The sequence below is a fragment of the Xenia sp. Carnegie-2017 genome, unplaced genomic scaffold (assembly GCF_021976095.1).
Source record: "Xenia sp. Carnegie-2017 unplaced genomic scaffold, XeniaSp_v1 HiC_scaffold_20, whole genome shotgun sequence".
Classification (NCBI taxonomy): Eukaryota; Metazoa; Cnidaria; class Anthozoa; order Malacalcyonacea; family Xeniidae; genus Xenia; species Xenia sp. Carnegie-2017.
Genome location: NW_025813483.1, coordinates 2,819,503 through 3,031,098, shown reverse-complemented (window position 1 = coordinate 3,031,098; position 211,596 = coordinate 2,819,503). Strand labels below are relative to the sequence as shown.

Below are 211,596 nucleotides of genomic sequence, written 5' to 3'. Positions count from 1 at the left end.
GTGTAGTTTACAGTGATATGGGGGAGTACGAAAAAGCAAAAGATTTTTGTGAACGAGCGATTGAAATTAAAACAAAAACTGTTGGACCTGACAATGTTAATATTGCGAAAACGTACAACAATCTGGGTTTGGTTTACTATAATATGGGAGAGTACGAAAAAGCAAAAGATTTTTATGAACGAGCGATAGAAATTGAAACGAAAGCGTTTGGACCTGACCACGTTAATATTATAAATACGTACAACAATCTGGGTTTGGTTTACAATGATATGGGCGAGTACGAAAAAGCAAAAGATTTTTGTGAAAGAGCGATAGAAATTGTAACGAAAGTGTTTGGACCTGACCATGTTAATATTGTGACAACGTATAACAATCTGGGTTCGCTTTACAATAAAATGGGAGAGTACGAAAAAGCAAACGATTTTTATGAACGAGCAATAGAAATTGAAACGAAAGCATTTGGACCTGACCATGTTAATATTGCGATAACGTACAACAATCTGGGTTTGGTTTACTATGATATGGGAAAGTACGAAAAAGCAAAAGATTTTTATGAAAGAGCGATAGAAATTGAAACGAAAGTATTTGGATCTGAACATGTTAATATTGCGAAAATGTACATCAATCTGGGTTTTGTTTACTATAGAATGGTAGAGTACGATAAAGCAAAAGATTTTTATGAAAGAGCGATAGAAATTGAAACGAAAACATTTGGACCTGAACATGTTAATATTGCGAATACGTACAACAATCTGGGTTTGGTTTACTATGATATGGGAGAGTACGAAAAAGCAAAAGATTTTTATGAAAAAGCCATAGAAATTGAAACGAAAGCGTTTGGACCAGACCATGTTAATATTGCGAATACGTACAACAATCTGGGTTCGGTTTACAATAAAATGAGAGAGTACGAAAAAGCAAAAGATTTTTATGAACGAGCGATAAAAATTGAAACGAAAACATTTGGACCTGACCATGTTAATATTGCGCCAGCGTACAACAATCTGGGTTTGGTTTACAGTAAAATGGGAGAGTACGAAAAAGCAAAAGATTTTTATGAACGAGCGATGGAAATTGAAACGAAAGCATTTGGACCTGACCATGTTAATATTGCGAAAACGTACAACAATCTGGGTTTGGTGTACTATGATATGGGAGAGTACGAAAAAGCAAAAGATTTTTATGAAAGAGCGATAGAAATTGAAACGAAAGTATTTGGAAATGGACATGTTAATATTGCGAAAATGTACAACAATCTGGGTTTGGTTTACTATGATATGGGAGAGTACGAAAAAGCAAAAGATTTTTATGAACGAGCGTTAGAAATTGACACGAAAACATTTGGACCTGACCATGTTAATATTGCGATAAGGTACAACAAACTGGGTTTGGTTTACTATAATATGGGAGATTACGAAATAGCAAAAGATTTTTATGAAAGAGCCATAGAAATTAAAACAAAAGCGTTTGGACCTGACCATGTTAATATTGCGAAAACATACAACAATCTGGCTTTCGTTTACTATGATATGGGAGAGTACGAAAAAGCAAAAGATTTTTATGAAAGAGTGATAGAAATTGAAACGAAAGTATTTGGATCTGAACATGTTAATATTGCGTCAATGTACATCAATCTGGGTTTCGTTTACTATAGAATGGGAGAGTACGATAAAGCAAAAGATTTTTATGAAAGAGCGATAGAAATTGAAACGAAAACATTTGGACCTGAACATGTTAATATTGCGAATACGTACAACAATCTGTGTTTGGTTTACTATGATATGGGAGAGTACAAAAAAGCAAAAGATTTTTATGAAAGAGCCATAGAAATTGAAACGAAAACATTTGTACCTGACCATGTTAATTTTGCGAAAACGTACATTAATCTGGCTTTGGTTTACAGTGAAATGGGAGAGTACGAAGAAGCAAAAGATTTTTATGAACGAGCGATAGAAATTAAAACGAAAACATTTGTACTATGTATTAATGCGAAACGATACATTAATCTGGCTTTGGTTTACAGTGAAATGGGAGTACGAAAAAACAAAAGATTTTATGAACGAGCGATAGAAATTAAAACGAAAACATTTGTACCTGACCATGTTAATTTTGCGAAAACGTACATTAATCTGGCTTTGGTTTACAGTGAAATGGGAGAGTACGAAGAAGCAAAAGATTTTTATGAACGAGCGATAGAAATTAAAACGAAAACATTTGTACCTGACCATGTTAATTTTGCGAAAACGTACATTAATCTGGCTTTGGTTTACAGTGAAATGGGAGAGTACGAAAAAGCAAAAGATTTTTATGAACGAGCGATAGAAATTAAAACGAAAACATTTGTACCTGACCATGTTAATTTTGCGAAAACGTACAACAATCTGGGTTGGATTACAGTGAAATGAGAGAGTACGAAAAAGCAAAAGATTTTTATGAACGAGCGATAGAAATTAAAACGAAAACATTTGTACCTGACCATGTTAATATTGCGAAACGTACAATCAACTTTGGTTTAATGAAATGGGAGTACGAAACAAAAGATTTTATGATGAAACGATAGAAATTAAAACAAAACATTTGTACCTGACCATGTTAATTTTGCGAAAACGTACAACAATCTGGGTTGGATTACAGTGAAATGAGAGGAGAATACGAAAAGCAAAAGATTTTTATGAACGAGCGATAGAAAAAACAAAACATTTGACCTGACCATGTTAATTTGCGAAAACGTATAATCTGGCTTTGGTTTACAGTGAAATGGGAGAGTACGAACAAAAGATTTTATGAACGATAAAATTAAAACAAAACATTTGTACCTGACCATGTTAATTTGCGAAAACGTACAACAATCTGGTTTGGTTTGTGAAATGGGAGAGTACGAAAAAGCAAAAGATTTTTATGAACGAGCGATAGAAATTCAAACGAAAACATTTGGCCTGACATGTTTATATTGCGAAAACGTACAACAATCTGGCTGGTTTACAGTGAAATGGGAGGTAAAGGAAAAGATTTTATGAACGAGCGATAGAAATTAAAACGAAAACATTTGTACCTGACCATGTTAATTTTGCGAAAACGTACAACAATCTGGGTTTGGTTTAGTGAAATGGGAGGTACGAAAAGCAAAGATTTTTATGAACGAGCGATAGAAATTCAAACGAAAACATTTGTACCTGACCATGTTAATATTGCGAAAACGTACAACAATCTGGCTTTGGTTTACAGTGAAATGGGAGAGTACGAAAAAGGAAAAATTTTATGAACGAGCGATAGAAATTGAAACAAAGCATTTACCTGAACATGTACTGCAATAATATACAACAATCTTCATTTGGTTATAAACAAACTATAGATATTTAAACTGAAGCATTTAGACTTCTATTTATCTTTTATTTGCTACAAGATAAGATACTCGTCTTTGAGAAAACGTACAAGGAAAAAGAAGAAGAGGAAATGAATTTGTAGCTCATTTTCAATGAAGAAGAAATTCGATTTCTCTTTTCATTTTAGGTATGTCTTCTTTTTACTAAAGCTGATTAGAAACAGTTGTATTGTAGATTTCCTTTAACAAAGGTTCAAAGAACAACAGTTGTATATTTATAAAATATATTATTGACAATATTCAAACATTTGTATTTTCAAGTTTTCAACTTTCATTTATTTACTGGAACAGTTTTTATTAAGAAACTTGTATGGAACTATCAAAGTATATTTATGAGTTTAGTTTGCAATATCTAGCTATTGAGAAGTTGTGAAGTTCCTTAAAATGAATGTTGTTGGGTCATTTTCTTGTATAATGAGAGTAAATACTGATCTCACAGCAACCATGATCATGTAACATCCCTTTTTGAAATGCTGAAAAGCCCACAAGATTTGCTTTCTATGTAAGTATGAATACAGTCTTTTCTATATTCATTTCTATTCATTCATACAATTTACAAAATATACTTTCTATTTATGAGAATTGTAGTTTTTTGAAATGGACATGCAGTTATTGTTATTTGATTCAATCATACTTGATTTGGGGACTAACACCTTAATTGTTGTGACAATGTTTGTTTTTTTATTACTTTGGAGGAAATATTTATTTAATGATTGATTCAATAATACTTTTTATAGTTCAAACTATAAAGGCAATGTAAAGTAAAAGTTATAAATAACCTGAAGAAGAAAAAGCAGGATATCATTGCCATAGCATTGACAGAAGTGAAAATGACACATTTAACTTTCCGAATACTAGATTTTAGACTACCAAACTTACTAGTATATAAAACCCAGCAGTGGCGCAGGATACTTGTTAATTGGGGGGGGGGGGCACAAATTCATATTTGCATGTCTTAATCCGTTGAAAACAATGGATTTCAAAGGAACTTAATGTGGCAGAACATGAATATATAAAATGTGCCTCCTACCCAAAATAAAGAGTCTGCTATAACGTTTATTCCCTGGGTATCTTGAAGAGCTTTGGCATTGTGTGCAACAGTTAGTATTTCATTTTCCAAGGAACTTCTTCTTATTTTTCTCCAAAACATTATTTGAACATTACAGAAATTGTGTACAAACTAAAAAATGTTTATATTAGGAATATATTTCTAGAGCAACACCCTCCTTTAAAGTATGTATCCATGTTCAGGAGTGAATGACATGTCCAGACATTTTTGGCTAATGTCTTTATTACTGATATGGACAGTAATGAGTCATTTTCATTGCTATGACATTCATGTCTTGCTTTTGCTATAGTTTATACATTACATTGCTTTAAAACTGATTCTCTCAGCTACATAAATGATTTTACCACAAAATCACAATACAAAATGTTGTGGTTATCTCTGATACCAAGAAAATCAAATATAAATTAAAAATGAGATTTACTACATTTAAATGTAAGCAAAAAAAGAACATTGTCACAACAATTAAGGTGTAAATCCCCAACCATAAATAGAAAGAAATGTTGAATCAAGTAACCAAACTATTGACCTTCTCTCCACACACAATTCTTTTAAATACAAATTATATTTTACCATTTATCACAGTGAACAAAAAATTTGTATATTTACACAGCAAAGCCAGTGTTTGGGCTTTTTAGGAAGCACTATAAATTTTTCATGCAAATAATAAACATGTTAAGATTTTTCTTATTAAACAACAAAAAGAACCAAACAAACACTCCATTTAAACGTTTGCCTACAGAAATTGAAAATACAACTGTTGCTGGTCAGCTAAAGGAGAAAGAAAACATACCCAAAAGCCAGGGCTAACAACGAATCTTGTTCTTTGAAATGGAGCCACAAATTCATTCCTTTCTGTAAAGACAAAACACAATAAAAATCCTTTGTTGACAAGCGTTTTATAAATCTAGCATTGGTGACCACCTGACAATGTAATTTATCTTTATGTTTGTTTTAGGTAGTGATGTAGCCAAGAAAAATGGAGCTTTTACTCTGATTATGTGTGTCTGGCCCATATTTACTGTTGTCATCTCATATGTAGTGTAGTGAGTAACGAAAAAGTAATTGAACAACAAAATATTTATTTTCATAGCACTGGTAGACTTGCTATACGCTACGAGTTGTCATGGTGTTATTAAGGACTGAATTCTGATATCTTCCTTTGATTCTTATTTTTTATTTTCCGTAAATTATACACGTATTTAAAAATATACATTTAAGTTGATTTATCCAGAAACCCCACGGTCTGGGGATCTAAGTTCTTGATACAGGGTGTTTCAAAAAGGTAATCCAACTTTTACTTGCTGATGTGTGTAAATTACTGAATAAATAACTGTAGTTTTAAATATTTAAAAAGTTCTAGGTTCTAGCTATGGAATGCTATGTTGTTTGTTGCGATTTGGAAGGAAAATGAGTGAAATGCAAGCGCGTTGAAAAATTTTGGTCAAAGTCGCATTCTTTCACCTTTGAACATTTTTCCAACATGAAAGGTGCTTCACTTTGACTTTGCTGGTTTGTTGAATGACTATTACATAATTCATGGTGATGTCTCATTTTTCAACCTTGACAATATTTGAAATTATCTGACATTTACAATTTCCATGATTCAGCAAAAATTGATCCTCAAGGAGCCTTAATTAAACGTAGTTAAATACATAATAAATTAATAACTACATACGTATAATATAGAAGCTACAGTGCATTAAAAATCCCAGTTAAGAAACTTATTTTAATTACATTTATACCTCGTAGCGTGGAGATCAATCATTGCCGCTGAATCATGCAAATTTCAACCTATCGGCTGATTTCAAAGATGACCAGTTCTTTTGAGACATATTGCAAGATATTTCGATTACAAAAATTTGCAAAGATCATCAAGTGTACGCTCACTACACTGAAATCGATCGAGGTGTTTAACTACACTGTGAAGCATTTGGAAGAAACAAAAGCAAAAAGCATAGAGCACTGTTTTACCCGCTGTTAATCATGTTGTACAAGATTGTACTAATCAAGTTGGCGTAATTTTATTCATCTGTAAAGAAAATTAAATTGTGTAAAGTTACAATAGCTAAGTTAAACACCTGAGATAAACATAACTTTCTCATGAGTTTATTTTTTTGCTGTAAAAATCTTACCATCATAAATCCTTGTTTAAAAGTGACTTGTCTTTCGATCAATTGTCGAGACAAGAATCGTGATCTAAGAAAGAAAAATGCTCAGGAAAACGTTTTAAAACAGCCAAACGCCAATAAAGTGCATTTGACTTGGAGACACTGGAGATTGAAACGTTGCTAAAGAACAAAATCTTTTGATTTCCCATTCAAAGCTTGCCATGTAAACGGCCTGGTGGACTCACAATATATATACGTCTTGTAAAATTACTGTCAAAAACGATGAAGGAGGAAAAAGATACTTACCATCTCAATATTTCCTCAGTTACAAAGCAGTTCTGACAAAGTAGAATATCAATTCGTAAATAGCTCAGCCTCAAGGGAATGGTGAACAAAAGCCAAATACGTTTTCATCGTGGTCAATAATCAATTTCTTTATTTATATAAGTCCTCCATCATGGTGAATTAAAACCACAAACATTTGTTCTATGTTTCTCGATCGCATTAACAGAAAATGTTCATGTCTAAAATAAAGCAAAGAATTAACATTAACAAAAACGAAAACTTTATAAGAAGACGTATATTTAGGTCACACATTTTGCATAAAGATATTAATGTCGTTTACATTTCACACTTCAATCAAAGAGAGAGTTCTCTCCTAACACGAATATCAAAAATCACATTTACCTGAACATGTTATCGAAAAAGTCAAAGATATATTTCGCTTTCGGCAAATATTCTTCGTGTATGTAGGAAGGTAGAGTTTAAATAACGCAATGAAAGTTTGAGTTGATCTTAAAATGTTCCCCAAGTTGCGAAAAGCGTGTGTTTTCTGATTGGTCAGTTCTTAGGCATGTACTTGATTCTACATGGTACACAAGTAATAATGCCTTGCTAATCGCATCTCATTTCTTTATGTTTTGTTTTTTATGAGCGAACGCTTTAATTTTTAAGGTTTGCTTCCTGCGTAAAGCCTGGTTCACATATGACTGAGACATGAGTGAGGCATACCTGTGACGAGGCCTGTGACGAGGTTCTTAAGGCAAATGTAAAAACTCATCGCTGACACACTAATGATGTTTCAGGCAGTCGTAGGAGTTACCTGCAGTATACCGCCGAAATGCCGTAAGAGTTGAGTTGTGTTCAAGTTTCCTGAAATGTCGGCGGCTAAACGGCGGTGTACGGAACATATTTTTGTTATTTATGTTAAATGTGAACGCTTCTCAGATTTACTGGCGGCAATTTTTCCCATCATGCATTTGGGTAAAAAGATGTCGGATGAATTTTCAACACAAGACATGGAACCAAAAAAAGACTCAATGGAAAAATTCTGATCACTTTACGATAAAAATAAAAACTTATGGATACAATACAAAGCTATCGGGCTATTTAGGATAAATCGTGTCCAGAGTACAAAAATCAAAGAGTAAAATACAAATTATTCTCCTTTTTTCAAACCGGCTCTCCCATCTTTGATGTATTTTGAAATGACTTTTAAAAGGGCCGCATAATTTTCTAATAGTTTGCTATTTTCAAATTACGAAGCACTATTTTGTCAAATTCAAACTGCCGCTAAATTTTTGTGGTCAATCGGCGATTTGAATTATGTCATTGAAAAGCATCGAAGACGTGCCTCAGGTCTGCCTCAGCCACAAGATCAGAAAGCATCTCAGGCTTGCCTTAATAATGCCTCAGTCATGTCTCAGTCATATGTGAACCAGGCTTAAGAAGAAAATTCTTTATGTCGTTGTAAGGGTAAGGTTCTTTTCAAACGTCGCATTTTCCATGAACCAAATGCATTAATAACAAAAGAAAATGAGAAAAAAAACCTCGATATCTTTTGTTTTAAATGCATTCAGCTCATGTAAAATTCGACGTTTCAAACAGGCCTAAGATAAATAGTAAACTCAATGACATAAAAAGCACATAAAAAATGGCGGTATTTTCCGAAAACTTGAATATTCGTTAACCGCCTGAACGTACATTTCGACATTAATGTTTGTCATTCTTTAAAGTTTTCTGATGAGGAACAGGGCTAATTTTGAAAATATATAAGCAAATAACATAATGGTAAGGAAACATTATTTGCTTTTTAATTCATAGGTTAAAACGTTTTCAAAGGCAGTATTGAGAAATGTCTTCGACGAGGATCGGGCATCTCATTACTAAGATATAGTGTAATTTATATTTCCACTTTTTTATATTCCATTCCCAAATTTTATTAATTTAAACGTTTGTTTGTCCAGAGATTTGATAGTAGACACCAATGTTCGATAGACTAGTGAAACGCAGGCAATAGCGAGATGTTTTTGACATTATGCGGATACATAACATAGAAAATGTAAACAACAAAGTTGTAGTGGTTGTGTTGGCAAAACCTTGTTATGATGTTGTGTTTTGATACCCAACATTTTGTGTTCCCACCCATTTTTGTCAGATTATATCAATCATACTGGTATTTTGTAATTGTCAATCTTAAAAAAGCAAATCCTTACGTACTCATCGAGTGCCTATTTTTTAGAAATTATCATTGTATAAAGAATGTTTCAATGATACATCCAGTATAATTATTAAAAGGAAACTTGGAAATGTTATAAGCACATTAAACAAACAATTGTCGAATGCGTCAGCAACCAACCTGGTGAAACGGTAAATGATTGAAGAAATAAAAATTTTATTAACATGAAAGTTGTTTAAAAGTCACAATTTGTTATTCGGCTTATTTTGATATCTATGTTGCATGCTTCGTTGTTTGTCCGTCTATGCTTAATTAATCTTTTGATTGCATTTATGTGTCTGTTGATATCGAAAATAATGAGTTACAATGAAACAATGTTAGTGGTCCAAAGACAAAAGAATATTTTACCAATAATAGAAATGACATTGTTTAGTACATCCAAAGAAGTTAAGTCAATTGACAAACAAAACAAACAAACAAACAACATTTATATACCGGCCAGTATTAATCCCCATAAGAGGTTGACCATCCATGAATTTTCCACGCCACACATCTATCTCTCGCCATATCTCTCGTTATACCCATCGCCTTCATATCACTGTTCACAACATCCATCCATCTCTTTCTCGGTCTACCTCGTTTGCGGACTCCATCAACATTCATATGCAACGTTCGCAATTTCAGCACTTTCTTCCCTCCTTTCCACATGCCCAAACCACCTCAAACGCTGGCGTCTTACCCAATTCTCGATACACTCAACACCAACTCTTTCTCTAATCTCTTCACTTCGATCTATCCATCAACGTTACCACACATCATCCTAAGCATTCTCCTTTCCGTCGACGCCATCTTCCAGGTCCTCTTAAACGCCGCCTTAACCTCTCTGCTCATCTAAAACACTTCCACAATTCCTTCCTTCATTTCCATTCCACTGGCTCCTCCACCATCATTCCCATCCACCATATCCATTCCATCCATTCCATTCAATCCGGCTTCCTTCCACTAAACACGTCCACTCATCAGTTACTCTTGTCCAGCACACTGACATTTCTTCCATGAACCACCATTTCCACACATTATCAATTCCTCAACTCTTTCCCACACACCACATGGCCATTTATCCTTCCTTCACCTCCACCTGCCGAGCATCTCATGCCCTTCGTCTTTGCCTCATTCACTTTCAGTCCCTTGACTTCTATTGCCGTTTTCCATTCTCGGTACCATTCCAGAACTTTCTTCGACCTCCGCCACCAAGACAATGTCATCTGCATACAACAAACACCAGCATCCTTCTTTTCTTCTCACTTCCTCTGTCAGTACATCCATCCACAAACAAACAGTAACGGCGACAAGACCAGACGATGAACACCAACTTTTACCTCAAAACACCAGATCCACCTGGCACCTCCATGTTTCCCTCCACGTCTCACTGTTTCCATTCCACTCCATTCCATCCTTCCTCCATTCTGTCCTTCCATTCCTCTTCCTTCCTTCCCTCCATTCCAGTCCATCCACCTTCCATTTCCTTCTCCATCCATTCCATTCCTTCATTCCTCCTTTTCCTTCCATTCCATCCATCTTTCCATTCCTTCCATTCCATTTATCCATTTCACTACCCTCCATTCCATCCTTTCCTTTCTTCCTTCCTTGTCCTTCCCCTTCACTTCATTCCACTTCCTTCTCCATTCCACTCATTCTCTACATTCATCAAACGGTCACAGTACGCCCTCCACCTTCAACCTGTCTTCAATAACACCTTCCATCCGTGTTCCTGTTCGTTCCTCCTTCTTCATTCCTTTCTTTCTTCCATTCTCCATTTCTTTCCTTCCTTTCTTGAATCCAGATGTCCATTCAGTCCATTTCTCCATCTCCATCCATTCTTCCTTCCTTCCACTCCACTGTCCATTCTTTCCATCCATTCCTTCCTTCCACCCTCTTCATTCTCCAGTCCATTCTTTCTTCCTTCGTCCATCCACTTCCATCCTTCCGTTTCTCCTCTTCCATTCCTGTTATATAATCCACCCTACTGTCTTTTCAGTTCATACGTCACAAGCACTTTCTTCCTATAAACCACATTCACCATCCACAACTCCTTTAACTAACTCCATCGCCTTCCATTCCATATCACCAACTCCACCTCCATGCGCACAGTATCCCTTTCTTACGCTTCCCACATGACCGTTCCAATCACAAGCATCCACATCGCCCTCTAATGTCTGCTCTCACTGCATACACGCTGTCGTAGAACTTTTCCTTCTCCGCACTTCGTCCAACCTGCGGACACCACACCAACGAACTCACAACTTCGGCCTCAATAACTACATCAACTCTCAGGACTCTGTCCGAAACTCTCTTCTGCTACAACTGACTTCGCCCAATCCTCTCTTATCGCAAAGCCAACACCATTCGTGCCACTTCCGTTTCCCTTCCAAAACCACTTAAATCTCGCTCCATTATCTTCACCCTTTATGACTCTCGTACCTTCACCTTTAAACCTTACCTCCTGAAACCCACACACATCAACTTTCCTTCTCTTCAACATGTCCGCCACTTCTGCACTCCTTCCCTTCATTGTCCCAACGTTCACTGTGCCTACCCGAAGGGTGACACTTCCACAACCATTCGATCCGGAGATTCTTCGCACCCCCTGCCCACTGAAGGGCTGCCGGGGACTGGGGGCCATATCTTCTTTTCCAAAGTCCATGAATTTTGTTGGAGCAAAAGTTTTACGGTAGGATGCCCTTCCTTACACCAACCCCTTTTAGTCGTCTTTTACGACACGCAGAGGATACGTTGGCGCAATTCTAAGCCGGCAACCACACGGCAGAAGTTAAGTCAATTGAGCAAAAAAATATTTCTTGTGATCATTTATGTACATTTATACCTGTATTAGATGGCAATCTTTGATAGAATAGCGAAATGGTGATCCATTATGATCCATTATAAATAACTGAAACTCCAAAACCTTTTAGATTTGTGCTATAAAAATATGAATGTTTAAATAACAAAGTTTAACCAATGGTGGCCTAAAAAATCTCTGAAATTGTATAAACAAACGATAACTCGCCCCATTTCATCGTAATTGACCGTGCCCCGCAAACAATGAATTGATTGATTGAATCTATATTATATATTTACCTAAAAATATATTAATAAATAATAAAACAAATACATAAATGAATATATAGTATAGATACAATTAATCGATACAAAGTTTGCGGGGCACGGTCTGTTACAATGGAATGGGGCGAGTTATCGTTGGTTTATACAATTTAAGTGATTTTTTGGGCCGCCTTTGGTTTAACGTCACAAAGTTAAACCTATAACAAATGTGCTGCGCCAAGAAAATGCTCTAGTGAAAAATGTGAAATCTCTATTTCATCAAGATTTCAACGATGATAATATACCATCAACATTTGGTGGTTATATTGTTTACCTCCGACTGACTATAAATTTCTTCAATTGTTTATTGAAAGTCTCTTAATGTCATTCCATATTTCATATTTGTTTTTAACTTCTCTAGTTTAAACATAACAGGACATTCCAGTGATATACAGCTCAGTTGTTCATCTCTAGCTCCACAACACTGAAAACATATCTACAATATGAGAAAAAATTAAATGTCATGAAAAAGACAAACCATAATTATTAGGTTATTTCTGATGCATACCTCTTTAAGATGACTGTATTTTCTTTCCCAGTTCCCCACTCTACTTGCCAGAATAAAGACAGACTTTTGAGGGTTGCTACGACAACTTTGACACAAACCGTGCTGTGTTAATTGTTCACATACAGGACAGTGTAGAATTGTAAAAAACCGAGAAATCGAACGCTAAAATTTGTTCAAATAAATTAATTTAGCTTTTACACCAATTCATGAATGTACTTATGGCAACTAACTTTTTGTTTCCTTGCAATAACACGATGTCGAGGGATATAGCGGGGTAGTTGTGTATACCATGAAAACACATCAACACCAATCAAGGAAAAAACTCGATCCAATGGAGGAAGTATTTGTTTCTGAACACAGTAGATGTTATTGAGGTGTAGATTTTTATCATTTAACACATCAATAGAACTGAAGAAAATTAAAGCAAGAAGATTGTTTAATGAAGACAATCATATTTATACTAAAGTATTTATTAATAACATTCCAAGAGCTTTTGTCATGATACATAAAGTAAAATAATGAATCACTACCAATTGAATCAATGGTAGTCCAGGACTGGCGTTAACAATGACGTAATGTACAAGTTCTCCCACGCAAGGTTACGCGCGATGATCACGTGACAAATGACGTTTATACAAAAATAGAAATAGTAAAACTGTAATCATGATAACAATATAAAGAGGATTTTTCATTTCAACAATAAAATGAACCTTGCAATTTCCAAAGCTGGAACACATGCTTTTGGTTTATATCTTTTCATACCACGATATTCCTTAGCAAAGATGAAATCCTGAATCGATACTCTATCTTTCATCATTTTAACGAACTGCCGCTGGACAAACTTCTTCACAAGGCTCACGTCCCTTTCTTCCAATAAAATCCTTAAAGACTTCTCTAAAATCTGTTAGAAAAATAAAATCACAGACTGCTTTTAACTCAAAATTACCAGCCCCCCCCCCCACTTGCAGAATCTTGTGTGATTGGATGACCCAGTAAATATTGTCGATTGTTCCATACCTTAGCGACCGCTGGACATGTATCTCGCCGTACAGTCTCTATTCCTTTCGCATCAAACACTGGATCTTTCTGTTCTAATGTTTCGTACATATAACCAACGAAACGTTTCTTTGTTTGAAGAACACAAGGCATATATACCTAAAAATCATCCCTAGTTATACATAAATGTATCTTAAAGTCCAAATCTCTCAAATAGATACAATTTTACAGTAGATAAAAACCTTTTCAAACTTTAGTTTCACAGGTTTAGGATTCGCTGCAGTAACTGCATCAACAATTTCTTTTCCAATCTTAAACGCTTTCTCTTTACTGGCACCTTTTACTAATACGAAAAGACTATCGGTGTCCCCATATACCACACGACCACCCCACTCATCCCTTGTGTTCACGAGATTGATAGCTCGTTCCAGGGTCTCGCGTGCTTTACGAACATTGGCGTCAGCAATCTGATGAAAAACAGAAAAGAATATTCAGATGGTTTTATGAGTAAAATGAATCCAGTATGACAATAAGCACTTGATAGATTTTCAATCAGAGCATGTGACTTACAGGCTCACGATAATCATAATAATCACCATGCATCTATATTATATATATTATATATTTACCAATTATCTGTAGTAAATCAGTGTGCCAATTAACGCTGTGCAATGTGCAATTTGCACATCGTTTTAGCTAAAATGAAAACAATTACACATCACTTTTTCAAACGATATGCAAAAAACTTCATTATTGATTACCACCACATAAATTGAAAAAAGTTTCCAAGCTTAATCTTTACAGATCTTTACTTTATAAACGAGTGCGCTGCACGACATTAAAATCCATGTTGACACAATGTCATCAAATTCAAAGACGTTGTCACTTTGAGACTGGGAAGTCTGTCAACAGTCAACATACATGGTGCTTATATGTTTATGACAATAGGGGTGTAATACATTATTAATGTCAATTTTTACATTTGCGGTGTTTTGTAAACCGTTACGTACTGTTTTTGGCAATTAGCATCATAGCTATTTTGAGTATTTTCAGTAAAATCAGGAAACATTTTGATTTTGATTCTTAAAAGAAGACAAAAAAAAACTTAAATAAGTCAAATTTGAAAAATAAACCAAAGGGAATTTTGATTTTAAATAAGCCTAACGTGAGAAAAAGAAGCGAAATTTGGCTAAAATTTTTAAGCCAAACTGGCAACCTTGATCAGCCATACTTTTTGCTTTTACTACATATATTCACTACATTTTTGTTTTTTTACTCCATATATTTACCACACTGTAGTAAATATATGTAGTAAATATAAAGAAAAATACTCTAGATTGAAAATTAAACTCATAAACATACTGTGGAAATTCCATACAAGTCTCTCAATAAGAATCACTGCCACAGTATTTAAATGATAGTTGAAAAACTGGAAAATACAATTGTTTGTATGGAAATGGAATAACATATTTTACATTTATTATGTACAACAGTTTTTATTTGAACCTTTGAGGCTGTCATTGATATATGGAAATCTATACTACTATTTATCATTATCTTTTGATTGGAGAGATAAGAAAAAAGATCATGGTGAAATTGCTTGAAATGTTATTTAAAGTAACAAATAGAAAGATGATGATCAATAAGATAAAGGCTATCAATTATAAATGTAAATAAAAATGATCATCAAATCATTTGTTAACTATCATACTTGTCATACAAAGACTATAAAAATCAGGACGAACTTACTGCCAGCAATATCATTGTGTATTTTTCCATTAAATTTTTTTATTTTTTTCATTTTCTTTAATATGTTCAAGGATTTTTTGAGCGCGATGAAGACCACTAAAATAAGCACCGTGTACATAACCATTATACAACTCATCAGTAGCTTCTCCAGCAAAATACAAACGAGATACATTTGATTGTAGAACTTTGTAATCTTCATCACTAAATCCTATTGGATTATTTGAATAACAACCAGCAAACAAAGGATCAAATCTCCATCTGTAATAATAAATATCAATAGGATCTGGGATGTCCAAACCATAAACACTATGTAATATACTCATGATTTCTTCTTGTGTTTTCTGTTTACTTTGATATTGTATTCTTGTTGCTTCTTCACCAGTAACTGTGATAATAAGAATATTAATTCCTTGATCTTGTACACCAGCATCAATCTCAAGATCCTGCCACATAGGATAATACCCTCGTCTATCGCTTGCATAAAATATATACTGTTTTTCATCCCAAAATTTACGTGGAAACTTTAGGAATATTTTTATGTAATCAGCCATTTCGATCTTGTATATTGACTCAAGGAGTCTTGAAGGAAGGTCAGGTTTAAATCGAACAAATTCATTTTTTAACACTCCAATACTGAATGTAACAAGAAGATAATCTGCAGTATAAATCTCACCACTCTCAGTAAAGACTTGAACACCATTTTCACTCCATGATATGTGATTGACATGTTGACCAAATACTAACTTAGGAATGTCAGATTCATGCAGGAAAGATTGAGCAATTTCTTCAACTATTAGGGCATATCCTCGTGGGTCAAATACAAAATACTGAGTTCCATAATCGGAATCAATAATGCCAGTAGATTTCTTAACCCCAGTAGAAATATATTGTGGTTTTACACCAGCATCAAAATCTTCATAATAATATTCAAGTACTTCTTGAGCTGGATTTTGTGGATAGCAACCAGCAAGTCTTAAACCAGTACGCTCATCAATGTCAGTCATATTTGCTTTACGTCTCTCATCAATAATGTCACTTAGTAATTCACTTGCTTTCTCAAACTCTACACGACCGTCTTCATTGGTAACATCTTTACCAACTTGATCACGAACTATATAATAGCCAGGTTTAGGAACAGCCATTGTATAGTTCCCTTTGAGATTGTATTTTTTAGCTAATTCCCAAATAGGATTGTTCTTAGTGCCTTGAACCCAATTAGCACCGAGCTCAATTGTCGTATTTTGAAATGTTGTAGTTCTCATCCGCCCACCAACGCGATGCCAAGCTTCTAATATCGTAAAATCATTATACCAGCTTTGTAAAATGTTTCTGCAGCTTTTATCCCAGACATTCCAGCACCAAGAATCAATATTTTAGAGTGATGGACATTTTGCGTTTCTTTTATAGCTACAGTCAAGTTTGACAAAAAAACTCCAACTGTTAGAATCAGCTTTATTATTCCTTGGTAGAGCTTACACTGCGCCATGTTTTTCGTGGAAGTAAAAGAAAGTTCGGAGAAACTAGAAATGTCATCAGTTACGTCACTACAGAGGTCACGTGACAAACGAAAAGATAATATTTGAAAATCGGGCCGACAAATCGCTGTGTAAACATACCTTCACAGTGAACGAAGAAAATAATTTTAAAGATGTTTTCCACTAAAAATTATACTGCGCAAAAGATTCAATCACAAAATTTTTTGAATTACAAACAAAATAATTTTTACAAACATCTGAATTTAATTCACTAAAAAACAATAAAAAGTAAACAACTTCTTTTTTGTTATTTTTATTTTAACTCTAGGAAGGTGAAAATGACATTATTGTCGGATGTATTTTGTTTGCTATGGGCTATTCTCTCATTTGTTTTTTGCAATTTAAATTTAATTTGAAATGAAAATAGCACTTCACAGTTGGAAATTGATAAAACATCTAAAAAATTTTCCTATCACAAAGAAAATTTAAACGCAGTATTTGCAAGTCAAATCCTTCAAATACTTCCAATTTGCCAAAATCAAACGTCGTCAGAAGAGACTCAAGGAATGAATTTGTGAAAATATACGAGCAATAATGACGGACACAGGTAGGTTGTGTAGTTTAATATAAAACATAAAATACCATCTTAATGCCGACAGGATATTTCGTCGTAATTATAACTAAAGAAAGTATAAGATTACTGTGCTCATTATAATACATATGAGCTAAAATTTGATGGCGGTAATTGATATCTCGATCTACTGTATCACAAAATGCTTTTCAATTTTCATAAACCTTCGCTAAATGTAAACTACAGTTATCTTAACTGAGTTTTAGTTCATAGTTGTCGAGATTTTGTAAATTCAACTTAAAGAGAAACATATGCATCGAAGCGTGAGATATTTCTATCAATTTGAATGATTTTCTTGTCGGTCAAAAACATAGCGTCAAACGTTTAGTTCTTTCTTGTAAAGTTTATTCCTTATAGATTAAATAGATTAAACAGTCTTAACTTGCGAATGTGAAAAACAGAAACTCCATAAAAAAATCGATGTAACTGATTATTTTTGTTATGCTACATTATAAAGTCAGGTTTCTATATAAAATCAGTAACGTATAGCGACGATGTCGTTTATGTAGCAGAGAAAGGGAAAGTCTCATGACCATATGGAAACCAGACTAAAATTAAATAATTGTATTGTTTAGATGAAACTATTTGGTATGAAAAACCAATCACTCTCGTTGCATTTGCCGCTGGATTTCTGTTATTGATAATGGTGACTGCTGGCGTCAGAATGCTTTGTTTTTTAAGAAATAATGATGATGATGAAGGGATCAATGATGGATATTCCACATCATATTGGTATAATCATGGATCAACAAACTTATCCAAGGCACCTGATGTGTATGAGAATCCATCATATACATCAGTAGATGAGTATAACAGGAATCAATTTGCACCGCGACATTCTCGAGCACAAATTGTTACCATATCTGATGGGAATAATTATGGTTCACAAAATGGATTTCAAACATTTTATACCACGCCGTTGAACGAATCAAAAGCATAACAGTAAATTTTGTGTTTTCATGAATATTTATGTAGAGACAATGGTCTTATAAAGCGCTATACCACAATAAAATAATTCTGGTATAAATTTCAGTAAAAACACGACATGTACTAGATTAAACAATGGCACATTTATAAAATACCCTGAAACAAAGACAGTCAGAAAGAATCAGGACATGGTTATGATTAACAAAAGGTTATGCTTGGGTCAGGAGTACAGGTAGTTGAGTAAGTGGATGAAAAGGTATTCAATAATACATCCTGTTATTACTGTTACAATAGCTAGACTAAATATTGCAACAATAAAGTTTTAATGAACCATCAATCTACTACAATCAAAGATGTTTATATAATCCTTGTCTTTCCTACTCAAACTTTTTGTTTGTAAAAATATCAAAGGAGAAAATCTTTTGAATCCACTTAACTTTGTTTGTTCTACTTCAACAGATCTTTCACCTTGTTGGTAACTTTCTTTGTCTTCTTCTAACTCCAGTCCCCCTTCCTTAACAACAATCGTTACCAAAAAGCCCTACCTATTTCCTGACCCCTACTCCCTCTCCTGACTCCCCTCCTCCCCAACTCCCTACTCTTCCCTTACAGATAACCCCTACCTTCTTCCCAACCCTACTCTCCTTTCCCAGATAACCCCTTTCCTCTTCCTTAAACAGCCCCACTCCTCACAGCCCCCACTCCTTCCCTTAGATGCCAACCCCATCTCCTTCTTCCTAGATAACCCATTCCCTTCTTTATAGATAACCACTTAATTTTAAATGACTTTAATCTTTCCTTTTTAGATAACTTTTACTCTTCTAGATAATCCCTTTACTTCCTTACTCTGGAAGGATTCCCTAACTCTTCTTAGATAACTTTTATTTCTCTCTTTATAGATAACCTTTATTCCTTCAATTTATAGATAATTCTCTTCTTTTTAGATATAACTTCACTTCCACGAAGACGACTTTTATCTCCTTCCTTAGATAACTTTCTACCTTAAGACGATTCCTACTTTTTCCTTTAGAGATAACTCCTACTCACTCTAAAGATTTTACTTTCTCTTTACAGATAATACTCTTTCTTTTAGATAACCTTTCCTTTCCTTACAGACAACCCCTACTCCTCCTTTCCCCGACTGACCCCACCTCCTTCCCCACAGACACCAACTCCCACCTCTTCCCTAAAGACGACCCCACCTCCTTCCCAGACAACCCCACCTCCTTCCTTACAGACAACCCCTAACTCCTTCCTTACAGACAACCCCTACCTCCTTCCTTAAAGACGACCCCTACCTCCTTCCTTACAGACAACTCCTACCTCCTACCTTAAAGACGACCCCTTAACTCTACAGATAACCTCCTTTACCTTAAAGACTGACCCTTTAACTCCTTCCCATAGACAACCCTACCTCCTTCCTTTAAAGACGACTCCTACCTCCTTCCTTTACAGATAACTCCTACTCCTACCTTAAAGACGACTCCCTAACTCCTTCCTATAGACAACTCCTCTACCTCCTTTAAAGACGACCCCTACCTCCTTCCTTACAGACAACCCTACCTCCTTCCCTACAGACCACCCTTAACTCCTTCCTTACAGACAACCCCTACCTCTTTCCTAACAGACAACCCCTACCTCCTTCCATAGAGACAACCTTGAATAATATTATAATATTGGTTGTTAGACAAAAAAAGTTAAAGTATAAATCAATTGTTATTTTAAACGATAAAATACAAGATATGGCGAGTATAATTGTACTTTTTTCACAGTGTTTATATCATGGCAAATTATTTCCCAGGGGAAAAAACTTTCACTGCGCGATAAAAAATTTCATGGCAGAATTCAAAATACGAACATTCACGACCAAAAAAATTCAAACCGTTTTTATTGTTCAAGGAGATCGATCCCATCTCCATATAGTACCATCATCGCAAACACAAAGTAAAACACTGTAAAGAAATATTTAAAGAGGATTAAAAATATTTCATGGTTTATTCAAATCACTTCTCCTCGTAATTTCGGAAAGTTTGTTAAAGTCAAACCCATACAGGAAAACGACGAAAATTAATTGTCAAACACGCGTTGGAAATAGGCTCTTGGTTTGTAAATAAATGAAAAATATGCCACAAGGAAAAAAAATAGCAAAAATTCTTTGCGAAGTCAAAATTGTAGCAGAAAAAACATTTTGCTTTATCATTATGGAAATATTATTAATCTTTTTTCACATGCCTTCCTTGACTTTGAAAATATAATAATTTTACATGGGGTGAACAAGCAAATTTTTTTCCTGTGAGATAAAATATAAAATGTAAAATTTACCTTCCATCTTTACTAAATGATGTTTGTCGAACGGCTGCTGTACATTTAGGATGAGAGAGAACTTTCTGCCTGTGTGAAAATTAAACAAATAAAATTACATAAAAATCATGCATGTTATTACAAACTATTCAATGATCCAGCTATCATCCAGCCCGCAAATTTGGTCATACCATGTAAATTTTAGATCATTTTCATTATTCATTTCTTTTCAAAATCTATTGTTTTACAGTGAACACATAAAGATACTTACATAACATGACCATACTTGGCTACACCTCTGTGTGACCGTATATTTATAAGCTAACCAGATGTACGTATGCGTACCTATTTTTAATGTTTCGTGGCATTAAAAAGTTTGATTTCTCTAAACAGTCATGCTTTAAGCAGTACACACATCAATTTTTACTTTGCATCAGTAACGTAACCATCCGGCAAGTTTGGTCTGGTCATGTAATTGTTTCTTCACTCACTGTTAAAAAAATACATTTCTACACAAATTAATGATGTTTATGATGTGATATTCACAACGTGTGACCAAAACTTGTAGACAGGCTACACTGCTGATTAGTGGGTAGAAATCCCCTTTATAATCTAATAAAATATACGTACTGTCTATGATTTTAAACATTACACTTACACAACATCACAAGAATCATTGACATCAATATCCCAAATATAAATTTTTCCAACTTGATTTCCCAAAGCAAGAGTCTGTAAATCAAAAAACAACAGGTGTCAAAAGTGCAAACAAAGCATTCAAATATCCACTCTCCTCTGTAATACCCACTTTCCTCTGTAATACCCACTTTCCTCTGTAATAACCCAATTTCCCTCTGTAATCACCCACCTCCCTCCTGCACACCCACTCTCCCTGCACACCCACCTACCTTGCACACCCACCTACCTGTAACACCCACCTACCTGTAACACCCACCCCTACCTGCACACCCACCTTCTCTGTAATAACACCCACTCTACCTGTAATACCCACTCTACTCTGTAATACCAACTCTACCCTGTAATACCCACTCTTCTGTCTAATACCCACTCTACTCTGTAATACCCACTCTACTCTGTAATACCCACTCTCCTCTCTAATACTCACCCTCATTTCTAATCTTAACCCACCTCTCAAAGAGACACTGCTCCCTCTAATACTGACATAGTACTTTGTTTTACCTTATATGAATAGTCCATAGCAAAACGCATAAACCATATATCGCATTGTGAGTATTCGAATCTATCAAAAATCAATGATTTTATGATTGAGAATCACAAACTTAATGAAACAAAGAATTTTGATAAAAATTCTTACTTATGAAGAACTTTAATTGTGTTCATTTCGTCAGAAGGCTGTAAGGGAAGAAATATTGTTAATTATACGACAACTGCGTACAAACTCAAGATATGTAAGAAAACAGTGAAATGAAGGAAGGCTGTAGGAAAAGAAATATTGTTAATTATACGACAACTGCGTACAAACTCAAGATATGTAAGAAAACATTGAATTGAAGGAAGGCTGTAGGAGAAGAAATATTGTTAATTATACAAGAACTACAAACTCAAAAAACGAAAACACTGAGTTAGGTAAATTATAGATAAAACATACAGTAATGTAGGAAAACATAATTATGACATTGAACAGAATTTAAAACATTAGTCATCACAAGTTTACACCAAAAACAAAACAAGGGTAAAAATTTTACTAGAAAAACTCATCATACCTTGGCGAAAATTTCATCAAGTGATTTTTTAGGTTTCCAGCACACAATACAGTTTTCACAAGACTGCAAAACACGAGTGAATATGTAACATTACGTATACTGATAAGTGACGTCACGTGTATTGATAAGTGACGTCATGTGTATTGATAAGTGACGTCACTATATATTTCCATTACATTAAAACAATTAATAAAATGGGCAAGATTTGTCAGTAATTGAGGATTTCGTTGACACATAAACTGAATTGAATTTCCTAATGATGACGCTATTATTAAGGTAAATGCTTTCACTTGCATCTTCTAGGAAAGAATAACACCAAGTATCAAACTTTTTGAATAAAGTAAATAATTTGAACTCGGGAGTATCGTTATATGTTTGTAAATGATGATCGTCCAGGTTAATAAAGTCCTGAGAAGGACTGTTTTTGTTGTTGTTGACTGACGTTTCGACAACCTTAGCGGTAGTCATCTTCAGAGTCAAATGAGGAGTAAACGTCAGGTTAGCCGTATTTGTTATCTGGTTCTTACGACGTTGTATTGTGTGTACAGGAAATGTGTGGGTGTCAATTGTGTATTGCTGGTGTTTTTTCTTTTTCCTGTTCCAGGGTTGGATTTCACTCCTCTCGTTCATGTCAATAAAAAATAAATCCTGTGAAACTGTGTTGGCAGGAAAATAGAACTCATTTTGTAAGTGTTCTTTTTTCTACACGTATTTGCATGTTTTTTGTTTCGCTTTGTACGTTTTCAAAACTATTGCTATTCGCTTTATGAAGTTCGTTAACATTTGCGTAATTGTAAAGTATTGGACCACTGGTCCATTACGGCAGAGTAAAAGACTGGCATAAATGTTCTTGAACCAATCAAAGCGCGTTTCATGAAGAAACGCTTGGTATAAATAATGATGAAGGGAATAAGGATGAATACAATGGATTCATTGGGATATTAATGAATACAGTGGAACCAAAGGGATGTGGATGAATACAGATTAGATTTGGTGGGATTTTGATGAAACAGGGGGAATGAGACATAATTTGATAAATGAAACAAAATGAATTCATTGGTAAACATGATGATAAAATATTTTACCTTTGATAACAGAAGATCACCTAACCATCGAACACAATCAACATAATTTCTATGAATATCACGAGTTGTAAATTTTGGATAATGAATTTGTAAAGTTTTAAATGATTTTGTTGATTTGGTATTGCTGTAAACTGCTGCGTCTTCAATTGTCTAAAATAAAATAAAATAATCTTCATATTCATGTACATACATTGATATCAGACATGTTAACATTTTTCTCTAGGAATTCAAACAAACAGATGAATTCACACCTTTTTAACATTATCTTCATCAAGTGACCAAATCTTTAATGAATGATCCATTCCACAAGAAATGATTTTAGTTCCCAAAATATCAAAATCCTTGAGAAAAAAACTTGAAGAGATTAGAGAAAGAGTTGGTGTTGAGTGTATCGAGAATTGGGTAAGGCGCCAGCATTTGAGGTGGTTTGGACATGTGGAAAGGAGGGACGAAAGTGCTGAAATTCGTAGAATGTTGCATATGAATGTTGATGGAGTCCGCAAAACCAGGTAGACCAGAAAGAGATGGATGGATGCTGTGAACAGTGATAATGAAGGCGATGGGTATAACGAGATATGGCGAGATGAGACGCTTGGCAGAAAAGTTCATGGACCGGTCAACCCCCCTGGCGGGATTAATACTGGCCGGAATACAAATGTTGTTTGTTTGTTTGTTTGTTTTGAGAAAATAACTTCAGAAACTTAATACTTCAGAATTATGTCATCATTAAGCAAAAGTTTACTTTCATACTTACACAACTTAATACTTCATCTCTATGTCCTTCAACTCCAGCTAACATAAGAACACAAACTTCAGTGTGAACATTCCACAATCTAAGAGCATAATCTGGAAAGAAAACAAACGTTTGAACATACAATATTTACAATAATTCTCCTAGTCAAAAGGGAATTTTGAAAACTATTATTCACCTTTACTGACAGAGAGCAATAATTCTGGATCCAAAGGATGAAATTTCAACTCATTTACAGAGTTACCGTGACCTAAAAAATGCTTGAGATAAACAATTATTTAAACAAGGAGTTCCTTAAATAAAAAACATGACTTGAATTAATCTTACCTTGGAACATTGCATTGAAAATGCACTGTAAAGAAATACAAATTTCTTTGATTAAAATATTAAATGAAATGTATATATTACAAATCTAAGACAAGTTTACCTAATGATCCTAATAATCCCTCGTGATCCTGCAATAGCAAGGATAGGTTCTCCAGAATTGATAAGGACCGACCAGGCTGCAGTGTAGAAATTCTCTTCAGGCTGGGGGGAAGCAGTTAGGGTACAAATATTGAAATGAAGTATTTATTGAAGTTTTCAAAAGACTTTTGTCAACTAAAGGATACATCTGCATCAACATAGGCTTGAAGAAGCTTTATCTCTCCTTTATCACGACATTGATAAATGGATGCCTTCGTTGAAAGGAAAACAAGTTTACATTGCTGTTAGTTCTGACGATGTGCGATGGAACAATAAATGAAAGATCTTTATGAACTAAGACAGACAACTCACTCTGTTACAACCAACAGTAGCAAAAATAAGTGGATCTTCAGATTCTTCTTCAATATTATAGTTAAAAGTCACGCCAAACAAAGGTTGTTTGTGATCTTCCTAAACAAAGCAGACAAAGGTCCAGCACAACAGATACAAGTAAAAGTGATATATTGATATATTACTTTGTAAAAATGAGCTAGTCCTTTCTAACATTACACATTTAGCAAACCTTCAAGTAATTCGTAAAACGATATCTCAGCTTTCCCATTTTTTTTCCCTTTCGCGAATGTCCACCACGAGCTTTTCCAAAACCTCGTCCTGGTGTTGTATCATTGGACACGTTATTGCACTCAAAGAAAGAGTCAGCATCGCTACATTGTTCGTCATTCTTTATGGTTTCAACTTCACCGGTAATCCTTACTTCTTCACAACCATGTTGATGACTATCTTCGTTGATATGAAATGTTTCTTGCTCGTGGTTTTCTTCATTTTTTATAAATTCACCTTTTCCCGCTTCTCTTTCGTCGGCCATATTGAAACTGATCTCTGTACGTTTTAATACAACTGGACCAGTAATCTAAAGTAAAAGTTGAAGGTGAAATGTAACGGAAATATAAAATCTAACAGAAAATGGAAAAGCTTGGTGATAATGTACCTAATAATGAAAATTCCTCGGATGATTTCATTCCTACCAACAGTTCAAGTGGTAAGTTACGGCACAAATTTCTTTTCATAATATAGTTCACCTCTTACATGTTTTTATTTATACAATTTCTTTCTTTATACCATAAGTGGACTCTACGGCAGAAGTGGAAATAGACGACGTCAAGAACTGTTTTGACTGTAAAAGGACGTTTAAATCTTGTACCTGCAAAGTTAGCATTTTTTGTGACGATTTATGAGTGAGATTTTGTTAAATTAATGAAGATATATTTGTTTTATGCAATGTTTTTCAGTCTTGTGCCAAATGTGGAGCTGTCTTTCTTAGATATTGGGGGACACCTATTGTTAAAGGAAGGTATGTAATACCACATATATACAGTTATCAAACTATATACCTGCAAGTTCATAATATGAACCTTCTCATTCCCTTATATCAACAGTCAACACCACTAGTTTTTGGAAGTTGTAAATAAAGTCTTCTTTTCTTTCGAATTCTGTCAACTTCCTTTTGAAAACATTGTAAATTAGTGGGTACAATGTAGATAAACTTATTGCTGCAACTTGCCAATACCAGCCAACCCTATCCCATAATTCATTGGTGTCTTAACTTTACCGCAACATAGATCCCATTGTCGTATCTGTGGTGCTGCAGTTTGTATAACATGTCATGTGTTGATTTATGACACCTTCAAGATATGCACTCGATGTCACATTAAACTAAAGGAAGAAGAACTTAGTACTCAAATGGCGTTGTCAGCCATTGCTAAAGGCAATAGCAATGATTATTTTACAATAAACACCTTTGGTATCACTGATACAAATCTGAACAACAAAGAAAAAAGAAATGAAATCTTGATTAATGCATCAAAGAAAGGTATTTACGTACAACTGTACATGAAAGTACACAATTGTATTGTCACTACATTATAATCCATAACAATGTTTGATATTTTAAGTTTGTCGTGGTACAAAATACTTCACATAATATAGTAGAGCGTGGACATATTTTATGGGTGTTGCAGGGGGGTGTCACCTCCCAAACATCAGATTTCACCCTCTTAAATAAATTGCTTAATGCTCACCCCTCTAAAAAAGCAACTCACCCCCGATTTTTAACTAAACAAATCATTAGTTCAGTTGAAGTGCATTTTTCTAGGCAATGTTTCATGTCTAAAATCCTTACTCCCTTCCTTTGTCTTATGTATCTGTGGTCTGAGGTCACTCCTTACCAAATCACCCCTCCCCCCTAAAATTTTTAACACCACCCCTGTGGAGTGGTGACCTTGTCATTATTCACTTCAGTAAAAGATGTTTATTTAATAAGCTAGGTGACCATCATGTCCTGTCGACACTAATAAGTACTGGAGCTGATGTGAATTATGTGGATAACCATGGCAACACGTCATTGTTCTATGCAGCATCTCGAGCATATCTACCGTGTGTGGCATTGCTTATTGTAAGTAAAATGTTGATGTTGTTTATTTGAGTGGCATTACTTTCTATTGTAAGTAAATGTTGATGTTGTTTATTTAAGTGTGGCATTGCTTATTGTAAGAAAATGTTGATGTTGTTTTATCTAAGTGGCATTTTATTGTAAGCAAAATGTTTATGTTGTTTATCTAAGTGGCATTGCTTATCAGGCAAAATGTTTATGTTGTTTATTTAATGTGGCATTGCTTATTGTACAGTAAAATCGTTTATGTTATTTATTACGCGGCATGCTTTACCAAAGTAAAACGTTGATGTTGTTTATCTATGCGGCATCATTTATCAGGCAAAACGTTTACGTTGTTTATTTGCTGTGGCATTGTTTCATAAGCAAATGTCGATGTTGTTTATCATGGCATTGTTTATTGTAAGTAAAATGTTGATGCTGGTTTATTTATGTGCAATTGCTTATCAGGTAAAATGTTTATGTTGTTTATTTAAGTGTGGCATTGCTTATTGTAAGTAAAATGTTGATGTTGTTTATTTAAGTGTGGCATTGCTTATTGTAAGTAAAATGTTTATGTTGTTTATTTAAGTGTGGCATTGCTTATTGTAAGTAAAATGTTGATGTTGTTTATTTAAGTGTGGCATTGCTTATTGTAAGTAAAATGTTGATGTTGTTTATTTAAATGTGGCATTGCTTATTGTAAGTAAAATGTTGATGTTGTTTATTTAAAGTATCTTTATATGCAAAAATTTTTATTGGTGATATTAAAACTAGGTGCCACATCTAGCCCACCTGTGAAAAAATTTTTTTTTTTGGTGAAAATGGTTGCATGTGAAGTGACAAAAATACCATTTCTAATGGACCTTGTTCGTTGTTGAGGAAGTCTCGAACTACTACTGGGAACGACTTGTTTATGTGACGTCATTCACGAAACTCGTCAATTCAATATATATATATATATATACAAAGTGTATAATAATGTGCCCTCCCGGCTATCACCATATTAAAATGGTGACTCCTGCACTTGGGACACAGGATGTAGGTTACACATTGTATGGATTGTATTGTAGAGTCAGCAGAGACTTCCTAGATATATATATATATATTCATAGGAAGTTTTTAAGTGATGATTCTCCATATAAAACAGTGCTCGATGCCCGAGAGCAGAGCGTAAATCCCCTGAAGAGTGAGAAATCACGAAAAAGGCTTGTCGAGATGAATCTGTAGTTTTCGTGATTTTTTTCAACATCGCTACATATATAAATATATACCAACTGCCTTGGATGACGTCAAAGTGCCTTGGATGACGTCAAAACAAGGCTCGATGCAGACAACATGCCATGACAGACGAGGTTCATTGAAAGCAATATATCACTGATGTGTTAAAAATTTCCTATATTTTTAATGTCGTAAAAAAGTTTTGCTGGTTTGGGTTAGAAACATTTCCACATCTCACTTTCATCAACATTTTTCTTCTACTTTAAACAGGAGAAAGGAGCCGACTGTACACTTACAAATAAGGTGATTGTTTTTGTTCTAAGAATATTTTATTGTTGTTTCGATGTATCAAATTTTCGTGTTGTTTTTCTGTTTCTTTAGCACGGTTGGACGCCTTTACATTTCCTGGCATTGTCGTAAGTTATTGATAATGACGTACAGTACCGACCTCGAGTAACATGACATGACTCGCGAGTATCGAGTGGCGAGTGGGCGAGTGACTCGCGAGTCAATTGCGAGTGACTCGCGAGTGACGAGTGGCGAGTGGGCGAGTGACTCGCGAGTCAATTGCGAGTCACTCTCGAGTGTGAGAAGTTTGCGAGTGAATAAGTGACTCGCTGTTTGCGAGTGAATAAAATATCTCGCAAAAATTTCCGACAACGATTTTTCATTTGAAGCAATATCTCGGTACCTAATGACGTTAAAATCTTTTGAATTTTTTACAAAAGCATTTTAATAACTTCACATTTCTCATGGCAAGTGAATCGCAAAAGCTATCATCTAGCCATTAACTATACACGTGGTTTTATTTCATTGATTGCTATTAAATGTCTATGGCCTTTATCAATATCGTCTGTGTAACACATCGAAAACGTGAAGTCAATGAAGTTCTTTCAGAACCAAATTTAAAAGATTATACGCACACTCATCTCATAGCTACATTCCTTAAATATTTGACCTCAAACAATATTCGTTTTTGAATGTATTCTATCTTAACATAATATATGTCAACAATCTAAGACTGTTAGAAGAAAATCTTTGAGAGTTACTTTGATTTTCTCACTAATTTCTCTATGGTCTCTACCGCTTTACGAATAACGTTGGTGCCTTGAGAAATGTGAAGTTATTAAAATGCTTTTCTAAAAAAATTCAAAAGATTTTAACGTCATTAGGTACCGAGATATTGCTTCAAATGAATAGTCGTTGTCGGAAATTTTTGCGAGATATTTTATTCACTCGCAAACAGCGAGTCACTTATTCACTCGCAAACTTCTCACACTCGAGAGTGACTCGCAATTGACTCGCGAGTCACTCGCCCACTCGCCACTCGTCACTCGCGAGTCACTCGCAATTGACTCGCGAGTCACTCGCCCACTCGCCACTCGATACTCGCGAGTCATGTCATGTTACTCGAGGTCGGTACTGTATTTTTGACTCTTATGATATAGCTACACTGAATGATTTATTTGTAGCAATGGGAAAGATGAGAGTGTTCTTGAATGTGCTGATCTTTTGATTCAGGTGACTTTGAAATGATTTTGAAAATGTTCTTTGATGTCATAAATGATTTATGCAGTTATAAAATAATTTAGATGGGAACTCAAGTATTTGCTCTGACAGAACATGGCGAGACTGCTGGTGATATTGCTGAACAAAATGAAGAAAACAGATTGTTGTTGAAAATCCTTCGTGCTGCTGAGGGTACAGTATTGATACTATAGAAGTCCCAAACACTGTGACTGTTGGTTGAAATGACGTTGAAATATAGTTTTAAAGCAAATTCAGCGTTACACCTCTTATCAAACTTCAAAATTATCTTTCATGATTCTTGTTACTCGTTTTATGTACCACGTGTTGTGGCGCTATTACCCTCTTTATCACCGTTTACCACTACTTTTTATGAAATTTATATCCATAACAACCCTTCACCATATCTTCATACACCACCACCCAGCCCAACACTGCTTTCTTACCGGTCAAATATTTCCATTCATGTTATCAATGATAGCCAAGTTTATATCTTACTATCCCCTACGATCCCCTCGTTTCTTATCTTTTATTTTCTTAAAGTTGAAGAAGCTGTTCAAGTACTCTCATCAAAAACAACTCTGGCAGGTTGACTTCATGTTAGATATCTATCTGATAGTTTAATTTTTCTTGTATGTCCGCGGGGACAATGTCTTTAACGATTGTTTTTAATTTGATTTATTTTTTCAGATCTTGGTAAAGATCTTAAGATTTGGAAATATTTAAAAACGTTACTAAATGTCGTCACAGCTGTTCAAGGGAGTCGAAAAGATGATAGTGGTTTGTGTGAACATTGTTAGTCAAGAAAACTCTCTTGGTTTAGTGTATAGAATTATTAACGATCTTTCCATATGTTGTACAAAAATGCAAGTGTTTTTGGTCCGTTTTTACCCCGGATGTTTTTGTAATAATTTATTAACTGTGGAAGACGAAATGACTGCACAACGACAACATCCAAAAACTGTGGAAGACAAAATGACTGCACAACGACAACATCCAAAAACTGTGGAAGACAAAATGACTGCACAACGACAACATCCAAAAACTGTGGAAAACAAAATGACTGCACAACGACAACATCCAAAAACTGTGGAAAACAAAATGACTGCACAACGACAACATCCAAAAACTGTGGAAAACAAAATGACTGCACAACGACAACATCCAAAAACTGTGGAAGACAAAATGACTGCACAACGACAACATCCAAAAACAGTCTGAGAGATTTTTGTTGTCTCATTTAGCAATTACATCAAAATCAACTGAAGACCTGCATTCAAATCCTACAATTCTGGCGCAGAAAACAAAGTCATTTGCCAGAGTAAGATAATCTTGACAAAATGATGTAAATTTTTATACTGCAAAACAATTTTTGCTTTATTGTAGTTATGCAACAATGTAATTCAAAGTTTCTGTACTGTGTTAATTTTAACGTTTCTATCCTAAATTCTAAGTTCTTACATTGTCGTATGCAGATTTTCTCCTATTCAAAACCGTCACAAGAAGTTTGTAAGATGTGTAGTACGTCTAAACGAGATCCTCTGGAACCTGTCATTAACAATCATCATATAATGGAGTCTTCCAATACGGTAAAATTTATTAATTACTTTTAAGTCTTTGTTGATGTAAATTTCCTCTTAATGGGAATTTCATTTTATGTTGTCATTTCGAATTCATCTTTTATTTATAACTAGTTGCAGTTTTACAGCTTTTCTTTCATATAGATTAAAGATGAACTCGAGAAATGTCAGAAAGAAAGAGATGAACTTGAGATTCAGTGTAAAAAACTAATGAAGTCCATCGGTACGGCAGTTCATGAAAGAGAGGTTAGTTATGTTGATGTTGGAGAAGTGTAAATGACAACGTTTGCCCTAACTATTGTTTGAAAAAATATATTGACGTTAAACATGCCTATTCTTGCATTAAAACACGCGTGTTTGAAAAGAAAGTCTGTGTTTAGCTCATTTTCACCTTGCGCACGGAAAGACTGGGAATGTTAAAAATTAGTGCAGGATTTCAAATTTTGGCGGGAGGTGAGAAAGCCTTCTGGTTATTCAAGAATTTCAGTTCAAATGTGTAGAAAATAGCAAATTTTTATGAATTGTACGTTATTAAATTGTCGCGAGAGATATCGGATGATAAGTTTGTTTATTGAGCGAGTTTGTCTTTTTTTTTAGAAACAAAAAGAAAAGATAGTTTGCCTTGAAACAAAGTTAAACAACTTTTTGAAAGAAAAGGAGATGGCCATACAGCGTTGTGAAGCAATGTTTGAAAATAAACTGACCAAAATCAAACACGAAGCAGAGTTTGACAGAAACGAGGTGATAACTAAAACGTTTCACCCTCCCCCCTCCAACGTTTATATATTTTCACTTAACTTCTTAGTGAGGAGAATTTTAGTTATCGTGTGTTTTCATAAAGGATAAACCTTCTATAATATAATTATAAATATTTTGTTATCTTTTGAAAAAGTTGTTGTTGAAGAAATGTATTTATTTCATTTTAATTATTTCAGTCAAATAAACGAATTAAGAAACTTGAAGAAGATTACGAAGATCTTTATCATCTTCAATCTGTTTATAAACTTACATGGATACCCGACAAAGTAAGGGCTGGGAGTGTTGGACCTTGTAGTTTATTGAGGGATTGCATGGAATATAATGTAGTATTAAGGGATTAGAAGGGATCACCTTAGTATTAAACAATAGAAGAAAAATGAGCCGATGATTTCAGATGGTATTGATAGTTTGGAAAATGCATGACTGTAAAGTATGATGTAGTGTATTTATTTAGTGATTTTGAAAAAGATAAAATTTCTCACAAGACGTTCAAACAAAACAGGAAGATCGTTGACATATTTTTTACAATTTTTCTTTTCCTTTCTATAGATAGTATCCCTATGTATGAATTCTAAATGTAGAGCTCCATTTACAAAGGTATTTTATAATCATGTTCTAAATGACCTGTCTATTTGGAGCTGAATAACTAACAAAACATAGTTGAATTTATGTGTGATTGATAATGAATTGTAACATGCTTGTAAATGTAGATCGTCCAGGTTGGTATAGTCCTGAGAAGGACTGTTTTTGTTGTTGTTGACTGACGTTTCGACAACCTTAGCGGTAGTCATCTTCAGAGTCGAAATGACGTCTTCTTCTGACGTCAAAAAATGATGTAATTCTTGATTATTGAGGAAGTTCAATTATACATTACAGTATGTAAAGTCATTACAGTTTGCAGTTTGTAAATGTAGATCGTCCAGTCAAATTTGACTCTGAAGATGACTACCGCTAAGGTTGTCGAAACGTCAGTCAACAACAACAAAAACAGTCCTTCTCAGGACTATACCAACCTGGACGATCTGCATTTACAAACATGTAACGATACTCCCGGGTTCAAACCATTTACTTTAATGAATTGTAATATGTTTTTGATTGCTGTTTTTTGTATCAAAGAACGTCTATCGCTCAACAACATTTCCTATTTTATAAATTCATTACTTTTGATATTCTAGACAAGAAGACGCCATCATTGTCGATGTTGCGGACGAATATTCTGTACAAATTGCGCATCACAACTGCTGCCGTAAGTTAAACAAAATGTTTGATTTATGTTTATATTTCGTTGATTGTAAATGGTAAAATTTTGTTTTAGGATTGAAGCATTAGGTTATGTTAACCCAGTTCGTATTTGTAATCAATGCTTTGCGTTACTTGACGAGACTTTTGTCGAGGTAAATTATCCCGATGACGTAATGATTAATTAAACAGAAATCGACCTATATTTTTATCGTAAATGTAATTAATGTATAACCTAAAAAAATTGCTACAAAAAAAGAAATATTATATATAGACTTTGCTTTATAATGCTACACCAACAGTTTTATTTCTGATGGTATTTTGTTAGAAAAGTTTTACAATTATACCATACTTACCAAGCGTCCTAGTTGTTTCAAATTTATCTTCAATTTTCTCCATCGGAGCTCATTTAATTTTTAGAATTGACGATGATTGTTTATATCATTCAATCGAAGCTCGAACCAAAGACAATTGAAAATCTTCTAAGATTAGAAGTACTTTTGTCCGAACCGAGTCTTCTTCGAAATACAGGTTCATTAAAATCTGGAAAATAATCTGTGTCTTCTTCAAAAATCGCGTCGGCTGCAGCTTGGAATACCAAATTAACATTCCATCTTGTCTTTGCACAACATTCCACGTATGATCTTGCTCTGATTCTTTTGCTTACTGACTCTGCCTAAACGAATATTTTATTACGCGTGTTGAGATTTCCTGACTCAAGTTTTTCCTTCATAAATCTAAATCTGTCATCTTTCCCTTCATCGTTTATGTTTGAAGACATGCAGCTATAGCGTGGACTATAAAACAGCTTCTTTAACTTATTAAAGTGTTGGTCAGAGAGATGGCGGTCTGGAAAAATTGCCACTTTGAAAGAATGTCTTCAACAAAAGAACGATGAATTACCTTAATTTTTGAGACACTATCCTGACAATCTTTATTTTCTAACGCAGATTCCGTTCGAAGATCATTTTTACAACCAATCAGTAAAAAAGGAATGTGTGGATGTTCTTGTTTGATTTCATTTGACCACTGCATGAAGAATAAACAAATATTTCAAATTGTTATTTGAAAAAAATCTTTGAAGAGTGTCATTTGCATTTTTGACCGAAAGAACTGTAGTCGAAAATAGTGAATAACCTCTTGGTGTTAATGTTGACTGACGTTTCAACAATTATTTCATTTTACCTTAGTTATAACACTTTCTAAAGAGCTTGGACTGCCAATGTCAAAGCAAACAAGAAAGACGTCAGTTCCTTCATAAAGTTCGTAACGAAAACTGCTGTAGTCATCCATACCTTAACGTAAAATTGTAGCCATGGTGATTTTCGTAAGCATTTGAACTTGTTGTCGTCTTTATTTACCTGTTATTTCATATAAAGTAAATTCAATATGGTTTTCACTTGTATCAATGTCCTGAACACACTCATCGAATGACGAAAGATGTGAATCTTCGACCTGAAATGTACAATTTTTACCATCAATGCAAATGTTGATAATAGCTTTAAAGCTGTATAAGTTTAACCTCAAAATTTGAAGTTTTAACCAACGCATTAAGTAATGCTGTTTTTCCACATCCTTCGTCTCCTAAAACCACCAACTTATATCGCTCTTTTGACACAACTTCTTGAGCATCTTTCGTTTGCATCTAAAGATGTAAAGAAGACAATAACGTTGGTGTATTTAGGACTAAAATAGATCAAAATTGCAACTTATACTTTATCAACAGCCATCTTTGAAAAATTGGAAGTCGTTTCTCCCTCTTTAACAGCTTGTGAAATTTCGTTTCTTGTTTGTGCTGACGCCAGTTTTACATACAATAGCAATGCAAATTTTCTTGTTAACTCAAAGAAACCGTCTTTTATTTTAAATAGATTTTAAACGCAAGAGAACTTAGGAGATCATACTAATTAACATCTTGATCACTTTAACACGAGATAGTCATAAGTTATAAACGTGATTGTTTCAAAGGGATATTATTTCTCTTCGCAGCTTCTCTTTAATTCAAGGTTATTACTATTTCATTTATACTTAGATGTTAAAAGACAGATAAAAAAAAACTTTATTTCATCAAAAGAGTTAGGTCAACACACAATACTTTATGTCAAAAACAATCGGATCAAATCCTTCTGCAGATGAATAAGTGAAAAAGTCAAAGTGATAAAAAATTTAAAATGACGGATATTAAAACATTTCATTCACACAACAAAATAAAATGACAATAATTTAGCTTGTGAATTTTTGTCAGTAGGTCATTTTGTTTTAATTTAACACCGGGAGACGCGGGGAGGCTTTTATTCCACATGATAAATTTATTTTTAGTCGTAGAGGCGAAACTTTTATGGTTTATTTTATCTTCGTCCTGAACTTTTTTATTAATATTTCTTCTGCCATTTCACTTTAAACGTCACGAGTTAATTTAAATTTCACATCAACCCACCTAAATTTTCAATTTAAAATTCAACAATCCATTTCCTCAACGAACAGATTTTTCCTGTTCAATATATTTACAAGTTTGAAATAAAAACAAAAAACATGCAAAATTACAGTAATATTAAATTTTTTTTTAACATTTTCAACTGTATTTCATACTATCATTGTTTAGTGGTAAAAAGGATTATGGATAGACTATTTATTTACAAATAACCTTAAAGAAGTTTGCTCGTGTGTCTTATACTTTAGGTTGGATGAAATAGCATGTGTCGCGAACGTTAGTCCCAGTACTTTATCAAACCATCCCAACCACACGTGGCAACTTTAGATGTTTCATGTGGGTGCCACGTGTGTCTTATACTTAAGGTTTGATGAAATAGCATGTGTCGCGAACGTTAGTCCCAGTACTTTATTAAACCATCCCAACCACACGTGGCAACTTTAGATGTTTCATGTGGGTGCCACGCACAACCGATACAAACAGCATCATGAGCTTTAAATTTACTGAAGAAAATAGATGAAGTCTCGTAAATCATTAGTTTTTAAATCATAAGATACATTTTACGACAACATTTATAAGTTTACCTGTATAATTTGGTTGATTTCCAGTCCCATATGAAAAGCTTACCATCGGCATCACCAGATATAACATACCTAAATAAGAGAGAAAAACATGTAAATAAAATTTTTACGTAAAGGATCTGAAATATAAAATTATCTTGTCCTCAATATCAATATACGTAGCAACATAGATACAAAACATTATATTGTTAAAAAGATGACCACACAATGTAGTTTTCTATTTTATTTTCATGTTATTCGTGAATGAAATATTTCTATATACATATAAAGTCCGTTTGTCAACTCACCTTCCATCAGGAGAGAAGTTTACTTGACATGCGTAACCAGCAACCATGTGACCTTTAAATGTTTTCTTTCGATTCAATCGAAAGCGGTTTTGAATACCAAAAATCATGATTTGATTATCCATCGATTGACATGCCAACCATTTCTCTAAGAGAAATATAATTATAACCACGTGACAACAATCACGCGACGACAATCACGAGACAATCATCACGTGACAACCATCACGAGGCAATCATCATAATGTGACACGTCAATTAAACTTTCATATTACCGTTAGGATGAACCGTTATTGATGGCATTGAATGCATGCTGGGTTCAGCTATATATTTAGCATCAACAGGAATATCCCTAAAAAACGAACATCACATTAACATTAACATGAAGTATTTGCTAAATAGTTACACATTCATCAATAGTTACACATTCATCATACCATTCCCAAATCCGTACACTTTTATCGTCAGACGTGCTCACAAACTTTCTATTTTGGTCAACAAACGCAATCTGATTGACTGCACCCAAATGCCTTAAATGATAAAATCATTATTACTATTGATATTTTATCCACTACAGATTAAACTCCCGCTAGGAACTTATGAAGTCACAGTCTTAGGAACATATGACGTCACGACCTTAACAACCTATGACGTCATGATCCTGGAACCTATGACGTTACGATCTTAAACATTCGCAACTGAAGGCACAAAGAGTTAAGTTTAATGAGCTAGTTTAGATGCTCTCTAAAAGACCTTTAACGTGGGTCTGCTCCCCCCATCGGGAGGTTGAAACTCAGGAAAGACCTGCCCCTCCTCCATCAGGGAGTAGGAACCTTGATGCATTTGTACACCGTAGTATTAATATTATAAAATATAGCGATAATACCTGTCATATTCTTGAATAATTTCATTAGATCTTGTATCCCACTAAAAAACGATATTTTATTTCGAAGAAATTTGATTCATATAAATGTTATTCATAAAATCAATAAAATATCATTGATATCAAAATACCGTCAATATTTTCTTGTCAGATGTACCACAAACAAACAAATGTTGTTTATCCTAAACACGACATTATTGTCAATGTTTGATTAAATTAACAAATAGCCACCCCTGGAATTCTTTTAACTTCTCTTAAACAATTCAGAAAGTTTTTTGACCCCTCCTGTTAGCGTCAGTTTTAATGTTAAGGCAGTGTTGTGCGCCGTAGTCACAAATATTTAACCACTACCCACCCCCACCCCCCGTCAAAAATGAAAATTTATGCTTCTTCCGTTACGCAAACAATATTTACAAATATTTACAAACTGAGCTATAAAAATGACGTACGTACCTCATCTGGATTGAACTTCACACAATATGGCACCTTCCTGTTGGTGAATCTTCCTAAACATTGACCTGCACATAAAAAGAACGAGAAAATTCTGTATTTTCTTAAACATGAACACATACACAACAATAAAAAAATAAAAATAAAACAAACCTGTTTCCGTATCCCACATTTTACAGTATCTGTCGTAAGCTGCACTTAAAAATGAAGTTCCGTCGTTGTTAAAGCATATATCACGAACAGCTTTATTGTGGCCTAGAAACGATACAATAAAACAGAAATGGTTTTTTATGTATGGATTAAAATCATAAATCACTGTTATAAGAAAAACGAAACAACGACATAACTTTGCAGGAGACAAATAAATCGCATCTTTGTCTTTTCACTTTACTTTCATTTTACGGGGCGGGTGGCTGAATGGTTAATTGCGTGAGCTGTAAGCCAGACGGCGCAGGTTCAATCCCGGCTAGTGACACATCTTGCAATGTGTCTGTAAACCTAGCTCGGGTTGACCAAAGCCATGTGAGGGAAATTTGGTAGAGGAAACTATGTCCTCGGATGGACTGTATCTGCATCTGCAATGTTGCAGCCTTGTCACACTGTGTCACGCTGATATCAGCGTTGTAGTTGCGTGAAGGGTACAAGTGATTGTAGTCTGGTCAGCTGCCTTCACTATAATTTCAGTAACCAGGATGTTCCACTTCGTGGAACACTCATACGTCGAAATCAACGGAGTCCATTATTATTATATATATTATATATAATTTAAAAATTAAGAAATTTATATTCAAGACTTACTAACTCACCGTTAAATGTTCGCACAACTCTTCTGTTATTGTAAACCTCCCATAGCTAAAAAATGAAATAAAAATTCATCATGAAAAGAAAAAGTATGTTTATAGCAGTGCGGTGTTTGAAATTAAATGTAGATATGTTCTTCGCACTTTGTTGGACGATTTAAGCAATTGTCTCATAATCCCGTTAAGTCACCTGAATTTTTCAGGTTCATGAGACAATTGCTTAAATTGTCCAACAAAGTGCGAAGATCATATCTACATTTAATTTAAAAGAAAAAGTATTGATGTGTTCATAAAAGAAATCAATCATTACAAACGAACGATCATGCATGTGAAGGAAAAATTGGTTTCAACAATATGAATAAAATTTATGTTAAAAATGAAAAATTAGTGCACTCCTTGCGTTCACTAAACCACTTGAACAACGACATGTAAGACAGAGAAAATGACTTTTTACCTTAATTTTACAATCCATGCTACACGACAGGAGAAGATGAGCAGATTTCGGAAAGAATCTTATTGCAGAAACACCTTTAGTGTGACCAGACCTAAGAGAAAGATAAAATAATACAATAATAGATAAGTAAGAATATCTCCATTGCTTTCTTTTATCATGACGGTAGAAGGATGAACTACAGGAAAACAAATACTTAAATGTTATTAAAAAGTGCTGTATAAAGTGAATATTTGCATCAGGAAGTATCGTTACGTTTTTGTCGAGGTTAGTAGAGTCCTGTGAAGGACTGTTGGTGTTGATGTTGACTGACGTTTCGACAACCTTAGCAGTAGTCATCTTCAGAGTCCAATGATAAGTAAATGTCAGGTTAGCCGTGTTTCTTAAAACAAGTGCTAAGGAAGTCCAATACAACATCTACAAACATACGTACGTAGTACTAGAACAAATCATTACTTTATAATAAATAATACACTGATAAATATGATTTTATAAACATATCAAATGATCACCTAAACGTCTTGAATTAAACATAAGCATCATATTAAAAAAACGCTCATATTTTAAGTTTATATTTGGATGAGACGCTTTCTCTAATGAATACTGTAATGTATAATTGAACTTCCTCAATACCATCAAGAATTATATCATAAACTGTCTTTAAACTTAATTCAATTATTGCGTGTTTTCCTTATAATCTACAAAATTTAAAGCATATTGATGACTCGAAGTCTGACGGTCCATGGCATTTCTAATTACACTTTAGTAAGTAAACTTGAAAAAAATTCTTCCATTTTTGTTTTACAGTAAAGTAACAGAAAACAAACAAAAGCAAGAACAACTAAAATTCAATAGCGTGTTTAACGTCATTTCTGGTATTTTAACTTCCATTTTTTGATTTTGAATAAATGAACTAAATGGAGAATTGTTTACATACCACGTATGAATATGTTGCTTTGGTAGAAAGCAACGTTCTGGAGGAGTATCTGACTTGAGATTAATGCCAAGATCTTGAGGAATGTGAAGATATGATCTTCCTTGATAGTCATATGCATCTTTAACTGAAAAATAATTACATTTGGTAAAGTTTAGGAAACTACAAGAAAGTATGAAAGTTTTAACTTACTGTGTAATGTGGATTTCTCTTCTGAAGGTTTCATATCATCTTTCTTTGATTTGTTTTTCTTCGATAATTCATACTCCTCAAGTATTGTTGACTCTTCCTGTATTCACCAAGGTAAAACGCCAGAAAATAATTGTTTGATTTGAAAAATATCTTTATAAAACTCTTTATTTGGGTAGTTGAAATACCTCAGATGGTTTAGCAATAGTTTCTTCATCAACAAACTTACTCCATGGTCCTATAGGATAACAGAAAATAAGAAATAGTAGGACAACCTTTCAAAAGTTATGATTATTGTAGTAATCGTACCCTTGTATCCATCAATCACACCAGGATCTCCCTTATCCTCTCTCTTCCTCTTATCTCCCGCCCGCTGTTTTGTAGCTTCAAACACAGTCAATCCCTTGCTATCCTTTGCTTTCTCAACATCCCCAACAAATCTTAATGGATAACAATTGATATAAACATAAAACATTACCAAGCCTATTTACTAATAATTAAGAGCCATGTACTACATTATGTTTTTAAGGTAATTTCATGACAAAGCACATTCATCATATTCCACTCAAATAAACATTTATCAGCTTGAATCATTTCAAAGTAATTGAGTGATATAAAACTTCAGCATTATTCTATTTCAGACTTGATGCATTCACTGAGGAACACGTTTGATGTAGGAGTGTTTAATACCCTCTACATATTGTGAATTATGTATAAAAAGTTAGTCCGGAAACTAATAAAGGATGAAAAACTTGGTTTGTATTGGGTTTTAGTATCAATCTACACTACAATAAATCATCCCCACAATGTAAAACACATAAATTTTTGGAGAGATGTGCGTTCCGGCACTATCATGACTATCGTTGAAGATGTATGCTATATCAAAGTTATGTTATAAGCACATTGTAACAATATTATATACATATATTGTAACTAACTTCTCTTCAATGTGAGCTGTGTCATCACTTGGATCTAATGCATAACCTGTGATTTATTAAAACAAAACATCACACATAACTCATTAACAAATACATTTTTCTCAAACTATGCTTGCTTTTGCTCTTACCGTAACTTGAGAATGTTTTTAGTTGATTATCAAATTGAAATTTACTGATATGAGCTGGCTCAACATAGCCAGACAACATATTTTTATGTGCTCTTTGCTGCTTCGTTTTAAATGGATTTTGTGGTCCAACCTAAAATAGTAGACTTCTTCAAAATCATGATTTTGTCCATGCGCATGTAAATGGTGACAATGATTAAATTATTAACGTACCGAAGCAGAAAAGAGTTCGTCATACTTTGCATTAAATGTAACTTCTTTCATTGAAGGATCGATGTGTCTTCTCCAATCTATTCCTTCCTTTAAAACATAGCAAATCGTATCATAGATTTAGCCTTGGTCTTGGTAGTTGCCTAGTTAGGACTTTGGACAAAAACTATTACACTTTACCTTAGCATCAACAATTGGCGCGCTGTTTAAAAGAAACTTAGATTTTAGAGCATCCATATTGACAGTGCTTTCGATTGACTTTTCAACTTCTTTAGATTTATCATTATCACTTCTCTCTTCATCAGAAGAATCACTTTGATAAGACACTAACGATTTGGGAAGAACGTCCATGTTTTTGATAATAGAGTATAACCACACACAGCCCCATATATCCCCATATATCCAATATCCACACATATCACCAGCATTTGGTGTCGTCTCTCCCCTCCCTAGAGGATATTTTTTTATTTTATCCAATACGTACTCTTTTTATCCGTCCTGCCCACTTGTCTTGCCTCTGAAAATGTACATTAATAGATGTACATTAACAAAAACAGAAGTACATTAACACGAAAGAAGTACACGAACACAAATCGAAATACACTGACGCCAGTCCATATTCTGCTTATTTTAACACAGACCAAACAATAAGTAGACAGTTTACATAACAATTGCTGGCGGTTTAATATTCCGAACTTACATTCTCAAGATGGAAGAAGCAATATAGCATTACTTTAATAGGAATTATCAAAACAAAACTACAAGCACTCTTATACGTTGCAATACTGTTGAGGAAGTGATGAAAAATCCTATATGGTTGTTACCAAAAAAAATATCCAGACTGAATGCTAAACTAAAGCAGGTATTTATACTTTCTACATAATACAATTAATGAACCAATCATTTGGTGAAATAAATGGTTTCCACAGTATATTATGGATTTCACCACAAACAACAAATACAATATTAGCAATGTCACTAGTAAAAGTTATTTAGTAATTAGCTTGCTTAGTCAGAAATTTTCAGATAAATCATCTGCGCATGCGCAGTTGACTTGACCAGGTGCCCAAATTCATGGTCATGGCAACAACCAACTGAAGTGAATAGCATGCTTAGTAACAATTTAAGAGAAAAATCATCTGCGCATGGGCATAGAGCATGCGCACTACATTCGACTAATTCTTTATAGTCATGGCAGCAACTAACTTTATGTACTTGCACTACATTTGTAGCAATTAGTTCACTTAGTCGCAAATTATCAAAGAAATAATCTGGGCATGCGCAGTAATGACTTTAATAATACCACAACTTTCGTAAGCCTCTAAATTTTTGTACATATATAAAGTAAATAAGTTATATAATAGATGTCAACTAGCAGTGAAGGTTGGGTGCGATTAGTTATGCAGTGGCTTAGGCCACACTTCGGTGGCGACCGCACTCTCCCTGCGTACCCCGAGCAAAGCCTATCGCAGGTGATCTCGGGGTCTGATAGGCGGAAGCTTGCTATTGGCATCTCCCAAGTAGGATAGCGTGGAGGGGCCGAAATCTCCTACCGAAACGTTAACATGCGGCGTTCTAGTGCCTTACGCTTAAGAAGGTAGCATGGACCAAAAACGATGTTTTTTGCTTTCGAATTTTAACTTTTTGTCTCATAAAAGGACCTAGAACATCCAAGTATATTGCAAACGTTCAAAAACTTTTGCCTTTTTGACTCATTATCTAAATCAACTGTAAACTGTTTACACGTTTTATACTTGTTACCTTTTACAATGTAACTTTCTCACAACTCTCTCGCAATGAACGAGAGACTCCTTATACAATATTACTCTCTCATCATAAAAATAAGCATCCATGGGCTTTATGGAAAAAGGATTATCTACGTTTTTATCATAGTTTAAATAAAAATAAGATTAATTAATAAGCCAAGCAATTTGTATGTCTAAAGTGAATCTTGCTTTCAACCCTTATGTTTTAGAATTTTGATTCATTTTGGATAGTGAATTTCCTTTTCTCTTACAACAGTTTCATGATTCAATCTATAAAGTAACTTCCTTGTCAAGTAATTTTGATATTAAATGGTACACTTTTCAGATTTAAACGAATTCTTTTGATCGCCCAGAGACAGCTGTCGAATTTATTATGTACTTAATAAAGCATTTCCAAATCACGTACAAAAAAAATACAGACTGAATGCTAAACTAAAGCAGGTATTTATGCTTTCTACATAATACAATTAACTAACCAATAAGCTGGTAAATAATTTTTTTATTTTTTTTTAAATATAAAAATGTTAACTAAAATCAATGGTTAAAATATCCATGATAGTTTTCAAATTACTAGCTTGAAAAAGAAGAAGAAAGAAAAAGAAAAGAAAAGGGAAAGTCAGGTGTAAAGACGACTTTCTCAATAACCTAGGTCAATATTTAAAGTATGTTCGCGAGTTGAGGCAGATCGACTTCCTCGTATCGCAGTAATTGCTGACCTAATCAGTGCGAAAGACAGTTTACAACGCATCCACGCTAGCGTGATGCCATATTGCAGCTTTCTCTTTTGTTCCAGCAGATCAGCTAGCCGTTTATAAGCAATTGCCGTCTCTTTCCCCATGCCACCTGATGTTGAAAAGACCAGTGGTGTAAAAACAGCATATTCAATCTCTCTTACTCGATCACCATATTCCCTTTTCTTAGCCATCTCATGCTGACGGTAGAGTGCAGGTAGATTGGTGTTTTGGTAGCTCGACGCGTTTCGGGGAAATACCCTTACATCAAAAAATGCATCTTGCTGTCTAGACCAAAAAACGTTAGCACGAATATCTAGCCTCGCTTCTTCTTGTGTATTGGCTGTACGAGGTAATATCACTTCCCCAGAAGCTGGTAAATAATTGTTTCAACTGTATATAATGGATTTCCCCACAAGCAACAAATACAATATTGGAATGTCATATTAAATTTAGATGCTAAGATAGGACTTTAACGTCCCCACTAGTTAATATGAAATCAGAAGAATGTTACTGTGAAGAAGTTTAATAAATTTGGTAAAGTAGTTTTCACGTCAAGTGCTCGTTGTCATTTTGTGGAGATGCATCAAGCATTTTAATGACTCTCTTCAGTGTGGGCTTTCTTTCATCGTAAGACAAAAAATCTATGCGATATTCTAGAATTCTGCACTTTCAATCTTCAAAGATCGCATTATCAGATTCCATCCGTTGCAATCACGTGGTAGAATATTGGATTCCAGGGTTAGAAAATTACTTGATCATATAACTAAATGGCATTTTCAAATCTTGAAAAAGTTTGACGTAAAATAATATTAAATATATAATTTTATTTTGACTATGTTGATTAAATCTACTTCATTCAGTAGCTAAATAATTGCAGGCTACCAACATGTATGAATTGCGTGCCAATTTTTTTAAATGTATGCCATTGTATTTAATAAACGCAGTGTTTTGGGAGATGTACCCAAAAGCCAAGAAATGAAAAGAAACGTGAATATTCATGAAAACTGCGATAAATAATGTTATGACAAACAAAACGCCTTCACTTGGCCCCAAATGTGGACACTGTTTTTTTTCTAAACCAAAACACGAAATGGGAGGGAAAACCGGCAGATCCGGTAAAAAACCCTCCAATAAAAAAAAAATAAAAAAGTTCGAAGAACTGCCTCAAATTTTTATAGTGTTTTATGATGTTTTATATTTTTGTTGTTTTCAATGATCCCGATGATCTACTTTAACATGCAGCGTAGTCAGATCGTGCGTCTTATACAGTCGTATAAAAAATTTAAATTTACGGAACACTAAAAATGTGGGCTGACTACCCTATTGACACAGCAAATATTTTTTGTTCGTACAAAAGAAACATAAACTTTTGTAAAGCACAAAAAATGAAATAGTGCAAAGTGTTAACAAAAATTGTAATCAATAGACGAAAAACGAAAACTAATAGCAGCCATATATAAATCATGTATAAAAATTATTCAGTACGTAGGGACCTGACCATTCACCTGCCAATAAAAATTAAAAATTAAACGACTAAAGAGACGTTATGATTTGCATAAAAACAATTTTTGATGTCTGCTAGACTTTATTTCATTGAGATTTTCTATGTTGCCTGATTAATTAATAGCTGGCTTTCACTCGTGTGTTTAGTCAGAAAATTTAACAATTGTGAACATTTAGTTATTCGGAAATTTTTAACGGTCGAATTTGAAAATACGTTATACTGATAGACATTATGGATAACTAAATTAGCAATTGTGAATCTTATAATAACGACGCTTGTTTCTTGGTGTTTCTGCCCAACTTCGTTGTTCATTCATTGTCCAGTTAGAAGGCCTACAGACATAGCTACTCTACAAAAAACACGTTATAAATATCAGCATAATGAAGGAACAAAAACAGAAATTAAATCTATTGAAAGAACAAAACTTTAATACCTGATTTCCAAGGGTTGTCCTGGTCAGTTTGATCCAGGCGACTTGTTCGGTCTCTTCCTTTTTTTCACCGCGTAGTTTTTACGTTGTATCGTTGAAATTAATTGTAAAATTTTTATCTTAGTAATTCAATGAACCCTACTTGCATCATTGCAATTTTCTTAATAAACGTTAAATAAAATTACTAAAAAGTAGCGAGTGAAAGCCAGCTATTTTCTCACAGCAAGTGACATCTTTTATTGACACTTTTTTTAAGTTGGGTGTTTTTCATGGTTAAGTTTCAAATTATAAAAATAGACCATCAGGATCCTTTTCAACTATCTCATGCAGTTACTCATAAAAGTTAATTTTAGCACTTGTAACTACTCAACTTACAAACCACAAGATATAGATTGTGTTTTTCCACTCGCTTGTTTTCCATCTTCGTAGAATGTAGTCCATTTTTATAGTGCAATCACTTTAATGTAATTGTTCATACGTACATATGCCGTTATGCGATGTCCATTCAACATGTCGATACCATTCCATACACGAAGTAAGGAGCATCATCAACCAATAAAGAAGCTACTGATATGATGAATCGCCATTTCGATAGACTACAATTCACAATGCACTGTTATGGTAACTTCAAGCGAAGGAAAAGGGACCGCCCTTCAATACCCTAGTTTTGTCATTAATCAAAGAATGCTTAGTGCAGAGTTGATCTTCTGTGAGTATCAGTTGACCACCTGTAGGTTGGTTCATATAACAATGGGGCCCATCATCATTATATGAACAAACAACTGACATCAACAAAGAATCCAAACTACAAATGAACATTCTTGGCCATGAATCACCATGACATATGAGTAATGACAAACTAGTAAGAGTAATTGAAGTGAATGACACAGGGGGTAAAGGGACTTTCTCAACTCCATTCTTGTGGGATCTACAATATAAGAAAATATGAAACACATGTATGAGATTTCATGATGAATAACTCTGCATATGACGTTAGTTTGCGTTTTTAAATTCTTAATCAGATATATTGAGAATGAGCAAATTGTAATATGTTTTTTGTTTGACTATTTAAACGGTAGAACATTCACCTTCATTGCACAAATAGCTTTAGTGAGTTGATCTTTAACGATGTAACAAGTTTCGCACGATCAAAGGCTTATAATCGTGATGAAAGCATTTGACAGTAAAAGCTTTTAAATTACGAGGCCTACACTAAGACCAGTTCATTATTCCATGTAACTCATACTTCAGTATTCGTCAGTAAAAAGACAAAATTTACCTTTCTTCCTACAACGTTAAAGTGAGTAATTTTCTGTTGAAGTTAAAACACACGAATTTAAACATGTTAACGTTTCTTTAATTGACGTCATAACTAAAATTATTATTGTTATTGGCTCCTTAGGAGCATGTCACCTTTCACAAAGACAACAAGTAATCCTTCAATGCGTTTTTAAGGCCTGTTTCAAACATCGCATTTTACATGTGCCGAATGTATTTAAGACAAAAGATAATAAGGAATTTTATCATTATCTTTTGTTTTAAATGCATTGGGCGCATGTTTAGATCCACGTCCACATCTAAAACAGAAAAAATAGAAATATTTTATTATATGATTATAACTTAAAATAAGTTAAAAAAAATTCATCAAAACCTTGGTTTATTGTTGCTTCACACTGCGGTTGCTTGCATTGTGACAAAATACTTTGAGAAAATTCTTTAAAGTCTTCGGGTGAAAGAGATTTTTCCATTGTCTCCAACTCACTTTGACTGCAAGTTTATTTGAAATTTATAAAAATATAAAGTTAAATCATTAAACATCACAAGATAGAAACTTACATCACTTTATTTCTTTCATCAATAGTTTCTTTGATTTTTTCTTTGAATTCTTTCTCAAGACTCAATACAGGTGTTTTAATATCAGTGTGCCAATTAACGGTGTGCAATGTGCAATTTACACATCGCTCTAGCTAAAATGAAAACAATTGTACATCACTTTTTCAAACGATATGCAAAAAACTTCATTATTGATTACTACCACATAAATTGAAAAAAGTTTTCAAGCTTAATCTTTATTGATCTTTACTTTATAAACGAGTGCGTTGCACGACATTAAAGTCCATGTTGACACAATGTCATAAAATTCAAAGACGTTGTCACTGAGACTGGGAAGTATGTCAACAGTCAACATACATGATGCATATATACTTATGACAATAGGAGTGTAATACATTATTAATGTCAATTTTTGCATTGAGATAATATTCCTTATTATCTTTTGTCTTAAATACATTCGGTGCATGCAAAATGCGATGTTTGAAACAGGCTTTAAAAACGCAATGAAGGATTACTTGTTGTCTTTGTGAAAGGTGACATGCTTCTAAGGAGCCAATCACAATAATAATTTAGTTATGACGTCAATTAAAGAAACGTTAACATGTTTAAATTCGTGTGTTTTACTTCAACAGAAAATTACTCACTTTAACGTTGTATGAAGAAAGGTAAATTCTGTCTTTTTACTGACGAATACTGAAGTATGAGTTACATGGAATAATGAACTGGTCTTAGTGTAGGCCTCGTAATTTGAAAGCTTTTATTGTAAAATGCTTTCATCACGATTATAAGCCTTTGATCGTGCGAAACTTGTTACATCGTTCAAGATCAACTCACCAAGGGCCTGTTCATATGAACCCGGGTAGCCGGGATTCAGCGAAGCGTTTAATCATTTTAGCAAATGGAAAAGATTAATTCCTTCACAACAAAAAACTTATTTAAGCAATTTCCCTATGTTCTGAATTTGCAAATTCACAAAACCTTTAAAATGAAAACAAATAATTAGGCCAGATTTGAAAATTACAACTAAAATGACTCATGACTTATAAGAAAGATTGTAAGTTTTGCGTTTAAAGTTTTTACTCCTTTCAATATCTCAAAATCATTTCACGTCTCGCTGAATCCCGGTTAGCTGGGCTCATGTGAACAGCCCCCAAAGCTATTTGTTACATGTTTGTAAATGATGATCGTCCAGGTTAATAAAGTCCTTAGAAGGACTGTTTTTGTTGTTTTTGACTGGCGTTTCGACAACCTTAGCGGTAGTCATCTTCAGAGTCAAATGAGGAGTAAACGTCAGGTTAGCCGTATTGTTATCTGGTTCTTACGTCATTGTATTGTGTGTACAGGAAATGTGTATTGTCATTGAGGATTAGTGTGAAGTGAAATATTTCATTTTTAGTAGTGATGTGTGATTTAGGTGTGATGTTTTTTGTTGTAATGTGTGGGTGTCAATTGTGTATTTTCATTGTGATTTAGTGTGAAGTGTAATGTTTTTAGTTGATCGTTTGTATTGTGAATAAGTCGTTTGTAAGGTGCCGGTAATTGCTGTGATCTGTTCAGAGGTGTTTGTTCCAAGTTGGTATACCAACTTTCTAATGTAAGCCGTTGTCTATAGTCAATACTGTAAGTAATGCATTTTACCAAGTCCCAGTCAATGTTGTGCTTTGTGATTCGGTGATGTTCGGCAATGTGATTAGTTTTGTCTTGTTTCTTAGTAGCTCGTTTGTGTTCAGTAAGTCTTATGTTTAAGTTCCTGCCAGTTTCCCCGATATAGGAGGCGTGGCAGTCGGAGCAGTTTATTTTGTAGCAGCTTAGTTTAATTTATTTGAACATTTTAGCGTTCGATTTCTCTTTTTTTTTACAACTCTACGCTGTCCTGTATGTGAACAATTAACACAGCACGGTTTGTGTCAAAGTTGTCGTAGCAACCCTCAAAAGTCTGTCTTTACTCTGGCAAGTAGAGTGGGGAACTGGGAAAGAAAATACAGTCATCTTAAAGAAGTATGCATAATAAATAACCTAATAATTATGGTTTGTCTTTGTCATGAAATTTAATTTTTTTTCATATTGTAGATATGTTTTTAGTGTTGTGGGGCTAGAGATGAACAACTGAGCTGTATATCACTGGATTGTCCTGATATATTTAAACTAAAGAAGTTAAAACAAATATGGAATATGGAATGACATTAAGAGACTTTCAAAAAACAATTGAAGGAAGTTATGGTCAGTCAGAGGTAAACAATATAACCACCAAATGTTGATGATATATTATCATCGTTAAAATCTTAATGAAATAGAGATTTCACATTTTTCACTAGAGCATTTTCTTGGCGAAGCACATTTGTTATAGATTTAACTTTGTGAGGTTAAACCAAAGGCGGCCCAAAAAATCACTTAAATTGTATAAAGCAACGATAACTTGCCCCATTCCATTGTAACAGACCGCGCCCCGCAAACTTTGTATTGCTTAATTGTATCTATATTATATATTCATTTATGTATTTGTTTTTATTATTTATTAATATATTTTTTAGGTAAATATATAATATAGATACAATCAATCAATTCATAGTTTGTGGGGCACGGTCTGTTACGATGAAATGAGGCGAGTTATCGTTGGTTTATACAATTTCAGTGATATTTTGGGCCGCCCATGGTTAAACTTTGTTATTTAAACATTCATATTTTTATAGCACAAATGTGTTAAAGGGTTTTGGAGTTTCAGTAATTTATAATGGATCATAATGGATCACCATTTCGCTATTCTATCAAAGATTGCCATCTAATACAGGTATAAATGTACATAAATGATCACAAGAAATATTTTTTTGCTCAATTGACTTAACTTCTTTGGATGTACTAAACAATGTCATTTCTATTATTCGTACAATATTCTTGTTTTTGGACCACTAACATTGTTTCATTGTAACTCATTATTTTTGATATCAACAGACAGATGCAAGCTAAAGATTAATTAAGCATAGACGGAAGCATGCAACATAGATATCAAAATAAGCCGAATAACAAATAGTGACTTTTAAACAACTTTAATGTTAATAAAATTTTTATTTCTTCAATTCATTTACCGTTTCACCAGGTTGGTTACTGACGCATTCGACAATTGTTTGTTTAATGTGCTTATAACATTTTCAAGTTTCCTTTTAATAATTATACAGGATGTATCATTGAAACATTCTTTATATAATGATAATTTCTAAAAAATAGGCACTTGATGAGTACGTAAAGATTTGCTTTTTTATGATTGACGATTGCCAAATACCAGTAGAATTAAGTACACGCCTAAGAACTGACCAATCAGAAAACACACGCTTTCCGCAACTTGGGGCATATTTTAAGATCAACTCAAACTTTCAATGCGTAATTTCAATCTCTACCTTCCTACATACACGAAGAATATTTGTCGAAAGCGAAATATATCTTTCACTATTTCGATTACATCTTCAGGTAAATGTGATTTTTGATATTCGTGTTAGGAGAGAACTCTCTCTATGAATCAACAAGCAAATAATTTTTCCTTTCCATTATGTTATTTGCTTATATTTTTTCAAAATTAGCCCTGTTCCTCATCAGAAAATTTTAAATAATGAGAAACATTAATCTCGAAATGTACGTTCAGGCGGTTAACGAATATTCGAGTTCTCGGAAAATACCGCCATTTTTTAAGTGCTTTTTATGTCATTGAGTTAACTATTTAATTTAGGCCTGTTTGAAACGTCGAATTTTACATGAGCCGAATGCATTTAAAACAAAAGATATCGAGGATTTTTTTCTCAATTTTTTTGTTTTTAATGCATTTGGTTCATGTAAAATGCGACGTTTGAAAAGAACCTTACCCTTACAACGACTTAAAGAATTTTCTCCTTACGCCTGGTTCACATATGACTGAGACATGACTGAGGCATTATTAAGGGGTCATTATTACTTTCAATGCGTTATTTAAATCTCTACCTTCCTACATACACGAAGAATATTTGCCGAAAGCAAAATATATCTTGACTTTTTTTATAACATGTTCAGGTAGATGTGATTTTTGATATTCGTGTTAGGAGAGAACTCTCTCTTTGATTGAAGTGTGAAATGTAAACGACATTAATATCTTTATGCAAAATGTGTGACCTAAATATACGTCTTCTTATGAAGTTTTCGTTTTTGTTAATGTTAATTCTTTGCTTTATTTTAGACGTGAACATTTTCTGTTAATGCGATCGAGAAACATAGAACAAATGTTTGTGGTTTTAATTCACCATGATGGAGGACTTATGTAAATAAAGAAATTGATTATTGACCACGATAAAAACGTATTTGGCTTTCGTTCACCATTCCCTTGAGGCTGAGCCATCTACGAATTGATATTCTACTTCGTCAGAACTGCTTTATAACTGAGGAAATATTAAGATGGTAAATATCTTTTTCCTCCTTCATCGTTTTTGACAGTAATTTTACAAGACGTATATATATTGTGAGTCCACCAGGCCGTTTACATGGCAAGCTATGAATGGGAACTCAAAAGATTTTGTTCTTTAGCGACGTTTCAATCTCCAGTGTCTCCAAGTCAAATGCAGTTTATTGGCCTTTGGCTGTTTTAAAACGTTTTCCTGAGCATTTTTCTTTCTTAGATCACGATTCTTGTCTCGACAGCTGCATGTTCGAAAGACAAGTCACTTTTAACCAACGATTTATAATGGTAAGATTTTTACAGCAACAAAATAAACTCATAAGAAAGTTATGTTTATCTCAGGTGTTTAAATTAGCTATTGTAACTTTACACAATTTCATTTTCTTTACAGATGAATAAAATTACGCCATTATGAAACGCCCAAATTTCGACATTTTTTAATGTAAAAATCATGTGGAATAAAAACATGGAATTTATCTTTATCAAAAAAAAACAAATTATAAAAATCCAAATTTTCTTACTGCAGTCAATATTTCCAATTTCATGCCATGTGCGACATGCACAGTTGTAAGAAATGGCCAATCTTGTTTCTGTGCTTGCCGTCGTCGACATGAAAATGGGGATGTTTGTCAGATAGCCTGAAAATTTGCTAGATACGATGGTTGATATCGTCCATTCTTTTTCTTCCGAAACATGTTTAACTGTTTTCAGTTTGTTGGTACATATGTCTAAAATCAAATAAAAACATAGTAATTTATCTTTTTGTGAAACGACAATCCTTGCACATTATAATGTTTTTGTCTGGCTTTAGTCTTTACGTCTACTTTTGTGTCTACCTTTTTGTTTCCATTAGTCTTCGTCTTTTTGTCAATCTTTTGTGTATCTTTTTGTATATCTTTTTGCCTTTATTTGTGTTACCTTTTTGTCCATGTTTTTGTCCATCTTTGGGTCTACCTCAGTTTCTAAAGCTTTGCGTCTCTGTTTTGTTACATATTCGCTTTATAATATGAAGATTTATATCACAGGAAGAAGAAAGTCTCACAGGAAACCCACAAGTTTCTATTCTGGGCCCTTTGTTATTCCTAATATATTTCAACGACTTGGCTAATGTGATACAATCCTTTAGTTAGGTGTTGAGAACTTACAATATAAAGAAAGTTTATAAATACCTTGGCACAGAAATAGACAGTCTTAATCTGAATGTCATTTTAATAAATGCTGCGTCGTTTATGTTCAAAATAGTGTGCGAAAATGATAAAAAATGAATCCTTGAGGATCAATTTTTGCTGAATCATGGAAATTGTAAATGTAAGATAATTTCAAATATTGTCAAGGTTGAAAAATGAGACATCACCATGAAATATGTGATAGTCAGTCAACAAACCAGCAAAATCAAAGTGAAGCACCTTTCATGTTGATGGAAAAATGCTCAAAGGTGAAAGACTGTGATTTTGACCAAAATTGTTTAACGCGCTTACATCTCACTCATTTTCCTTCCAAATCTCAACAAACAACATAGCATTCCATAGCTAGTACCTAGAACTCTTTTTAAATATTTAAAACTACAGTTATTTATTCAGTAATTTACACACATCAGCAAGTAAAAAGTGAATTAACTTTTTTTGAAACACCCTGTATCAAGAACTTAGATCCCCAGACCGTGGGGGTTCCCCTTTGGATAAATCAACTTAAATGTATATTTTATTAAATACGTGTATAATTTACGGAAAATAAAAAAATAAGAATCAAAGGAAGATATCATAATTCAGTCCTTTAATAACACCATGACAACTCGTAGCGTATAGCAAGTCTACCAGTGCTATGAAAATAAATATTTTGTTGTTCAATTACTTTTTCGTTACTCACTAAACTACATATAAGATGACAACAGTAAATATGGGCCAGACACACATAATTAGAGTAAAAGCTCCATTTTTCTTGGCTACATCACTACCTAAAACATACATAAAGATAAATTACATTGTCGGGTGGTCACCAATGCCAGATCTATCAAAACGCTTGTCAGCAAAGGATTTTTATTGTGTTTAGTCTTTACTGAAAGGAATTGATTTGTGGCTCCATTTCAAGGAATAAGATGCTTTGTTAGCCCTGGCTTTTGGGTACGTTTTTTTTCTCCTTTAGCTGACCAGCAACAGTTGTATTTTCAATTTCTGTAGACAAAGGTTTAAATGGAGTGTTTGTTTGGTTCTTTTTGTTGTTTAATATGAAAAATCTTAACATGTACATTATTTACATAAAAAATTTATAGTGCTTAGTAAGTTTTCTAAAAAGCTCAAACACTGGCTTTGCTGTGTAAATATAAAAATTTCTGTTCACTGTGATGAATGGCAAAATATAATTTGTATTTAAAAGAATTGTGTAGTTGGGAGAATCAGTTTCAAAGCAATGTAAAGTATAAGCTAAAGCAAAAGCTAGACATGAATGTCATAGCAATGAAAATGACTCATTACTATCCATATCAGTAGTAAAGACACTAGTAGAAATGACTCATTTACCGTTCTTATCAGTTATAAAGACATTAGCCAAAAATGTCTGGTCATGTCATTCACTCCTGAACATGAATACATACTTTAAAGGAAGGTGTTGCTTTAGAAATATATTCGTAATATAAACTTTTTATAGTTTGTACACAATTTCTCTAATGTTCAAATAATGTTTTGGAAAAAAATAAGAAGTTCCTTGCAAAATGAAATACTAACTGTTACACATAATGCCAGAGCTCTTCAAGATGCCCTGGGAATAAATGACATAGCAGACTCTTTATTTTGGGTAGGAGGCACATATTCATAAATTCATGTTCTGCCACATTAAGTTCCTTTGAAATCCATTGTTTTCAATGGATTAAGACATGCATATATGAATTTGTGCCCCCAATTAACAAGTATCCTGCGCCACTGCTGGGATTTTTTGCTGCCACGCTGATGCGTGGCAGCACACTAATCTTGACATGTCTCGGCCCATTCCTCTACTCGACCTATATAGAGGTAAAATCTCGATTTGTGTCTGTCTGTTAACATTTCCGGGGGGATTTTTACGGAATGAGGGGGGAAGAACAATCACAATAAGGTAGAACCTTTCGGAACTCCTGTAAGTTTCTATTTGATTCTAAATGTCTGGAATCCGAAAAGATATGCGGCCTAAACAACGTTATACAGTATATATCAAAATCGAGTGATTACCGACATCAATTACATATATCTCGTTTGGCGAAAAACACATGAAATGGATTCACCTTGCCGTATTTAGTAGCTCGGTTCACATATTTTATCTTGCACTCTATGATCGCACGGTGAGAAAAATATAGTGTAAGCATGTATTTATGTATTTATGTATTTATGTATTTATGTATTAAGCATGTATTTCGTTCGAGCTTTTATTATTACTTGAAATATCGGTGTGGATTTAACAAAACGTCAAAAATAATTTAAACGCATGGTGCGAGTTCAACCATGAAATATGAATTATGAATATGATGAAACGTTTGCCCTTTGCGATAACTTTTCATCATTTTATCGCAATCGCACAGAATCATACATAGTATAGAATGACATGTCTCGGCCCATTCCTCTACTCGACCTATATAGAGGTAAAATCTCGATTTGTGTCTGTCTGTTAACATTTCCGGGGGGATTTTTACGGAATGAGGGGGGAAGAACAATCACAATAAGGTAGAACCTTTCGGAACTCCTGTAAGTTTCTATTTGATTCTAAATGTCTGAAATCCGAAAAGATATGCGGCCTAAACAACGTTATACAGTATATATCAAAATCGAGTGATTACCGACATCAATTACATATATCTCGTTTGGCGAAAAACACATGAAATGGATTCACCTTGCCGTATTTAGCCAGCTCGGTTCACATATTTTATCTTGCACTCTATGATCGCACGGTGAGAAAAATATAGTGTAAGCATGTATTTATGTATTTATGTATTTATGTATTTATGTATTAAGCATGTATTTCGTTCGAGCTTTTATTATTACTTGAAATATCGGTGTGGATTTAACAAAACGTCAAAAATAATTTAAACGCATGGTGCGAGTTCAACCATGAAATATGAATTATGAATATGATGAAACGTTTGCCCTTTGCGATAACTTTTCATCATTTTATCGCAATCGCACAGAATCATCGAAAAAAAGGTTCTATCAAAATGTTATAAAGGAAATAATGGAAACAAAACTACAGTTTTATAATGTAGTCCGCTTCTACGTTTGTAAACATGCGTTCGATCGATCGTTTGAGTAAACAAAGTATCATACTTTTAATCAAAAAGCAATTTAAAGACTCAAAAGAATCAAAACCATCAAGACATTTAAAAGAATCAAAACCATCAAGACATTTAAAAGAATCAAAACCATCAAGACATTTAAAAGAATCAAAACCATCAAGACATTTAAAAGAATCAAAACCATCAAGACATTTAAAAGAATCAAAACCATCAAGACATTTAAAAGAATCAAAACCATCAAGACATTTAAAAGAATCAAAAAATTGTTTTCGTTCGAAATGGTAATGAATTTATCTTTAAAATTATTTGAAACGTGAAATGAAATAAGATGTAAAGCACGGGAGTTATTTTTCGCCGGAAATCAACCGTCGACTTTCAGAACGCGTGCCTTTGTTTGCATGTATACCAAATAAGGTATGGCACGTTTGAAAGGCCCGTTCACTCGATCCGATTTGTCGGATCCGGTTTTGTCCGATCCTAAAAACGGATCGTGTGAGCACATTTAAAGTTAGTCTCCGATAGTCGGATCCGTCAATCTAAAAAAGAGGATAGAACTAGCCTAGAATATAATGAATAGCCAAATTATATATGTTTGAAAAAGACTTGGAAACAAGAAGAAAAGTACGCAAATATATCGATAAATGGACAACACAAATGGCTGCTCTCAAGATTATAAATATCTAAACGTATCTAAATATCAACACAACTATCTGACCGTCTGAACAAGCAATCAAAAGACAGAACCGAAACAATAGGATCTGACAAATCGGAACGTGTAAACAGGCCTTCAGATAGAAAGAAAACTCTACACATGGCGAAATAAACCTTGCCAACGCAAAGCTAAAAGTTAAAGACACACATGTAAAATTTCTTTGACTATCATTCTAATCACCCAATCATAACGTATGTATGAAACCACCTAGAATGCTGTACACGGAGGTGGCTCCAATGGATGTCACTACGTTTTCAGCCCTGCAATTTTTCCAGATAAGGGGTCGGGGCAGCAATCCCCCCTTGCGATAGCAACAAATCTGGTAGTCGGGCAGTTAAATGTGTCATTTTCACTTCTGCCAATGCTATGGCAATGATATCCCGCTTTTTCTTCTTCAGGTTATTAATAACTTTTACTTTACATTGCCTTTATAGTTTGAACTATAATAAAGTATTATTGAATCAATCATTAAATAAATATTTTCTCCAAAGTAAAAAAACAAACAAACATTGTCATGACAATTAAAGTGTTACTCCCCAAATCAAGGTTGATTGCTGTACTTTGTCGCAATATTAACATCGTCAGGTCGAAATGTTTTCGTTTCAATTTTCATCGCTCGTTCATAAAAATCTTCTGCTTTTTCGTACTCTCCCATAAAAAAGTAAACCATACCCAGAGTGTTGTACATGGCCGCAATATTAACATGGTCAGGTCCAAGTGTTTTTCTTTGAATTTTCATCGCTCGTTCATAAAAATCTTTTGCTTTTTCGTTCTCTCCCATATAAAAGTAAACCAAACCCAGATTGTTGTACGTTGTGGCAATATTAATATGGTCAGGTCCAAATGTTTTTGTTTGAATTTCTATCGCTCGTTCATAAAAATCTTTTGCTTTTTCGTACTCTCCCATAGCATTGTAAACTGAACCCAGATTACAGTACGCTGTCGCAATATTAACATGGTCAGGTCCATATGTTTCGTTTCAATTTTCATCGCTCGTTCATAACAATCTTTTGCTTTTTGGTACTCTCCCATATAAAAGTAAACCAAACCCAGATTGTTGTACGTTGTCGCAAGATTAACATGGTCAGGTCCAAATGTTTTTCTTTGAATTTTCATCGCTCGTTCATAAAAATCTTTTGCTTTTTCATACTGTTCCATATCATTGTAAACCGAACCCAGATTGTTGTACGTTGGCGCAATATTTACATGGTCAGGTCCAAATGTTTTCGTTTCAATTTTCATCGCTCGTTCATAAAAATCTTTTGCTTTTTCGTACTCTCCCATATCATTGTAAACAGAACCCAGATTGTTGTACGTTGTCGCAATATTAACATGGTCAGGTCCAAATGCTTTCGTTTCAATTTTCATCGCTCGTTCAAAAAAATCTTTTGCTTTGTCGTACTCTACCATATCTTTGTAAACTAAACCCAGATTGTTGTACATTGTCGCAATATTAACATTTTCAGGTCCAAATGCTTTTGTTTCAATTTCTATCACTCGTTCATAAAAATCTTTTGCTTTTTCGTACTCTCCCATTTTACTATAAACCGAACCCAGATTGTTGTACGTTGGCGCAATATTAACATGGTCAGGTCCAAATGTTTTCGTTTCAATTTTCATCGCTCGTTCATAAAAATCTTTTGCTTTTTCGTACTCTCCCATATCATTATAAACAGAACCCAGATTGTTGTACGTTGTCGCAATATTAACATGGTCAGGTCCAAATGCTTTCGTTTCAATTTTCATCGCTCGTTCAAAAAAATCTTTTGCTTTGTCGTACTCTACCATATCTTTGTAAACTAAACCCAGATTGTTGTACATTGTCGCAATATTAACATGGTCAGGTCCAAATGCTTTGTTTCAATTTCTATCGCTCGTTCATAAAAATCTTTTGCTTTTTCGTACTCTCCCATTTTACTATAAACCGAACCCAGATTGTTGTACGTTGGCGCAATATTAACATGGTCAGGTCCAAATGCTTTTGTTTCAATTTCTTTCGCTCGTTCATAAAAATCTTTTGCCTTTTCGTACTCTCTCATATTAACGTAAACCGAACCCAGATTGTTGTACGTTGTCGCTATATCAACATGGTCAGGTCCAAATGTTTTCACTTGAATTTCTCTCACTCGTTCATAAAAATCTTTTGCTTTTTCGTACTCTCCCATATTATGGTAAACCAAACCCAGATTGCTGTACGTTGTCGCAATATTAACATGGTCAGGTCCAAATGTTTTCGTTTCAATTTTCATCGCTCGTTCATAAAAATCTTTTGCTTTTTCGTACTCTCCGATATTTTTGTAAACTGAGCCCAGATTGCTGTACGTTGTCGAAATATTAATATGGTCAGGTCCAAACGCTTTCGTTTCAATTTTCATCGCTCGTTCATAAAAATCCTTTGCTTTTTCGTACTCTTCCATATTATTGTAAACAAAACCCAGATTGTTGTACGTTGTCGCAATATTAACATGGTCAGGTCCAAATGTTTTTGTTTCAATTTTCATCCCTCGTTCATAAAACTCTTTTGCTTTTTCGTACTCTTCCATATTATTGTAAACAAAACCCAGATTGTTGTACGTTGTCGCAATATTAACATGGTCAGGTCCAAATAATTTTCTTTGAATTTTCATCGCTAGTTCATACAAATCTTTCCCTTTTTCGTACTCTCTCATATTTTTGTAAACTGAACCCAGATTGCTGTACGTTTTCGCAATATCAGCATGGTCAGGTCCAAATGTTTTTCTTTGAATTTCTATCGCTCGTTCATAAAAAGCTTTTGCTTTTTCGTACTCTCCCATATCGTCGTAAACCCAACCCAGATTGTTGTACGTTGGCACAATATTAACATGGTCAAGTCCAAATGTTTTTTTTTGAATTTTCATCGCTCGTTCATAAAAATCTTTTGCTTTTTCGTACTCTCCCATTTTACTGTAAGCCAAACCCAGATTGTTGTACATTTTCGCAATATCAACATGGTCAAGTCCAAATGTTTTTCTTTGAATTTCTATCGCTCGTTCATAAAAATCTTTTGTTTTTTCGTACTCTCCTATATTAAAGTAAACCGAACCCAGATTGCTGTACAGTATCCCAATGTTAACATGGTCAGGTCCAAATGCTTTTATTTGAATTTCTATCGCTTTTTCATACAAATCTTTTGCTTTTTCGTACTTTCCCATTTTATTGTAAACCGAGCCCAGATTGTTGTACATTGCCGCAATATTAACATGTTCAGGTCCAAATGCTTTTGTTTGAATTTTTATTGCTCGTTCATTAAAATCTTTTGCTTTTTCGTACTCTCCCATAATATCGTAAACCGAACCCAGATTGTTGTACGTTGTCGCAATAATAACATGGTCAGGTCCAAATGTTTTTTCTTGAATTCCCATTGCTCGCTCTAGAAAATCTTTAGAAATGTCATATTCTCCATTCCTCAAAAGCAATGAAGCCAGCTTCTCGTATGAATATGAAACATCAATATGATCAACACCTAGCACTTTAGTTTGAATTTCTGTTATTTCATAAAGTACTTTTGTTGCAAGTTTATAGTTGCAAAATCTTTCCAAAACGTCTACAAAATAATTGGAAAATTTCCAATTTCTTTCATCAAGTTTTTCTTTTGATGATTTTACATCGATCAACTTATTTAGGAAATGTTGAAATGATGAATTTGTTATGAATTTAATTAGATGTGGAATTATTTTGATTTCATCTTCTCTGTCTTCAAAATGATTTAGTGCACAAGCAACTTGACAGGCAAGATCAGCTGCAGACTTTTTAGAATTATTTTCGTTTTGTTTACAGTCAAAGGTCTGCGATGAATAATTTTTGATGGCTTCGTGTACAACACTGTGCAGGCGGATGTCGTTGTTTTCCGTTTGAAGGAATAAAGAACAATGCTTTAATTGAAGACAGACATCTTCTGCAGATTTTTGTGGATCAATGCTTTTAATAAATAGTATTATAACATCTTGTGGTAAGGGATCGAAAGATATTATTGAGAAAAGTTTAAAAACATGTTCTAACAAGATGGATTCTTCGGCATTTTTTTGTACTGATAACATTACAGTTTTCATTCCTAAGTAAGCTGTGTTTATTTTTTGAAAATAGCCATCCATGTTCTGTCGCTCTCCTTCATTCAACTTTTGAAAATATTTCTCCCACGTGAATGTCGGATTTACACTTTTTACACTACCTACGTAGGAAGCAGCATTTGCCAGGAACAACGGTTGACGATCTAATTTGTCTGATACATCCTTTAAAAATTTTTCATCTTTATTATGAATATCAGAAAAGACAGATAGAAGTTGTCGACATTCTTCATCATTCATACCATGACTAACTGAAATGTGTTTATTTAGATTTCCATCTGGTGGTATAGCATCTGTATTTTGGACAGTTACTATAATTTGACCATTTTTCCAGCTATGATCACCAACTTGAGGTAATAATGGATAAATTTTATGAAGTTCAACCACATTATCTACAACAATCCACCATGTTTGCCAAGATTTCAGTTGTTGTGTCAGCAATAATTGAAAATCTTTGATTTTGTCTTCGCTGCTTTTTGCTTCTTTCAGAATATTTTCAATGACAGTTTTATCATTGCTTAATCGTTGATAAAGTTCAGCATAAGTTTTCAAAAGAGAGTCGATATCTTTTCCGTCGAGTGTCATCACAAATGTCGTGTTCTTTTCCCAGTCAAACGAGTTATACATTTCTTCACAAATTTGTCTAGCTAATTGAGATTTACCACTGCCAGGATTACCAGAAATGTAATAATATGTTAGTTCATTATTGTTAGTACTGCGCAAGTTATTGAGATCTGCTGTGATTTGATTAAGTAATTCTGTACGTTTAACGATGCCGTGATTTGATTTGCAAGGAAGTACTTGAAAAGAACTATATCTGTTTCGTTGACATTTAATTTCATTAATTTCAGTGAATGAAAATGCTAGATCTTTAAATGACTTTTCAATATCACAAAGCATTTTGTCAAATTCGGTATCAGATACTCTTCCAGGATTATCATGGGTAAATTTGTTTCTTATATCACGAAGTTTGTCCACAGCAGCCTTAGATTTTGGGTCTAGTTTTGTTCCAACTGAGTTGGAAAACAAAATTGCTGCAAATAATGTCGTACAATCCCACTTACTGGTGTCACCATCTTGAAATTTTGACAGAATGTGTTTGTCATGAGGTCTTCTTTTTGTTTTTTCAATTTTTAGCAACTTCTGACCACTGACGTTTGTATTTTCCCATTCTCCTAGAGATTTTTTGTAATGAGTGTTCCATTCTTGGATAAAAAGATCAACAAGTTTCTTTTCAACATCTTTAAGTATTTCTTGCAGGTAGAAGTTATTAATTTGTTCTCTTGACTGCATCTAAGGTTCACAAAATTATTAATATCAACATAAATTGGTTCTTTAATTTGAATTTATAGACAACTAAAATTTTGAACATCAAACATAGCGACGTAATGTTACAGTTTTACTTGTACGTGTAAATGAATATCAAGGATGGCAGCTGAAAACAACGCAACTTGACATTTTAGTTATCCTGCATTTAGGCATTTCGCTACATTTTGGTAGTGGCGTCGCCAGGATTTTGCAAGTGGGGAGGGGGCACGAAATTTGTACCACGTCAGTCGCTAGCGAAATTGCCCTAAAAATTGCTTCTGCACTGGGAAATTTTTGAAATATTTATCACAACATGAATCGTTTTAATTTTTTAACTTCCCAGTTAAACCTTGGAGGATTTGTACATTCTTCGTGTTGTAACGTTAGGTAGATTGATTATTAATTTTAATGAAATGTTTTCATATTATAATACTTCCAGAATTGCAGTATTTTCATGAGCCTTACTTTTAGTCATTGCTATATTTGTATTTTTGAGTTTACAAGTTTGAGTCTACGAGTATACTTGTCCATGATCTCATGGTATGGTGCAATGTGGTTTATGACATGCATCACAAAATTACTTGTTCTTCCTTGCCCATTAAACACTTGAATTATTCTAGAATTATTGTTTTGTTTTTTTCATTTTTAAGAAAATAAAATCCTCACCACTCGGCTAACAACCTAGAAAGGGTAAATGCAACGCAAACTAGTCTACACAGTTAATAGAATGCTTCCCTTTACAGTAAAGTTATGCGAAGTCCGTAACAGCTACATTAATGCCATGTGCTTCTTTTTCAATTTCGAATGATGCATATAAAATTCCAAGGGGACTTGGGGGCACAGTTTTTTTGGGGCACGTGCTACCTTTTCGGGTCCCACTTTAGCAACGCCATTGCATGTTGGAACGAAAATGGAGGTACTGAGTTTTATTATCACTTAGGAAGTTGTTTAACAATTTGTCTAACTGACACACAAAGTTTGTGCAGGCAGTCTACTCGAATGCAAAGACTACTTAGACAGCTGTACAATAGAAATATATATGAAGCAGAATGTTCTGGAATTTAGTCTTTGCAGTTAAAAAAGATTCCCATTTCTAATAAAAGATCTGATTGCCTTCTAGAATTAATCGTAAAGAGAACCATGAGAAATTTTTCAAGTATTCTTCCTTTTCAATAAAAAAATGATGTAAAATATAGGACATGTCATGTAAGTCATGTTTTCTAGAAAAAAAAAACAAAAAATTCATTCTAGTTGTGTAGAATGCAGATTGAGACTGTGTCCAGGCGAACATTTAAAAAACAAATTCATTACACACTGTAAAATATTGTGGAAATTCTGGTATTACCAGTTTATAGTATTCTGTATGTAATCGACATGCAAATTTCATGTAAATGCCATAAAATGTACAATTTACTTATTGTGTTTCTTTGCATGCTTTTAAAGTTTCTTAAAACATGCCTAACACTTGAAATGTTTTGGAAAATCTAGAAAATGACAAAAAAGCTCAAAAAATTTGTCTTACATTTTGTTAAGTCGTGCTCATAAACCACAGAAACATGTTAAGGAAATAGTATGTGCGTAGTTTGGTTTACCAAAGTATTCGTTCCCACGGCTAACAGCCGAGGAACAGTTATTGACGTTAGTTAAATTTCCTTATGTACAATATATAGCTTAAATAGAGGAACTATTCCGACCAGTAATAGTATTTGTTATTTGTAATAAAGACTATAAATACTGCTGTGTAAAATAATAAAAATCAGTTCGATCATTAAGTTAACTCTTGATTGTTACTGAAGGTATAGAGTATATTACAAAAAGAGATATGGCGAGTAACTCGAAGTCAACAGGTTATGGGCCCAGGAGAGGTTTGCTTTTCGATGGAAGCGAAAGCAAATACGAGTTAAGGGAAGTAAAATTCCTGGGCTATATGCGTCTTCATAAACTGTACGACGTATTTATTGAATCAGCAAGTGAGAGAGAAGAACCAGAAGCTTCAAAACTGGCTGACACTTTTTCAGAGTTGGTCCAATGTCTGGACGACAGAAAATTGTCTCTTGTGATTCAAGAGGTAAAAAGACAATGGACGAGAGCTTTAGACACAGGAGCTACAAGCCACATTATAAACGTAAGTCAAAATTTTAGATGAATAGTATTTGATAGTAAAGCGCATGGTATTGAATTAGCAAATGGCAGTAAAGCCAACGTAGTAGTCGGTAAAGGTACTGCTAAAGTTAAATTATTTGAGTTGAATGGAAATGTGCAGGATGTCTTATTAAGTAATGCCTTGTATGTTCCATCTTACGATCAAAATATATTCTCAGTAAATGCTGCCGTAGAAAAGGGGGCAAAAGTCAAATTAGATAAACACGATAAGCATTTACAGTGCCCTGATGGCACAACGTTTGGAATAAGACAAAAAGGCAAACTTTACTATGTAAATAGCATATCATCTTCGAATAAAAATGCATGTTCTCTTTACGAGTGGAACAAGGTTCTAGGTCACTGCAACTACAAGGATGTTAGGAAACTAGAGAAGGTGGTTAAGGGGATGAAAATCACAGACTTGAGGGAAGTTGAGTGTGAGGTTTGTACGCAAGGTAAAATGTGTCAGACAAAAAAGTAAGCTGGAAGATAAAAAGGCGAGAGGTCCTCTTGAGTTTATTCACACGGATCTTGCAGGTCCTATTGATCCGGAAGGGAGAGAAGGGTTTAGATATGCATTGTCGTTTGTGGATGATTATTCAGGATTGAATATGGTCTATTTTCTTAAGCATAAAAGCAATACACCACAAGCATTAATACAGTTTTTAGCAGATGTTGCACCTTACGGAAATGTGAAGCGCATAAGAAGTGATAACGGCGCTGAATTTACAAGCGAGAAATTCAAATCGATTCTTAGAGAAAACAAAATTAGGCATGAAACTAGTGCACCATATTCGCCAAACCAGAACGGCACAGTTGAGAGATCGTGGTTAACTTTATTTAACATGGCTAGGTGTCTATTGCTAGAAGCGGAATTACCAAAATCCATGTGGACATATGCCGTCATGGCATCTGCTTATATTAGGAATCGTTGTTTTAATTCGAGGTTGAACAAAACTCCGTTCGAAGCGTTTACAGACTCAAAACCAGACTCGAGCGAAATGCACATTTTTGGTTGTGTTTGTTATGTTTATTCACAAAATTCAAAAAAGTTAGACCCTAGACGTAAAGAAGGTATTTTCGTAGGGTGTGATAAAATTAGTCCAGCATATCTACTATACTACCCTGACATCAACAAGTTAGAGCGTGTAAGATGCGTTGAGTTCTTCAAGGAGGGTAACAGGGAACTGCCAGAACTAGATGATGAAGAACTTGCACCTCAAATAGCAAAATTGCAAGAAAGAAACCCCAAAACAACTAACGAAGACATTAGTTCTCCAGAGACATCTAAAGAGACTCAAGATACCCACTAGGATAAGAAGTAAAAGTAAATATCTTGACAATTATGTGACAAAAGAAGTTTCAGGGGAGGATACTGTCTCATATACCGTAGATTGTTGCTATAGAGTATCCAACATCCTAACGACCTATTCCCAAGCAATAAGCTCTATTGTAAAAGTAAAACGGCAAAAAGCCATGAATGATGAAATGAAAGCGTTAATTGACAATGAGACGTTTGAACTTGTTCCACCCCCAACAAATAGAGACATAGTGGGGGGAAAATGGGTATACACCGTCCTGGCTGGAAAGTATGTCTTGCGCAACCTAGATCTAGCTTGCGCAATTTCGGGAGAAATGCGCGTCCTGACGCGCAGATTTTAAAAAATTTCTTGTTCGCCGCGCATTTGTGAAATTTGCCGCGCAGCGCGAGAAATTATTGCGCAATATCAGCACATGTGCGCTGCAGCGCTGTTGTTTCCGTTGAAAAAAATTGTTGCCTGTTGAATGTCAATCTTACAAGCTGTTTTGACAGGCAAGTTCCGTTAATTGGTTGGTAAGCCAATAAGCGTTTGATGACTAGAAATATGACATCTGAGCAGATCAACTACACATTCTTTGCTTTCGTTTTTCGAGCTTTCTCTTTTTAAGTGACTTCAAGGCAAACCATATCGATTCTTCGGTGTATTCTACGGTGATACGTGATATTTATTTAATTAAACCAACTTGGGGTGTTCAAATTTGTAAGGTGAGTACACGTAATGGTTTAGTAAAATCAAAAGTACTGATACAAAATTACAAATGATAAAAATTCTGAAAGCATTAACGCTTCTAACACTAAACGCCCGGGGAAACAAGTTATTATTTAACAGTTATGTTTTTTGTGTAACCTAAAAGTAGTGGTACGAAAGGATTTCTTGTATTACAAACTACAAAGCATGTTTTAATACATTTAAGGCAAATAAAATTCACAATCCTTACATAAAACATATTGATAAATGAAGCAATTTATAATTAAAACCGGTTTGCTAACGAACTAACAGGGCTTAGCTCGCTATTGTTTGGTGATAAAGCGAGATTTTTTGACAAACTTTTTTTATCTAATTGTTTATTTATTTTTACTAGATGGCTGAGATTCAAGCAGTTAAATCAGGTAAATTCACGCGTTACAATAGCCGAAAATTTTCCTAACAACAATATACACAATATATATCAGCCATTGGTTGATTGCAGGAGCTGATTCGGTGATTCCTCGACAATATTCACTTCTCACTAAGAGTACCAAACCAACATTTGTGTGTTGCTAAAACTAGTGCTGCTTGCCTTTGATACCAAAAACGTTCATTACATTATCTTAACTTATGTTTTCATTGTTGTTGCCTAATTACTAGTTTGCGTTTCATGCAAAAAGAAATGTGGAAGCCATTTTTGCAAAGTTTGCAAAAAAACGTGCCACGCAATTCCGCCTTGCTCAACATCAGCAGGTGATGATGAAGGTTTTGGTGCCCAAGTCTTGTGTAGTGGCTGTGCAAAACTGAGACAGCAGCAGTGGCTAAAATAAGCAGCAAACACTGTCTAAGGAAGGTAACAGAACAATTATCTAGTGTTAGAATGTTAGTCGTGTGTAAGAGTGATCGTGTTTGCGTCACAAAGAAAAGTGGCATGACATTGTCAGTGGGTTTTAAAAACAATAGTAAACAACCAAGATTGGCTATCGACACATTTGTAACCATAAAATTGTGTGTTATAGAGTTTCAGTTTGCCAACATGTTTAAAAGACATAGCAAGCAGCAGAAAACAGGACCAGAAGCAAAGCGAGCAAAGAGTGGACACGAGAAAACCCCAATGGGCTTTTGCTTACTTTGTTTTAGGCAAGGCAACGCAAATTTTGGCTTGCTAGAGGAACAAGTCCTCTCTAGCAAACCATTTAAAAACTCACAGCGACAAGGGCGAAAAGACCTTAGCAAATGACGCTATTAGAGAAGATTCCCCTCTTGCTAAATCTGCGCTACAGGCGTACAAAATGCTTAAATCGGCTAGGTAAATGAAAATCAAGTTCCCAATTCCCAAATTGAGAACTGCACTTACATTGTGTATGTTTTCTATGTTAATTGTATTTTCAGTACAAGCCAAGTGCAACAAAAGTGTGGTGGCGACGGAATGGGAGAACGGATAGAAATTATGGAAGTCGATGAAAGGTAGCTAAATTGCTCATTCCCCTGCGTGAACCATAAAATAACCGAATATCACAAACTGCATACATGTTATATAATACATTTCTTTTACATATACAGTGATAGCTTTTTAAAATTATGAATATTAAATTGTTTCAGAGAGCTTGGTAAGGATACGGCTGGACATGCAACTGACGAACTTTCGTGCAAAATCGTTTCTGGTGTCAGTGAATCTGAAAGTTGGGAGGAAACCGATGAAAAAGATGAGAGGTTTGTTAGTGAAATACGGCATTTTTCTTGCATTATAGTATCAGATTTTACGACATTTTGTCACGATATTTTGTGAAATTTATGCCATAGTGGTTGAAAGTGTTGACTTTTTAGTTCAAGGCTTCCAATAATTCACTTGTTCGGATAAGTAATTTCTACATTACAAATTTCTTAAGTCGTTTAATATTAACGATGAAATCATTAAGTATTTCAACGTCTTCTGTTGAATTTCTTAGTACATATACTTTTCACACAGTTTGCAAGAAAATTTTAATGTTGGCTTTTAACACTTTCATTGTTACAGCGAAGAGATTGTGAGAGTTAATGCAGTAAGTAAGACGAGTAAGGCTGCCTCAAAACACCAGCCGTCTTAGCTATCAAAGCTCGCTTGGAAGTTTTCTTCCTTCAATTTTATCAAGTGAGCAAGGCGACCTGCCATTTGATGTGGACGAACTTGCGGAAAAATTGCTACTAAGGTGGCACAAAAGTTGAGTGGTAACCCTAAATCAGCCCAATCAACAAGTTCAACAACTACATACAATCCCACATCGAGTACCGCACTTCGATCTTCCAATTTGATTGAGCTTGTGGATGAAGTGGAAGATTTTGAAATACTAAAAGAAGAGAACAGCTGGGTGCTGCAGTGTCGAACGTGTGTCGAATTTTTAAACTCTTCCCGTGTTTCCTTTTCGTCATCTTTTAATCGACCTACTGGCAAAGCAGACGGATCTTTGGCATCTGGTTTACATATGTCAGATGCCTTGTATGAACAGCTAATTGCAGGCAAGTGTGAAAAATGGTACAGCCAAAAGCAAGCGTGTCATCGACATCTTCTTTCTTTGACCCACAAAAACGCTGATGACCACATGAAGATGGTAAAGCAAGGGAGGTCAAGGGAAGTACTTGTTGCAAAGAATCAACTCCGTGCAGCTCTTGGTGTTGTGAAAACAAAGTCAGCTGCAGTTCATTATGAAGCACGAATTGCTGAGCTTCAAGCTGCTGGTGCGGATGTTGGTGATTTTTGTCATTCTCGAAAATTGTTTCCAGACATGATCAAAGCAGCATGTGCTTACATCGACATGAGAGCAGCCAATTTTCTTTCTACCCCTCTTCCAAACACAGGAATGCCCCCACATTTTTATGTTACAGCTGATAAATCTACCAATCATCGCATCACTAATCAGGTTACTATCGTTTGTCCAGTTGTAAATGGTAGTCGCCGAGGCATTGTCCTTGACGCAAGGGAGGTTTACAGTAACTCTGATGCAACTGGTGGTACAGGTGATGCTCTAGCTGCATCCATTTTTAAAGATCTTGACGTGCATGTTGGTATTAAGGATAATCGGCTACTGCAAGTGCAAGGGCGAGTGATGGATGGACAATACGTCAACGAGCCGTTCATTGCAGGCATGAACGAGCCTGTATTTGAACTTTTGCATGATGATCTGTCCTGCAAAGAAAGATTCTGGTGGCCTGTCCAATGGGACCCTGCCCATTGGTTAGATAAAGTATTTAGTCAGCTCAAGGACTCGCCTTTCGTTGATCGTTTGCTGCGAAGGATTGCACTTTATCATCAACTTTTTAGTCGTGGTAAAATGCACAGCGTAGCGCGTCATACTGCTAAGGACTTGAATCTTCCGTTTCGAGTAACCAACGCATTTGCACATCAGCGGTTTTTGAGCTCCAGCTATCTATCTTTAAAGAATCTTGCAGATAGTTTGGAAGTGTACATCGAGACTTTCAAGGACCACGACAATAGAGAAGAGATGGGTTACAAGTTATGTGGTCAAGACTTTGTCCATGATTTGCTTGGTGTACTCGATTTGTTGGGGCCCTTGGTCGGCCTGATGCTGCAAGCGCAGGCTGAGTGGTATCCTGGTTAGAAGTTGTGCTCTCATGTTCCTTTGGTAAAACGACAGATGCAACGTTACATCGAGGAAGTATCTAAAATTGATCCTGATGACTTTGTTTGCCCAAGATTAAGCCAGCGAGTTCATGAAATTCGAGATTACCGCTTTGGGCAAAGTGAGTTGGAAACTGGTTGGTTTGTCGTTAGAGAAGGCGACGGTAAAGTGCCAGTGGATTGGGTAGCAAGAGAAATGCTGGACAGTGTTCATGATCTAGAGAAGCTGGCTGCGGATGTCATTAGTCAGATTGATGTTCGCTACACCAATAGCTTTTCCGACCTCAACAGAATGCTATCAAAGTGTTTTGACTTTGGACGACTTTTTCGTCGTTTATGCGGTTTTCGTTCGGAAGAAAAAAGTCCAGTAAACAACAGGGAGTTTTCTGAACTTGGAGCTAATGAGTTTAGACGATGTGTAAACTTTTCTTCTCAGATGCCACATGTTTCTGAAAAGAATTTTGAGCTTTGTAGCGAGCTATCATCCACAGTGTTTTGGCGTCTAAAGAAAACACTCATTGCCGTTGTTTGGGGTGATATGCTACACACTCGCGTCCCTAATTTTTTCAAGAAGATCTCTCTCTATGACGAAGGAATTTTTTCCTTGCAGGATGTGGTTTTCGAGGAAGGAGTCTTTGTGACTAGGTTCCAAGAAGGTACACCAAGGCAGTTCACCCTTTCTGAGGTCTTCAAAGTGACGCTCAACAATGGTAAAATGATTGACGTTCTTTTTAAAGAAGAGGCCGTTATTGAATCTTTATATAACGATTCCTCATTTTATTAAGCTGTCGGCCAAGAGTTTTGTCTCGTCTTTGACATATTTTATGCGAAATGCGGAACTGAGGCTGTTGCCGAATCTTTTTACCGGGTGGTGGATAAGCAAGAATTGGATGGTGGGCAAAGCATAAAAGTGCTAATGAATCGTGCTAAAGTTGATTGGAGTTTACCATCTGTACTTCAATGCGACGCAGCACTGAACGAAATGGCAAAACTTTACATCAATGGGGACAAGGAACGTGGTTTGTCCAGACATATGATTCCTGTTTTAGAGACCGACGAGCATGGCAAAACACGAAGGAGAGATGTCCAAGGTTTTGCAACGCATCATAACATCACGCCCTAAGCTACCTTTCCTCTTGTAACCTTAGTCAAGCGTCAACCAGTATGCTTCGTGCAGTTATAATCAAAAAGTTTTCAATCCAAATCTGGCAGCAGATCGTAATTGTTTATCAATTGAAAAGCTCCCTTGCTTACCATCTGCCTGCTGATTATAAACAATTATTAACTGAAAACCTTTTCTGTCCACAATCTGGCTGCTGATTATAAACAAAGATTAACTGAAAATCTTTTTGTCCACCACCTGGCTGCTGATTATAAACAAAGATTAACTGAAAACCTTTTTGTCCACCACCTGGCTACAGATTATGAACAAAGATTAACTGAAAACCTTTTTGTCCACCACCTGGCTACTGATTATAAACAATAATTAACTGAAAACCTTTTCGTCTAACACCTGGCTGCTGATGATAAACAATTATTAACTGAAAAACCTTTTTTGTCCACCATCTGCCTGCTGATTATAAACAATTAATTGAAAAACCTTTTTTGTCCACCATCTGGCTGCAGATTATAAATATTTATCAACTGAAAACCTCCCTTGCTTACCATCTACCTGCTGATTATAAACAATTATTAACTGAAAAACCTTTTTTGTCCACCATCTGGCTGCAGATTATAAATATTTATCAACTGAAAACCTCCCTGCTTACCATCTGCCTGCTGATTATAAACAATTAGTAACTGAAAACCTTTTTGTCCACCATCTGCCTGCTGATTATAAACAATTATTAACTGAAAACCTTCTACTCCACCATCTGGCTGCTGATTATAAACAATTATTAACTGAAAACCTTTTTTGTCCACCATCTGCCTGCTGATTATAAACAATTATTAACTGAAAAACCTTCTACTCTACCATCTGGCTGCTGATTATAAGCAATTAGTAACTGAAAACCTTTTTGTCCACCATCTGCCTGCTGATAATAAACAATTATTAACTGAAAACCTTCTACTCTACCATCTGGCTGCTGATTATAAACAATTATTAACTGAAAACCTTTTTGTCCACCATCTGCCTGCTGATTATAAACAGTTATTAACTGAAAACCTTCTACTCTACCATCTGGCTGCTGATTATAAGCAATTAGTAACTGAAAACCTTTTTGTCCACCATCTGCCTACTGATTATAAACAGTTATTAACTGAAAAACCTTCTACTCCACAATCTGGCTGCTGATTATAAACAATTATTAACTGAAAACCTTTTTTGTCCACCATCTGCCTGCTGATTATAAACTATTATTAACTGAAAAACCTTCTACTCCACAATATGGCTGCTGATTGTACAAAAGATGGTTCCTGATTGATTTGGTTTTTTTTGACGACGTATTTGACGACGTCAGTAAATCAAATTTATTTGGTGCCTACCTTTTATCGTATCATACGCTGTGATGAAACGATGAAACAGATGAATGATAAACATACGTGGTACGTTGGTCGTTCGACTCGTTACATAACACCTAAGATAACGTGTACGCTGTGATGAAACGATGAAACAGATGAATGACAAACATACGTGGTACGTTGGTCGTTCGACTCGTTACATAATACCTAAGGTAACGTGTACGCTGTGATGAAACGATGAAACAGATGAATGATAAACATACGTGGTACGTTGGTCGTTCGACTCGTTACATAATACCTAAGGTAACGTGTACGCTGTGATGAAACGATGAAACAGATGAATGACAAACATACGTGGTACGTTGGTCGTTCGACTCGTTACATAATACCTAAGGTAACGTGTACGCTGTGATGAAACGATGAAACAGATGAATGATAAACATACGTGGTAAGTTGGTCGTTCGACTCGTTACATAATACCTAAGGTAACGTGTACGCTGTGATGAAACGATGAAACAGATGAATGAAAAACATACGTGGTACGTTGGTCGTTCGACTCGTTACATAATACCTAAGGTAAAGTGGCATTTTTTTGTGATTACACATGACACATCCTCACGTTGTAAAAGGAGAGTTGCAAGCTCCAACTTAAGGTAAGCTACAGCTATACACATGTATCATCTTTTATGTTATGTTTCATAATTATTTGCAATTGCAAACTATCAAAAATGGAATGTGATACGGAAAAAATAAAACTGGCATCTCGCGAATATTTTATGGCTTCGCAGCGCAAAGTCGAAAATCCGCCGCGCAAAATTGAAAATCCGCCGCGCAAAATTTCTAAAAAAAATTGATCTAGCTTGCGCAGTTTGAATACTTTCCAGTCTGGTACACCGTAAAAGTAGGGAACATTTCGTAACTAGTAGCGACAGACTTGCCGAGTGGAAATCGAATTCGTGTAATAAAAATTAATGCCCAACAAAGTTTTAATTAGAGCCATAGAAATAGACCAAAAAAATTGTAAAATTGAATTTATTGTAACGTTTCGTCTTTACTCAAGACATCTTCAGACAAATAATAAATAGGTTGTTAAGACAAGATATTATATTTACAAAAAGGTGTTAAATTACTACTAAAGGAGGCGGTGTCAAATGGATTATATGATAAGGAAGTTAGGAAGTAAAATAAAGAGAAAGTAAAAGAGGTTAAGTGGAATGGAGTTTCCTTGCACGTTAAGTGAAGGCTTGTATTTTTTGATTAGAACGCTTTCATGAGTGGAGAGTTCATAAGAATCGTTAGATAAGGAGATTATTTTAAAGTCGTCTAAGTTGGGGGTGTGTCCAGTTGCGTTAATGTGAGCAAAGATGCTTGATAACGCAGGGTGGGAAACTTGGTTGCCTGTAAGGGGGGGTATTCCCAAGTACTCCGAAAATCTGGTGTGTAGATGACGTGTTATTTGACCGACATACGAGGCGTTGCAGTTTCGACACTTGAATAAATAGACTACACCAGATCTCAGAGGTTTGGAAATTTTGTCCTTAAAGAGGAAGAAAGAAGAGATACGTTGGGAAGGGCGCAAAACAAATTTAATAGACATATGTGGGAAGGCTGCAGGACAAAGGCTATTGATTTGTGTACGAATTTGAAGGGAGTGTATGCGGCCTTTCACCGGAAAGGAAGACAAAAATAGATGGGCATTTTGTGAGCAGTCAAACCAGGTGGTTTGGAGGTGTTGTTAAGGAAGCGACGAGTGATTTGGTCAATTATACGTGAAGAAATCCGTTTTTGGTGGGTGACTTTCTGGTGAATTCGAGTTGTGTATGAAAATTTTCGTAAATAGAACAAAGGTTGAAGATGCGGTGACCACACATGCGGTGACCACACGTCATCTACACACCAGATTTTCGGAGCACTTGGGAATATCCCCCCTTACAGGCAACCAAGTTTACCACCCTGCGTTATCAAGCATCTTTGCTCACATTAACGCAACTGGAAACACCCCAACTTAGACGACTTTAAAATAAACTCCTCTTCTGACGATTCTTATGAACTCTCCATTCATGAAAGCCTTCTAATCAATAAATACAAGTCTTTACTTAACGTGCAAGGAAACTCCATTCGACTTCATCTCTTTTAATTTCTCTTTATTTTACTTCCTAACTTCCTTATCATATAATCCATTTGACACCGCCTCCTTTAGTAGTAATTTAACATCTTTTTGTAAATATAATATCTTGTCTTTACATCCTATTTATTTGTCTGAAGATGTCTTGAGTAAAGACGAAACGTTACAATAAATTCAATTTTACAATATTTTTGGTCTATTTCTATGGCTCTAATCAAAACTTTATGTTGGGCATTAATTTTTATTACACGATTTCGTAAAAGCACTATTGCTAATGGGCATTTAATATACACGACAAGTTTTTTTAAAATAGACATGTTTCGACATCTCATGATGCCATCTTCAGTATGAGTGAAATAATAAGTGATACAAGGTTTATATAAAAGTAATATGATACATAAATTACAACAATAAAAAGGAAATAAGATAAATTAATGGGGAGCGTCCGAGCGTATTATAAATTCAATACAATATTTAGTTTATAATACGCTCGGACGCTCCCCATTAATTTATCTTATTTCCTTTTATTGTTGTAATTTATGTATCATATTACTTTTATATAAACCTTGTATCACTTATTATTTCACTCATACTGAAGATGGCATCATGAGATGTCGAAACATGTCTATTTTAAAAAAAACTTGTCGTGTATATTAAATGCGCATTAGCAACAGTGCTTTTACGAAATTATCCATGAATATCTTATTTCCTCTACTACCTCGTGACCATGCACATGATGTGTATCGATGTAGAACATTACTATTATATAGTAGAAATTTATTTCTTTTTATTATTATATAAAGATATATGAAAGTTAACAAGTTCATTTTCCAAACTTGATTCGAGCTAGTTCCAAATCTCACCAAAATCAACAAATTTATCTTTATAAAACATTTACATACGTACATAACGCGGAAGTAGAATATTTTACAGAAAAACAAAATAATCGATAAATGGACATGAAACATTAAATCGCAAAATCAAAATACAATATAACAACGAAAGGTAAAGTTTAAAATCAACATACCTTCACAAATTCAGAAGGATTACAAGACACAACCAACTACATGATATCTCAAGTGCGGCGTTCTGGTCGATTCTGTTGAATAATTTAAATGATTTACGTTTCCGGTCACGTGAGATATGTTACCTTACCCCTAGGAAAAAGGCTCCTACAATATACCGGAAGAAAAAGCCTTTCGTTTTACGAACCAAACAAATCACCCGATTCGTCTTATGAGACGTGGCTAAAAGCCGGTAAAGTACGGGTACAAAACGTCGGCAGGTAGTCGTGGGAGATACATACGTTGTACTTTGGTCGTTTAACTTATGTTATTGTGTCATTGGTAATATCGATAATATTTTCTGATTTGTGATTTTCTTGCTCGTAATTTTAAAAGATGCCAAGGTACACAAAATAACGGCCTTATAGCTGTTAGACTTTTCAACATTTATTTTCATTTTATAGATTTTTATGATAATTTTTGTAGGACAAATAAAAGGTTTAAAGCAACTGTAGCTGTCACATATCATGATGAGGATGGCCATGTTGAGAGAGAAGAGGTGGATTTGTCAGAATTGGTTACTGACGATCATACAGGAAGCTGTTCTTTTAACAGTCCTGATAATTGTGGTGCATTGGAAGGCCATGAACTGGGAATGGAGTAAGTTATCCTGTACGAGGTTATTCATTGCTTTGTAGGATGGCATGTTTTGGCCATATAAACTCATGAACATGCTGGTGTATGATTGTTCATGCCAAACAGCTCGTCACAAAAGAAGTCTTTCTGTTGTTGATGTTAAAGGTATGTTATATGTAAAATGTGGTGCAAAAGTTTTTTCATTTTAGCTGGGATGGTTTAACACAATTATAATTTTGGATCTTTTTCAATTTTTAGGCACCTTTTGTAGTGTTGAGGTACACTTTTGCTCATGCTCTCCAGAGTTTGTTCAACTTCTGCAATTTGGCCTTTGGGGTGGAACACCTACAAAACCAAGAATTGCATTTGCAATTGAGTTTTTTTGAATAGATTCATTCTGTGCAGATGGAATGCCAAGCATCAATAAAAAAGCATTTGTCAGTCATTTGAAGAGTTTAATCATAACCACATATTCTCCTCTTATGCAACACCAAAAATGTATCCTGTCATTATAGATGCTTTTGAAGAATGTAGGTAACTGCATGTAGGTCACTGATTTATTGCACTGCTGTACTACGTATGAATTGCTGGGAAAGTTGCAGTCAATTTTATAGCCTAAGAATCTCATCTTAAGAGATGTATTTAATTGGAGGAAATCAAAATGCTAAAGTTTATGGTGAGAAAGGATTTTTCCTCAAGTATTACTGTCTTGCACTGTATTTTGTTTATGTCATTTGTTTAAGAGTGCATAATTGCTTTCTTTGTGTCATTGTTTTTTTCAGAATTTACAGACATAAACTAAACATGTTGAGCTGTGTTATTCCTGAGCTTGATGAAGGAAATATCTGTCCTACTTGTCCCAAAGTGAGTATATTCGTATTACTTGTTTAACAATGACAATTTAGTAAAAAGAACATTAGCAATGCTATCTCAAACACCTTTTTGACTGCATAATTTGCATCATTGAACTCAGATACATTGCATGATTTTATCCTTCACCATTTTATTGAAGACTGATGGTGTGATCTTTGAGTCTCTTGATGCTCTATTTATTGGAAATTTGACAAGTTGTTGCTGTGTTTTCATTTTCTGGTAAAATCCCTTTTTGTAGTGTATTCCAAAACTGTGGTAATACATATGCCAGGTTAACAACATTATCTGAGATCCAACATCCAAGTACAATCCATAAGTATGCGCTGTAATGTGTGGGATTGCTTAGGTATATTGATGGAATATTCTTTGTGGTTGGCTTACAAAATGATAGCATGCTCTTGAAAAAGGCATAGTTATAGCTTGATATGGCCATCATAATCATTACAACCACGCCAAAACATTGCTACATGTTTGGAATGGATATGCTTTTGAACAATTGTCTGTGCACTTGTGTCCTCCTCTAACCCGGCATCTGCTATCAAGATCATGTGTCATTATTACTGAGTAGTTGGCTAAGCTGTCGCAAATATTATGTGCCTTGATGAATTTATCTAAAATGTGTAGAAGAGTGTTCGGAAATTACCAGCCTAATGAATCCCCATATGTAATGTTTTTGTCATTAGTGTCTACATAGCAAAGTACCCAATGGTTCCGGGGTGCAAATCATCTACAACGAATGTGTTGCCATTGCTTTCTTTACCAACATTTATGGCAAAACAGAATTTTGAAATGAATTCATATTTAGCATGGTGTTGGACTGTTGTGGGTGTTTTTGTTCCATTGAGGTACACATAATATGTATCTGTTTTCTTTTGGTTTAGGTTTGTTGTCAACCAGCATATGTGGTCACTTGACACCCATCTGTCAACACATAACCTGGATATCTCATTGGATGACAATCCTCGTTCTTTCATAATCTCACTGTATGGGGTTCTGTACAAAAGCTTCTGAAAGGCTGTAATTGAAGCAGCTGATGGATGTTCCATCACCGTGACTGGTTTGTTCAATGGTCGTGAAAACCAGGCAATTTCCTCTTCGACTTCTACTTGTATGTTTTTTAAGGTGTGAAATTTCTGCAGATTCGTGATGCATTTGATATCTAACCTTCCTTGTGATGTGTTGATACATGCTCCTTTGCTTGTACTTGATGCCTCAACTATTTTTCTCCTTTGTTTCAACTGGTCCATACTTGGCATAGATGTTACATGGCAAGGATCAACAACTGAATCATCATCTGTACTGCAATTTACACCTTTGGTAAACCATTTCTCAATCTTTGGCAACAAAGACTCAAAAGCCTGACCTCTAGTTAGCTTGCTCAATACGAGCTCTATCTTTTTTGAAGCTTTTTTGAGAGACAAAACCTCCAAATAAATTATTTACATATAATTAACAAAACTAATTTCCATTTCTATATTATGAATTTTTAATGCAAGACTTTAATCCTATGTCATGTCAGGGCCTATATTCATGTTGCCTTGCACCCCCATCCCCATTGCACTGCAAAGGTCTGAATTAAATAACCTCAATAAAATTTGCATGTAGTGCAATGCAGTGGAAGTTCCGGGGTAAGTCAGAATATGTTTATGTTTAGTAGCTTAATATAAATTTAAAATACTATAATAACAACACTGCTGATATTGTTATAATTATTACTAATTATTTCCAAAATATTGCCAATACGACAGTTGTCAAGTAGTTTCATGTATTCTGACTTACTCTGCAGCGAAAGTAGTGTTTGCAGTTCAGTTAATGTATGTGCATATGCTTAGTGTGATGAAGCAATTAAACTTGCAATACCTTCGTATTTTTATTCCACATACCGCTTTTCACGAATAATAAAGAACTTAAAACGTTCAGATATTTAGCTTTATTATAGAGCAATACAATGGAAGGAGAACAAGAAAGTTGACAATGCACATACGATGATGTTTTTTTACAAAAAAGTTAAAGTGGGTAAAATCGTATTTCGCAGCAAGACGACAAAACAATTCGCCCGCGTAACGATGGTGACATTTAATATTTATCTTTCAGTTTACGTTTCGCGTGACAAATTTCAATATGGTTTCTGTGCTCCGATCTCTCGATTTAGCTGCATGTCCCAAATCATTGGTGTCTTATCAAAGTGACTCTTCTGATGAAGAGAGAAGTAATAATGATAAATCTAAAGAAGATGAAAAGTCAATCGAAAGCACTGTCAATATGGATGCTCTAAAATCTAAGTTTCTTTTAAACAGCGCGCCAATTGTTGATGCTAAGGTAAAGTGTAATAGTTTTTATCCAAAGTCCTAACTAGGCAACTACCAAGACCAAGGTTAAATCTATGATACGATTTGCTATGCTTTAAAGGAAGGAATAGATTGGAGAAGACACATCGATCCTTCAATGAAAGAAGTTACATTTAATGCAAAGTATGACGAACTCTTTTCTGCTTCGGTACATGCTTCTGTTTTGTACATGCACATGGACAAAATCATGATTTTGAAGAAGTCTACTATTTTAGGTTGGACAACAAAATCCATTTTAAACGAAGCAGCAAAGAGCACATAAAAATATGTTGTCTGGCTATGTTGAGCCAGCTCATATCAGTAAATTTCAATTTGATAATCAACTAAAAACATTCTCAAGTTACGGTAAGAGCAAAAGCAAGCATAGTTTGAGAAAAAATGTATTTGTTAATGAGTTATGTGTGATCTTTTTGTTTTTAATAAATCACAGGTTATGCATTAGATCCAAGTGATGACACAGCTCACATTGAAGAGAAGTTAGTTACAATATATGTATATAATATTGTTACAATGTGCTTATAGCATAACTATGATATAGCATACATCTTCAACGATAGTCATGTTAGTGCAGGGATGCACATCTCTCCAAAATTTTATGTGTTTTACATTGTGGGGATGATTTATTGTAGTGTAGATTGATACTAAAACCCAATACAAACCAACTTTTTCATCCTTTATTAGTTTCAGGACTAACTTTTTATACATAATTCACAATATGTAGAGGGTATTAAACACTCCTACATCAAATGTGTTCCTCAGTGAATGCATCAAGTCTGAAATGGAATAATGCTGAAGTATTATATCACTCAATTACTTTGAAATGATTCAAGCTGATAAATGAGTGGAATATGATGATTGTGCTTTGTCATGAAATTACCTTCAAAACATAATGTAGTACATGGCTCTTAATTATTAGTAAATAGGCTTGGTAATGTTTTATGTTTATATCAATTGTTATCCATTAAGATTTGTTGGGGATGTTGAGAAAGCAAAGGATAGCAAGGGATTGACTGTGTTTGAAGCTACAAAACAGCTGGCTGGAGATTGGAAGAAGAGAGAGAATAAGGCAGATCCTGGTGTGATTGATGGATACAAGGGTACGATTACTACAATAATGATAACTTTTGAAAGGTTGTCCTACTATCTCTTATTCTCTGTTATCCTATAGGACCATGGAGTAAGTTTGTTGATGAAGAAACTATTGCTAAACCATCTGAGGTATTTCAATTACCCAAATAAAGAGTTTTATAAAGATATTTTTCAAATCAAACAATTATTTTTCTGTCATTCTACCTTGGTGAATACAGGAAGAGTCGACAATCCTTGAGGAGTATGAATTATCGAAGAAAAACAAATCAAAGAAAGATGATATGAAACCTTCAGAAGAGAAATCCGCATTACACAGTAAGTTAAAATTTTCATACTTTCTTATAGTTTCCTAAACTTTACCAAATGTAATTATTTTTCAGTTAAAGATGCATATGACTATCAAGGAAGATCATATCTTCACATTCCACAAGATCTTTGCATTAATCTCAAGTCAGATACTCCTCCAGAACGATGCTTTCTACCAAAACAACATATTCATACGTGGTATGTAAACAATTCTCCACTTAGTTCATTTATTCAAAATCAAAAAATGGAAGTTAAAATACCAGAAATGACGTTAAACACGCTATTGAATTTTAGTTGTTCTTGTATTTGTTTGTTTTCTGTTACTTTACTGTAAAACAAAAACGGAAGAAATATGAAAGTTTACTTACTAAAATGTAATTAGAAACGCCATGGAACGTCTGACTTAGAGTCATCAATATGCTTTAAATTTTGTAGATTTTAAGGAAAACACGCAATAATTGAATTAAGTTTAAAGACAGTTTATGATATAATTCTTGATGGTATTGAGGAAGTTCAATTATACATTACAGTATTCATTAGAGAAAGCGTCTCATCCAAATATAAACTTAAAATATGAGCGTTTTTTTAATACGATGCTTCTGTTTGATTCAAGACGTTTAGGTGATCATTTGATATGTTTATAAAATCATATTTATCAGTGTATTATTTATTATAAAGTAATGATTTGTTCTAGTACTACGTACGTATGTTTGTAGATATTGTATTGGACTTCCTTAGCACTTGTTTTAAGAAACACGGCTAACCTGACATTTACTTATCATTTGACTCTGAAGATGACTACTGCTAAGGTTGTCAAAACGTCAGTCAACATCAACACCAACAGTCCTTCACAGGACTCTACTAAGCTCGACAAAAACGTAACGATACTTCCTGATGCAAATATTCACTTTATACAGCACTTTTTAATAACATTTAAGTATTTGTTTTCCTGTAGTTCATCCTTCTACCGTCGTGATAAAAGAAAGCAATGGAGATATTCTTACTTATGTATTATTGTATTATTTTATCTTTCTCTTAGGTCTGGTCAAACTAAATGTGTTTCTGCAATAAGATTCTTTCCGAAATCTGCTCATCTTCTTCTGTCGTGTAGCATGGATTGTAAAATTAAGGTAAAAAGTCATTTTCTCTGTCTTACATGTTGTTGTTCATTTTGAGTTTGGTTGTACATCGTTGAATGCTCCTCCGACATTACTGGAGGTGAGAATTTTTACTAAATTACCATCACGACAAGAAATACATTTGAAACAATACATTTTCTTTCAGAAACTGCAAGATAATATTCATGTAAGCGCCAACGGCTCTGTTTTTGTAAAATCTAACATAAGAGGAGGAATTTTACCCAGGTAATGTGGGATATTTCACATTCATTTGGTTACTGGTCACATTTTTATTGATTCAAAAGATTGTTGAAAAAATAGCATTTGCATGTTGTTGTATATTTTGCAATGTACATAGCGTTCCTTTTTAAGTCTTTAATCTCCTAAATAGGTCTTGATATCTTTGGGTATTATATGTTCAATAAGTTTGATTTATTTTAGAATGTTAGAGGAGATATTATACACACGTATTATGGTAAAGAAAGCTTTGAAAGATTGTAAAGATGATAAAGTAAGTTGGTTTTATTAAACCTTTGTTTTTGAAGCGATCTTTAATGTTTTTATAAGATCCAGTCGCTAAAACGTCATGGAGTTTTCATCATGTTCAAAAAAGATGCCTTTCCACTCTTCGTTTGTTTTCTTTAATCATTCAATATCATAAATAATTTGCATTTTAGACTCTTCTTCAACTTCTTGATGCTCGACAGCTTGCTTTAAAGTTGATTGCAAATGTCACTTATGGTTACACATCCGCAAACTTCTCAGGACGAATGTCTTGTGTTGAGGTAACTTTGATCTTGTCATGATAGAAATTTAAATAAACGATAACTCTCCCCATTCCATCTAAACAGACCTTGTGCCGTAAACTTTGTATTCATGATAGAAATTTAAACAAACGATAACTCTCCCCATTCCATCTAAACAGACCTTGCGCCGTAAACTTTGTATTCATGATAGAAATTTAAACAAACGATAACTCTCCCCATTCCATCTAAACAGACCTTGTGCCGTAAACTTTGTATTCATGATAGAAATTTAAACAAACGATAACTCTCCCCATTCCATCTAAACAGACCTTGCGCCGTAAACTTTGTATTCATGATAGAAATTTAAACAAACGATAACTCTCCCCATTCCATCTAAACAGACCTTGTGCCGTAAACTTTGTATTCATGATAGAAATTTAAACAAACGATAACTCTCCCCATTCTACGGTGGCCCACAAGTATCACGGCAAATTAAAAACTCACGGCAAATTAAAAACTCGCGGCAAATTAAAAACTCGCGGCAAATTAAAAACTCACGGCAAATTAAAAGTGATACTTTTGGGCCACCGTAGTGGCCCACAAGTATCACGGCAAATTAAAAACTCGCGGCAAATTAAAAACTCACGGCAAATTAAAAACTCACGGCAAATTAAAAACTCGCGGCAAATTAAAAACTCGCGGCAAATTTTTGACAATGTGGTGAACCGGGCAAATGCAAAATTGTTATATGTTTCCACTTCGAGGAGGGTAACTTTCTAGTTGAAACTTAGAGTTGTCGTTATTTCCATGTGGATTCGTGTGGGATTTCTTCTTAAACGATATTTGTTGTATCTATTTTAATGTTATATGCAATGATTATTATTTCGTATTTTCTCTCTAACAACATTGATTTCATAATCGACATTTTTCCTTTGAAGGCCGTACCGTTTTATACGTCTTTTAAGAGTTGAGATTCTCATTTTTACTGAGTGGTTTTTGCTCAATAACTCGATAATTTCGTCGTACTTGAAGCCTTTACTAAAGTATTCTTTGATTAAATTTTCTTCCTCTTGGGCGCCCGCCATTGTGAATTAATACTACTCGTCATTACCACGTGTTTCAACCCACTTTGCCGCGAGTTTTTAATTTTCCGCGAGTTTTTAATTTGCCGCGAGTTTTTAATTTGCCGTGAGTTTTTAATTTGCCGTGAGTTTTTAATTTGTCGTGAGTTTTTAATTTGCCGCGAGTTTTTAATTTGCCGTGAGTTTTTAATTTGTCGTGAGTTTTTAATTTGCCGTGAGTTTTAATTTGCCGCGAGTTTTAATTTGCCGCGAGTTTTTAATTTGCCGTGAGTTTTTAATTTGCCGCGAGTTTTAATTTGCCGCGAGTTTTAATTTGCCGTGAGTTTTAATTTGCCGTGAGTTTTTAATTTGCCGCGAGTTTTTAATTTGCCGTGATACTTTTGGGCCACTACGGTGGCCCAAAAGTATCACTTTTAATTTGCCGTGAGTTTTTAATTTGCCGCGAGTTTTAATTTTCCGCGAGTTTTAATTTGCCGCGAGTTTTTAATTTGCCGTGAGTTTTTAATTTGCCGTGAGTTTTTAATTTGTCGTGAGTTTTAATTTGCCGCGAGTTTTTAATTTGCCGTGAGTTTTAATTTGTCGTGAGTTTAATTTGCCGTGAGTTTTTAATTTGCCGCGAGTTTTTAATTTGCCGCGAGTTTTAATTTGCCGTGAGTTTTAATTTGCCGCGAGTTTAATTTGCCGCGAGTTTTTAATTTGCCGTGAGTTTTAATTTGCCGTGAGTTTTTAATTTGCCGCGAGTTTTTAATTTGCCGTGATACTTTTGGGCCACTACGGTGGCCCAAAAGTATCACTATTTGCCGTGAGTTTTTAATTTGCCGCGAGTTTTAATTTTCCGCGAGTTTTAATTTGCCGCGAGTTTTAATTTGCCGTGAGTTTTAATTTGCCGTGAGTTTTAATTTGTCGTGAGTTTTAATTTGCCGCGAGTTTTAATTTGCCGTGAGTTTTAATTTGCCGCGAGTTTTAATTTGCCGTGAGTTTAATTTGCCGTGAGTTTTAATTTGCCGTGAGTTTTAATTTGTCGTGAGTTTTAATTTGCCGTGAGTTTTTAATTTGCCGCGAGTTTTAATTTGCCGCGAGTTTTAATTTGCCGTGAGTTTTAATTTGCCGCGAGTTTAATTTGCCGCGAGTTTTAATTTGCCGTGAGTTTTAATTTGCCGTGAGTTTTAATTTGCCGCGAGTTTTAATTTGCCGCGAGTTTTTAATTTGCCGTGAGTTTTTAATTTGCCGCGAGTTTTAATTTGCCGCGAGTTTTAATTTGCCGTGAGTTTTAATTTGCCGTGAGTTTTAATTTGCCGCGAGTTTTAATTTGCCGTGATACTTTTGGGCCACTACGGTGGCCAAAGTATCACTATTACCGTGAGTTTTAATTTGCCGCGAGTTTTAATTTTCCGCAGTTTTAATTTGCCGCGAGTTTTAATTTGCCGTGAGTTTTAATTTGCCGTGAGTTTTAATTTGTCGTGAGTTTTAATTTGCCGCGAGTTTTAATTTGCCGTGAGTTTTAATTTGCCGCGAGTTTTAATTTGCCGCGAGTTTTAATTTGCCGTGAGTTTTAATTTGCCGTGAGTTTTTAATTTGCCGCGAGTTTTTAATTTGCCGTGATACTTGTGGGCCACCGTACCATTCCATCTAAACAGACCTTGCGCCGTAAACTTTGTATTCATGATAGAAATTTAAACAAACGATAACTCTCCTCATTCCATCTAAACAGACCTTGTGCCCTAAACTTTGTATTCATGATAGAAATTTAAACAAACGATAACTCTCCACATTCCATCTAAACAGACCTTGTGCCGTAAACTTTGTATTCATGATGGAAATTTAAACAAACGATAACTCTCCCCATTCCATCTAAACAGACCTTGTGCCGTAAACAAGTGCTATGAAAGTAAATATTTTGTTGTTCAATTACTTTTTTGTTACTCACTACATTACATATGAGATGACAAAAGTAAATATGGGCCAGACACACATAAATAGAGTAAAAGCCCCATTTTTCTTGGCTACATCACTACCTAAAACATACATAAAGATAAATTACATTGTCAGGTGGTCACCAATGCCAGATCTATCAAAACGCTTGTCAGCAAAGGATTTTTATTGTGTTTAGTCTTTACAGAAAGGAATGGATTTTTGGCTCCATTTCAAGGAACAAAAAGCTTTGTTAGCCCTGGCTTTTGGGTATGTTTTCTTTCTCCTTTAGCTGACCAACAACAGTTGTATTTTCAATTTCTGTAGGGAAAGGTTTAAACGGAGTGTTTGTTTGGTTCTTTTCGTTAATTAATAAGAAAAATCTTGACATGTACATTGTTTACATGTAAAATTTATAGTGCTTAGTAAGTTTTCTAAAAAGCTCAAACACTGGCTTTGCTGTGTAAATATACAAATTTCTGTTCACTGTGTTAAATGGTAAAATAGAATTTGTATTTAAAAGAATTGTGTATGGAGAGAAGGTCAATAGTTTGGTTACTTGATTCAACATTCCTTTCTAATTACGGTTGGGGATTTACACCTTAATTGTTGTGACAGTGTTCTTTTTACGCTTACATTTCAATGTAGTAAATCTCATTTTTAATTTATATTTGATTTTCTAGGGATCAGGGATAACCACAACATTTTGTATTGTGATTTTGTGGTAAAATCATTTATGTAGCTGGGAGAATTAGTTTCAAAGCAATGTAAAGTATAAACTATAGCAAAAGCAAGACATGAATGTCATAGCAATGAAAATGACTCATTACTGTCTATATCAGTAGTAAAGACACCAGTAGAAATGACTCATTTACTGTTCTTATCAGTTGTAAAGACAGCCAAAACTGTCTGGTCATGTCATTCACTCCTGAACATGGATACATGCTTTAAAAGAGGGTGTTGCCCTAGAAATATATTCCTAATATAAACTTTTTATAGTTTGTACACAATTTCTCTAATGTTCAAATAATGTTTTGGAAAGAAAATAAGAATTTCCTTGCAAAATGAAATACTAACTGTTACACACAATGCCAGAGCTCTTCATAGCAGACTCTTTATTTTGTGTAGGAGGCACATATTCATATATTCATGTTCTGCCACATTAAGTTCCTTTGAAATCCATTGTTTTCAACGGATTAAGACATGCATATATGAATTTGTGCCCAATTAACAAGTATCCTGCGCCACTGCTGGGATTTTATAGATATTATTAAATCTGGTAGTTGGACAGTTAAATGTGTCATTTTCACTTCTGTCAATGCTATGGCAATGATATCCTGCTTTTTCTTCTTCAGGTTATTTATAACTTTTACTTTTCTTTGCCTTTATAGTTTGAACTATAATAAAGTATTGAATCAATCATTAAATAAATATTTCCTCCAAAGTAAAAAAAACAAACATTGTCACGACAATTAAGGTGTTAGTCTCCAAATCAAGTATGATTAAATCAAATAACAATAAATGCATGTCCATTTCAAACAACTACAATTCTCATAAATAGGAAGTATATTTTGCAAATTATATGAATGAATAGAAATAAATATAGAAAAGACTGTATTCATACTTATATAGCAAAGCAAATCTTGTGGGCTTTTCAGCATTTCAAAAAGGGATGTTACATGATCATGGTTGCTGTAAGATCAGTATTTAATCTCATTATACAAGAAAATGACCCAACAACATTCATTTTAAGGAACTTCACAACTTCTGAATAGCTAGATTTTGCAAACTAAACTCATAAATTTACTTTGATAGTTCCATACAAGTTTCTTAATAAAAACTGTTCCAGTAAATAAATGACAGTTGAAAACTTGAAAATACAAATATTTGAATGTTGTCAATAATATATTTATACCTTTTATAAATATACAGCTGTTGTTATTTGAATCTTTGTTAAAAGAACTCTACAATACAACTGTTTCTAATCAGCTTTAGTATAAAGAAGACAAACATAAAATGAAAAGAGAAATTGACTTTTTTCTTCATTGAAAATGAGCTACAAATTCATTTTCTCTTCTTCTATCTCCTTGTACATTTTCTCAAAGACAGGAGTAATTTAGCTTCTGGCAAATAAAAGATAAATAGAACTCCAAATGCTTCAGTTTCAATATCTATAGTTTATTAATAACTAAATGAAGATTGTTGTATATTTTTGCAATACATGTTCAGGTCCAAATGCTTTTGTTTCAATTTCTATCGCTCTAAACTGAAAATACAACTGTCTTTTGCCCTTTATCTCGTGAAACGTTTCTCAAATACGGAAAACTTTTAGCTGTTCGCAAATAAAAGATAATTATAGAGGTCAAATGCTTCACTTTCAAGTTCTATCGTTTGTTATAAACTTTATTGTGTTGGTTTTTCGTGTTTTTCCTATCACTGTAAATTACAACGTGATTCATTTCTCGTAATATTAACATGGTCAGGTGCAAATGTTTTTGTTATAATTTTCATCCCTCGTTCCTGAAAATCTTTTGCTTTTTCGTACTCTCCCATTTTATAGTAAACGAAACCCAGGATAATGTACGTTGTCGCATTATTAACATGTTCAGGTCCAAATGTTTTCGTTTGAATTTCTATCGCTCGTTCATAAAAATCTTTTGCTTTTTCGTACTCTCCCATATTATCGTAAACTAAACCAAGTTTGTTGTACGTTGTCGCAATAATAACATGGTCAGGTCGAAATGTTTTTGCTTGAATTCCCATTGCTCGCTCGAGAAAATCTTTAGCATTTTCATATTCCCCATTCTTCCGAAGCAACTCACCCAGCTCGTTGTACGAATATGAAACATCAATATGATTAACACCTAACACTTTACTTTGAATTTCTGTTATTTCATAAAGTACTTTAGTTGCAAGTTTATAGTTGCAAAATCTTTTCAAAACATCTACAAAATATTTGGCAAATTTCCAATTTCTTTCATCAAGTTTTTGTTTTGATGATTTTACATCGATCAACTTATTTAGGAAATGTTGAAATGATGAATTTGTTATGAATTTAATTAGATGTGGAATTATTTTGACTTCATCTTCTCTGTCTTCAAAATGATTTAGTGCCCAAGCAACTTGACAGGCAAGATCAGCTGCAGACTTTTTAGAATTATTTTCGTTTTGTTTACAGCCAAAGGTCTGCGATGAATAATTTATGATGACTTCGTGTACAACGCTGTGCAGGCGGATGTCGTTGTTTTCCGTTTGAAGGAATAAAGAACAATGCTTGAATTGAAGACAGACATCTTCAGCAGATATTTGTGGATCAATGCTTTTAATGAATTGTATTATAACATCTTGTGGTAAGGGATCGAAAGATATTATTGAGAAAAGTTTAAAACATGTTCCAACAAGATGGATTCTTCAGCATTTTTTGTACTGCTAACATAACAGTTTTCATTCCTAAGTAAGATGTGTTTATTTTTGAAAATTGCCATCCATGTTCTGTCGCTCTCCTTCATTCAACTTATCAAAATATTGCTCCCACGTGAATGTCGGATTTACACTTTTACACTACCTACGTAGGAAGCAGCATTTGCCAGGAACAACGGTTGACGATCTAATTTGTCTGATACATCCTTTAAAAATTTTTCATCTTCATTATGAATATCAGAAAAGACAGATAGAAGTTGTCGACATTCTTCATTGTTCATACCATGACTAACTGAAATGTGTTTAATTAGATTTCCATCTGGTGGTATGGCATCTGTATTTTGGACAGTTATTATAATTTGACCATTTTTCCAGCTATGATCACCAACTTGAGGTAATAATGGATAAATTTTATGAAGTTCAACCACGTTATCTACAACAATCCACCATGTTTGCCAAGATTTCAGTTGTTGTGTCATCAATAATTGAAAATCTTTAATTTTGTCTTCGCTGCTTTTTGCTTCTTTCAGAGTATTTTCAATGACAGTTTTATCATTGCTTAATCGTTGACAAAGCTCAGCGTAAGTTTTCAAAAGAGAGTCGATATCTTTTCCTTCAAGGGTCATCACAAATGTCGTATTCTTTTCCCAGTCAAACGAGTTATACATTTCTTCACAAATTTGTCTAGCTAATTGAGATTTACCACTGCCAGGATTACCAGAAATATAGTAATATGTTAGTTCATTATTGTTAGTACGGCGTAAGTTATTGAGATCTGCTGTGATTTGATGAAGTAACTCTGTACGTTTAACCACATCGTGATTTGGTTTGCAAGGAAGTACTTGAAAAGAATTAAATGTGTTTCGTTGACATTTAATTTTATTAATTTCAGTGAATGAAAATCCTAGATCTTTAAATGAGTTTTCAATATCACAAAGCATTGTTTGAAATTCGTCATCAGAACTTTTCCTTTATTTTCATGGATGAAGTTGTTTCTGATAACACGAAGTTTATCCACAGCAGCCTTAATTTTGGGTCAAGTTTTGTTCCAATTGAGTTGGAAAACAATATTGCTGCAAATAGTGTCGTACAATCCCACTTACTGGTGTCACCATCTTGAAATTTTGACAGAATATGTTTGTCATGAGGTTTTTTTTGTTTTTCAATATTGAACAACTTCTGACCACTAATGTTTGTATTTTCCCATTCTCCGTGTGATTTTTTGTAATGAGTGTTCCATTCTTGGATAAAAAGATCCACAAGTTTCTTTTCAACATCTTTAAGTATTTCTTGCAGGTAGAAGTTATTAATTTTTTCTCTTGACTGCATCTAAGAGTCATAAAGTTATTAATATCAAGATAAATTGGTTCTTTAATTAGAGTTTATAGACAACTAAAATTGTTGAAGATCAAACATAGCTACGTAATGTTACAGTTTTACTTGTACGTGTAAATGAATATCGAGGATGGCAGCTGAAAACAACGCAATTGGACATTTTAGTTTTCCTGCATTTAGGCATTTGCCTACATCTTGGTAGTGGCGTCGCCAGGATTTTGTGAGTGGGGGGAGGGCAAAACGTTTGTACCACGTCAGTCGCTAGCGAAATGGCCCTAAAAATTGCTTCTACACTGGAAATTTTGAAATATTTATCACAACATGAATGGTTTCAATTTTTTAACTTCCCAGTTTAAGCTTGGAGGATTTGTACATTCTTCGTGTTATAACGTTACGTAGATTGATTAATGATTTTAAAGAAATGTTTTCATATTATAATACTTCCAGAATTGCAGTATTTTCATGAGCCTTACTCTTAGTCATTGCTATATTTGTATTTTTGTGTTTACAAGTTTGAGTCTACGAATATACTTGTCCACCATCTTATACAAGGTCTATGATATGGTGTAATGTGGTTCAAGACATGCGTCACAATATTACTTGTTCTTTCTTGCCTACTGGAGATTTGAATTATTCTAGAATTATTGTTTTGTTTTTTCATTTTTAAGAAATTAAAATCTTAACCACTCGGCTAACAACCCAGAAAGGGTAAATGCAACGCAAACTAGTATAAACAGCTAATAGAATGCTTCCCTTCACAGTAAAGTTGTGCGAATTCCGTAACAGCTACATTAATGCCATGTGCTTCTTTTTCAATTTCAAATGATGCATATAAAATTCCAAGGGGGGGAGCACTTGGGGGGTACAGCCTATTTTTAGCGAGACACGGGCCCCCTTTTCAGGCCCCCCGAGGCACGCCACTGCATGTTGGATTGAAAATGGAGGTACTGAGTTATATTATAACTTAGGAAGGTGTTTAACAATTTGTCTAACTGACACACAAAGTTTGTTCAGGCAGTCTACTTGAATACAATGACTACTTAGTCAGCTGGACAATGGAAATATATATGAAGCAGAGTGTTCTTTAATTTAGCCTTTGCTTTTAAAAAAGATTCCCATTTCTAATAAAAGATCTGATTGCCTTCTAGAATTAATTGTAAAGACAACCATGAGAAATTTTTCAAGTATTCTTGCTTTTCAATAAAAAAAATCATGTAAAATATAGGACATGTCATGTTAAGTCATGTTTTATGAAAAAAACCAACAAAAAATTCATTCTAGTTGTGTGGATTGCAGATTGAGACTGTGTCCAGGCGAACATTTAAAAAATAAATGGAGTACACACTGTAAAATATTGTGTTAAATTCTGGTATTACCATTTTATTGTATTCTGTATGTAATCACATGAAAGTTTCATGTAAATGCCATAAAATGTACAATTTACTTATTGTGTTTCTTTGCATGCATTTAAAGTTTCTTTAAACATGCCTAACACTTTAAATATTTTGGAAAATGTAGAAAATGACAAAAAAGCTTAAAACATTTGTCTTACATTTACACCAACAAAACAGTACCACGTGTCTGTTTCTTACAAAAATATTGGCTGTGGCATAGGCTTATTGGAGAGGAGGGAAAGGACCCCCAGAAGTTTGAATGACCGTCGGGAATTCGAGCTTAACTCCATGGGGTCGTTTGTATAGGCAATTAATGAAAAGCTAAAAAGAAATCTACTGAATTATGTTATATGGAAGAGATGGAGCATGAAAGAAAAGGCTTAAATAAAGGACGTTCGCTCACCTGCAATCTACGTACACTCCCATGCACACAGATTAAACTTAGTAATGGATAAATCACTCTAAGATGTTGAACCATTGCAAACAAAGTACACTTCAATCTATTTACACGTTTTTAAAAGAAAGAAACCAATCACATACCCTTTTTGGTGATGGGAATTGTAACAGCAACCCAAAGCTCACGCTTCAATCCCAATGTGAAACCAGGTGTTTGTGTCGTTACGAAGCCATCAATGCAGTTATTCGACACGTAGAGATTATTAACAAAGCGTTGGTTTAATTGACAAAACATAAGGATCCAAAAACATCACCGCAAGCGAATTTTTTAACAAGATTCTGCTTTGTTTTTCTAAAAACAAAATTTTGAAATATCTTAAATATACATATTTATAAAGTAGCAGTATGGATGTTATCAGTGCTTGTAAACAGCACACAGAACCTTTTTTGCTCTTCAATGTTGTCGTAACGACAAAAACTTTTATAGTGTGTGGCAAATGGCGGGAAACAAAATGTTATCAGAGACACGAAATTTTTGCCTTTAAATATGGAACTGCACCAAGAATTTAACATCTTACAAGACGCCTCCAAGCTTTATTTTGAGAATAATATAATGATCATAGTATGACAGATATTTCTTATAATGCATCAAGTGAACACGTATTTTGTTGCTTTGGTGGACAAAGATAACTTGTTTACCATTGGCTACGTAGTGTTAAATGACAACCCAGCAGAACTTTTCTCAAAAAAACTTTACCTAAGTTTACATTTTTTCTGACTTTCATTTTGACGTGTCATTATTTTGACACACCCTGTTGATTTTTTAGACCTGTGAATGAATAATATTTGAAATGAACTAGCGGAATATTTGATTAGTTACATCGTATTGCTAGCAATGATGCTGGAACATTCAGTTTTTTCAACGTTAAATTATCTAAAATTTATTTGTGATTGTCGAAAAAACCCCCATCAAAATCAACAAATGTTATTCATATCAAAAATGCCTTTCAACAAAGACTCAGAAAGGACACAAAAATAGTGATCATGCAAATCTGTAGCAACTAATTGTTCCATAGATATCTAACGCAAAATTTGCGAAATATAAAGATCTAGATAATAAACTTTATACTTTCTTTTGATGTAAATATTCTGGTCCTGTATTTACTATAATACTAATGGTTGTACGTTGACATACCATCTAAATTGACCAAAGATCTTTAAGATCTTGTTGAATGTTTTTCGTTGACGATTCAGAATATGTTTAACAAAAGATTTGTAAATTGTAAAAGACGTAACAAATTAATGAAAAAGTAAAATGTTGTACACGTCTTGATAAAAGCCATGTTAGAAAAGTAAAATTATTGCACATAATGACACGCATATCTAACATTCTTTGACGTGTCATTATTTTGACTCATCTTGTCAATTTGTAGCTTCTCCATACAAATAATGTTTAAAATAAACTTTTGGAATGTGTAGTTTATGTTAAATATGAGAAAGGTACGTACTTTCCAATGGTAAAATGTCCAAAATAAAATACCGTTTGTTTAAAAAATTCATCAAAATTGTTAAGTGTTTTCCGTATAACACATGCGTAGTACTGAAATTATTTATATAAGTCATTTGTGATAGATTACATAAAAACAAACAATTACAGGTAGAATTAAAAATCGACATACACTCACAAATTAAGAAACATTAAAGACGACACAATCAACTACATGATGCCTTTGCTTCTGAAGATAAAAAAGAAATTGGAATGTTACTAAAAGTTCAATTTTAATCACCTGCTGTTTTTATTGTAAAATATTGAAAAATCATTTGATCAGGGGCGTGAGAAGCAAGTAAAATTTGGGGGGAGGCTCAAGACTTTAGGGGCAGTCTTCATTTAAAAAGAGAATATCAGAGTAATTAATCACGAAGTCTCTAATTTTGAATAATTTTTGAATAAACATAAAGAAATTGAAATGTTCAATAAATGCTTGATTTTAATTACCTGAAAGAACACAAAAATATTGATCATGCAAATCTGTAGCAACTAATTATTCCATAGATATCTAACGCAAAATTTGCGAAATGTAAACATCTAGATAATAAACTTCATACTCTCTTTCGATGTAAATATTCTGGTCCTATATTGTATAAAATGTTGTACACGTCTTGATAAAAGCCATGTTAGAAAAAGTAAAACTATTGCACATAATGACATGCATATCTAACATTCTTTGACGTGTCATTGTTTTGACTCAACACGTTAATTTATTAACTTTGTTGTATTAATATAATTTGAAATAAACGATTGGAGTAAATGGGTATTGATGTGAAAAAAGTCGTATTTTTTACGTGTAATGTATCCAAAATTTATCTGTGTTTAAAAATCACACCAAAATGAAGAAAATTTATTCATAGAAAACATATCTGAAGTAAACACAAAGAAGTTTTTACCTGGAAGCTTTATGCCAATAAACCTTTCACAGTTTACCATTATTTATTTCAATTATTGAACATCCTGACTTACATTCAAAATAACTGAAGTAAACATAAAGGAAGACGGGACAGCCAGCCTTTTACAAGTAAGATAGCGCAAAAATTAAAGATCTATAATTTAGGAAGTTAAGAAAATCGATAAACAGAGCTTTTGTGAAATTGTCAGTGAACCAACTTTGAAACGTGGTCAATGAAGTTTTGCCATTTTGTAAACTTTTGATCCGGATAAACAAATAATTTGATCCGGGGCGTGAGAAGCAAGCAAAAGTTGGGGGCTCAAGATTTTAGGGGCAGTCTATTTAAAAAGGGAATTTTAAAGTAAGTAATCTCGAAGTTTCTAATTTTGAATAATTTTTTAACATCTCAGTAATCAGAGATACTTCAAAATTATTAGCGTTTGAACTTGACAGTTCATCATGCAAAGTTTAGTCATTTTGTGAACTTTTGACGCAAACAAATATTTTAAATAGTCTATCCTACAACAAGTTGAACAATTATATCTTAGAAAAAAGTCACGTGTACTATCACGTGAAGAAATGAGCTTTTCACTCCAAGTAGGCGCAATTTCAAAAGACATACCTAGCAAAACGTTTTTATGTCCTCATCTGTGTTAAGAATAAGATAAAGAGATAGATGACTATATAAAAGAGGAAAAAAATTCTTCTTGATAAAAGCCATGTTAGATAAAATTAAAATCATTCCGCATTTATGATATGCATAACTGAAATTCTGTGACGTGTCATGATTTTGATTCATTTGTTGATTTTTTAGCCCTGCCGTACCAATGATATTTGAAAAGACAAGCGAAATTAATTGTTGGTGATAATGCAAGAAAGGTCAGTATTTTGAAATGATAAATTATCCAATGTGTTATTGGGAAAATCCCACGAAAATCAACAGATGTATCAATATAAAAGATATGAAGTGCGAATTCCAACACGATAATGAAAATTCAGGTTTTTTATGACAAATATAACAAAATTCTAGAAATAAGAGCAATGACACTATGATAGGTAAAATTTAAAATCAACATACCTCAACAAATTCAGAAGATTAAAGAAGACTCAACAATCTACATGATGTGTTTGCTTTTTCTTGATAATAAAGAAATTGGAATGTTCAATAAATGTTCAATTTTAATCACCTGCTGTTTTTATTGTAAAATATTGAATTCTGGTCATACCCAATTAAATACGAAATGCAAATTTTTATTTTAGCTATGACTGAAGTAAACACAAAGAAGTTTTGACTTAAAAGCTTTATGCCAATAAACCTTTCACAGTTTAATATAATTTATTTCAATTATTGAACATCCTGACTTACATGGAAACTAACTGAAATAATCATAAAGGAAGACGGGGCAGCCTGACTTTTACAAGTAAGATAGCTGAAAAATTAAAGATTTATAATTTGGAAGTTAAGAAAATCGATAAACAGAGCTACTCTGAAATTGTCAGCGTTCCAACTTTGAAACGTTGTCAATGAAGTTTTGTCATTTTGTAAACTTTTTATCCGGATAAACAAATAATTTGATCCGGGGCGTGAGAAGCAAGTAAAAGTTGGGGGGCTCAAGACTTTTAGGGGCAGTCTTTATTTACAAAGGGAATTTCAAAGTAATTTATCTCGAAGTCTCTAATTTTGAATAATTTTGTCACATCTCAGTAATCAGAAATTTTTTAAAATTATTAGCGTTTGGACTTGACAGTTCATCATGCAAAGTTTTGTCATTTTGTCAACTTTTGACAAAAACAAATATTTTAAATAGTCTATCTTACAACAAGTGGAACAAATATATACCAGAAAAAATCACGTGTACTATCACGTGAAGAAATGAGCTTTTCACTCCAAGTAGGCGCAATTTCTAAAGACATATCTAGAAAAACGTTTTTATGTCATCATCTGTGTTAGGAATAAGATAAATAGATAGATGACTTCATGAATGAGGAAAAAATTTCTTCTTGATAAATGCCATGTTAGATAAAATTAAAATCATTCCGCATTTATGATATGCATAACTGAAATTCTGTGACGTGTCATAACTTTGATTCATTTTGTTAATTTTCTAGCCTTGCCGTACCAAAGATATTTGAAAAGACAAGTGAAATTCATTGTTGGTGATAATGCAAGAAAGGTCAGTATTTTGAAATGATAAATTTTCCAATGTATTATTGAGAAAATCCAACCAAAATGAACAGATTTATCAATATAAAACATATGAAGTGCGAATTCCTCCACAAAAATGACATTCAGGTTTTTTATGACAAATATAACAAAATTCTAGACATAAGAATAAACAGTGACACTATGAGAGGTGAACTTTATAATCCACATACCTTAACAAATCTAGAAAGATTAATAAAGACGCAACCATTTACATGATGTCTTTGCTTTTTCTTGATAATAAAGAAATTGGAATGTTCAATAAGTGCTTGATTTTAATCACCTGCTGTTTTTATTGTGAAATATTGAATTCTGTTCATAACAGCGAGACGATAAAATGAGATGAGCAAATTTTATATTTTAGCTATAATTGAAATATACACTACAGGGATTGATTTAGAAATTTTATTGCAAATTCAATTTCAGTTCAACTCAATCAACTCATAAATGTTGTACACATTTAACTATTATTAATTTTCAGTATTGACATTGGTGTACGGGACCAAAAACATCAGGATGCCGACACTATTTTGCTCGACGAAAGCGGAAATCCTTTACATGCAATGTCGTAGTTAGACATGACGAAAGACATGAACGTCTGGGGAGCATTTTTTCTAACGCCAAACGTGTGAGCCTTTCTAGCAAGGTCTATAAAGTCATGCTCACCCTTGGAAAATTTCTAAATCCCATCTAATCCCAAAAAGGTGATTACGAGGGTTTGCTTATAAAATCTTTGATTGGCTAATCTATAATCTAAAACAAATATGGCGGATTTAACTCTCGTCTTTCGTCTTTCAAAAGTTTTAATTGACGATATATTTTCTTACTTGGAACAACAGAATGTTTTCTGTTAGGATTGTAGATGTAGATTTTTACTTGGGAAAACCTATAGATGGCTTAGATTTCTGTTTTCTAAATTTCGCGAGGCGAATGTTAACCGTGTTCCAGTTTTGAGGATATTTGGCTCAACTCCTGGTGGACAGAAAACTTGTGTTCATATTCATCAAGTATTTCCTTACTTATACATACCTTACGATGTAACTAAACCCTCAGATAAATATCTGAAACAATTTAGGACAAGTGTAGACTTTGCTGTTCAAGTTGCGTTTGGTAGAACATCATCTTCTATGAAATATGTTCATAAAACTGAAATTGTTAAGAAAATGTAAGTTATTTTCCTTGTTTTCTCCTCATGTTGACAAAGCTTACTATTATTAAATCTTTTTTACTCTCTTCTTTACATCACAATACAAAATCTTCCATTTTTGACCCAATAACGTTTCAATATTATTCACCCAAAATGATTTTATTTTTTAGACCATTTTATGGTTATCATGAGAACGAAGAAGAGTTTATTAAGATGGAGTTGTACAATCCAAGAATAATTCCCAAGTAAGATATATTTTTCATGTTGTTCTAACATAAAACAACATCAAAATTTTTCATTTTTTTCATACTTGTTGATCTTCTTCAGAATGGAGCTATATTGAACAAGTCATTTCAACCACACGAAGCTCATGTTCCTTATGATCTACAGGTAATTATTGCTTTTTATTATTCATTTGGAAAAACACATCTTTGATTGTTATAACCCGAAGTGGAGTGGTTAGTTTGTAAACTGTGCACCAGACAGGGGGCAAGGCCTGCAAAGTTTGTTGTTTATTTCTTTAGAAATTAATCTCATTCATTGTTTTTCAAAGTAATTGATTAAAGCAATATTTGTATTGTACATAGGAGTAAAAAATGGGCTGAATTTTCTACCGACATCAGAGATGCAACATTTGCATGTATAGGTGCCCACTTTGCTATAATTATACATCAGATCTCAGGTGCCCAATAAAAACATTCCATTATGGATTATAGCTGTAAATTTCATGTGCAAAACATTTTGTCAATAAAGTGAATGGTTTGAACACATTGTGGAAATATAGCTGCATGTTTGTTGATGTTGATCATAAAGGATACTACAGTATTGAGAAGGACTGTTGGGGGTAGTCTTGATTGATGTTTTCACGTCTAGTTGAGATGATTACTGGTAACAATGTTAAAATGTCAGTCAACACCATTGAACTAAAAAACATGGAATGCTACCTAAAGCAAATAATTGAAACCAAATCTTACACCCAGGCATGCGAGACTCGCGTGTGTAGTCACTGTAATGTTTCGAGATTCTCTTGTGAAGTGAAAATTGATTGAACTATACATGCATATCTGGTCTGGGTGTAATCTTGTGTCTCTGGGTGTAATCTTGTTTGTCTGGGTGTAAAATTAGGCTTCACAAAATGTTTAGGCTTTTCTATTACAGGTAACGTTCAATGTATTTTAGTTCAATGGTCAACACTAATACTACTGATCTTCTTTAGTCTTTTCCTACCTGGATGATCAACATCTAAAGATTTTCACTAAGTTACATTTTGCTCACTTGAAGTATTTAGTAAAAAACATTTGATGACTGAAAAATCATATATAAAAATTATATTGAAGTATATCTTTTATTTTAGTTTCTAATTGATTACAATCTTTATGGTATGAACTTACTTCATGTAAGAAAAGTTCATTTTAGAGGAATTTCTTCAAAAACAGGAAAGTTTCATTATTGATTTTTTCAGCATTCTATAAAAATCTAACACCACAAATGATTATTTACCATCAAATTGAATTTTATAGATAAAAATCTTTCATATAATAATAAATCAATTCCACTTCATGGTTCATCTCCAAATTCATTTCTCAATTTTCCTTCATCTCAACACTGGAATGAAGACACTATTCCTAGGTTTGTCTGATTCATATATTTTACACTTGAAGATTAATTGAAACCAAAAGGATTTATGTAAATCCTTAATCCTAAATTTGACACATGTGTGTATGATTTATCCCAAGATTTAGAGTCAATGCTCAATCCAGATTACAGAATTTACTTTTAAAAAATTAGTTTAACTTTGAAATGATTCTTTGTGATAACTATCTTTACAGTTGATATTCATTATTTTAATGTTTGTTATTTGTCATTATTAAGTAATTTATGCCTGGATCCTACTGTGAAGAAGGTCAGTCGTTGTGAACTTGAAGTTGATGTAATTGCTGAAGACATCTTGAATCAAATAAATGTTGAAAGTAAAATTTACTTATCTTTATGTCTTCATTTTACTGTTTATACATCTTTAATGAGTTTATTATGTTTATGAAGGTTGTATTGGTCATAATCCTGGTATAACTGCTATGTGGGAAGATGAAAGACAACGAAGACGAGATACTGGACTATCTTCACAAGTTGCTCTTCCTGTTTCACAAGGTAAGAAATTATTGATGAACGAAATAAAGTGATGTAAGACTTGGTCTTGTGATGTTTAATGATTTAACTTAATATTTTTATGAATTTCAAATAAACTTGCAGTCAAAGTGAGTTGGAGACAATGGAAAAATCTCTTTCACCCGAAGACTTTAAAGAATTTTCTCAAAGTATTTTGTCACAAGGCAAGCAACCGCAGTGTGAAGCAACAATAAACCAAGGTTTTGATGATTTTTGCCAACTTATTGTAAGTTATAATCATACAATAAAATATTTCTATTTTCTTCTATTTTAGATGTGGACGTGGATAGTCCAGTTGTTGATCGGTCAGTTATAGATGTACTACAAGCCAGCCAGGCCAGCAAATCATGTATTATTCACCAAAAATAATTCTTTCTTTCTCAAGGTCTCAAATTTTATTAATATAAGACATTTATTGAGCTGGAGAGTTGGATAAAGAATTGGTGGAGATTTTAATGAGTTTGGATAAAGATGACAATGAAACACTGCTGCATGAATGTTCTCATATTGCGGGCTCACAAAGTAAGAATGAGCACTCCATTATATGAATATTGTTTTGAGATCAAAACTACCATAATTAGACATGGATATCAATGGTGATTGTGTACAGTTTCATTTGTGTTTAGTAAAACTTGTCTTATATGAAGTTTTTCAATCAATCTTTTTTATTTTATTGTTTATTGAGAAGGTAGTGATGATGAACATGATGAAGATATTGATGAAGATAAAGAATCAACATTAATGTCACAGCCATTTTGGAAAGATGATGAAGAAGAACATAATTCCCAAAGGTAAAAGTATCCATTTTTGTTTATAAAATAAAGACAGAAAAATGCGTGCGTTAATTTGTCTATAGTTGAGTTAACATTAGCAAACTTGGCATGAGCGAACCTATCTGAGCTCAATCAATTAAAATCAATCAAAGAGAATTTCCAAATCAATCATGAATACATGTTACAGGAAAAATTAAAACATTTGTTTTTAATTTGTCTGTTTTGTATTATCGTTGTTTTATAAAAGAAGTAAAAGATGTTTTTCGTGTTTACACAGGCTTATGCAAACCTCGGAGACGTTTGTGAGAACTTTGGAGCAGGTCTCCTTGCTTTTCATAATCTTGTGCAAACACTGTAAACATCTTAAATGAAAAACAATCAATCTTCTCTAAAGTTTTGAGTAGCTGTCTTCTTCACTTGCAGTTCGGAGGATGAAGAGGAAATGGACTGGAAACCACCTTTACGTTTGTCTCAATGGATGGTCCTGGTGATGACGAGGACTGCGGGGGACATGTGTAGTCAATCAATTTTCACTCCGCGAGAGAATCTCGAAACACTAAACACGCGTGTCTGGGTGTAATCTCGCGTGTCTGGATGTAAGATTTGGCTTTAATTATTTGCTTTAGGTAGCGTTCCATGTTCAATGGTAACAACATACATCATCTTAATGCAATTTTATTTGTTTAATTCCCACGCAGGCAGAAAGTTCTCTCTCATCCTAAATGTACAGCAGCCGTTCGACAAACATCATTTAGTAAAGATGGAAGGTAAATTTTACATGTTACGTTTCATCTCACGGGAACAATTTCTTTGTTTACCCATGTAAAATTATTGTTTTTTGAACATTTTTCAAAGTCAAGGAAAGCATGTGAAAAGAACATAGATAACATTTTCATAATGATAAAATAACATGTTTTTCTCATTAAAACTTTCACTTTGCGAAGATATTTTACTATTTGTTTTCCTGTGGCACATTTTTCATTTATCTACCAAGAACCCATTTCCAACGCGAAATTGAAAGTGACCGTTTTCGTTCATTGGTCATTGAGAAAAAGTTTTTTGCGAGATTTTAGAGTTGATTTCACAGTATTTACACCGTGTAAATTGTCAAATTTCTTAGAGCAAAGTCCACTATGACTGGATGGTAAATAATTTGCACAGCGAATATTTAACTTTCAAAAACCTTAGCGGTCGTCATTTGAATTTTCTGTTGAAGTAAAACACACGAATTTAAACATGTTAACGTTACTTTAATTGACGTCATGACTAAAATTATTATTGTGATTGGCTCTTTAGGAGCATGTCACCTTTCACAAAGACAACAAGTAATCCTTCAATGTTTTTAGGCCTGTTTCAAACATTGCATTTTACATAATGCATTTAAAAGAAAAGATAATGAGATAAAATTCCTTATTATCTTTTGTCTTAAATACATTCAGCACATGTAAAATACAATGTTTGAAACAGGCCTTAAAAGCGCATTGAAGGATTACTTGTTGTCTTTGTGGAAGGTGACATGTTCCTAAGGAGCCAATCACAATAATAATTTTAGTTATGACGTCAATTAAAGAAACGTTAACATGTTTAAATTCGTGTGTTTTACTTCAACAGAAAATTACTCACTTTAACGTTGTAGGAAGAAAGGTAAATTCTGTCTTTTTACTGACGAATACTGAAGTATGAGTTACATGGAATAATGAACTGGTCTTAGTGTAGGCCTCGTAATTTGAAAGCTTTCACTGTAAAATGCTTTCATCACGATTATAAGCCTTTGATCGTGTGAAACTTGTTACATCGTTCAAACTCAACTCACTAAAGCTATTCGTGCAATGAAGGTGAATGTTCTACCGTTTAAATAGTCAAACAGAAAACATATAACAATTTGCTCATTCTCAATATATCTGATTAAGAATTTAAAACGCAAACTAACGTCATATGCAGAGTTATTCATCATGAAATCTCATACATGTGTTTCATATTTTCTTATATTGTAGATCCCACAAGAATGGAGTTGTGAAAGTCCCTTTACCACCTGTGTCATTCACTTCAATTACTCTTACTAGTTTGTCATTACTCATGTGTCATGGTGATTCATGGCCAAGAATGTTCATTTGTAGTTTGGATTCTTTGTTGATGTCAGTTGTTTGTTCATATAATGATGATGGGCCCCATTGTTATATGAACCCACCTAAAGGTGGTCAACTGATACTCACAGAAGATCAACTCTGCACTAAGCATTCTTTGAGTAATGATAAAACTGGGGTATTGAAGGGCGGTCCCTTTTCCTTCGCTTGAAGTTACCATAACAGTGCATTGTGAATTGTAGTCTATCGAAATGGCGATTCATCATATCAGTAGCTTCTTTATTGGTTGATGATGCTCCTTACTTCGTGTATGGAATGGTATCGACATGTTGAATGGACATCGCATAACGGCATATGTACGTATGAACATTTACATTGAAGTGATTGCACTATAAAAATGGACTACATTCTACGAAGATGGAAAACAAGCGAGTGGAAAAACACGATCTATATCTTGTGGTTTGTAAGTTGAGTAGATATAAGTGTTAAAATTAACTTGTATGAGTAACTGCATGAGATAGTTAAAAAGGATCCTGATGGTCTATCTTTATAATTTGAAACTTAACCATGAAAAACACCCAACTTAAAAAAGTGTCAATAAAAGATGTCACTTGCTGTGAGAAAATAGCTGGCTTTCACTCGCTACTTTTAGTAATTTTATTTAACGTTTATTAAGAAAATTGCAATGATGCAAGTAGGGTTCATTGAATTACTAAGATAAAAATTTTACAATTAATTTCAACGATACAACGTAAAACTACGCGGTGAAAAAAGGAAGAGACCGACCAAGTCGCCTGGATCAAACTGACCAGGACAACCCTTGGAAATCAGGTATTAAAGTTTTGTTCTTTTCAATATAATTAATTTCTGTTTTGTTCCTTCATTATGCTGACATTTATAACGTGTTTTTTATAGAGTAGCTATGTCTGTAGGCCTTCTAACTGGACAATGAATAAACGACGAAGTCGGGCAGAAACACCAAGAAACAAACGTCGTTATTATAAGATGCACACTTGCTAATTTATTTATCCATAATGTCTATCAATATAACGCATTTTCAAATTCGACCGTTAAAAATTTTCCGTATAACTAAATGTTCACAATTGTTAAATTTTCTGACAAAACACACGAGTGAAAGCCAGCTATTAATTAATGAGGCAACATAGAAAATTTCAATGGAATAAAGTCTAGCAGACATAAAAATTATTTTTATGCAAGTCATAACGTCTCTTTAGTCATTTCATTTTTAATTGTTATGGGCAGGTGAATGGTCAGGTCCCTACGTACTGAATAATTTTTATACATGATTTGTATATGGCTGCTATTAGTTTTCGTTTTTCGTCTATTGATTACAATTTTTGTTAACACTCTGCACTATTTCATTTTTTGTGCTCTAAAAAAGTTTGCGTTTCTTTTGTACGAACAAAAAATATTTGCTGTCAATAGGGTAGTCAGCCCACATTTTATTGCTCCGTAAATTTAAATTTTTATACGACTGTATAAGACGCACGATCTGACTACGCTGCATGTTAAAGTAGATCATCGGGATCATTGAAAACAACAAAATATAAAACATCATAAAACACTACAAAATATTGATGCATTTCTGGAAAATTTTTAATTTTTTCTTTTATTGGAGGGTTTTTTACCTGATCCGCCGGTTTTCCCTCCCATTTCGTTTTGGTTTGGAAAAAAAACAGTGTCCACATTTGGGGCCAAGTGAAGCCATTTGTCATAACATTATTTATCGTAGTTATCATGAATATTCACGTTTCTTTTCATTTCTTGGCTTTTGGGTACATCTCCCAAAACACTGCGTTTATTAAATACAATGGCATACATTTAAAAAAATTGGCACGCAATTCATACATGTTGGTAGCCTGCAATTATTTAGCTACTGAATGAAGTAGATTTAATCAACATAGTCAAAATAAAATTATATATTTAATATTATTTTACGTCAAACTTTTTCAAGATTTGAAAATGCCATTTAGTTTTATGATCAAGTAATTTTCTAACCCTGGAATCCAATGTTCTACACAGTAAAATAGATTGGTCAAAATGACCAAAAATTGGTCATTTGAATGCACCTGAGAAGAACAATTTTTATAGGTCAAAACAACCAATTCCTAAATTGGTCAAAATACCAAAACAAAATGGTTAAATTTACCAATTTATTTGACCAATTTTATTTGGTTGTTTTACCATTAAATAAGCATTTTTTCAGGTGCATATCCATGACCATTTGACCAATATAGAGGATCTTTTAACTAAGCTAAAGAAAATCAATCACACAATTATAAATAGCACATTTTTTGCAAACACAGAATACTTAAAATCTCTACTACATGCCATTAATTAACACTACAAAAGTTTTCTACTTCATAGAAGAAATAAAATGATCGACAAAAGTTGGCAATTGAGCCTTACAATTGCATTTTGAATTTAAAAGCAAATGTTCTAAAAGAATAAATACATTTTTGCAATGTCCATTAACGCCTTTAGGATACTCAGCATTAAAAGTATAAAAGAACTAAGTAAAATAATAACTGCATTGACAATATTTTCCGTTTTCAGCTTTGCCACAATCATCCCTCAGCCACCAACATTATTGAATGAATGTTTCTTAATGTTCCTGTTGATAGGAGTCTAGGAGACGAACTTTTGTTAATGATCTCTTGAACTTCCCCCAAGCTTTTACCCTTCAACAGAGATAAAATTATTTATCAATTTTTTCACACATTTATGCAGAAAATATTATTTGTGACAATATCAACTCTTACATGAACAATGTCCCAAATTAGCCTTTTGTTCATATCTCGATGGGTGCATTGGTCATCTAACACATAAGACAAACATGCCATTATACACCGGTTCTTGACCTCTAAAATAATCAACATAGCATAGAATGAATATATTACCATTATCACTCTCTAAAGCTTTAACACTTCAGTATAAATAGGGATTTCAACTTATTGATTTTTACACCAACCTTTCTCATCTTCAACTGGACAACCCTCCAGCTCTTCAAGGATTCTGCTGACATACTTTTGCTTTTTCTTTTTAATAGCAGACAGCATTTTATATTTGTGCAAATTCCATTGTTCCCTCAAGTCTTGCACAACATCACTCTTCTCCAAAATAGGTCCTAACTCTGCTTTCAGCTGGAAAAATTAAACCAAAAAACTAATTATCTTTCTCTAAGTAATTGCGATTCAACATACAGTTTTGCTACAGCATACATACTCATGGACAGCCTCAGATAAATAATTGGCAAAAAACTCATATTCATAAATTCATATGCTACATATAATCAGTTGAATAAAAATTGCTTGTAGTACTAGAATCTAGTAAAGTATACCATGCACATATGAATATTACCCTCTCATCAGGCTAACATGCCTGATACTTCAACCCATACCTAAACCATTTTATGTAGAAAACCTGTAAGGCTTCAATTTACCTTTTGAGTAACGTCATTCCAAATACACGTAAATTTCTTGTCGAGGAATCATCTGATAAATATCATGTGGTTCTAAATTGAAAAATCCACGCCGTCGACTTGATTAGCTTTAAAAATATAAGAAGCAAAACGTCAATGAAATTACGTTATTGCTGTTGGTATTCTCTAAAAGCGCTCGACCAAATCTGCCTGCTAGCAAAACGTAAACAAGGCAAGTCATCTATAAATCTAATTTTGAATTATTTTCTACACTAGATTTATGCACGAGACAACAACCCTCACACATGCGACCTACATTTCAGGATGAGACAATACCTTTAAAATCTTCGACAATTTCATCCAATTTGTTGTTTTCAAAAAGAATAATGTCAGCGACAGATGATTGTTTGTTGATTTCCATTTTGCCCACAATACAAGAGTTTAAACGCTTAAATGCACTTCAACAAAGCACAAGAAGTTTAGAAACACGCCACGCGACTACATACATCGGCAACAGGAAGTCAGGCACGTGCCGCTTTGCGTAATGGGATGTCATGTGACCAAATCGACCAATCGCCGCAAGTTCGCAACTAATTGGACAAAGAAATGCACTTAATGACACTTAATATTGATCTGATTTTACTCATTCATTGCTCTAACAAACGGTAACGGAGTTGTCACTTGACTAGTGACGCAAGAATATTCGTAAAATTCAATTAATTATGCCACGATTGTGTTGTCAGGTATGTGCAACGTTTTTCAACGTCTGTCGCTGGAATGTTGCATCATTTGGTCGCTGTTCATGAACACGATGCCAGATTGCATATTATCTGCGAAGTGCCGGAATGTAATTCAACCTTCGCTAAGGTAAGCTTTTGATTCTTGATACGACACTGATTTGTTTGTTATTTGTTAAAAATATTTACTTATTCAGTGCGTTCACGGATTTGTTGTTTAGGTTAACTCTTACAAAAGTCATCTTAGAAGAAAGCACGCCAATGTTGACTTAAACTCACGTCATCTATGTTGCGTTGAATCAGCGAGTAGCACTCACAACAATTTTGTCCTGATGAGGATGGCCTTGAACTCTTAATTGATGAATTCAACAGGAAAATGAACTTGATGACTCTGTTCAAGCAATGGAACACAAAAGGCTCAATTTCTTCTAAAACAAAAGAAATCAATCTGCTCACACAAAATGTGTGGATAACATTGTAGAAGATTCCACTGAACTTGTCCAAGGAACAGTCAAAGCATTTAAACACGGTTTACAAAATTGCTTAGAGAAAGCTGGATTAAATTATAATGATGTGCCAGGTCTTGATGAATTATTTGATGAAGAACATGCTATCTCAAGTCCATTCAAACATATTTCCACAAAGTATAAATAGAATGCTTATTTTGAGGAGCATTTTGGCTTAGTTGTAAGTTTTATTTCTATGTTTTTTGACTTTTTTTAGAATGTTTAGAGTTTTGGATAAAGTTTTTTGAGATTTTTAACATATTTGAGCCAGCTGCTCTTTAGTGCTTATCATGCATAACCATTATTTTAATTGTAGCAACCCAGACGAATTAAACTTGGACAAAAAGTTGTGAAAAGACGTTCAAGTACTGTGTACAAAGAGGTTATTAAAGATGACGAAATCATGTACATACCACTGCTTAAATCCTTGGAAAAAATGCTCAATGTAAAAGGAGTACTTGAACAGGTCAGATTGTTAATAGCATGGTTGTGTTTTTTTTTATGTTGGCAAGTTTATCAAACTATGACAACTACATCTTTGCAAGTACCCATATCAATAACAGGGTTGCAAAATATTAATACATGTTCTATGTATAACCATAAAAGGAACTTTATGTGTGTTTTACTGTGTTAGTTTCCATGAAAGCAAAAACAATGATGACATGCGTTTATTAGAGCACATTTCCAAAAATATATTCCAATTATTTCATGAAAATATGAAAATAGCCTGATTTTAATTTGAAATGTCTGATGGTAGGAAGGCACCCATCCTACCACCAGACATTTCCATTGCTGGTTAATAATAAATTTAATTTATTAATAAATTTAATATTTTCATTCTTCGATTTCAATTTCAGCTAAACCATGGTCATCTTCGCAACATAAACATGATGATGTGATTGAGGATGTTTGCGATGGCCAGTATTTCAAAACCCATCCTCTGTTTTCCAAGGACTCAACTGCTTTACAAATCATGCTTTACTATGATGAGTTGGAAATTGCAAATGCCCTTGGTAGTAAAACTGGAAAGCATAAGTTAGGTAATAGTTTAATGACATCATAGTGACTAAATCAGTCACTCAAATGTAAAAGTGTATGAGCAATGAAAGGCTATAAGAAGCTCTTATTACATCATATGCCATTATTTCTGTATGACAGGAGTTGTTTACTACACAACTGGAAATATTGATCCTCGATATCGATCCCAGTGTGATAACATTCACCTACTCCTTATGGCAACAGTTCCAATTATCAAAAAATATGGCATTGACATTCTCTTGGAGCCTTTCATGAATGACCTTGAATACCTTGAACAAGTAAGTGATCCTATTTATTGTTTTTTAGCTTATTACCTGTTATTGATAATTGTGCAGAGTAAGTAGTTTGATAAAATTGCTTAAAATTAACTGTCACACTTCTTTTTGAGGATGGTGGTCACCAGTTCATTGTTAAAGGTGAACCTATGTCATTTTCTGGGACTATTGTGTTGGTTTCTGGAGACAATCTTGGATCACAACTCATGGGTGGATTCAAAGAAGGTCCAGGTGCACATTTGAAATGCCGGCAATGCATGGGGACCACTGAACAAATAAAGCAGAAGGTATGTATGTTTATGATAATACATTATTAACCTGTTTCAACATAGATCAAATGTTTTATTATGGTTTTTAGCAGACCAGGAACATACACTTTAAAGTAAGTCTTTCAGTTTTTAGAAAAACATTTTACACTTCGAACTTGTGCTGGTCATGACCGCCAATGTGAACTGATTGAAGAAAACCCAGAACTGAGTAAAGCATATGGGCTTTGCAGGAGATCAATTCTTCGCAACTCTAGGTATTTTCATGTAGCAGATGGCATGCCAGGTGATGCAATGCATGATATACTAGAAGGAGTACTTCAGTATGTATGTAAAGAATTGCTGAAGGACTTCATATTTAAAGAAAAATTTTAACAGTGGAGCAACTTAATGAAAGAATTAACTCTTTTGATTATGGATATTTTAATGATAAAAACAAGCCATCACCAATCACCCGGACAACTTTGAGGAGTGAAAACAATAGTTTAAAGCAAAAAGGTAGGGTGTAGTGATTGTCACGAGCATTAATACCATCACCCTTGATTTAAATGATTGGTTTTTCTTTTATAGCAAGACAAATGTGGTGCCTTGGAAAATTCCTTCCTTTAGCTCTCGGCAGTGCCATTCCTCAGGATGAAGAAAAGTGGATGCATTTTCTGTTGCTCCTTAAAATTGTTGACATTGTTTTTTCACCAATCACAAACACTGATGAACTTGCTATCCTGGAAGGATACCTGAAGGAATTTTGTGGAAATTCACCCAGCTTTATCCTGGGCTTTCAGTTATACCCAAGATGCATTACTTGGTTCATTACCCAGCTCATATTTACAGGTATGATTTTGCTGGTTTGTATCTTAGTTTATAAATAAAAATATGGTATGTAACTCAAAATGCATGTAAAAATTACATCATTGGTTTCCCTCTAGCTAACATGAGTCCTTGATTTTTTCAGATTTGGACCAATGATTCGGAGCTGGTGCATGCGATATGAAGCAAAGCACAGTTACTTTAAAAGATTGGCTTCATACCTTGGAAACTTCACTAATGTTGCACTTAGCCTTGCTGAACGACATCAAACCAGAAGTTGCTATCTAAGAAATCAACCCATTGCAAAAAAGCCTAAAATTGGTAGGATTTTTTTGAATAGATTGATTTTAATTCTAAAACAAAGAGGTCAATTTTAGTAACCTCTCTAGTAAGATAATAAATTGATGTTTGTTTGTTTCTCTTTAGATTCTGCAAAAGAAATTGTTGCTAAGGATAGTGAACATTATTATTTGCTCAAAGAGAAGGAACCTAACTTAAGTGACATTAGTATTTTGTCAAGGTAAAGTACACATAGTGATTATTTTATTACAGAAGATGGTGACTATTGCGAGAAAAAATTGCTAGTACTTTATAAAATGAAACCATGGCTGTAATCTGAGTCTTAGACAATTTTAGATCCAACCCAGATCCTGTGGGTTTTGCACCCATTATGCGCTTAATTTGCGTCTTAGTAAGCATAAGCAAGTCAGGGCTGTCAAGTGCTTTTTTAGTAAGTCGTATAGTCACTCCGGTTCCTTCTCTGACTGCCTTTGTCAGGTTATTTTTCTGAGCCGTTGAAAGTGTAACGCCGTGAACTGTGTAGTTATTACGTCCACCACCTTTAGCAGCTGCACCACCTTTCTTAACTACACCACTACCAGCAACTGCTTTTTGCGTGCTGCCGGTGATAGCACCTGATATAGCTGCTAGGCCTAGAGACGTTAACCCTTTTGGTATGAGTTTAGTGACCGTAGGTATGAGTTTTCCAATAAGATTTCCAATAAAGCTACCGCCTTCTATACTTCTTGACCCAGGAAGATAAATACCAGCGCCTTTAAATTCCTGAGTGATTACTCGCTCCATGGCGGGTCTGAGAGCTTCAACTAATATTGCGTTATTAATGTCCGACATTTTTGTGCACATGCAAAACAATTTGCGTATATAAACAGTCGAAAAATTTTTTGTTTTTATAATCTTATAAATTATTTTTAAATAATAACATATCACATCAGACTAACAGTGTAAACAATTATGTCCATTTTACCGTTTATCCCATTAAGTCGAATAAATCGTTCACTAAGCACCAAGCAGAACATGTTATACTCATTGCTGCCACCAGCATTAATCGCGCTACGAAAAGCTTGGTTCAATGTCCAACGAATTCTAATGTTTGCCTCTTTTTTTCTCAAAACATCGGCATGATGACTTACATCGAAATGGTAAATAGGAAACAGGCTTGCAAAGTCTCCTAAGCTGACTTGAGAGCCTGTATCTGGATCGCTGTACTTCATTGCAACGTCTTGAAACATCATGTAGGCTCTGCTGTAATTGCTGTTAGCAGCTGTGTAATTAACATCAAGCTCTTTTTCAGGATACTTTTGAGTCTTATTGATCTCAACATAAATTCGACTTAATTTAGCATGGTCAAAGACATGTATAGTTTGTTCTTGATTGTTAAAGCGTTCAGCGTCTTGGAAAGCCACAAAGATGTGAGTTGGTAGCTCTTCACTACTGTTTGTTGTTACAAACCACGATCCAATGGTCTGATTAGGGCCAAATCGTTTTTGGTTATACGACTTTGCTCGAAATACAGCACGCGTGTGTATCCAGCGACCAACTTGCTTTCTATCATAGTCTGCACTTCGATTGAAGGCCTGATTTAAGGAACCCAAAGCGAAAGATGAATATGCGAAAGGCATATTTTAAAATCAACTCAAACTTTTCCATGCGTTATTTAAATCTCTACCTTCCTACATACACGAAGAATATTTGCCGAAAGCGAAATATATCTTTCACTTTTTCGATAACATGTTCAGGTAAATGTGATTTTTGATATTCGTGTTAGGAGAGAACTCTCTCTTTGATTGAAGTGTGAAATGTAAACGACATTAATATCTTTATGCAAAATGTGTGACCTAAATATACGTCTTCTTACATAGTTTTCGTTTTTGTTAATGTTAATTCTTTGCTTTATTTTAGACATGAACATTTTTCTGTTAATGCGATCGAGAAACAGAACAAATGTTTGTGGTTTTAATTCACCATGATGGAGGACTTATATAAATAAAGAAATTGTTTATTGACCACGATGAAAACGTATTTGGCTTTTGTTCACCAATTCCTTCAGGCTGAGCTATTTACGAATTGATATTCTACTTCGTCAGAACTGCTTTATAACTGAGGAAATATTAAGATGGTATGTATCTTTTTCCTCCTTAATCGTTTTTGACAGTAATTTTACAAGACGTATATATATTGTGAGTCCACCAGGCCGTTTACATGGCAAGCTATGAATGGGAACTCAAAAGATTTTGATCTTTAGCGACGTTTCAATCTCCAGTATCTCCAAGTCAAATGCACTTTATTGGCCTTTGGCTGTTTTAAAACGTTTTCCTGAGCATTTTTCTATCTTAGATCACGATTCTTGTCTCAACAGCTGCATGTTCGAAAGACAAGTCACTTTTAACCAACGATTTATGATGGTAAGATTTTTACAGCAACAAAATAAACTCATGAGAAAGTTATGTTTATTTCAGGTGTTTAAATTATTGTAACTTTACAAAATTTCATTTTCTTTACAGATTAATAAAATTACGCCATTATCAAACGCTCAAATTTCGACATTTTTTAATGTGAAAATCTTGTGGAATGAAAACATGGAATTTATCTTTATGAAAAAAACAAATTATAAAAATCCTAATTTTCTTACTACAGTCAATATTTTCAATTTCATGCCGTGTGCGACATGCACAGTTGTAATAAATGACCAATCTTGTTTCTGTGCTTGCCGTCGTCGACATGAAACTGAGGATGTTTGTCAGATAGCCTGAAAATTAGCTTGGTACGGTGGTTAATGTCGTCCATTCTTTTTCTTCCGAAACAACTTTAAATGCTTTCAGTTTGTTGGTCCAAATGTCTAAAATCAAATGAAAAAAATAGTAATTTATCTTTTTGTGAAACGACAATCCTTGCACATTATAATGTTTTTGTCTGACTTTAGTCTTTACGTCTACTTTTGTGTCTACCTTTTTGTTTCCATTAGTCTTCGTCTTTTTGTCAATCTTACGTATATCTTTTTGTATATTTTTTTGCCTTTATTTATGTTACCTTTTTGTCTATGTTTTTGTCCACATTTGGGTCTACCTCAGTTTCTATACCTTTGCGTCTCTCTTTTGTTATATATTCGCTTTATAATATGAAGATGTATATCACAGGAAGAAGAAAGTCTCACAGGAAACCCACAGGTTTCTATTCTGGGTCCTTTGTTATTTCTAATATATTTCAACGACTTGGCTAATGTGATACAATCCTTTAGTTAGGTGATGAGAACTTACATTATAAAGGAAGTTTATAAATACCTTGGCACAATAATTGACAGTCTTAATCTGAATTCCATTTTAATAAATGCTGCGTCGTTTATGTTCAAGATAGTGCGCGAAAATGATAAAAATTGAATCCTTGAGGATCAATTTTTGCTGAATCATGGAAATTGTAAATGTCAGATAATTTCAAATATTGTCAAGGTTGAAAAATGAGACATCACCATGAAATATGTGATGGCCAGTCAACAAACCAGTAAAATCAAAGTGAAGCACCTTTCCTTTTGATGGAAAAATGCTCAAAGGTGAAAGAATGCAACTTTGACCAAAATTTTTCAACGCGCTTGCATCTCACTCATTTTTCTTCCAAATCGCAACAAACAACAGCATTCCATAGCTAGAACCTAGAACTCTTTTTAAATATTTAAAACTACAGTTATTTATTCAGTAATTTACACACATCACCAAATAAAAGTTGAATTATCTTTTTTTGAAACACCCTGTATCAAGAACTTAGATCCCCAGACCGTGGGGGTTCCCCTTTGGATAAATGAACTTAAATGTAAATTTCTTTCTTTGCTTACATTTTCTTTTTTTGACAATGTTCTTTTTTTGCTTACATTTAAATGTAGTAAATCTCATTTTTAATTTATATTTGATTTTCTCGGGATCAGAGATAACCACAACATTTTGTATTGTGATTTTGTGGTAAAATCATTTATGTAGCTGAGAGAATCAGTTTCAAAGCAATGTAAAATATAAACTATAGCAAAAGCAAGACATGAATGTCATAGCAATGAAAATGACTCATTACTGTCCATATCAGTAGTAAAGACACCAGTAGAAATGACTCATTTACTGTTCTTATCAGTTGTAAAGACATTAGCCAAAAATGTCTAGTGATGTCATTCACTCCTGAACATGGATACATACTTTAAAGGAGGGTGCTGCCATAGAAATATATTCCTAATATAAACTTTTTATAGTTTGTACACAATTTCTCTAATGTTCGAATAATGTTTTGAAAAAAAAAAATAAGAAGAAGTACCTTGCAAAATGAAATACTAACTGTTACACACAATGCCAGAGCTCTTCAAGATGCCCTGGGAATAAATGGCATAGCAGACTCTTTATTTTGAGTAGGAGGCACATATTCATATATTCATGTTCTGCCACATTAAGTTCCTTTGAAATCCATTGTTTTCAACAGATTAAGACATGCATATATGAATTTGTGCCCCCACCCCCAATTAACAAGTATCCTGCGCCACTGCTGGGATTTTTTATATATTAGTAAATCTGGTAGTCTAAAATCTGGTAGTCAGACAGTTAAATGTGTCATTTTCACTTCTGTCAATGCTATGGCAATGATATCCTGCTTTTTCTTCAAGTTATTTATAACTTTTACTTTACATTGCCTTTATAGTTTAAACCATAAAAAAAGTTTTATTGAATCAATCATTAAAGGGGAACTCCACCCAAAAATAATGTTGGTCTTAAAACTTTGTCTGTCCCGTGAAAATAAATATGCGGCAATTTTTTTGTTTGTTTGATTCAATATTTTCACAAAAAATGAGTTAAAATGCTGCAGCTAGGGCATCCGGTGCGTGGGAGCAGAAATATGTCAGCGGCTTGTATTGACGTCATATCGTCAATTGCTCTCAAAGCTTTATGTAAAGTCATTGCACAGTCATAATAAACTTGCGTCAAAATGCTTCTCCTAATCACAAAATGTTTCTTTTCGAAACGTCAGAATTTTTTATTCGTAGGTATATACACAAGCAACTTTTATAGCTTACATGCAAGTATTGAGCTGGTTATTTGTATTCTGTTTTACTAGAACGGTTTCACATCCATAAAGGCCATTATCGCACAGTTTCCGCAGTACATACAGAACTTGAATATCGATTAATATTATTTTTAAAAAAATACGAAGGTTTCTTTGTGTGGAAACTGTGCGTAATGCCGTATGCTTGTCCTCCGAATTCAACCTTAACAACAGTTTCCACTGATGTGAAACCAATCTATTGCCCTTAATAAACATTGAATAATAATAAACATGGTTGTGTAACTCATTACGGTTAGAAAATAATCCTACATAAAACCATTGTAAAATGGTTTAAGAATCGGACCTAAGACAGAAACTTACACCATGGCAACCTTTAAAAAGGCGACTGAAGCGGGAAGCAGTACCATCGATCTTTTCATTTGGCCCTCAACCCAGTAAAAAGCGTCAGTCTAGCGAGCATCGTACAGAGAAAAATCAGGCTGATCAAGACAGGGAGGAAGTTAGTAAAAGCATTTCTTGTTAAATTTTAATCAAGAAAAAGTTATAGCCTAAAGTATATTCTAAATATTTCTATTTTTTCTATTTTCAGCTTTCAAATATTTTAGAACAATGTTCCTGCACAAGTACAAATGTTTTCTCAGTGGTTGAGCCTGAAGCAACTAACAGCAGTCTTAATGTGAATGGTGATGGTCGATGTGATAGCCCAGGGCATAATGCCAAGTATGGTACTTATACAATGATGGCTAACTCTGGTAATATAGTAACTTTTAATGTTGTGCAAAGTACTGAATTCAGTTCTTCTAATGCTATGGAGAAAGAAGCATTTGAAAGATGTCTGTCTGAAGTTGAAAAGCTAGTTCCTGTTAAGAGAATAACAACAGATAGACATGTTTCGATTGCCAGTGCTATGAAAAACAAACACCCTCATATTGATCACCAATATGATGTATGGCATTTGTCTAAATCTGTCACAAAAAAAACTAACAAAGAAGGCTAACATTAAGGGAAATGATGACTTGACCCATTGGATTAAGTCCATTTCTAATCATCTTTGTGGTGCTCTGCAAATTGTAACAATAATGCAGAAGAATTGGTGGAAAAATGGAAGTCTGTCCTTAACCACATTTCCAACAAGCATTTCTGGAAGGGGAACACATATTTTCATCAATGTTGCCACCAACAATTAACAGAAAAAGAAACAAAGCAGAAGAAGTGGTTATCTCCTACTTCACAAGCATATATCGCTGCAGAGAAGGTGATATGTGACAAGAGGCTTCTAAAAGACCTGCGGAAGCTATCTGAGTTTTGTCACACAGGAGAGTTGGATGTTTACCATTCCCTTTTACTGAAATACTGCCAAAAGCAAGAGCATTTTTCATTTCCTGGGATGGTAGCTCGCACTCAGTTAGCAGCATTAGATCACAACAACAATATTAAACGTGATAAAGCAGTCCTTAAGTCAGGGGCAAACAAAGGGCAAGACCGTTACAAAATGATTTTTGCTAAAACACAGAAGCAATGGGTTGTAAAAGCAATGAAAGAAAAGAAAGAGTACCAGTACATTGATAAACTACTTGCGGAGGTTGTGAATGCATGCAAAACTGAGGAGATTGAACTTGTACATCATGGCGAGAATCTTCCAAAGAACATTCCTAAATCATGTCCACTCAGGAAAGAAGTACTTGTAAAGGAACATCAGTCTAAATTTGCATAAAATGTCAGTGGTGATGTTAGCTATGGCAATAGGTTTTGCCATACCCATATAATATGACGTTGAATCAGTGAAGACAACTTTTGTACTACTTTAAAAATGTTCATTCTTAAATATTAACATAGCAAAACCTTTTGCTATAGCTAGTTTCACCACTGCATTACACAAACTATTCATGTAATTAATTATAGTTATATTATAACCAGTGTAATAGCCAAGCCACATTTATAATCATTTCTTTGTAAATCTGTTTTTTTTTGTAATATATTAATAATAATAAATGTGCATAGCATGACCTATAAATGAGCTGGCTATGCCACTTTAATATTGACATACAAAGTAATTGTAATGGGTATACCTATATCATAATAAAATACTTCATTCATCAACATAATGAAAGCCTTCAAATTGAAATTCTTCTGCAAGGCCAGGTGGAGGAAATGTTTCTCTAATGCGAGTAACTGCACATGATAGCAAGATGACTCTCACTTCTCTACCCAAGACACCCCAGCACCATCTTGCCAACTGTCTATATGCAATATGGCGGTACAGTTTGTCTTCGGGCCCATCATATGCTACCTCATATTGCTGCTTGTACTGGTAGCAAGCTGTTTGTAAAACCCACCTGTTAAGACAAACAGGCTCATAACCAGGATGTTGTGTAATGCACAAAGGGACTTCGGTGGTCTCATTCGTTTCTACTGCCTCTAAATTTTTGTCACAAATATTGGAAATCTCTTTGCAGCATAAACATTCCTCGTTATTATCCATTATTTGGCAGTTACAACATTGACACCTGAATATGTTAAAAGAAAGGATCTTAAAAAGTAAATGTCAAAACTTCAATAAAAATTGTATCTTACAATAAAAACATTAAAATCAAAAGTATTATGTGTGTGTGGACGTGGTCAACTTCAAAAACTGAAAACGTACTTTTGAGATAGAAACAATGGTCTAGAATAATATAACATTTTACTACCCACCATTTAAGATTGTCGCACCGAGGTTCATCGTCAATATACAAAAATTCCTGTTCTTCGTTATCCTCAAACTGGTGAGCTTCTTCGTGTTCATCAGCCGGCCATTCGGGCTCAAACTGATATGGCCGAATATTGTTTGTTGGATTGTCTTCCATTTCACTATCGATTGGTGAATTAGGCCGAGGTTCTTCCAAAAAAGCCATTATAAGCGATTGTTTTGTTTTTGTGCTGGGCTGTGCGTTATTATTTTACTTTGTTGTAAACTCAACTCCAAATCGGTTTGACGATATGACGTCAAAATAATTTCCGCTGACGCTTTCTGTGCCCACGCTGCTAAGCCTCAAAACAGCTCAAATAGCGCACTTGAAGACGTGATTTTGTCAAAAATAAAATAGCTGATGTAAAAATTTCAAAATATAGTAACCTTTGCATAAAAATGGAACTTTTAAGACCAACATTATTTTTGGGTGGAGTTCCCCTTTAAATAAATATTTCCTCCAAACTAAAAAAAAAACAAACATTGTCACGACAATTAAGGTGTTAGTCCTCAAATCAACTATGATTAAATCAAATAACAATAACTGCTTGTCCTTTTCAAACAACTACAATTCTCATAAATAGAAAGTATATTTTGTAAATTAGATGAATGAATAGAAATAAATATAGAAAAGACTGTATTCATACTTATATAGTAAAGCAAATCTTGTGGGCTTTTCAGCATTTCAAAAAGGGATATTACAAGATCATGGTTGCTGTAAGATCAGTATTTACTCTCATTATACAAGAAAATGACCCAACAACATTCATTTTAAGAATCTTCACAACTTCTGAAAAGCTAGGTATTGCAAACTAAACTCATAAATATACTTTAATAGTTCAATACAAGTTTTTTAATAAAAACTGTTCCAGTAAATAAATGACAGTTGAAAACTTGAAAATACAAATGTTTGAATAGTGTCAATAATATATTAATACCTTTTATAAATATACAACTGTTGTTATTTGAACCTTTGTTAAAAGAAATCTACAAAACAACTGTTTCTAATCAGCTTTAGTGAAAGAAGACATACCTAAAATGAAAAGAGAAATTGATTTTCTTCTTCATTGAAAATGAGCTACAAATTCATTTCGTCTTTTTCTATCTCCTTCCTTGTTTTGTCAAAGACAGGAGTATTTTAGCTTCTAGCAAATAAAAGATAAATAGAAGTCAAAATGCTTCAGTTTCAATATCTATAGTTTGTTTATAACCAAATGAAGATTATTGTATATTATTGCAGTACATGTTTAGGTCCAAATGCTTTCGTTTTAATTTCTATCGCTCGTTCATAAAAATCTTTTGCTTTTTCGTACTCTCCCATATTATAGTAAACTAAACTCAGATTGCTGTACATTATCGCAATACTAACATGGTCAGGTCCAAATGCTTTTGTTTGAATTTTCATCGCTCGTTCATAAAAATGTTTTGCTTTTTCGTACTCTCCCATATCTTCGTAAACCGAACCCAGATTGTTGTACGTTATCGCAATATTAACATGGTCAGGTCCAAATGCTTTTGTTTGAATTTTCATCGCTCTTTCATAAAAATCTTTTGCTTTTTCGTACTCTCCCATATTATTGTAAACCGAACCCAGATTGTTGTAACTTGTCGCAATATTAACATGGTCAGGAACAAATGTTTTCGTTTCAATTTCTATCGCTCGTTCATAAAAATCTTTTGCTTTTTCGTACTCTCCCATACCTCTGTAAACCCAACCCAGATTGTTGTACCTTATCGCAATATTGACATGGCCAGGACCAAATGTTTTCGTTTCAATTTCTATCACTCGTTCATAAAAATCTTTTGCTTTTTCGTACTCTCCCATATTATAGTAAACCGAACCCAGATTGTTGTACGTTGTCGCAATATTAACATGGTCAGGACCAAATGTTTTCGTTTCAATTTCTATCGCTCGTTCATAAAAATCTTTTGCTTTTTCGTACTCTCCCATATCTCTGTAAACCGAACCCAGATTGTTGTACGTTGTCGCTATATTAACATGGTCCGGTCCAAACGCTTTTGTTTGAATTTCAATAGCTCTTTCATAAAAATCTTTTGCTTTTTCGTACTCTCCCATATCATTGTAAACCAAACCCATATTGTTGTACCTTGTCGCAATATTAACATGGTCAGGACCAAATGTTTTCGTTTCAATTTCTATCGCTCGTTCATAAAAATCTTGTGCTTTATCGTACTCTCCCATATATCTGTAAACCGAACCCAGATTGTTGTACGTTATCTCAATATTAACATGGTCAGCTCCAAATGCTTTTGTTTGAATTTTCATCGCTTGTTCATAAAAATCTTTTGCTTTTTCGTACTCTCCCATTTCACTGTAAACTAAACCCAGATTGTTGTACATTGACGCAATATTAACATGGTCAGGTCCAAATGCTTTTGTTTTAATTTTTATCGCTCTTTCATAAAAATCTTTTGCTTTTTCGTACTCTCCCATCTCATTGTAAACCGAACCCAGATTGTTGTACCTTGTCGCAATATTAACATGGTCAGGACCAAATGTTTTCGTTTCAATTTCTATCGCTCGTTCATAAAAATCTTTTGCGTTTTCGTACTCTCCCATATCATTGTAAACCGAACCCAGATTGTTGTACATTGTCGCAATATAAACATGGTCAGGTCCAAACGCTTTTGTTTGAATTTTAATCGCTCTTTCATAAAAATCTTTTGCTTTTTCGTACTCTCCCATATCATTGTAAACTGAACCCAGATTGTTGTACCTTGTCGCAATATTAACATGGTCATGACCAAATGTTTTCGTTTCAATTTCTATCGCTCGTTCATAAAAATCTTGTGCTTTATCGTACTCTCCCATATCTCTGTAAACCGAACCCAGATTGTTGTACGTTGTCGCAATATTAACATGGTCAGGTCCAAATGTTTTCGTTTGAATTTCCATCGCTCGTTCATAAAAATCTTTTGCTTTTTCGTACTCTCCCATACCTCTGTAAACCCAACCCAGATTGTTGTACTTGTCGCAATATTGACATGGCCAGGACCAAATGTTTTCGTTTCAATTTCTATCGCTCGTTCATAAAAATCTTTTGCTTTTTCGTACTCTCCCATATTATAGTAAACCGAACCCAGATTGTTGTACCTTGTCGCAATATTAACATGGTCAAGACCAAATGTTTTCGTTTCAATTTCTATCGCTCGTTCATAAAAATCTTTTGCTTTTTCGTACTCTCCCATTTTCTCGTAAACCAAACCCAGATTGCTGTACGTTGTCGCAACATTAACATGGTCATGTCCAAATGTTTTCACATCAATTTGTATCGCTCGTTCATAAAAATCTTTTGCTTTTTCGTACTTTCCTATATTATCGTAAACCGAACCCAGATTGTTGTACGTTTTCGCAATATTAACATGGTCAGGTCCAAATGTTTTTGTTTGAATTTCTATCGCTCGTTTACAAAAATCTTTTGCTTTTTCGTACTCTCCCATATCTTTGTAAAACGAACCCAGATTGCTGTACGTTTTCGCAATATTAACATGGTCAGGTCCAAATGTTTTTGTTTGAATTCCCATTGCTCGCTCCATAAAATCTTTAGCATTTTCATATTCTCCATTCTTCCAAAGCAATATACCCAGCTTGTGGTACGAATATGAAACATCAATATGATCAGCACATAACACTTTACTTTGAATTTCTGTTATTTCATAAAGTACTTTAGTTGCAAGTTTATAGTTGTAAAATCTTTCCAAAACATCTACAAAATAATTGGCAAGATTCCAATTTCTTTCATCAAGATTTTGTTTTGATGATTTTACATCGATCAACTTATTTAGGAAATGTTGAAATGATGAATTTGTTATGAATTTAATTAGATGAGGCATTATTTTGATTTCATCTTCTCTGTCTTCAAATTGATTTAGTGCCCAAGCAACTTGACAGGCAAGATCAGCTGCAGACTTTTTAGAATTATTTTCGTTATGTTTACCGCCAAAGGTCTGCGATGAATAATTTATGATGGCTTTGTGTACAACGCTGTGCAGGCGGATGTCGTTGTTTTCCGTTTGAAGGAATAAAGAACAATGCTTTAATTGAAGACAGACATCTTCTGCAGATATTTGTGGATCAATGCTTTTAATAAAATGTATTATAACATCTTGTGGTAAGGGATCGAAAGATATTAATGAGAAAAGTTTAAAAACATAGTCCAACAAGATGGATTCTTCAGCATTTTTTTGTACTGCTAACATAACAGTTTTCATTCCTAAGTATGCTGAGTTTATTTTTTGAAAATTGGCATCTATGTTCTGTTGCTCTCCTTCATTCAACTTATTAAAATATTGCTCCCACGTGAATGTCGGATTTACACTTTTTACACTACCTACGTAGGAAGCAGCATTTGCCAGGAACAACGGTTGACGATCTAATTTTTCTGATAATTCCTTTAAATATTTTTCATCGTGATTTGAAATATCAGAAAAGACAGATAGTAGTTGTCGACACTCTTCATTGTTCATACCATGACTAACTGAAATGTGTTTATTTAAACTTCCATCTGGTGGTATAGCATCTGTATTTTGGACAGTTACTACAATTTGTCCATTTTTCCAACTATGATCTCCAACTTGAGGTAATAATGGATAAATTTTATGAAGTTCAACCACGTTATCTACAACAATCCACCATGTTTGCCAAGATTTTAGTTGTTGTTTCAGCAATAATTGAAAATCTTTGATTTTGTCTTCGCTGCTTTTTGCTTCTTTCTGAATATTTTCAATGACAGTTTTATCATTGCTTACTCGTTGATAAAGTTCAGCATAAGTTTTCAAAAGAGAGTCGATATCTTTTCCTTCGAGTGTCATCACAAATGTCGTATTCTTTTCCCAGTCAAATGAGTTATACATTTCTTCGCAAATTTGTCTAGCTAATTGAGATTTACCACTGCCAGGATTACCAGAAATATAGTAATATGTTAGTTCATTATTGTTAGTACTGCGCAAGTTATTGAGATCTGCTGTTATTTGATTAAGTAACTCTGTACGTTTAACCACATCGTGATTTGATTTGCAAGGAAGTTCTTGAAAAGAATTAAATTTGTTTCGTTCACTTTTTATTTCATTAATTTCAGTGAATGAAAATGCTAGATCTTTAAATGACTTTTCAATATCACAAAGCATTTTGTCAAATTCGGTATCAGATACTCTTCTATGATATTCATGGGTAAATTTGTTTCTAACAATACGAAGTGCATCAACAGCAGTTCTAACTTTTGGGTTAACTTTTGTTCCAATTGAATTGGAAAACAGTATTGCTGCAAATAGTGTCGTACAATCCCAATTACTGGTGTCACCATCTTTAAACTTTGACAGAATATGTTTGTCATGAGGTTTCTTTTTTGTTTTTTCAATATTGAACAACTTCTGACCACTAACGTTTGTATTTTCCCATACTCCGTAATAAATGTTCCACTCTTGGATAAATAAATCAACAAGTTTCTGTAACAACATCTGAAAGTATTTTCTGAATGTAGTAGTTATTCCTTTCTTCTCTTGACTCCATCTACAGATTATAAAAGAATTAAGATGAACATGGATATAGTTTATTAACCATAATTTATGGACAACTGAAATTTGTTAAATATTATCAGTTCGTAAATTTTCAGTTGTATATGAAAGTGTTTAATGAAGGTGGTAGCTAAAAACAACCCTCTAAATATTTGTGTTTAAAGTTATCCTGCATTTAGGCATTTCTCTGGAAGTTAGACAAGTTTTTAAAATCTTTCATAAACAATAATACCTTGTATGCCTCCATGGTCTTTCTATCGTGTCGTCAAGAAAAGTGAAGCAAGTTTAGTTTATAATTTTTAGTTTATATAAGTTTAAAACTTATGTAAAGACTGCGTATAGAAAAATAGACTAGGCGGAGAAAGGTTATCGTCCCCCAACGCGGGAGTTTACTTGAGTAGACTTTTTGCTCAATATTGGGGCGTTGATTTCAAAAAACGATGTCATACGGGCAATTTTGGGGGCTTTAAGCCTCCTTTTCATAAAAATTGTTGTTTTAGCTTTATTTCAAATAGACATACACTTTGACATCGAAGACGTTTAAATATATCAAAAGAACAAAAAATTAGTAAAGAAGGCCCAGAGAAAAAATGGAAAGACATTTTACCTTGAGATTTGTCTAAATGTTTAATGCTTTTTGGTGAAAGTCATTTCCTGGCGTACGTCTGCAAAGAAATTTTTTGGAAACAAACTTTACCAGGGGCGCCATGGCCACGGGGTCAGATGGTTACCCCTTTTTACATTTTGAGCAAATGGTAGACGTATATCTTAATTCCCGATATGCAAGTTCCCCACTTACAGATTCTTCTACTTTTATCTGATTCGAAGTCTTGTTAGCTGGTGTGTCTTTAGTTCAGCTGTAATTTAGCGCGTTTTTCATAAAACATTTTGATTAATTTCTAAGGACAAAATAAACATTAATTTTGAAGGCAGAGAATGTAATGTGTAAGTACTGTTTACTTTGAAAAATTTACATGTTAAATTAGTAACGTTTTTGTTATGAGGAACATAAAACTTTGCGTTTGTGGGAACGGCAACTACACAGTCGAATTTTGCTGGCAGAATTTTTCATCGCTTGTGTTGAGTCATGTTCATAAAGAACAAAAATACGTTTAGGGAAATAGAATGTACATAGTTGGGTTTACCAGTGTATCCGTTCCCAAATGGTTAACACCCAAGAAACATTTATTGACGTCATATATGACGTCCTTATGTACCATATATAGATTAGATATTAGATGGAACAACTATTTGACCAATGATAATATTTGTTATTTGTAATGAATACTATATAAATATTGCTCTGTAAAACAATAAAATCAGTTCGTTCAATAAGTAGAAATTTGGAGCAATACCACGTGCTTTACGAGCAAAAAAAGATGCAAATAAAAAGAACAAGGCAATTACTGATACGAGCGGTCAAACCAAAATAGCATCATTTTTTCATTCTCAAGAAATTGGTGGGAAATTGACACACGATAACGAAATATTAGAAAGGAAAGATGCCTCCCCATCAACTAGCAGTACTTACTACGCTTTCGAAAATGCTTGCTGACGCTCAAGAATTATGCAAAAACTTGTATGTCCTTGCTGGTGTAAGGCGAAAAATAGGGTTTTACTTTTTTAAAACATCCAGAACGAATTTTTATAAGTTTATATTTGATAAAACGATAGTTATTATTCAATTTGAATAACTGTATAATTTGTTTCCAAAAAAAAGCAGAGTGATTGACTATAGTTTTTGAATGAAAGTCATCTTTGGTTGAATTGATATTTCTATGAAGAGTGTACATAAAATTATCATGAAAATCTTTAACAATTGATCATTCCATAGTTATATAAATCAAAAATACATAGAAAACATTTGCACTAAACACCAATGTTGTAAATATATCTTGTTTAATTACTGTTAACAATGCAGAATATGGTCAACTTAACATTTTGATAAAAAGTAATAATTGAAGAAAAAGAAATTGTTTTACTTCTTCACAAAAGCCATGATGTAAAAAATAATACAACAGTACATAAAAACATGTATATAACAACTGGAATTCCCTGACGTGTCATTATTCTGACTCATGTTAATTTTGCAGCTTTGCTATATTGACATAATTTGAAATTAACGGTTGCAGTAAATTGGTATTGATGTGAGAAAAGTCGTATTTTCCACGTGTAATGTATCCAAAATTTGTCTGTGTTTAAAAATCCCACCAAAATGAAGAAAATTTATCCATATAAAACATACGTGGCACTAATTTATAAGTTCTTTAACTACAATATTCGTGACATCAAAACAAAACAATTGATACATGGACACGAAACATTAAATCAGAAGGTTAAATTACACCAATACATAAAGGCGAGTAAACTTTAAAATTAACATACCTCACAAATTCAGAAAGAGTAAAAACGACGCAACCAACTACATGATATCTCAGGGGCGGCGTTCTAGTCGACTCTGTGGAAAAATTTAAATGATTTACGTTTCCGGTCACGTGATATATGTTACCTTACCACTACGAAAAAGGCTCCTACAATATACTGGAAGAAAATACCCTTTCCTTTTACCAACCAAACAAATCTTCAACAAATTTTATTGTACATATACTATAAACAATTTTAACCAGAAGCAGAAGCAGTTGCTAAATAGTTTCGAAATCTTTATACAACAACGATGGAGATGTAGGGAATTTTCAGTAGTTTCTTATTAAATACGTTATGTATAGTTTCAGAATTTATTTTTATTTAAGACTTTTTATAATTCTGCCTTATGACGCTTGAATTTTGTCAAGAGTTATAGCCAAGAGTTAAGTCAATATAAAGTTTGTCTAAATGGCAGTAATTCCAGGACGCTTTAATTTCTACGCAGCCTACAAATATGTCATTGAACTGTCTGAGACTAATTACCCTGCGTTTTAGGGAGAGGTCTGTGGCAACAAAATATCGAAAGGCTCAAACTTTCGACAATTTTCAGATGGAGGACAAAAGTCTTTACAAGCTTTTACTTTCCCAGACGTCATTTCAATGTAGAGTGCATCTGTGTAATCTTTATTTCTTAACTGTAAATGATGTTGAGTCCTCTAAGAGACATGTTAGTAGAGGAAGAGATACTAAAATAGAATAGGATAAACCTTTGTGTTTCTTGCACTTTGTTACATGTCTAGCATGTGAAGAGTTTATTCTTCACAATTTCACAGCCTTAACGTGGAATCCATAATTGTTTAATTTGTGATTTTTTAATCTCACGAAAATAACACATTTATTAACATTTATTTCTTATAGAACAAATGCAAATGGTTTTAAAGTTCCAATGGATCATAATGAATCATAATGGATCATAATGGATCGTAATGGATCGCCATTTCCACTATACTGGTCAGGATCACCCTCCATTACGGTGAGAATAATGTATGTTCCATTATTTATTAGTTTGCTGTCCTTATAGTGATTGTTTGTTAAAAACGAATAAAGTTGGAATATGTCGAACTGTTCATCATGTTCATACAAAAATCGTGAGGTTTTTGAATTCTGTGGTAAAACTGTAAAAGTTTGCCTTGGTTTAACTTTGTGTTTGACATCCTAACATTAAGCAACGAATTTTTTATTGCACGAATTTGTTCAAAGATATTTGCTACGGAGATAAATCACTGCATATTTACGCATCTCGTTGGAAAATTTAGCATGACACACAGAAAATAATAACGAATAATTTCCTTTGTAAACATTTTTCACTCTTCCTCCCCCCCCCCTCCCCAAATTAACGTTCTGGTTATTGTCTTGGATTGGTGAAAATACAATGTTTGATGCTAGTGCTTCTTTTTAGTGTTTATATTTTACTGTAGAAATGAACTCTTCTTATATTTGATACTTGGTTTGCCAATAGTGTCTCTTTATACGTTGGTAGTGGTAGACAAAAACATCAAAGGTTCTTACACAAGTGGACCTTCTGTTAAGATATCTATTCCCTGATGTGATCTTAAATTATGTTAATGTTATATGAAGTATCCCACATGTCACGTGACCATGAATATGTGCATTTAATATACATGACAAGTTTTTTAAAATAGACATGTTTCGACATCTCTTCAGTATGAGTGAAATAATAAGTGATACAGGGTTTATATAAAAGTAATATGATACATAAATTACAACAATAAAACGAAATAAGATAAATTAATGGGGAGCGTCCGAGCGTATTATAAACTAAATATTGTATTGAATTTAAAAACTTGAACATTAAGGTCAGGGTTAGTTTTGTTAATGTGGAGTGCTTCTTTGATTTTAAGGGTGAATGAGGTGTCGGAAATGTCGATGATTTTGAAGCAAGAGGGTGAATAGTTGGTTTTACATGAGTGAGATTTAAGAAGGTGTCGGTAGATATGAAAGTTTTTGTCTCTTGTGGTATGTTCCCTGATTCTGGTGGATAAATGGCGTGAAGTTTCGCCAATGTATCGGGAATTACATCCCGCGCAATTAAATTCATATACCACCATAGATTTAATTGAATCAGGGATTGGATTAAATGAGAAAAAGGTTTTTGATTTTGAATGATGTGAAAATTAGTCGAATGTCAATATCTGTACAGAAGCGCGTTTCATAATGTTTGTAAGTCTGCGTTGTGTGTGTCGTGAGTAATGTCCAATGTATGGTAGTTTGAAGTATAGAGTTGTTATTTTGGAATTTTCATTTGTGTTGGTCGTGATTGTCGTGTCAGGAGTTTCGGTGCCTAGTTTGAGGTTGTTGCTTTGTTTGTTGTCGAGATATCGTTTTACGGTTCTGTTAATAAAGTGTAGTGGGAAAGAGTTTCGTAAAAGAGTGGATGTGATGTTTTTTATGTCTCGTTGAAAGCCATTGTTCGTATTGTTAAGTTTGTATGCTCTGTCGATTAGTGTGCGTATAAGACCGGTTTTGTATGAAAGCGGTGTGAAACTAAAATAGTTCGTCAGAAGTCCTGTGTATGTTGGTTTGTGATATGTAGATGTTGTACAGCTGTCATGGGATTTTGTTAGTAAAATGTCGAGAAATGGCAGTTGATCTTGTTGTTCAGTTTCAAATGAAAATCTAATGTTTGGGTGCTGTGAAAGATGAGAAGTCGTCGAGGAAAGTGAAAGAATCTTTAGTGGAGTGGTCATCTGGTATGAGTGATGTTAGTAGAGAACTAAGATACTTAGCTAAATTGTAGTTGTACGAGTTAATTGATGAAACCATCGGTCGTAGTGGAGGCGATTGTTCTGGTTCTCGTTTCTTGTGAAGTTTCGGTAAGCCATAGAAGCTTGAGGGTTGAGAACCTCTGGGGAAGATATCATTATAAACTTTGTTGTTAATCGAGTCTTTCTTTAGAAGCTTCCTTAACAGTCGTTGTAGTTTGGCTTCACGTGATAGTGTGACGCTTCTTTGAGTGGGGTGGACTTTGCTGTATTGTTAATGATTTTAAGGCAAGAGTTACGATACATTTAAAGATCCACGATTAAGATGCCGTTGCCTTTGTGCGGTTTGAGAATGATAATGTTTGGATTGTTGCGAACGTTTTTAAGGACGTGGTATTTTTTGAAGTCAGCTGCTTTCCACCCAACTATAAAACACAACATTCGCAATCAAAAAGACTACGCGCATCTCAAAACAGAGCAGTAGTAATATACATGGGGGTACGAATCCATAAAAAGTTTACTTTTTATGTATTCGAATCCCCCATGTATATTACTACTACAGTCGTGGGTAAAAACTATCTTTATAACAGCGTAAAATAAGACCATGGTTCAAAAGGCGTCCCTCAATAAAAGGTCATGTAAAAAAGCTGTGTAAAAATCGTTATTTCAAAACAGTGTAAAAAAGGCCATGTTTTAAAGGCGTCCCTCAATAAAAGGCCATGTAAAAAGATTATTGTTTCAAAGGGGGTAAAAATCTCGAGTTTACAATCTATCGTTTAAAAATATGGAATCTATATGTTTTAAAAACCGTCTTTAATAATCAAGTGTTAATAATCAAGTGTTATTAAAATATCAGTAGCAGCGCGTGTCTTAGTGCATGTTCTTAACAATGGTTGTTTAATGTAAACAGCACATTTCATCAGCGCATGTATAATAATACAATGTCATAGATGCTCTTTACAAAACTATGGAATCTATATGTTTTTTTTAATTTGTCTGTCAAACGAGTGTCATATAATTTTTGTTAAAATTGTTTTTAATAATTGTTTCAGGATTTTGAATTCTTTTGTATATCGCTTTTGTATTAATTACTTATTACAAACAGTTATGTGATATGTAGTCAAACATGAGGAGCAGGTATGTATGATTTTACTCTAACAGAGGCCCACGCTACATGCTTACTACACATTATAACTGTATATTAAAATAAGTTTTAATTATCATTTAAATAATGACCATAAGCTCTAGTAGTTATACCATCATCTAATATATACCGTTTATCATCAAAACAGCTGAGTGATACTTTATTAATTTCATAGCTACTAAGTTGATGGTTTACACTTCTAATTGTTTTCATTGTATGATGCATTTGTTTGTTTTCAAATAGTGCTGTTTTATAGTCTTCATGTTTTATTTTGTTTTTAATAATATTTTTCTTAATTCCTTTAGCTTTCTTATCTCCTTTATTATTGTCTTTAATATAACTATACATCTTACTTCTTAAACCAACAAATTCTTTAACTACTATTCCAGCAGCTTCATCTTTCATTTTACCAATAACTTTTTTATTAGTATTATCATAATATTTATGGTATTTATCATAATCACTAAAATCAAATTTATCTTTATCAACCCAAAAATCTTTATAAGCATCTTCAGTTTCTATTTCATAACAGAGAGAATCAGTATCAGTGAATAATAATTTAGCTTTATCACCATATTTATTCTTGATATAATTGTAATGAAAATCGTACATTAATACTTTAGATAAATCTAAGATGCACATACCAACATATGCCGGCCTATTAAGGGTTAGTGTTTCTTTGATCTTATGCACAGCTACAAGGTTCTCGTTGAAAATTTTACTACTTACATAAGTAGGTTTTGAAGCTAATTTTAATAATTTATCTTTATTAGTTACTAGTCTAACATCTACTCTTTTACGTAAATTTTCCATCGTCTTACCAAATACCGAATTATTCATTAATTTGAAGAAGTCTTTTTCAAAAGAATTTTTTGCATTAGTTCTTTTTTGAGTATTAAAGTCTATGTATTTTTTCAACCATGGAGATTGATTAAATTCGAGTACTCTATGTACTTTTTTTAATTTTAACCCGAGATCTAAGTATAATTGAAGATTTCTATAATGTAGCACACACTTCTCTTTATTTTGTAATGTAGGTATTAACTTATTAACTAAACCTGTTGATATATTGTAATTAGAAGCAATTGTCTTACAATATTTTGACAGCATGTTGCTAGTGACCTTAATTTTTTCAGGTGCTAGTGGATAATCGTTATGTAAAGTATGTAGTTCTTCAGGGTATTCTAAATCAACTTCTAAAATTAGACCTTTTTTATTATCTTCTTTATATGTGGCTAAATTTATGTTGTTAATCTGTTTCTCAGTTAACCATTTGAAACCACCAGTAGGTAGGTATTGTGACATAGCCCACCCATATAAATTGTTTGCGTCAAGATACATTATATATTTTGAGGGTTTATTCTTATCAAATGTTTTCATATACTTGTTATTAGCCTTACCATATCGGTTAGAAATATAAGAAACACCTCCTCTCATACCCATTTCAATGAATTGAAACATATCAATATCAGTCATTAGTTCTAATTTAATATTTGTCATTTTCAACATAGCATCCCAAGACAACCCGGGTGATGTAAAATAATGACATGGGTCTAAGTTATAGTATTCAAGACATGTTTTTCGAAAGTTTTCAAATACATCAGCTAATAACAAAACGTCTGATTTTAAATACAAATCGTGGTAATCACCCATGTTTTTGAGATTGAATGTATTCCAAACATTTTGAGCATGCTTATAAGAATCATCTGATATATTCTCATCAGTAAGAATACTATAAAAGTCTTTTTTTAAAGGCAACCCCTTATCAAACTTTTCAAAGCTATCCATATAATCATATGGGTATATACCTTTTTTAGTCATTAAATTAAATTTTTCACTTTGAAACTGCTTAGAGGTATATTTAAATGAATCTTTAGGTAAATTACTAACAAGCTTTTCAAGACTAGAGCTCATAAATTGAAAACTATCAATGAATGTGAGATGGTTTCCTAACATAAAAGCCATATACTTTTCCATATTATTAGGTATAGCATTTATATTCATCTGAATATCTTCTCCTTTTTTGTTTTTGTATGTATGCTTATTAACAATAGCTCCAATTTCTTGCATTATGAAGTGGCTATCGTATCCCCGCAGATTGTGAAATATTACTGGTATTTTTAATTTATCAGGGTATATTCTAAGTTTTAAATTACAATCTTGATGTGCTGAGCCTCTATATTTTCCAGTGATATGACAATGGTCTCGAACTCTAATATCTTTGTTAGTATATTTTTTGTTACAAATATGGCATTCATCAGCTTTTTTAAATTCTTCTTCATCATAAGAGGTCATTTTTAATGGTTTATTAAAGTGGGTTTTCATAATATTTTTACAATATTTAACTTCTTTTAACATAGCTTCCATAAATTTGTAAACAGCCTTTTCACCTCTATATAGTTGAATTTTTTTCGTGAATTTATCATCATAACAACAAACAACTTTATATCCATAACCACAGTCTGTATGTTTCTGATAGGCTTCTGTATATGATTTTTTATTATTTTGATTACAACTAGATATCTTTTCTGTAATAGCCTCAAAGTCTGCATATATAACAAATGGTACTGGTTGTTGCTTATGATAGTTGTTGAATTTCAGTATGTTATTATTTTTATCAGGCATTCTTATTGATTGTATACCATTTATTAATATACAGTTTTCTATGTGGTTATTTAATATTTTTTCAGAACTAAAACATTGAAGACATCTCATACAAAAATGTTTTCTTTCTTTATGTTTAGTTTGATTGTACATAAATGCATTAAAATTTTTTATTAGAATATAATGTTTGTTTTCATTATCAGTTATCAATAGTAGTTCCATATGGTCTTCAAATTTTTCTTTTGATATATAAATGGGGTATGATTGTTTATCTTCATAACCGAAAACGTTAATATTAATTTTGTTTTGTTTTTCAATTTTATTATATTGTTTAACAGTCACTGGAAATTCAATCCCAGAGTAATCTAATTTGTTAATATATTCCTTATCAGATTTTTTTATCCTTTGTGGATGTTTATTTTGTGGGTTTAAATAACGAATATGACACCACCTAAAACATTCATTATCTGTATTTTTGATATTTATCAAACCCTTTTTAGAGTTTTTTAGTTCTGGTGGTAAATTAATACAGGAAGATCCTTGCATTGGTTTATATTTAACAACATTAAGATAATGATTATCTATAGATTTAATAACCCATGATGAACCTTCTTGATTGAATTTACTAATATTATCTAATATATTTTGTTTTGAAATTTGTAAGGATTCATTAATATTTTCATTATTTGTAATTGTTAAAGCTTGACTGTTGAAATAAGCTGTTTCTGTTATATGGTCAACATCACCACTATTTTTAATTTTGATTTTTTCAAATTCTATCTTTAAAACTTCAACAAATTTTAATCCTTTCATTGTTGTTAATATTTCTTTAATATAATATGTAAGATACTTTCTAGTGTTCTGTAATTGTTTTAATGGATCTTTATTATTAATAATATCTATTGTATAAGATTTAGTAAATCCTTTAAGAGCATTATCTTTTTCTAATATTTTAACTCTTTTTGTTGGTATTGGTTTTTTATTTTTATCTGATAGCATATATGTATTTTTCTCATACTCTTTAATCATCTCTTTTACACTCTTTCTTGGTTTTGGGACTGGTGTTAATACTTTGATTAATTCGTTTTTTCTAAGTTTATAATAATTTTTAACTTTTTTTTCTTTAGCAATAACTTTTAACTGAGATACAGTCATTTGTTTGATATTTGATTGTGATAGTACTGGTTTGGAAATTGAAGTATTATTACCTTCAACCCACGGCTTTTGATTTAATATTAAATTAATTAAATCGTCTTTAGTTAAATTTTGAAGTTCATCTCTTTTCATATTAGGCATACTATATAAAATACTCATGTCTTTAAGTACCTTATGTTTTGTTTTATCTATATTCATCTTCTGCATATTATATAATATAGGTTTGTCTTTAAGTACCTTTCGATTTAAATAATCTCTATTCATATATATACTATATATTTTATTTTATTTTTTTTTAAACGCACTAATTTTAATTATAGAAATAAATCTATAGTTAAAACTTTTTATAAATATTATTTTTAATTTTTTGAATTTATTAAATGTTTTCTAGTTTTAAGATGTAAAGTTTTATATGCTAAACTATATGTTTTATTACATAAATCACAATGCCATGGTTTTGAGAGCATATATAATGTCCTATGTTGTTTGATTTGTTCTTTAGTATAAATTTTTGGTCTTCCTCGTATTGGTTTATCTGAACACATATATACTAATACTATATATTTTATTTTTTAAGGTGCGTTTAATATAGATTCTAATAGTACCAGAAGCAGTTATATAAGGACCATATTCATATAAATCAAATTTTATAACATAAACATCTGTATCTATATTGTTGATTTCATACTTAAAATAACAATCATCCCATCCATGATCTTTATTAAACAAATCTTCAGTGATATGTGTAAACTGTGGTATATAAAAATCACTACTAATATTATATATATTAGGTATATAAAAATCACTACTAAGAGTATAAATATTAGATGGTTTAAATGTATTCAATATAACAGGTTCATAATCAATATTCATACTACACATCACATGTAATATTTTTTTTATATTTTCAACATTATATCTATCTTTTGAAAAAGATAACCAGTCTTTTGTATGTAATTCATAATATTTAGTTATATATCTATCAATATCGTCTTTATAATAAAGTTCGTACGTTAATGATTTAATATACATGTTTTTATCTTTCATAATTTCATCTAATAAATCTAAATTAATTTCATGTCCTTTAAATTTATATACATCTTTGTTTTTTATAACTTTCACCATTCTATATAATTACTATATATTTTATTTTTTTAAGGTGCGTTTAAATTATCTTTTGATTTATACAATGTTTTTTCAAAATCCTTCAAAACACCTTCTATATTAGAACTAGTTTTTTTACAACAGAGAATAAAATTTCTAATCTTTTTTAATAGATCTTTAAGATTCATATATAATAGTAAATTTTTTATTTCTTTAACTCTATCCAATTGTTATAATAAGTACAGTTAATGTCTTTATCCCATTCAAGAATTTTATATACTTCACCAAATAATCTATCATCAAAAATCCTCTTTGTCTTACTATTTTTCATATCTCTAACATGATGTTTTAATGGTATACCTCTCCTACTAGCTAAGCGTATTATATAATAGTTATACATACTAATATTCTTTTTCTGAATCAACTTATGTTTAATCATAGTCCCAACAACCTTTATAAAATCATTTGTCAATTTCTCAACATATTCAGAAGCCACAAATAATCTAATTTTATTATAAAACCATTTTCTCCTTGAATGAACTGATTTTTGACATTTCCAAATCTCTGGTATCCATTCATTAACAATCTTATATCCAAAAACAATACCGCAGTTTTTGCAAACCATTTTATTGTTATCTGAAATAATTTCTTGATTATCACAACATAAGTATGTCTTAACAGATCTGTTAATATAACTATCACATATCTTTTTATCACAAAAGCAACAATTTACATAACCAAAAAACTCTTCTAACTCTTTATGAATTAATTCATAACAATACATATACTAATACTATATATTTTATTTTTTAAGTAGTTTTATATAATAAATATCCAGATATAACACCAAGCACAACCATTGTACCAGATTGATAATTTTTCATATTCTTAGATGGTTTGTAAAAGTCATTTAATTGAGGTTCTCTATGAAATGTTAACCCATTATAATGTATCGTTTTTACTTTTCTAAGCGCATCTAAAGCTTTGTTTGTAAGTTCTATATCATCATCAGCATATTGAAGTTCTTGTCTAAGCTGTTGAATTTTATCATGCTGCTTGACTTCATTTTCATAAAATGCCTCTTTAGCCTTAGATAGGTCCTCTAGAGCCTTATTGTGTCTTTTAATTTCCTCTTCATAACCTTTTTTATCAAGTTTATGAAATAGCCAGCCTGCTAGACTAAATCCTAGGCCATTAACAACAGCTCCAAAAGCTGTTGATACCCCACTAGTAATAACACTTGTCATATATCTTTATACAGATTTAAATGGATTTTCAGGGACCCATTTTTTGTCTTGAGCATATTTAACTAGCATTGTTGATGCTGTAACAGCAATAGCTAATTTTGCAAAATCTTTGATACTGTTTGTGTCTGTTAATTTTTGACCAAATAGTTTTCTAGAAGCCATAGAAAGACCTACAGCACTTGTTACCACAAGCATTGAATCATAAGCTTCATTCATAAATTGTTTTTTATTCATAGTATTACTCATATATAATAGGAAATATTTTATTCAAATGAGTCTAAATTATATTTTTTATTTTTTTGTATCAAAACATGTTTTTCACTAGTTGTTTCTTCTCTTGCTTTATCGTTTGTTAATTTTTCCTGCCTTTTATCATTTTTCCTTGTATAATAGAGACTAGCAATAGCAGTTAATACTCCAATAGTTCCAAATAAAAATCCGTAATTAATATTCCAGCTATTATCCTCAATTTTCTTTTTATGTTCTAATTCAATCCTATCTCGCATCTTTTTTTCTTTAGCAACTTTCGATATAGCAGCTAAGCGTTTACCAGCTTCAACTCTAATAGGGTCTTTCTCTTTCTTAACAGTAGTTATCTTTAGGTTTTCTTCAGACATGTTATATAATACTGTAGATTTTATTCACAAATAACTTATAGATAACTCACAGATAATCTTATAGATAACTCACAGATAATCTTATAGATAACTCACAGATCTTTATATTTTTTGTTATATTTACTCATCATATCATCTATATTAATACAAAAGCCTATTATAATATCATCAACAACTTTCACATCTGATAGAAATATCATTTCATTATAATTTAATCCTCTTAAATAAGATCTTAAATCCATAAGTATTTTTTCATATGATGTATATGCAAATTTACACATTTCTAAGTTATTATTAATATTACTTTTAACTATATAACTTTGAACTAAAACACCTAGACCACTCAGGGTGCCTATAACTATCGGGTTAACGGTTATACTACCAGCAATACCACCAATTGAGACTAGAACAATACTTCCCATGTTTAATGATAGTTTAATTTTCTTTAATTTATTATATTTCCATTTATAACAGGTATACATTTTGTGATAGTACAAATATAATTTTTTTAACTTTTCAAATTCTTCTTGACTCAACTCACTCGAAATATGATTAAAATCTAGAACTTTCTTCATATTATATTATAAAACATATTTAACTAATATGAATGATGATAACGTTGATATACCGAGTAAAGCAATCATATCTGTTTGATGGGAATTATTTACTATCATTTTTGTATGTTTATGTACTAATGGTTTTTTATACAATTCATCTAGAGTATCTAGGTGTTGTGATGGTGCATTATCTTGATGTACTTTTTTAGGTTCTTCCTTTTTAACTCCATAATAATTTATTTTAGAATTAACCCCGAATTTCATAGTTTTATTTGCTAATGTTAAAATATTATTATACCCATCAATCTTTTTATCTAATATTATCATACGGCTGGGTATTAAAATCATACCAGGGCTGATTGCCATGTTTAAAATAACATTCGTGTCTTTTATAGCTTTCCTCATGTTAGATATAAATACAGTCGTATCATTTTGTACTATAGTATCTTTTAATAATTTTCTAAAAACGTTTTGAGTTTGCAGGCTCTTAGCTCCATGATTAACTATTGACCATCTTGTATTTGCTTGAGATCCAAGAATTGTATAAACAAAGCTTTCAATGCTCTCTTGCAAAAGAATTTTTCCGACTAATGTAATACCTTTGGAATGATATGCAATGAAGCTCCTATAATCAGTAGTTGAATATTGAAAATTAACATAATACCCATCATTGTTTTTATCAAATTTTAAAATACCTTTATAAGGTATATGTTTTTTTAATTCTGTAAAATCATATTTATCTAATAACGATGGATGCTTCATAAATTTTTTGATCTGATAATATAAATGATATTTAACAAGGCTTTGTATAATTTTACTTTTATCATAATTTAAATGATTAAGCCCGATACCACATAAAAAACTGGCAACATAAGCACCACAAATCATAGCATAGTAAGCTTCTTGTTTATAATTTAAATGATTTTTAATATTGTATCTTATACCAGTCGACTGTTCTTTTTTACTTTTAATTTCACTTGACCATGTGGCTGTTATAGGTGGTAAATTACTCATAAAATAATCATTCTCTGTGACATACAATCTGAAATTACAGATATTAATATTTACCGGCCTTTGAAATGTAGGTTTTACAATAAACTTTGAATCCCACCTATGGATTGATGAATTGAAAAAGTCTTTATAATGACCTTCATCCCCATTTATTGCTGGTATTAAATTTGAAAACAAAGGTGTTTTAGTTGTTTCTAAATATATTTTTGGCCATGTTTGTACATTTTTTAAATCATCATCACCTAATTTTATATCATTTTTTTCTATTTGTTTATCTGACATATAATATAAGCTATGTTATATATGAAGTTCACTATTTTTATAGACGGAGATAGTACAAAAATTGACTTACAAGAAAGTATAGTAACATCTAACTATTCATATTTATATATAAAGAAAGCTTATGTGTATTGGGAATATAAAAATATTAAAATAGATAATACTTTAGCTTTTACATTAGGACCTATTAAATATAATATAGATGCTGGATACTGGACTTTTAAGATGCTTAAAACATTTCTTGAGTCTTTTGATGTAAAACTGGAGATGATAGAAAACAACGGAACTTGTAAAATAACTAATAATAGTGATGAAATATTAGTATTGTCTGATACTCTTATTAAAATGTTAGGTTTCAATAATACTATAAAAACTTTTAAAAGAAATGATGTAAAAAGTGGTGTTTCAAAAGTAGATATAAACATGGGGTTAAAATATATGCAAATTTCTTCTAATATTGTAAATTCAAGTTATAATTATAACCCTGAAGGAAAAAAAAGTAATATAGCTTTAACTTTACCAGTAATAACAATTCAGTCGTTATTTGGCACTGTATACGAATACAACGATATTGAATCTAAAGTTACAATTATAAAAGGAGCCTTTAACGAGCTAATATTTAAGATATTAGATCAAGATTGTAATCCTGTTAATGTAGGTAGTATTCTACTTGAATGTTATCTTGAGTAATTTAAATGGATGAAGACATTAAAATTGAGCAAAGTTTAAGAGATATTTATTATGATCCGAAAACAGGATATCAATCAGCAGAAAGGTTGTATCAGAAAGCATTAGAAGAAGGTATAAATGTTAGTAGAAAACAAGTTAAAGAATGGTTAATATCTCAAGATACATACACTAGATATAAACCTATTATTAGGAGACATAAATTCAGACAAACAAAGGTAAACTATCTTGGTGAACAAATACAAATGGATTTAGTTGATATGGGTTCTTATAAGTATAAAAACAATGGTTATTATTGGATATTAACAGCTATTGAAATATTAAGTAGATATGCATTTGCTATCCCTGTTTATAGGAAAGACACAAATAATATGACAAAATCTGTTGCAAAACTATTAAGTCAATTTAAAGATAGATTTAATGATTATCCATTACTAACTCAATTTGATGAGGGTAAAGAATTTTATAATGTAGGTGTCAAATCATTATTAGAGAAACATAAAATTAAGTACTTTTCTACTAAAAATGATAAAAAGGCTGCGATTGTTGAACGATTTAACAGAACGCTTAAAACATCAATGTGGAAATATTTCTATAGTAAAGGGACATATAAATGGATTGATATATTAGATGATTTAGTATATAATTATAACAATACAAAACACAGTACAATCTTGAGGAAACCTAAAGATGTTAATAAAAAGAATGAAGATGAAGTATGGAATACATTATACGGTCATGAAGTTGCTTATTTACCATTACCTAAGATTAAAATTGGTGATATGGTTAGAATATCAAAGTATAAATCTATATTTACGAAAGGTTATGAAGCAAATTTTACAGAAGAGCTTTTTAGAGTGACTAAAGTTATTAGACAAGATCCTAATTTATATGAAATAGAAGATTTAGAAGGAGAGCCTATAATTGGTAAATTTTATGAAGAGGAACTATCAGTTGTAAATAAGAAAGATGATGTTTATAGAGTTGAAAAGATATTAAAACGTAAGAAGGTTAAAGGTAAAAAGATGGTTTTAGTTAAATGGTTAGGTTATGATAATAAACATAACAGTTGGATTCCTGAAAGTGAAATACAAAATATAGAGTAATCTATATAATGTCTAAAGGAGGTTTTGATTATATTGAATTAGAAGATAAGAAGAAAGAAGATGATAACGATGATAATGAAGATAATAAAGATTGGCAAAATTTTAAATTTATTGATGATGATAATAACAATAATAATGAATATTATGAAACATCATTTACCGACGATAATTTTGGTGTAATAATAAGAAGACAAACAAATAAAAATAATACTCTTCCTGATGTACCTACTTCAACTCCTATTTATTGAAATATTAATAGACCTGAAAATGAAGTTGATTTTGTTGTTGAAGATTTTATTACAAAACATTATAAACAAGAGTTTAAATTTAATAACCTAAAAGATATAGTATATGATGAAGGTATAAATTTTAGATTAAATTTAGGTAGAACTGATATAAATAATATTACTTACAAACCATTAAATACAAAAAATCAGCGAGGTGTTGAAAGAATTGTTTTAAAACGTAATAGTAATGGTGTATTACAATACAATAAATCAGAAAGTGCTAAAGAAGCTGTTAAACAATTTAAAAATGAAATTAAAAGAATTATTAATTTGCAAAATGAATTTATAAAAACTGAAGAGAGTATGCCTATGGTTGAATTAAATAATCAATATACAGAAAATTTCAATCAAATAACTAATCAAGAACTTAGAGAACATATAGGTGTAATGACTCCATCTGGAACAATTGATAAAAGAACACGCCCACAATTCATAGAAGCACAAATAAATCACTTTACTGAAGAGCTAAACAAAACTATAGCTAAAATAGATGAAATAGAAAATGAAAATGGTATTGGCAACAATATTGATGAATTAACTAATTTGCATGAAAGAGCCGCTGAATTAGAAATTATAATTAAAGAAGAAAAAGATCAATTAGAGAAAGAGAATGTACGAGATAAACAGGAAGAAGATATTACTAGACTACAACGATTTAAAGAATGGGTTAAGGAAAATATTCCAGGATTATCAGCTTTAGCTATATCTGTGGCTGGGATTATTACAACCATTGTCATAGGAGCTAGAAAAGCAATCCTACAAGGTGCTCAAGCTACTAGTAAATTTTCTAAGGCTTTAGCAAATCTAGGTAAGAAATTATGGCCAGTGTTAGGACCATTATTGAATATTATCGCTCAGGCTATATCATGGGGGGCTAAAGGTCTAGCATGGGTAGCTTCTAATCTATGGGTTTTAGCTATTGCTGCTGCTTTGTTAATATATGATCAGTATAAACAAAGAAGAAAATAAAATATGTTTTAATATATATATGAACAGATTACAAGAAGAGCTTTTACCTAATTTTAAAAGAATTAATATGACAAAAATTAAAGGTACCCGTACTTTTTATAGTATAACCTTTAATCCTAATAGTGTTAAACCTAATGAACAAATCTATGTTAATGTGCCCAAATTGAAAGCAAATAGTTGCTTAGTACCTGGGTCACTTAATCTATCTTTTGATCTTAAAATCAGTAATACAAAAAGTCATTTTCTAAATAATCTAAGTAAGATTTTACAGCATAGACTACAAATTAAAGTGGCAGGAGAGACTCTTTACGATTGTTGCGAACATAATATTATAAGTATATACAAAGACCTGTGGTTGCCTAAAAGTGATCGGCAAAGCCTTATTGAATATGGAATAGCTAACGAAAATTTAAGAAAACTTATTTCTAAAGATGATAGTGCTGCAACAAGTGGAAGTTCAGAAAAAGTATCAGATAAATTAATGTATGATATTTATAGTACAAGGCAAAAAATTAATATTGATACTATTCTTAAAGATCATGGTCTCTATTGCCCATTTAATATGAATAATAACTTTCAATACATAATAACATTACCACCAAGTGATCAAATACTTATTCCTCAAAGTGGCCAAAGTATCGGTGATTATGAATTAGAAAATATTCAGCTAGAATATGAAACTATTGAAAATCAAGAAATTGCAGATGAGATAACAAATCTATATTCTATAGGTAGAAGCCTATTTTACCATCATATAACCCTACTGAAAAAAGAAAAATGGGATAAGTCAAGTACATTACAGAATGTTAATGTCAACGTACCACGTAAAAGTATGAAAGGCATTGTACTACTATTCACAGAAAATTCAGTTAGTGATAGTGAAAATTTTATATATCCCAATATCGATTCAGTTAAAATCACTATCGAAGGTTTACCCAATTGTATTTTTTCAGAAGGTATGGATAAAAAAGTATTTTATGAAGAAGCAAAACGGTTTTTTGATAAAACTAACCCAATAGATTGTTTTATGACAATTGAAAAATTCTATAAGGATAAATTCAGTTTAGTTATCGATTTACGCACCTTTCAAGAAAAAAATATTGCTGGTAACGGTAGAAAAATCATTAATACTCAAGATGGTGTTTTGCTTGAAATTAAAAAAAGAGCATATACAAAAGATTTAAACTGTTACATTTATGTTATTAGTGATGCTCTTGTTCAATTTGTTAATAATGATTTACAAAGTATTCAATACTAGAATAACCAGTAATATATAAATGAATACACCTTTTAATATGATTATTGTAGGTATGACGAATTGTGGTAAAAGTCATTACCTTCTCACAATGTTAGAAAAAAACTTTAATAGACATTTCGATTACATTATTTTATTATGTCCAACGCTATCATATAATAAAACCTATCAAGAATGGAAATATATAAATGATTCTGATTTAATTAAAGTAGAATTTGACCAAGATCAGGTAAATATTGTTTTAAAATATGTTAGTGATGTATATACAGGTACAAATAGTCTTATTATACTTGATGATTGTGCTAGTGGCTTAGATGTTAAAAATAGGACATCAGAATTAGTTCGTTTAGCATTCAGTGCTCGTCATTATGGGTTTTCTACAATTGTGGTGACACAGCAATTGACTAGTATTTCTAAACCCTACCGCCAAAATATAAGTTATTTAGTTACATTTTATAATACAAACCGCAATGATATGAAAACTATATTTGATGATTATCTTTATGGTGTTGATAAAGATGATATAGAAGAAATAACCAAAAAATTAAAAAATAATAAGTATGCACATTTAGAAATCCAACTTGTATATCCATACCAATGGAAAATTGTTATTCCACAATAAAATATGTGTTAATATATATGCCAAAGCGTAAAGAGCCTGAAACAATTGATGATATAATTAATGAGATTAATTCCGCAAATGATACTATCAAAGATGCTGTATGTGATGATAATAAAACGCAAGAAAGTTTTAATAAGAGAGATCAACTACTTAAACTAGCTGAAGATGGTTGTTTAGACCATTCAGTTGTTTACATTAAAAAAGCTAGTCAAAAAATTATTGATAAATTGTACACTGAATACGAGAAAAAACGATTACAAAAAGCTAATGAGTTTTTAACTGATTTAGTTATATCAAAATTTTCAGATATATTAAAAGGGTTTGATGCTATTGAAGACTCCAAAGAATTAACAAAACAGCTTAAATCAGACGACCTTTTAAAACGAGATGTGTACAGTTTAGTAGAAAAAATATCACCCCTATTGCCTTTTTTAGGATTCCTATCTGGTTGTATAATAATAGGTAATCATGTTTACAAGCATAAAAATAATAAACCGGATATAAAATCTGAGGAATAATATAAATGAGCTTATTTTATGGATATGATAAAACAGATATTAATGTAAATATACAAGGATCTGTAGATAAAACACATCTATCAGATAACTACTATACAAAGACTGAAACAGATAATAAGTATGTTTTAAGTTCTAATTTACTAAAATATTATACTAAAATACAATCTGATAATAAATATGTTTTTGTTTCAAGATTAGCCAACTATTATACAAAGAATGAAACAAATGGTAAGTATGTTTTAAGTTCTAATTTAAATAAATATTACACAAAGACTGAAACAGATAATAAATTTAATAACCACTATACTAAAACTCAAATTAATAATAAATATTACACAAAGACTGAAACAGATAATAAATTTAATGACCACTATTATACAAAGCTTGAATCAGATAATAAGTATTACACAAAGACTGAAACAGATAATAAATTTAATGACCACTATACTAAAACTCAAATTAATAATAAATATTACACAAAGACTGAAACAGATAATAAATTTAATGACCACTATACTAAAACTCAAATTAATAATAAATATTACACAAAGACTGAAACAGATAATAAATTTAATGACCACTATACTAAGACTGAAATAGATGATATAGTAAAAAGTAAATTAGTATACCATAGCAATCAATTAAATTACAACTCAAATGTTAGTGGCATACAAGATATTATAAATATTCTTTTTAACAATATTAAATTTATTGAATTTACACTTCTATTTATAAATACATCTGATAAATCTAAAACAATTCAATTAGATATTATGGTAAATAAGATTAATAAAAAATTTATCATTAAAATAACAAATGATAACGAAAAAAAGATAGCTGATGCACTACTAGATTTATATTACGTATACTGTGCTGATGATGATTTAAACAATATTTCTATTATTATTGCACCAAAAGTATCTACAGCTTCAATTAATTATAATGGATGGGCAAGAAAATGGAATAACGCATTTAATGGATTATCAAAAATACAAGTTTATTCACAACATACATCTACATTGTCTATGTTATATAATGGTTATTCATCAAATTTTGCGGCCACTATAGAAGATAATATTTTAGCAACTAAAAAATCTGTAAATGATGAAATCGAAAAATTAAAAAAATTTATTAAAGATAACTATCAAGCTAAGCCTAAAGATGAAGGTGAAAAATAATCCTCATGTTTGACTACATATCACATAACTGTTTGTAACAAGTAATTAATAAAAACAGTCTACCGCATATATACCTTTTATAATAACTGTTTCTGGAGGTAGTTTATAAAAATTAAATTATTAACACTTGATTATTAACACTTGATTATTATACATGCGCTGATGAAATGTGCTGTTTACATTAAACAACCATTGTTAAGAACATGCACTAAGACACGCGCGCTGCTACTGATATTTTAATAACACTTGATTATTAACACTTGATTATTAAAGACGGTTTTTAAAACATATAGATTCCATATTTTTAAACGATAGATTGTAAACTCGAGATTTTTACCCCCTTTGAAACAATAATCTTTTTACATGGCCTTTTATTGAGGGACGCCTTTAAAACATGGCCTTTTTTACACTGTTTTGAAATAACGATTTTTACACAGCTTTTTTACATGACCTTTTATTGAGGGACGCCTTTTGAACCATGGTCTTATTTTACGCTGTTATAAAGATAGTTTTTACCCACGACTGTAGTAGTAATATACATGGGGGATTCGAATACATAAAAAGTAAACTTTTTATGGATTCGTACCCGCATGTATATTACTACTCAGAGCTGGGACACATCGCTCACTCGTATATCTCATCTTATCACCCGACACCAGCTGACTTCAAAAAACATCACATCCTTAAAAACGTTCGCAACAATCCAAACATTATCATTCTCAAACCGCACAAAGGCAACGGCGTCGTAATCATGGATCGTCAAATGTATCGTAACTCCTGCCTTAAAATGATTAACAATACAGCAAAGTTTACCCCACTCAAAGAAGACGTCACACTATCACGTGAAGCCAAACTACAACGACTGTTAAGGAAGCTTCTAAAGAAAGACTCGATTAACAACAAAGTTTCTAATGATATCTTCCTCAGAGATTCTCAACCCTCACGCTTCTATGGCTTACCGAAACTTCACAAGAAACGAGAACCAGAACAATCGCCTCCACTACGACCGATAGTTTCATCAATTAACTCGTACAACTACAATTTAGCTAAGTATCTTAGTTCTCTACTAACACCATTCACACCAGATGACCACTCCACTAAAGATTCTTTCACTTTCCTCGACGACTTCTCATTATTCACAGCACCCAAACATTAGATTTTCATTTGAAACTGAACAACAAGATCAACTGCCATTTCTTGATATTTTACTAACAAAATCCCATGACAGCTGTACAACATCTACATATCACAAACCAACATACACAGGACGTCTGACGAAGTATTTTAGTTTCACACCACTTTCATACAAAACCGGTCTTACACGGACACTAATCGACAGCGCATACACACTTAACAATACGAACAATGGCTTTCAACGAGACATAAAAAACATCACATCCACTCTTTTACGAAACTCTTTCCCACTACACTTTATTAACAGAACCGTAAAACGATATCTCGACAACAAACAAAGCAACAACCTCAAACTAGACACCGAAACTCCTGACACGACGATCACGACCAACACAAATGAAAATTCCAAAATAAAAACTCTATACTTTAAACTACCATACATCGGACATTACTCACGACACACACAACGCAGACTTACAAACATTATGAAACGCGCTTCTGTACAGATATTGACATTCGACTAATTTTCACATCATTCAAAATCAAAAACCTTTTCTCATTCAAAGACCCAAGCCCTGATTCAATTAAATCTATGGTGGTATATGAATTTAATTGCGCTGGATGTAATTCCCGATACATTGGCGAAACTTCACGCCATTTATCCACCAGAATCAGGGAACACAGCACAACAGACAAAAACTTTCATATCTAGCGACACCTTCTTAAATCTCACTCATGTAAAACCAACTATTCACCCTCTTGCTTCAAAATCATCGACACTGCCGACACCTCATTCACCCTTAAAATCAAAGAAGCACTCCACATTAACAAAACTAACCCTGACCTTAATGTTCAAGTTTTTAAATTCAATACAATATTTAGTTTATAATACGCTCGGACGCTCCCCATTAATATATCTTATTTCCTTTTATTGTTGTAATTTATGTATCATATTACTTTTATATAAACCCTGTATCACTTATTATTTCACTCATACTGAAGATGGCATCATGAGATGTCGAAACATGTCTATTTTAAAAAAACTTGTCGTGTATATTAAATGCGCATTAGCAATAGTGCTTTTACGAAATTATCCATGAATATCTTATTTCCTCTACTACCTCGTGACCATGCACATGATGTGTATCGATGTAGAACATTACTATTATATAGTAGAAATTTATTTCTTTTTATTATTATATAAAGATATATGAAAGTTAACAAGTTAATTTTCCAAACTTGATTCGAGCTAGTTCCAAATCTCACCAAAATCAACAAATTTATCTTTATAAAACATTTACATACGTACATAGCGCGGAAGTAGAATATTTTACAGAAAAACAAAATAATCGATAAATGGACATGAAACATTAAATCACAAAATCAAAATACAATATAACAACGAAAGGTAAAGTTTAAAATCAACATACCTTCACAAATTCAGAAAGATTACAAAACACAACCAACTACATGATATCTCAAGTGCGGCGTTCTAGTCGATTTTGTGGAATAATTTCAATGATTTACGTTTCCGGTCACGTGAGATATGTTAACCTACCCCTAGGGAAAAGACTCCTACAATATACCGGAAGAAAAACCCTTTCGTTTTACCAACAAACAAATCACTCCATTCGTCTTATGAGACGTGGCTAAAAGCCGGTAAAGTACGGGTACAAAACGTCGGCAGGTAGTCGTGGGAGATACATACGTTGTACTTTGGTCGTTTAACTTATGTTGTTGTGTCATTGGTAATATCGATAATATTTTCTGATTTGTGATTTTCTTGCTGGTAATTTTAAAAGATGCCAAGGTACACCAAATAACGGCCTTATAGCTGTTGGACTTTTCAACATTTATTTTCATTTTATAGATTTTTATGATAATTTTTGTAGGAGCAATAAAAGGTTTAAAGCAACTGTAGCTGTCACATATCATGATGAGGATGGCCATGTTGAGAGAGAGGAGGTGGATTTGTCAGAATTGGTTACTGAGGATCATAGAGGAAGCTGTTCTATTAACAGTCCTGATAATTGTGGTGCATTGGAAGGCCATGAACTGGGAATGGAACAAGATAACAGTGATCTTGAAAGTGATGTTCACCATGATTGTGAAGAATCATCTTCTTATTACCAGAAAGTTGAAAGAAAACAAAAAGCATGGGAAAATTTATGACATTCAATTATAAAGAATACATTTCAGTTTGCTGGCAAAATTGGAGCAATCTGAAGTGTATTCATTGTGATAATGAAGCAAAGTTTAGGTGCAGCGATTGTGGTCCAATGGCAAAGTATTGTGAGAACTGTATGTTAAAGATGCACACAACCGTAAATATTTGTCATCATGTTGAACTAATTAAGGTAACATTTATGAGCTAGATATTATAAAAGTGTTTACAGTTAACTCTCTCAACACTTGCAACAAAAAAATCAAATGAGAGTTTACATTGTGAAACATGCTACGAAGCACTAATCTAATATTTTTATGAATGCAAGAAAGGGATTGATTACAACTAATTTCTACGAGGTTATTCATTGCTTTGTAGGATGGCATGTTTTGGCCATATAAACTCATGAACATGCTGGTGTATGATTGTTCATGCCAAACAGCTCGTCAAAAGAAGTGTTTCTGTTGTTGATGTTAAAGGTATGTTATATGTAAAATGTGCTGCAAAAGTTTTTCATTTTAGCTGGGATGGTTCAACACAATTATAATTTTGGATCTTTTTCAATTTTAGGCACCTTTGTACTGTTGAGGTACACTTTTGCATGCTCTCCAGAGTTTGTTCAACTTCTGCAATTTGGCCTTTGGGGTGGAACACCTACAAAACCAAGAATTGCATTTGCAATTGAGTTTTTGAATTGATTCATTCTGTGCAGATGGAATGCCAGGCATCAATAAAAGCATTTGTCAGTCATTTGAAGAGTTTAATCATAACCACATATTCTCTTCTTATGCAACACCAAAATGTATCCTGTCATTATAGATGCTTTTGAAGAATGTAGGTAACTGCATGTAGGTCACTGATTTATTGCACTGCTGTACTACGTATGAATTGCTGGGAAAGTTGCAGTCAATTTTATAGCCTAAGAATCTCATCTTAAGAGATGTATTTAATTGGAGGAAATCAAAATGCTAAAGTTTATGATGGGAAAGGATTTTTCCTCAAGTATTACTGTCTTGCACTGTATTTTGTTTATGTCATTTGTTTAAGAGTGCATAATTGCTTTCTTTCTGTCATTGTTTTTTTCAGAATTTACAGACATAAACTAAACATGTTGAGCTGTGTTATTCCTGAGCTTGATGAAGGAAATATCTGTCCTACTTGTCCCAAAGTGAGTATATTGGTATTGCTTGTTTAACAATGACAATTTACTAAAAAGAACATTAGCAATGCTATCTCAAACACCTTTTTGACTGCATCATTTGCATCATTGAACTTGAATACATTGCATGATTTTATCCTTCACCATTTTATTGAAGACTGATGGTGTGATCTTTGAGTCTCTTGATGCTCTATTTATTGGAGGAAGGAAAAAGCTGGGCAGAGTCTTGGAAAACCTCTATTTGGACAGCTGATGTTCTATGATCAGACACATGTTGATCAATTTGTTGCCAATTATACCACACCTACCTCAAACAAGGTCAATGTAGCTTTAATATACTTTGTTATTCTAATGAAAATTCAGGCATGGAAGTTACAGTGCTTTGAATATATTTGATTTTTTTACATTCTCTACCACATAGTTTTTATTTTCAATAAATTTGTGCCATGGGCTTAAGGAAATAAAGCTCTTATATACTTTTTTGTTTGTTACATATTGATACTTCTAGGAGTGTCATGGTTTTCTTGCTGGGAATGCTGTTCAATCAATGAATTGCTACAGAGCTCTTGATAAAAAAGCAATCTTTGGGCAAGGCTGTCGACATGGGTTCCCTTAAAAATTGTTAAATTTGAAACATGGAGAGAGGTCTGTTACACACATTTTTCTCTATTTTTACCTAAATGTTCTTGGTTTGAAAGAGGTGGTTAGGATGCATGCATTTGATGGTGTAAATTTATTTTTTTCAGTTGGATTGCTTTTTTCAATGCTTTGTGAAAGTGCTGAAGCTTTTTGCATACATGTGGTTGCATTATTTAAAAAAATATTCTACATATTTTATAGATTGAGCTATGCAGTTTATGTTCTCCAAGAATTAGAGAAAGATAATGTTGATAATCCTGCACTCAAAATAAACATATTGTATGATGTTGCATGCATGTTGGTGAAACACTTACAGGTAATATTCAATTGACAATAGTTGCTTTGTTACCTGTTTCCTTTGTCAATAACTTTCCCTCAACACTTTTCTTCTTTGAAAAGGTAGTCTTTCACATGTTTTTCTTCATTTTTTTACAAAAAGAATTTGGATGATCCGATTGTTGACATTTTTCAATTTTCAACTCCAATTTTTCACTGCTATGGGCATGTTGGACGATGCCAAGTTAGTTGTTATTGTTTTTATTTTTCATACGTATTAACAGATGGTGATACCTATGTTATCATAACTAATGGTATTGTAGATGATAAAATGATAAAAATTCAATAATTGTTTACTAAATCTTTCTTGTAAAAGGTTAAATTTAGTCCCCGTCGTAAAGAAGGTTTTGGCCTAACTGACGGTGAGATGTTGGAGAGATTGTGAGCTTACATTCGCAAATTTAGCAGAATGACTAAAGAAATGCGTCCAAGTCACAGAGTTGATGTACTCAGTGATGCTCTTTTACATTAGGGAAAGAAAACGAAGATTAATTTAGGTATAGCTAGTTTTTCTTTCTTTGTTTGAACATATACATAGCTAACATGTCATCACATTATGTAATAGCAGGTATGAATTAAATTTTGTTTTTTGAGGCAATTTGCTGATGGCAAGGATGAAGCGAGCTGTTGACGTGGAAGAAACTGCAAAATCAGATATTGAAAAGTTATGCAGGTGCTTTCCGTGTGAGTATATGTTTGTATTTGCTGTGTGATTATATTTGACTCCGATTTTGATATGAACTATTTACGACTCACATGAAAGCAGTAAATTTTCTTTTCATTATCTAAAGCTCACAGCATTTCAATAGATGATATTCGTGAGTGGATGAAGGACGAATCGACTTTTTTTGGTCGTGAAGTTGAGACTGGTTAGTAATTGAGAAACAATGGCTGGTAGCTAGGAACAGATTTGACACATAATTATTGATGCTCATTGTGTGGAAATGTTTTACCCACAGAAAACTTTTAACAAATATACGTAAATCTTGAACAACTTACAGAAGAAGAAGATTGAAATGCAAGTACGTTGTATACCTGGACTTGTACGCTGATCTTTACCATCGATGGAATATTGCACTGATCCAAGTGAACTGACTGTTCCATTTAATCAGATGAAAAGTATGTTCGAAAAGTTCAACATGTTTCTAGAGATATTAAAGTCTTAAACAGTGTGAATTTAGAAAAATGAAGTGGGAAAATTTTGAAGCTATGAATGTACGTCGTAACATTGTGAATAATAAGTTGGAATATCGAATAAAAAATTATTTCTTGTTTTTATACGTACGTACAAGTAGAGATGTATATGCAACTTGCAGGTGCTTGTCTGACCTTGTCTTATATTTGTAATGATTTGGTATTTACTGTTTAGAATTGACGAGCAGTTGAAGATCATGGAAAGGGAAAACTCAATTTCTGCACGCTTGCAAAATACTGACTCAAAGTACGAAAATGCAAAACGCGAGGTTGCGTCTAGGAAAGAAAAACGTGTTTTGTCTCGAATGAGGAAAAATGTTGTTGAAAGATGGTTTCTCCTAAATCTTAAGTCTAAATACTGTGGTAACTATACGTATCTCATAAATGTTCCATACCACTTGCAATGTTTGTAAATTACTTTACATGTTGCCTTCTTTGTAATGTTCTCTGTATGTTTGTAAATGTTTCTGTATGTTTGTTCTGTTTTTCAGATGGTCAAGCGTTGCCATCCAGACTTTCGAAGCAAATTACTCGAGTAACAAAGGATGTCAATAAAGATATCGCAGCTTATAACGAGGCAAAACAATCACATTCTAATCATACACATACCACATTAACTTTAGATGCTGTTAAAGATCCTGACAATGATTTTTGATGTGATCATCTACCTGCACCTACTGATGAAGATTGTTGAGTTCAATTTACTGTTAAACGGAAGGCTATAGATTTATGCCATTTGCTTGACCGATCCAAGGAAGAGCAAATCCTGTTGAAGTCAGAAGTGGAAAATACGTGGAGTCACTACTTTCAACAGCACAGCAAGATTACTGACTTTTTGAATAGTTTTATTAACCATGAAAACGTACTTGATGTTGAATATGGTGAAGCGATATTTTTACACATGAAGATCTTTCAAATTGAAAGCATTTTGATAGATCAAAAAAAAGGTTTTCTTTGTACATCAACAAACACAAACCACAGTATTTATTTAATGCGAAAGTTGACATGCTTCAAAGTGATCTGGTGTCGGCTCTGGATGACGAAGAAGAAGTGGTTGTATATGAAGAAGTGGATTCTGAAGACGGTCCAACAAGTGTAGACGACCATGAAAGCACCAGCGATGATGTATAACGGGGCTGTGCAGGCACTTTAAGATCTTGAAAATCCTTTAATTATAAAATCAATTTACGTAAAGAGGGCACTTGAAAAGTTGTTAAGAAATCATGTGTAATAGCCGCCCAACGTACGTACGCTGGATAATAAAGGCGTTTAAAAAAGGTTTTTGTTAAATAAATACTTGGTGTAAGCTTGGCAACTCGATGGAGCACATGGCTTGCCGATTTTGAAATGTTTATTATCGCGAGTGGAATTAAAGATAAAAAGCAACAACGAGCATTACTTCTCTGTCAAGATGGTTCACACATTCGTGAAATATTTCGACAGCTCAACGATACAGGCGACAACAGCGAATATGAACTTGCTAAAACCAAATTAACGGAATATTTTGAGCCTCAAAAAAATCGGCGATATGAAGTGTACAAATTTCGCGAAGCCAAACAAGAACAATCAGAAACGTTAGACCAATTTCATACGCGATTGAGAAAATTAGGTCAAACATGTGCTTTTGATGATGTTGACTTTGAGGTGGAACAACAGATAATCATGGCGGGGTCTTCTTCGAGGATACGAAAGAAAGCACTAAGAAATCCCAAGTATAAACTCAGGGATATTTTACTGGACGGCCGTAGAGATGAACAAAGCACTTATCAAGCACGGGATATCGAGTCAAAGGACAAAAATAACGACATGTTGGTCACCATCCAATCTGAATCGACGCGAAAATGTTATTGTAGCGGTCCATACCCACATCAAGGCTACGAAATCATTTATGTAGCTGGGAGAATCAGTTTCAAAGCAATGTAAAGTATAAACTATAGCAAAAGCAAGACGTGAATGTCATAGCAATGAAAATGACTCATTACTGTCCATATCAGTAGTAAAGACACCAGTAGAAATGACTCATTTACTGTTCTTATCAGTTGTAAAGACATTAGCCAAAAATGTCTGGTCATGTCATTCACTCCTGAACATGGATACATACTTTAAAGGAGGGTGTTGCCCTAGAAATATATTCCTAATATAAACTTTTTATAGTTTGTACACAGTTTCTCCAATGTTCAAATAATGTTTTGGTAAAAAAATAAGAAGTTCCTTGCAAAACGAAATGCAAACTGTTACACACAATGCCAGAGCTCTTCAAGATGCCCTGGGAATAAATGACAAAGCAGACTCTTTATTTTGGGTAGGAGGCACATATTCATATATTCATGTTCTGCCACATTAAGTTCCTTTGAAATCCATTGTTTTCAACAGATTAAGACATGCATATATGAATTTGTGCCCCCAATTAACAAGTATCCTGTGCCACTGCTGGGATTTTTTATATGTTAGTAAATCTGGCAGTCTAAAATCTGGTAGTCGGACAGTTAAATATGTCATTTTCACTTCTGCCAATGCTATGGCAATGATATCCTGCTTTTTCTTCTTCAGGTTATTTATAACTTTTACTTTACACTGCCTTTATAGTTTGAACTATAAAAAGTATTATTGAATCAATCATTAAATGAATATTTTCTCCAAAGTAAAAAACAAACAAACATTGTCACAACAATTAAGGTGTTAGTCCCCAAATCAAGTATGATTGAATCAAATAACAATAACTGCATGTCCATTTCAAACAGCTACAATTCTCATAAATAGAAATTATATTTTGTAAATTATATGAATGAATAGAAATAAATATAGAAAAGACTGTATTCATACTTATATAGCAAAGCAAATCTTGTGGGCTTTTCAGCATTTCAAAAAGGGATGTTACATGATCATGGTTGCTGTAAGATCAGTATTTACTCTCATTATACAAGAAAATGACCTAACAACATTCATTGTAAGGAACTTCACAACTTCTGAATAGCTAGATATTGCAAACTAAACTCATAAATATACTTTGACAGTTCCATACAAGTTTCTTAATAAAAACTGTTCCAGTAAATAAATGACAGTTGAAAACTTGAAAATACAAATGTTTGAATATTGTCAATAATATATTTATACCTTTTATAAATATACAAATGTTGTTATTTGAACCTTTGTTAAAAGAAATCTACAATACAACTGTTTCTAATCAGCTTTAGTATAAAGAACACATACCTAAAATGAAAAAAGAAATTGATTTTCTTCTCCATTGAAAATGAGCTACAAATTCATTTCTTCTTCTTCTATCTCCTTGTACGTTTTCTCAAGACAGGAGTATTTTAGCTTCTAGCAAATAAAAGACAAATAGAAGTCCAAATGCTTCAGTTTCAATATCTATAGTTTGTTTATAACCAAATGAAGATTATTGTATATTATTGCAGTACTTGTTCAGGTCCAAATGCTTTCGTTTTAATTTCTTTCGCTCTTTCTTTAAATTGTTTTGCTTTTTCGTACTCTCCCATCTTATAGTAAACCGAACCCAGATTGTTGTACGTTCTCGCAATATTAACATGGTCAGGTCCAAATGTTTTCGTGTCAATTTCTATCGCTCTTTCATAAAAATCTTTTGCTTTTTCGTACTCTCCCATATTATAGTAAACCGAACCAAGATTGTTGTACCTTATCGCAATATTAACATGGTCAGGTCCAAATGTTTTCGTGTCAATTTCTATCGCTCGTTCATAAAAATCTTTTGCTTTTTCGTACTCTCCCATATTATCGTAAACCGAACCCAGATTGTTGTACGTTATCGCAATATTAACATGGTCAGGTCCAAATGTTTTCGTTTCAATTTCTATCGCTCGTTCATAAAAATCTTTTGCTTTTTCGTACTCTCCCATTTTATTGTAAACCAAACCCAGATTGTTGTACGTTGTCGCAATATTAACATGGTCAGGTCCAAATGTTTTCGTTTAATTTCTATCGCTCGTTCATAAAAATCTTTTGCTTTTTCGTACTCTCCCATTTATTGTAAACCAAACCCAGATTGTTGTACTTTATTGCAATATTAACATGGTCAGGTCCAAATGTTTTCGTTTCAATTTCTATCGCTCGTTCACAAAATTCTTTTGCTTTTTCGTACTCTCCCATTTCCTTGTAAACTATACCCAGATTGTTGTACATTATCGCAATATTAACATGGTCAGGTCCAAATGTTTTCGTTTCAATTTCTATCGCTCGTTCATAAAAATCTTTTGCTTTTTCGTACTCTCCCATTTCACTGTAAACCAAACCCAGATTGTTGTACGTTGTCGCAATATTAACATGGTCAGGTCCAAATGTTTTCGTTTCAATTTCTATCGCTCGTTCATAAAAATCTTTTGCTTTTTCGTACTCTCCCATTTCACTGTAAACCAAACCCAGATTGTTGTACGTTGTCGCAATATTAACATGGTCAGGTCCAAATGTTTTCGTGTCAATTTCTATCGCTCGTTCATAAAAATCTTTTGCTTTTTCGTACTCTCCCATTTCACTGTAAACCAAACCCAGATTGTTGTACATTGTCGCAATATTAACATGGTCAGGTCCAAATGCTTTTGTTTTAATGTCTATCGCTCGTTCAAAAAAATCTTTTGCTTTTTCGTACTCTCCCATATCATTGCAAACCAAACCCAGATTGTTGTACGTTTGCGCAATATCAACATGGTTAGGTCCAAATGTTTTTCCTTGAATTCCCATTGCTCGCTCAAGAAAATCTTTAGCATTTTCATATTCTCCATTCTTCCAAAGCAATACACCCAGCTTGTTGTACGAATATGAAACATCAATATGATCAACACCTAACACTTTAGTTTGAATTTCTGTTATTTCAGAAAGTACTTTAGTTGCAAGTTTATAGTTGCAAAATCTTTCCAAAACATCTACAAAATATTTGGCAAATTTCCAATTTCTTTCATCAAGTTTTTGTTTTGATGATTTTACATCGATCAACTTATTTAGGAAATGTTGAAATGATGAATTTGTTATGAATTTAATTAGATGTGGAATTATTTTGATTTCATCTTCTCTGTCTTTAAAATGATTTAGTGCCCAAGCAACTTGACAGGCAAGATCAGCTGCAGACTTTTCAGAATTGTTTTCGTTTTGTTTACAGCCAAATGTCTGCGATGAATAATTTATGATGGCTTCGTGTACAACGCTGTGGAGGCGGATGTCGTTGTTTTCCGTTTGAATGAATAAAGAACAATGCTTTAATTGAAGACAGACATCTTCTGCAGATATTTGTGGATCAATGCTTTTAATAAATTGTATTATAACATCTTGTGGTAAGGGATCGAAAGATATTATTGAGAAAAGTTTAAAAACATGTCCCAACAAGATGGATTCTTCGGCATTTTTTTGTACTGCTAACATAACAGCTCTCATTCCTAAGTAAGATGGGTTCATTTTTTGAAAATAGCCATCCATGTTCTGTCGCTCTCCTTCATTCAACTTATTAAAATATTGCTCCCACGTGAATGTCGGATTTACACTTTTTACTCTACCTACGTAGGAAGCAGCATTTGCCAGGAACAACGGTTGACGATTTAATTTGTCTGATAAATCTTTTAAAAATTTTTCATCTTTATTATGAATACTAGAAAGGACAGATAGAAGTTGTCGACATTCTTCATCATTCATACCATGACTAACTGAAATGTGTTTATTTAGATTTCCATCTGGTGGTATAGCATCAATATTTTGGACAGTTACTATAATTTGACCATTTTTCCAGCTATGATCACCAACTTGAGGTAACAATGGATAAATTTTATGAAGTTCAACCACGTTATCTACAACAATCCACCATGTTTGCCAAGATTTCAGTTGTTGTGTCAGCAATAATTGAAAATCTTTAATTTTGTCTTCACTGCTTTTTGCTTCTTTCCGAATATTTTCGATGACAGTTCTATCATTGCTTAATCGTTGACAAAGTTCAGCGTAAGTTTTCAAAAGAGAGTCGACATCTTTTCCTTCGAGTGTCATCACAAATGTTGTCTTATTTTCCCAGTCAAACGAGTTATAAACTTCTTCACAAATTTGTCTAGCTAATTGAGATTTACCACTGCCAGGATTACCAGAAATATAGTAATATGTTAGTTCATTATTGTTAGTACTGCGCAAGTTTTTGAGATCTGATTTGATTTGATTAAGTAATTTTGTACGTTTAACCACATGGTGATTTGGTTCGCAAGGAAGTATTTGAAAAGAACTAAATCTGTTTCGTTGACATTTTATTTCATTAATTTCAATGTCAGAAAATCCTAGATTATGAAACGACTTTTTAATATTACGAACCATTTTGCGAAATTCTTTATCAGAAACTTTTCCATTTTTTTCATGGATGAATTTGTTTCTTACATTACGAAGTTTATGCACATTATCTTTAACCTTTCTGTCAAGATTTTTTCCAATTGAGTTGGAAAACAATATTGCTGCAAATAATGTCGTACAGTCCCACTTACTGGTGTCACCATCTTGAAGCTTTAATAGAATATGTTTGTCTGTGATTTCTTTTTTCTCTTCTTCAATATTGAAGAAGTTCTGACCACTTTCGCTTGTATTATCCCATTGTCCAAAAGATTTTAATTCAGGATTAGAGTTCCACTCATGGATAAATAAATCAACAAGTTTCTTTTCAACAACATCTGTAAGTATTTTCTGCAGGTAGAAGTTATTAATTTCTTCTCTTGACTGCATCTAAGGGTCATAAAATTATCAATATCAACATAAATTAATTCTTTAATTAGAGTTTATAGACAACTAAAATTGTTGAAGATCAAACATAGCTACGTAATGTTACAGTTTTACTTGTACGTGTAAATGAATATCGAGGATGGCAGCTGAAAACAACGCAATTGGACATTTTAGTTTTCTTGCATTTAGGCATTTGGCTACATTTTGTTAGTGGCATCGCAAGGATATTGCGAGTGAGCGGAGGGGGAGGGAGGGCACAAAACTTCTACCACGTCAGTCGCTAGCGAAATGGTCCTAAAAATTGCTTCTGCACTGGGAAATTTTTGAAATATTTATCACAACATGAATCGTTTCAATTTTTTAACTTCCCAGTTTAACCTTGGCGGATTTGTACATTCTTCGTGTTATAACGTTACGTAGATTGATTATTGATTTTAATGAAATGTTTTCATATTATAATACTCCAAGAATTGCAGTATTTTCATGAACCTTACTCTTAGTCATTGCTATATTTGTATTTTTGTGTCTACAAGTTTGAGTCTACGAGTATACTTGTCCACGATCTCATACAAGTTCTATGATATTGTGTAATGTGGTTCATGACATGCATCACAATATTACTTGTTCTTCCTTGCCTGCTATGGACTTGATACATTCTAGAATTATTGTTTTGTTCTTTTCATTTTTAAGAAATTAAAGTCTTTACCACACGGCTAACAACGTAGAAAGGGTAAATACAACGCAAACTAGTCTACACAGCTAATAGAATGCTTCCTTTTATAGTAAAGTTTTGTGAATTCGTAATAACTACATTAATGCCATGTGCTTCTTTTTCAATTTCGAATGATTCATATAAAGACTCTTATCTTAAATTCAAATGGGGAGCACTTGGGGCGCACAGTAAATTTTTAGCGGGGCACGTGCCCCCTTCCCAGGCCCCACTTTAGCGACGCCACTGCATGTTGGAATAAAATTGGAGGTACTGAGTTATATTATTATTTAGGAAGGTGTTCAACAATTTGTCTAACTGACACACAAAGTTCTCTAACTGACTCACGCTTTTGAGGAGTTGGTCCAACGTCTGGACGACAGAAGTTTGTCTCTTGTGATTCGGGAGGCGGAAGACAATGGACGGAGAGCTTTAGAAATCCTCAGACATACCTATCAAGGCAGAGAAAAACCTCGCATCATCGCTCTTTACACGGAACTCACTTCGCTGTTGAAAAGTGACGACGAGACTGTCACAGATTATATATTGCAAGCGGAACGATCGGCAACAGCCTTAAGAGAAGCCAAGGAGACAATAAGTGATGCAATACTCATTGCAATGGTTTTAAAGGGTCTGCCAGGCACATACGACGTCTTTGCTACCGTAACATTTCAAAGGGAAAGACAAATGACATTTACGGAATTTAAAAACTCGTTACGAAGTCATGAAGAAAATGTCAAACCATTGTCACCAAAAACTGAGGTGGGTGACAACGTTATGTATGTGAAACCAAAATTTGACGGAAATTGTTTCAAATGTGAAGGGGACACAAAAACTCACAATGCCGAGTGAAGGGGAACAAATGGTGTTCCATATGTAAGACCAAGACCCACGACTTGAAAGATTGCTGAAAGACGAAAGAAACGTCCAAGTCAGCTAAAGACGAGCAGCGCTGTGACAGTGAATGGCAACACTTCTTTTTATTCGTGTCAAAGGATGAAGAAGAGAACGCTGAAGCAAACGTGAAGGATAAGGATGAAGGGAATTTAACTCTACTGGTGGACACAGGAGCTACAAGCCACATTATTAACGATAAGTCAAAATTTATAGATTTTGATTGTAAATTTGATAGTAAAGCGCATGTTATTGAATTAGCAGATGGCAGTAAAGCCAACGTAGTAGTCGGTAAAGGTACTGCTAAAGTCAAATTAGTTGACTTGCATGGAAATGCGCAGGATGTCTTATTAAGTAATGCCTTTTATGTTCCCATCTTACGATCAAAATATATTCTCAGTAAATGCTGCCGTAGAAAAGGGGGCAAAAGTCAAATTAGATAAACACGATAAGCATGTACAGTGACCTGATGGTACAACGTTTGAAATAAGACAAAAAGACAAACTTTACTATATAAATAGCATATCATCTTCGAATAAAAATGCATGTTCTCTATACGAGTAGCAAAAGGTTCTAGGGTCACTGCAACTACAAGGATGTTAGGAAACTAGAGAAGGGGGTTAAGGGGATGAAAATCACAGACTTGAGGGAAGTTGAGTGTGAGGTTTGTACGCAAGGTAAAATGTGCGAAATGTATGATGGAAGATAAAAATTCGAGAGGTTCTCTTTACTTTAATCACACGGATCTTGTTGATCAGGTCCTATTGATCCAAAAAAAGACAAGGGTTTAGATATGCATTGTCGTTTGTAGATGATTATTCAGGATTGAATATGGTCTATTTCTTAAGCATAAAAGCGATACACCACAAGCATTAAAACAGTTTTTAGCAGATGTTGCACCTTACGGAAATGTGAAGGACATAAGAAGTGATAACGGCACTGAATTTACAAGCGAGAATTTCAAGTCGATTCTTAGGGAAAGCAAAATTAGGCATGAAACTAGTGCACCATATTCGCCACACCAGAACGGCACAGTTGAGAGATTGTGGTTAACTTTATTTAACATGGCTATGTGTCTATTGGCAGAAACGGAACTACCAAAATCCATGTGGACATATGCCGTCATGGCATCTGCTTATATTAGGAATCGTTGTTTTAATTCGAGGTTGAACAAAACTCCGTTCGAAGCGTTTACAGGCTCAAAACCAGACTTGAGCAAAATGCACGTTTTGGTTGTGTTTGTTATGGTTATTCACAAAATTTCAAAAAGTTAGACCCTAGAAGTAAACAAGGTATTTTCGTAGGGTATGATAAAAATTGTCCAGCATATCTACTATACTACCCTGACATTAACAAGGTAGAGCGTGTAAGATGCGTTAAGTTCTTCAGGGAGGGTAGCAGGGAACTGCCAGAACTAGATGTTGAAGAACTTGCACCTCAGATAGCAAAATTGCATGAAAGAAACCCCAAAACAACTAACGAAGACATTACTACTCCAGAGACATCTAGAGAATCAAGATACCCCACTAGGATAAGAAGTAAGAGTAAATATCTTCACAAGTATGTGACAAAAGAAGTTTCAGAGGAGGATACTGTTTCATATACCGTAGATTATTGCTATAGAGTATCCAACATCCTAACGACATATTCCCAAGCAATAAGCTCTATTGTAAAAGTAAAATGGCAAAAAGCCATGAATGATGAAATGAAAGCGTTAATTGACAATGATATGTTTGAACTTGTTCCACCCCCAACAAACAGAGACATAGTGGGGAGAAATGGGTGTACACCGTAAAAGTAGGGGAACATTTCGTAAAATAGTAGCGAGAGACTTGCCGAGCGGAAATCGAATTCGTGTAATAAAAATTAATGCCCAACATAAAGTTTTGATTAGAGCCATAGAAATAGACCAAAAAACTGTAAAATTGAATTTATTGTAACGTTTCGTCTTTACTCAAGACATCTTCAAACAAATAATAAATGTTGTTAAGACAAGATATTATATTTACAAAAAGGTGTTAAATTACTACTAAAGGAGGCGGTGTCAAATGGATTATAGGATAAGGAAGTTACATCTTTGTAAATAAAGTTCGTCCAGGTTGGTATAGTCCTGAGAAGGACTGTTTTTGTTGTTGTTGACTGACGTTTCGACAACCTTAGCGGTAGTCATCTTCAGAGTCAAATGAGGAGTAAACGTCAGGTTAGCCGTATTTGTTATCTGGTTCTTACGTCATTGTAATGTGTGTACAGGAAATGTGTATTAAACAGAGACTTTGTCGTGGTGACAAACTTAAAGATAGATTTCAAAATAGCAAATACCATGGTGAATGGTGATAATAACAATGTAATAGTTCTTAAAAGAACTGTTTTAACCAAAATACTAACCAAACAATTCAAAAGAACCGTCATTTACAGTTAGAAAGAGACACTATGCATTTCGGCAGACTACTCATCAGGTGTCAACGTCTGCTAAATGAGAACCTCCAAACCATGCTATATTTATAACGTTAGAAAAGGTCAATGTCATCCCTATTTTTAGAGATGACACTTAAAACAGAGACAGATTAAACACGTAATCCTTTTGTCGGCAAAGGACAGGATTAGTCAATTTAATTAATACCGACTCCATGACGCGTAGCTGGAATAACGAGCGACATTTTTTAATAATTCTAAAGTTTTCATCAGAATAAGCATTGGCACAGCGAGTGTTGCTCAAAAGATGTTTTCCAATCGCTGAATCACATAAAATCGGATTTTCACTTTTACACCCGCGTTTTGGTAGTTGTCGTAAAGGAACAGTTTTATTCCTGACAGAAGCTGGTACATGCTGTTTTATTCTCTCACTCAACCTTTGAGAAGTCCTACCTACATAGCGAGCATCACACTCACATTTAAGCTCGTAGACTACATTGCTTGATATTTGAGCAGGGAGAGACTCTTTGGGAGTGGGTGGAAGAATAGTTCTTTTTGAAAATATAAAGACCACATTGCATGCAAAAAACAAACTCTCGGTGAGATTTTTAGTTTCCCTCTCGATGTCATTAGAGGCTTTACCCATCCAGGGAAGTTTAAGGAAAACAGGGCACTTGGCCGGCCCGAAAAGTTCATTCCTTTCATTGTTTGTGGATAAGAAAAGTTTGTCTAGCAATTTCTCCGGATATCCATTTAACACAAAAATAAATTAGTATTTTGGTTAAAACAGTTCTTTTAAGAACTATTACATTGTTATTATCACCATTCACCATGGTATTTGCTATTTTGAAATCTATCTTGAAATGTGTATTGTCATCGTGAATTAGTGTGAAGAGAAATATTTTTATTTTTAGTTGTGATGTGTGATTTAGGTGTGATGTTTTTAGCTGTAATGTGTGGGTGTCAATTTTGTATTGTCATTGTGAATTAGTGTGAAATGTAATGTTTTTAGTTGATCGTTCGTTTGTATTGTGAATAAGTCGTTTATAAGGTGCCGGTAATTGCTGTGATCTGTTCAGGGGGGTTTGTTCCAAGATGGTATACCAACTTTCTAATGTAAGCCGTTGTCTATAGTCAGTACTGTAAGTAATGCATTTTGCCGAGTCCCAGTCAATGTTGTGCTTTGTGATTCGGTGATGTTCGGCAATGTGATTAGTTTTCTCTTGTTTCTTAGTAGCTCGTTTGTGTTCAGTAAGTCTTATGTTTAAGTTCCTGCCAGTTTCCCCGATATAGGAGGCGTGGCAGTCGGAGCAGTTTTTTAGTAAACTGCACCTTGTCGTTCGTTGGTTGTTCTTTGTCCTTCATGTTCGCTAGTACTTGTCGTAACGTTGTGATTGGTTTATGTGCGACACGTATGTTGTATGGTCGTAAGATACGCGAGATAGTCTCAGACGTACCTTTGATGTAAGGTATCGTTGCTGTTGTCACTGAGCTGTTCGTTTCGTTGGGTTCGTTGGGTTTGTAAGTGTTGCGTTTGATAAAGTCAGAGTTATAGTTGTTTTTATCAAAAACGCATTTGATATAGTTGTTTTCGTTGTGTAGAGCGTCCGGTGAATCACATATGATTTGTGCACGTCTTGTTAATGATCTGATTGTGGTGGCTTTGTGTGATGTAGGGTTGTAAGATGATTGGTCTAGTAGTCGGTCAGTATGTGTTGGCTTGCGATAAACTGTTGTTCGTAGTTTTTGACTGTCATGTTTTACCAAACAGTCGAGAAAAGGAACACTTCCGTTTTCTTCGACATCTTTGGTAAATTGTATGTGGCTGTTCTGTTTGTTGATGTGAGTATGGAAGTCATCAATCTCGTCTGCATGTAGTGCTGTGAATGTGTCATCTACGTAGCGAAACCAAAAAGGTAGTGCATTTTTGTAAGTCGTGAGCGCCCGTTCCTCTATAGATTGCATTACAATTTCAGCAATTACAACAGAAACAGGTGAGTCCATTGCTGTTCCATGTAATTGTTTGAAGTGTGTACCTTTGTACTGGAAGTAAGTCGAGGTGAGGCAGAACTCCAGTAGCTCCATAATGTCTTGTGTCGGTAATGGAAGTACGTCCGTGGTGTTTGTAATGAGGGTTTTTGTACGAGTAAGTGCCAGATTAAGTGGAATACTGGTGAACAGTGATTTCACATCAAAAGACACTAGTATATAGTTGTCCGGTATTTGTATAGTGCTCAGATTTTTGGAGCACTTGGGAATATCCTCCCTTACAGGCAAACCAAGTTTCCCACCCTGCGTTATCAAGCATTTTTGTTCACATTAACGCAACTGGAAACAACCCCTACTTAGACGACTTTAAAATAATCTCCTCTTCTAACGATTCTTACGAATTCTTCATTCATGAGAGCCTTCTGATCAATAAATACAAGCTTTTACTTAACGTGCAAGGAAACTCCATTCAACTTAACCTCTTAAATTCTCTATATTTTACTTCCTAACTTCCTTATCATATAATCCATTTGACACCGCCTCCTTTAGTAGTACTTTAACACCTTTTTGTAAATATAACATCTTGTCTTAACATCCTATTTATTATTTGTCTGAAGATGTCTTGAGTAAAGACGAAACGTTACAATAAATTCAATTTTACAATATTTTTGGTCTATTTCTATGGCTCTAATCAAAACTTTCTGTTGGACATTAATTTTTATTACACGATTTCGTAAAAGCACTATTGCTAATGCGCATTTAATATACACGACAAGTTTTTTTAAAATAGACATGTTTCGACATCTCATTATGCCATCTTCAGTATGAGTGAAAATAGTAAGATGATAGAGGTTTATATAAAGTAATATGATACATAAATTACATAATAAAAGGAAATAAGATATATTAATCCGAGCGTATTATAAATTCAATATAATACTTATTTTATAATACGCTCGGACGCTCCCCATTAATATATCTTATTTCCTTTTATTGTTGTAATTTACGTATCATATTACTTTTATATAAACCCTGTATCACAGAATAGATATATACAGAAGCGCCACTCAGCGAAAAATCTGTCCCCTACTTGTACCCAGTTCTTAAGTGCGCATCTTTTGCGTCCGCCATTACTCCAGCCAGATAAACTGGCCAGAATGTATATAGATTAATATTATGAAGAGTTGTTTTTCGAAAATTTGACGAATTTAAATTCACTTATGGACAAAATTTTTAATGCCATCGGATAGGATACCAAGCATATGAGGTGAGAAACAGTTTTGTTGTAAAATACGTTCTTCAAATATAATTTTACGGGTTTTATAGTTTCTTGCCTTGAATTGTATGCGAGATCCATGTTTAGAACGTCTCTTATATTGAACGGCAGTTGCCCTAAGAATTTATAATTTAGGACAAAAGTAATAAATATATTTAGTGTGATTCCATTTCTGTATTTTCTAGTAAAGAGTTTCCTATTAGAATGGTCAACGGATTTGATAGAAGCGATAAAACGACCTACTGTGCGTAAAGAACGTTCTTCAGATGAAGACGTTACTGGTATAAAATTTGGACTAAACTAATTTATATTTGATTCTTGAATCGGGGCTTTTTATTTGCAATGTAGCTTGTCTGCATAATTGTAATTGAAAGTTTTTATTTGTAATTGTATATTGAGTTCCTGTGGCTGTCATGTCTGTCAAATTTGTATTAACTTACAGATAAAGATGTTTTGTGTTGTCTTATTTTTAATAAACAATATATGAAATTACAATTTTTTAAAAAATGAAGTTATTGATAAATTGTTACAATTAAATTAACAACTTTACCATTATGTCAAACATATTGTCAAGCTCCTACAGCTTACCTCTTTGGTTAAACTTCACTTGTGAGTTGTGACCAACAATTGTATGTGAAAAATGATTAGAATTATGTTTGATTCACCGCATTGATCAACCAGCAGAGAGAAATTATTGCAACAAAGGGTCATAAACTTCATTCAGTAAATTAAAATTTTTATTGTAAGTAATCATGTCACAAACAGAACTTATTCTGACAAAAACCAGTTATAGTTACTCTTAATTCCATTATTTAAATCGTAATACTTTACACAGTAAAATGTTTACCAAAAGGTGAAACACAGATACACCAGAAAACTTTTTTAAAACATTTGACAAGGGGAAACTGCCAAGCCAATACCAATCCAATTCACAAAAGCATTCAGGAAGCTTTTTTATGTTCACTTCTCACATCATCAATAAGCATCCATGTCAAATATATAAATAATCTCCTGATTGAATTTAAAAAGGCAGAAATAACAAAGTTAAGTCATGTGGACCATATGGCAGTATATGTTTTACAAATTGCTATTCAAGCACTTTATTGGTGGAGGCCAACATGCTGCTGCTTATGTTCCAACTTGCCCAAAAAGTCATTCAAGCTTCACAAGTCACAACTGTGATGAATACAAAATATTTTGGCATCAGACGACCTTCATAGTGGCCATGCAGCATCGCTTCTGATAGTTTAAAACACCTGGGTAGACAATTTTGGTGATTCGAATGTCCTGCCAAACGTTGTTTGCAATATATAAACTAACTGGAGGATAATTTGATTTGTCACTTGTTTCAGCCACGACCGAGATTTCAAATGTTAGAACAAATGTCTTCAAGATTCTCTGCAGAATTTTTATATGATAATATTAAAACTGACGACAAACCATATACCGAGTACGCATCTCGTCAGATACATATCTACTTTGTAAATATTCCGAATAAACCCTCATTTATCAAAACGGACGTCGAATTAATGATAAATTGTTGAGAGCTTGATGTGTTAACTGTATCCACACAAAAAAATATTAAAAAAAATGGCCAATCTATAGAAATATTTGGGTTTATTTGCCAAAACCCATCCGTAGAAGTATATATTATATTGCGATCTGGCTGCATTTATCTGGCTCATTGAGTTCTATAAGACCTGGAGGGGAAACGTCATCAAAATTATTATAAATCATTATCGCGCGGCCGCGTGGTCAAAAACATGGCGGATTTTGGTTGTCAAAGTCAGCGGAAAGACGCGGGCTCATGAAATGAAATTTTTTTCGCCCACCCGGATTTGACAACCACAATTGCGATTATATAAAATATCAATGCGAAGCACAAAAACTTTTAGAAATTTTATCTTTAAAACATGCTGCAAACTTGTTTGGTATACGGATGCTGAAGTAATGCCAGAAAAGGAAACATTTCATGACACCGGTAAGCAACGTAAGATTGTTTACTATTTAAAGTGTTCAGTGTTTTGTTTTAAGTCAATACTTGAAGTGTGATGGCATAAATTTTGTGAATGTTTTACTCTCTAAGTTATAATTTAAGTTATGTTTATCCAGTCTTATTTGTTCTTTACTTAATCGATTGCTAGACGAGGCAAAGCAATCAGTTCTTATCGAGATATGCATATCTTAAAACTCCTTGTTTCAACTGAGTTGAAATGGAGGATTTTTTCATGATATTTTTCAGAAAATATGAAGCAAACATTAAGATCAGAGCTGTATTGAAATCAAATGCAGTGCAGGATTAATTAATGAGCTCTTTGGTACATGTCGTACAATAAAAAATACCTGTATTGAACAGCTAGCCTGGATAATTTGACAGATTATGGACAATCTTGATGATGGTGTGTTAAGGTTTGCTTTTTGCTAAAAGTTTTATAAATGCCATCTGGTGTTTCTGTAAATGAACTGTTTGTTGTAGTAAACAGGTTAGTACATAAGAAATAAGATAAAAACTACTTTGTTCAATAATGTGCCAAATTATGCTCCTACCTTGAAATATTTGCTCAAGATAAGCTTATGATGACATGTAACCTTAAATATAGTACTGCATCATCTGACAAAATCCATACGTTTTTCAATTCCAGGTGATTAAAAATTCACATAAGATGCATTGGTTGCAATGAAGTTGAATGTGGAACAAGCAAAAATTGATGGCAAAAAACTTTTTATGTCTTGAAGAATTATGATATCATTTAAAAGAATAAGAGTAGCAATCTAGTAAAAGAAGCCACATCTGCCTTCAACATGAGACTTTTCCAATTATGTATAGTTTCTTTGTACAAAATACTGTTTTATATAAACTTGATTTTTAAGTCATTCACTGATATTTTTATCAAAAGATGAAAACAAAAATTCAAAGGCATAATGTACAATTCAAAAGTTTGTCAAGTTGTTTGAACCTAGAAAAAATTAGTATAGGTAACTGCAATTTGTAAGGACACAAAAGAAAAGTAGTGCAAGAAGGTTAGCATTTTTGAGAATTAATAAGTTCTTCTTGACATACATTACACAAGGCCATAATATTATAAATAAGGACTGTACAATATCAATTATACAACATGCTAAATATCTTCACCTACATTATAATTATTTAAACAGATTTGCCTTCATGCAGCAATAAGAAAAGTGTTATGTCAGAGAAACCAATGCACTTTAATTTATGAAATCAGTATTTTCAATGGGAAATTAATGTAGTTCTGTTCAGTAGTAGATCCATGGTTGTCAATGACAATCCAGCTTCTAATATCTTGCCTCAAAACAGAACCAGCAACATGATTATAGAATTTCTGAATTTCGTTCTTTTGCTCTCCTAGTTCAAGATATTTTCTTCAGAATATCATAATACTTTATAAGACACCCAGAATCAATTCTACCAAAAAAAAAACTCAAAAAAACTACATACCTACTTATAATATATTTCCAGTCGACTTAAGTCGAGGGGTAAGCTAACTTTTCTAACTCCTTTGGACATTTTAACTAAGATTTACCCATCTATTCAAGAAAGACAGTTGCACCAAGCTGTTCACAAACAGTCAAAAACACAAGTAATGCGCATGGGATTATGCATTAAAGCTTAACAACACATTGACAGTGTAAAGATTGCCGTTTGATATTTATTTTAATATAGCTAAAGCATTACTTGACAAAATATACGTTATTTTACAGTAGATTTACCTCATTTAAATGTGTGTGTCTATTTCACAAAAACCTGAAGCATTATTTTCAATATTTTATGCTTACGGTATCGTGGTTGTCATTATTATGAGCAGTAATAGAGATCCGTTTCGGGAGGGAGCGAATGTTAAAAATTTTTCTCAAAGTGGAAGTTTTGACAACCAACATCCGCCATTACCGCCATGTTTTTGACCACGGGGTCCAGGCCCCTTTGCCCCTCCAGGTCTTATAGAGCTCAATGATCTGGCTGGAAACATGGCCGCCGTGTAAAGTTGCCCGGATGCTGCGGACACGAACATCAAAGGTTCCGACATCGAGTGGCGCTTCTGTATATATCTATTCTGTGCCTGTATCACTTATTATTTCATTCATACTGAAGATGGCATCATGAGATGTCGAAACATGTCTATTTTAAAAAAACTTGTCGTGTATATTAAATGCGCATTAGCAATAGTGCTTTTACGAAATTACCCATGAATATCTTATTTCCTCTACTACCTCGTGACCATACACATGATGTGTATCGATGTAGAACATTACTATTATATAGTAGAAATTTATTTCTTTTTATTATTATATAAAGATATATGAAAGTTAACAAGTTCATTTTCCAAACTTGATTCGAGCTAGTTCCAAATCTCACCAAAATCAACAAATTTATCTTTATAAAACATTTACATACGTACATAACGCCGAAGTAGAATATTTTACAGAAAAACAAAATAATCGATAAATGGACATGAAACATTAAATCACAAAATCAAAATACAATATAACAACGAAAGGTAAAGTTTAAAATCAACATACCTTCACAAATTCACAAAGATTTCAAGACACAAAATACTTCATCGCAAGTGAGACGTTCTAGTCGTTCTGTAGAATAATTTAAATGATTGACGTTTCCGGTCACGTTAGACATGTAACCCTACCCCTAGGAAAAAGGCTCCTACAATATATACCGGAAGAAAAACCCTTTCGTTTTACCAACGAAACAAATCACTCCATTCGTCTTATAAGACGTGGCTAAAAGCCAGTAAAGTACGGTACAAAACGTCGGCAGGTAGTCGTGGGAGATACATACGTTGTACTTTGGTCGTTTAACTTATGTTATTGTGTCATTGGTAATATCGATAATATTTTCTGATTTGTGATTTTCTTGCTGGTAATTTTAAAAGATGCCAAGGTACACCAAATAACGGCCTTATAGCTGTTAGACTTTTCAACATTTATTTTCATTTTATAGATTTTTATGATAATTTTTGTAGGAGCAATAAAAGGTTTAAAGCAACTGTAGCTGTCACATATCATGATGAGGATGGCCATGTTGAGAGAGAGGAGGTGCATTTGTCAGAATTGGTTACTGAGGATCATAGAGGAAGCTGTTCTATTAACAGTCCTGATAATTGTGGTGCATTGGAAGGCCATGAACTGGGAATGGAACAAGATAACAGTGATCTTGAAAGTGATGTTCACCATGATTGTGAAGAATCATCTTCTTATTACCAGAAAGTTGAAAGAAAACAAAAAGCATGGGAAAATTTGCGACATTCAATTATAAAGAATACATTTCAGTTTGCTGGCAAAATTGGAGCAATCTGAAGTGTATTCATTGTGATAATGAAGCAAAGTTTAGGTGCAGCGATTGTGGTCCAATGGCAAAGTATTGTGAGAACTGTATGTTAAAGATGCACACAACCGTAAATATTTGTCATCATGTTGAAATATTTAAGGTAACCTTTATGAGCTAGATATTATAAAAGTGTTTACAGTTAACTCTCTCAACACTTGCAACAAAAAATGCAAAAATAAAATGAGAGTTTACATTGTGAAACATGCTACAAAGCACTAATCTAATATTTTTTATGAATGCAAGAAAGGGGATTGATTACAACTAATTTCTACGAGGTTATTCATTGCTTTGTAGGATGGCATGTTTTGGCCATATAAACTCATGAACATGCTGGTGTATGATTGTTCATGCCAAACAGCTCGTCACAAAAGAAGTGTTTCTGTTGTTGATGTTAAAGGTATGTTATATGTAAAATGTGCTGCAAAAGTTTTTCATTTTAGCTGGGATGGTTCAACACAATTATAATTTTGGATCTTTTTCAATTTTTAGGCACCTTTTGTACTGTTGAGGTACACTTTGCTCATGCTCTCAGAGTTTGTTCAACTTCTGCAATTTGGCCTTTGGGTGGAACACCTACAAAACCAAGAATTGCATTTGCAATTGAGTTTTTGAATTGATTCATTCTGTGCAGATGGAATGCCAGGCATCAATAAAAGCATTTGTCAGTCATTTGAAGAGTTTAATCATAACCACATATTCTCTTCTTATGCAACACCAAAATGTATCCTGTCATTATAGATGCTTTTGAAGAATATAGGTAACTGCATGTAGGTCACTGATTTATTGCACTGCTGTACTATGTATGAATTGCTGGGAAAGTTGCAGTCAATTTTATAGCCTAAGAATCTCATCTTAAGAGATGTATTTAATTGGAGGAAATCAAAATGCTAAAGTTTATGATGGGAAAGGATTTTTCCTCAAGTATTACTGTCTTGCACTGTATTTTGTTTATGTCATTTGTTTAAGAGTGCATAATTGCTTTCTTTGTGTCATTGTTTTTCAGAATTTACAGACATAAACTAAACATGTTGAGCTGTGTTATTCCTGAGCTTGATGAAGGAAATATCTGTCCTACTTGTCCCAAAGTGAGTATATTCAGATTACTTGTTTAACAATGACAATTTAGTAAAAGAACATTAGCAATGCTATCTCAAACACCTTTTGACTGCATCATTTGCATCATTGAACTCAAATACATTGCATGATTTTATCCTTCACCATTTTATTGAAGACTGATGGTGTGATCTTTGAGTCTCTTGATGCTCTATTTATTGGACGAAGGAAAAAGCTGGGCAAAGTCTTGGAAAACCTCTATTTGGACTGCTGATGTTCTATGATCAGACACATGTTGATCAATTTGTTGCCAATTATACCACACCTACATCAAACAAGGTCAATGTAGCTTTAATATACTTTGTTATTCTAATGAAAATTCAGGCATGGAAGTTACAGTGTTTTGAATATATTTGATTTTTTTACATTCTCTAGCACATAGTTTTTATTTTCAATAAATTTGTGCCATGGGCTTTAGGAAACAAAGCTCTTGTATACTTTTTGTTTGTTACATATTGATACTTATAGGAGTGTCATGGTTTTCTTGCTGGGAATGCTGTTTGATCAATGAATCGCTACAGAGCTCTTGATGAAACAGCAATCTTTGGGCGAGGCTGTCGACATGAGTTTCCTAAAAAATTCTTAAATTTGAAACATGGAGAGAGGTCTGTTACACACATTTTTCTCTATTTTACCTAAATGTTCTTGGTTTGAAAGAGGTGGTTAGGATGCATGCATTTGATGGTGTAAATTTATTTTTTTCAGTTGGTTTGCTACTTTCAATGCTTTGTGCAAGTGCTGAAGCTTTTTGCATACATGTGGTTGCATTATTTAAAAAAATATTCTACATATTTTATAGATTGAGCTATGCAGTTTATGTTCTCCAAGAATTAGAGAAAGATAATGTTGATAATCCTGCACTCAAAATAAACATATTGTATGATGTTGCATGCATGTTGGTGAAACACTTACAGGTAATATTCAATTGACAATAGTTGCTTTGTTACCTGTTTCCTTTGTCAATAACTTTCCCTCAACACTTTTTTCTTTGAAAAGGTAGTCTTTCACATGTTTTTCTCTATTTTGTTTTTGACAAAAGAATTTGGAGGATCCGATTGTTGACATTTTCAATTTTCAATTCCAATTTTTACTGCTATGGGCATGTTGGACGATGCCAAGTTAGTTGTTATTGTTTTTATTTTTCATACGTATTAACAGATGGTGATACCTATGCTATCATAACTAATGGTATTGTAGATGATAAAATGATAAAAATTCAATAATTGTTTACTAAATCTTTCTTGTAAAGGTTAAATTTAGTCCCCGTCGTAAAGAAGGATTTGGCCTAACTGACGGTGAGATGTTGGAGAGATTGTGAGCTTACATTCGCAAATTTAGCAGAATGACTAAAGAAATGCGTCCAAGTCACAGAGTTGATGTACTCAGTGATGCTCTTTTACATTATGGAAAGAAAACGAAGATTAATTTAGGTATAGCTAGTTTTTCTTTCTTTGTTTGAACATATACATAGCTAACATGTCATCATATTATGTAATAGCAGGTATGAATTAAATTTTGTTTTTTGAGGCAATTTGCTGATGGCAAGGATGAAGCGAGCTGTTGACGTGGAAGAAACTGCAAAATCAGATATTGAAAAGTTATGCAGGTGCTTTCCGTGTGAGTATATGTTTGTATTTGCTGTGTGATTATATTTGACTCCTATTTTGGATATGAACTATTTACGACTCACATGAAAGCAGTTAATTTTCTTTTTTCATTATCTAAAGCTGACAGGATTTCAATAGATGATATTCGTGAGTGGATGAAGGACGAATCGACTTTTTTGGTCGTAAAGTTGAGACTGGTTAGTAATTGAGAAACAATGGCTTGTAGCGAAGGAACAGATTTGACGCATAATTATTGATGCTCATTATGTGGAAATGTTTTGCCCACAGAAAACTTTTTTTAACAAATATACGTAAATCTTGAACAACTTACAGAAGAAGAAGATTGGAAATGCAAGTACGTTATATACCTGGACTTGTACGCTGATCTTTACCATCGATGGAATGGTTGCACTGATCCAAGTGAACTGACTGTTCCATTTAATCAGATGAAAAGTATGTTCGAAAAGTTCAACATGTTTCTAGAGATATTAAAGTCTTAAACAGTGTGAATTTAGAAAAATGAAGTGGTAAAATTTTGAAGCTATGAATGTACGTCGTAACATTGTGAATAATAAGTTGGAATATCGAATAAAAAATTATTTCTTGTTTTTATACGTACGTACAAGTAGAGATGTATATGCAACTTGCAGGTGCTTGTCTGACCGTGCCTTATATTTGTAATGATTTGGTATTTACTGTTTAGAATTGACGAGCAGTTGAAGATCATGGAAAGGGAAAACTCAATTTCTGCACGCTGGCAAAATACTAACTCAGAGTATGTAAATGCATAGGCTTGGTAATGTTTTATGTTTGAATCAATTGTTATCCATTAAGATTTGTTGGGGATGTTGAGAAAGCAAAGGATAGCAAGGGATTGACTGTGTTTGAAGCTACAAAACAGTGGGCGGGAGATAAGAGGAAGAGAGAGGATAGGGGAGATCCTGGTGTGATTGATGGATACAAGGATACGATTACTACAATAATCATAACTTTTTAAAGATTGTTCTACTATCTCTTATTCTCTGTTATCCTATAGGACCATGGAGTTAGTTTGTTGATGAAGAAAATATTGCTAAACCATGGGAGGTATTTCAATTACCCAAATAAAGAGTTTTATAAAGATAATTTTCAAATCAAACAATTATTTTTCTGGCTTTTTACCTTGATGAATACAGGAAGAGTCAACAATCCTTGAGGAATATAAAGTATCGAAGAAAGACAAATCAAAGAAAGATGATATGAAACCTTCAGAAGAGAAATCCACATTACACAGTAAGTTAAAATTTTCATACTTTTTTGTAGTTTCCTAAACATTACCAAATGTTGTTTTTCAGTTAAAGATGCAAATGACTATCAAGGAAGATGATACCTTCACATTCCACAAGATCTTGGCATTAATCTCAAGTCAGATACTCCTCCAGAACGATGTTTTCTACCAAAGCAACATATTCATACGTGGTATGTAAACAATTCTCCACTTAGTTCATTTTATTAAAATCAAAAAATGGAAGTTAAAATACCAGAAATGACGTTAAACACGGTATTGAATTTTAGTTATTCTTGCATTTGTTTGTTTTCTGTTACTTTACTGTAAAACAAAAACGGAAGAAATATGAAAGTTTACTTACTAAAATGTAATTAGAAACGCCATGGAACGTCTGACTTCGAGTCATCAATATGCTTTAACTTTTGTAGATTTTAAGGAAAACACGCAATAATTGAATTAAGTTTAAAGACAGTTTATGATATAATTCTTGATGGTATTGAGGAAGTTCAATTATACATTACAGTATTCATTAGAGAAAGCGTCTCATCCAAATATAAACTTAAAATATGAGCGTTTTTTTAATACGATGCTTCTGTTTGAGTCAAGACGTTTAGGTGATCATGTGATACGTTTATAAAATCATATTTATCAGTGTATTATTTATTATAAAGTAATGATTTGTTCTAGTACTACGTACGTATGTTTGTAGATATTGTGTTGGACTTCCTTAGCACTTGTTTTAAGAAACACGGCTAACCTGACATTTACTTATCATTTGACTTTGAAGATGACTACTGCTAAGGTTGTCGAAACGTCAGTCAACATCAACACGAACAGTCCTTCACAGGACTCTACTAACCTCGAGCAAAACGTAACGATACTTCCTGATGCAAATATTCACTTGATACAGCACTTTTTAATAACATTTAAGTATTTGTTTTCCTGTAGTTCATCCTTCTACCGTCGTGATAAAAGAAAGCAATGGAGATATTCTTACTTATGTATTATTGTATTATTTTATCTTTCTCTTAGGTCTGGTCACACTAAAGGTGTTTCTGCAATAAGATTCTTTCCGAAATCTGCTCATCTTCTTCTGTCGTGTAGCATGGATTGTAAAATTAAGGTAAAAAGTCATTTTCTCTGTCTTACATGTCGTTGTTCATTTTGAGTTTGGTTGTACATCGTTAAATGTTTCTCCAACATTACTGGAGGTGAGAATTTTTAATAAATTACCATCACGACAAGCAATACATTTAAAACAATACATTTCCTTTCAGAAACTGCAAAATGATATTCATGTAAGCACCAACGGCTCTGTTTTTGTAAAATCTAACATAAGACGAGGGATTTTACCCAGGTAATGTGGGATATTTCACATTCATTTGGTTACAGGTCACATTTTTATTGATTCAAAAGATTGTTGAAAAAAATAACATTTGCATTTTGTTGTATATTTTGCAATATACATAGCGTTCCTTCTTAAGTCTTTACTCTCCTAAATGGTCTTGATATCTTTGGCTATTATATGTTCAATAAGTTTGATTTATTTTAGAATGTTAGAGGAGATATTAGACACACGTATTATGGTAAAGAAAGCTATGAAAGATTGTAAAGATGATAAAGTAAGTTGGTTTTATTAAACCTTTGTTTTCGAAGCGATCTTTGATGTTTTTATAAGATCCAGTAGCTAAAACGTCATGGAGTTTTCATCATGTTCAAAAAAGATGCCTTTCCACTCTTCGTTTGTTTTCTTTAATCATTCAATATCATAAATTATTTACATTTTAGACTCTTCTTCAACTTCTTGATGCTCGACAACTTGCTTTAAAGTTGATTGCAAATGTCACTTATGGTTACACATCCACAAACTTCTCAGGACGAATGCCTTGTGTTGAGGTAAACTTATGGTTACACATCAGCAAACTTCTCAGGACGAATGCCGTGTGTTGAGGTAACTTTGATCTTGTCATGATAGAAATTTAAACAAACGATAACTCTCCCCATTCCATCTAAACAGACCTTGTGCCGTAAACTTTGTATTCATGATAGAAATTTAAACAAACGATAACTCTCCCCATTCCATCTAAACAGACCGTGCGCCGTAAACTTTGTATTAATTGATTGTATCTATATTATATATATTATATATTTACCAATACACATATATATTTTAGATACAATAAATAAATAATATATTTACTACAGATAATTGGTAAAGATATAATACATACAATATAGATACATGTTAATTATTATGATTATCGTGAGCCTGGACTAAGTCACGTGCTCAGATTGAAAATCTGTCAAGTGCTTATTGTGATACTGGATTCATTTTACTCTTAAAATCATCTGAATATTCTTTTCTGTTTTTCATTAGATTGCTGACGCCATTGTTCGTAAAGCACGCGAGACCCTGGAACGAGCTATCAATCTCGTGAACACAAGGGATGAGTGGGGTTCTCGTGTGGTATATGGGGACACCGATAGTCTTTTCGTGTTAGTAAAAGGTGCCAGTAAAGAGAAAGCGTTTAAGATTGGAAAAGAAATTGTTGATGCTGTTACTGCAGAGAATCCTAAACCTGTGAAACTAAAGTTTGAAAAGGTTTTTATCTACTGTAAAATTGTATCTATTTGAGAGATTTGGACTTTAAAATACATTTATGTATAACTAGGGATGATTTTTAGGTATATATGCCTTGTGTTCTTCAAACAAAGAAATGTTACGTTGGTTATATGTACGAAACATTAGAACAGAAAGATCCAGTGTTTGATGCGAAAGGAATAGAGACTGTACGGCGAGATACATGTCCAGCGGTCGCTAAGGTATGGAACAATCGACAATATTTACTGTCTCATCCAATCACACAAGATTCTGCAGGGGAGGGTAGTTTTGAGTTCAAAGCAGTCTGTGATTTTATTTTTCTAACAGATTTTAGAGAAGTCTTTAAGGATTTTATTTGAAGAAAGAGACGTGAGTCTTGTGAAGAAGTTTGTCCAGCGGCAGTTCGTTAAAATGATGAAAGATAGAGTATCGATTCAGGATTTCATCTTTGCTAAGGAATATCGTGGTATGAAAAGATATAAACCAAAAGCATGTGTTCCAGCTTTGGAAATTGCAAGGTTCATTTTATTGTTGAAATGAAAAATCCTCTTTATATTGTTGTCATGATTACAGTTTTACTATTTCTATTTTTGTATAGACGTCATTTGTCACGTGATCGTCGCGTGGGAGAACGTGTACCTTACGTCATTGTTAACGGCAGTCCTGGACTACCATTGATTCAATTGGTTAAAGAGTATGTTCAAATGTTGCTGTCTTTCATTATTTTACGTTATGTATCATGACAAAAGCTGTTGGAATGTTATTAATAAATACTTTAGTATAAATATGATTGTCTTCATTAAACAATCTTCTTGTTTTAATTTTCTTCAGTCCTATTGATGTGTTAAATGATAGAAATCTACGCCTCAATACCATCTACTATGTTCAGAAACAAATACTTCCTCCATTGGATCGAGTTTTTTCCTTGATTGGTGTTGATGTGTTTTCATGGTATACACCACTACCCCGCTATATCCCTCGACATCGTGTTATTGCAAGGAAACAAAAAGTTAGTTGTCATAAGTACATTCATGAATTGATGTAAAAGCTAAATTAATTTATTTGAACAAATTTTAGCGTTCGATTTCTCGGTTTTTTACAACTCTACACTGTCCTGTATGTGAACAATTAACACAGCATGGTTTGTGTCAAAGTTATCGTAGCAACCCTCAAAAGTCTGTCTTTATTCTGGCAAGTAGAGTGGGGAACTGGGAAAGAAAATACAGTCATCTTAAAGAGGTATGCATAATAAATAACCAAATAATTATGGTTTGTCTTTTTCATGACATTTAATTTTTTTCCATATTGTAGATATGTTTTCAGTGTTGTGGAGCTAGAGATGAACAACTGAGCTGTATATCACTGGATTGTCCTGTTATGTTTAAACTAGAGAAGTTAAAAACAAATATGGAATATGGAATGACATTAAGAGACTTTCAAAAAACAATTGAAGAAAGTTATGGTCAGTCAGAGGTAAACAATACAACCACCAAACGTTGATGGTATATTATCATCGTTAAAATCTCGATGAAATAGAGATTTCACATTTTTCTTGGTGAAGCACATTTGTTATAGATTTAACTTTGTGAGGTTAAACCAAAAGCGGCCCAAAAAATATCGTAAATTGTATAAACAAACGATAACTCGCCCCATTCCATTGTAACAGACCGTGCCGCGCAAACTTTGTATTGATTAATTGTATCCATATTATATATTCATTTATGTATTTGTTTTTATTATTTATTAATATATTTTTTTACGTAAATATATAATATAGATACAATGAATCAATACAAAGTTTGCGGGGCACGGTCTGTTACGATGGAATGGGGCGAGTTATCGTTTGTTTATACAATTTAAGTGATTTTTTGGGCCGCCCATGGTTAAACTTTGTTATTTAAACATTCATGTTTTTATAGCACAAATCTAAAGGGTTTTGGAGTTCCAGTAATTTATAATGGATCATAATGGATCACCATTTCTCTATTCTGTCAAGGATTGCCATCTAATACAGGTATAAATGTACATAAATGATCACAAGAAATATTTTTTTGCTCAATTGACTTAACTTCTTTGGATGTACTAAACAATGTCATTTTTATTATTCATAAAATATTCTTTTGTTTTTGGACCACTAACATTGTTTCATTGTAACTCATTATTTTCGATATCAACAGACACATAAATGCAAGCAAAAGATTAATTAAGCATAGACGGACAAACAACGAAGCATGCAACATAGATATCAAAATAAGCCGAATAACAAATAGTGACTTTTAAACAACTTTTATGTTAATAAAATTTTTATTTCTTCAATTCATTTACCGTTTCACCAGGTTGGTTGCTGACGCATTCGACAATTGTTTGTTTAATGTGCTTATAACATTTTCAAGTTTCCTTTTAATAATTATACAGGATGTATCATTGAAACATTCTTTATACAATGATAATTTCTAAAAAATAGGCACTCGATGAGTACGTAAAGATTTGCTTTTTTATGATTGACGATTGCCAAATACCAGTATGATTGATATAATCTGACTAAAATGGGTGGGAACTCAAAATGTTTAACGTATTATTACCGTTAATTATTACGGTTATATATAACGTATATATATAATTATTATACGTTATAATAGGGTTATGATAATTAATATACGTTAATTATTACGAATTATTACGGTTGACGAATATTCGAGTTCTCGGAAAATACCGCCATTTTTTAAGTGCTTTTTATGTCATTGAGTTTACTATTTATCTTAGGCCTGTTTGAAACGTCTAATTTTACATGAGCCGAATGCATTTAAAACAAAAGATATCGAGGATTTTTTTCATTTTCTTTTGTTTTTAATGCATTTGGTTCATGTAAAATGCGACGTTTGAAACGAACCTTACACTTACAAAGACATAAAGAATTTTTTATTCTTACGCAAGCAGCAAACTTTAAAAATGAAAGCGTTCGCTCATAAAAAACAAAAAGAAATGAGATGCAATTAGCAAGTCATTTTTACTTGTGTACCATGTAGAATTAAGTACACGTCTAAGAACTGACCAATCAGAAAACACACGCTTTCCGCAACTTGGGGCATATTTTAAGATCAACTCAAACTGTCAATGCGTTATTTAATTCTCTACCTTCCTACATACACGAAGAATATTTGCCGAAAGCGAAATATATCTTTCACTTTTTCGATAACATGTTCAGGTAAATGTGATTTTTGATATTCGTGTTAGGAGAGAGCTCTCTCTTTGATTGAAGTGTGAAATGTAAACGACATTAATATCTTTATGCAAAATGTGTGACCTAAATATACGTCTTCTTATAAAGTTTTCGTTTTTGTTAATGTTAATTCTTTGCTTTATTTTAGACGTGAACATTTTCTGTTAATGCGATCGAGAAACATAGAACAAATGTTTGTGGATTTAATTCACCATGATGGAGGACTTATATAAATAAAGAAATTGATTATTGACCACGATGAAAACGTATTTGGCTTTTGTTCACCATTCCCTTGAGGCTGAGCTATTTACGAATTGATATTTTACTTCGTCTGAACTGCTTTATAACTGAGGAAATATTAAGATGGTAAGTATCTTTTTCCTCCTTCATCGTTTTTGACAGTAATTTTACAAGACGTATATATATTGTGAGTCCACCATGCCGTTTACAAGCCAAGGTATGAATGGGAAATCAAAAGATTTTGTTCTTTAGCGACGTTTCAATCTCCAGTGTCTCCAAGTCAAATGCAGTTTATTGGCCTTTGGCTGTTTTAAAACGTTTTCCTGAGCATTTTTCTTTCTTAGATCACGATTCTTGTCTCGACAATTGATCGAAAGACAAGTCACTTTTAACCAACGATTTATGATGGTAAGATTTTTACAGCAACAGAATAAGCTCATGAGAAAGTTATGTTTATCTCAGGTGTTTAAATTACCTATTGTAACTTTACACAATTTCATTTTTTTACACATGAATAAAATTACGCCAACTTGATTAGTACAATCTAGTACAACTTAATTAACAGTGGGTAAAACAGTGCTTTATGCTTTTATTTCTTCCAAATGCTTCACAGTGTAGTTAAACTCCTCGATCGATTTCAGCGTAGTGAGCGTACACTTGATGGTCTTTGCAAAATTTTTTTTGTAATCAAAATATCTTACAATATGTCTCAAAAGAACTGGTCATCTTTGAAATCTTCGGATAGTTTGAAATTTGCATGATTCAGCGGCAATGATTGATCTCCACGCTAGGAGGTATAAATGTAATTAAAATAAGTCTCTTGACTGGGATTTTTAATGCACTGTAGCTTCTATATTATACGTATGTAGTTATTAATTTATTATGTATTTAACTACGTTTAATTAAGGCTCCTTGAGGATCAATTTTTGCTGAATCATGGAAATTGTAATGTCAGATAATTTCAAATATTGTAAAGGTTGAAAAATGAGACATCACCAAGAAATATGTGATAGTCAGTCAACAAACCAGCAAAATCAAAGTGAAGCAACTTTCATGTTAGTGGGAAAATGCTCAAAGGTCAAAGAATGTCTTTTTAACCAAAAATTTTCAACGCGCTTGCAATTCACTTATTTACCTTCCAAATCGCAACAAACAACAAAGCATTCCATAGCTAGAACCTAGAACTCTTTTTATAAATATTTAAAACTGCAGTTATTTATTCAGTAATTTACACACATCAGTAAATAAAAGTTGGATTACCTTTTTTTTGAAACACCCTGTATCAAGAACTTAGATCCTCAGACCGTGGGGGTTCCCCTTTGGATAAATCAACTTAAATGTATATTTTATTAAATACGTGTATAATTTACGGAAAATAAAAAATAAGAATCAAAGGAAGATATCAGAATGCAGCCCTTTAATAACACCATGACAACTCGTAGCGTATAGCAAGTCTACCAGTGCTATGAAAATAAATATTTTGTTGTTCAATTACTTTTTCGTTACTCACTACACTACATATGAGATGACAACAGTAAATATGGGCCAGACACACATAATTAGAGTGAAAGCCCCATTTTTCTTGGCTACATCACTACCTAAAACATACATAAAGATAAATTACATTGTCAGGTGGTCACCAATGCCAGACCTATCAAAACGCTTGTCAGCAAAGGATTTTATTGTGTTTAGTCTTTACAGTAAGGAATGGATTTGTAGCTCCATTTCAAGGAACAAGATCCTTTTTTAGCCCTGGTTTTTGGGTATATTTGTGTGTGGAGAGAAGGTCAATAGTTTGGTTACTTGATTCAACATTTCTTTCTATTTAAGGTTGGGGATTTACACCTTAAATGTTGTGACAATGTTCTTTTTTCGCTTACATTTAAATGTAGTAAATCTCATTTTTAATTTATATTTAATTTTCTTGGGATCAGAGATAAGCACAACATTTTGTATTGTGATTTAGTGGTAAAATCATTTATGTAGCAGGGAGAATCAGTTTCAAAGCAATGTAAACTATAAACTATAGCAAAAGCAAGACATTGCCTTTATAGTTTGAACTATAATAAAGTATTATTGAAACAATCATTAAATAAATATTTCCTCCAAAGTAAAAAAAAACAAACATTGTCACGACAATTAAGATGTTAGTCCCCAAATCAAGTATGATTGAATCAAATAACAATAACTGCATGTTCATTTCAAACAACTACAATTCTCATAAATAGAAAGTATATTTTGTAAATTATATGAATGAATAGAAATAAATTTAGAAAAGACTGTATTTATACTTATATAGCAAAGCAAATCTTGTGGACTTTTCAGCATTTCAAAAAGGGATGTTACATGATCATGGTTGCTGTAAGATCAGTATTTACTCTCATTATACAAGAAAATGACCCAACAACATTCATTTTAAGGAACTTCACAACTTCTGAATAGTTAGATTTTGCAAACTAAACTCATACATATACTTTGATAGTTCCATACAAGTTTCTTAATAAAAACTGTTCCAGTAAATAAATGACAGTTGAAAACTTGAAAATACAAATGTTTGAATATTGTCAATAATATATTTATACCTTTTATAAATATACAACTGTTGTTATTTGAACCTTTGTTAAAAGAAATCTACAATACAACTGTTTCTAATCAGCTTTAGTATAAAGAAGACCTACCTAAAATGAAAAGAGAAATTGATATTCTTTTTCATTGAAAATGAGCTACAAATTCATTTCCTCTTCTTCTATCTTCTTGTACGTTTTCACAAAGACAGGAGTATTTTATCTTCTAGAAAATAAAAGATAAATAGAAATCCAAGTGCTTCAGTTTCAATATCTATAGTTTGTTTATAACCAAATGAAGATTGTTGTATATTATTGCAGTACATGTTCAGGTCCAAATTCTTTGGTTTCAATGTCTATCGCTCTAAACTGAAAATACAACTGTCTTTTGTCCTTTTTGTCTTCCTTTATCTCGTGAAACGTTTCTCAAATACGGAAGACTTTTAGCTGTTGCCAAAGAAAAGATAAATATAGAGGTCAAATTCTTCACTTTCAATTTCTATCGTTTAAACTTTATTATGTTGGTTTTTCGTGTTTTTCCTATCACATTAAATTACAACGATATAGTGTATTTCGCCATTCCGGGATTTTGTGCGTTAACGCAGTATAAACATGGTCACTAAATGCTTTCGCTTTAATTTTCATCGCTCGTACATAAAAATAATTTGCTTTTTCGTACTCTCCCATTTTACTGTAAACCAAACCCAGATTGTTGTACGTTCTCGCAATATTAACATGGTCAGGTCCAAATGTTTTCGTGTCAATTTCAATCGCTCGTTCATAAAAATCTTTTGCTTTTTCGTACTCTCCCATATTATAGTAAACTGAACCGAGATTGTTGTACGTTGTCGCAATATTAACATGGTCAGGTCCAAATGCTTTCGTGTCAATTTCTATCGCTCGTTCGTAAAAATCTTTTGCTTTTTCGTACTCTCCCATATATTTGTAAACCGAACCCAGATTAAAGTACGTTGACGCAACATTAACATGGTCAGGTCCAAATGCTTTCGTTTTAATTTTTATCGCTCGTTCGTAAAAATCTTTTGCTTTTTCGTACTCTCCCATATTATAGTAAACTGAACCTAGATTGTTGTACATTGTCGCAATATTAACATGGTCAGGTCCAAATGCTTTCGTGTCAATTTTCATCGCTCGTTCGTAAAAATCTTTTGCTTTTTCGTACTCTCCCATATTATCGTAAACCGAACCCAGATTGACGTACGTTGTCGCAACATTAACATGGTCAGGTCCAAATGCTTTCGTTTTAATTTTTATCGCTCGTTCGTAAAAATCTTTTGCTTTTTCGTACTCTCCCATATTATCGTAAACCGAACCCAGATTGTTGTACGTTGTCGCAATATTAACATGGTCAGGTCCAAATGCTTTCGTTTTAATTTTATCGCTCGTTCATAAAATCTTTTGCTTTTCGTACTCTCCCATATTATCGTAAACCGAACCCAGATTGTTGTACGTTGTCGCAATATTAACATGGTCAGGTCCAAATGCTTTCGTTTCAATTTCAATCGCTCGTTCATAAAAATCTTTTGCTTTTTCGTACTCTCCCATATCATCGTAAACCGAACCCAGATTGTTGTACGTTGTCGCAATATTAACATGGTCAGGTCCAAATGCTTTCGTTTGAATTTTTATCGCTCGTTCATAAAATCTTTTGCTTTTCGTACTCTCCCATATTATCGTAAACCGAACCCAGATTGTTGTACGTTGTCGCAACATTAACATGGTCAGGTCCAAATGCTTTCGTTTGAATTTTTATCGCTCGTTCACAAAAATCTTTTGCTTTTTCGTACTCTCCCATATCATCGTAAACCGAACCTAGATTGTTGTACGTTGCCGCAATATTAACATTATCAGGTCCAAATATTTTCGTATCAATTTTCATCGCTCGTTCATAAAAATCTTTTGCTTTTTCGTACTCTCCCATATTATTGTAAACCAAACCCAGACGGTTGTACGTTCTCGCAATATTAACATGGTTAGGTCCAAATGCTTTCGTTTCAATTTCTAGCGCTCGTTCATAAAAATCTTTTGCTTTTTCGTTCTCTCCCATTTCACTGTAAACCAAACCCAGATTTTGGTACGTATTCGCAATATTAACATGGTCAGGTCCAAATGTTTTGGTGTAAATTTCCATCGTTCGTTCATAAAAATCTTTTGCTTTTTCGTACTCTCCCATATCTCTGTAAACCATACCTAGATTGTTGTACGTTGTAGCAATATTAACATGGTCAGGTCCAAATGTTTTCGTTTGAATTTCCATCGCTCGCTCTTGAAAATATTTAGCATTTTCCAATTCTCCATTTATCCAATACAATTCACCCAGCTCGTTGTACGAATGTGAAACATCAATATGATCAACACCTAACACTTTAGTTTGAATTTCTGTTATTTCAGAAAGTAATTTAGTTGCAAGTTTATAGTTGAAAAATCTTTCCAAAACATCTACAAAATATTTGGCAAGTTTCCAATTTCTTTCATCAAGTTTTTGTTTTGATGATTTTACATCGATCAACCTATTTTGGAAATGTTGAAATGATGAATTTGTTATGAATTTCATTAAATGTGGAATTATTTTGATTTCATCTTCTCTGTCTTTAAAATGATTTAGTGCCCAAGCAACTTGACAGGCAAGATCAGCTGCAGACTTTTTAGAATTATTTTCGTTTTGTTTACAGCCAAAGGTCTGCGATGAATAATTTATGATGGCTTCGTGTACGACGCTGTGCAGGCGGATGTCGTTTTTTTCCGTTTGAAGGAATAGAGAACAATGCTTTAATTGAAGACAGGCATCTTCTGCAGATTTTTGTGGATCAATGCTTTTAATAAATTGTATTATAACATCTTGTGGTAAGGGATCGAAAGATATTATTGAGAAAAGTTTAAAAACATGTTCCAACAAGATGGATTCTTCAGCATTTTTTTGTACTGCTAACATAACAGTTTTCATTCCTAAATAAGCTGTGTTTATTTTTTGAAAATTAGCATCCATATTCTGTCGCTCTCCTTCATTCAACTTATCAAAATATTGCTCCCACGTGAATGTCGGATTTACACTTTTTACACTACCTACGTAGGAAGCAGCATTTGCCAGGAACAACGGTTGACGATCTAATTTCTCTGATAAATCCTTTAAAAATTTTTCATCTTCATTATGAATATCAGAAAAGACAGATAGAAGTTGTCGACATTCTTCATTGTTCATACCATGACTAACTGAAATGTGTTTATTTAGATTTCCATCTGGTGATATAGCATCTGTATTTTGGACAGTTACTATAATTTGACCATTTTTCCAGCTATGATCACCAAGTTGAGGTAAAAATGGATAAATTTTATGAAGTTCAACCACGTTATCTACAACAATCCACCATGTTTGCCAAGATTTCAGTTGTTGTGTCAGCAATAATTGAAAATCTTTAATTTTGTCTTCGCTGCTTTTTGCTTCTTTCAGAATATTTTCAATGACAGTTTTATCATTGCTTAATCGTTGACAAAGTTCAGCGTAAGTTTTTAAAAGAGAGTCCATATCTTTTCCTTCGAGTGTCATCACAAATGTTGTTTCATTTTCCCAGTCAAACGAGTTATACATTTCTTTACAAACTTGTCTAGCTAATTCAGATTTACCACTGCCAGGATTACCAGAAATATAGTAATATGTTAGTTCATTTTTGTTAGTACTGCGCAAGTTATTGAGATCTGCTGTGATTTGATTAAGTAACTCTGTACGTTTAACCACATTGTGATTTGGTTTGCAAGGAAGTTTTTGAAAAGAATTAAATGTGTTTCGTTCACTTTTTATTTTATTAATTTCAGTCAATGAAAATGCTAGATCTTTAAATGACTTTTCAATATCACAAACCATTGTGTCGAATTCGGTATCAGATAATTTACCATCTACATTATGAGCGATTTTGTTTCTTACTTTACGTAGTTCATTCACAGCAGCTTCAGTGTTTGGATCAATTTTTGTTCCAATTGAGTGGGTAGACAATATTGCTTTACATAATGCCGTACAATCCCACTTACTAGTGTCACCATCTTTAAGTTTTGACAAAGTTTGTCTATCACAAAATTTTTTCTCTTTGATTTCAATATTGAACAACTTCTGACCACTAACGTTTGTATTTTCCCATACTCCGTAATTAATGTTCCACTCTTGGATAAATAAATCAACAAGTTTCTTTTTAACGACATTTTTAAGTATTCTCTGCAAGTAGTTGTAATTCTTTTCTTCTCTTGACTCCATCTGAGGATCATAAAATTATTAATATCAACATGAATTGTTTGTTTAATTTGAATTTATAGACAACTAAAATTGTAGAAGATCAAACATAGCTACGTAATGTTACAGTTTTACTTGTACGTGTAAATGAATATCGAGGATGGCAGCTGAAAACAACGCAATTGGACATTTTAGTTTTCCTGCATTTAGGCATTTGGCTACATTTTGGTAGTGGCGTCACCGGGGTTTTGCGAGTGGAAAGGCACAAAGTTTGTACCACGTCAGTCGCTAGCGAAATGGCCCTAAAAATTGCTTCTGTACTGGAAATTTTTGAAATATTTATCACAACATGAATAGTTTCAATTTTTTAACTTCTCAGTTAAACCTTGGCGGATTTGTACATTCTTCGTGTTATAACGTTACGTGGATTTATTATTGATTTTAATGAATTGTTTTCTTATTATAATACTCTCAGAATTGCAGTATTTTCACGAGCCTTACTCTTAGTCATTGCTATATTTATATTTTTGTGTCTACAACTTGAGTCTACAAGTATACTTGTCCACGATCTCATACAAGTTCTATGATATGGTGTAATGTGGTTCAAGACATGCATCACAATATTGTTCTTCCTTGCCCACTAGAGACTTCTAGAATTATTGTTTTGTTTTTTCTCCTTTTTAAAGAATTAAAATCTTCACCACTCTGCTAACAACCCAGAAAGGGTAAATGCACCGCAAACTAGTCTGCACGGCTAATAAAATGCTTCCCTTTACAGTAAAGTTATGCGATTTTCTTAAGAGCTATATTAACGCCGTGTGCTTGTTTTTCAATTTCGAATGGTGCATATAAAGACTCTTATCTGAAATTCAAATAAGGGATACTTGGGGGCCACTGCCAATTTTAGAGGGGCACGTACCCCCTTCTAAGGCCCCACTTTAGCGACACCACTACATTTTGGAATGAAAATGGAGGTACTGAGTTATATTATCACTTAGGAAGGTGTTTAACAATTTGTCCAACTGACCCACAAAGTTTGTGCAGGCAGTCTACTTGAATACAATGACTACTTAGTCAGCTGTACAATGGAAATATATATGAAGCAGAGTGTTCTGTAATTTAGCCTTTGCATTTAAAATTTCCTATTTCTTATAAAAGATCTGAATGCCTTCTAGAAATAATTGCAAAGACAACCATGAGAAATTTTTCAAGTATTCTTCTTTTTCAAGAAAAAAATCATGTAAAATATAGGACATGTCATGTTTGTCATGTTTTATAGAAAATAAAATAAAAATTCATTTTAGTTGTGTAGAATGCAGATTGAGACAGTGTTCAGACGAACATTTAAAAAACAAATTCATTACACATTGTAAAATATTGTGGTAAATTCTGTTATTATCATTTTATAGTATTCTGTATGTAATCGACATGCAAATTTCATGTAAATGCCATAAAATGTACAATTTACTTATTGTGTTTCTTTGCATGCTTTTAAAGTTTCTTAAAACGTGCCTAACACTTGAAATGCTTTGGAAAATCTAGAAAATGATAAAAAAGCTCAAAAAAATTGTCTTACATTTTGTTGAGTCATGCTCATAAACCACAGAAACATGTTAAGGAAATAGTATGTGCGTAGTTTGGTTTACGAATGTGTCCGTTCCCACACGGCTAACAGCCAAGGAACAGTTATTGACGTTAGTTAAATTTCCTTATGTACCATATATAGCTTAAATAGAGGAACTATTCCGACCAATAATAATATTTGCTATTTGTAATAAAAACTATAAATACTGCTCTGTAAAATAATAAAAATCAGTTCGATCATTAAGTTCACTCGTGGTTGTTACTGAAGGTATAGAGTATATTACGAAAAGAGATATGGCGAGTAACTCGAACTCAACAGGTTATGGGCCCAGGAGAGGTTTGCTTTTCAATGGAAGGGAAAGCAAATACGAGTTATGGGAAGTAAAATTCTTGGGGTATATGCGTCTTCAAAAACTGTACGACGTATTTATAGAATCAACAAGTGAGAGAGAAGAACCAGCAGCTTCAAAACTGGCTGACGCTTTTGCAGAGTTGGTCCAATGTTTGGACGACAGTAGTTTATCTTTTGTGATTCGGGAGCGAAAGACAATGGACGGAGAGCTTTAGAAATCCTCAGACATCACTATCAAGGCAGAGGATAACCTCGCATCATCGCTCTTTACACGGAACTCACTTCGCTGAAGAAAAGTGACGACGAGACTGTCACAGATTACGTATAGCAAGCGAAACGATCGGCAACAGCCTTAAGAGAAGCCGAGGAGATAATAAGTGATGCACTATTCATTGCAATGGTTTTAAAGGGTCTGCCAACCACGACACGAAAGATTGCCGAAAGACGAAAGAAACGTCCAAGTCAGCTAAAGACCAGCAGCGCTGTGACAGTGAACGGAAACACTTCTTTTTATTCGTGTCAAAGGATGATGAAAAGAACGCTGAAACAGACGTGAAGGATAAGGATCAAGCGAATTTAACTCTACTGGTGGACACAGTAGGTGCAAGTCACATTATTAACAATAAGTCAAAATTTATGGATTTAATAGTAAATTTGATAGTGAAGCACATGTTATTGATTTAGCAGATTGCAGTAACAAAAAGGAATTGTCGGTGAAGGTACTGCTACTCACAACCAGACTTGAGCAAAATGCATGTTTTTGGTTGTGTTTGTTATGGTTATTCACAAAATTCCAAAAAGTTAGACCCTAGAGGTAAACAAGGTATTCTCGTAGAGTATGATAAAAATAGTCCAGCATATCTACTACACTACCCTGACATCAACAAGGTAGAGCGTGTAAGATGCGTTAAGTTCTTCAGGGAGGGTAGCAGGGAACTGCCAGAACTAGATGATAAAGAACTTGCACCTCAGATAGCAAAATTGCATGAAAGAAACCCCAAAACAACTAACAAAGACATTAGTGCTCCAGAGACATCTAGAGAATCAAGATACCCCACTAGGATAAGAAGTAAGAGTAAATATCTTGACTGTAAATGAGAGAAAACAGCTGATTCGTAAATACGGAGGATGTTTTATTTTCTTGAAGAAAGGACATGTCAGTAAAAATTGTAATAATAATAATAAATGTAATGCATGTGGGAAGGCACACCATAGGTCAATTTGTGAAGCCAATGGGATTCTTACAGGCGATGTTCAAACCAACCATTCTATTTTGGGATCTCATTGTAGGGTAGCATTACAGACAGCACAGGCTTTTATTAAGGGAGATAATGGAAGTGTTAGAGTCAGAGTCTTATTTGATTCAGGAAGTCACAAGTCATTTGTAAAAGGAAAGATAATACAGAGAGCAGGCATTCAGTCTATTAGAAAGGAATGGGTAGAAATCAAATCATTTGGTCAAGAGAAGGCTGAAGGTAAATTGCGAGAAGTGTTTCAATTAGAGTTGACTTCAGTTACGGGAGAAGAGAGTGTGAATATTGAAGCATACAGTGTAGACTGTATATCTCAACTTAGAAATGAACATGTGGAGTTGAGAAAAAGGGATTATTCTCATTTAAAAGGTCTGTGGTTTTCAGATGTTTGCAAAGATAAGGATGTTTTGTAAATTGAGGTTTTGCTCGGAGCTGATTATCTTTGGTAGTTTCAGGAAGGAAATGTTGTTCGGGGACAGGTAGATGAACCGGTGGCTGTGTCTACTAAATTAGGTTGGGTGTTGTCCGGGCCCATGAAAGCTAGAAACGATTTAGATAACTTGCACATTCAAGTAAACTTCATTGCTCATGAAAGCTCTAGCAATTTAAATTTGGATATAAATGTCAATCGCTTGTGGGATTTTAAACTTTATGAATAGTTAAAGAGGACGAGATTCACGAGTCTTTGAAGGATTCTATTGTGTTTAATGGTAAAAGATACAGTGTTAAATTGCCTTGGAAGGAAGGACATAGATTAGATTCTACAAATTTTAATGTTAGCTTGAAAAGATTAAAAGGTTAGTTAGTCCGGCTGAAGAAAGAACCAGACATTTTGGATGAGCATGACAAGACAATCCAGGATCAGTTGAGTAGCGGTGTTATAGAACCAGTCATAGAATTAGAGCGAGCCGATAAAATACATTACCTACCACATCATGCAGTTGTTCGTAAAGATGCGAAGACAACCAAGGTACGAGTTGTTTATGATGCGTCATGTAAAGAGTCACCAAAGATTCCTCGCTTAATGACTGTTTGCATGTGGGACCAAATTAGCACCATTGTTATTTCACATTTTGATAAGGTTTAGGGAGAAAAGAGTTGCGTTAGTGGCAGACATTGAAAAGGCATTTTTGAACATTGCAGTTGACACTTTGGACAGGGATTGCCTAAGATTTTTATGGGTAGATGATGTGAATAGTGAAAGGGTAAGACCTGTGGAATACCGGTTTTGTAGAGTAGTGTTTGGGGTTAATTGCTCTCCATTTTGTTGAATGCAACGCTACAGTATCATTTAGACTCATTCATGGAAGTAGATAGAAATTTGTTAGGAAACTCAGAGAGAGCTTTTATGTAGATGACCTTGTGTCAGGTGATCAATCGAGGAAAGCAGCAATCATGTTATATGAGACAGCAAGTAAGCAAATGGTTGCAGGGGGATTTAAGCTTAGGAAGTGGCTTAGTAATGATGAGAGTGTTCTTAAAGAAATAGAAAGGAGAGAAGGAAGCAATTTAGAAGGGAGAAAGGTAGATGTAGTTATGAAGAATGTGGTTGATGATCAAATTTACGCGAAAGCATCTGTTGGGGAAAATAGTCGTAGTGGAAGTTTTGAGAAGGTACTGGGATTGGGATGGGTGTGTAAATGAGATCAATTTGTGTTTTGCCTGTGGAAATTGGCTGAAAGAGCAAAATCACTCATTCCTAGTAAGCGAAACATACTAAGTGTTCTTGCAGGATTATTTGACCAGTTGGGTATTGTAAGCTCAATCATAGTTTGTGTTAAGTTATTGTTTCAGGAGTTGTGTATTGAGAACATTGAATGGGATAAAGAGTTGGATGGTGACATGAGGAAACGGTGGGAGGTGTGGATAGAAGAGTTAGAGCAAGTAAGGGACTTAGTAGTGACGAGATGTGTTTATGGTAGTTTTGATTGGTGAGACAAAGTGTTACTTGCATGGGTATGCAGATGCCAGCCTGAAGGCATACTGTGCAGTAATATATTTCGTAACAGAACTGAATGGGGCTTATTATGTAGAATTGCTAACTGCGAAAACTACGATAGCGCCATTGAAATCGCAGACCATTCCTAGATTAGAACTTATGTCGGCTGGGATACTGGCAGTGTTAATGGACACAGTGAAGTCAACGTTGGGAGGATACGTACAGTTTATTGGAATATACTATTGGTTAGACAGTATGACTGCATTGTGCTGGATCAGTAATAAGGGAGAATGGAAACAATTTGTACGCTATAGAGTTAACGAAATTTTAAAATTGAGCAAAAAATATGATTAGAGACATTGCCCAGGTGTAGAGAACCCAGGTGACTTAGGTTCTAGGGTAGTTTAAGCATCGCAATTAAAGGGAAGTGGGCTTTGGTGGAAAGGACCAAGGTGATTGTCAGGTCCACAGTGCAAATGGCCAAGGGAAAAAGAGGTTAATGATACAGAGGAAAGTCTTGCTGAGGTAGAAAGGACAGCATTAGTTGCAACACAGGTAGTAGAGAGTGCAGTGAAGTTTGGGGATTTTAGTGATACAGAAAGACTTGTAAGGGTCATGGCATTTGTTCAACGGTTTGTAGACAATTTGAAGGCAAAAGTTAAGCATGAGCAGGGAATACGGGAGCATTGAGAGTATCAGAGCTGGTGATAGCAGAACAAGTCTTGATAAAATGGGCTCAGAAGGAACTAAGGAAACGTAGTGATTATGATCAAATAGTCAAACAATTGAACATAGTGAAGCGTAATGGAATGATTAGATGTAAGGGTAGACTTGGCAATTCAGAGTTAGAGTTAGAAGCGAGGGAACCAATTTTATTGCCTAAGGATCACAACTTAACAGAATTAATCATTAAAGATTGCCATAGGAAGGTTCACCATAGTGGGGTGAGAGCGACCTTAGCTCAGCTACGCAGCAAATTTGGGGTGCCTCGAGGTAGACAGTTTTGAAAAGGGTGATTGGTAATTGTATGATTTGTAGAAGGCATCAAGGCCAGGCTTACAAAACACCAGTGCAAGCAGATCTGCCAGACTTTAGAGTACAATATTCCCCTCCCTTTTCTAAGGTAGATGTGAACTTTGCCGGACCATTGTTTGCAAAAGAAGGTGGGCAGATGGTTAAGGTGTACATTACATTATTTTCTTGCTGTGTGACAAAAGCAATTCATCTTGACTTAGTGGATAGTTTAAGTGCACGTTGTTTTTTGAATTGCATGCGAAGGTTCACCGCTAGAAGGGGAACACCTTCGCTAATGGTTTCAGACAATGCCAAGACGTTTAAAGCAACTGAGAGAGCATTGAAGGGGATTTATGATAGCAAGGAGGTGAAACCATTTTTGGAAGTTAATAGGTTGGTGTGGAAATTTAATTTGGCAAGGACACCTTGGTGGGGTGGATTTTTTGAAAGAATGGTAGCGTTGGTGAAAGGTTGTCTGAGGAAGTTATTGGGTAATGCTAGGGAAGAACTGTTGACGACATTAGTTGAGGTAGAAGGTACGTTAAACTCCAGACCATTGACGTATGTGTACGATGATGAAGTTAATGTGGATGTACTGACTCCTTCCCATCTCATGTTTGGAAGACGATTTGCATCTATTCCAGACGAGGAAGTTCAAAACGCTATTAGGGATGAAGATGAAGGAGAGATAAAACGTAGGTTTAGATATTTAGCGAAATTGAAGTCACATTTTTGGTCAAGGTGGAGGAAGGAGTATTTAAAAAATTTTAGAGAATACCATAAGGTCGGAAAAGTGAAGGGTAGTTTTTGTCGAAAAAGAGGTGATGTCGTTCTTGTTTTTGACGAAAGTTTAAAAAGAGGTTTTGGAAAACAGCGAGAATTGAGGCATTAGTCGTAGGAAAGGATGATATAGTCAGAGGAGCAGAAGTCAGAGTTGTCAGTAAAGGAAGGCCTCAGTATATAAGTAGGCCTCTGCAAAAATTGTATCCACTTGAGATAGATGTAAGGGTACATGATAACGGAGCAAGGTAGTGAGAGTTAGAGGATAGAAAAGGCATGGCAGGAAGTAACAGGAGACCAAGAAGGGCTGCAGCTGTAGATGCATGTTGGCGAAAAAGTTATGTTTGACCCTAAAGGCTCAAAGGGGTGTCAGAAATTATGTAAATAAATTATGATTGTTATTTGAAACTAGGAACTTATCGTTAAAGCGGAAAAAGGAACTTATGATTATTGAGTATTTTAGAAGGGTCAAATTAAGACGGCATTGTCTTTTGTTGATGCCTGTGAACGAGTAAGGAGCATGAATTGGAATTGATGTATAACTTTGACTAGAAAATTAAATGGACGGGCATGCACATCTCCTCTTCACCGAAAAACATTCACCTGTGCTGGTCAGGCAAGCAGGTTTGCCGGAATCAAGTGACGCAACCATCCCTTTTTTGAGCCAGCTATTTCAAGTCCTGTGGCGATGGAGAAATGGTGACGGGAACAGGCAGAGGATGCTGCTGGAAGTTCTTAGCCATGACTCTGCATGCAGGCGGCTGCGAGATGATGGTCGTCCGCCGTAAACCTAGGGCAGATACGGCGCCCGTATCCTCTCGCAGTGACAGAGCAGCCCTCTTTAGGGTTAGCACTGCTCTCCTCTCATGGGGATGGGTAGATAAAAGGATCCCTAAACAAAGCCTGCCCTACTTGCACCTGGCAGGAACCGCACCTGCCTGGGCATCCAACTAAGTGGTCGTACAACTAAGGATAACAAGACAAGAAAGCGCTTAACCATTGGGGCATGGAACGTGAGAACAGTGTTGGACAGTGGAGACAGACCAGCGCGACGCACTGCTCTAATAGCAAGGTTGCTTGGACAATACCAGGTGGACATAGCCGCATTGAGTGAGAGCAGACTTGCAGATGAAACTCAACTGGAAGAGGTCGGTGGTGGCTACACCTTCTACTGCATTGGGAAACCGGACAACGCCTCAAGACACTCAGGCGTGGGATTTGCCATACGCACTCAGCTCGCAAGGCGACTAGTCAGCTTACCACAGGGTATCAGCGATCGCCTCATGACCCTGCGGCTGAAACTCCGGAAAGACTGCAACGCAACAATTGTCAGCGCCTACGCCCCTACAATGACAAACCCAGATGAAGTGAAGGAAGCCTTCTACGAAGAGTTCAACCAGCCACTCTCCAGGGTTGACCGCAGAGACAAACTCATCATCCTTGGAGACTTTAACGCACGAGTTGGAGTAGACTACACCGTCTGGCCAAACATCCTGGGTCGCCATGGAACTGGCAAGTGCAACTACAATGGCTTGGTGCTACTATCTCTGTGCGCACAGCACGAGCTAACCATTACTAACACTCTCTTTCAACAAGCTGAAGAACACATGGATGCACCCTCGCTCCAAACAGTGGCAAATGCTGGACTACGTAATCGTCCGCCAGAGGCACCGCAGAGACGTGCACATCACACGCTGCATGCGTGGTGCAGACTGTTGGTCTGATCACCGCCTGCTACGGAGCAAGATGAACATCCAGCTCGCCAGAAAGAACAAATCAGCAAGAGAGAAGCCACTGAGGAAGTTGAATGTAGCTCGCATTTCACCCAACAAAGAAGAGCTGCAAGAGAAGCTAGAGGTAGCCCTGGGAAACATTAACATTACGGGCGAGGATATAAAGGAAGACTGGAGCACCTTCAAAGAAGCCGTCTACAACTCTGCAGCGAGTGTCCTTGGATACGTTGAGCGAAAACATCGAGACTGGTTTGACGAGAATGATGCTGAGATCAACAGGCTTATTGACAGTCTCCATAAGGCTCACAGCGACCTTATAGGGGACAAAGCTTGCGAGAAGAAGAAGCTACCAGCTAATGAGGCAGCATGTGCAACACAAGCTGCGGGAAATGAAGAACGCCTGGTGGGAAAAGAAAGCCGAAGAAATCCAAGTGGCAGCTGATGCTCACGACTCAAAAAAGCTCCACCATGGGCTTCGCGCGGTGTACAGTCCAAAATCGTCAGGCTCTACCCCCATCAGATCTGCAGACCGAACGACACTGCTAACAGACAAAGCTGACATACTTTCACGCTGGGCTGAACACTTCAACAAACTGCTGAATAGAGAGTCACGGATGAACGAAGAAGCCATTGAGTCCCTCCCCCAGCTGCCAATCAAAGAGGAAATTGCCGACCTATTCACAAGAGACGAGGTTGCAAAAGCCCTCACGTAGACAAGGTCTGGAAAGGCTCCTGGGGCTGACGGAATTCCAGCTGACGTCTACAAGAACGGAGGCCAGGCACTCGTGGACAAACTGGCATCCCTGTTCCAGGAGGTTTGGAAAGTTGCCAAGGCCCCCCAGGACTTCAAAGATGCTGCCGTCGTGCACATCTATAAGAGGAAAGGCGATAAGACCTCATGTGACAACTATCGAGGCATATCCCTCCTCTGCATCGCAGGCAAGGTTTTGGCCCGAGTCGTCCTCAACAGGCTAATCGCATATGTTGCGGAGGCCATCGTCCCTGAATCTCAGTTTATTTTCCGGGCAGGCATGGGAACTACTGACATCGTTTTTGCTATTAGGTAGTTGCAGGAAAAGTGTCGCAAGCAAAACAAGGAACTCCACATGGTCTTCGTAGACCTAACTAAGGCATCCACACCGTTAATCGGGAAGGCCTTTGGAGGATCCTGGGAAAATTTGGGTGTCCAAAGAAGCTAGTCTCTCTGGTAGCCTCCGTTCACGATGGCATGCAGGCAAGAGTCCAGGAAAGTGGGGAGACATCGGACCCATTTCCCGTGAAGAACGATGTGAAGCAAGGTTGTGTTCTTCCCCCACTCTCTTCTCCATCCTGCTCCCAGCGATGCTGCTCGACGCCTTCCGTGACTTCGACAAAGGGGTGTACATTTAGTTCCGCACTGATGGAATGCTCTTCAACCTCAGAAGACTTCAGGCCAAGACCAAAGTCTACGAGGCACTCCTGCGTGAAATTCTCTTCGCAGATGACTGCGCACTAGCCGCCCACTCCCATGAAGACATCCAGTGCATAACAGACCCCTTCGCAACTGCATGTGATCGCTTTGGGCTGACCATCAGCCTGGGCAAGACTGAGATCCTGGTCCAGCTTCAACCATCCCAGATTCGTGACACCTCACCACCACCTCCTGTCATCATTAACCACACCAACATCAAGACTGTGGACAAGTTCTGCTACCTTGGCAGCACCACCAGCAACAATGGTTCCCTGGACGCAGAGGTAACGCTGCGTATTGCAAAGGCCAGTGCTGCTTTTGGCAGACTAAAGAGAAGACTCTGGCAGGAACACGGCATCAAGATCGTCACCAAAATTGCTGTGTACAGGGCTGTGGTCCTGAGTGTTCTGCTGTATTGCTGTGAAACCTGGAACACTTATCGCAGGCACATACAACACGTGGAACTGTTCCACCAGCGCTGCCTGAGAAAAATCCTTCGCATCAAATGGCAGGAGAAAGTGTCCAACCTTAAAGTCCTTGAAAGGTGTGGACTCCCCAGCATTGAGAGCTTGATCATTAAAGCTCAACTCCGATGCAGTGGAGGCATCTATGCTCCCAGGGCGTTCGGAACTTCGAAGCCGGTAGAGCAGCCGCCATCAAGGAGAAGAGGGCCCGAAGGAAGTAACGCTCTGCCATTCTTGTCTCGTACCCCTGCAGCGTTTGCGGACGTTCGTGGGCATCACAAATTGGCCTCCATTCACACATGAGGTCCCACTCTCGCAGATTGACCTGCATGCCTACTCATCTGTCGCCCCGACAGGAGAGTCCAAAATCATCATCATCAGAAAATTAAATTGATGATATTTTGAGAATTGTGTTTGACTGCGCTAGCTTTAGATAGTATACAGTCCCATAGAGAACCGGCGGACGCATAACTGCTTTGTGCTAACGTGCAAAGAAGAAATTTGCTACATCATTAAAATGTTCAATAAATACTTGATTTTAATCACCTGCTGTTTTTATTGCAAAATATTGAATTCTGTTCATACCCAATAAAATATGAAATGCAAATTTTTATTTTAGCTATGACTGACGTAAACACAAAAAAGTTTTGACTTGGAAGCTTTATGCCAATAAACCTTTCACAGTTTACTATTATTTATTTCAATTATTGAACATCCGGACTTACATGAGAACTAACTGAAATAGTCATTAAGGAAGACGGGCAGCCAGCCTTTTAAAAGTAAGATAGCTCAAAAATTAAAGATTTACATTTTAGGAAGTCAAGACAATCGATAAACAGAGCTTCTCTAAAATTCTCAGCGTTCCAACTTTGAAACGTTGTCAATGAGTTTTTGTCATTTTGTAATTTTTTGATACGGATAAACAAATAATCTGATCAGGGGCGTAAGAAGCAAGTAAAATTGGGGGGAGGAGCTTAAGATTTCAGGGGCAATCGTTATTTAAGAAGGGAATATGAGAGTAATTAATCTCGAAGTCTCTAATTTAGAATAATTTTGTCACATCTCAGTAATCATAGATACTACAAAACTGACAACGTTTGGACTTGACACTTCATCATGCAAAAATTTGTCTTTTTGTGAATCCTTGACGCAAACAAATTTTTTAAATAGTCTATCTTACAGCGAATTGAACAAAGATAGACCAGAAAAAAATCACGTGTACTATCACGTGAAGAAGTGAGCTTTTTACTCCAATTAGGCGCAATTTCTAAAGTCATGCCTAGCAAAACGTTTTTATGTCATCATCTGTGTGACGAATAAGATAAATACATAGATGACTGTATAAACGAAGAAAAAAATTCTTCTTGATAAAAGCAATGTTAGATAAAGTTAAATCATTCCGCATTTATGATGTGCATAACTGAAATTCTATGACGTGTCATGATTTTGATTCATTTTGTTGATTTTTAGCCTCGCCGTACCAATGATATTTGAAAAGACTAGTGAAATTAATTGTTGGTGATAATGTAAGAAAGGTCAGTATTTTGAAATGATAAATTATCCAATGTGTTATTGGGAAAATCCCACCAAAATCAACGGATGTATCAATATAAAACATATGAAGTGTGAGTTCCACCACGAAAATGACATTCAGGTTTTTTATGACAAATATAACAAAATTCTAGACATAAGAACAAACAATTACACTATGATAGGTGAACTTTATAATCAACATACCTTAACAAATTTAGAAAGATTAAAGAAGACGCAACCATCTACATGATGCCCTTGCTTCTGCTTGATAATAAAGAAATTGGAATGTTCAATAAATGTTCAATTTTAATCACCTGCTGTTTTTATTGTAAAATATTGTATTCTGTTCATACCCAATTGAATATGAAATGCAAATTTTATATTTTAGCTATGACTGAAGTAAACACAAAGAAGTCTTGACTTGGAAGCTTTATGCCACTAAACCTTTCACAGTTTACTGTTATTTGTTTAATTATTGAACATCCGGACTTACATGCAAACTAACTGAAATAATCATGAAGGAAGACGGGGCAGCAAGCCTTATACAAGTAAGATAGCTCAAAAATTAAAGATTTATAATTTAGGAAGTTAAGAAAATCGATAAACAGAGCTTCTCTAAAATTGTCAGCGTTCCAACTTTGAAACGTGGTCAATGAAGTTTTGTCATTTTGTAAACTTTTGATACGGATAAACAAATAATCTGATCCGGGCTGTGAGAAGCAAGTAAAAGTTGAAGGGCTCAAGATTTTAGGGGCAATCTTTATTTAAGAAGGGAATATCAGAGTAATTAATCTCGAAGTCTCTAATTTAGAATAATTTTGTCACATCTCAGTAATCATAGATACTACAAAACTGACAGCGTTTGGACTTGACACTTCATCATGCAAAGTCTCGTCATTTTGTGAATCTTTGATGCAAACAAATATTTTAAATAGTCTATCTTACAACAAGTTGAACAAATATAGACCAGAAAAAAATCACGTGTACTATCACGTGAAGAAATGAGTTTTCAGTCCAAGTAGGCGCAATTTCTAAAGACATACCTAGCAAAACGTTTTTATGTCATCATCTGTGGTACGAATAAGATAAAGAGATAGATGACTGTATAAAAGAGGAAAAAATTCTTCTTGATAAAAGCCATGTTAGATAAAATTAAAATCATTCCGCATGTATGATATGCATAACTGAAATTCTTTGACGTGTCATGATTTTGATTCATCTTGTTGATATTTAGCCCTGCCGTAACAATGTTATTTGAAAAGACTAGCGAAATTAATTGCTGATGATAATGCAAGAAAGGTAAGTATTTTGAAATGATGAATTATCGAATGTGTTATTGGGAAAATCCCACGAAAATCAACAGATATATCAATATAAAACTTATGAAGTGCGAATTCCACCACGAAAATGACATTCAGGTTTTTTATGACAAATATAACAAAATTATAGACATAAGAAGAAACAATGACACTATGATAGGTGAACTTTATAATCAACATACCTTAACAATTTTAGAAAGATTAATGAAGACGCAACCATCTACATGATGTTTTTGCTTTTCTTGATAATAAAGAAACTGGAATGTTAAATAAATGCTTGATTTTAATCACCTGCTGTTTTTATTGTAAAATATTGAATTCTGTTCATAACAGCGAGACGATAAAATGAGATGAGCAAATTTTATATTTTAGCTATAATTGAAATATACACGACAGGGATTGATTTTGAAATTTTATTGCAAATTTAATTTCAGTTCAACTCAATCAACTCATAAATGTTGTACACATTTAACTATTATTAATTTTCAGTATTGACATGGGTGTACGGGACAAAAACATCAGGATGCGGACACTATTTTGCTCGACGAAAGCAGAAATCCTTTACATATAGTGTCGTAGTTAGACATGAAGAAAGACATGAACTTCTGGGGAGCATATTTTCTAACGTCAAACGCGTGAGCCTTTCTAGCGAGGTCTATAAAGTCATGCTCACCCTTGGAAGATTTCTAAATCCCATCTAATCCCAAAAAGGTGATTACGATGACTTGGTATAAGGGTTTGATTATAAAATCTTTGATTGGCTAATCTATAATCAAAACAAATATGGCGGATTCAACTCTCGTCTTTCGTCTTTCAAAAATCTTAATTGACGATATATTTTCTTATTTGGAACAACAGAATGTTATGTGTTAGGATTGTAGATGCAGATTTTTACGTGGGAAAACCTATAGATGGCTTAGATATTTTGTTTTCTAAATTTCGCGAGGCGAATGTTAACCGTGTTCCAGTTTTGAGGATATTTGGCTCAACTCCTGGTGGACAGAAAACTTGTGTTCATATTCATCAAGTATTTCCTTACTTATACATACCTTACGATGGAACTAAACCCACAGATAAATATCTGAAACAATTTACGACAAGTGTAGACTTTGCTGTTCAAGTTGCGTTTGGTAGAACATCATCTTCTATGAAATATGTTCATAAAACTGAAATTGTTAAAAAAATGTAAGTTATTTTCCTTGTTTTCTCCTCATGTTGACAAAGCTTACTATTATTAAATCTTTTTTACTCTCTTCTTTACATCACAATACAAAATCTTCCATTTTCGACCCAATAACGTTTCAATATTATTCACCCAAAATGATTTTATTTTTAGACCATTTTATGGTTATCATGAGAACGAAGAAGAGTTTATTAAGATGGAGTTGTACAATCCAAGAATAATTCCCAAGTAAGATATATTTTTCATGTTGTTCTAACATAAAACGACATCAAAATTTTTCATTTTTTCAGACTTGTTGATCTTCTTCAGAATGGAGCTATATTGAACAAGTCATTTCAACCACACGAAGCTCATGTTCCTTATATTCTACAGGTAATTATTGTTTTTTATTATTAATGAGGAAAAACACATCTTTGATTGTTATAACCCAGACTGGAGTGGTTAGTTTGTAAACTGTGCACCAGACAGGGGCAAGGCCTGCAAAGTTTGTTGTTTATTTCTTTAGAAATTAATCTCATTCATTGTTTTTCAAAGTAATTGATTAAAGCAATATTTGTATTGTACATAGGAGTAAAAAATGGGCTGACTTTTCTACCGACATCAGAGATGCAACATTTGCATGTATAGGTGCCCACTTTGCTATAATTATACATCAGATCTCAGGTGCCCAATAAAACATTCCATTATGGATTATAGCTGTAAATTTCATGTGCAAAACATTTTGTCAATAAAGTGAATGGTTTGAACACATTGTGGAAGTATAGCTGCATGTTTGTTGATGTTGATCATAAAGGATACTACAGTATTGAGAAGGACTGTTGGGGTAGTCTTGATTGATGTTTTCACATCTAGATGAGATGATTACTGGTAACAATGTTAAAATGTCATTCAACACTAATGCCACTGACCTTCTTTAGTCTTTTCCTACCTGGATGGTCAACTTCTATAGATTTTCACTAAGTTACATTATAAGAATTATATTGAAATATCGTTTATTTTAGTTTCTAATTGATTACAATCTTTATGGTATGAACTTACTTCATGTAAGAAAAGTTCATTTTAGAGGAATTTCTTCAAAAACAGGAAAGTTTCATTATTGATTTTTCAGCATTCTATAAAAATCTAACACCACAAATGATTATTTACCATCAAATTGAATTTTATAGATAAAAATCTTTCATATAATAATAAATCAATTCCACTTCATGGTTCATCTCCAAATTCATTTCTCAATTTTCCTTCATCTCAACACTGGAATGAAGACACTATTCCTAGGTTTGTCTGATTCATATATTTTACACTTGAAGATTAATTGAAACCAAAAGGATTTGTGTAAATCTTTAATCCTAAATTTGACACATGTGTATGATTTATCCCAAGATTTAGAGTCAATGCTCAATCCAGATTACAGAATTTACATTTAAAAATTAGTTTAACTTTGAAATAATTCTTTGTGATAACTATCTTTACAGTTGATATTCATCATTTTAATGTTTGTTATTTGTCATTATTTAGAAATTTATGCCTGGATCCTACTGTTAAAAAAGTCAGTCGTTGTGAACTTGAAGTTGATGTAATTGCTGAAGTCATCTTGAATCAAATAAATGTTGAAAGTAAAATTTACTTATCTTTATGTCTTCATTTTACTGTTTATACATCTTTAATGAGTTTATTATGTTTATGAAGGTTGTATTGGTCATAATCCTGGTATAACTGCTATGTGGGAAGATGAAAGACAACAAAGACGAGATATTGGACTATCTTCACAAGTTGCTCTTACTGTTTCACAAGGTAAGGTACAAAAAAATACATGTCACATCATATAACTCACAGTACATTTCACGTATTTTATATTGTCATGGTATTTATGATTTATGAGGCTCTGACTTATATATCCCAAAATGCAGCAGTTTTCTAGTGTATAAAATTTCATGTTTTCTTAAGTTTAAACATTGTCATCGTTACATGAAGATGTGTACAACTGCTCCTTTATTAATTTTCTTTTACTTAACAGTTAACAATACGTAGGTAAAAATTTAATTTTCTTTTACTTAACAGTTAACAATACGTAGGTAAAAATTCAACTTTTTTGTCTTTAGATCGTATTCAGTGTGCGAATTAGTTGAGAAAATACGATGTGCAATTTTTTTTGACAAAAGTGTTTCTTTAGAGGCATAATGACATCGATATTACGTTAATTATTACACAGCGGTAATTGCTAAATTAATATTTTTAAACGTGAACAAATTCATATGATTTACGACAGTGTTTTTCGTTACAACCGCTTATCCAGTTACAAATGTATGAGAGAAATTTTTTGCGCATGTTATTCTTATCTCTTTTTTGTGCAAAAGTGATTTGGCTTATTTAAGTTTTTTTGTCTTCTTTTAAGAATCAAAATCAAAATGTTTCCTGATTTTACCGAAAATACTGAAAATAGCTATGATGTCAAAAACAGTACGTAACGGTTTATAAAACAACGCAAATGCAAAAATTGACATTAATAATGTACAGTACCGCTCGCGTATTTGTTAACATACGCTACGCGTATGATACGCGTATCATACGAAAAACATACGCGTATGACACGAGAACGATACGCGTATGACACGAGAACGATACGCGTATGATACGAGAACGATACGCGTATGATACGAGAACGATACGCGTATGATACGAGAATGATACGCGTATGATACAGAACATACGCGTATGATACGAAACGATACGCGTATGATACGAACGATACGCATATGATACAGGAAGATACGCGTATGATACGAGAATGGTACGCGTATGATACGAGAACGATACGCGTATGATACGAGAATGGTACGCGTATGATACGAGAATGATACGCGTTTGATACGAGAATGATACGCGTATGATACGAGAATGATACGCGTATTATACGAAAAATTATGTTAACAAATACGCGAGCGGTAGTGTATTACACCCCTATTGTCATAAGCATATAAGCACCATTTATGATGACTGTTGACAGACTTCCCAGTCTGGTGAGCTAACGTTTTGAATTTTAGACATTGGTATTAAGCGTGTTTAATGTATTGCAACACTCGTTTATAAAGTAAAGATCAGTAAAGATTAAGCTTAAAAACTTTTTTCAATTTATGTGGTAGTAAACAATAAAGACGTTTTTTGCATATCGTTTGAAAAAGTGATATGCAATTGTTTTCATTTTAGCAAAAACTTTATTTTTACTTTATTGTTTATTGAGAAGGTAGTGATGATGAACATGATGAAGATATTGATGAAGATAAAGAATCAATATTAATGTTACAGCCATTTTGGAAAGATGATGAAGAGGAACATGATTCCCAAAGGTAAAAGTATCCATTTTTGTATATAAAATAAAGGCAGAAAAATGCATGCGTTGATTTGTCTATAGTTGAGTTAACATTAGAAAACTTGGCATGAGCGAACCTATCTGATCTCAATCAATTACAATCAATCAAAGAGAACTTCCAAATCAATCATGAATACATGTTACAGGAAAAATTAAAACATTTGTTTTAAATTTGCCTGTTTTGTATTATCGTTGTTTTATAAAAGAAAGAAAAAATGTTTTTCGTGTTTACACAGGCTTATGCAAACCTCGGAGACGTTTGTGAGAACTTTGGAGCAGGTGGAAGCCTTTGACTCTGGTCATCACTGAGTTCTCCAAAAGGTCTCCTTGCTTTTTCATAATCCTGTGCAAACACTGTAAACATCTTAAATGAAAAACAATCAATCTTCTCTAAAGTTTTGAGTAGCTGTCTTCTTCACTTGCAGTTCGAGGATGAAGAGGAAATGGACTGGAAACCACCTTTACGTATGCCTCAAGTGGATGGTCCTGTTGATGACGAGGACTCCGGGGACATGTGTAGTCAATCAATTTCCTCCTTGAGAATCTCGAAACACTAAACACGCGTGTCTGCGTGTAATCTCGCGTATCTGGATGTAGATTTGGCTTTAATTATTTGCTTCAGGTAGCACCATGTTCATTAAGACATAAATCATCTTTGTTTTATTTGTTTAATTCCCACACAGGCAGAAAGTTCTCTCTCATCCTAAATGTACAGCAGCCGTTCGACAAACATCATTTAGTAAAGATGGAAGGTAAATTTTACATGTTACGTTTCATCTCACGGGAACAATTTCTTTGTTTACCCATGTAAAATTATTGTTTTTTGAACATTTTTCAAAGTCAAGGAAAGCATGTGAAAAGAACATAGATAACATTTTCATAATGATAAAATAACATGTTTTTCTCATTAAAACTTTCACTTTGCGAAGATATTTTACTATTTGTTTTCCTGTGGCACCAAACAACACTTGTTTTCAAGTTTTGACCAAACAACACTTCTGAAAATCATGTCTGCCTTAGTTTTCAGCAAAATGTTTTATTGCTCGTCCGTGTGGTCAGGCCACCACCAACAAAATATGACAAAACTTCAACTGCTGCTGAACTTTGCCTGCAAAATCGTTAGGGCAAAACTCGGCCATGTTTACTCTTGCGCCAATTAAACTGGAAGTGTTCAGCAGTGTCACAGACTATCGGGACTTAGTCTTGACGTTGTAAGATCTTGAAATGAATATCTCTGCAAAAGTTCCATAAGAGTCCTCACGATCAGACCATAAATGAGACCTATTTCAAATTCCGAGGTTCAGAATATCAACGGGCCAACGCACATTTTCATATAGGGCAGTCAAATTGTGGAACAATTTAGACAGAATGTGAAAAATTCCCGTCTTGATTCTTTTAAGAAAGCTTTAAAAAAGATCTTTTGTAGTTCCCATCTTGTAATGTTTACTTTTTATCTTTAAAATGTTTTAATAATAGTCTTTTTTACAAACATTTATAAGTCAAATATGTATATGTTTTCAATTTTGTAAATAGCTACTGAAAAGCCCTATAAGGAGTAACTATTGTTAGTCATTAAAGTTCATTAAAGTTCATTTTTCATTTATCTACCAAGATCCCATTTCCAACGCGACATTAAAAGTGACCGTTTTCGTTCATTGGTCATTGAGAAAAAGGTTTCTTGCGAGATTTTAGAGTTGATTTCACAGTATTTACACCTTGTAAATTGTCAAATTTAGAGCAAAGTCCATTATGACTACATGGTATCATTTGCCATGAATATTTAACTTTCAACAACATAGCGGTAGTCATTTGACTTTGTATTTCTATTGAAGTAAAACACACGAATTTAAACATGTTAACGTTTCTTTAATTGACGTCATGTAGGTATTATTGTGATTGCTCCTTAGAACATAATCACCCACAAAGAACAGTAATCCTTCAATGCGCTTTTAAGGCCTGTTTCAAACATTGTATTTTACATGTGCTGAATGTATTTAAGACAAAAGATAATAAGGAATTTTATCTCATTATCTTTTCTTTTAAATGCATTTAGGAATTTTATCTCATTATCAAATAAGGAATTTTATCTCATTATCTTTTCTTTTAAATGCATTTAAAAGAAAAGATAATGAGATAAAATTCCTTATTATCTTTTGTCTTAAATACATTCGGCACATGTAAAATGCGATGTTTGACGGCCTTAAAACGCATTGAAGGATTACTTGTTGTGTTTGTGAAAACATTCAAAGAGCCAATTAACGTCACATTTCGATTGACTGTTAAATTCGTGTGTTTACTTCAACAATCACTTTAACGTTGTAGGAAGAAAGGTAAATTCTGTCTTTTACTGACGAATACTGAAGTATGAGTTACATGGAATAATGAACTGGTCTTAGTGTAGGCCTCGTAATTTGAAAGCTTTCACTGTAGCTTTCATCACGATTATAAGTCTTTGATCGTGTGAAACTTGTTACATCGTTCAAACTCAACTCACTAAAGCTATTCGTGCAATGAAGGTGAATGTTCTACCGTTTAAATAGTCAAACAGAAAACATAACAATTTGCTCATTCTCAATATATCTGATTAAGAATTTAAAACGCAAACTAACGTCATATGCAGAGTTATTCATCATGAAATCTCATACATGTGTTTCATATTTTCTTATATTGTAGATCCCACAAGAATGGAGTTGTAGTCCTTTACCACCTGTGTCATTCACTTCAATTACTCTTACTAGTTTGTCATTACTCATGTGTCATGGTGATTCATGTCCAAGAATGTTCATTTGTAGTTTGGATTCTTTGTTGATGTCAGTTGTTTGTTCATATAATGATGATGGGCCCCATTGTTATATGAACCCACCTAAAAGTGGTGAACTGATACTCACAGAAGATCAACTCTGCACTAAGCATTCTTTGAGTAATGATATAACTAGGGTATTGAAGGGCGGTCGCTTTTCCTTCGCTTGAAGTTACCATAACAGTGCATTATGAATTGTAGTCAATCGAAATGGCGATTCATCATATCAGTAGCTTCTTTATTGGTTGATGATGCTCCTTACTTCGTGTATGGAATGGTAGCGACATGTTGAATGGACATCGCATAACGGCATATGTACGTATGAACATTTACATTGAAGTGATTGCACTATAAAAATGGACTACATTCTACGAAGATGGAAAACAAGCGAGTGGAAAAACACGATCTATATCTTGTGGTTTGTAAGTTGAGTAGATATAAGTGTTAAAATTAACTTGTATGAGTAACTGCATGAGATAGTTAAAAAGGATCCTGATGGTCTATCTTTATAATTTGAAACTTAACCATGAAAACACCCAACTTAAAAAAGTGTCAATAAAAGATGTCACTTGCTGTGAGAAAATAGCTGGCTTTCACTCGCTACTTTTTAGTAATTTTATTTAACGTTTATTAAGAAAACTGCAATGATGCAAGTAGGGTTCATTGAATTACTAAGATAAAAATTTTACAATTAATTTCAACGATACAACGTAAAAACTACGCGATGAAAAAAGGAGGAAGAGACCGACCAAGTCGCCTGGATCAAACTGACCAGGACAACCCTTGGAAATCAGGTATTAAAGTTTTGTTCTTTTCAATATAATTAATTTCTGTTTTTGTTCCTTCATTATGCTGACATTTATAACGTGTTTTTTTTTTAGTAGCTTTGTCTGTAGGCCTTCTAACTGAACAATGAATGAACGACGAAGTCGGGCAGAAACACCAAGAAACAAGCGTCGTTATTATAAGATGCACACTTGCTAATTTATTTATCCATAATATCTATCAGTATAACGCAATTTCAAATTCGACCGTTAAAAATTTCCGTATAACTAAATGTTCACAATTGTTAAATTTTCTGACAAAACACACGAGTGAAAGCCAGCTATTAATTAATGAGGCAACATAGAAAATTTCAATGGAATAAAATCTAGCAGACATCAAAAATTGTTTTTGTGCAAGTCATAACGTCTCTTTAGTCGTTTCATTTTTAATTATTATGGGCAGGTGAATGGTCAGGTCCCTACGTACTGAATAATTTTTATACATGATTTATATATAGCTGCTATTAGTTTTCGTTTTTCGTCTATTGATTACAATTTTTGTTAACACTCTGCACTATTTCATTTTTTGTGCTCTACAAAAGTTTTCGTTTCTTTTGTACGAACAAAAAATATTTGCTGTCAATAGGGTAGTCAGCCCACATTTTTATTGCTTCGTAAAATTAAATTTTTTATACGACTGTATAAGACGCACGATCTGACTACGCTGCATGTTAAAGTAGATCATCGGGATCATTGAAAACAACAAAAATATAAAACATCATAAAACACTACAAAAATTTGAGGAAATTCTTCTAAATTTTTATTTTTCTTTTTATTGGAGGGTTTTACCGGATCCGCCGGTTTCCTCCATTTCGTTTGGTTTGGAAAAAACAGTGTCCACATTTGGGGCCAAGTGAAGACATTTGTCATAACATTATTTATCGTAGTTATCATGAATATTCACGTTTCTTTTCATTTCTTGGCTTTGGGTACATCCCAACACTGCGTTTATTAAATACAATGCATACATTTTAAAAATTGCGCAATTCATACATGTTGGTAGCCTGCAATTATTTAGCTACTGAATGAAGTAGATTTAATCAACATAGTCAAAACTAAATTATATATTTAATATTATTTTACGTCAAACTTTTTCAAGATTTGAAAATGCCATTTAGTTTTATGATCAAGTAATTTTTCTAACCCTGGAATCAATATTTTACCAGTGATTGCAACGGATGGAATCTGATGCAATTGTTGAAGATTAGTGCAGAATTCCAGAGTATCGCATAGATTTTTGTCTTTACAATGAAGGAAAGCCTACACCGAAGAAAGTCATTAAAATGCTTGATGCATCCTTCACAAAATGATAACGAGCACGTAACGTGAGAACACTTGACCAAATT

The 211,596-nt window shown here is 33.7% G+C and overlaps 18 protein-coding genes and 5 long non-coding RNA genes across 62 annotated transcripts; 13 read left to right on the top strand and 10 right to left on the bottom strand.

Moving 5' to 3' along the window:
* The first annotated feature begins 1,136 nt into the window (after positions 1-1,136).
* On the top strand, positions 1,137-2,436 carry LOC124442877 (nephrocystin-3-like). The gene has a single exon (XM_046993394.1). It carries the CDS (start codon positions 1,152-1,154, stop codon positions 2,403-2,405), a length of 1,254 nt encoding a protein of 417 aa, XP_046849350.1. The 5' UTR covers positions 1,137-1,151; the 3' UTR covers positions 2,406-2,436.
* A 786-nt stretch (positions 2,437-3,222) lies between these two features.
* On the top strand, positions 3,223-5,565 carry LOC124442894. Its single transcript, XR_006947421.1, has 2 exons — positions 3,223-3,884; positions 5,407-5,565. It is a non-coding gene; the product is annotated as an uncharacterized LOC124442894 (long non-coding RNA).
* Positions 5,566-6,966: 1,401 nt separating this feature from the next.
* On the bottom strand, positions 6,967-14,286 carry LOC124440970 (DNA polymerase zeta catalytic subunit-like). Its single transcript, XM_046991393.1, has 10 exons — positions 14,254-14,286; positions 13,926-14,150; positions 13,705-13,842; positions 13,398-13,588; positions 13,218-13,317; positions 12,918-13,095; positions 12,688-12,849; positions 12,454-12,615; positions 11,902-11,996; positions 6,967-7,083 (listed from the first exon to the last, which is right to left on the bottom strand). Exons 1-5 carry the CDS (start codon positions 14,284-14,286, stop codon positions 13,287-13,289), a joined length of 618 nt encoding a protein of 205 aa, XP_046847349.1. The 3' UTR covers positions 6,967-7,083; positions 11,902-11,996; positions 12,454-12,615; positions 12,688-12,849; positions 12,918-13,095; positions 13,218-13,286.
* Positions 14,088-16,939, bottom strand: LOC124442874 (polyamine oxidase 1-like). The gene is given in 3 exon segments (XM_046993392.1): positions 14,088-14,150; positions 15,433-16,759; positions 16,762-16,939. Coding segments are annotated over 2 exon segments (1,455 nt in total). The 5' UTR covers positions 16,919-16,939; the 3' UTR covers positions 14,088-14,150; positions 15,433-15,461.
* Positions 16,940-17,401: 462 nt separating this feature from the next.
* Positions 17,402-18,795, top strand: LOC124442886. The gene is made up of 2 exons (XM_046993407.1): positions 17,402-17,514; positions 18,114-18,795. Exons 1-2 carry the CDS (start codon positions 17,502-17,504, stop codon positions 18,476-18,478), a joined length of 378 nt encoding a protein of 125 aa, XP_046849363.1. The 5' UTR covers positions 17,402-17,501; the 3' UTR covers positions 18,479-18,795.
* Positions 18,796-19,691: 896 nt separating this feature from the next.
* Positions 19,692-20,085, bottom strand: LOC124442893. Its single transcript, XR_006947419.1, has 2 exons — positions 20,005-20,085; positions 19,692-19,788 (listed from the first exon to the last, which is right to left on the bottom strand). It is a non-coding gene; the product is annotated as an uncharacterized LOC124442893 (long non-coding RNA).
* A 77-nt stretch (positions 20,086-20,162) lies between these two features.
* LOC124442876 (polycomb protein eed-like) lies at positions 20,163-25,681 on the bottom strand. The gene is made up of 15 exons (XM_046993393.1): positions 25,336-25,681; positions 25,125-25,223; positions 24,959-25,024; positions 24,775-24,875; positions 24,675-24,699; positions 24,526-24,607; positions 24,351-24,442; positions 23,848-23,937; positions 23,597-23,746; positions 22,512-22,574; positions 22,103-22,140; positions 21,967-22,027; positions 21,425-21,498; positions 20,788-20,856; positions 20,163-20,417 (listed from the first exon to the last, which is right to left on the bottom strand). Exons 1-15 carry the CDS (start codon positions 25,636-25,638, stop codon positions 20,360-20,362), a joined length of 1,371 nt encoding a protein of 456 aa, XP_046849349.1. The 5' UTR covers positions 25,639-25,681; the 3' UTR covers positions 20,163-20,359.
* Positions 25,682-25,686: 5 nt separating this feature from the next.
* LOC124442873 (protein phosphatase 1 regulatory subunit 12A-like) lies at positions 25,687-33,887 on the top strand. 6 transcript variants are annotated; one of them, XM_046993387.1, is made up of 19 exons: positions 25,687-25,812; positions 25,899-25,981; positions 26,063-26,124; positions 26,393-26,643; positions 27,098-27,225; positions 28,693-28,725; positions 28,804-28,838; positions 29,895-29,943; positions 30,015-30,123; positions 30,493-30,537; positions 30,640-30,729; positions 31,194-31,270; positions 31,425-31,538; positions 31,674-31,775; positions 32,127-32,270; positions 32,465-32,554; positions 32,838-32,885; positions 33,464-33,534; positions 33,604-33,887. In XM_046993387.1, the coding sequence occupies exons 1-19, from the start codon at positions 25,737-25,739 to the stop codon at positions 33,713-33,715; spliced, it is 1,719 nt and encodes a 572-aa protein (XP_046849343.1). In that variant the 5' UTR covers positions 25,687-25,736; the 3' UTR covers positions 33,716-33,887. The 6 variants fall into 6 exon arrangements, with proteins under 6 accessions (XP_046849343.1, XP_046849342.1, XP_046849344.1 ...); XM_046993386.1 differs by having other exon boundaries at positions 25,896-25,981; XM_046993388.1 differs by lacking the exon at positions 32,127-32,270 and having other exon boundaries at positions 25,896-25,981.
* LOC124442878 (ras-like GTP-binding protein RHO) lies at positions 33,731-35,451 on the bottom strand. Its single transcript, XM_046993395.1, has 6 exons — positions 35,243-35,451; positions 35,050-35,172; positions 34,889-34,982; positions 34,713-34,822; positions 34,431-34,556; positions 33,731-34,203 (listed from the first exon to the last, which is right to left on the bottom strand). The coding sequence occupies exons 1-6, from the start codon at positions 35,255-35,257 to the stop codon at positions 33,973-33,975; spliced, it is 699 nt and encodes a 232-aa protein (XP_046849351.1). The 5' UTR covers positions 35,258-35,451; the 3' UTR covers positions 33,731-33,972.
* A 491-nt stretch (positions 35,452-35,942) lies between these two features.
* On the bottom strand, positions 35,943-42,155 carry LOC124442872 (pre-mRNA-processing factor 17-like). The gene is made up of 19 exons (XM_046993385.1): positions 41,984-42,155; positions 41,807-41,893; positions 41,597-41,726; positions 41,469-41,514; positions 40,840-40,970; positions 40,719-40,768; positions 40,534-40,630; positions 40,345-40,468; positions 39,411-39,501; positions 38,963-39,008; positions 38,310-38,411; positions 38,160-38,224; positions 37,838-37,888; positions 37,710-37,750; positions 37,261-37,353; positions 37,099-37,175; positions 36,827-36,971; positions 36,543-36,611; positions 35,943-36,461 (listed from the first exon to the last, which is right to left on the bottom strand). Exons 1-19 carry the CDS (start codon positions 42,152-42,154, stop codon positions 36,353-36,355), a joined length of 1,725 nt encoding a protein of 574 aa, XP_046849341.1. The 5' UTR covers position 42,155; the 3' UTR covers positions 35,943-36,352.
* A 10,273-nt stretch (positions 42,156-52,428) lies between these two features.
* LOC124442888 lies at positions 52,429-53,288 on the top strand. Its single transcript, XR_006947414.1, has 3 exons — positions 52,429-52,486; positions 52,613-52,772; positions 52,876-53,288. It is a non-coding gene; the product is annotated as an uncharacterized LOC124442888 (long non-coding RNA).
* A 4,083-nt stretch (positions 53,289-57,371) lies between these two features.
* Positions 57,372-61,091, bottom strand: LOC124442883 (kinesin light chain-like). The gene is made up of 2 exons (XM_046993405.1): positions 60,768-61,091; positions 57,372-58,375 (listed from the first exon to the last, which is right to left on the bottom strand). Exons 1-2 carry the CDS (start codon positions 60,832-60,834, stop codon positions 57,993-57,995), a joined length of 450 nt encoding a protein of 149 aa, XP_046849361.1. The 5' UTR covers positions 60,835-61,091; the 3' UTR covers positions 57,372-57,992.
* Positions 61,092-66,462: 5,371 nt separating this feature from the next.
* On the top strand, positions 66,463-69,082 carry LOC124440968. Its single transcript, XM_046991392.1, has 7 exons — positions 66,463-66,575; positions 67,390-67,417; positions 67,656-67,748; positions 68,165-68,304; positions 68,388-68,462; positions 68,598-68,708; positions 69,013-69,082. The coding sequence occupies exons 1-7, from the start codon at positions 66,463-66,465 to the stop codon at positions 69,080-69,082; spliced, it is 630 nt and encodes a 209-aa protein (XP_046847348.1).
* A 7,355-nt stretch (positions 69,083-76,437) lies between these two features.
* On the top strand, positions 76,438-187,236 carry LOC124442870 (DNA polymerase zeta catalytic subunit-like). Of its 16 annotated transcripts, none has more exons than XR_006947383.1 (27): positions 76,438-76,607; positions 76,690-77,004; positions 77,098-77,515; positions 77,622-77,703; positions 78,594-78,834; positions 78,971-79,724; positions 79,807-80,031; positions 80,122-80,183; positions 80,276-80,405; positions 80,491-80,536; positions 81,027-81,157; positions 81,229-81,278; positions 81,368-81,464; positions 81,530-81,653; positions 176,822-176,912; positions 177,067-177,146; positions 177,342-177,411; positions 177,578-177,685; positions 178,167-178,391; positions 178,475-178,612; positions 178,719-178,909; positions 178,990-179,085; positions 179,223-179,400; positions 179,469-179,630; positions 179,703-179,864; positions 180,311-180,405; positions 181,760-181,876. XR_006947383.1 is itself a non-coding variant. In XM_046993382.1 (25 exons), exons 8-25 carry the CDS (start codon positions 80,327-80,329, stop codon positions 187,127-187,129), a joined length of 2,049 nt encoding a protein of 682 aa, XP_046849338.1. In that variant the 5' UTR covers positions 76,623-77,004; positions 77,098-77,515; positions 77,622-77,703; positions 78,594-78,834; positions 78,971-79,724; positions 79,807-80,031; positions 80,122-80,183; positions 80,276-80,326; the 3' UTR covers positions 187,130-187,236. The 16 variants fall into 16 exon arrangements, 2 of the variants coding, with proteins under 2 accessions (XP_046849338.1, XP_046849339.1); XR_006947384.1 differs by lacking the exon at positions 76,438-76,607 and having other exon boundaries at positions 76,623-77,004; positions 78,971-79,340; positions 79,652-79,724; XR_006947386.1 differs by lacking the exons at positions 76,438-76,607; positions 176,822-176,912; positions 177,067-177,146; positions 177,342-177,411; positions 177,578-177,685 and adding exons at positions 82,495-82,585; positions 82,740-82,819; positions 83,015-83,084; positions 83,251-83,358 and having other exon boundaries at positions 76,622-77,004.
* On the top strand, positions 97,898-99,039 carry LOC124442885 (DNA polymerase zeta catalytic subunit-like). The gene is given in 4 exon segments (XM_046993406.1): positions 97,898-98,411; positions 98,414-98,669; positions 98,822-98,896; positions 98,979-99,039. Coding segments are annotated over 4 exon segments (414 nt in total). The 5' UTR covers positions 97,898-98,344; the 3' UTR covers positions 98,995-99,039.
* On the top strand, positions 99,063-101,299 carry LOC124442881 (DNA polymerase zeta catalytic subunit-like). Its single transcript, XM_046993402.1, is given in 9 exon segments — positions 99,063-99,333; positions 100,006-100,087; positions 100,172-100,280; positions 100,524-100,621; positions 100,695-100,799; positions 100,802-100,832; positions 100,902-101,017; positions 101,092-101,122; positions 101,203-101,299. Coding segments are annotated over 8 exon segments (567 nt in total). The 5' UTR covers positions 99,063-99,333; positions 100,006-100,032; the 3' UTR covers positions 101,225-101,299.
* Positions 118,037-119,125, bottom strand: LOC124442880 (P2X purinoceptor 7-like). The gene is made up of 2 exons (XM_046993401.1): positions 118,768-119,125; positions 118,037-118,580 (listed from the first exon to the last, which is right to left on the bottom strand). Exons 1-2 carry the CDS (start codon positions 118,965-118,967, stop codon positions 118,163-118,165), a joined length of 618 nt encoding a protein of 205 aa, XP_046849357.1. The 5' UTR covers positions 118,968-119,125; the 3' UTR covers positions 118,037-118,162.
* LOC124442882 (kinesin light chain 2-like) lies at positions 121,553-122,265 on the bottom strand. 2 transcript variants are annotated; one of them, XM_046993404.1, is made up of 3 exons: positions 122,202-122,265; positions 122,043-122,075; positions 121,553-121,916 (listed from the first exon to the last, which is right to left on the bottom strand). In XM_046993404.1, exons 1-3 carry the CDS (start codon positions 122,261-122,263, stop codon positions 121,589-121,591), a joined length of 423 nt encoding a protein of 140 aa, XP_046849360.1. In that variant the 5' UTR covers positions 122,264-122,265; the 3' UTR covers positions 121,553-121,588. The 2 variants fall into 2 exon arrangements, with proteins under 2 accessions (XP_046849360.1, XP_046849359.1); XM_046993403.1 differs by having other exon boundaries at positions 121,572-122,075.
* LOC124442887 lies at positions 149,896-175,723 on the top strand. 18 transcript variants are annotated; one of them, XR_006947405.1, is made up of 14 exons: positions 171,760-171,902; positions 172,097-172,199; positions 172,292-172,311; positions 172,806-172,887; positions 173,034-173,194; positions 173,384-173,520; positions 173,715-173,829; positions 173,955-174,033; positions 174,176-174,345; positions 174,443-174,532; positions 174,643-174,719; positions 174,856-174,975; positions 175,226-175,297; positions 175,357-175,723. XR_006947405.1 is itself a non-coding variant. In XM_046993408.1 (4 exons), exons 1-4 carry the CDS (start codon positions 151,861-151,863, stop codon positions 175,517-175,519), a joined length of 342 nt encoding a protein of 113 aa, XP_046849364.1. In that variant the 5' UTR covers positions 151,791-151,860; the 3' UTR covers positions 175,520-175,723. The 18 variants fall into 18 exon arrangements, 1 of the variants encoding a protein (XP_046849364.1); XR_006947398.1 differs by having other exon boundaries at positions 174,165-174,345; XR_006947402.1 differs by lacking the exon at positions 173,955-174,033 and having other exon boundaries at positions 174,165-174,345.
* LOC124442892 lies at positions 152,377-155,289 on the top strand. The gene is made up of 3 exons (XR_006947418.1): positions 152,377-152,470; positions 152,625-152,812; positions 152,941-155,289. It is a non-coding gene; the product is annotated as an uncharacterized LOC124442892 (long non-coding RNA).
* Positions 155,584-171,045, bottom strand: LOC124442868. The gene is made up of 3 exons (XM_046993376.1): positions 170,980-171,045; positions 156,639-159,163; positions 155,584-156,388 (listed from the first exon to the last, which is right to left on the bottom strand). The coding sequence occupies exons 2-3, from the start codon at positions 159,161-159,163 to the stop codon at positions 155,857-155,859; spliced, it is 3,057 nt and encodes a 1,018-aa protein (XP_046849332.1). The 5' UTR covers positions 170,980-171,045; the 3' UTR covers positions 155,584-155,856.
* Positions 187,237-202,856: 15,620 nt separating the features above from the next.
* LOC124440967 (DNA polymerase zeta catalytic subunit-like) lies at positions 202,857-206,607 on the top strand. Its single transcript, XM_046991391.1, has 8 exons — positions 202,857-203,261; positions 203,413-203,487; positions 203,550-203,631; positions 204,261-204,342; positions 204,426-204,534; positions 204,775-204,872; positions 204,946-205,050; positions 206,501-206,607. The coding sequence occupies exons 1-8, from the start codon at positions 202,936-202,938 to the stop codon at positions 206,605-206,607; spliced, it is 984 nt and encodes a 327-aa protein (XP_046847347.1). The 5' UTR covers positions 202,857-202,935.
* Positions 206,608-207,154: 547 nt separating this feature from the next.
* LOC124442890 lies at positions 207,155-209,320 on the top strand. 2 transcript variants are annotated; one of them, XR_006947415.1, is made up of 3 exons: positions 207,155-207,219; positions 207,310-207,378; positions 209,300-209,320. It is a non-coding gene; the product is annotated as an uncharacterized LOC124442890 (long non-coding RNA). The 2 variants fall into 2 exon arrangements; XR_006947416.1 differs by having other exon boundaries at positions 207,155-207,248.
* Positions 209,321-211,596: the final 2,276 nt, after the last annotated feature.

Coding starts and splice junctions, on each gene's coding strand:
- LOC124442877 (XM_046993394.1), top strand. CDS start 1,152: ATGGGAGAGTACGAAAAAGCAAAAGATTTTTATGAAAGAGCGATAGAA.
- LOC124440970 (XM_046991393.1), bottom strand. CDS start 14,286: ATGCATGGTGATTATTATGATTATCGTGAGCCT. Junction 13,843..13,925: donor TGAAACTAAAGTTTGAAAAG/GTTTTTATCTAC, acceptor GATGATTTTTAG/GTATATATGCCTTGTGTTCT. Junction 13,318..13,397: donor CCAGCTTTGGAAATTGCAAG/GTTCATTTTATT, acceptor ATTTTTGTATAA/ACGTCATTTGTCACGTGATC.
- LOC124442876 (XM_046993393.1), bottom strand. CDS start 25,638: ATGGCCGACGAAAGAGAAGCGGGAAAAGGTGAATTTATAAAAAATGAA. Junction 24,700..24,774: donor GGGATTATTAGGATCATTAG/GTAAACTTGTCT, acceptor ATTTCTTTACAG/TGCATTTTCAATGCAATGTT. Junction 20,418..20,787: donor TCATTTAGTAAAGATGGAAG/GTAAATTTTACA, acceptor ATTTCTTTACAG/TGTTTTACTTTGTGTTTGCG.
- LOC124442873 (XM_046993386.1), top strand. CDS start 25,737: ATGGAAAAGCTTGGTGATAATGTACCTAATAATGAAAATTCCTCGGAT. Junction 30,538..30,639: donor ATCAAAAACAACTCTGGCAG/GTTGACTTCATG, acceptor TTATTTTTTCAG/ATCTTGGTAAAGATCTTAAG. Junction 31,539..31,673: donor TAATGGAGTCTTCCAATACG/GTAAAATTTATT, acceptor TCTTTCATATAG/ATTAAAGATGAACTCGAGAA.
- LOC124442878 (XM_046993395.1), bottom strand. Junction 34,557..34,712: donor TAGAAAGTGTTATAACTAAG/GTAAAATGAAAT, acceptor TTCTTCATGCAG/TGGTCAAATGAAATCAAACA. Junction 34,204..34,430: donor ATAGTGTCTCAAAAATTAAG/GTAATTCATCGT, acceptor ATATTCGTTTAG/GCAGAGTCAGTAAGCAAAAG.
- LOC124442872 (XM_046993385.1), bottom strand. CDS start 42,154: ATGGACGTTCTTCCCAAATCGTTAGTGTCTTATCAAAGTGATTCTTCT. Junction 38,225..38,309: donor AATGTGGGATACGGAAACAG/GTTTGTTTTATT, acceptor TTTTATGTGCAG/GTCAATGTTTAGGAAGATTC. Junction 36,972..37,098: donor AATAACGGTTCATCCTAACG/GTAATATGAAAG, acceptor TATTTCTCTTAG/AGAAATGGTTGGCATGTCAA.
- LOC124442883 (XM_046993405.1), bottom strand. CDS start 60,834: ATGGGAATTCAAGAAAAAACATTTGGACCTGACCATGTTATTATTGCG. Junction 58,376..60,767: donor GACAACGTACAACAATCTGG/GTTCGGTTTACG, acceptor ACTGTAATCTGG/GTTCAGTTTACAATGCTATG.
- LOC124440968 (XM_046991392.1), top strand. CDS start 66,463: ATGAATGATGAAATGAAAGCGTTAATTGACAATGAGACGTTTGAACTT. Junction 68,305..68,387: donor AAAATGCTTAAATCGGCTAG/GTAAATGAAAAT, acceptor TTGTATTTTCAG/TACAAGCCAAGTGCAACAAA. Junction 68,709..69,012: donor ACCGATGAAAAAGATGAGAG/GTTTGTTAGTGA, acceptor TCATTGTTACAG/CGAAGAGATTGTGAGAGTTA.
- LOC124442870 (XM_046993382.1), top strand. CDS start 80,327: ATGTTGTCTGGCTATGTTGAGCCAGCTCATATCAGTAAATTTCAATTT. Junction 80,406..80,490: donor AAAAACATTCTCAAGTTACG/GTAAGAGCAAAA, acceptor AATAAATCACAG/GTTATGCATTAGATCCAAGT. Junction 80,537..81,026: donor ACAGCTCACATTGAAGAGAA/GTTAGTTACAAT, acceptor TTATCCATTAAG/ATTTGTTGGGGATGTTGAGA.
- LOC124442880 (XM_046993401.1), bottom strand. CDS start 118,967: ATGGCTTTTTTGGAAGAACCTCGGCCTAATTCACCAATCGATAGTGAA. Junction 118,581..118,767: donor CGGTGCGACAATCTTAAATG/GTGGGTAGTAAA, acceptor TAACATATTCAG/GTGTCAATGTTGTAACTGCC.
- LOC124442882 (XM_046993403.1), bottom strand. CDS start 122,263: ATGGGAGAGTACGAAAAAGCAAAAGATTTTTGTAAACGAGCGATAGAA. Junction 122,076..122,201: donor ATAGAAATTCAAACAAAAAC/ATTTGGACCTGA, acceptor TGATGTGAAAAC/ATTTGGACATGACCATGTTA.
- LOC124442887 (XM_046993408.1), top strand. CDS start 151,861: ATGGCAAGGATGAAGCGAGCTGTTGACGTGGAAGAAACTGCAAAATCA. Junction 151,940..152,046: donor GTTATGCAGGTGCTTTCCGT/GTGAGTATATGT, acceptor CATTATCTAAAG/CTCACAGCATTTCAATAGAT. Junction 174,878..175,356: donor GAAGAAGATTGGAAATGCAA/GTACGTTATATA, acceptor TTATCCATTAAG/ATTTGTTGGGGATGTTGAGA.
- LOC124442868 (XM_046993376.1), bottom strand. CDS start 159,163: ATGCAGTCAAGAGAAGAAATTAATAACTTCTACCTGCAGAAAATACTT. Junction 156,389..156,638: donor ATAGAAATTGAAACGAAAAC/ATTTGGACCTGA, acceptor TTAAACGAAAAC/ATTTGGACCTGACCATGTTA.
- LOC124440967 (XM_046991391.1), top strand. CDS start 202,936: ATGTTATGTGTTAGGATTGTAGATGCAGATTTTTACGTGGGAAAACCT. Junction 203,262..203,412: donor ACTGAAATTGTTAAAAAAAT/GTAAGTTATTTT, acceptor TTTTATTTTTAG/ACCATTTTATGGTTATCATG. Junction 204,535..204,774: donor AATGAAGACACTATTCCTAG/GTTTGTCTGATT, acceptor GTCATTATTTAG/AAATTTATGCCTGGATCCTA.